The following is a 288,358-nucleotide window of genomic DNA, read 5'->3' as shown; positions in this document are numbered from 1 at the left end:
CCGCACTAAACATCCGCTCTGATGCCACACTAGAGGCCAGGAAAGACAGCTTTTCCAGGGCAAACTCTGCCAATTGTGACCACACATCCAGTTTGGCTGCCCAGTAGTCCAGTGGATATTCAATGACAGCTGGCAGGGTGCACTCTAAGTATGCCAGGTCTAGATGCTGTTGCTGGTGAGTAGTTTTTTTCACTGGGCAGGTGAAGAAAGCTGCTCATCAGCAACTCTAGACTCAGGCTGCTGCTGATGGAGCTGGTACTGCTCCTGCCACCCCACCCCTCCCCAGAAGCCATAGCAGTGAAACGTGAGCGCAAAGGGCCCCCCGTTCAGACCTGCGAGAGGATGGACGATGGTGAAGATAGAGGGTCAATTGACTACATAGGATGTCTCTGTAGTAGTTCAGTTTGTCCTCCCTCTCAGCGGGTGTAAAAAAGGCCCCCATTTTGGACTGGTAGCGAGGGTCTAACAAGGTGGAGAGCCAGAAGTCATCCTTCTGCCAAATGGTGACAATTCAGCTGTCACTACCCAAGAAAGTGAGCATGCAGCGGGCCATTTGCGCAAGTGACTCTAAGGGACTCCCTGCCTCCATCACTGCATACTGCCACGGTGTGTCTGGGTCCTCTGCCTCATCTTCCTCATCACGCTGTAGCTCCTCTGGCTGCTTCTGCTCCTCCTGATCCTCCTCTTCTGTCATCTGTGTAGCAAAACCCCCCATTTCACTATACATTGCTTGCACTCCAATGTCATTCTCCTCCAGTTCAGCCCCCACAGGGCTCATGTGGCGGTGAGATCTAGGCAACACATCTCTAGTCCCCTGACCACCCAGATTTACCAGCATCTGTTCCAGAACATGAAGCACTGGAATGACATTGTTCATCCCGTAGTCCTGGCGACTGACAAATAATGTGGCCTCCTCAAAGGGTCTGAGAAAACTGCAGGTGTCACGCATGAGCTGCCACTGGCTGACATCAAAGTTACACAGCGCAGTACTCCTGTCCGCTTGGATCATCAGGAAATAGTTTATGGCCTTTCTCTGTTCGTACAGTCAGTCCAACATATGGAGAGGGGAATTCCAATAGGTGGAAATGTTGCTTATCAGCCTATGTTGGGGGATGTTCTGCAGTTGCAGCTCAAGGAGGTTGTGCTTTGTGGTGTACGAGTGGCTGAAGTGCATGCAAAGTTTCCTGGCCATTTTTAGGATGTCTTGCAGATGGTTGGAAGACTTCAGGAACTGCTTGACAACCAGATTGAAAACGTGTTCCATGCAGGGCACATAACTTAGCCCTCCTTGACGCAGCGCTGACACAATGTTCTTCCCTTTGTTGTTCATAATGGTTTCGATTTTCAGTTGTCGCTGAGAAAGCCTGGATTTGATTTCTTGATGAAGGACATGGAGCAGTTCCTCCGCTGTGTGATTCCGCTTGCCCAGGCAAACGAGGTGCAGAACAGCGTGACACTGCGTGCCCTGAACATGTGGTATGCTGGAGGGGCACTGTGAATTGTCCTTGCAGTGGAGGCTGAGGTCATCGTGGAGGATGAGGAGGCAGAGGTGGACATTGTCTCTGGACCAACGGCATGGCAACGTGGAGGCGGAAGCGTCGTCACCTGGCCAAGTTGCTGTTGTGGCTGTGCAGGAACCACATTCAGCCAGTGGGCCGTAAAGGATATTTATTGTCCCTGACCATAGTTACAGCTCAAGGATGGCCCACCTTCTGTTCTACATGTGTATGCAGGGCTGGTACTGCCTTTTTGGCAAAGAAATGACGGCTTGGGACTCTCCACCTCGGCTCGGCACAAGCAATCAGTTCTCTGAAAGGTTCAGATTCCACCACTTGGAAAGGGAGGGATTGCAGCACCAGCAACTTGGACAGGAGCACATTCAGCTTCCGCGATGTTGGATGAGTGCACATATACTGTTGTCTCTTGGCAATCGCTTCGGTGATCGATTGCTGATGGAATGAGTGAAGAGGAGTAGGAGGAGCAGGAGCATCAGGACCAGCAGATGATGGGAAGGACAGACAGCTCCCTTCGGCTGAGGTGGTGGAACCTTGACTGCCTGAAACCGGGTGCGTGCCATTGGGTAATGCTGCAGTAGGCTGGAGCACCTTGCCCGCCTAGCGGAGGAAGCGGTGGATGTCTCCTCCAGATCTTGGCTGGACAGTAGCTGCTGATTGCCCTCTAGTAGCTCTTCCTCGCTGAAAATTGGAGCCGAGCCTACGGCATATAATAGTTCTCGGGGTGAGGGAACTGAAAATGAGAGAGAAAGGTTCAGGACAGGTGGGGGCACAGGGACTGCTCACAGGCCATGCCAACTAAGCATCGTGTCAGAGGAACCCACGACTCTTGGCTGGGGGTGTCTGATGTCAACTATTGAAGAACCGCTGGGTAGCTGGTCAAGACATGACCGTTAGATGACACCGGAAGCTCAGCCCTCTTGCTGCTAACCCTGCTGCCATGCCCCCTTACTCTTCTGTGACATCTGCCTGCACCAGAAACATTTAGGCCTCTGCCACTCCCCTGTGCAGGGCCTGGCACTTCTGTCTGACATACTGTTAGATCAAATAACCAAATGTTAGATCAAGTATATTTTTATTTCGCCACTAAAACACAGCAAATAGGGTTTTAGAGTATATTACTGCATCGCTGAATGGCAGTTAAGCCCTATTTTTTTTTTCTACTTTTACACAACCCAAAAGGCTTGAGATGGTCTGACCAACTCTCACCATCACGGCTTCCCCTTTTCTTCAGCCGGACCGCAATTAAGCCATACAGGTGGACTATTATAACCCCCACACATGAGCCGAGGCTTAATGCTGGGTAAACAAGTCTGAGTTTATTGGCACACACGCATCCAATTATACAGTGTACAGATGCAGGGTTCTTAGCATTCCAGGGGAGGATGGTCTCCGCTCGGGAACTGAACAAACAGCCAAAATGCAGGAACTATACAAACAAAAAGGTGCGAACGAATCCATAGTGAAAGGGCTCTCCTTCACAAGGCTTTTCAACAGATAGGTGCAATGCTGAACGGCGAATATATTTTTATTTCGCCACTAATACTGTACATGGCAAACAGGCCTTTAGAGTATATCACTACACCGCTGAATGGCCATTAGGTCCTAATTTTTTTCTCATTTCACACAACACAAAAGGCTTTTCAGCAGATAAGTGCAACGCAGAACGGCAAATATAATTTTATTTCACCACTAATACACTGCAAACAGGTCTTTAGAGTATATCATTGCATTGGTGAACAGCAATTAGACCCTAATTATTTTCTACTTTTACACAACAACAAAAAGGCTTTTCAACAGATAAGTGCAACGCAGAACGGCAAATATATTTTTATTTTGCCACTAATACACGGCAAACAGGTCTTTAGAGTATATCACTGCACCGCACAAGGGCAAATAGATTTTTCTTTCCCACTAATACACGGCAAAAAGGTCTTCACATATAAATGCACCACACAAGGGCAAATACCGTATTTCTCGCCCTATAGGACGCACTGCTTATAGGAGGTTTTAGGGGAGGACAATAAGAAAAAATATATTTTTCATTACACCTCTGGTCAGACCACCAATTAGACCCCCAATGTTAATCAGACCTCAGCTGACAGCCCCAATAAGACCCCCAATGTTGATAAGACCTCAGATCAGACCCACAATCAGACCTCAGCTCAGACCCCAATGTGAATGACCCCAATCAGACCTCAAATAAGAGCCCCATGCCTCTCATCAGCCCCTATATGCCTCATATCAGCCCCCCATATGCCTCTCACCAGCCCCCAACAGCCTCTCTTCAGCCCCAATTATCTCTCAATATCCCCAAGCAGCCTTATATAAGCCCCCATTGCCTCTCACCAGCCCCCAGCAGTTTTATATCAGACCCAATTGCCTCTCACCAGCCCCCAGCAGCGTTATAAAGGACCCTATTGCCTGTCACAAGCTCCCAGCAGCGTTATATAAGCCTCATTGCCTCTCACCAGCCCCAGCCTTTTTATATTAGCCCCCCACTTTTGGGGTGAAAAATAAGGTAAAACGTACTCTAGAAATATTTCCTTGTAATAAATGGCTGTATCAAACAGCACTTGCACACCAATAACAAGAACGGTTTGCTGAAAATGATAGAGCTGTATAATGGCAATTTGGATCCCCAGTCCGTGCACTAAGGTGTAATAGGATTGTTCTTATTACCCAGTATGTAATCTCCTCTACTGAACCCTGTTCTACACAAATGCTGTGGAACGATTCCTCACTATCCTTTCCCTGCACCTACAGTTAGGTCCATATGTATTTGGACAGAGACAAAAAATTTTCTAACTTTTGTTCTGTACATTACCACAATGGATTTTGAACAAAAAAATTCAGATGCAGTTGAAGTTCAGACTTTCAGCTTTAATTCAGTTGGTTGAACTAATTGATTGCATAAAAATGTGAGGAACTAAAGCATTTTTTAAACTCAATCCCTTCAGGGGCTCAAATCTGGTGACTAACTGGGCCATTCAAGAATGTTCCACTTTGCTGTAATAAACTCCTGGGTTGATTCGGCTTTATGTTTTGGGTCATTGTCCATCTGTATTATAAGAAGCCAACCAATCAGTTTGGCTGCATTTGGCTGGATTTGAGCGCACAGTATGTCTCTGAAAACCCCAGAATTCATCCGCCTGCTTCTGTCCTGTGTCACATCATCAATAAACACTAGGGCCCCGGGGCCACCGGCAACCATGTATGCCAAAGCATCACATCACCTCCCCCATCTTTTACAGATGATGTGGTATGCTTTGGATCATAAGCAGTACCATGTCTTCGCCATACTTTTTCTATCCATCATTCTGGTAGAGGTTGATCTTGGTTTCATCTGTCCAAAGAATGTTCTTCCAGAGGTGTTTTTTAAGATTTATTTTAGCAAAGTCCAATCTAGCCTTCTTATTCTTAAGGCTTATTGTCACAGGGTGCCGGCGAGCCTGGGTACACCACTTTCACGACTCAGAGTAGAATCCCCTGGACAAGCCCCACTCCGACAGCCCCCATACCGCATCCCTGAAGCAGTTAGCGAGGGGATGCGGAAGGAGATTCATGAGCTGCTGAGGTTAGGGGTAATCAAACCCTCAGACAGCCCCTGGGCATCTCCTGTAGTATTAGTGCCCAAGACCGCAAGTTAAATGACAGGACGGTGACTGATGCCTACCCTATGCCCCGAGTACAGGATCTTTTGGATTGCATAGCCAGGGGACACTATCTAACCACCATTGACCTCTGTAAGGGTTATTGGCAAATTCCCCTGGCCAATGAGGCGATCCCCAAGTCGGCCTTTGTTACCTTGTTTGGCCTGCACTAGTTTAAGGTCATGCCATTCGGGATGAGAAATGCCCCAGCCACGTTCCAGCGCTTGGTGGATAGACTCCTTGATGGCTTCCAGGATTTCGCTTGTGCGTACCTGGATGACATAGCAATCTATAGTGAGTCCTGGGAGGAACACTTAGCTCACATAGGAACGGTGCTGGATCAAATTCTGGCCGCTGTCCTGACTCTGAAACCAAATGCCAGTTTGGGATGGCTGAGGTCCAGTACCTGGGACACCGGGTGGGGTGTGGGAAACAGCGACCTGAGCCTGCTAAGTGGCTAACTGGCCCACACCTCGCACCAAGACTCAAGTACTGGCCTTCTTGGGTACAACCGGGTATTACAGATGCTTCATACCAGACTATAGCACCATTGCCAAACCCCTACTGACTTGACCAAGAAAAATTTACCCCGACAGGTCCTGCTGTCTCCGAACTGTGAAACTGCGTTCCAAGCCCTTAAGACTGCTTTAGTTCATGCGCCCATCTTGGCTGCCCCAGTCCCTAACAAACGCTTTATTGTCCATACAGATGCTTCAATGTTCGCACTGGGAGCAGTTCTGAGCCAGGTGGGAGAAGATGGAGGAAAGCACCCTGTTGCCTACCTTAGTAGAAAGCTTATTTGCCGAGAGGTCAGCTATGCGGCGGTGGAGGAGTGATTAGCCCTGGTGTGGACCTTAAAGAAATTGACTCCATATTTATATGGATAGGAGTGACACTTGTTACAGACCATAACCCGCTTGTGTGGCTAAACAGTGTTGCAGGGGACAATGGCCGGCTACTGAGATGGAGTCTGGCACTCTAACCCTTTGACTTTACCATCCAGTACCGGCCCAGAAAACAGAATGGCAACGCGGATGGGTTATCACGGCAGATTGATCTCAACCCCGCATAACAGAGACTAGACAGCCCCAAGTTGCCCTGAAAAGGGGTCAAACCGGGTCTGCCAGCGTGTTCCACTAAGAGGGAGCCATGCAACAGAAACCCTCTGTCTGTTGGAATATTGTGGATTTTGGGGTACTTTTAATGTATAAAAAGAAAATGTGGTTTTGCTGTCTAGAGTTGATTAGGTGTCTAACCTGATTATCTCCCAGTCAGGGGGGAGACATTGTATGTCCTGTAATGGGGTCTTTATACACAGTGTGGTTTTCCTGTCTGGAGATAATTAGGTTACCTACAGTGTCTAACCTGATTATCTCCCAGGCAGAGGGGAGACATTGTGTGGGACTGTCCTGAATTGTGTGATTATTTCCATTGGTCTGTGTGGTTGTCACGCAGTTCTCAATCAGGTCCACGGGGGAGGGTCCCTTCCATGGAGACTTGTATATAAGGCCAATGGTGGCACCAATAAAGGTTGTTCTTCTTACCCTCAACTCGCAGCCTCGTCTCGTGTTGTAGGGAACAGCTATAAGCTCTTGTAAGAGCTGCACAGCTACTGGAAATGGCAACTCTGCTTGGAAGTCTCTGGAGCAGCTCTACAGCGCCACGCTGACCGTTACATATGGTATTCTCAGGGCCGGTGCTACCATAAGGCAGACCAAGCGGCCGCCTTAGGGCGCACCCTGGGGGAGGGCGGAAAAATGTGACATGGAGGGGGAGAAATGTGACATGGGGGTCTGATGGCTGACATTAGGGGCTGATGGCTGGGGGATGATGTCTGACATGGAGTTCTGATCTGAGGTCTGATTAACATTGGGGGTCTGATTGGGGCTGTGAGCTGAGGTCTGATTAACATTGGGGGTCTGATTGCTGATCTGACCTGAGGTGTAATGGAAAATATATTTTTCTTATTATCCTCCTCTAAAACCTAGGTGTGTCTTAGAGGGCAAAAAATATGGTACTTAAAAACCAGCCATTGTCTGAAGCCAAGAGAAGATACCTGGACCACAGAGAGGAGAAGCGTGGGGGGGGGGGGGGGGGGGCCAAAATGTAGCTTCGCTTGTGTTGGCAAAAATCCTTGCACCGGCCCTGGGTATTCTGGAGAATAATGTATCCGACAGGGGTGTGCAGTTTGTGTCCAAGTTTTGGAGGGCTTTCTGTCAGAAATGCCAGATGTTATTATTATTATCTTTTTCGTCCGTCTACCACCCTGAGAGTAATGGGCAGACTGAACGCCTCAATTAGTCTGTAGAACAGTTCCTTAGGTCTTATGTTGCTGATGACCAGCAATTATGGGTTAAATACCTTCCGTTGTCTGAATTAGCTCTGAATAACAGTGTTAATTCTTCTGCTGGTGTCTTCCCATTGTTTTGTAACTATGGTTTCCATCCTTGTTTTCATTCTAGGTCATCCGTCTCCTCCTCTAACCCTGATGCAGATAGGGTCTCCTCGGAACTGTGCACAGTTTGGGCTCGGGTTCAATCAAACCTAGAAAAGGCTCAGAATACTCAGAAAATCAAGGCCAATGGGAGACGTTCTAAGGGGGTGAACTTTCAGGTTGGGGATAAGGTGTGGTTGTCCTCCAAGAATCTCTGGCTCAAGGTAGCTTCTAGAAAATGTGCTCCTCGTTTTATAGGGCGATATAAAATTACAAAGTGATTAACCCGGTATCATTTAGGTTGGAACTGCCCGAGACGGTCCACATTCATGATATGTTTCCTAAATCTCTACTTAAAAAATATTTTGAACCTGTCGTGCCATCGCAAGCCGCGCCTCTGCCGGTCCTTGTTAATGATTCTGTGGAGTATGTGGTGTCTAAGATCGTGGATGTCAGGAGAGTGCGTAATTCTTTGCAGTACCTGGTCCACTGGAAGGGCTATGGACCCGAGGAAAGGTCTTGGGTACCAGCTAGGGAGGTTCATACCCTTAGACTGGTTAGAAAATTCCATGCAGATCATCCTGGGAAGCTATCGCCTTAAGTCTTGGGTCTGGTGGCCCCGCATAAGGGGAGGAGTACTGTCACGGGGTGCCGGCGATGCGCTCCGCAGTGCAGATGGCGCCCTGCATCTGTACAGGAGTGAGGACGCGTGCAGCATCCTCATCTTCTAGGTGATGGGGAGCGGGACGGACCCAGCCACGCATGTCTCCTCAGCACGGCCGGTGTCCTGGTCCCCCCAGCAATTAGATAAAGCCTGAGCACCAAGCTGGGCACTCGGTGCTCAGCCTTTTGCAGCAGGGTGATTCATGTGACGCTGGCAATGTCACATGACCCCTGCTACTCAGTATTTAAACAGGCAGCCTGCTGGCCACAGGTTGCCTGTTATTTAGGTTCCTGATGTGTATTTGCATTACCTGGCGTACTTACTTTCTGCTATTTCCTGACGATCCTCTGCCTGCTCCTTGTGTACTTTGCTGCTCTCCTGGAATTCTGGCCCTGGCTTCCTCCTGACGATCCTCTGCTGACTCCTTTGGTACTTCTCGACTCTCCTGGTATTTATGACCCCGGCTTCTCCTGACTATTCTCTGCTTGCTCCATTTGTTCTTCGTTGCTCTCCTGGTATTGACTCGGTCCATTCAAGTTCTGTTGTTTGTCTGGTCTGTCCTCCCAGCACTTATGGATTGCCGTCCAGTTGTCCCCTGTCATCAGGACTCGCGAGGCAAGTAGGCAGGGCCAGGGTGGAGTGCAGTGGTCACTTTCCTCCCCCCCCCCCCGTGTGTGTGTACGTGACCGTTACACTTATGAGTGTCTTGCACCGTGCAGTATTTACTTCCATGCAGTCTTCTCTTTGCATATTGATATGCCTATATCCTGGAGAGTGTTGGCCACTTGGTTGGCTGTTGTGAAGGGGTTTCTCTTTACCATGGTAATGTCACTACCAGAGCTTTGAGACGTTCTCACAGCTCTGTGTCTCCACCCCTGTGATGATGTCTTTACTCCCAGCTGTTCCTCCTGCGTTTGATTTCCCTGCCTTTAAATCACCCCTCCTCCTATTGCAGGGCGTGGATTATATTTCTCTTTTCAGTTGTAGCTCTGCCTTGAGTATATTAACTTGTTAAGCTATTAGTTCTCTGGACCTGTGTTCTGTTGCTGCAAGCACTCCGGATATTGCCAGCGGCCCTTGGATCCGTCTTCTCTGCGGTTGCAGCTCCATCAGCTAAGTGTGCAGACATTGTTGTGTACCTGGTGATTTTCCGACTGGATCTGAGGTGGCCACGGTTCCCTCCATATTCTGAGCAGGGCATCGGTGGCTGTGCCCCTTCCACTATTGTAGGGGTTACAGGGCTCATCAGTCTTAGGCATGCGGGCATGCCTCGTTCCACCACATGGATCCGGGCATGTGCTTTAGCAGCATAGGGAGAGTGTTGAGGGTCTGACAGGGGTCACCCTTTCTCTTCCCTAGTTTGGGTCCGGTCAGTAGCTCTTTTTACTGTGTATGCTCTTGTTACCCTTAAACAGCCGTGACAGGTAATTATTCTGTGATCATCCACCACTGTTGTCTTCCGTGGGCGTCCAGGTCTTTTTGCTTTGTTGAGGTCACCAGTGCCTTCTTTCTTAACAAACTGTAGATTTTGCCACTATTAATAGTGTAGCAATTTCTCTGATGTTTTTTTTTCTGTTTTCGCAGATGAAGGATGGCTTGTTTCACCTGCGTGAAGAGCCCCTTTGACCGCATGTTTACTTTTCAGCAAAATCTTCAAAATGCAAGCACAACAAGTCAAATCAACTTCAGGTCTTTTATGTGCTTAATTGAGAATGAAATAATGAAGGAATTGCCCACACCTGCCCATGAAACAGCCTTTGAGTCAATTGTCCAATTACTTTTGGTCCCTTTAAAAACAGGGTGCCGCATGTAAAGGAGCTGAAACTGCTAAACCCTTCATCCAATTTTTTTTTTGTGGTAAATCTTTTACCATCCAATTTTAATGTTGATACCCTGAAATGAAAGCTAAAAGTCTGGACTTTATGTCCATGTCCATTATATTACTATACCTTGAATATGTTTTAGAAAACAGGTAATAAAAACAAAATTTGTGTCAGTGTCCAAATATATATGGACCTAACTGTATTAATCGTTTTTTCACCACAATCATGTCTTTTCTATCACTGTCCCTAGAGCCTGCAGTTGTACACTGCACTAAGTACACTTGTAAATGGCAGAATCTAAGATGGCTGCCGCTATTTACAGGGCTGTGACATCACAGGGCTGGGTGCTGATTGGCTGCATGCATGGTATTATGTGTGATCCCGCCTTCCCAGAGTTCCTTTCTACATGTCCTCCCACGTGCAGCAGCCATTTTAGGAAAAAATGTGATTCGTTACCACAAAGTGCGAGGAAATTCAGCTTCGGCGCAAATAGAATTTTTCCTTAAATTCGGATTCCACTTCAACAGCTTCAATTTGCTCATCTCTAACCATGACCTGTATGCCAGAAGCCCCGTTATGGAAGCTGAGTTGGAATGCCAGAAGGTACGCTGCCTAGTTTATACAGGGTCAGAGTGCACCCTTATGCCTCTGTAGTTCTTTGAAATACACTTTGGACATATGATGGAGCTGGAAGACGGGAGCGTCATCAGGCTGACGTCTGCCAATAACAGAGAGATGGATGTCCGAGGCATAGTCTGGATGCGGGTCCGACTGTTTAGGCAAAACGTCGGCAAGAAGGGCGTCGTGCTGGTGGACCATTCGTCCCGGAGAAGAATGGACGTGACACTAGGTATGAATGTGCTGAGAGACCTAGACCATCAACTCTATGCCAAAGAAGGGCCAAAGTATTGGCAATGGGCCTCTACACACCAGCCAATCCAGAAGGTTCTACAGCAGATGGTAAATAGCTGTAGTCTGCAAAAGAGCAACATGTCAGGTTGGCCCATTGGACACGTGAAGGTGCGGCGGAGGACCCCGGTGAAGATCCCAACTGGACAAGAGCAAATATTGATGCTGCCGGTGGGGGCTGGACAACAGCTAAATGGATTGGAGGTCCTGATCGAGCCTGCTTACCAGGAAGAAATGCAGACTTGCCCACTGGTAGCCCGGGAACTCGCTTTTATGAAGGATGGATGTGTGCCTATATGCTGCCTCAATGTTAAAGACTGTGAGTTAACCGTTTCTGGAAATACTTTGCTGGCCAATGTTTATATGTCCAAAGGGGATATCCATCGACAAAGGAGCTTCACGCTACAGCCAGATAGGAGATCAGCCAGGACCTATACTTTAGAGGGCCATCAAAGGGAGAACCCGACAGTAGAGTGGAACGGTCGAGTGATCATGGCACGGATGGACTGCAAGACCCTGACTCCAGGACAACAGAAGTTGCTGGAAGATACCCTTTGGGAATTTTAGGAGGCGTTCGAGACATGATGACTTTGGGTGTGCTTCCGCCATTGAGCATGAAATCCCCACTGGCAATGCTGCACCGATCAGGGAACGTTACCAGCGAATGACACCTAAAATATACTAGGAGATGGTAGCCAGAATGTTGGAAAACTGGGTGATTCAGGTGGATTATCGGAAGCTGATTTCCCAGACGGTCCGGGATGCCTACCCCCTTCCACGGATGGAGGAAAAGTTGTCCGCACTGAGTCATGCAAAGTTCTTCTTGACTCTTGACCTGGCTGGTGGGTATTGGCAGATACCAGTGGCCAAGAAGGACAAAGTGAAGACAGCCTTTTGGGGTTTCATTTTACATATACCCATGCTGGGTGAGAAATAATGCCAACTTTGTATAAAAAAATGGGAAAAGTTGTCTTTTGCCAAGATATTTATCTCACCCAGCATGGGTATATGTAAAATGACACCCCAAAACACATTCCCCAACTTCTCCTGAGTACAGCGATACCACATGTGTGACACTTTTTTGCAGCCTAGGTGGACAAAGGGGCCCACATTCCAAAGAGCACCTTTCGGATTTCACAGGCCATTTTTTACACATTTTGATTTCAAACTACTTTGCACGCATTTGGGCCCCTAAAATGCCAGGGCAGTAAACCTACCCCACAAGTGACCCCATTTTGCAAAGAAGACACCCCAAGGTATTTCGTGATGGGCAGAGTGAGTTCATGGAAGTTTTTATTTTTTGTCACAAGTTAGTGGAATATGAGACTTTGTAAGAAAAAAAAAATCATCATTTTCCGCTAACTTGTGACATAAAAAATTCTAGGAACTCGCCATGCCCCCTTCCGAAATGGGGTCACATGTGGGGTATTTATACTGCCCTGGCATTTTAGGGGCCCTAAAGCGTGAGAAGAAGTCTGGAATATAAATGTCTAAAAAACATTACGCATTTGGATTCCGTGAAGGGTATGGTGAGTTCATGTGAGATTTTATTTTTTGACACAAGTTAGTGGAATATGAGATTTTGTAAGAAAAAACAAAAAAATCAATTCCCGCCAAAAAAATGTCTGAATGGAGCCTTACAGGGGGGTGATCAATGACAGGGGGGTGATCAGGGAGTCTATATGGGGTAATCAGGGGTTCATTAGGGGTTAATAAGTGACAGGGGGGTGTAGTGTAGTGTGGTGCTTGGTGCTACTTATTACAGAGCTGCCTGTGTCCTCTGGTGGTCGATCCAAGCAAAAGGGACCACCAGAGGACCAGGTAGCAGGTATATTACATGCTGTTATCAAAACAGCGTCTAATATAACTGTTAGGGGTTAAAAAAATCGCATCTACAGCCTGCCAGTGAACGATCGCTGCTGGCAGGCTGTAGATCCACTCGCTTACCTTCCGATCCTGTGAACGCACGCGCCTGTGTGCGCGTGTTCACAGGAAATCTCGCGTCTCCCGAGATGACGCATAGATGCATGACTCTGCCTGGGACAGCCGTCTCCGGAACGCGATCCTGTGTTAGGCGGTCCGGAGGCGGTTAAATTGGAACTACTGGCACTGGTGTTGGCCATGACCGAAAGGTTTGCGGAGTACCTGACAGGTGCAGAGGTAACCATGATGACGGACAACAACCTGTTAACATATTTGGAGAATGCCAAGCTTGGTGAGCTTGAGCAGAGGTGGTAGGCTCGCCTTTCTAAGAACCAATACCGCATCAAGTTCCCTTCATGTAGGGAGAACGGCAATGCCGATCCACTCTCCCAAGTCTCTGTAGGGTTGTCCACTCAGAGTGCCGATGAGAAGCTAGAGGATACTGAAACTCCTCACCTTGGTCGATTGCCTATGGTGCTGGGAAAGATGTTGGCTGATTGGGAGAGAGTCCAGAATGGTTTCCTAGACCTGTGGAAAGGGAAAGAATAGGTCCAGACCAAGATCTGGCCTAGGCCAGAAAAGAGGGCCCGTCTGACTCGAGGGCCAAAAGTTGTTGAGGCAGTGGGATTAGCTGACTGTTACCCAGGGCCTCCTGTGTCGGACCATATACTTAAAGTCAGAGCTGCAGTACCAGCAAAAGATTGTCATCCCCATGTTATTGGGACCGGAGCCTGACTGGGAAGCCCATGAGAGGGGCACCCATTTTGGGAGCGACAAAATGTTCAAGTGGCTTCAATGGCTGGTATACTGTCCAGATCCGGCAGTCATGGTGGCCGAGGCATGTCTTAAGTATCAACCCTGAGGGCTGAGCAAGAGTACTGAACAGCGGCCTCCTGTCCAGGCCATCTGGACCTTACCGCCCCTAGAGCTCCTTACGGTTGATTATGTACAGATTGGGTGCTCTAACTCCAGACACTTGTACTGTCTAGTCATGACAGATCATTTCACAAAGTATGCGGTGGCTGTACCCACCAGAGACCAGATGGCAGAGTCGGCCACTGAAGCGGTCTGCAAACACTTTTTACAAAAAGTGTTCGGTGTCCACGGAGGATACATTTGGACCAGGGGGCATGTTTTCAGGGTACTCTAATAAATGAGCTGTACCAGCTGTATGGGATCAAACGTTCATGCACCACCCTGTATTACCCCCAGAGAACCTGGGCATGCAAGCGGTTCAACCGAGCCTTGCTCCAGAAACTGCAGACTCTGGAGGACAGCCAAAAGGCTCGATGGACTGAGTACCTGAACTGATGGGGGCCTATAACAATAGAGTACACAATACCACCGCATACTCCCCACATATGCTCATGTTTGGGAGAGCCGTATGGGAAATTGAAGATCTCCACATGCCTGATCCGATGGAGCCACCACCGTGAAGTACCACCGCATGGGTGCAAGAGCACCGCGGCTGGCTGAGAGCGATCCACAAGGTTGTGGGGGAGCACCTGGGACATGTGGTACACCCAAACCTAAGACCAGTGCAGAGGGATGGGTATGCCCTGGGTTATCGAGTCATGGCCAAAGCTAAACGGACCTCTGGGAAGTTGGATGGGCAGTGGGAGGCAGACCCATACATGGTGAAGAGGGGGGTAGACCCTGCCATCTATAGCCAATAGGAACTGGGGGGCCCTCACAAAACTTTCACCATAACATGTTGAGGCGGTGTAATTTTGATGAGCCTGTGTGCGTGGAGGAGATGCCTCCTCATGCTCAGAGTCTAGAAGAAATCCCCTTAGAGGAGGAGGAGGCGGAATAGTATGTTGTCCCTGGCCGGTACCCACAGAGGCTCTGGCCGTGGAAAGTTTTCCACCCAGGGAAAGTGTTGAGCAGTCAGCAGCTCCCCTCTTTTTAGATATGCCTGACATCCCCAGTGCTTCTGAACTTCTCACTCTGCGAAGGTCAACCAGGCCCAATGCTAGTGTGCCCCCACAACGCTATGCTCAGGATGAGTTTATATGGAGAGGGTTGCCTTGGACAACAACCTCTAGTGGGGTGGCATGTGAGATGGGGAAACAGCTCTCCTTGTCTGAACACTGTTTATGTAAATTAAATGATCTTAACTGACATTCTGCTGTTTGGCCACAAGATTCTGCTATTTCCTAAACACAGCTACAGACTGCATATTTACATATTCATGAGAGGTGGAGCTACATAGAGCCTGAAGAGGAAGAGAGAGGAAGCATCTATCTAAGAGGGAGCTGAGACTGAGGAACTGTGTCAGCAGAGGATCTGACAGCATCCACGTGTGGGAGCATACATCATTGACCAGAGCTGCAGCTAAGTGAAGCTGATCATGTCCAAGACCCTGATCCTGTCCAGAGGAATGAGGATTGCTTCCAGGAATGCTGATGAGAGCTGAGGAGTAGTGTTGGGCGAGCATGTTTGGCCAAACACTAATTTTACTCGAGCATCGCGATGCTCGGCACATCATTTTAGGACATGGTCAGATATCAAAGTCAAGTATCAAAATAATGTCAATGTGACACCTAACCCTGACACTTGACCCTGACATCTGACCCTCACATCTGAGTTGGACCTATGCTCTTCATAGGTCAGGGTCAAAGTAAGAATGAGTTATAGATATACTATGTATTTGTGTGCTAAATCACACAACCAAAGTACGTCTATTGCTGAGCTTGTAGCTCTGTGCCTAAAATGCTGTAAGCTAACACATTACAGTGTTACATGAGCACATAGCTGATAGCTCAGTGGTGAAGCAATTTCCTCATATCCAGTGTTTCTGTCACGGCTGAGAATGGGGAAAACTCTCAGCCGTGCGATGACAGAGGATGGTAGTCACGACTTGGCCAGAACCACACAGAACCACAGAATTAGGGAGCAGGTCACCTCCTATTGCTTCTCTAATCTGACCCTAACTCCTAGCGACATGAGCCGACCTTGAAGTTAGGAGGGCTCATGCTCTGGAACCTCGGGTCCCTACTAGCCCTCCGCAGGTCCCTAAGCTAGGAGCTGGGTAGACTACCTGTTCCTCCTGGACATGGAGAAATAGGAGTCTAAAGATGGCCAAACTATAAAGACAGGGGAAACGGAAACAGGCATATGGCAATGGAAGGTAAGTGCAACTAGTACTAACACCTACCTGCCACAGACACAGAGCCTGGGACCCAAGTATCAGTGCTGCTGTCCACAAACACAAACGACAGAGCACACACACCACACAGGACACCAGAAAACCATACGCTGCAAAGAATAGACATGACACACAAACACATCCTCATAATATTGTGTATAAACAATACATAACAATTTGTTTATGACCACAAGAGTGGCCCCCACTGGCAGATGGAATTACCAGGAGGGTGTCTCCAGCAAAGCATGACTGAAGAACCCCCCAGCTTCTGATCTCCAAAGAGGCTTTATAGCCCAAAGTGGCCACACCCACACAGACACACACAGGAAAGGGAAATAACCCTTCCAACACTAACAGGGAGTGAAACCACTTAAAGGGGAAGTGTCCAAATGCACATCACACTGTAGCTGTTACCGCAGGCAACCATGTCCTGGGAGTCAGCCAGAAGGCCGAGACACTGCCACCACATGTACATCATACCAAACGTTGCCACGGACAGCCACAGTGAAGGGAAGTGTCATAGTGCACACCTAAGATAACACCTAGTGCACACCAGACATACAAAGTGCATAACATACACACACATCTAACAGGGAGGTTGCCAGGTGCAACCGCATGCACAACATACCAAGCTGCCACAATACAGCTCAGACTGCTATGCTGTCACATACATACTGTTGCCAGCGGCAACCACAGCCCTCACCTGTGATTGACAACCAGACCAAACCGCTGACAACCGCATGCGGTTCAGGAGTCACGACCATGACCATGACTGTAACAGTTTCTGTGTTCAAAACCCCTTTAAGCCTCTAAAATGTTTTACATTTTATTAAGCCCTAGATAAGAGGCAAATTTAAATGATATGTGACTTCCTTCACTTGTCAGTGTCACAAATGATTTTAGGTTTACTGTGTTTTTTGGTATACTACATCTCATATATTAAAAAAAAAAAAAAACACCTTTGGTGTCTAAAGCTATAGCTCAGTGAAAATATACTTGCTTTACATGTATTGTTTATGGGTTCAAAACCCCTCTCAGGCTTTTAATAAAATTCATATATTATTGAGCTCTAGATCAGAGACAAATTCAAGTGGTGTGCGATGTAAGTAGTCCTTTATTTTATTAAGAGTAATGGGCAGCACTATAGTAAAGGGGGCATTCATTTACTGTATCTTCATCTATTTCCAGGTGACTGAGTTTTTTTTTTTTTTTTTTGCTGTCTTGAAACAGTCACTGTACAATATAATGTATTCTTATTTCTTAGGAAGGAGTCTAGATATCAAATCAGTTCCATATTAGCTAGAATCACTGTATTTCTGGGACCCCTGAAAAAGTTGATTAGTCACTGTATACAGAGCTGTGTCCTGGAGTATACATATCTACTGTATATATGTGTATTATACACACTATGTACTATAGCTTCACCACACTGAGATTTGCTCAGAAAGCTGATATACATATTACTGCTTTATCCACAGACGCATTATATGATCATACAGATCGCAGTACTATGTGATCGCTTCTAAGTATAGAAAAAACACGTGGTAATGTCATAGCTTGGAGGTTACATTAATGGCTTTGCATGTAGATATCCCAGGTTGAAGTCCCCAGAAAGACATTTTTTTTTCTTTAATAGCATATACTATAATAAATAATATGTCATTAACCCGTAGGATACCAGCGCTGTACATGTATGTCGCTGGAAACACGGTCACAAATCCCCGCGCCATACAGGTACAGAGTTCTGATCGGGCGGTCACAGGAGCTACTCCCTCCCGATCAGCTGCAGGGATCCGGCAGTCACTGATAATTGGACCCCTGCTGTATGCACTGGCATTGGTGAAAAGAATGATGCCAGCTCATTAACCCTTGCACTGCCATGGTCAGCGCTGAGCGCTGAAAGTGCGGTATCCTGCCGGGTGCAGGGTGTCCATCGGGTCCCCGTGGGGCTGTGACGTCAGCCTGCTGTCTAGCCCTGTCAGTCAATGGGGAGAGGGGGGTCTGTGCAGAGCACAGGGGGTGTTACAGAGCATTGCTCAGAATATTCAGCCCCGCCTCTGAGGGCTCGAATTGTTTATTTGCATATGAATAAAAGCACAGATATCTCTGCAGCTATTTATCATACATAATCAGCATAATGAGCCCTACCAGGCAGTATGTATGGTCTAATAGGGTTGATTCTGGTGACAGAGCCTCTTTAACCTCTTACGGACACAGAGTGTACCTGTACGCCCTGATGTCCGAGTCCTTAAGGACACAGGGCGTACAGGTACGCCTTATGTATTTCCGATTACCGCTGGTATCGGGCGGTGATCGTAATGGTGTGCCTGCTGAAATCATTCAGAAGGCACCCTGTGACAATGCCGAGGGGGGTCCTGTAACCCCACCGTATCGGCAATCGCTGCTAACCGCAGGTCAATTCAGTCCTGCGGTTTGCAGCATTTCCGGGTCTCTGGTGACTCGATGACCCGGAAAAGAATGGTACTCGGTGGTGTAATGTGAAGAAAAAAAAACTAAAAAAGTCATATTCAGTGAAGCCCACTGTGTGAATCTGGATTCCTGGTTGGCCAACAAAGTCAGGAATTAAGGGCTCAAAATACTCTGGGGTACTCCAGCCAAGTTCACCGGCAGGGAGCTGAGGTGAACTTGCCTAGTGGGCCGGAAAACTAGTACGAGCCCAAGGGCTGCTCATACTAGTGTGGGTCACAGGGTCCCTGGCATGGGGGGCTCCTGGCTCCGCCTGGCAGCGTCTCTGCCGCCTTGGGGCTCATAATCATCACTAGATGATGAGGAGAACGAGAATGATGACATGAAAGTGGGGTCATCCTCGTCCTCACTGGGGCTCTCGGAGTCGCGGAGCAGCTGGGTGTATGCCTCCTCGGCCGAGAAGGTCCAGAAGGCCATCTTAGAATGCTAAAGGGGATTGCGTGTGTGTTTAGTGTGTGTGTGGGGGGGGAACGGTGTGTTTTTATGTATATCCTATCCTAACCCACCCTAACCTAACAGAATCCCCGAAAAAATTGCTCACGTACCAAAAACTCGCTGATCAGCTGTGGGGTGGGCGATGCGCTAACAGTGGCCGGGTGCTCTATTACAGCTAAGAGTGCCGGCCACAGTCAGCGCACCAACAAAAAAGAAAAAAAATGTGCATGCGCCCCAAAATATTTGGGTGGGGGGCCAGCTGCAGCACCCCTGGGGGGATGGGGGATGCACAGGGTGCTGTGGACCCCAGACACCCTCAGATCCGGGTGCTGCACACAAAGAAATCCCCCCCTTTTTTTTTTTCCCACTATCCCTGCCTAACCTAAAGCTCTTTCTAAATGTTTATATGCCAGATGGCACTTTATGGGGTTTAATGCAGCGGGACCGACACAGGGCTCCTCTCTCCTTGCTTACACAGAAGTCTGTGGGCGGGGAGAGCCGAGCTCCAGGACGTTATCTCTAGGTTAGTCCCTCAAGGGAATCACAGGTGATCCTCATCCTCCGCCACCTCGCAGGATCTATGGAGAGTGATTGGTGGTGTATATTACACCACCGATCACCCTCCTATTCCGGGTCATCGGGTCACCAGGAACCCGAATAACCCGGAAATGAATTGACCTGCGATTAGCAGTGATTGCCGATACGAGGGGGGGGGGGGGCATTGTCACAGGGTGCCTTCTGAATGATTTCAGCAGGCACCCCGTTCTGATCACCACCAGCACCACAGGGACCTGATGGACACCCTGCACCTGGCAGGATACCGCACTTTCAGCGGTCAGCGCTGACCACGGCAGTGCAAGGGTTAATGAGCTGGCATCATTGTTTTCACCAATGCCGGTGCATACAGTAGGGGTCCAAATAACTGCCGGACCCCTGCAGATGATCAGGAGGGAGTATCTCCTGTGGCCGCCCGATCAGAACTCTGTACCTGTACGGCGCTGGGATTTGTAACCGTGTTTCCAGCAACATACATGTACAGCACTGGTATCCTAAGGGTTAATGACATATTATTTATTATAGTATATGCTATTAAAGAAAAAAAAAATGTCTTTCTGGGGACTTCAACCTGGGATATCTACATGCAAAGCCATTAATGTAACCTCTAAGCTATGACATTACCACGTGTTGTTTCTATACTTAGAAGCTATCACATAGTACTGCGATCTGTATGATCATATAATGCGTGTACTGTCTTCTTTCATAGTTTGTTAATGTGAGTGCTCATGTGTGTGCCTTCAGCACCATCTAGTGACCTTTAGCTGTAAGTGCATCTTCTGCCTTTTTAAGTTATGCATATTCATTAGGTCACCTGACTTCCTGCTCACAGTGCTTTCTGGGAAAGAGACAGGCACCTTCTTCCTTTTCCCTTCACCTCATGGAAGGAGCAGCTGCACATTGTGTGTCTCTTACTAAAGCATCGTCGGTAAGGGATTTATTTATGTTTTTGTATTGATTTTGTGTACATTGTGCTGTATACTCAGTTATTGTATGTTCATTTTCCTATAGTTTACCTTATCTACTGCCGGTTAATAAAAACCACAGACTACAGAAACAAGTCTCATCTTATTAACTAGTAGAATGGTGATATCTGCCTGTTGAACTGCATACAGACCCCGGGGGTACATGTTGTGAGAACAGGACAGTAAACGACGACTTCTAGCAAAAGAAGCACACCTGACTACACAGAAGTCTGTTACGGTCCACGCAATATCTGCAAACGGACACCACAGCGACTTCTATACAGTCCAGTGCTGCAAGGGGATAGCCGCTTCAAGCAATGTAGACACATTTGATTGCATACTGTGACCGCTCTCTAAGCACAGCGACCGGCATTCCACCGCACAGTAGTCTCCACGCGGTTAAGTGTCTTCATCAACACCATGTCGCGTAGCACAGTATCAAGCTACAAGACAAGATCAGGGAAGGATGGTTCCACTAAGTCGTCTTCTGTTAGCAATGCGGCTGCCATTGCTCGCGCAAAGGCAGAAGCCGCGAAGATCAAAGCAGCCTTCGCCGAACAAGAAATGAAGATGAAAGAAGAAAAGGCACAGCTGGAAATGAAGATGAAAGAAGAAAAGGCACAGCTGGAAATGAAGATAAAAGAAGAAAAGGCAAAGCTAAAGGCTGAGAAAGCAAAGCAACAGGCTTCAATAGACATGCAAAAGGTCCTTTTAGATGCAAAGCTAGAGAAACTCGCCGTAGAGAAAGAAACGGCAGCCGCCATAGCTGAAGCAGAGTTCTTGGAGGCAATGGAATACCCAAAAAACGGAAGTCACCGCAGCGTGCTTAGCCCAGAACTCGGCCAGCAAGATCCTGTACAACGCACTTCAGAGTACGTCCGTCAACACTCCAGACCAAGCAGCAATGCTGACCCATTCCCAGGAACCGATGATGTCACCTATGCCACAGAAGAATCATACCGTCCAAAAGAAAGAGTCACACTCGGAACCCAGTCCTACAAACAAGAGAACCCAGAGCCACGTGACAAAACTCCAGCTAACTTCCCTGCACACCAAGGAAGCCAGCTTCCAGTCCAGCCTGCAGAGCCACCTTATCCCATAAGACGGTATGACACGGGCTGGCCTAAGTCAGAGACTCCATACAGGTATGATCGCACACCACACTCTCACTGTGACTTTCCACCTCCAACCAACCTTAGTAGTAACCAGAGCACAATAGACTTTGCCAGGTTCTTTACTAAACGAGAGCTTGTTACAAAGGGACTGGCGAAGTTCAGCGATCGCCCTGAAAACTATAGAGCATGGCGGGCCTCCTTTTATAACATTACAAAAGACTTGGGTCTGTCATACAGTGAGGAGATAGACTTCCTTGTAGATCGGCTTGGAAAAGACTCTGTAGAACATGCCAAGAGAATCAGGGATATTAATATAAACTACCCAGAGATTGGCCTAAAAATGATCTGGGATAGACTTGATGAATGTTATGGTTCTGCAGAGGTCATAGAGGATGCGTTGTTTAAAAGAATTGACGAATTCCCTAAAATCTCTAGCAAAGGGTTCCAGAAACTTAGGGATTTAAGTGATCTACTGATGGAATTACAGGTTGCCAAAGCCGAAGGGGATTTACCGGGGCTTGCTTTCCTCGACACTGCCAGAGGTGTCAAACCTATTGTATTAAAGCTTCCCCACAACCTGCAGGAGAAATGGGTCTCCCACGGGTCAAGGTACAAACATACCTACAATGTGCCATTCCCTCCCTTCAGTGTGTTTGTTGACTTTGTAAGGCTAGAAGCTAATATTCGTAATGACCCTAGCTTTGATCTATCACAGTCTTGTGCCACTCCCTATGACCACAGACCACACAAAGGATCAGTGGCAGTGCACAAAACTAACATTTCACCTGCAGATTCTTACAGGCATTACGGCTCCGCCAGCCGCGAAACAGTCAAAGATCCTGGTAAGCAGTGCCCTCTACACAAGAAGCCTCACCCTCTTCTGAAGTGCAGAGCCTTTAGAGAAATGTCCATAGGAGATCGCAAAGCCTTCCTCAAGGAGAACCGCATTTGCTACAAGTGCTGCTCATCTACATCACATATTGCCAAAGACTGTCAGGTTAGTGTAAAATGCACAGAATGCAACAACTCCGATCACAACACGGCCCTACATCCTGGGCCTTCCCCATGGACCTCATCACAAAGTAACAGTGCCAGAGAGCATGGCGGGGAGGAAAGTACCTCTGAAGCTAACCCACCAGCAGTTACTTCACAATGCACTGAAGTCTGTAAAGGACTCATAGGCGGCAGGTCCTGCTCAAAAATCTGCCTAACAAAAGTATACCCAAAGGGCTGCAGAGACAAAGCCATCAATGTTTACGCCATCCTAGATGACCAAAGTAATGCGTCCCTAGCCAAATCTACTTTCTTTGACATTTTCAGCATCAAAGGGCCCAACACTCCTTATTCCCTAAAGACCTGTGCAGGTACTGTAGAAACAGCGGGGAGGAGAGCTAGTGGCTATCTAATCGAATCCATAGATGGTAAAACGTGTCTTTCCTTACCAACTATTACTGAATGTAACCAAATTCCTGATAATAGACACGAGATCCCTACACCAGAGGTAGCCATACATCACCCCCATTTACAGCGTATAGCCCATCTCTTACCAAAACTTGATCCTAACGCTCAGATAATCCTACTCCTAGGGAGAGATATCTTACAAGTTCATAAAACTAGAGAGCAGATTAATGGCCCTCATCATGCTCCTTATGCCCAAAGGCATGACCTAGGATGGGTCATAGTAGGAGATGTCTGCTTAGGAAGCATACACAAACCAACTTCCATTAATAGCATGCTTACAAGCACATTAGATAATGGACGTCCCTCTATCTTCCAACCATGTAAAAACAACTTCCTCATAAAGGAATTGCCACGTAGCACTCAACTACCTTGTTCTTTCATAGACTCTGTAGACCACGACATAGCTTGTGACAGTGACAAAGACCATCTAGGTTGCTCAGTGTTCCAAAGGACCAAGGAGGAGAATCGGGTAGCAATGTCCCACGAAGACAGATTGATTTTAGAAACCATGCAAAAGGAAATCACTAAGGATGAAACAAATAGTTGGGTCGCACCCCTTCCCTTCAGGCCTCAAAGGCAACGTTTGCCTAACAACAGAGAGCAAGTCTACAGACGTTTTGTCTCTCTAAGGCGTAGCTTCCACAAGAAACCAGAAATGAAAGACCACTTCTTTACTTTCATGAGGAAAATATTTGAGAATGGTCATGCTGAGGTAGCTCCTACCCTTAAAAACTCTGAAGAATGTTGGTATTTACCCATATTCGGGGTTTACCACCCAAAGAAACCGGGTCAAATTAGAGTAGTGTTTGACTCTAGTGCAAAATATGAAGGCGTCTCCTTAAACGACATCCTGCTCTCAGGTCCTGATCTTAACAACAAGCTCCTAGGAGTACTGCTTCGTTTTCGCAAAGACTCTGTTGCCTTCATGGCAGACATTCAGCAGATGTTTCATTGCTTTCTCGTTAAAGAGGAACACAGAAACTTCTTAAGATTTCTTTGGTTTGTTGACAATGACCCCACAAAAGATATTGCGGAGTACCGCATGCGGGTACATATCTTTGGTAACAGCCCCTCCCCTGCAGTTGCAACTTATGGTCTTAGACATTCTGCTCAGGAAGGCGAACTAGAATATGGGTCAGACGTCAGACAATTCGTAGAAAGAGACTTTTATGTAGATGACTGTCTAAAATCACTACCCACTGTTGAGGATGCAATAAGTCTCCTTAAGAGAGCTCAAGAAATGCTTGCATGCTCAAACCTGAGACTCCACAAAATAGCCTCCAATAGTAAGCAGCTGATAGGAGCATTTCCCTCTCAAGACCATTCAAATGACCTACAGAGCTTAGACTTAGGGACTGACTCCCTTCCTATACAACGTAGCCTTGGTCTCCTCTGGGATCTAAAATCAGATACGTTTACCTTCCAAGTCAGCCAGGAAGAGAAGCCCTTTACCCGTAGAGGTGTCCTGTCTGCCATAAACAGTCTTTATGATCCCTTAGGATTCACTGCCCCTGTTACAATCCAGGGCAAATCGCTACTTAGAGACTTAACTCAGGAAACATTGGATTGGGATCACAGACTATCCCCTGAAAAAAGAAACCTATGGATAGAGTGGAGAAACTCCCTAAAGACTTTATCTAGCCTGCATGTTCCACGTTCTTACGCTCCTGTGCCATCCACAGAAGTAAAAACACAAAAACTCTATGTATTCTCTGATGCGTCCATCAAAGCAATTGCCGCTGTAGCGTATCTTAAAACTATAGATAACAAAGGTCAGTGCCACACAGGGTTTGTCATGGGCAAAGCAAAACTCGCACCACTTCTCGAACATACAATACCCAGGCTAGAGCTCTGTGCCGCTGTACTAGCCGTTGAACTAGCGGAATTAATTACAACAGAAATAAACCTAGAGATTCGAGACACCGAGTTTTATACAGACAGTAAAGTGGTCCTGGGCTACATTTACAACCAAACTAGGCGTTTTTACGTTTACGTTAACAACCGAGTGTTAAGAATCAGGAGGTCCACTATCCCAAAGCAATGGCACTTTGTACCTACTGACCATAACCCAGCAGACTTAGCAACCAGGTCAGTTGCTGCCAGTCACCTTGAGAACACAGTCTGGTTCACGGGTCCTGCTTTTCTATACGACGCAGAACATTCTTCTGCCTGTGACTCATATGAGCTGTTAGATGCAGATTCTGACAAAGAAATCCGCCCCCAAGTATCTGTACTACTCACTGTAAATTCGTACAATCAGCTCGGTAGTCACCGTTTCATCAGGTTTTCCACCTGGAAGTCACTTGTGCGAGCTATCACCTGCTTAGCACACGTAGCCCGTTCCTTCAAGCATGCCCCATTTGTTATGGAATGTAACTGCAAAGGTTGGCACCATTGTAAGAATTGATACTCAGTAAGTGAGCTAGAACAATCGAAAAATCTAATTATTTGTTCCATGCAACGAGAGACATTCGCTAAGGAACTCTACTGCATCAACAACAAAAAACCTGTGTCAAAAGACAGTGTGTTAGTGAAGCTCGACCCAGTCCTTGATGAGAATGGTCTGCTAAGAGTGGGAGGGCGGCTTAAAGAGGCCAAATTAGGGTTTAATGAGAAACATCCTATCATAATACCGAAGGGGCGTTACGTGCTGCTGGGCTGTGGGTCGTTGGTGTAAAAAGGTGTATTAACAAATGTATATTCAAATGCATCATTTGCCGCAAACTACGTGGGAGTTTACAAACGCAAAAAATGGCCAATCTCCCACCCGACAGGGTTAACATGGACCCTCCATTTACTAATGTGGGCCTTGACGTGTTTGGTCCCTGGTCCGTTATCACACGTCAAACTAGAAGTAGCCACGCTAGCTCCAAGCGATGGGCAGTCATTTTCAGTTGTATGTCAATTCGAGCCGTCCACATTGAAGTTATTGAGTCTATGGACACTTCTAGCTTCATAAATGCCCTCAGGCGCTTTATTGCAATCAGAGGTCCTGTAAAACAAATCCGCTCTGACAGAGGCACAAACTTCGTTGGAGCTGCTAATGAGCTAAAGATTCTCTCCAACTTGGATAATAACAGTGTAAAAAGATTCCTTAGTGAGCAAGGATGCACTTGGATTTTCAATTCCCCTCATTCTTCTCACATGGGAGGAGCCTGGGAAAGAATGATTGGCATAGCCCGCAGAATCTTGAACTCTATTTTCCTACGAGAAGGTAATGCTAGACTCTCTCATGAATGCCTTACAACCTTTATGGCCGAAGTCTCAGCCATTATCAATGCCAGACCCTTGGCTCCAATATCAAATGACCCAGGAGATCCAATACTGCTTACGCCTGCCTCTCTACTTACCCAAAAGACTGGTATAGTGAGTGCTCCTTCTGGAGAGTTTGGCACCAAAGATTTCTACAAACGCCAATGGAGACAAGTGCAAGGCCTTGCCGATACCTTCTGGAATAGGTGGAAGAGGCAATATCTTCCCACCTTACAGACAAGAACCAAATGGCACACAGTTAAGCCCAACCTAAAACCTGATGACATTGTTCTTGTTAAAGACTCTCATGCTCAAAGAAATCATTGGCCTTTGGGCCTCATTACTAAAGTGTTCCCAAGTGAAGACGGACATGTCCGTAAAGTAGAGGTCAAGATTTTCAAACAAAATGAGACCAAACTGTTTATCAGACCTACTTCCGAACTAATCCTACTGTTACCTGTTGAGGACTCTAATGGTGACATCGGCTGATGTCAAGCGGGAGTGTACTGTCTTCTTTCATAGTTTGTTAATGTGAGTGCTCATGTGTGTGCCTTCAGCACCATCTAGTGACCTTTAGCTGTAAGTGCATCTTCTGCCTTGCTAAGTTATGCATATTCATTAGGTCACCTGACTTCCTGCTCACAGTGCTTTCTGGGAAAGAGACAGGCACCTTCTTCCTTTTCCCTTCACCTCATGGAAGGAGCAGCTGCACATTGTGTGTCTCTTACTAAAGCATCGTCGGTAAGGGATTTATTTATGTTTTTGTATTGATTTTGTGTACATTGTGCTGTATACTCAGTTATTGTATGTTCATTTTCCTATAGTTTACCTTATCTACTGCCGGTTAATAAAAACAACAGACTACAGAAACAAGTCTCATATTATTAACTAGTAGAATGGTGATATCTGCCTGTTGAACTGCATACAGACCCCGGGGGTACATGTTGTGAGAACAGGACAATGCGTCTGTGGATAAAGCAGTAATATGTACAAGTACAGACCAAAAGTTTGGACCCACCTTCTCATTCAAAGAGTTTTCTTTATTTTCATGACTATGACAATTGTAGATTCACACTGAAGGCATCAAAACTATGAATTAACACATGTGGAATCATATACATAACAAAAAAGTGTGAAACAACTGAAAATATGTCATATTCTGGGTTCTTCAAAGTAGCCACCTTTTGCTTTGATTACTGCTTTGCACACTCTTGGCATTCTCTTGATGAGCTTCAAGAGGTAGTCACCTGAAATGGTCTTCCAACAGTCTAGAAGGAGTTCCCAGAGATGCTTAGCACTTGTTGGCCCTTTTGCCTTCACTCTGCGGTCCAGCTCACCCCAAACCATCTCGATTGGGTTCAGGTCCGGTGACTGTGGAGGCCAGGTCATCTGGCGGGCACCCCATCAATCTCCTTCATGGTCAAATAGCCCTTACACAGCCTGGAGGTGTGTTTGGGGTCATTGTCCTGTTGAAAAATAAATGATGGTCCAACTAAACGCAAACCGGATGGAATAGCATGCCGCTGCAAGATGCTGTGGTAGCCATGCTGGTTCAGTATGCCTTCAATTTTGAATAAATCCCCAACAGTGTCACCAGCAAAGCCCCCCCACACCATCACACCTCCTCCTCCATGCTTCACGGTGGGAACCAGGCATGTAGAGTCCATCCGTTCACCTTTTCTGCGTCGCACAAAGACACGGTGGTTGGAACCAAAGATCTCAAATTTGGACTCATCAGACCAAAGCACAGATTTCCACTGGTCTAATGTCCATTCCTTGTGTTCTTTAGCCCAAACAAGTCTCTTCTGCTTGTTGCCTGTCCTTAGCGGTGGTTTCCTAGCAGATCTTCTACCATGAAGACCTGATTCACACAGTCTCCTCTTAGCAGTTGTTCTAGAGATGTGTCTGCTGCTAGAACTCTGGGTGGCATTGACCTGGTCTCTAATCTGAGCTGCTGTTAACCTGCGATTTCTGAGGCTGGTGACTCGGATGAACTTCTCCTCCGCAGCAGAGGCGACTCTTGGTCTTCCTTTCCTGGGGCGGTCCGCATATGAGCCAGTTTCTTCGACTCAATCAACACAGGTATTCCATTAGGAAACAAAAAATGGATCTTCCCGTATCAAAACATTTCACTGAGGCTAAACATTCTGAAAGGGATTTACGGTTTAGAATTTTGGAACAGATACCTCTTCTGAGACGAGGTGGTGGTGATAGAACCAAATTATTGAAAAGAAGAGAACTTTTTGGGATTTACAGGTCCTTCTCAAAAAATTAGCATATTGTGATAAAGTTCATTATTTTCTGTAATGTACTGATAAACATTAGACTTTCATATATTTTTGATTCATTACACACAACTGAAGTAGTTCAAGCCTTTTATTGTTTTAATATTGATGATTTTGGCATACAGCTCATGAAAACCCAAATTTCCTATCTCAAAAAATTAGCATATTTCATCCGACCAATAAAAGAAAAGTGTTTTTACTACAAAAAAAGTCAACCTTCAAATAATTATGTTCAGTTATGCCCTCAATACTTGGTCTTGTTAAAGACTCTCATGCTCAAAGAAATCATTGGCCTTTGGGCCTCATTACTAAAGTGTTCCCAAGTGAAGACGGACATGTCCGTAAAGTAGAGGTCAAGATTTTCAAACAAAATGAGACCAAACTGTTTATCAGACCTACTTCCGAACTAATCCTACTGTTACCTGTTGAGGACTCTAATGGTGACATCGGCTGATGTCAAGCGGGAGTGTACTGTCTTCTTTCATAGTTTGTTAATGTGAGTGCTCATGTGTGTGCCTTCAGCACCATCTAGTGACCTTTAGCTGTAAGTGCATCTTCTGCCTTGCTAAGTTATGCATATTCATTAGGTCACCTGACTTCCTGCTCACAGTGCTTTCTGGGAAAGAGACAGGCACCTTCTTCCTTTTCCCTTCACCTCATGGAAGGAGCAGCTGCACATTGTGTGTCTCTTACTAAAGCATCGTCGGTAAGGGATTTATTTATGTTTTTGTATTGATTTTGTGTACATTGTGCTGTATACTCAGTTATTGTATGTTCATTTTCCTATAGTTTACCTTATCTACTGCCGGTTAATAAAAACAACAGACTACAGAAACAAGTCTCATATTATTAACTAGTAGAATGGTGATATCTGCCTGTTGAACTGCATACAGACCCCGGGGGTACATGTTGTGAGAACAGGACAATGCGTCTGTGGATAAAGCAGTAATATGTACAAGTACAGACCAAAAGTTTGGACCCACCTTCTCATTCAAAGAGTTTTCTTTATTTTCATGACTATGACAATTGTAGATTCACACTGAAGGCATCAAAACTATGAATTAACACATGTGGAATCATATACATAACAAAAAAGTGTGAAACAACTGAAAATATGTCATATTCTGGGTTCTTCAAAGTAGCCACCTTTTGCTTTGATTACTGCTTTGCACACTCTTGGCATTCTCTTGATGAGCTTCAAGAGGTAGTCACCTGAAATGGTCTTCCAACAGTCTAGAAGGAGTTCCCAGAGATGCTTAGCACTTGTTGGCCCTTTTGCCTTCACTCTGCGGTCCAGCTCACCCCAAACCATCTCGATTGGGTTCAGGTCCGGTGACTGTGGAGGCCAGGTCATCTGGCGGGCACCCCATCAATCTCCTTCATGGTCAAATAGCCCTTACACAGCCTGGAGGTGTGTTTGGGGTCATTGTCCTGTTGAAAAATAAATGATGGTCCAACTAAACGCAAACCGGATGGAATAGCATGCCGCTGCAAGATGCTGTGGTAGCCATGCTGGTTCAGTATGCCTTCAATTTTGAATAAATCCCCAACAGTGTCACCAGCAAAGCCCCCCCACACCATCACACCTCCTCCTCCATGCTTCACGGTGGGAACCAGGCATGTAGAGTCCATCCGTTCACCTTTTCTGCGTCGCACAAAGACACGGTGGTTGGAACCAAAGATCTCAAATTTGGACTCATCAGACCAAAGCACAGATTTCCACTGGTCTAATGTCCATTCCTTGTGTTCTTTAGCCCAAACAAGTCTCTTCTGCTTGTTGCCTGTCCTTAGCGGTGGTTTCCTAGCAGATCTTCTACCATGAAGACCTGATTCACACAGTCTCCTCTTAGCAGTTGTTCTAGAGATGTGTCTGCTGCTAGAACTCTGGGTGGCATTGACCTGGTCTCTAATCTGAGCTGCTGTTAACCTGCGATTTCTGAGGCTGGTGACTCGGATGAACTTCTCCTCCGCAGCAGAGGCGACTCTTGGTCTTCCTTTCCTGGGGCGGTCCGCATATGAGCCAGTTTCTTCGACTCAATCAACACAGGTATTCCATTAGGAAACAAAAAATGGATCTTCCCGTATCAAAACATTTCACTGAGGCTAAACATTCTGAAAGGGATTTACGGTTTAGAATTTTGGAACAGATACCTCTTCTGAGACGAGGTGGTGGTGATAGAACCAAATTATTGAAAAGAAGAGAACTTTTTGGGATTTACAGGTCCTTCTCAAAAAATTAGCATATTGTGATAAAGTTCATTATTTTCTGTAATGTACTGATAAACATTAGACTTTCATATATTTTTGATTCATTACACACAACTGAAGTAGTTCAAGCCTTTTATTGTTTTAATATTGATGATTTTGGCATACAGCTCATGAAAACCCAAATTTCCTATCTCAAAAAATTAGCATATTTCATCCGACCAATAAAAGAAAAGTGTTTTTACTACAAAAAAAGTCAACCTTCAAATAATTATGTTCAGTTATGCCCTCAATACTTGGTCGGGAATCCTTTTGCAGAAATGACTGCTTCAATGCGGCGTGGCATGGAGGCAATCAGCCTGTGGCACTGCTGAGGTGTTATGGAGGCCCAGGATGCTTCAATGCGGCGTGGCATGTAGGCCATCAGTCTGTGGCACTGCTGAGGTGTTATGGAGGCCCAGGAGGCTTCAATGCGGCGTGGCATGGAGGCAATCAGCCTGTGGCACTGCTGAGGTGTTATGGAGGCCCAGGATGCTTCGATAGCGGCCTTAAGCTCATCCAGAGTGTTGGGTCTTGCGTCTCTCAACTTTCTCTTCCCAATATCCCAAAGATTCTCTATGGGGTTCAGGTCAGGAGAGTTGGCAGGCCAATTGAGCACAGTAATACCATGGTCAGTAAACCAGTTACCAGTGGTGTTGGCGCTGTGAGCAGGTGCCAGGTCGTGCTGAAAAATGACATCTTCATCTCCATAAAGCTTTTCAGCAGATGGAAGCATGAAGTGCTCCACAATCTCCTGATGGCTAGCTGCATTGACCCTGCCCTTGATAAAACACAGTGGACCAACACCAGCAGCTGACATGGCACCCCAGACCATCACTGACTGTGGGTACTTGACACTGGACTTCAGGCATTTTGGCATTTCCCTCTCCCCAGTCTTCCTCCAGACTCTGGCACCTTGATTTCCGAATGACCTGCAACAGTCCAGTGCTGTTTCTCTGTAGCCCAGGTCAGGCGCTTCTGCCGCTGTTTCTGGGGAATGCGGCACCTGTAGCCCATTTCCTGCACACGCCTGTACACGGGGGCTCTGGATGTTTCTACTCCAGACTCAGTCCACTGCTTCCGCAGGTCCCCCAAGGTCTGGAATCGGTCCTTCTCCACAATCTTCCTCAGGGTCCGGTCACCTCTTCTCGTTGTGCAGCGTTTTCTGCCACACTTTTTCCTTCCCACAGACTTCCCACTGAGGGGCCTTGATACAGCACTCTGGGAACAGCCTATTCGTTCAGAAATTTCTTTCTGTGTCTTACCCTCCTTGTTGAGGGGTCAATGATGGCCTTCTGGGCAGCAGTCAGGTCGGCAGTCTGACCCATGATTGCGGTTTGGAGTAATGAACCAGGCTGGGAGTTTGTAAAAGCCTCAGGAATCTTTTGAAGGTGTTTAGAGGTAATTAGTTGATTCAGATGATTAGGTTAATAGCTCGTTTAGAGAACCTTTTCATGATATGCTCATTTTTTTAGATAGGAATTTTGGGTTTTCATGAGCTGTGGCCAAAATCATCAATATTACAACAATAAAAGGCTTGAACTACTTCAGTTGTGTGTAATGCATCTAAAATATATGAAAGTCTAATGTTTATCAGCACATTACAGAAAATAATGAACTTTATCACAATATGCTAATTTTTTTAGAAGGACCTGTATACGTTAGGTACTCTGAAGCCACAGGGTTTAAATGTAGAATTCAGGGTCATTTAGTCACCAGTTATGTATGTGCTCTTTACTTATATTCTCTGTATATATGTCTAACTGTGTTTCCCTCTTTTTTTGTAGGACAACATTTTTGACTTTATTGTCATGAATGATCACGTTTGGTGAAGACTGGAGGGACTATGCAGGCGATCCATTAATATGTTATAAAATAATTAATTGTATTGGGACACCACCATTGGAATCTATGAACAGTGACAATCCCTGTCTGTGATTTGATGCCTCTCTAGCCCCTTATGGGACTTGAGTGACACTAACTCCTGACGGGAGGATTTGTCTATTAGCTATAGATTATATTATATCATACTATGTAATGCTCTGATGCAGTCTATCCGTGACTAGCCCCTACCTAGAGAGGGAATCAGGATCACACCAATGTGATTCCCTGATCCCCATCCCTATTGTGATGGGATTTTGACATGGAGCGGACATACTGACAGGTCTGGGCACGGGGGTGTATGCGGTTTGACACTCCGTGATGCCCCCCTGTTTCCTGTACCCGGCCGGACTGACAAAGTGCTCACTTAGTATGCAGTTCCTTTCAGTCCGGCCGGGTACAGGAAACAAATGCTCCTGTACCGCAAACCGAACAGAGCTCGGCCACGCTCCACTAGAGGTGGGGGGAGAAGAGAGTGACAAGGGAGGGGGAAATGAGAGTGACAAGAAGGGGGAGAGAGTGACAAGGGGGGGTTAGAAAGAGAGTGACAAGGGAGGGGGGAGAAGAGGGTGACAAGGGAGGGGGGAATGAGAGTGACAAGAAGGGGGAGAGAATGACAAGGGGGGTTAGAAAGAGAGTGACAAGGGAGGGAGGGGGGGAAGAGAGTAACAAGGGAGGGAGGGGGGAGAAGAGAGTAACAAGGGAGGGAGGGGGAGAAGAGGGTGAGGAGGGGGGGAGAAGAGAGTAACAAGGGAGGGAGAAGAGGGTGAGGAGGGAGGGGGGAGTAGAGAGTGACAAGGGAGGAAGGGGGGGAGAAGAGAGTGACAAGGGAGGGGGGGTAAGAGTGACATCCACACAATGCACACCTTGCAGCCACTATAGTCCCCAGAACCACTGCAGCTTAATGTAGTGGCTCTGGTCTTTATAGCCTTTCCCTGCAGGCTTTTTAATGTAAACACGGCGGCACTGCAGCACTGGCGTTAGTTAATATGGCAGATCATATGGGTGAGGCATTGTGATGTCACATGGGGGGGCAAACTTTTCTTTTGCCTAGGGCAGCAAAAATCCTTGCACTAGCCCTGGGGCACATATCTGGCATATCTACTGTGAGGGGGCACATATCTGGGCATAACTACTGTGAGGGAGGCACATATCTGGCATAAATACTGTGAGGGGGCACATATCTGGCATATCTACTGTGAGGGGCACATATCTGGGCATAACTACAGTGAGGGGGCACATATCTGGCATAACTACTGTGAGGGGGCACATATCTGGCATAAATACTGTGAGGGGGCACATATCTGGCATATCTACTGTGAGGGGCACATATCTGGGCATAACTACAGTGAGGGGGCACATATCTGGCATAACTACTGTGAGGGGGCACATATCTGGCATAAATACTGTGAGGGGGCACATATCTGGCATATCTACTGTGAGGGGCACATATCTGGGCATAACTACAGTGAGGGGGCACATATCTGGGCATAACTACTGTGAGGGGCACATATCTGGGCATAACTACTAGGGGCACATATCTGGGCATAACTACTGTGAGGGAGCACATATCCTGGCATAACTACTGTGAGGGGGCACATATCTGGCATATCTACTGTGAGGGGCACATATCTGGGCACAACTACTGGGAGGGGGCACATATCTGGCATAACTACTGTGAGGGGGCACATATCTGGCATAAATACTGTGAGGGGGCACATATCTGGCATATCTACTGTGAAGGGGCACATATTTGGGCATAACTACTCTGAGGGGGCACATATCTGGGCATAACTACTGTGAAGGGGCACATATCTGGGCATAACTACTGTGAGGGAGCACATATCCTGGCATAACTACTGTGAAGGGGCACATATTTGGGCATAACTACTGTGAGGGAGCACATATCTGGGCATAACTACAGTGAGGGGGCACATATCTGGGCATAACTACAGTGAGGGGGCACATATCTGGCATAACTACTGTGAGGGGGCACATATCTGGCATAAATACTGTGAGGGGGCACATATCTGGCATATCTACTGTGAAGGGGCACATATTTGGGCATAACTACTCTGAGGGGGCACATATCTGGGCATAACTACTGTGAAGGGGCACATATCTGGGCATAACTACTGTGAGGGAGCACATATCCTGGCATAACTACTGTGAAGGGGCACATATTTGGGCATAACTACTGTGAGGGAGCACATATCTGGGCATAACTACTGTGAGGGGCCACAAGAAGGACATAACTTTTGTGAAGGGACCACAAGGTGGGCTTAATTACTGTGAGGGGCCACAATGTGGGCATTAGTACAGTGTGGTTGCACTTAGGAGAAATGTCCTAGAGTTCCCTGCTATACATTGGCATGGCTCAGTCTTACAGGACCAGCACAGCGCCCCCTGCTGGTGATTTCACAGGGGCAGTCACTATAATTCCTTATGTGATTTATTCTTTTTTTCTCTATCACCACAGGGACCTTGTTCTGGATCCAGTGGACCATCACACCAACGACACCCTGGATGAGGTAGGACCAGATTTTATTAGAACTGGGTGAGTGTAGCCATGCATTGGGCTTGGGGCTCTTTAACACGAGCAAATGCCATGCGGGTAAACAAGAAAATGAAGTTATGCTATGGGGCTGGTATGTAATTTTTTCCAGGGCTGGTTTTCATACCCAGTCCGGCCCTGGATACGTTGACCAGTAAGCACTGTCAGGGACGTTATATCTCCCTAACAGCACAGTGGCTGCTGGGCCCGAGGCGGATAGCAGTTTGGTGAATGTCAAGGATTGCAGGGCGCTTCAGTTTGCCTCCTGTTGCTTTCTCCTCCTATTCCGCTTCCTCATCCGGTCAGCGTAACACCTTCACAATCAACTTCTGCACAGCCAGGGGTAACGACAGCAGGCAGTTTTAAAACGTTTCTGTTTGGGGGACAAACCCCACACCACGCAGGAGCTGTGGACAGGCAAAAAACAACGCATGTGCTGAATTTGGTGGTGCAGAGGTTCCCTAAAAATTACCCCGATATGTCAGAGCTGCTGCAGAAAGTGTGGTTCGTCTGTGCGCGCTTTCGGCATTCTCACCCTGCTGTTGCTCATCTGTCAGCGCTGCAGCGTAACTTTGGCCTTCGCGCTCACCGCCTCATATGCAACGTGCCCACCAGGTGGAACTCCACCTTGCACATGCTGGACAGACTGTGCGAGCAGCAGCAGGCCATAGTGGAGTTTCAGCTGCAGCGCGCACGGGTCAGTCGCACTGCGGAACAGCACCACTTCACCACCAATGACTGGGCCTCCATGCCAGACCTGTGTGCCCTGTTGCGCTGTTTCGAGTACTCCACCAACATGGCCAGTGCCGATGATGCCGTTCTCAGCTTTACTATCCCACTTCTATACCTCCTTGAAAAAACGCTTTGGACGATGATGGAAGCGGATGTGGCACACGAGGAGGAGGAAGAGGGATCATTTCGTAGGGTTTCCGGCCAGTTATTCACAAGTGGCTCCGAGGGTGGGTTCCTGCACAAACGCCAGGTACACAATTGTCCAGCCAGGGCACAGTTCTAGAAGATGACGAGGTGGAGGATGAAGAGGAGGAGGAACAATGTTCACAGCAGGGGGGCATCCAGACCAGCTCATGGCCATCACTGGTGCGTGGCTGGGGGGATAAAGAGGACACAGACGATACACCTCCCACAGAGGACAGCTTTTCGTTGCCTCTGGGCAGCCTGGCACACACGAGTGATTACATGCTGCAGTGTCTTCGCAACAACCGCCGAGTTGCCCACATTCTAACTTGTGCTGATTACTGGGTGGCCACGCTGCTGGATCCCCGTTACAAGGGCAACGTACCGTCCTTAATTCCATCACTGGAGCGTGATCGTAAGATGCGCGAGTACAAGTGAACGCTGGTAGACGCGCTGCTGGTGGCATTCCCTCCTGACAGCGGGGGCACAGTGGAAGCACAAGGCGAAGGCAGAGGATGAGGAAGAGGTCCCCAATGCAGCTGGGGCACCGCCAGCACCTCAGAAGGCAGGGTTAGCGTGGCCGACATGTGGAAAAGCTTTGTCAGCACAACAACCAGCTCCACCAGCTGATATGGAGCATCTTAGCAGGAGGCAGCATTTCACCAACATGGTGGAGCAGTATGTGTGCACATGCCTACACGTACTGAATGATGGGTCTGCCCCCTGCAACTTCTGGGTCTCCACATTGGGCACCTGGCCTGAGCTTGCCCTTTACGCCTTGGAGGTGCTCCCTGCCCTGCAGCCAGTGTATTATCTGAACATGTGTTTAGCACGGCAGGGGGCGTTATCACAGACAAACGCAGCCGCCTGTCCACAGCCAATGTGAACAAGCTCACGGTCATTAAAATGAACCAGGCATGGATCCCTCAGGACTTGTCCGTACTGTGTGCAAAATAGACCTGTATACCGGCCTTACCCAGCCATTGTTATACTGCAGCGCAATTGCTCATTCTTGTATTTTTGATATTTCCCACTCTTTTGGGGTGTACCCCAATTTAAAAAAATATATATAATAATTAAACCCAAAAACCAGTGTTGGCTACCTTGTCCTCCTCCACCGCTGCTTCCACCTACACCGCTACGTCCACCGCCTCCTCAACCTCCTACTCCATATGGAACTCCACCTCATACATCAAGATTATTTTTTGTTAATCTTTACGTATTTTATTTGAAGTCGTTTCACTAATTTGTCTGATACATTGTTCGGTTACATATCCCACATTTTTTGCTGTGATATACCCTTGCTCTTTCTAGTGGACAGGTTAGTAAATTTCACTAATTTTTCTGTTACATAGTTGGGTGACATTCACCAAATTTTGGCTGTGATATACCCCTGCTCTACCTAGTGGACAGGTTAATGCATGTCGCTAATTTTTCTGTTACATTGTCAGGTGAAATTCACCAATTTTTGGCTGTGATATACCCCTGCTCTACCTAGTGGACAGGTGAATACATTTCACTAATTTGTCTGTTACATTGTCAGGTGACATTCACCAATATTTGGCTGTGATATACCCCTGCTCTACCTAGTGGACAGGTTAATGCATGTCGCTAATTTTTCTGTTACATTGTCAGGTGAAATTCACCAATTTTTGGCTGTGATATACCCCTGCTCTACCTAGTGGACAGGTTAATACATTTCACTAATTCTTCGGTTACATTCTTGGGTGACATTTTAAAATTTTTGCTGTGAATAAACCCCTGCTATGCATAGGTAACAGGGACCTAAATTGCAAAAAAACATCTGTTACATGGTCAGGTGACATTTTATTAATTTTGCTGTATACAAACCCCTGCTCTGTATAGGTGACTGGGACCTTATTTTTTGTAAAATCGTTTGTTGAATTGGTGGGTGACATGAACACAGTTTTGCCGTGAATAAACCCCTGCTCTACATAGTTGACAAGGCCTGAAAGTTTTTTAAATCGTCTGTTACGTTGGTTGGTGACATTAACCCATTTTTGCTGATGAAAAACCCCTGCTCTGCATAGGTGACAGGGACTTAAATGTTTAAAATTCATCTTTAATTGGCATTTTCCTTTCGCTTTAATAACTTGTCCCACATTTCAGCTCAATCACATCGCGGCCATTGACCTCCCTTGGATGTGGTATCCCTTTCTCACGGTCCCTCTCTGGCGTGGAACCCTGATTCGCTGCTAACCGTGATCAACATGGTAGGCTCAGAAAAGAACATCAAAAGTTGATAGGTAAGATATCCAAATGGATGGTGGACATCACAGGGACGTGCGATCAGGCAGAAGTTATCTAGAGTCAACAAAGCGGCAGCAGGGCCTCTCCTGGCTAATGTTTCCAAATCCAAAATACCCCATTGACATTCCCTATAATTTTTTATTAATCATTTCAATAACAGGGCATCTTAAGAGTCCTGTATTGTTATTTATCGTCACTACCTCCCCGAGTCTGGAGTGGGAAATTGCTGGGCGCCCCCTTCTTTACTTGGAAGCTTATACTTCAATAATTTGTCCCACATTTCCACTCGATCACATTTAATTTCATCCGTTGACTTCCCTTGGATGTAGTATCCCTTTCTCACACTCCCTCTCCGGCGTTGAACCCTGAAAAGAACATCGAAAGTTGATAGAGCAGATATCCAATTGGATCGCGGACATAACTGGGATGTGCGACATGGTGGAGCAGTATGTGTGCACACGCATACACGTACTGACTGATGGGTCTGCCCCATTCAACTTCTGGGTCTCCAAATTGGGCACATGGTCTGAGCTTGCCCTTTACGCCTTGGAGGTGCTCCCTGCCCTGCAGCCAGTGTACTGTCTGAACGTTTGTTTAGCACGGCAGGAGGGGGTTATCACAGGTTATATTTCCCAATGTTTTGGGGTGTACCCTAATTTAAACTAAATTTAAAAAATGTATAAAAATAAATTAAAACCAAAAAACAGTGTAGGCTACCTCCTCCACCTCTGCTTTCACCTACACTGCCACATCCGCCTCCTCAACCTCCTACTCCATATGGACCTCGTCCTCCTAGATCAAGATTATTATTTTTTATTTTTACATATTTGATGTTATTTTAAGTCGTATTCCTATCCACGTTTGTTTGTAGAGCACTTGCCATGCTCTTAACCACATTTTGAAGCCATTTGCAGCACTCTAACCCTTTCCATGACCTTTTTAGAGCCATTTTAGTGCTCCAAAGTTCAGGTCCCCATTGACTTTAATGGTGTTTGGGTTCGGGATCAAGTTCGGGCTCCGAAATTGAACTTTTTTGTGAAGTTCGGCCGAATTTGTCGAACCCGAACATTCAGGTGTCTGCTCAACTCTACTCGTCTTAAATTTTCGTTGTAGCTTCCCCGTTGCTTTTATTATCTTTCTTTCTTTTGATTTTGAGTAAGGCCTCTTTCACACGAGCGTGTCCAGATGCGTTGCGGCAAACCCGCGCGAGTAGGTACCCAATTGCAGTCAGTTTTGACTGCGATTGCATTCCGTTGTTCAGTTTTTATCGCACGGGTGCAATGTGTTTTGCATGCGCGTGATTAAAATCTGACTGTGGTACCCAGACCCGAAATTCTTCACAAAAGTTCAGGTTTGGGTTCAAGGTTGTGTAGATTGTATTATTTTCCCTTATAACATGGTTATAAGGGAAAATAATAACCAGATATGCAAATACAGAATGCAAAGTAAAATAGGGCTAAAGGGGTTAAAAAAATAAAATAAAAATTAACTCACCTAAATCCACTTGTTCGCGTAGCCGGCATCTCTTCTGTCTTCATCTGTGAGGAAAAGGACTTTTGATGACGTCACTGTGCTCATCACATGGTCCATCACCATGGTGAGGGATCATGTGATGGACCATGTGATGAGCGTAGTGGATTAAGGCGAGTTAAATTATTTTTTATTTTTTTTAACCCCTCCAGCCCTATTTTACTTAGCATTCTGTATTCAAAATGCTATTATTTTCCCTTATAACCATGTTATTAGGGAAAATAATAATGATCGGATCCCCATCCCGATCGTCTCCTAGCAACCGTGCATGAAAATCGCACCACATCCGCACTTGTTTGCGGAAGCTTGCGATTTTCACGCAGCCCCATTCACTTCTATGGGGCCTGCGTTGCGTGAAAAACGCACAAAATAGAGCATGCTGTGATTTTCACGCAACGCACAAGTAATGCGTGAAAATCACCGCTCATGTGCACAGCCCCATAGAAATTAATGGGTCCGTATTCAGTGCGGGTGCAATGCGTTCATCTCACGCATTGCACCCGTGCGGAAAACTCGCCCGTGTGAAAGGGGCCTAATAGTGAGACCTGAGACACATCGCAATGGTGGGGGAGGGGAATTTGGTGGTTTATATGAAGAAAAGTATAATAATGTTACATTTTGACTACTAACCTATACTCTAGATTCTGTTTATTTTATTGTAATAAAGATTTTTTTTTTTTTAAGTGTTACTACTGTTTATTACAAGGACTCCATAACTTAAAGAGTAAGGGGCCGTGGCAGCAGGGGTCACTTTGAGAGGCCTGATTTCCCGGTTTCAGCTAGGGGTCATGTCTTAACCAGCAACCCAGTGGTTCTTGAATGGTTCACTTCTTCAACTTTGTCGCAAGACATCAGACACCCACAGCCAAGACTCGGTAGGTTCGACAGACAAAACCTTTAGTTGGCATGGCCAGGCAGCAGGCCCTGTGCCCTCACCTGTCCTGAACTTGCCTCTGTACTTTTCTGTTCCCTCAGCCAGAGAAGTATTGTATGCTGTGGGCTCAGCTCCACTATACAGTGAGGACGAGCTACTAGAAGACAGTCAGCAGCGACTAGCAAGCCAAGAGACATCCGCTGCATCCTCCACTCTGCAGGCAAGTAGTGATGAGAGTGTTGTGGGAGTTGGTGTTTTGCGAGCAGTCAGAGATGGTTGAGGAGGACATCAGTGACGTGCAGACAGTACTCCATGATGATGATGTAGCTGATTGCACTTGGGAGCCGGCTGACAAAGGGGCTTCATCATTATTGGGAGAAGAAGGTGGCAGCTTGCCCGTCAGGCAACGGCGGAGCCAGCAAGTCGCTAGCGTGGTCGGGAGTCAGCAGGGAGGCAGCAGTGAGAGATCGGGAGCCAAACCTGCCCTGGGTAGACCACCCGCTTCGCAGGAGCCTACCTGCCCTGGAAGTAGCAGTGCATGGGTACACAGAGGCAGCAGTGCGTAGTGTTGGGGGTAAAATCCCCTACTCATTGGTGTGACAGTTTTTGTTAAGCCGCCGGAGGAGGTGAACATGGCCATATGTAGAATCTGTGTGTAGGAGGTGAAGCGTGGCCATACAGAGCCACCATAAAGTGGCCTGGGAGAACCGTGGCTCCGATGTGGTGGTCCAGCCTGCCGTAGAAACCGCTGCATTGCCCAGTAGCACGTATCCGATTTCAGGCAGGCAAGCTTTCATCAAGGGAGCTGTCTGTCCTTTCCATCATCTGCCGGTCCTGATCGTCCCCCTCTTCGTCAGTCATTCCGTCAGCAATCGATCACCGAAGCGATTGCCAAGAGACAACAGTATGCGTGCACTCATCCAACGGCACAGAAGCTGAATGTGCTCCTGTCCAAGGTGCTGGTTCTGCAGTCCCTCCCTTTCCAAGTGGTGGACTCTGCACCTTTCAGAGAACTGATGGCTTGTGCTGAGCCAAAGGTAGAGAGTTCCAAACCGTCATTTCTTTGCCAAAAAGGCAGTACCAGCCCTGCACACACACGTAGAACAGAAGGTGGGCCAGTCTTTGAACCTGTCGATGTCTGCCAAACTGCAAGGCAGCGCCAACGTGTGGAGCTGTAACTACGGTCAGAGACAATACATGTCCTTTACGGCCCACTAGGTGAATGTGGTTCCTGCGCAGCCACACTAACAACTTGGCCAGGTGACGCTGCTTCCGCCTCCTCCTTCTCATCCCGTTGATCCTGCAACAATGTCCTCTTCTGCCTCCTCATCCTCCACCGTGTCCTCAGCCTCCACTGCAGGGACAATTCACAGTGTCCCTCCAGCATAGCACATGTGCAGGGCATGGCGGTATCATGCTGTTCTGCACCTCGTTTGCCTGGGCAAACTGAGTCACACAGGGGAGGAACTTTTTCGTGTCCTTCATCAAAAAATCGAATCCTGGCTTTCTCCGCGACAACTGAAAATCGGAACCATGGTGACCGACAAAGGGAATAACATGGTGTCAGCGCTGCGTCAAGAAAGGCTGAGCCATGCGCCTTGCATGGCACACGTGTTCAATCTGGTTGTCAAGCAATTCCTGAAGTCTTCCACTTCCAAGACATCCTAAAAATGACCAGGAAACTTTGCATGCACTTCAGCCACTCGTACAGCCCAAAGCACATCCTCCTTGAGCTGCAACGGCAGAACAGCATCCCCCAACATAGGCTCATATGCGACGTTTCCACCCGTTGGAATTCCATCCTCCTTATGTTGGACTGTTTATATGAACAGAGAAAGGTCATAAACGATTTCTTGATGATCCAAGCAAACAGGAGTACTCCCCTGTGTAACTTCGATGTCAGCCAGTGGCAGTTCATGCGTGACACCTGCCAGCCTCTGCAATGATAGCAATACCCCAATGTTAGGAGTGCTGGCAAACAAATGCTCAAATGCTGAAGTAAATATTCAAAGGTAACTGGGTAAGAAATTATCCAAATAAACAGAACCAGAAGGGAGACTCGCCTAAAACAGGTAGTGTGTAGAGACAACCAGTATGGCGTTACCCCGATACGCGTTTGACGTGCCTTCCCCGGACGAAGGCACGCCGAAATGCGTGTCGGGGTAACGCCATCCTGGCTCTTTCTATTTATACCTTATCCAGTATTGCTAATAGGTGTTGTATTTACATATATTGTGATACATTTATACTTTTTTGGTATGTGTGTAGCGCCAGGATGGCGTTTTTTTGTCACTCTTTTCCCCCCTTTTTAATGGCATATGCATTTTATACTATATTACAATAAAAGTTTATATTTTTATAATGGTACCATGCGAGTTCCACTTTTCTTTAGTTGCCTGTAATATTACTACAAAATGACACAAATGGAGGACAACCATCCGCCGGCATCTCTTCATTTATTATTAGGATTGTCGATTAGGATCTGGCACCTTGATGATGTTTATTCCTCTGGATTTGAGGTGGGCATAATCTTTTACGTCACACTCCTGAGAGTCTGCAGGCTGCATGCCATAGTCTTTACTTCAGAAACATTTGCTTTAATGAACGAGGAAAGAAGTGTTTATATAAGACACTGACATCCCTGGAAGCCACCAGATAATGTGAGAGAGATGATGAGCCCAGACTGGAGCCTCCGGATGGGGCAGTAGGAAGTGGTCCTCTCATTAGTCACATTCAGAGCTGGAGGCGCCGCTGCTCTCAGGAGGTCACAGAAAAATGATCCCGAGAGTTCTGTACAAGCAGCAGAAATGCTTCATTATAGCAGAAGACATCTCCCCTCCATCTGCAGAGCGGCTTATTATGTGCAGAGGCTTCACCGGAAGGCAATATGTCCTCCACCGCCTCTCCTTCACCTTTGTAAGTTGGAAGAACGAGACTGTATCCTCAGAAAATGTTCCCTACTTTCTAACTGCTCGACTCCTGCACTAAATAACATTCCCCTGGTGCTGGGGTCAGGCTGCCAAGACACTGTCCATAAATATTGTGCTGTAGGCGATAATATATCTGAATTCAACCGGAATCTGCACTTTTTTTACCTTCTTTCAGCTATGTGCTTGCACCGCATGACTATCCAATGTAGCAGAGCTCAATTTGTCATTGAACTGTTTTGTGTATTAGAAAGTGAATTTAGTTAATTTTCCATTGAAAAGTAGGAACTACACCTACCAAAAACTGGATTTCCATCATGACAGCACCACGGAAGGTTGCGCACTTGACCATCTTGGGACCAAAAGCAGAGTGGTTAAAGGTCTGTCTACCATCACCCTCCAGATTTCTAATTAATTAAAATCAAAAGCGATGGAATGTAAAGGTGCTGTTATGATGGACTTCTGGAAATCCAATTACCGGTAGGTGTATTTCCTACTTTCCAGGTCGACTATGATGACAGCACTACAGGATCCATACCAAATAACCCCTAAAAATACACTACACATCTACTAATAGTAGAAAATGAGTTTATTGTACAATTACCAAATATAATAAAATACATGTATATGTGGCTATACAGACACAGGACAAAAACCAAGTCAAAAGGACAATACACCAAAATCTTCACCCGAGAGAACATCAGAAGAGAATATGTGAACCCACTCTGCAAGAGTTTGAGATCGTCGAGAACCTCCCATGAAATGTAACTCAGAACTATAGGAATCTGATTCTGAAAGCTAGAATTTGAATTCAAGATGGTTTGTCATCTGAAATGGTAAGTCAGAATTAGGGTTGAGCGAACGGGTTCATACCGAACTTTAGAATTTTTGGACCCCGGACCCGAACATTTCAGTAAAAGTTTGGGTTCAGTGATTTATTGGCGCTTTTTAAAAGGCTGCAGAGCAGCCAATCAGCAAGCGTTTAACTTTGTGCCCCTTAGAAGCCATCACAGCCATGCTTACTAATGGCATGGCTGTGATTGGCCAGTGCAGCATGTGACCCGGGCTCTATATAAGCTGCAGTCACGTAGCGCTGCACGTCACTCTGCTGTTACTAGTGTAGGGAGAGGATGCTGCTGCTGTGAGGGAGAGAATAGGAAAGAATCTTTAATCAGAACTGCAATTGAACTCAGCAATCTACCTAGATTTAGTTATGTGGGTCCGGTGCACAATCTTTTTACCCTGCCCTGAGTCCAGTGACAGAGAAAAATAACTTTTATCCGTCTGTTAGGTGGGTGGCGGCCATTTTATGCAAGCTCAGTGCACCAGCACAGCTTATGTGCTTTTGTGACAGTCAAATCCAAGCTTGAAATACAGCAATAATTTTCTGGGTTTTAAAAAACTCCCTTTTTGGGCAAAATACTCAATTTTACAGCCCTTGCTGCATCTGTATGTGTGAAAATCAAGCGTTATATACAAGATGTCATATTCTGTTAGTAAAAAAAAACACCCATTTTGGGCAAAATACTTAATATTGCACCCTAACCCTAACCCTAACCCTTTGCTGCATCTGTGATTGTTAAAAACAACCTTGAAATACTTCAATAATTTTCTAGCTTTGAAAAAACAACAATTTCCCTTACGCCCATGACAGCACCCTTGAGAGACCACCTCCATCCAGGACAGGAAACAGGAACTTTCGTGGAGAGCTCCTAAGGAGGAGCATGGCCCCAAGACCACCAGTTCCTGTTTCCTGTCCTAGACAGAGGACGGTTCGTGGAGAGCAAGGAAGCTTTAGGCTGCAGGGCCCCTGAGTTTTGTTGGAGTGGGGTTACCTATTCCGGCATAAGTCTCCTCTAGGAGCCGCCGGCGGAAGTCTGGTGCTGGCTGGTGGGGTCCCCGTTTTGCCGCGCTGACGCTACTCTGCAGTCCCGGGCGCACTGGGAGGTGCGTCTGGCACGCAGGTCCTTCCTGACGGTGTTCAGGTGGGCCGGGGCCTCTCTTCTCACTACGCTTCACAGGGGGATAAAATCTTGCGAGCCGAGCGACATCCGGATCTCGGCAGCGAGACTTCCGGTATTTGGAACGCACACAGCGTGCGTTCTGGAAGTAGGAAATAGTTTCCCTACTTATGGCTGCAGATAGCTCCAGCAGGACCCGACCGAGGGAATTTGGACCCACAGGAGGCGCACGGTCAGCAGCAGCCCAACCAGCCTTATAGGAATCCGGATTTGGATCCTGTGGAATCACTCTATCCCATTGTATCATGGAGGACGAGAGTGCCCAACGCGCCAATCAGCAGGAGGGTCATGAGAGCAGACCGGTAATCCTGGTGGGGTAAGGGGGATCATTCCCCATCACTTTTTTCCTTTAGTCATGCTAAATTTCCTTCGCTTTGTCTTGCCTTTTAGACTATAAAAGAGGGGCGTAGAAAGGCGGTCTCAAAAACCAAAGGGAAAGAATGTGCCGTCTGCAAAAAGAAACTTGAACCCTCTTGGTCAAAAATGCTATGTCAACGTTGCATTGAAAGGCTAGTGGAGGAAGAGTCCCCATCCCTTCTGCAGAGTATTAGGGAGATGGTGAAGACAGAGGTCTCTGCTTCCTTAAAAGATTTCAAAAAGAGTCTCCCCTCTGTAGCCTCGACCTCCCTTGGAACCAGATCAGGCATGGCTAATAAATCTGACTCAGATCCTTAGAAGAAAGTGAAACGGGGGAAATACTAGATAGCCCAGACTCGTCCCAGGAGGAGGAATCCACTGGCAGACCACTTTTTTCCCCGGAGGATACGGAAGCTTTACTAAAAGCAGTCTGTGCTACCATGAAGGTTGACGAATCTAGGGACCCGAAATCCGTTCAGGATATCATGTTTGGCGACCTAGGACAGGAAGAGTTTTTCCCGTGAATGAGAATATAAAATTTTTGATACAGAAAGAATGGAAAAAAACCTGATAAAAAATTCTTTGTCCCTAAAAACGTGAAAAGGAAGTATCCTTTTGATGAGGTGGACTCAGTTAATTGGGACAGGCCTCCTAAGTTGGATGCACCTGTTGCAAAGATCTCAAAAAAATCAGCTCTGCCGTTTGAGGACTTGGGTACCCTTAAAGACCCCATGGATAAGCGAGCGGAAGTTTACCTAAAAAAGGTTTGGGAGACCTCAGTTCAAGCCTTTAAACCGAATATTGCAGCCACATCCACTGCTAGGTTGCTAAAGTTATGGCTATAAGAATTAGAGTCTCACATTCAGAATAAAACCCAGAGAGATCATTTATTAGCCATTTTTCCCACTTTACTTAAAGCGGTAGACTTTATTTCTGATGCCTCAGCAGATGCTTTGAAATTAAGCGCTAGGTCAGCTGCACTTTCTAATTCAGCCAGGCGAGCTATTTGGCTCAAAGGGTGGTCAGGAGACACTGGATCAAAAAATAAGCTTTGCGCAATTCCTTGTCAGGGCGATTATCTCTTTGGGTCTGTTTTAGATGACCTTTTGGATAAGGCTTCAGACAATAAAAAAGGATTCCCTGTCTCCAGACCCCCCAAGAAACAGCGTTTTTTTTCCGCAAAAACAAGAAGGATTTTTTTAGGGGCCAGAAAAAAGACTTCAGAGCAGATAACAAGAATAGGAAAGGCAAGGGCTTCCTGTTCAGTTCCCAATCTTCCTCAACCTCTAAACCCTCTCAGCAATGATGGTTTCCCTCCCGTGGGTGGCAGACTTACTCACTTCCTTCACGCTTGGGAGAAAATCTCCTCAAGCCCCTGGATTTTAAGCGTCATAAGGGAAGGATTTTGCCTAGAGTTTGTCTCTCACCCACCGGACAGATTCAAAATGACAAATTTCCTAAGAAACCCGGAAAAGAATCTAGCTGTACAACAGGAGATTGCATCCTTACTTCGAAAAAATGTTCTAATCCCGGTGCCAGAGGCGGAGAAAGGCAGGGGCTTCTACTCTTCCCTTTTTCTGGTTCCAAAACCAGATGGAACATTCAGAACTATTATAAATTTAAAAGATCTAAATCAGTCCCTCTCTTACAAAAGATTCAGAATGGAGTCAATTCAGTCAGTTTTAAAACACCTTTTCGGGGGCTGTTTTATGGCTACAATAGACATAAGAGATGCATACTATCACATCCCCATTCAGGTAGACTGTCAAACATTTCTCGGAGTTGCGGTTTCAATAGTAGGTCACATCCATCACCTACAATATACAGCCCTTCCCTTTGGGATTTCTCAGGCTCCCAGACTATTCACGAAAGTCATGGCAGAAGTCATGGCTCATATAAGAGAAAGACATTCTAGTAATTCCTTATCTAGACGATTTTTTGGTAGTAGCGGAGTCAGAATTTCTTCTCGAGTTACACCTTAAAGAAGTAGTGCAGATCCTAGAGGATCTCGGCTGGCAAATAAATTGGAAAAAAAATCACATCTAATACCTTCCCAAGTTCGTCTTTCTTTGATTGATTCTGGACTCGAAGAATCTACTTTGTATCCTCCCCCAAGACAAGATTCAGAGATTAATACAGGGGGTTCAGTCTCTAATGTCTACAAAAAACCTGCAATGGCGGTCTTGGGCAGAATGACTTCCACTATACCAGCGGTCAGCTGGAGCCAACTTCACTCCAGACCGCTGCAGTGGCAAATCCTGAAGGAATGGCAGGGTACCCTCCGCCCATTAGATTACACCCCTCACACTTACCCCCCAGGTGATTCAGTCTCTTCACTGGTGGTTGAATCCTGTAAACCTGTCCCAGGGTCTCCCTTGGATCCAACGGAATTTTGTTACCCTTACCACCGACGCAAGCCCTTTCGGCTGGGGGGCCTGTTGCCAAGGGTACTTAAGGCAAGGCGTCATGGTAAAGAGAGCAGAGTCTAGACTCCCAAAACATGAGGGAACTGAGAGCGGTTTTTCTCACCTTAAAAGAGTTTCTTCCTCTACTTCAGGGAAATGCTATAAAAAATTTTCAGACAACGCCACAGTCAGTCTCCTATTTGAACAGACAAGGAGGAACCAAATCAGAAAATCTTATGCAGTTGGCAGCAGACATCTTTTCCCTCATAATTCCTTGTGTTCCGTCCCTTACGGCAGTACATCTAAGGGGTACGGAAAACCAGGTGGCAGATTTCTTAAGCAGAAACACACTAGACCAGGGGGAATGGTGTCTGAATCAAATAATCTTCGATCAAATAATTCAACTTTGGGGTCGCCCACATCTGGACTTATTTGTTGAGAAAACAGAAAATGTCGTCTTTTCTTTTCCCTCAGCACGAGAGATTCACCAATGGGAATAGATGCCTTCTCCCTCCATTGGCCGAACCAGCTCCTCTACGCCTTTCCTCCGTTGAGACTTCTTCCAAGATTCCTCCAAAAGTTGAGACAAGAACGAACGACGGTGATACTAATTGCTCCATTCTGGCCCAGAAAGAACCTGGTTCACCTGGTTGAGGAAGCTATCCCTGACAGACCCTTGGAATCTCCCGGAGAGGCAAGACCTTCTGTCACAAGGACCTGTCAACCATCCAAGCGTGAGGCAGTTACACTTAACAGCATGGCTCTTGAGGGGGAAATCCTAGAAAGTAGAGGACTCTCCAAGAAAGTAGTTTCTACTTTGCTATCCTGCAGAAAGGAGATCACCTTTTCCATTTACCTCAAAATTTGGAACACTTTCCAGAAGTTTGCCAAGGTTCCGGTGAATCCTTTAAATCCTCCGCCTATGTGTAAGATCTTAGATTTTCTGCAAGCTGGTCATGAAAAGAATCTGAGGCCGAGTACTCTTAAGGTATAGGTGTCTGCTCTAAGTGCTTTCTTTGATTCCTCCATCGCTAACCACCCCTGGGTCCGAAGATTTTTTTAAAGCCATCAGCAGGCTTAGACCTATATCTGGTCCTTCAGTCTCCCCCGGGACCTTAACTTGGTTCTCACTAATCTCACAGAGCCTCCTTTTAAGCCACTACAAGAATTACCCATGAAAGTCTTGTCCTTCAAAACCGCTTTCCTTTTGGCAATCACCTCAGCCAGGAGGGTCGGCGAAATCTCGGCTTTCTCTTCTTCACCACCTTACACTAACATCCTAGATGGCAGGGTGCTCATTAAGCCAGACCCTTCATTCTTACCGAAAGTGGTTTCTATGTTCCATAAAACTCAGGACATTATCCTTCCTTCTTTGTGTCAAAGTCCGAGGAATGAAAAGGAGAAAAAACTCCATTGCCTGGATGTAAAAAGATGACTATCTTATTACCTGGAGGTTACTAGTCAGTGGAGAAAAACCTCAAAGCTGTTCATTCAATTTAGTGGAAAAAATAAGGATCTCCCAGCCTCTTCTAAGACCCTTTCCAGATGGATTGTGAGCGCCATTACTTTGGCCTATTCTTCAGCTGGAAAGACTCCCCCAAAGGGTTTTGGTGCTCATTCCACAAGACCAGTTTTCACCACTTGGTCAGAAAAGGCTGACGCTACCTTAGAACAGATTTGTAGAGCAGCCACTTGGCAGTCACCCTGCACTTTCTTTTGTCACTACAGATTAGGGCTGCACGATAAATCGAAAAAATAATCGAATCGCGATAATCGGCAAATGCGATATGGCGATTTGGCCGACCCGAAAATGCAGCGATTATTTATAAAGGGCCCCGCGCACATAACTGGCTCTGTGTGTAAAGTATTTTACTAGTGTGTGAAACAAGCTCTCTCCTATTGATAACAGGTCCGGCATCTCTATTAATGCACTGCAGCGAACGGCAGCGAGCTGGCCGGCCGGCTGGCGTGTGACTGACGTCACTTAGAAACGCTTCTCCCACTTCAGGAAGCAGGAGAGCTACTAAGTGACGTCAGTCACGCGCCGGCCGGCCAGCTCGCTGCCGTTCACTGCAGTGCATTCATAGTACTGTGAGTAGAGAGGCCGGCCCGCTCGCTGCAGAGCATTCATAGTACTGTGAGTAGAGAGGCCGGCCCGCTCGCTGCAGAGCATTCATGGTGACAGTGAGTACAGAGGCCGGACCTGTTATCAATAGGAGTGAGATTGTTTCACACACTAGTAAAATACTTTACACACAAATCCAGTTATGTGCGCGGTCTAGGACACATAGGGCCATGAGGGGGACCAGCATAAGATGCTATATGTGTGTCTTATGCTGGCCCCCCTCATGGCCCTATGTGTCATAGCACACATCCCCCATATAACAGCATCCTCCACAGATCCCCCATATAACAGCGTCCTCCGCAGATCCCCCATATAACAGCATCCTCCACAGATCCCCCATATAACAGCGTCCTCCACAGATCCCCCATATAACAGCGTCCTCCACAGATCCCCCATATAACAGCGTCCTCCACAGATCCCCCACAACACAGCATCCTCCACAGATCCCCCACAACACAGCGTCCTCCACAGATCCCCCACAACACAGCGCCCTCCACAGATCCCCCACAACACAGCGCCATCCACAGATCCCCCATAACTATGTCATACCCAGCCGCATCAGCGGCTCATATGGAAAAATCCAAGCAAATAGACCTCTAGCACAATTCCCTTAAAATATTGCATCGCATATCGTTATCGCAATTTTTAGGGCCCTAATCCCCCATATAACAGCATCCTCCACAGATCCCCCATATAACAGCGTCCTCCGCAGATCCCCCATATAACAGCATCCTCCACAGATCCCCCATATAACAGCGTCCTCCACAGATCCCCCATATAACAGCGTCCTCCACAGATCCCCCATATAACAGCGTCCTCCACAGATCCCCCATATAACAGCGTCCTCCACAGCTCCCCCATATAACAGCGTCCTCCACAGCTTCCCCTATATAACAGCGTCCTCCACAGCTCCCCCATATAACAGCGTCCTCCACAGCTCCCCCATATAACAGCGTCCTCCACAGCTCCCCCATATAACAGCGTCCTCCACAGCTCCCCCATATAACAGCGTCCTCCACAGCTTCCCCATATAACAGCGTCCTCCACAGATCCCCCACAACACAGCATCCTCCACAGATCCCCCACAACACAGCGTCCTCCACAGATCCCCCACAACACAGCGTCCTCCACAGATCCCCCACAACACAGCGCCATCCACAGATCCCCCATAACTATGTCATACCCAGCCGCATCAGCGGCTCATATGGAAAAATCCAAGCAAATAGACCTCTAGCACAATTCCCTTAAAATATTGCATCGCATATCGTTATTGCAATTTTTAGGGCCCTAATCGCAATCGCACAAAATTCCCATATCGTGCAGCCCTACTACTGATTAGACCTAGGCGCCAGAGAACAACTAGCTTTCAGTAGGAAAGTCCTCCAGGCAGTAGTCCCCCCTCTAAGGAAAGGGATTTCTATTCTAATCGTCTCTCAAGGGTGCTGTCATGGGCATAAGGGAAATTTAAGATTACACTCACCGGTAATCACTTTTCCATAAGCCCATGACAGCACCCGGGATTTATTCCCACCCTATATGGAGATAATTATATTAATTTCCCAAAAAAAATAAATAAATAAATAAATATACAGTGGAGGAAATAATTATTTGACCCCTCACTGATTTTGTAAGTTTGTCCAATGACAAAGAAATGAAAAGTCTCAGAACAGTATCATTTCAATGGTAGGTTTATTGTAACAGTGGCAGATAGCACATCAAAAGGAAAATCGAAAAAATAACTTTAAATAAAAGATAGCAACTGATTTGCATTTCATTGAGTGAAATAAGTATTTGAACCCCTACCAACCATTAAGAGTTCTGGCTCCCACAGAGTGGTTAGACACTTCTACTCAATTAGTCACCCTCATTAAGGACACCTGTCTTAACTAGTCACCTGTATAAAAGACACCTGTCCACAGAATCAATCAATCAAGCAGACTCCAAACTCTCCAACATGGGAAAGACCAAAGAGCTGTCCAAGGATGTCAGAGACAAAATTGTAGACCTGCACAAGGCTGGAATGGGCTACAAAACCATTAGCAAGAAGCTGGGAGAGAAGGTGACAACTGTTGGTGCGATTGTTCGAAAATGGAAGGAGCACAAAATGACCATCAATCGACCTCGCTCTGGGGCTCCACGCAAGATCTCACCTCGTGGGGTGTCAATGGTTCTGAGAAAGGTGAAAAAGCATCCTAGAACTACACGGGAGGAGTTAGTTAATGACCTCAAATTAGCAGGGACCACAGTCACCAAGAAAACCATTGGAAACACATTACACCGCAATGGATTAAAATCCTGCAGGGCTCGCAAGGTCCCCCTGCTCAGGAAGGCACATGTGCAGGCCCGTCTGAAGTTTGCCAATGAACACCTGAATGATTCAGAGAGTGACTGGGAGAAGGTGCTGTGGTCTGATGAGACCAAAATAGAGCTCTTTGGCATTAACTCAACTCGCTGTGTTTGGAGGAAGAAAAATGCTGCCTATGACCCCCAAAACACCGTCCCCACCGTCAAGCATGGGGGTGGAAACATTTTGCTTTGGGGGTGTTTTTCTGCTAAGGGCACAGGACAACTTATTCGCATAAACGGGAAAATGGACGGAGCCATGTATCGTGAAATCCTGAGCGACAACCTCCTTCCCTCTGCCAGGAAACTGAAAATGGGTCGTGGATGGGTGTTCCAGCACGACAATGACCCAAAACATACAGCAAAGGCAACAAAGGAGTGGCTCAAGAAGAAGCACATTAAGGTCATGGAGTGGCCTAGTCAGTCTCCGGACCTTAATCCAATCGAAAACCTATGGAGGGAGCTCAAGCTCAGAGTTGCACAGAGACAGCCTCGAAACCTTAGGGATTTAGAGATGATCTGCAAAGAGGAGTGGACCAACATTCCTCCTAAAATGTGCGCAAACTTGGTCATCAATTACAAGAAACGTTTGACCTCTGTGCTTGCAAACAAGGGTTTTTCCACCAAGTATTAAGTCTTTTTTTGTTAGAGGGTTCAAATACTTATTTCACTCAATGAAATGCAAATCAGTTGCTATCTTTTATTTAAAGTTATTTTTTCGATTTTCCTTTTGATGTGCTATCTGCCACTGTTACAATAAACCTACCATTGAAATGATACTGTTCTGAGACTTTTCATTTCTTTGTCATTGGACAAACTTACAAAATCAGTGAGGGGTCAAATAATTATTTCCTCCACTGTATATATATATATATATATATATATATATAAAATACATTTATTTTATTTATATATATATATATATATATATATATGTGTGTGTATGTATATACACTTGTGTTTATATGCTCATATATAAAAATAAAAAAATACAAAATAATATAAAATTTATAAAATATGTAAGAGTGTGTTCTAGGACAAGTCTTGGGGCCATGCTCCTCCTTATGAGCTCTCCACGAAAGTTCCTGTTTCCTGTCCTGAGTGGAGGCGGTCTCTCAAGGGTGCTGTCATGGGCTTATGGAAAAGTCATTACCGGTGAGTGTAATCTTAAATTTTGGGCATTAACCTTCATTTTGGGTTTCTGCCGCATTAGTCAGTGTGCAATTTAAGTTAGAAATATAGCTATAATTTTCTGGGTTTAAAAAAAACACCCATTTAGGGCAAAATACTTAATTTGCGGCCTTGTCTGCATCTGTACGTGTGAAATTCAAGTGTTCTATACTGCTGTCATATTCTGGTATTAAAAAAAACACACATTTAGGGCAAAAATCTTAATTTTAACATAGAATGTGTCGGCAGATAAGAACCATTTGGCCCATCTAGTCTGCCCCATATATCTGAATACTATGGATAGCCCCGGCCCTATCTTATATGAAGTATGGCCTTATGCCTATCCCATGCATGCTTAACCTCCTCCACTGTATTTGCAGCTACCACTTCTGCAGGAAGGCTATTCCATGCATCCACTACTCTCTCAGTAAAGTAATACTTCCTGATATTACTTTTAAACTTTTGCCCCTCTAATGTAACACTCTGTCCTCTTGTAGCAGTTTTTCTTCTTGTAAATCTTCTCTCCTCTTTTCCCTTGTTGATTCCCTTTATGTATTTAGCAGTTTCTCTCATCTCCCCTCTGTCTCGTCTTTCTTCCAAGCTCTACATGTTAAGGTCCTTTCATCTTTCCTGGTAAGTTTTATCCTGCAATCCATGTACCAGTTTAGTAGCTCTTCTCTGAACTCTCTCCAAAGTATCAGTATCCTTCTGGAGATATGGTCTCCAGTACTGAGCACAATACTCCAGATGAGGTCTCACTAGTGCTCTGTAGAGCGGCATGAGCGCCCCCTCTGTCTACTGGTAATGCCTCTCCCTATACACCCCAGCATTCTGCTAGCATCTCCTGCTGCTCTATGACATGGTCTGCCTACCTTTAAGTCTTCTGAAATAATGACCCCTAAACCCCTTTCCTCAGATACTGAGGTTAGGACTGTATCACTGATTGTATATTCTGCTCCTGGGTTATTACGCCCCAGGTGCATTATCTCGCACTTATCAACATTACATTTTAGTTGCCAGATTTTTGACCATTCCTCTAGTTTTCCTAAATCATTTTCCATTCGGTGTATCCCTCCAGGAACATCAACCATGTTACAAATCTTGTGTCATCAGCAAAAAGACCCACCTTAACATCGAGGCCTTCTGCAATTTCGCTGATAAAGATATTAAACATAATGGGTCCCAGAACAGATCCCTGAGGTACCCCACTGGTAACAAGACCTTGGTCTGAATATACTCCATTGACTACAACCCTCTGTTGCCTGTCCCTCAGCCACTGCCTAATCCATTCAGCAATATGGGAGTCCAAGCCCAAAGACTGCACTTTATTGATAAGCCTTCTATGTGGGACAGTATCAAAAGCCTTACTAAAGTCCAGATAAGCGATGTCTACTGCACCTCCTCCATCTATTATTTTAGTCACCAATCAAAAAAATTAATAAGATTAGTTTGACATGATCTCCCTGAAGTAAACCCATGCTGTTTTTCATTTTTCAATCCATGGGATTTTAGATGTTCCACAATCCTCTCCTTAAGTATGGTTTCTATTAATTTTCCCACTATTGATGTCAGGCTTACTGGCCTATAGTTGCCCGATTCCTCCCCACTACCTTTCTTGTGAATGGGCACAACATTTGCTAATTTCCAATCTTCTGGGACGACTCCTGTTACCAGTGATTGGTTAAATAAATCTGTTAATGGTTTTGCTAGTTCCCCGCTGAGCTCTTTTAATAGCTTTGGTGTATCTCATCAGGCCCCTGTGACTTATTTGTAGTAATTTTAGACAGCTGACTCAGAACCTCTTCCTCTGTAAAGACACATGCGTCAAAAGATTCATTAGTCTTCCTTCCTGACTGAGGTCCTTCTCCTTCATCTTCCTTTGTAAGAACTGAACAGAAGTGTTCATTGAGGCAGTTAGCTAGTTCTGTATCTTCTTCCATATACCTTCCTTCTTTTGTTTTTAATTTGGCAATTCCTTGTTTTAGTTTCCTTTTTTCATTTATGTATCTGAAGAATGTCTTATCGCCTTTTTTCCCTGACTGAGATAATTTCTCTTCTGCCTGAGCTTTAGAAGCTAGTATAACTTGTTTGGCCTCTCTCTGCCTAATCTTAGAAAATTTGCCTGTCATCCTCGTTTTGTTTTTTATTAAAATTATTAAATGCTAACCCTAAAAACGTATCTGTTTGGGGGACAAAACCCACACTGCGCAGGAGCTGTGGACCGGCCTTGAACAACAGACCGATGAATGGTTGGTGCCAGTCAGCCTCAAGCCCAGCCTGGTAGTGTGCTATAATGGGCGAAATCTCGTAGAAGCTCTTGGACTAGGCGGTTTGACGCACATCCCTTGCCTGGCGCATGTGCTGAATTTGGTGGTGCAGAGATTCCTTAAAAATTACCCCGATATGTCAGAGCCGCTGCCTAAAGTGCGGGCCGTCTGTGCGTGCTTTCGGCGTTCTCATTCTGCTGCTGCTCGCCTGTCATTGTAACTTCAGCCTTCCCGCTCACCGACTCATATGCGACGTGCCCACCAGGTGGAACTCCACCTTGCACATGCTGGACAGACTGTGCGAGCAGCAGCAGGTGATAGTGGAGTTTCAGCTGCAGCGCGCATGGGTGACTCGCTCTGCGGAACAGCACCACTTCACCACCAATGACTGGGCCTCCATGCGAGGCATATTTTCCTTGTTGCATTGTTTTGAGTACTCCAGCAACATGGCCAGTGCCAATAACGCCGTTCTCAGTGTTACTATCCCACTTCTATGCCTCCTTGAAAAAACGCTGCTGGCAATGATGGAAGAGGATGTGGCACAGGAGAAGGAGGAAGAGGGATCATTTCGTAGGGTTTCCGGCCAGTCATTCACAAGTGGCTCCGAGGGTGGGTTCCTGCACCCACAAATGCCAGGTACACAATTGTCCAGCTCCATTCTGGAGGATGAGAAAGTGGAGGAGGAGATGCAGGAGGAGGAACCATGTTCACAGCAGGGTGGAACCCAGACCAGCTCATGGCCATCACTGGTGCGTGGCTGGGGGAATACAGAGGATACAGATGATACACCTCCCACAGAGGACAGCTTTTTGTTGCCTCTGGGCAGCCTGACACACATGAGCGATTTACATGCTGCAGTGTCTCCGCAACAACCTCCGAGTTGCCCACATTCTAACTTGTGCTGATTACTGGGTGACCACGCTGCTCGATCCCCGTTACAAGTTAAACGTACCGTCCTTAATTCTGTCACTGGAGCATGATCGTAGGATGCGCGAGTACAAGCGCACTCTGGTAGACGCGCTGCTAGTGGCATTCCCACCTGACAGCGGGGGAACAGTGGAAGCACAAGGCGAAGGCAGAGGAAGAGGTCGCCAACGCAGCTGGGGCACCGCCAGCACCTCAGAAGGCAGGGTTATCGTGGCCGACATGTGGAAAAGCTTTGTCAGCACAACAACCAGCACCACCAGCTGATATGGAGCGTCTTAGCAGGAGGCAGCATTTCACCAACATGGTGGAGCAGTATGTGTGCACACGCCTACACGTACTGAATGACGGGTCTGCCCCCTTGAACTTCTGGGTCTCCAAATTGGGCACATGGCCTGAGCTTGCCCTTTACACCTTGGAGGTGCTGGCCTGCCCTGCAGCCGGTGCACTGTCTGAACATGTGTTTAGCACGGCAGGAGGCGTCATCACAGACAAGCACAGCCGCCTGTCCACAGCCAATGTGGACAAGCTCACGGTCATTAAAATGAACCAGGCCTGGATCCCTCAGAACTTGTCCGTACCTTGTGCAGAATAGACATGTATATCGGCCTTACCCAGCCATTGTTATACTGCAGCGCAATTGCTCATTCTTGAATTTGGGATATTTCACACTCTTTTGGAGAGTACCCTAATTAAAAAAAAAAATTATCAAAAATTAAAACAAAAAACCAGTGTTGGCTACCTCGTCCCCCTCCACCACCGCTTCCACAGTATTTTATTTTATGTCATTTTGCTAATTTGTCTGTTTCACTAATTTTTGGGTGTGATATACCACAGCTCTACCTAGTAGACAGGTGGAAAAAAAATCACTAATTTGTCTATTACATTTTCGGGTGAAATTCAGCAATTTTTGGGTGTGATATGCCACAGCTCTACCTAGTAGACAGGTAAAAAAAAAATCACAAATTTGTCTGTTACATTATTGGGTGACATTTAAAATTTTTTGCTGTGAATAAACCCCTGCTCTGCATAGGTGACAGGGACCGAAATTTTTAAAAATTATCTGTTCCATTGGTGGGTGACATTAAACCATTTCTGGCAATTGAAAAAAACCCTGCTTTGCATGGGTGACAGGGACTTAAATTTCTAAAATCCGTCTTTAACACCTTAAGGACCGAGCTCATTTTCACCTTAAGGACCCGGCCATTTTTTGCAAATCTGACCAGTCACGTTATGTGGTGATAACTTTAAAACGCTTTGACTTATCCAGGCCGTTCTGAGACTGTTTATTCGGCACATATTGTACTTCATGACTCTGGTAAAATGAAGTAAAAAAATACATTTTTAATTATAAAAAAAATACCAAATTTACCAAAAAATAGCAAATTTCCAAGTTTCAATTTCTCTACTTCTATAATACATAGTAATACCTCCAAACATAGTTATTACTTTACATTCCCCATATGTCTACTTCATGCTTGCATCATTTTGGGATTGATATTTTATATTTTGGGGATGTTACAAGGCTTAGAAGTTTGGAAGCAAATCTTGAAATTGTTCTGAACTTTTCAAAAACCCAATTTTTAGGGACCAGTTCAGGTCTGAAGTCACTTTGTGAGGCTTATATAATAGAAACCACCCAAAAATGACACATTCTATAAACTACACCCCTCAAGGTATTCAAACAGATTTTATAAATGTTGTTAACCATTTCAGAATTTCAATTTTTGGGCAAATTTTCCATTTTTTACTATTTTTATTTCCAGTTACAAAGCAAGGGTTAACAGCCAAACAAAACTCATTATTTATGGCCCTGATTCTGTAGTTTACAAAAACACCCCATATATGGTTGTAAACTGCTGTACGGGCACATGGCAGGGCGCAGAATGAAAGGAATGCCATACGGTTTTGGAAGGCAGATTTTGCTAGACAGTTTTTTTTGGACACCATGTCCCATTTGAAGCCCCCCTGATGCACCCCTAGAGTAGAAACTCCATAAAAGTGACCCCATCTAAGAAACTACACCCCTCAAGGTATTCAAAACTGATTTTACAAACGTCGTTTACCCTTTAGGAGTTCCACAAGAGCTATTGGCAAATATAGATGAAATTTCAGAATTTAAATTTTTGCCCAAATTTTCCATTTTACTATTTTTTTTTCCAGTTACAAAGCAAGGTTTAACAGCCAAACAAAACTCATTATTTATGGCCCTGATTCTGTAGTTTACAGAAACACCCCATATGTGGTCGTAACTGCTGTACGGGCACACGGCAGGGCGCAGTAGGAAAGGAATGCCATACGGTTTTTGGAAGGCAGATTTTGCTAGACAGTTTTTTTGGACACCATGTCCCATTTGAAGCCCCGCTAATGCATCCCTAAAGTAGAAACTCCAAAAAAGTTACCCCATTTTAGAAACTACGGGATAGGGTGGAAGTTTTGTTGGTACTAGTTTAGGGTACATATGATTTTTGGTTGCTCTATATTGCACTTTTTGTGAGGCAAGGTAACAAGAAATAGCTTTTTTGGCACAGTTTTTTTTGTTATTTACAACATTCATCTGACAGGTTAGATCATGTGGTATTTTTATAGAGAAGGTTGTCACGGACGCGGGGATACCTAATATGTATACAATTTTTTTTATTTATGTAAGTTTTACACAATGATTTCATTTTTGAAAACAAATAAAAATGTTTTAGTGTCTCCATAGTCTGAGAGCCATAGTTTTTTCAGTTTTTGGGCGATTATCTAAAGTAGGGTCTCATTTTTTGTGGGATGAGATGACGGTTTTATTGGCACTATTTTGGGGTGCATATGACTTTTTGATCGCTTGCTATTACACTTTTTGTGACATAAGATGACAAAAAATTGCTTTACACCGTTTTTATTTTTATTTTTTTACGGTGTTCACCTGAGGGGTTATGTCATGTGATATTTTTATAGAGCCGGTCGATACTGACCCGGCGATACCTAATATGAATACTTTTTTTTATTTATGTAAGTTTTACACAATGATTTTATTTTTGAAAAAAAAAAATCATGTTTTAGTGTTCCCATAGTCTAAGAGCCATAGTTTTTTCAGTTTTTGGGCGATTATCTTGGGTAGGGTATGATTTTTGCGGGATGAGATGACGGTTTAATTGGCGCTATTTTGGTGTGCATATGACTTTTTGATCGCTTGCTATTACACTTTTTGTGATGTAAGGTGACCAAAAATTGTTTATTTAGCACAGTTTTTATTTTTTACAGTGTTCATCTGAGGGGTTAGCTCATGTGATATTATTATAGAGCTGGTCAATAAGGACGCGGCGATACCTAATATGTATACATTTTTTTTATTTATGCAAGTTTTACACAATATCATTTTTAAAACAAAAAAAATCATGTTATAGTGTCCCCATAGTTTTATTTTTTGGGCCATTGTCTCATGTAGGGGCTACCTTATTTGGGAAGTAAGGTGGGCAAAATTTCAATTTCCTGATAGTTTTTATTTTTTTATTTTATGGCATTCTTCATGCGGGGAAAGTAACATGACCGTTTTATAGATCAGGTTGTTACGGACGCGGTGATACCTAATATCTGTAGTGTATTTTTTTAATGTTTATTCAGTGATAAATTATCCACTCCAGACTCGGGGAGGTAGTGACGATAAATAACAATACTGGACTCTTAAGATGCCCTGTTATTGGAATGATTAATAAAAACTTATAGTGAATGTCACTGGGGTATTTTGGATTTGGAAACATTAGCCAGGAGAGGCCCTGCTGCCGCTTTGTTGACTCTAGATAACTCCTGCCTGATCGCACGTCCCTGTGATGTCCACCATCCATTTGGATATCTTACCTATCAACTTTCGATGTTCTTTTCTGCGCCTACCATGTTGATCACGGTTATCGGCGAATTAGGGTTCCACGCCAGCGAGGGAGCGTTAGAAAGAGAGACCACATCCAAGGGAGATAAATGTATTACATTTTTTGGGGGATCGAGTGGAAATATGGGAAAAGTTATTGAGGCACAAATGTGGGACAAATTATTGAAGAGCGAATGTGGTACAAGTTGTTAAAGTTTAACAATTTAATGAAGGGCGGTGGAGCGCATCAATTAAAGAAGAATTAGTGAAATTGTATTCCCTGTCACCTATGCAGAGCAGGGGTTTATTCGTGTCCAAAATTGTAAAATGTCAACCCAATAATGTAACAGAAAAATTAAATAAATTTATTAACCAGTCTACTTGGTAGAGCAGGGGTCTATGACAGAAGAAATTGCTTATTGTTACCCGAAAATGTAAAAGAAAAATTATAAAAATTTATTAAGCTGTCAACTAGGTAGAGGAGGGGTTTATTACACCCCAAAATTGGTAAATTTTACCCGAAAATGTAACTGACAATTAAATTTTTTTACCTGTCTACTAGGTACAGCAATGGTACATCACACCCCAAAATTTGTGAATTTCACCCAAAAATGTAACTGACAAATATATTTTTTTTTAACCTGTCTACTAGGTACAGCAGTGCAGAAAACGAAAAACAAAAAAATTTATTAGTGGCAGTTTTGGAGGAGCTGCTCAACCCCAGACACAGTAGCGTGTCCTCAATCAGGGGGAGCAACCCGACCGCATGTGGACCGCGGAAATCGACTAACCCCAGCAAAATATGCATACAATGGAGCATTTAAACACTCCTTTGCACCTGGTCACCTCCATCACATGGTCTGATGTGGGTGTGGCTTGCAGCCTGGCTTCATTCACATCGCACAACCGCAGCATTCATGCTGGGCGTTTGTGGGAAGCTTTGCTGTGAGCTGAATTATATCACCCCCAGACCGTGTTCACACCATAGTTAGAGCAGCGGTTAGGACCCCTTGCCATGCTGAGAACCGTGACGTGGTGCATGATGGGCTCCGATATATCCATCACTGGTATATATTGGCTAAAGTCTCAGCTTTTAATATCTTCATTTGTGTCTTGCCAGTATAGTCAGTGTTATATCTGTTTGGTGCATTCTTTCTCTGTGTTTCATAGGTACAGCAGTGGTATATCACACCCTAAAATTCGTGAATTTCACCCGAAAAAGTAACTGACATTTTTTTTTTTTTTTTACCTGTCTACTAGGTATAGCAGTGGTACATCACACCCAAAAATTGGTGAATCTCAACTGAAAATGCAACAGACAAAGTAATGAAATGACATAAAATAAAATACTTACAAATAAATAAATAATCTTGATTTAAAAGGTGGAGTTCCATATGGAGTAGGAGTTTGAGGAGGCGGTGGACGTAGCGGTGTAGGTGGAAGCGGCGGTGGAGGAGGACGAGAAAGCCAACACAGGTTGTTTTTATTTATTTTTTAATTTATTTTTTAATTAAGGTACTCTCCAAAAGAGTGTGAAATATTCATAATACAAGAATGAGCAATTGCGCTGCAGTATAACAACGGCTGCTTAGTGCCGGTATACAGGTCTATTCTGCGCAAGGTACGGACAAGTCCTATGGGATTCAGGCCTGGTTCATTTTAATGAACGTGAGCTTGTCCACGTTGGCTGTGGACAGGCGGCTGCGCTTGTCTGTGATAAACCCCTCCTGCCGTGCTAAACACACATTCAGACAATACACCGGCTGCAGGGCAGGCCAGCACCTCCAAGGCGTGAAGGGCAAGCTCAGGCCATGTGCCCAATTTGGAGACCCAGAAGTTGCAGGGGGCAGACCCGTCATTCAGTACGTGTAGGCGTGTTCACACTTACTGCTCCACCATGTTGGTGAAATGCTGCCTCCTGCTAAGACGTTCCATATCAGCTGGTGGTGCTGGTTGTTGTGGCGTGCAGATAAAGCTTTTCCACATTTCAGCCATGCTAACCCTGCCTTCTGAGGTGCTGGCGGTAAGGGAATTAAGGATGGTACGTTGTCCTTGTAACAGGGATCCAGCAGCTTGGCCACCCAGTAATCAGCACAAGTTAGAATGTGGGCAACTCGGCGGTAGTTGCGGAGACACTGCAGCATGTAATCGCTCATGTGTGCCAGGCTGCCCAGTGGCAACGAAAAGCTGTCCTCTGTGGGAGGTGTATCGTCTGTGTCCTCTGTATCCCCCATGGTTCCTCCTCCTCCATCTCCTCCTCTTCATCCTCCAGAACTGTGCCCTGGCTGGACAATTGTGTACCTGGCGTTTGTGCAGGAACCCATCCTCGGAGCCACTTGGGAATGACTGGCCGGAAACCCTACGAAATGATCCCTCTTCCTCCTTCTCCTCCTGTGCCACATCCTCTTCCATCATCCCCAGCAGCGTTTTTTCAAGGAGGCATAAAAGTGGGATAGTAACGCTGAGAACAGCGTTATCGGCACTGGCCATGTTGCTGGAGTACTCGAAACAGCGCAACAAGGAACACAGGTCTCGCATGGAGGCCCAGTCATTGGTGGTGAAGTGGTGCTGTTCCGCAGAGCGACTGACCCGTGCGTGCTGCAGCTGAAACTCCACTATGGCCTGCTGCTGCTCGCACAGTCTGTCCAGCATGTGCAAGGTGGAGTTCCACCTGGTGGGCACGTCGCATATGAGGCGGTGAACGGGAAGGCCGAAGTTACGCTGTAGCGCAGACAGGCGAGCAACAGCAGGGTGAGAACGCCGAAAGCGCGCACAGACGGCCCGCACTTTATGCAGCAGCTTTGACATATCGGGTAAGTTTTAAGGAATCTCTGCACCACCAAATTCAGCACATGTGTCAGGCCCGGGATGTGCGTCAAACCGGCTAGTCCCAGAGCTGTTACGAGATTTCGCCCATTATCGCACACCACCAGGCCGGGCTTGAGGCTCACCGGCAGCAACCACTCATCGGTCTGTTGTTCAAGGCCCGTCCACAGCTCCTGCGCGGTGTGGGGTTTGTCCCCCAAACAGATACGTTTTAAAACTGCCTGCTGTCATTTACCCCTGGCTGTGCTGAAGTTGGTGGTGAAGGTGTTACGCTGACCGGATGAGGAGCTGGCAGAGGATGAGGAGGAGGAAGCAACAGGAGGCAAACTGAAGCGCCCTGCAATCCTCTGTGGTGGAAGGACATGCGCAAAACTGCTATCCGCCTCAGGCCCAGCCGCCACTGCATTTACCCAGTGTGCTGTTATGGAGATATAACGTCCCTGACCATGCTTACTGGTTCACGTATCCGTAGTCAGGTGCACCTTGCCACAGATGGAGTTGCGCAGTGCACACCTGACATTCAGGGCCAGGGATCGCGGGTGGGTAGGAGGGGGGGGGGGGTACTTCCTCTTCCTCTCCAGTGTTTGGGAGATGGAGAGCTGAACGCTTCCGTGGGACATTGTGGAGATGCTTGGTGACCCAGGTGTTGGTGTTACTGGCAGATCCTCTGTTTGCGGGGTTAGGGTTAGGGAAGCAGGAGGAGCCAGAGACCTTTCTTGGTTTTTGAGGTGTCTACTCCACTGCAGCTCATGCTTTGCACTTAGATGCCTGGTCATGCAGGTTGTGCCCAGGTTGAGAACGTTTATGCCTCGCTTCAGGCTCTGATTGCACAGCGTGCAAACCACTCGTGTCTTGTCGTCAGCACATTGTCTGAAGAACTGCCACACCAGGGAACTCCTTGGAGCTGGCTTTGGTGTGCTCGGTCCCTTGCTGCGGTGGGCAGTAGCAGGCGTATTGTCTAGAGGATGGCCGCTCCGCTTTTGCACCCTGCTCCCTCTTCTGCTGTGCTGGTGGCTCTGTGCGACCACCGCCTCTTCCTCCAAACTACACAGGTCACTCGCATGACCTTGATTCCATGTGGGGTCGAGGACTTCATCGTCCTCCACATCATCTTCCACCCAGTCTTCACCCCTGCCCTCCTTGTCGGTCTACACACTTTTGAAAGCCCCAGCAGTTGGCACCTGTGTTTCGTCATCATCCGAGACGAGCTGCGATGGTCCTCCCATGTACTCATCTTGAAAGATAAGTGGTTGGGCATCGGTGCCCTCAATCTCTTCAACTTCTGGGGCAGGGCTAGGTGGATGGCCCTGGGAAACCCTGCTAACAGAGTCATCAAAAAGCAGAAGAGACTGCTGCATGACTTGGGGCTCAGACTGCTTGGCTGATTTGCAAGGGGGTGAGGTGAAAGACTGATGGACATTGGCTGCAGGTGCCACCTGTGGTCTTACAGCAGGAGACTGGGTGGGAGACAATGTGAAGGAACTGGATCCACTTTCAGCAGCCCAATCTACTATCGCCTGTACTTGTTCTGGCCTCACCATTCGTAGAGCCACATTAGGCCAGACCAAATATCGCTGCAGTTTCTGTCGCCTACTCAAACCTGAGGAAGGGGTTTCACTTGTGCGTGTAGCTGGCACAGATTGACCACATCCTCTCCCTGCAGCAGGAGCTCCACCAGCAGCACCACGACCTGGGCCACGTCCCTTATTTGACTCTCTCCTCATATTTATCAAATTTAGGATCTTGCCCTAAATGGGTGTTTAATTTATAGTAGAATAGAACCACAGTATGTAAAGGGTGTATCTCACACGCCCTGATCCACACTAGGCCGCAATTCAAGATTTGTGCCCAAAATGGGTGTTTGTTTAATAACTGAATAGAACCACACTATGTAAAGGTTGTATCTCCCAATGACATATGCAGCAAAGGTTGCAAAATAAACTTTTTTGCCCAAACGGGTGTTTGTTTAATATCTGAATATGGCAGCCGTATATAACCCTGGAATTTCACACATGTTGATGCTGCAAGGCCATAAAAATTTTGTATTTTGCCCAAAAAAGGGTATATAAAGGGTGTATCTCACACGCCCTGACCCACATTAGGCCGCATTTAAAGATTTGTGCCTAAAATGACTGTATTTCAAATAACTGAATAGAACCACACTATGTAAAGGGTGTATCTTACATGCCCTGATCCACACTAGACCGCAATTACAAACCGGATTCCAAAAAAGTTGGGACACTAAACAAATTGTGAATAAAAACTGGATGCAATGATGTGGAGATGGCAAATGTCAGTATGTTATCTGTAATAGAACGTAGATGACGGATCAAACGTTTAATCCGAGTAAATGTATCATTTTAAAGGAAAAATACGTTGATTCAAATTTTCACGGTGTCAACAAATCCCAAAAAAGTTGGGACAAGTAGCAATAAGAGGCTGGAAAAAGTAAATTTGAGCATAACGAAGAGCTGGAAGACCAGATAACACTAATCAGGTCAATTGGCGACATGATTGGGTATAAAAAGAGCTTCTCAGAGCGGCAGTGTCTCTCAGAAGCCAAGATGGGTAGAGGATCACCAATTCCCACAATGTTGCGCAGAAAGATAGTGGAGCAATATCAGAAAGGTGTTACCCAGCGAAACATTGCAAAGACTTTGCATCTATCATCATCAACTGTGCAGAACATCATCCGAAGACTCAGAGAATCTGGAACAATCTCTGTGCATAAGGGTCAAGGCCGTAAAACCATACTGGATGCCCGTGATCTCCGGGCCCTTAAACGACACGGCACCACAAACAGGAATGCTACTGTAAAGGAAATCCCAGAATGGGCTCAGGAATACTTCCAGAAACCATTGTCAGTGACCACAATCCACCGCGCCATCCGCCGCTGCCAGCTGAAACTCTACAGTGCAAAGAAGAAGCCATTTCTAAGCAAGATCCACAAGCTCAGGCGTTTTCACTGGGCCAGGGATCATTTATATTGGAGTGTGGCAAAATGGAAGACTGTTCTGTGGTCAGACGAGTCACGATTCAAAGTTCTTTTTGGAAATCTGGGACGCCATGTCATCCGGACCAAAGAGGACAAGGACAACCCAAGTTGTTCTCAACGCTCACTTCAGAAGCCTGCATCTCTGATGGTATGGGGTTGCATGAGTGCGTGTGGCATGGGCAGCTTGCATGTCTGGAAAGGCACCATCAATGCAGAAACATATATTCAGGTTCTAGAACAACATCTGCTCCCATCCAGACGTCATCTCTTTCAGGGAAGACCCTGCATTTTTCCACAAGATAATGCCAGACCACATTCTGCATCAATCACAACATCATGGCTGCGTAGGAGAAGGATCCGGGGACTGAAATGGCCGGTCTGCAGTCCAGATCTTTCACCTATAGAGAACATTTGGCGCATCATAAAGAGGAAGGTGCAACAAAGAAGGCCCAAGACGATGGAACAGTTAGAGGCCGGTATTAGACAAGAATGGGAGAGCATTCCTATTTGTAAACTGGAGAAACTGGTCTCCTCGGTCCCCAGACGTCTGCTGAGTGTTGTAGGAAGAAGGGGAGATGCCACACAGCGGGGAAAATGGCCTTGTCCCAACTTTTTGGGGATTTGTTGACACCATGAAATTCTGATTTCACATATTTTTCCCTTAAAATGGTACATTTTCTCAGTTGAAACTTTTGTTCCGTGATTTACTTTCTATTCTGAATAAAATATTAGAAGTTGGCGCCTCCACATCATTGCATTCAGTATTTATTCACGATTTGTATAGTGTCCCAACTTTTTTGGAATCCGGTTTGTAAAGATTTTTGCCCAAAATGGGTGTTTTTGGTTAATACTAGAATATGACAGCAGTATAAAACCCTTGAATTTCACACTGACAGATGCAGCATGTTTTTAAAAACCCAGAAAATTATAGCTGTATTTGTAGCTTAAATTGCACACTGACTAATCCAGATGTTGGCTATTGCCCCCCAAAAATGTTTTTTTTTTTACTAACAGAATATGAAAGCTGTATATATTAAACTTGAAATTCACACATGCAGATCTGTAAAATAGTGGATTTTGCAAAAAAATAAATTTAAAACCCAGAAAATTGTGGCTTTATTTCTAGCTTAAATTGCACACTGACTAATCCTGCAAAGGCACCAGATGTTGTATATTGCCAAAAAAGGGTGATTTTTTTTTTTACAACCAGATTATTAGTGCAGCTTTTCAAGCTTGGATTTCAATGTCACAAAAGCTCAGATGCTGTGCACACAGTGATGTCACAGTGCAGGGATAGTGCGCTCGGTGATGTCACAGTGCAGGGATAATGCGCTCGGTGATGTCACAGTGCAGGGATAGTGCGCTCGGTGATGTCACAGTGCAGGGATAGTGCGCTCGGTGATGTCACAGTGCAGGGATAGTGCGCTCGGTGATGTCACAGTGCAGGGATAGTGCACACAGTGATGTGACAGTGCAGGGATAGTGCACACAGTGATGTCACAGTGCAGGGATAGTGCACACAGTGATGTCACAGTGCAGGGATAGTGCACACAGTGATGTCACAGTGCAGGGATAGTGCGCTCGGTGATGTCACAGTGCAGGGATAGTGCACACAGTGATGTCACAGTGCAGGGATAGTGCACACAGTGATGTCACAGTGCAGGGATAGTGCGCTCGGTGATGTCACAGTGCAGGGATAGTGCACACAGTGATGTCACAGTGCAGGGATAGTGCGCTCGGTGATGTCACAGTGCAGGGATAGTGCACACAGTGATGTCACAGTGCAGGGATAGTGCACACAGTGATGTCACAGTGCAGGGATAGTGCACACAGTGATGTCACAGTGCAGGGATAGTGCGCTCTGTGATTTCACAGTGCAGGGATAGTGCACACAGTGATGTCACAGTGCAGGGATAGTGCGCTCGGTGATGTCACAGTGCAGGGATAGTGCGCTCGGTGATGTCACAGTGCAGGGATAGTGCGCTCGGTGATGTCACAGTGCAGGGAAAGTGCGCTCGGTGATGTCATAGTGTAGGGATAGTGCGCTCGGTGATGTCACAGTGCAGGGATAGTGCGCTCGGTGATGTCACAGTGCAGGGATAGTGCGCTCGGTGATGTCACAGTGCAGGGATAGTGCGCTCGGTGATGTCACAGTGCAGGGATAGTGCGCTCGGTGATGTCACAGTGCAGGGATAGTGCGCTCGGTGATGTCACGGTGCAGGGATAGTGCGCTCGGTGATGTCACAGTGCAGGGAAAGTGCGCTCGGTGATGTCATAGTGTAGGGATAGTGCGCTCGGTGATGTCACAGTGCAGGGATAGTGCGCTCGGTGATGTCATGGTGCAGGGATAGTGCGCTCGGTGATGTCACGGTGCAGGGATAGTGCGCTCGGTGATGTCACAGTGCAGGGATAGTGCGCTCGGTGATGTCACAGTGCAGGGATAGTGCGCTCGGTGATGTCACAGTGCAGGGATAGTGCGCTCGGTGATGTCACGGTGCAGGGATATACTCACATCAGAAACTAAAAGGAAACAAAACCCAAACCACGCTGAACCAGCCACTAACGACAGGGGGTGCTCTAACACCCTATGCTGCCAATCAGCCCCTCTAAACAAGGCCAGGAGCACTACTACCCCTATCATCCTCTGGCCATTCCAGCACAGGTGACACAGCTCTAACTAGAAGTCCATGCTCCACCACTGGGTGGTAAACGTGTTATCATAGGGGTTCTCCGTGCTGGGACACACATGGTGAGCACTAATCACACAGTGCCCCTTGTGGCGAAACCAACCTCGCCACTGGGTTTTGGAGAGGACTGTTTAAAAGCCTCTTGCCTCAGGATTATGGCCCATAGTAACTGTAAAGGAGAAGACAGACCGGCCGCACAGCTTAAATCTGTCTGTAGAATTGTATTTTATGTTATTATGCGTTCGGTTACATTGTATGTTATGTGAGGGTACCCAGATAGCTAATATTATTGTATCCGTGTATTCTGAGTGCCATTCACCTAATGATATGCACTCAGACTTGAGCTATCTGGGGATATGTTACATGTCTGTGTTTGCTGTGGGGTGTGCCATTGTGTGTTTGGGTGGTGATTCCTGTCTTGTTGTCTCCACATGTGTATTGGTGATCTCCCCTTTGTCCTGAGAGATAATTGGATTGTGTTCGGTCGTCTCCAGGACAGAGGGGAGGAAACCATGATGCATTGTGGGGATATGTTGTATCTGTCCTGTATCTGCAACAAACTGTAATAAAAACCAGGCTGGGTGTGCCAGCACGGCAGATCACTGCTTGACCCTCAACACGGAGCCTTGTCTCGTTATTGGGGGGATTCCCTGTATGCTGTTGGAGACTGATTGCCAGGAGTGTAAGCCGACTGAATGCTTTTCCTGTTCGTCTGCCGGCAGCTACTCGCGAGGTTCCAGTTTGGAGTGCTATTTTGTATCCAGTTCAGGAGGTGGGTGTTCTGCAGTAGCTGTGCCTGTCTCTCAGAAAGGGGCATATCGCATAAACGGATTTTAACCCCTTGTCTGCGGAAACGGTGCCGTTACATTGGTGGCAAGCAGCGGGATCGTTCCTACAGCCAGAAGGACAGCTACAGGAGACACCATTTCTGTGGATTCTACAATTTAAGGGCAACGCATGTCTCAGTACAGTGACCCTAAAAGCACCAGGATGGAACCAGCAGTGGAGTACAGATACTCTGTGGAGGAATTTGACCGTATGATGTGGTTGCGGCTGAACTTCTTCGGACCCAATCCAGGTGAGAAATACGTGAAGTTCGTGAGGAATCTAGTGTCTAAGACCCTACTATACCGGGCAGAAGGTGACGGTCAGCTGCCATGTTGGGTGGACCTCCATCGGAGGTTACGGTTGCGGGACAGTGGGAGCCTAGTCTCCATTCCCCAGCGTCAGTGTGAAGTGCAGGGAGAGGAGAGCAGTGGCCTCCCTCCCCAGCGGCAGGCTGAGTTACAGGGGGCAGAGGTAGTTGTTCCTGCCCCCCAGCAGCAGAGTGATATGCCGGGAAGGCAGTGTGAAGTGCAGGGAGAGGAGAGCAGCGGCCTCCCTCCCCAGCGGCAGGCTGAGTTACAGGGGGCAGAGGTAGTTGTTCCTGCCCCCCAGCAGCAGCATGATTTTTTGGGAATTGGGAGCCGAGTCTCCATTCCCCAGCGGCAGGCGGAGTTACAGGGGGCAGAGACAGTCGGTCCTGTCCCCCAGCGGCAGAGTGTCCTACAGGGAATAGAGAGCCCAGTCTCCTTTCCCCAGCAGCAGGACACTGTATTGGGAGCGGAGGCGGTCGGTCGCACTCCCCAGCGGCTGGAAGTATGTATGGGAGAGGAGCTCGTTACCCCCTCTCCCCAGCGGCAGCTTAACGCACCAGGGGGAGACAGTAAGCCCCACAACAGTGCAGATGGGACCGTGGTCTCTGCACTTACAGCACAGGGGGTAGAGACAGTCGGTCTCCCCCTCCAACAACCAGGCTCCAACCAGGCTTCTTCCGTGGTAGCGCTGGCACCAGGGCAGAGTACCGCTGATCCCTGCCCACAAAGCAACCTCCACTCCAAGCCAGGGAGCAACACAGAGACCGGGAGTACCAGCTTCCAACATCACCTTGGTGGACTTACTGGACAGAGACAGGCTACGAAATTCAGCAGGTCCAGTATTGGGTTGTGGGTGGGCTGCCAGACTAACTCAGGTACCGACCGGCGTGAGGTCAGGTATCTGGTTAGTCTTCCCTGGGGGGGGGAGATGTGTGGCGAAACCAACCTCGCACTGGGTTTTGGAGGGGGCTGTTTAAAAGCCTCTTGCCTCAGGATTATGGCCCATAGTAACTGTAAAGGAGAAGACAGACCGGCCGCACAGCTTAAATCTGTCTGTAGAATTGTATTTTATGTTATTATGCGTTCGGTTAAATTGTATGTTATGTGAGGGTACCCAGATAGCTAATAGTATTGTATTCATGTATTCTGAGTGCCATTCACCTAATGATATGCACTCAGACTTGAGCTATCTGGGGATATGTTAAATGTCTGTGGTTGCTGTGGGGGTGTGCCATTGTGTGTTTGGGTGGTGATTCCTGTCCTGTTGTCTCCACATGTGTATTGGTGATCTCCCCTTTGTCCTGAGAGATAATTGGATTGTGTTCGGTCGTCTCCGGGACAGAGGGGAGGAAACCATGATGCATTGTGGGGATATGTTGTATCTGTCCTGTATCTGCAACAAACTGTAATAAAAACCAGGCTGGGTGTGCCAGCACTTCAGACCACTGCTGACCCTCAACACGGAGCCTTGTCTCGTTATTGGGGTGATTCCCTGTATGCTGTTGGAGACTGATTGCCAGGAGTGTAAGCTGACTGAATGCTTTTCCTGTTCGTCTGCCGGCAGCTACTCGCGAGGTTCCAGTTTGGAGTGCTATTTTGTATCCAGTTCAGGAGGTGGGTGTTCTGCAGTAGCTGTGCCTGTCTCTCAGAAAGGGGCATATCGCATAAACGGATTTTACCCCCTTGTCTGCGGAAACGGTGCCGTTACACCCCTCCACACATGCAGCCACTTACCAGTCTTCCGCCGATAACCAGCAGTTCTGATCTGTACCGCCACTCGCGCCCCGCCTCCTCCGCTGCCAGCCACTCAGCACACAGCGTCGGGTCATAGTGCGCGCTTACGTGCACTATGACCTGACGATGTGTCAGGATCCAGTACAGCGCGTTGCGGGCCGGCGGGTGACCACGGAGCGGTGAGCAATAGCAAGCGCTTCACTCCCGCTCCATGGTCACATGACACAAACGAATCCTCGATGCTAAAAATTTGCATCGAGGATTATTTTGTGTCGAATTATTCGATTAAATTGAGTAATCGTTTCAGCCCTAGCGCCAAGAAAGCACCAAATACTGAACCCGAACTTTTAGTAAAACGTTCAGGTTCGGGGCCGGGGTCCAAAAATCATATAGTTCGGTACGCACCCGAACTCTACAGTTTGGGTTCGCTCAACCCTAGTCATGGCTCTTCTGTAGATTGTAAGCTTTTATGCTCCGGATTCTTACTCTTCCTCTTGTATCTCCTTTTATAGATTGTAAGCTCCTATGGTCAGGACTCTCTCTCCTCCTCTTGTGCCTCCTTTTATAGATTGTAAGCTCCTATGGTCAGGACACTTCTCCTCGTGAATCTCTTCTTATGCAAGCTCTTATGGTCAGGACTGTTACTCCCCCTCCTCTTGTAGCTTCTCTTATAGATTGTAAGCTCCTATGGTCACGACTCTTCCTCCTCCTCTTGTATCTCCTCTTATAAATTGTAAGCTCCCCATGGTCAGGACTCTTAGGCCTCTTTCAGATGGGCGTTGCAGGAAAATGCACGGGTGCGTTGCGGGAACATCCGCGATTTTTCCGCGCGAGTGCAAAACATTGTAATGCGTTTTGCACTCGCGTGAGAAAAATTAAGCGTGTTTGGTACCCAAACCTGAACTTCTTCACAGAAGTTCGGGCTTGGGATCGGTGTTCTGTAGATTGTATTATTTTCCTATATAACATGGTTACAAGGGAAAATAATAGCATTCTGAATACAGAATGCATAGTACAATAGCACTGGAGGGGTTAATAAAAAATAAATTTAACTTACCTTAGTTCACTTGCTCGTGCAGCCGGCATCTCCTTCTGTCTTCATCTTAGCTTTTTGTAGCAACAGGACCTGTGGTGATGTCACTCTGGTCATCACATGATCCATCACCATGGTGATGGATCATGTGATGACTGTGACATCACCAAAGGTCCTTGTTGATACACAAAGCTAAGATCAAGATAGAAGGAGATGCCGGCTGCGCGAGCAAGTGGATTAAGGCGAGTTAAATTTTTTATTTATTTATTTTTTAACCCCCTCCAGCTCTATTTTACTCTGCAGTCTGTATTCAGAATGCTATTATTTTCCCTTATAACCATGTTATAAGAGAAAATAATAATGATCGGGTCTCCACCCCGATCGTCTCCTAGCAACCGTGCGTGAAAATCGCACCGCATCCGCACTTGCTTGCGGATGCTTGCGATTGTCACGCAACCCCATTCACTTCTATGGGGCCTGCGTTGCGTGAAAAACGCAGAAAGAGGAGCATGCTGCGATTTTCACGCAATACACAAGTGATGCGTGAAAATCACCGCTCATGTAAACAGCCCCATAGAAATGAATGGGTCGGGATTCAGTGCGGGTGCAATGCGTTCACTTCACGCATTGCACCCGCGCGGAATACTCGCTCGTGTGAAAGGGGCCTTACTCATCCTCCTCTTGTATCTCCAATTATAGATTGTAAGCTCCTATGGTCACGACTCTTCCTCCTCCTCTCATAGATTGTAAGCTCCTATGGTCAGGACTATTTCTCCTCCTCCACCTCTTATATCTCCTCTTATAGATTGTAAGATCCTTGTCACGGCCTTTGCTGTGTGCGCCGTGACACTTTTGCCACACTTGCAGTTGCCGTTGGCAACTTTTGACTGGTGTGTGTACTTCCCCTTTAAGTTGTTACCTCCTTCTGTCTGATGCTGTAGGGGTTAACTCCCTGACTGCGTGTGGTCACTTGGCTTTTATCTCCTGTGGGTGGGAAGAACAGGTCGTCTCTCCCCTGCTCCTATGTGAGGGATTATCAGGACGACTCATAATGGCAATATTAGATTATCCAGACCACCTTTGCGCGCATGTGAAATAGCATTATCCCATTGGGGGTCAGTGCATGGACTGGTGAGATGAGATCCCAGGCATATCCAAGACAATAAACACGTCCAGCACTTTAAGTACTGGACGTGTTTATTGTCTTGGATTTGCAGTTGCCGTTGGCATGTGCACTTCCCCTTTAAGTTGTAGCCTGCCTCTGTCTGGTGCTGTAAGGGTTAACTGCCTGACTGCGTGTGGTCACTTGGCTTTTATCTCCTGTGGTTTCCTGGCTAAAGTCAGTTGTACTTCAGCTGTCGTTGGTGCTGGAGCTCTGCTCCAGTCCAGGGTGGTCTATCTGCCCAGTCCTTGAGGGCCACCTTGTAGGACATCGATGTCATCTGCGATTTCATTCCTTTGTCTCCCTTATCCTCTATGTACCCAACCTCACTTGTATGTTTGGTGTGGGTTTATGTCCAGGGTTTGTTGTATGTCTTGTTTGTTGTTACATGTCTGGGATGTTGTTGGTGTTTGTCCCTACATGTGTGCAAGACGTTACCCTGTGTGTGTTGTTCCTCTGGAAGGGGGTTGGTTTCCCGGAGGGGTGAACCATAAGTCTGTATGCAGTGCTGCCTGGGGCTGCAGTGCACCTTGCTGTTTCGGGCCCAGGCAGAATCTGGAGTGCTGGATACCTGTGTGTGGTGTTGTCTGTACGGTGTCCTATTTGGTGTGTGGGCACCTGTACTTTTGCACTGGTTCCAGTTGTGGTGGCTGCGGCAGGTAAGTCTGTTTCTGGTGTTCTTACCTGCCGACTCTGTTGCTGCATATGGTCTTTTCCTTTCCCTGCTGCTAGGCCATTTGAGACTTTTGTTCACCTGTGTCTGAGAAGAACAGGTCGTCTCTCCCTTGCTCCTATGTGAGGGATCATCAGGTCGACTCAGGGCCAAAGGTATCCTGGTATGAGCCGTCCTACCATCCAGGTCCGCTCATACGGTGAGGAGTTAGGGTGAGGATTAGGGACCTGCTCCCTGATTCCAGCGTCCTGGCCTAGCTGCATCTCCTTTACACCTGACATTGTACGGTGGGGGATTTTCCACACTCCCCACCGTGACACTCCTATGGTCAGGACTCTTACTCCTCCTCTTTTAGAATGTAAGCTTCTATGGTCAGGACTCTTACTCCTCCTCTTTTAGAATGTAAGCTTCTATGGTCAGGACTCTTACTCCTACTCCTCCTCTTGTATCTCCTCTTATAGATTGTAAGCTCTTATAGTCAGGACATTAACTCCTCCTCCTCCTCTCGTATCTCCTCTTATAGATCGTAAGCTGCTATGGTCAAGACTCTTACTCCTCCTCCACCACCTGTTGTAACTCCTGTTATAGATTGTAAGCTCCTATGGTCAGGACTTGTCACGGTCGTATTGTTTGACCATGACGCGGTTGCCGTGCAGACTGGTTGCCGGGGGCAACGAGTAGTTTTCGGTTTGCACGTGCACTTCCCCTTAGGTGATTCTTCCTGCTGTTTGGTGAGTGTGGGGCTAATTTCCTGACTAGGTGTGGATCAGGGTGTGGTCTCTTGGAGCTATTTAGCCTAGGCCTGATGCATGGAGGTTAGTGGTGCTCTAGCCTTGCTTTGGGCTGGAAGCTATACTCCTTTCTGTGGCTATTCCATCTGCCCAGTCATTGAGGGCCACCTTGTTGGACATCAAGGTCTTTTAGCAATGTCATCCCTATGCCTTCTCCATGTCTCCACCCATCCTTATGTGTCTATGATTGGTGTGGGTTTGATTTGGGATTTGGTTGTTATGGCTTGTGCGTTGTTACATGTCTGGTCTGTTGATGTTGTGTCCAGCATGTCTGCTAGACATTTCCCCTGTTCATCTTCTGAACCTAAAGACATTAGCAGCCTTGCGTGGAACCACCTTGCTTCGGTGTCCGCATGGAGGGTCCAGGTTGTTGTTGTGTGGTTATTCCATCTTTGCTGCGGCAGGTAAGTGTTTAATGTTCCGTTGTTACATCGTGTTCTTACCTGCCGTGCAGTTGCTGCATTGTCTTTCTCCCTGTCTGCTACTAGACCGCTGGAGACGCCTTTCATCCGTGGTGATGGATGAACAGGAGGTCTCTGCCCTGTCACTATGTTGAGGGCGATGCAGGGATTCCTAGACCTTTAGGTTCGTGGGTATGAGCCCCCTTACCTTTGAAGGCGGCTCATACAGCCAGGAGTCTAGGGCAATTTTAGGGAAGCTTTAGGAGGTGACTAGCTCCCTTTTCCCTGTCTACGGCCTAGTACCTGGTGATATTGTACGGTGGGGAGTTTCCCCCACTCCTCACCGTTACAGGACTCTCACTCCTCCTCCTCTTATAGATTGTAATCTCCTATGGTCAGGACTCTTACTCTTACGCCTCCTTCTCTTGTATCTCCTCTTATAGAGTGTAAGCTCCTTGTGACCACCAGACATCTGAGAAGCTCTGACAGACGTTCTTCAGAACCTCCAAAATCTTGTCCGTCATCAATCCTGTTGCCTACTGTCTTGATCTTCCTCAGACTTGGAAGATCCATAATGTTTTTCATAAGTCCTTATTAAAACCTTATGTCCAACCCATTGTACCCTCATCTTTGCCTCCTCCTCCAATTGTGGTTGATGGTAATCTTGAATTTCAGGTCTCTAGGATTGTGGATTCTCGTGTTGTCCACAGTTCTCTCCAGTACCTCGTTCATTGGGAGGGTTATGGTCCTGAGGAGAGGATGTGGGTCCCAGTGACGGACATTAAGGCCACTCGTCTCATCAGGGCTTTCCATAGGTCCCATCCTGAGAAGGTGGGCTCTGAGTGTCCGGAGTCCACTCGTAGAAGGAGGGGTACTGACCAGACATCTGAGAAGCTCTGACAGACGTTCTTCAGAACCTCCTCCTTGAGGTTCCTTTTGTTTTGCTTTCGTTTTCTCATCTCGTTAGCCTCTCTCAGCTGTCATGTAGTTGCACTGATTGCATCCCTTTAAATCCCTTCCCATACTGCATCACTTTGCGGTTTATACAACTTCCTGGAGTGTGTGCATGCTGGATGCTACTACAGATAAGTTTTGTTCATTCATTTGTGTTTTCCTGTGTGCTGGATCCCAGGTGACCCCGACTCCCTCCGTATCAAGTGTAGGGAGCCAGTGGTCGTGTCCCCTCACTATTATAGGGTGTTCAGGTGTTATACAGTCGAGGAACGAGGATATGCGATCATCTACCATTGAGATTTTTGCATAGGCTGAGCAGTTAGGGAGAGAGCCAGGTCTGTTGCAGGGCTCTCCCTTTGGTTCCTTAGTTTTGGATCCAGTCAGTCGGATCTTCATTTTGTGTCTTCTAGTTTTCTGTACACCTTCCGTGACACTCCTATGGTCAGGACTCTTACTCTTACTCCTCCTTCTCTTGTATCTCCTCTTATAGAGTGTAAGCTCCTATGGTCAGGACTCTTACTCCTCCTTCTCCTTCTCTTGTATCTCCTCTTATAGATTGTAAGCTCCTATGGTCAGGACTCTTACTCCATTTCTTGTATCTTCTCTTATAGATTGTAAGTTCCTATGGTCAGGACTCTTACTCCTCCTTCTCCACTTGTATCTCCTGTTATAGATTCTAAGCTCCTATGGTCAGGACTCTTACACCCCCTCCTCTTGTATTTCCTCTTATAGATTGTAAGCTTCCATGGTCAGGACTATTACTCCTCCTCTAAAAGATTGTAAGCTCTTGTGGTACATCCTGGTATCATTGAGTTATCTGAATGCAGGACGTCTCTGTTTGTGGTTTTTCTTTGTGTGCTTCGCGCCGCCGTCACCACAATCTCCTCTTCTATAGATTTTCGGATCGGGTTTCTTCACATGGGAGATGTCTGCAGATAAAACCTTAATTGTTTTCACCAACTTAATTAAAACATCAAATATCCAAGGTGGAGGATGAAGGAACTGATGGAAGGGTAAGTCTAATTTACCAGGCCCAGTGGGGACATTGTTCTGGACTACAAATTCAAGCAACTCCACAAATCCATCTGTTACGATGGTGCCTATGCTCGCCATTGCCCTTCTCTCCAGAGCATTGTTACCTAGACCTGGACTCCGTTTTACAGGTGGTCCTGACCTGCCCGTCCCCTACGAACCTGGCCAAGGTGTCAGCCATGGTTCTGCATCTGTCTGATAAGGCCCTAGTTTGAGTAAACCCATTATGGGAGAAAGCCTGCGCGTACCTCCTCTACGTCAGGGTAGTCACACCGCAGACCAATATGCAGTCCAATTACAAACCCTGGCATCGGAACGGCCTTCTGGGAGGGTTTATCATTGGGAATTTAAGATGATCAGGCAGAGCGAGGCACACCATCTGCGCTGATATCTCTAGCCACATGCCATGACCTGCTGTTTCAGTAGCAAACTATGAGCCCTTTCACACAAGCGAGCTTTCTGCGCGGGTGCAATGCGTGACGTGAACTCATAGCACTCGCTCAGAATCCTGACCCATTCATTTCTATTTAGTTTTTTATAGATCAGTTCTGCGTTGCGTGAGAATTGCAGTCTTTTCTATATTATGTATTTTTCCTGTAGTCCTGGCCCTATAGAAGTAAATGGGGCTTCAGTGAAAAACGCATTGCGTCTGGATGTAAATCTTCAGGGGGTTTTTCCACGCACATGAGAAACGCAACTAAACTGATTGCGTCCACCTGGAACGAAACACTGAATGCAATTCCAGGCAAAACTGACTGAACTTGCTTTTACTAAACGCAACCTGAGAGAATCCGTAACATTCGTGTGAAAGAGGCCTAAGAATAGAGAGGAGACCTTTCTGTCCGAATCCCACTAGGGTTCGGCGATAACGTCTATCGTGATGAATATACACATAAAAGAATAAAACTATTGGACCACAAGGAGACGTTATAAACGTTGTGTCCCCATACGGGATAATGTCTCCCTGTATCCCCCTATATGCTATATTGTTTCCTTGCATCCTCCATACGGTATAACATCTCCTTGTATCCTCCATACGGTATAATGTCTCCCTGTATCCTCCATACGGTATAATGTCTCCCTGTATCCTCCATACGGGATAATGTCTCCCTGTATCCTCCATACGGTATAATGTCTCCCTGTATCCTCCATGCGGTATAACGTCTCCCTGTATCCTCCATACGGTATAATGTCTCCTTGCATCCTCCATACGGTATAATGTCTCCCTGTATCCCCCTATATGCTATATTGTTTCCTTGTATCCTCCATACGGTATAATGTCTCCCTGTATCCTCCATACGGTATAATGTCTCCCTGTATCCTCCATACGGGATAACGTCTCCCTGTATCCTCCATACGGTATAATGTCTCCCTGTATCCCCCTATATGCTATATTGTTTCCTTGTATCCTCCATACGGGATAATGTCTCCCTGTATCCTCCATACGGTATAATGTCTCCCTGTATCCTCCATGCGGTATAACGTCTCCCTGTATCCTCCATACGGTATAATGTCTCCTTGCATCCTCCATACGGTATAACGTCTCCTTGTATCCCCCTATATGCTATATTGTTTCCTTGTATCCTCCATACGGTATAATGTCTCCCTGTATCCTCCATACGGTATAATGTCTCCCTGTATCCTCCATGCGGTATAATGTCTCCCTGTATCCTCCATACGGGATAATGTCTCCTTGCATCCTCCATACGGTATAATGTCTCCCTGTATCCCCCTATATGCTATATTGTTTCCTTGTATCCTCCATACGGTATAATGTCTCCCTGTATCCTCCATACGGTATAATGTCTCCCTGTATCCTCCATACGGGATAACGTCTCCCTGTATCCTCCATACGGTATAACGTCTCCCTGTATCCTCCATGCGGTATAACGTCTCCCTGTATCCTCCATACGGTATAATGTCTCCTTGCATCCTCCATACGGTATAATGTCTCCCTGTATCCCCCTATATGCTATATTGTTTCCTTGTATCCTCCATACGGTATAATGTCTCCCTGTATCCTCCATACGGTATAACGTCTCTCTGTATCCTCCATACGGTATAACGTCTCCCTGTATCCTCCATACGTTATAACGTCTGCCTGTATCCTCCATACGGTATAAAGTCTCCCTGTATACTCTATACGGTATAACGTCTCCCTGTATACTCCATACGGTATAATGTCTCCATGTATCCTCCATACGTTATAATGTCTCCCTGTATCCTCCATGCGGTATAACGTCTCCCTGTATCCTCCATACGGTATAACGTCTCCCTGTATCCTCCATACGGGATAACGTCTCCCTGTATCCTCCATACGGTATAACGTCTCCCTGTATCCTCCATGCGGTATAACGTCTCCCTGTATCCTCCATACGGTATAATGTCTCCATGTATCCTCCATACGTTATAATGTCTCCCTGTATCCTCCATGCGGTATAATGTCTCCCTGTATCCTCCATGCGGTATAATGTCTCCCTGTATCCTCCATGCGGTATAATGTCTCCCTGTATCCTCCATACGGTATAATGTCTCCCTGTATCCTCCATACGGGATAACGTCTCTTTGTATCCCCCATACGGTATAATGTCTCCCTGTATCCCCCTATATGCTATATTGTTTCCTTGTATCCTCCATACGGGATAATGTCTCCCTGTATCCTCCATACGGTATAATGTCTCCCTGTATCCTCCATGCGGTATAACGTCTCCCTGTATCCTCCATACGGTATAATGTCTCCTTGCATCCTCCATACGGTATAACGTCTCCTTGTATCCCCCTATATGCTATATTGTTTCCTTGTATCCTCCATACGGTATAATGTCTCCCTGTATCCTCCATACGGTATAATGTCTCCCTGTATCCTCCATGCGGTATAATGTCTCCCTGTATCCCCCATACGGTATAATGTCTCCCTGTATCCCCCTATATGCTATATTGTTTCCTTGTATCCCCCATACGGTATAACATCTCTCTTAACCCCTTATACGGTACCATAAAAGCTTTCAATCTATAAGAGGAGACACAAGAGGAGGAGCAAGAGTCCTGACCAAGAAGGTGTCCAAGTCCCCATCTTCGTCCGGCAGGGGAAGTCCTCCAGAGACAGGGAGGGGCGTGGCCGACTACAGGTGAGCAGCCCCATGAGTCCAGCCTCTTTCTCCGGAGGGGTGGTCACGTTGTGTAATGTGTTTGGAGGGACCTGGAAACTGCTGACATCACTGCCTCCCATGTGACTACAGCCAAGCCTTACAGCCACCCGTTATTCCTCACCACCCAAAGGACTCATCCATCTGGTAAACTGACTTTTGTTCTGCTTAACCCTGTTTGTACCGCGCCATCTGTATTTACACCTCAGATTATTGTATATATTCTCTGTGTATACTGTGTTACATTACTGGAGGACGGGGGCTCAGTGAGAATATCATTACTGGGGGCAGGGGCGATTATAGGATGGGGGCTCGGTGAGAATGTTATTACTGGAGGCAGGGGATATTATAGAGCAGGGGGCGCGGTGAGAATGTCATTACCAGGGCAGAGGTTATTATAGGACGGGGGCTCGTGAGAATATCATTACTTGGGGCAGGGGTTATTATAGGATGGGGGCTCGGTGAGAATATCATTACCGGGGGCAGGGGCAATTATAGGATGGGGGCTCGGTGAGAATGTCATTACCGGGGGCAGGGGCAATTATAGGATGGGGGCTCGGTGAGCATAACATTACTGGGGGCAGAGGTTATTATAGGACGGGGGCTCAGTGATAATGTTATTACCGGGGACAGGGGTTATTATAGGACGGGGGCTCAGTGAGAATGTTATTACCGGGGACAGGGGTTATTATAGGACGGGGGCTCAGTGAGAATGTTATTACCGGGGACAGGGGTTATTATAGGACGGGGGCTGGGTGAGAATGTTATTACCGGGGACAGGAGTTATTATAGGACAGGGGCTCGGTGAGCATAACATTACTGGGGGCAGAGGTTATTATAGGACTGGGGCTCGGTGAGAATAAAATTACTGGGGGCAGAGGTTATTATAGGAAGGGAGAAATAAAAGCATAAGCAGGCACACTCTTATATGGGTCAATCTATTTTGGTTTATTCATAGTATTAAAATAATGTTGTAGGGTAATTTTTTAAATAAAAAATTATATATTAAAATATGTATGCGTGCTGGCAGTAAAATATAAGATATATATAGGATCAATGGTTCAAAGATAAGAGTCTATGAAAATGTCCTTTATGGTAAAAATGGTAAAATATAGAAAAAATAAAAATGGGTAGTCGCCACTAGATAGAAGATGAATGATGCGCCTTTTCTAGCGATGCTTCTGTTTGTGGAATAGTCTTTCATGAGTCGATGAAGATACGCGTTGATGATCTTGTATTGGGCTACGAATGATCTTCTTTAAATCCAGACTTCGAGGTATAAGTAACATTCTATATGCAGTACAAGTAGCTGTATTATTGTACAATACTGTGCGCAGAAGAGATGCTGCAGAGATCACTTACCCACCGACCAGATCCTCCAATGACGGTCGGCTGTTCCTGGGAGAGTTTGCGGAGTCCAGCACGGTTTGGAGAAGTCGTCGTCGTACCTCGTGTTGTCTAGGACGTCGGGGGGCGTGGTTCGCGCGTCTGGAGTGTGACGCGGGCCGTCACGTGATCGCGATCTTCTCAGTGTTTTTTCAGAGCGCTCCTCTTGGTGTGGTTAGGATGGTTGACCGCAGTTAGGGTTCTGACAATCCTATAGGCTTCTTAAACGCGTTTCGGGAGACTCTCCATTCATCAGTAAGTAATCTAACCCTAATCCACTTATCTCTATTATAGGACGGGGGCTCAGTGAGCATGTTAATACTAGGGGCAGGGGCGATTATAGGACAGAACCTTGGTGAGAATGTCATTACTGGGGGCAGGGGTTATTATAGGATAGGGGCTCGTGAGAATGTTATTACAGGGGGCAGAGGTTATTATAGGACGGGGGCTCAGTGAGAATGTTAATACTAGGGGCAGGGGCGATTATAGGATGGCACCTTGGTGAGAATGTCATTACTGGGGGCAGGGGTTATTATAGGATAGGGGCTCGTGAGAATGTTATTACAGGGGGCAGAGGTTATTATAGGACGGGGGCTCAGTGAGAATGTTAATACTAGGGGCAGGGGCGATTATAGGACGGCACCTTGGTGAGAATGTCATTACTGGGGGCAGGGGTTATTATAGGATAGGGGCTCGTGAGAATGTTATTACAGGGCGCAGAGGTTATTATAGGACGGGGGCTCAGTGAGCATGTTAATACTAGGGGCAGGGGCGATTATAGGACAGAACCTTGGTGAGAATGTCATTACTGGGGGCAGGGGTTATTATAGGATAGGGGCTCGTGAGAATGTTATTACAGGGGGCAGAGGTTATTATAGGACGGGGGCTCAGTGAGAATGTTAATACTAGGGGCAGGAGCGATTATAGGATGGCACCTTGGTGAGAATGTCATTACTGGGGGCAGGGGTTATTATAGGATAGGGGCTCAGTGAGAATGTTATTACAGGGGGCAGAGGTTATTATAGGACGGGGGCTCAGTGAGAATGTTAATACTAGGGGCAGGGGCGATTATAGGATGGCACCTTGGTGAGAATGTCATTACTGGGGGCAGGGGTTATTATAGGATAGGGGCTCGTGAGAATGTTATTACAGGGGGCAGAGGTTATTATAGGACGGGGGCTCAGTGAGAATGTTAATACAGGGGGCAGGGGTTATTATAGGACGGGGGCTCGGTGAGCATGTCATTACTGGGGGCAGGGGCGATTATAGGACAGAACCTTGGTGAGAATGTCATTACTGGGGGCAGGGGTTATTATAGGACGGGGGCTCAGTGAGCATGTTAATACTAGGGGCAGGGGCGATTATAGGACAGAACCTTGGTGAGAATGTCATTACTGGGGGCAGGGGTTATTATAGGATAGGGGCTCGTGAGAATGTTATTACAGGGGGCAGAGGTTATTATAGGACGGGGGCTCAGTGAGAATGTTAATACTAGGGGCAGGAGCGATTATAGGATGGCACCTTGGTGAGAATGTCATTACTGGGGGCAGGGGTTATTATAGGATAGGGGCTCAGTGAGAATGTTATTACAGGGGGCAGAGGTTATTATAGGACGGGGGCTCAGTGAGAATGTTAATACTAGGGGCAGGGGCGATTATAGGATGGCACCTTGGTGAGAATGTCATTACTGGGGGCAGGGGTTATTATAGGATAGGGGCTCGTGAGAATGTTATTACAGGGGGCAGAGGTTATTATAGGACGGGGGCTCAGTGAGAATGTTAATACAGGGGGCAGGGGTTATTATAGGACGGGGGCTCGGTGAGCATGTCATTACTGGGGGCAGGTGTTATTATAAGACAGGGGCTCAGTGAGAATGTTATTACAGGGGGCAGGGGTTATTATAGGACGGGGGCTCAGTGAGAATGTTATTACAGGGGGCAGAGGTTATTATAGGATGGGGGCTCAGTGAGAATGTTAATACTAGGGGCAGGGGCGATTATAGGACGGCACCTTGGTGAGAATGTCATTACTGGGGGCAGGGGTTATTATAGGATAGGGGCTCGTGAGAATGTTATTACAGGGGGCAGAGGTTATTATAGGACGGGGGCTCAGTGAGCATGTTAATACTAGGGGCAGGGGTGATTATAGGATGGCACCTTGGTGAGAATGTCATTACTGGGGGCAGGGGTTATTATAGGATAGGGGCTCAGTGAGAATGTTATTACAGGGGGCAGAGGTTATTATAGGACGGGGGCTCAGTGAGAATGTTAATACTAGGGGCAGGGGCGATTATAGGATGGCACCTTGGTGAGAATGTCATTACTGGGGGCAGGGGTTATTATAGGATAGGGGCTCGTGAGAATGTTATTACAGGGGGCAGAGGTTATTATAGGACGGGGGCTCAGTGAGAATGTTAATACAGGGGGCAGGGGTTATTATAGGACGGGGGCTCGGTGAGCATGTCATTACTGGGGGCAGGTGTTATTATAAGACAGGGGCTCAGTGAGAATGTTATTACAGGGGGCAGGGGTTATTATAGGACGGGGGCTCGGTGAGCATGTCATTACTGGGGGCAGAGGTTATTATAGGACGAGGGCTCAGTGAGAATGTTAATAGCAGGGGCGATTATAGGACGGAACCTTGGTGAGAATGTTATTACAGGGGGCAGGGGTTATTATAGGACGGGGGCTCAGTGAGAATGTTATTACCGGGGACAGGGGTTATTATAGGACGGGGGCTCAGTGAGAATGTTATTACCGGGGGCAGGGGTTATTATAGGACGGGGGCTCGGTGAGAATGTTATTACCGGGGACAGGGGTTATTATAGGACGGGGGCTCAGTGAGAATGTTATTACCGGGGGCAGGGGTTATTATAGGACAGGGGCTCAGTGAGAATGTTATTACCGGGGACATGGGTTATTATAGGACGGGGGCTCAGTGAGAATGTTATTACCGGGGGCAGGGTGTTATTATAGGACGGGGGCTCAGTGAGAATGTTATTACCGGGGACAGGTGTTATTATAGGACGGGGGCTCAGTGAGAATGTTATTACCGGGGACTGGGGTTATTATAGGACGGGGGCTCAGTGAGAATGTTATTACCGGGGACTGGGGTTATTATAGGACGGGGGCTCAGTGAGAATGTTATTACCGGGGACTGGGGTTATTATAGGACGGGGGCTCAGTGAGAATGTTATTACCGGGGGCTGGGGCGATCATCGCTTGCGGTACAGTCCAGACCTCCGCCGCCCGATGTGTCCTTGTATCTATCGGAGGATTCAATTTCCCAAATACCAGACTTCAGAAATCCCAAAATATATCCAGGTTGTCGGCTCAGTGTTGTCAGACGCCGGGAACAGCGCCTGGCCCCGCCTCGTGACGCAGGGTTGTGGGCGGGGCCTGCGGTGCGGCTGTAGCTGAGGCTGGAGATGCTGCTCAGACCGGAGACCCCGAGAGTCCAAGAGCGGAGCCGCCGGGAGGAGGATGGTGTGAACGGGAGGATGTGGCTGCAGCTGCTGTGTGCGACCTGCTGGGGGCTGCTGAGTGCAGGTGAGCGGCCGGGGCCCCCCAACTGTGTGACAGCCCCCCTTCTATGTAACTGGGCCCCCCAACTGTGTGATAGCCCCCCTTCTGTGTAACTGGGCACCCCAACTGTGTGATAGCCCCCCTTCTATGTAACTGGGCCCCCCAACTGTGTGATAGCCCCCCTTCTATGTAACTGGGCCCCCCAACTGTGTGATAGCCCCCCTTCTGTGTAACTGGGCCCCCCAACTGTGTGACAGCCCCCCTTCTGTGTAACTGGGCCCCCCAACTGTGTGATAGCCCCCCTTCTATGTAACTGGGCCCCCCAACTGTGTGATAGCCCCCCTTCTATGTAACTGGGCCCCCCAACTGTGTGATAGCCCCCCTTCTGTGTAACTGGGTCCCCCAACTGTGTGACAGCCCCCCTTCTGTGTAACTGGGCCCCCCAACTGTGTGATAGCCCCCCTTCTATGTAACTGGGCCCCCCAACTGTGTGATAGCCCCCCCTTCTATGTAACTGGGCCCCCCAACTGTGTGACAGCCCCCCTACTGTGTAACTGGGCCCCCCAACTGTGTGACAGATGCCCCCCTTCCCTCTGACCCCCTTACTGTGTGACAGACCCCCGCTTCTATGTAACTGGGCCCCCCAACTGTGTGACAGCCCCCCTTTTATGTAACTGGGCCCCCCAACTGTGTGACAGCCCCCCCTTTTATGTAACTGGGCCCCCCAACTGTGTGACAGCCCCCCTTATATGTAACTGGGCCCCCCAACTGTGTGACAGCCCCCCTTCTATGTAACTGGGCCCCCCAACTGTGTGATAGCCCCCCTTCTGTGTAACTGGGCCCCCCAACTGTGTGATAGCCCCCCTTCTATGTAACTGGGCCCCCCAACTGTGTGACAGCCCCCCTTCTATGTAACTGGGCCCCCCAACTGTGTGATAGCCCCCCTTCTATGTAACTGGGCCCCCCAACTGTGTGACAGACGCCCCCCTTCCCTCTGACCCCCTTACTGTGTAACTGGCCCCCCCCAACTGTGTGACAGACCCCGCTTCTATGTAACTGTGCCCCCCAAATGTGTGACAGCCCCCCCTTTTATGTAACTGTGCCCCCCAAATGTGTGACAGCCCCCCCCTTATGTAACTGGGCCCCCCAACTGTGTGACAGCCCCCCTACTGTGTAACTGGGCCCCCCAACTGTGTGACAGACCCCCGCTTCTATGTAACTGGGCCCCCCAACTGTGTGACAGTCCCCCTACTGTGTAACTGGGCCCCCCAACTGTGTGACAGACGCCCCCCTTCCCTCTGACCCCCTTACTGTGTAACTGGCCCCCCCAACTGTGTGACAGACCCCCGCTTCTATGTAACTGGGCCCCCCAACTGTGTGACAGCCCCCCCTTTCATGTAACTGGGCCCCCCAACTGTGTGACAGCCCCCCCTTTTATGTAACTGGGCCCCCCAACTGTGTGACAGCCCCCCTTATATGTAACTGGGCCCCCCAACTGTGTGACAGCCCCCCTTCCCTCAGACCCCTTTACTGTGTAACTGGGCCCCCCAATTGTGTGACAGCCCCCCTTATATGTAACTGGGCCCCCCAACTGTGTGACAGCCCCCCTTCCCTCTGACCCCTTTACTGTGTGACAGACTCCCCCCTTACTGTGTAACTGGCCCCCACAACTGTGTGACAGACCCCCCCCCCCCCTACTGTGTAACTGGGCCCCCCAACTGTGTGATAGCCCCCCTACTGTGTAACTGGGCCCCCCAACTGTGTGATAGCCCCCCTTCTATGTAACTGGGCCCCCCAACTGTGTGACAGCCCCCCTTCTGTGTAACTGGGCCCCCCAACTGTGTGACAGCCCCCCTTCCCTCGGACCCCTTTACTGTGTAACTGGGCCCCCCAACTGTGTGACAGACCCCCTTTTATGTAACTGCCCCCCCAACTGTGTGACAGACCCCCCCTTCTGTGTAACTGTGCCCCCCAACTGTGTGACAGCCCCCCTTCCCTCTGACCCCTTTACTGTGTAACTGGGGCCCCCCCAACTGTGTGACAGACCCCCCTTCTGTGTAACTGGGGCCCCCAACTGTGTGACAGACCCCCCCCTTCTGTGTAACTGCCCCCCCCCAACTGTGTGATAGCCCCCCTTCCCTCTGACCCCTTTACTGTGTAACTGGGGCCCCCCCAACTGTGTGACAGACCCCCCTTCTGTGTAACTGGGGCCCCCAACTGTGTGACAGACCCCCCCTTCTGTGTAACTGCCCCCCCCAACTGTGTGATAGCCCCCCTTCACTCGGACCCCTTTACTGTGTAACTAGGCCCCCCAACTGTGTGACAGACCCCCTTCCCTCAGACCCCTTTACTGTGTAACTGGGCCCCCCAACTGTGTGACAGACCCCCCCCACCCCTTGCTGTGTAACTGGGGCCCCCCAACTGTGTGACAGACCCCCCCTTCCTTCGCACACCCTTACTGTATTACTGGGGCCCCCCAACCGTGTGACAGACCCCCCCTTCTGTGTAACTGGGCACTCCCAACTGTGTGACAGCCCCCCCCCCCCGGACCCCCCTACTTTGTAAACAAGGCCCCCCCCCCCCCAGAACTACTGTGTAACTGGGGCCCACTGACTGTGTGACACCCCTTTTCCTCCCCTGGCCACCCTACTGTGTGACCGCCCCCCCCCCCCCCCCCCCCCGGAACCCCCTACTGTGTGACCAATCCCCAAACCCCCCCCCCCCCCCCGGTCACCCCCCCTAAGTGTGTAACCGGGGCCTCTCATCTCCCAAGACCTCCCCGAGTGTTTCCGCGAAAACCCTTGAGCCTGTAACCGGGACCCTCTAGGACCCCCTGAGTTTTGAAATGAGACCCCCCGCGTTTGTAACTAAGACACCCACGCATGTGTAACCAAGAGCCCCCTCGCGAGTGTGTAACTGAGACCCCCCCTCAGTGTTCTCCCCTGGAGCCCTGCCCAACCTTTCCCTCTGAGTGTGTAACCCTGCACCACCCTGAAACCTCCCCCGAGTGTTTCCGTGAGACCCCTTGATTGTGTAACTGGGACCCTCCCCCCACAGACTGAACCAGTGTGTAACCAGGACCCTCTGCGTGTGAAACCAAGACCCCCCCCCCCCCCCCCCCGATTATGTAACTCAGACCCCTGGACCCCCTGGTGTTTAACTGAGACCCTTTCCCCACTGGACCCTCCGAGTGTCTCCCCGGGAATCCCCTCCCCGAATGTGTAACCAATACCTCCCCCCGACTGACTCAGTATGTAACTGAGACCCCTCTCCGGACCCTACTTATGTGTAACCGGGATCCTCCCCCCCCCCCCCCCTCGGATGCCCAGAGTGTGTAACCGAGTACCCCCTTAAGGACCCTCCGAGTGGCTCTCTGGGACCCCATCCCTGAGTGTGTAACCAAGTGTTAACAATACCTACCTGTCTCTGACTCCTGCTGACAGCGCCATCAAAAAGGTTCATTCTATTTCTTCTTCTGCAATTGAGTCTGTAACCGAGATCCCCCAGATCCCCCTGGGTGTGGAACCAAGATGTCCACGAGTGTGTAACCGAGATTCCCCCCCCCCCCCCCCCCCTCCAGACCCCCGAGTGTCTCCCCGGGACCCACCTTCCCGAGTTTGTAACCGGAACCCTTTCCCCTAAGGCCTCTTGCACACAAACTTATTTTCTTTCCGTGTCTGTTCGTTTTTTGTTTTTTTTAGGACCGTATGTGGAACCATTCACTTTAATGGGTCCACAAAAAAAACGGAAGTTACTCCGTGTGCATTTTCTTTCCATATGTCCGTATTTCCGTTCCTCAAAAAAATAGAACATGTCTTATTATTGTCCGCATTATGGACAAGGATAGTGCTGTTTTATGAAGGGGCAGCTGTTCTGCTAAATACGGAACGCACATGGATGTCATCCGTATTTCTTGCAGATCCGTTTTTTGCTGACCTCAAAATACATACGGTAGTGTGCAAGAGGCCTAAGTGTGTAACTGGGACCCTCCCCACTTGGGCACCCTCAGTATGGAACCCTATATTACCGCTCCGCTGCTGTACCCCCATCTCTGTGTCCTCTGTATTACTGCTTCTCTGCTGTACCCCCCATCTCTGTGCCCTCTGTATTACTGCTCCTCTGCTGTACCCCCATCTGTGTCCTCTGTATTACTGCTCCTCTGCTGTACCCCCATCTGTGTCCTCTGTATTACCGCTCCTCTGCTGTACCCCCATCTGTGTCCTCTGTATTACCGCTCCTCTGCTGTACCCCTATCTGTGTCCTCTGTATTACCGCTCCTCTGCTGTACCCCCCATCTCTGTGTCCTCTGTATTACTGCTCCTCTGCTGTACCCCCCCCATCTCTGTGCCCTCTGTATTACTGCTCCTCTGCTGTACCCAATCTGTGCCCTCTGTATTACTGCTCCTCTGCTGTACCCCCATCTGTGTCCTCTGTATTATCGCTCCTCTGCTGTACCTCCATCTCTGTGCCCTCTGTATTACTGCTCCTCTGCTGTACCCCCATCTGTGTCCTCTGTATTACTGCTCCTCTGCTGTACCCCCATCTGTGCCCTCTGTATTACTGCTCCTCTGCTGTACCCCCATCTGTGTCCTCTGTATTACTGCTCCTCTGCTGTACCCCCATCTGTGTCCTCTGTATTACTGCTCCTCTGCTGTACCTCCATCTCTGTGTCCTCTGTATTACTGCTCCTCTGCTGTACCTCCATCTCTGTGTCCTCTGTATTACCGCTCCTCTGCTGTACCTCTATCTCTGTGTCCTCTGTATTACCGCTCCTCTGCTGTACCTCCATCTCTGTGTCCTCTGTATTACCGCTCTTCTGCTGTACCCCCATCTGTGTCCTCTGTATTACTGCTCCTCTGCTGTACCTCCATCTCTGTGTCCTCTGTATTACTGCTCCTCTGCTGTACCTCCATCTCTGTGTCCTCTGTATTACCGCTCCTCTGCTGTACCTCCATCTCTGTGTCCTCTGTATTACTGCTCCTCTGCTGTACCCCCATCTGTGTCCTCTGTATTACTGCTCCTCTGCTGTACCCCCATCTGTGTCCTCTGTATTACTGCTCCTCTGCTGTACCTCCATCTCTGTGTCCTCTGTATTACTGCTCCTCTGCTGTACCTCCATCTCTGTGTCCTCTGTATTACCGCTCCTCTGCTGTACCTCTATCTCTGTGTCCTCTGTATTACCGCTCCTCTGCTGTACCTCCATCTCTGTGTCCTCTGTATTACCGCTCCTCTGCTGTACCCCCATCTGTGTCCTCTGTATTACTGCTCCTCTGCTGTACCTCCATCTCTGTGTCCTCTGTATTACTGCTCCTCTGCTGTACCTCCATCTCTGTGTCCTCTGTATTACCGCTCCTCTGCTGTACCTCCATCTCTGTGTCCTCTGTATTACTGCTCCTCTGCTGTACCCCCATCTGTGTCCTCTGTATTACTGCTCCTCTGCTGTACCCCCATCTGTGTCCTCTGTATTACCGCTCCTCTGCTGTACCCCCATCTGTGTCCTCTGTATTACCGCTCCTCTGCTGTACCCCCATCTGTGTCCTCTGTATTACTGCTCCTCTGCTGTACCCCCATCTGTGTCCTCTGTATTACCGCTCCTCTGCTGTACCCCTATCTGTGTCCTCTGTATTACCGCTCCTCTGCTGTACCCCCATCTGTGTCCTCTGTATTACCGCTCCTCTGCTGTACCCCCATCTGTGTCCTCTGTATTACCGCTCCTCTGCTTTACCCCCATCTGTGTCCTCTGTATTACCGCTCCTCTGCTTTACCCCCATCTGTGTCCTCTGTATTACCGCTCCTCTGCTGTACCCCCATCTGTGTCCTCTGTATTACCGCTCCTCTGCTGTACCCCCATCTGTGTCCTCTGTATTACCGCTCCTCTGCTGTACCCCCATCTGTGTCCTCTGTATTACCGCTCCTCTGCTGTACCCCCATCTGTGTCCTCTGTATTACCGCTCCTCTGCTGTACCCCCATCTGTGTCCTCTGTATTACCGCTCCTCTGCTGTACCCCCATCTGTGTCCTCGGTGCTTTCTCATCCTCTGATATTTTACTCCCCCATCGTCTTTCTTCCTCTGTATTACCGCTCCTCTGCTGTACCCCCATCTGTGTCCTCTGTATTACCGCTCCTCTGCTGTACCCCCATCTGTGTCCTCTGTATTACCGCTCCTCTGCTGTACCCCCATCTGTGTCCTCTGTATTACTGCTCCTCTGCTGTACCTCCATCTCTGTGTCCTCTGTATTACCGCTCCTCTGCTGTACCCCCATCTGTGTCCTCTGTATTACCGCTCCTCTGCTGTACCCCCATCTGTGTCCCTCTGTATTACCGCTCCTCTGCTGTACCCCATCTGTGTCCTCTGTATTACCGCTCCTCTGCTGTACCCCCATCTGTGTCCTCTGTATTACCGCTCCTCTGCTGTACCCCCATCTGTGTCCTCTGTATTACCGCTCCTCTGCTGTACCCCCATCTGTGTCCTCTGTATTACCGCTCCTCTGCTGTACCCCCATCTGTGTCCTCTGTATTACCGCTCCTCTGCTGTACCCCCATCTGTGTCCTCTGTATTACCGCTCCTCTGCTGTACCCCCATCTGTGTCCTCTGTATTACCGCTCCTCTGCTGTACCCCCATCTGTGTCCTCGGTGCTTTCTCATCCTCTGATATTTTACTCCCCCATCGTCTTTCTTCCTCTGTATTACCGCTCCTCTGCTGTACCCCATCTGTGTCCTCTGTATTACCGCTCCTCTGCTGTACCCCATCTGTGTCCTCTGTATTACCGCTCCTCTGCTGTACCCCCATCTGTGTCCTCTGTATTACCGCTCCTCTGCTGTACCCCCATCTGTGTGTCCTCTGTATTACCGCTCCTCTGCTGTACCCCCCATCTGTGTCCTCTGTATTACTGCTCCTCTGCTGTACCTCCATCTCTGTGTCCTCTGTATTACCGCTCCTCTGCTGTACCCCCATCTCTGTGTCCTCTGTATTACCGCTCCTCTGCTGTACCCCCATCTGTGTCCTCTGTATTACCGCTCCTCTGCTGTACCCCCATCTGTGTCCTCTGTATTTAACTGTGTCCTCTGTATTACCGCTCCTCTGCTGTACCCCCATCTGTGTCCTCTGTATTACCGCTCCTCTGCTGTACCCCCATCTGTGTCCTCTGTATTACCGCTCCTCTGCTGTACCCCCATCTGTGTCCTCTGTATTACCGCTCCTCTGCTGTACCCCCATCTGTGTCCTCTGTATTACCGCTCCTCTGCTGTACCCCCATCTGTGTCCTCTGTATTACCGCTCCTCTGCTGTACCCCCATCTGTGTCCTCGGTGCTTTCTCATCCTCTGATATTTTACTCCCCCATCGTCTTTCTTCCTCTGTATTACCGCTCCTCTGCTGTACCCCATCTGTGTCCTCTGTATTACCGCTCCTCTGCTGTACCCCCATCTGTGTCCTCTGTATTACCGCTCCTCTGCTGTACCCCCATCTGTGTCCTCTGTATTACCGCTCCTCTGCTGTACCCCCATCTGTGTGTCCTCTGTATTACCGCTCCTCTGCTGTACCCCCATCTGTGTCCTCTGTATTACTGCTCCTCTGCTGTACCTCCATCTCTGTGTCCTCTGTATTACCGCTCCTCTGCTGTACCCCCATCTGTGTCCTCTGTATTACCGCTCCTCTGCTGTACCCCCATCTGTGTCCTCTGTATTACCGCTCCTCTGCTGTACCCCCATCTGTGTCCTCTGTATTACCGCTCCTCTGCTGTACCCCCATCTGTGTCCTCTGTATTACCACTCCTCTGCTGTACCTCCATCTCTGTGTCCTCTGTATTACCGCTCCTCTGCTGTACCTCCATCTCTGTGTCCTCTGTATTACTGCTCCTCTGCTGTACGCTCCTCTGCTGTACCCCCATCTGTGTCCTCTGTATTACCGCTCCTCTGCTGTACCCCATCTGTGTCCTCTGTAATACCGCTCCTCTGCTGTACCCCCATCTGTGCCCTCTGTATTACCGCTCCTCTGCTGTACCCCCATCTGTGTCCTCGGTGCTTTCTCATCCTCTGATATTTTACTCCCCCATCGTCTTCCTTCCTCTGTGTGGCCTCCAGACTCTGTTATTACGCTTCCATTAGTGGCTGTGCAGCGTCTGATGGACGAGCGCCGATGCTGGTGATTAGCGGTCACTTTGTGCATTTCATGTCGTGCTTCTTGGAGCTGAGACTTCTCCTCGCTGTGTCTTCATTGTGCTGTGACCTTAGGAGGAGGGAGGGGGTTATACTTCTAGAACTGAGCTCGTGTTCTGTCCTCTTATGTCCTGACTCCCCATTATACCCATGTCCAGTATTAACCCCTTCATCTGCTCTGAAATAAAATTTCCTCCTTATCTGTAGCGGAGGATTATAGTGACTCCCATCAGGTTCAGTGAAGGAGTCTGCCTCAGTACCTGCTGGTGACATCGTCTTCATCACAGCCCCTCAGTCTTCTATTTCTGCGAAGAAATAGAGAGATCTTCACTTTAAAGGGACTGTCAGCAGTTTTGACCATGTTAAACTGCTGACAGCAGTATTGCGGAGGCTCGGAAAGCGGGACTCTATGTATACAACTTCCCAGAAGACTCCTCTGCCGTGAGTGACTGCTGTAGCAGTCTCCTGGGCAGATGCCACATCTGCCACACAAAGACTTCCCCCATCTTGTCAGAAGGTGCCCTGGGCTCCACCACCTCCTCCCGTCCCTGGGCTCCACCACCTCCTCCCGTCCCTGGGCTCCACCACCTCCTCCCGTCCCTGGGCTCCACCACCTCCTCCCGTCCCTGGGCTCCACCACCTCCTCCCGTCCCTGGGCTCCACCACCTCCTCCCGTCCCTGGGCTCCACCACCTCCTCCCGTCCCTGGGCTCCACCACCTCCTCCCGTCCCTGGGCTCCACCACCTCCTCCCGTCCCTGGGCTCCACCACCTCCTCCCGTCCCTGGGCTCCACCACCGAATTAATTCTGAAGCAGAATACCTCCATGCTTTCCAACTAGGGGACTAATCCATGTAAAAATCTACCCATATACAAAAAAACTGGGTGGCTGTAAAATACCTCAACACAGAACCTGCCTCACCCCCTTGAACTCTCCCAGGAGCAGAATAATATTCCTATTGACTCCACTATACGGACGGTAATCCTACGCTCCCCAGCACCTACCTACTGCCGTCAGCATCACCTATATCGCACTCCCTTTCACACTGCTTCATACATGAAAAGACAGTCTGTTGGAGGAGGTGACGCCCAGTGTTCTCCTGTTCATGTACTGTATTATATATTAGGACAGTCTGATGGTGAAGGTGACGCCCAGTGTTCTCCTGTTCATGTACTGTATTATATATTAGGACAGTCTGATGGTGAAGGTGACGCCCAGTGTTCTCCTGTTCATGTACTGTATTATATATTAGGACAGTCTGATGGTGAAGGTGACGCCCAGTGTTCTCCTGTTCATGTACTGTATTATATATTAGGACAGTCTGATGGTGAAGGTGACGCCCAGTGTTCTCCTGTTCATGTACTGTATTATATATTAGGACAGTCTGATGGTGAAGGTGACGCCCAGTGTTCTCCTGTTCATGTACTGTATTATATATTAGGACAGTCTGATGGTGGAGGTGACACCCAGTGTTCTCCTGTTCATGTACTGTATTATATATTAGGACAGTCTGATGGTGGAGGTGACGCCCAGTGTTCTCCTGTTCATGTACTGTATTATATATTAGGACAGTCTGATGGTGAAGGTGACGCCCAGTGTTCTCCTGTTCATGTACTGTATTATATATTAGGACAGTCTGATGGTGGAGGTGACACCCAGTGTTCTCCTGTTCATGTACTGTATTATATATTAGGACAGTCTGATGGTGGAGGTGACGCCCAGTGTTCTCCTGTTCATGTACTGTATTATATATTAGGACAGTCTGATGGTGAAGGTGACGCCCAGTGTTCTCCTGTTCATGTACTGTATTATATATTAGGACAGTCTGATGGTGAAGGTGACGCCCAGTGTTCTCCTGTTCATGTACTGTATTATATATTAGGACAGTCTGATGGTGGAGGTGACGCCCAGTGTTCTCCTGTTCATGTACTGTATTATATATTAGGACAGTCTGATGGTGGAGGTGACGCCCAGTGTTCTCCTGTTCATGTACTGTATTATATATTAGGACAGTCTGATGGTGAAGGTGACGCCCAGTGTTCTCCTGTTCATGTACTGTATTATATATTAGGACAGTCTGATGGTGGAGGTGACGCCCAGTGTTCTCCTGTTCATGTACAGTATTATATATTAGGACAGTCTGATGGTGGAGGTGACGCCCAGTGTTCTCCTGTTCATGTACTGTATTATATATTAGGACAGTCTGATGGTGAAGGTGACGACCAGTGTTCTCCTGTTCATGTACTGTATTATATATTAGGACAGTCTGATGGTGGAGGTGACGCCCAGTGTTCTCCTGTTCATGTACTGTATTATATATTAGGACAGTCTGATGGTGGAGGTGACGCCCAGTGTTCTCCTGTTCATGTACTGTATTATATATTAGGACAGTCTGATGGTGGAGGTGACGCCCAGTGTTCTCCTGTTCATGTACAGTATTAGATATTAGGACAGTCTGATGGAGGAGGTGACGCCCAGTGTTCTCCTGTTCATGTACTGTATTATATATTAGGACAGTCTGATGGTGAAGGTGACGCCCAGTGTTCTCCTGTTCATGTACTGTATTATATATTAGGACAGTCTGATGGTGAAGGTGATGCCCAGTGTTCTCCTGTTCATGTACTGTATTATATATTAGGACAGTCTGATGGTGGAGGTGACGCCCAGTGTTCTTCTTCTCATGTACTGTATTATATATTAGGACAGTCTGATGGTGGAGGTGACGCCCAGTGTTCTCCTGTTCATGTACTGTATTATATATTAGGACAGTCTGTTGGAGGAGGTGACGCCCAGTGTTCTCCTGTTCATGTACTGTATTATATATTAGGACAGTCTGATGGTGAAGGTGACGCCCAGTGTTCTCCTGTTCATGTACTGTATTATATATTAGGACAGTCTGATGGTGAAGGTGACGCCCAGTGTTCTCCTGTTCATGTACTGTATTATATATTAGGACAGTCTGATGGTGGAGGTGACGCCCAGTGTTCTTCTTCTCATGTACTGTATTATATATTAGGACAGTCTGTTGGAGGAGGTGACGCCCAGTGTTCTCCTGTTCATGTACTGTATTATATATTAGGACAGTCTGTTGGAGGAGGTGACGCCCAGTGTTCTCCTGTTCATGTACTGTATTATATATTAGGACAGTCTGTTGGAGGAGGTGACGCCCAGTGTTCTCCTGTTCATGTACTGTATTATATATTAGGACAGTCTGATGGTGAAGGTGACGCCCAGTGTTCTCCTGTTCATGTACTGTATTATATATTAGGACAGTCTGATGGTGGAGGTGACGCCCAGTGTTCTCCTGTTCATGTACTGTATTATATATTAGGACAGTCTGATGGTGGAGGTGACGCCCAGTGTTCTCCTGTTCATGTACTGTATTATATATTAGGACAGTCTGATGGTGAAGGTGACGCCCAGTGTTCTCCTGTTCATGTACTGTATTATATATTAGGACAGTCTGATGGTGAAGGTGACGCCCAGTGTTCTCCTGTTCATGTACTGTATTATATATTAGGACAGTCTGATGGTGGAGGTGACGACCAGTGTTCTCCTGTTCATGTACTGTATTATATATTAGGACAGTCTGATGGTGGAGGTGACGCCCAGTGTTCTCCTGTTCATGTACTGTATTATATATTAGGACAGTCTGTTGGAGGAGGTGACGCCCAGTGTTCTCCTGTTCATGTACTGTATTATATATCGGGACAGTCTGATGGTGGAGGTGACGCCCAGTGTTCTCCTGTTCATGTACTGTATTATATATTAGGACAGTCTGATGGTGAAGGTGACGACCAGTGTTCTCCTGTTCATGTACTGTATTATATATTAGGACAGTCTGATGGTGGAGGTGACGCCCAGTGTTCTCCTGTTCATGTACTGTATTATATATTAGGACAGTCTGTTGGAGGAGGTGACGCCCAGTGTTCTCCTGTTCATGTACTGTATTATATATTAGGACAGTCTGTTGGAGGAGGTGACGCCCAGTGTTCTCCTGTTCATGTACTGTATTATATATTAGGACAGTCTGATGGTGGAGGTGACGCCCAGTGTTCTCCTGTTCATGTACTGTATTATATATTAGGACAGTCTGATGGTGAAGGTGACGCCCAGTGTTCTCCTGTTCATGTACAGTATTATATATTAGGACAGTCTGATGGTGGAGGTGACGCCCAGTGTTCTCCTGTTCATGTACAGTATTAGATATTAGGACAGTCTGGTGGAGGTGACGCCCATTGTTCTTGTCATGTACTGTATTATTTAGAAGGACATTCTGATGGTGGAGATGACGCTCCGGGTTCTCCTTGACATGTACAGTAATATATGTAGAAAGATTAGGACTGTGCTCCAAATTGGTGGTGAAAGCAAAAAAAGGTTTTATTCACCCATGTGGCAAATCTTGCGACGTTTCCGCTCACACGAGCCTTCCTCAAGCATGGAGACAGTGAAAGGCATTACAAAAAGTGTTCCACCAATCAGGGTGCGATTACAATCCAGTTAGATTACATCCATCTGATACAAATGAATAAAGTGACCAGTGCCGTACGGTCTACAACTTCAGGATATAATCCATATTGCGTAGAAAAACCATGTACAAAACTTGGTTACAATTTGAATTACAAGTAGAAAGTGATAATATAGTGAATAAAGATCATAGAAGTTCGACCTTAGAAAGCCATGGGGCCCGCATATACCATCGCGTTCCCCGAGCGTCTCCATCACTTCATTGCGCATGTCCAGGATGGCGTCATCGTATGAGTCACAGTGTAAAGGTCGTGCGTATGCGTTCTGTAAGGTCAACCTGGAATCACCATCTTACTAATGGGAACGTGCCCTGTACATCCGTTCATATTTATTACATGATATAGAACCAAATGTATAAAGAACCGAATATAGAGGGAGACCGCAGTAGGGATCTCCTACATAGGCCAGCATCTGGACCGGGGTCCCATCCAGCCAGGAGGGATACCGGACCAGGGAGCCGCGAATGTCAGAGGGGGACGTTTCCATGAGCCCCGCCGACAGTCATAGCCCTCTTACTGGCAATAATACGGTCATAGAGGGATTATCCCTCCTCATTATAGAAGCAGCATCACATGAGAGACTAATTACATATCTGGAATAGCGCATAAAAGAGGGGGCGCTAAGGACGGCACTGGGCTGTATCGCTTCCAAAAGGTCAAAGTTCAAGGATCCACATCAAGTGTTGTGAGGGTTAAAATATCTAAAAGGCAAAGAGAATTACATACTTTAGTTTCTAGATTTATATTATGTAACAATTACAAATACGCCTTATTCTTTCACAGTTCTCCTGCACTATTATACACGTATGAGAGAGGTACATTACACATTCGCGGAGAGGACCAAAGTCGGCAACAAATCCAGAGGATCCTACCTAAACTCAACATTGAGACCTCTAGGGTGCAAGCTCTCCGGATCATAGATCCAACGTAATTCTCTTTTCTTCAGAATTGATCGCCTATCCTTAGCGTCCCCTCTTTTATGCGCTATTCCAGATATGTAATTAGTCTCTCATGTGATGCTGCTTCTATAATGAGGAGGGATAATCCCTCTATGACCGTATTATTGCCAGTAAGAGGGCTATGACTGTCGGCGGGGTTCATGGAAACGTCCCCCTCTGACATTCGCGGCTCCCTGGTCCGGTATCCCTCCTGGCTGGATGGGACCCCGGTCCGGATGCTGGCCTATGTAGGAGATCCCTACTGCGGCCTCCCTATATAGTCCGTTCTTTATACATTTGGTTCTATATCTTGTGCAGTTAACGGCCATGTAATAAATATGAACGGATGTACAGGGCACGTTCCCATTAGTAAGATGGTGATTCCAGGTTGACCTTACAGAACGCATGCGCACGACCTTTACACTGTGACTCATACGATGACGCCATCCTGGACATGCGCAATGAAGTGATGGAGACGCTCAGGGAACGCGATGGTAAATGCGGGCCCCATGGCTTCCTAAGGTCGAACTTCTATGATCTTTATTCACTACAGGGAGTGCAGAATTATTAGGCAAGTTGTATTTTTGAGGATTAATTTTATTATTGAACAACAACCATGTTCTCAATGAACCCAAAAAACTCATTAATATCAAAGCTGAATATTTTTGGAAGTAGTTTTTAGTTTGTTTTTAGTTTTAGCTATTTTAGGGGGATATCTGTGTGTGCAGGTGACTATTACTGTGCATAATTATTAGGCAACTTAACAAAAAACAAATATATACCCATTTCAATTATTTATTTTTACCAGTGAAACCAATATAACATCTCAACATTCACAAATATACATTTCTGACATTCAAAAACAAAACAAAAACAAATCAGTGACCAATATAGCCACCTTTCTTTGCAAGGACACTCAGAAGCCGCCATCCATGGATTCTGTCAGTGTTTTGATCTGTTCACCATCAACATTGCGTGCAGCAGCAACCACAGCCTCCCAGACACTGTTCAGAGAGGTGGACTGTTTTCCCTCCTTGTAAATCTCACATTTGATGATGGACCACAGGTTATCAATGGGGTTCAGATCAGGTGAACAAGGAGGCCATGTCATTAGATTTTCTTCTTTTATACCCTTTCTTGCCAGCCACGCTGTGGAGTACTTGGACGCGTGTGATGGAGCATTGTCCTGCATGAAAATCATGTTTTTCTTACCTTGCAGACTTCTTCCTGTACCACTGCTTGAAGAAGGTGTCTTCCAGAAACTGGCAGCTGCACGCTTGACTTTTCTCAGTTCATGGGCAGTTATTTTGCGCCTTGGTTTTTCCACACGCTTCTTGCGACCCTGTTGACTATTTTGAATGAAACGCTTGATTGTTCGATGATCGCGCTTCAGAAGCTTTGCAATTTTAAGAGTGCTGCATCCCTCTGCAAGATATCTCACTATTTCTGACTTTTCTGAGCCTGTCAAGTCCTTCTTTTGACCCATTTTGCCAAAGGAAAGGAAGTTGCCTAATAATTATGCACACCTGATATAGGGTGTTGATGTCATTAGACCACACCCCTTCTCATTACAGAGATGCACATCACCTAATATGCTTAATTGGTAGTAGGCTTTCGAGCCTCTACAGCTTGGAGTAAGACAACACGCAGAAAGAGGATGATGTGGTCAAAATACTCATTTGCCTAATAATTCTGCACGTAGTGTATATTATCACTTTCTACTTGTAATTCAAATTGTAACCAAGTTTTGTACATCTTTTTTCTACGCAATATGGATTATATCCTGAAGTTGTAGACCGTACGGCACTGGTCACTTTATGCACATGCACTTTATTCATTTGTATCAGATGGATGTAATCTAACTTGATTGTAATCGCACCCTGATTGGTGGAACACTTATTGTAATGCCTTTATATGTCTTGACTTTCACTGTCTCTATGCTTGAGGAAGGCTCTTGTGAGCGGAAACATCGCAATATTTGCCACATGGGTGAATAAAACCTTTTTTTGCTTTCACCACCAATTTGGAGCACAGTCCTAATCTTTCTACTTATATTATTGAGGATTGTCGTTTCCTCACACTGGACCTTGCACCCATATCCTGGCTGGTGCTCCCGTTGGACTTTACTTTTCTCTCTCTCTATATATATATATATATATATATAGTACAGACCAAGAGTTTTCTTTATTTTCAGGACTATGAAATCGTAGATTCACACTGAAGGCATCAAAACTATGAATTATCACATGTGGAATTATATACATAACAAACAAGTGTGAAACAGCTGAAAATGTCATTTTCTAGGTTCTTCAAAGTAGCCACCTTTTGCTTTGATTACTGCATTGCACACTCTTGGCATTCTCTTGATGAGCTTCAAGAGGTAGTCGTCACCTGAAATGGTCTTCCAACAGTCTTGAAGGAGTTCCGAGAGATGCTTAGCACTTGTTGGCCCTTTTGCCTTCACTCTGCGGTCCAGCTCACCCCAAACCATCTCGATTGGGTTCAGGTCCGGTGACTGTGGAGGCCAGGTCATCTGGCGCAGCACCCCATCACTCTCCTTCATGGTCAAATAGCCCTTACACAGCCTGGAGGTGTGTTTGGGGTCATTGTCCTGTTGAAAAATAAATGATGGTCCAACTAAACGCAAACCGGATGGAATAGCATGCCGCTGCAAGATGCTGTGGTAGCCATGCTGGTTCAGTATGCCTTCAATTTTGAATAAATCCCCAACAGTGTCACCAGCAAAGCACCCCCACACCATCACACCTCCTCCTTCATGCTTCACAGTGGGAACCAGGCATGTAGAGTCCATCCGGTCACCTTTTCTGCGTCGCACAAAGACACGGTGGTTGGAACCAAAGATCTCAAATTTGGACTCCTCAGACCAAAGCACAGATTTCCACTGGTCTAATGTCCATTCCTTGTGTTCTTTACCCCCAAACAAGTCTCTTCTGCTTGTTGCCTGTCCTTAGCAGTGGTTTCCTAGCAGATCTTCTACCATGAAGGCCTGATTCACACAGTCTCCTCTTAGCAGTTGTTCTAGAGATGTGTCTGCTGCTAGGACTCTGGGTGGCATTGACCTGGTCTCTAATCTGAGCTGCTGTTAACCTCCGATTTCTGAGGCTGGTGACTCGGATGAACTTATCCTCCGCAGCAGAGGCGACTCTTGGTCTTCCTTTCCTGGGGCGGTCCACATGTGAGCCAGTTTCTTTGTAGCGCTTGATGGTTTTTGTGACTGCACTTGGGGACACTTTCAAAGTTTTCCCAATTTTTCGGACTGACTGACCTTCATTTCTTAAAGTAATGATGGCCACTCGTTTTTCTTTACTTAGCTGCTTTTTTCTTGCCATAATACAAATTCTAACAGTCTATTCAGTAGGACTATCAGCTGTGTATCCACCTGACTTCTCCACAACGCAGCTGATGGTCCTAACCCCATTTAGAAGGCAAGAAATTACACCTGACAGGGCACACCTGTGAAGTGAAGACCATTTCAGGTGACTTCCTCTTGAAGCTCATCAAGAGAATGCCAAGAGTGTGCAAAGCAGTAATCAAAGCCAAAGGTGGCTACTTTGAAGAACCTAGAATATGACATATTTTCTGTTTCACACTTTTTTGTTATGTATATCATTCCACATGTGATAATTCATAGTTGTGATGCCTTCAGTGTGAATCTACAATTGTCATAGTCATGAAAATAAAGAAAACTCTTTGAATGAGAAGGTGTGCCCAAACTTTTGCAGGTGGAAATGTGAACCCCTAGTCTAATGACATCTCCAAGAGCTAATTGGAGTGAGGTTGTAACAGATCTCCTAGCACCCCGACCGGGTACCTCCGTCGATAGATGCTCCTAGTGCTTTCCGAGGACTCCAAGCACTGCAGACCCCACGAACCGCCGTAGCTTGGTTGGGGTCTCACCGTCCTCCACCCACGCTGGACCTACGACAAGGCTCCAGGCTCCAGTGGGTGAACCTCTCCTACAGCCAGAGAGCAGGAACAGCTCTTACAAGAGCTAGTAGTTATGCCAGGGGAGTATAGCAAATCTTCAGCGTATAGCAATCCCCCAGTTTGATCAGTTATCCAAACACCAGTCTCAACATGATGAAGGATAAAACAGGAACACTTTATTGAGGGCTACTCGCCCGTATTTATGCAGGTCCCCATCTGGTGGACACGCCCCCAGGGGACCAGAATGGAGACTGCGACACACCGAACAGATACAACACATCCCCACAATGCATCATGGTTTCCTCCTCTCTGCCCCAGAGACAACCGAGGGATAATCCAATTATCTCTCAGGACAAAGAGAAATCGCCAATACACATGTGGGGACAACAGGACAGAAATCACCATTTAAACACACAATGTCACACCCTCCCAGCAACCACAGACATTTAACATATTCCCAGATAGCTCAAGTCTGAGTGCATATCATTAGGCGAATGGCACTCAGACCACACAAATACAATTAAACTAGCCATCTGGGTACCCTCACATAACAAAATACAATTCCAAAGACAGATTTAAGCTGTGCGGCCGGCCTGTCTTCTTTAAAATTAGTATGGGCCATAATCCTGAGGCAGGAGGCTGGCAACCAGCCCCCTCCAAAACACAGTGGCGAGGTTGGTTTCGTCACAGAGGTGTCGGACAACTGGAGTCCAATCAATGAGATAAGATTGGAGGTGTTTGTTACAGCTGCCCTGCCCTATAAAAAACACACCAGTTCTGGGTTTGCTTTTCACAAGAAGCATTGCCTGATGTGATTGATGCCTCGCACAAAAGAGCTCTCAGAAGACCTACGATTAAGAATTGTTGACTTGCATAAAGCTGGAAAGGATTATAAAAGTATCTCCAAAAGCCTTGCTGTCCATCAGTCCACGGTAAGACAAATTGTCTATAAATGGAGGACGTTCAGCACTGCTGCTACTCTCCCTAGGAGCGGCCGTCCTGTAAAGATGACTGCAAGAGCACAGCGCAGACTGCTCAATGAGGTGAAGAAGAATCCTAGAGTGACAGCTAAAGACTTACAAAAGGCTCTGGCATATGCTAACATCCCTGTTAGCGAATCTACGATACGTAAAACACTAAACAAGAATGGATTTCATGGGAGGACATCACAGAGGAAGCCACTGCTGTCCAAAAAAAACATTGCTGCACGTTTACAGTTTGCACAAGAGCACCTGGATGTTCCACAGCAGCACTGGCAAAATATTCTGTGGACAGAGGAAACCAAAGTGGAGTTGTTTGGAAGAAACACACAACACTTTGTGTGGAGAAAAAGAGGCACAGCACACCAACATCAAAACCTCATCCCAACTGTGAGGTATGGTGGTGGGGGCATCATGGTTTGGGGCTGCTTTGCTGCGTCAGGGGCCTGGACTGATTGCTATCATCGAAGGAAAAATGAATTCCCAAGTTTATCAAGACATTTTGCAGGAGAACTTAAGGCCATCTGTCCACCAGCTGAAGCTCAACAGAAGATGGTGCTGCAACAGGACAACGACCCAAAGCATAGAAGTAAATCAACAACAGAATGACTGAAACAGAAGAAAATCCGCCTTCTGGAGCGGCCCAGTCAGAGTCCTGACCTCAACCCGATGGAGATGCTGCGGCAGGACCTCAAGAAAGCGATTCCCACCAGACATCCCAAGAATATTGCTGAACTGAAACAGTTCTGTAAAGAGGAATGGTCAAGAATTACTCCTGACCGTTGTGCCCGTCTGATCTGCAACTACAGGGAACGTTTGGGGGAAGTTATTGCTGCCAAAGGAGGTTCAACCAGTTATTAAATCCAAGGGTTCACATACTTTTTCCACCTGCACTGTGAATGTTTACATGGTGTGTTCAATAAAAACATGGTAACATTTAACTGTTTGTGTGTTATTAGGTTAGGCCTCTTTCACACTTGCGTTGTCCGGATCCGGCGTGTACTCCACTTTCCGGAATTACACGCCGGATCCGGAAAAACGCAAGTGTACTGAAAGCATTTAAAGACGGATCCGTCTTCAAAATGCTTTCAGTGTTACTATGGCACCCAGGACGCTATTAAAGTCCTGGTTGCCATAGTAGGAGCGGGGAGCGGTATACTTACCATCCGTGCGGCTCCTGGTGCGCTCCAGAATGACGTCAGAGCGCCCCATGCGCATGGATGACGTGCCATGCGATCACGTCATCCATGCGACTGGGGCGCCCTGACGTCACTCTGGAGCGCCCCGGGAGCCGCACGGATGGTAAGTATGCTGCTCCCCCGCTCCCCGCTACACTTTACCATGGCTGCCAGGACTTTAGCGTCCCGGCAGCCATGGTAACCACTCTAAAAAAGCTAAACGTCGTATCCGGCAATGCGCCGAAACGACGTTTAGCTTAAGGCCTGATCCGGATCAATGCCTTTCAATGGGCATTCATTCCAGATCCGGCCTTGCGGCAAGTCAACTTTTTTTCAATTTTATTTCCAGGTACACTTACACTTTTGGAGAAGGGTGTCTTGTAAAGTTGATGGACCTGGACAGTGGGAGAGAGACCTACGTATAGAAAAACTCATATTGTTTTTCTTTTAAACACTGTTTCCTTGTGATTTTTTGCATATGTCCCGAGGGCGCATATTAGAGAAATGCTCTCCATTTTGTCCCCCTTTTCCCATCTCTAGATAGGGTAGAATATATGATTGGATTCTTCACTGCCGATGTATAATGAGATGTTGTTCTGATACATACAATGAGGAGAATCCCTCATAGTCACGTTGTTTAGCAGGACTGGGACCCATAGCGCTGTTGGCACTGACGTGCCCACAGAACTTGGGTAACTCCTGGAATTGAGCCTCCTACTTGAAAAGGTGGAGACTCTTCCAACCTGCTGATATATGGGATTGACCCAGAGTGACATAATGTAGAAAAAAAAACGGCAGAATATACAACAATATACGCTAATAATATGGCAATGCTCCCGTATCTGATATGGGTGTTTTTATATATAGGGGAATGTTGCGCATGCGCCCTGTTCTTCTGACAGACGCATAGGATGCCGTGGGTCATCACTGAGTGCGCCGCTTACGTCACTGATATGTGACCTTGCGACGCACATGTACACCATGGCAGGCGCTTGAGTATGACGCAGCAGCCTATCGGGACATGCGCAGAGGGATCACAAGGATGCGCTGTACAGCGCGATGGTCTACGGGGTCGCTAGCACTATACCAGGTATCAATCAGCTGAGTCCCTCCTCTTCCCCCCCCCCCCCCCCCACATGTGCATTATTAAGATCTATGTGATTAGCACGTTCTGTATAATACAGCTGAGAATAATTATGGACTTTGAGGAATGATATGAAGTTTAGATACACTGCGCACTTTCTGGATTCACTGCGCGGGTCACTGTTCATTATAACAAACTGGATGTATGCTTTTCACTTTGTGACATTTCTTTGTTGATTTATTTTGTAAGTGTCAATTAAGTTGAAGCACTAATTGTCTTGATTGGTTCACCTTTATGTGTAACCTGCTCACTTCTTATCACTGCTTGAGAAAGGCTCATGTGAGAGCCGAAACGTCGCTTGTGCCACCTTTTGGGTGAATAAATCCTTTTTCACTGAAGATTCTTTGGAGTGCAGTCCGTTTTTTCTATTCCGTATTAGTGGGTGAGCACCAGTTACCATAATCGGACAGTGCACCAGTTTTTTACTTTGTTTTTTGGCTTGGTGGTGCTGCTAGTTTTTATTTTTTATTTTATTTATTTATATACATTACACACACAATTATATGGACAGTCTGATGGAGGTGACGCCCAGTGTTCTCCTGTTCATGTACAGTATTATATATAAGGACAGTCTGATGGTGGAGGTGAGGAGAGCGCAGGAGGCAGACGCGTCAGATGCAGAGAGAGCGCAGGAGGCAGACGCATCAGATGCAGAGAGAGCGCAGGAGGCAGACGCGTCAGATGCAGAGAGAGCGCAGGAGGCAGACGCGTCAGATGCAGAGAGAGCGCAGGAGGCAGACGCGTCAGATGCAGAGAGAGCGCAGGAGGCAGACGCGTCAGATGCAGAGAGAGCGCAGGAGGCAGACGCGTCAGATGCAGAGAGAGCGCAGGAGGCAGACGCGTCAGATGCAGAGAGAGCGCAGGAGGCAGACGCGTCAGATGCAGAGAGAGCGCAGGAGGCAGACGCGTCAGATGCAGAGAGAGCGCAGGAGGCAGACGCGTCAGATGCAGAGAGCGCGCAGGAGGCAGACGCGTCAGATGCAGAGAGAGCGCAGGAGGCAGACGCGTCAGATGCAGAGAGAGCGCAGGAGGCAGACGCGTCAGATGCAGAGAGAGCGCAGGAGGCAGACGCGTCAGATGCAGAGAGAGCGCAGGAGGCAGACGCGTCAGATGCAGAGAGAAGTGTGTGTGTATCTCTCTATCTATATATATATATATATATATATATATATATATATATATATATATATATATATATATATATAATATAAAATTTGGAAAGTGAGTATGCAGCACACTATCTTGTTCGGTGCAAATCAAGCCAGTGTGGACCAGCACCACGGTCCAATTCAATTTAATAGAGATGAAAGAAGGCCAGCAGCACTCCAAGGGTTTTAAAGAAAAAATGTGCGGTTTATTCACCCAATGTCAGTAGCAGCGACGTTTCAACCGCTTGTTGCGGTCTTTCTCAAGCGCTGTGCACATGTGTTACAATCACTGTAATATATAGATGTATCAATCAATGATCTAATCAAAACAATTTATGCATAAAAGTAGCAAAAGTCATAGTGACAGCAGTTAAACAATGTGAACAAATTTCATAAACAGTGTAAAAAAAAGTAGATAGATGCAGTACATTTCTAAAGTGCTATGATTAACTCCATGGCGTGTCCTAAACATACATGATGTACTGTAATTGCTGATAATTCAGTGCAGGTGTATCCTATTACTAAGTATAAACCTAATAACTCACAATCAGCTGATAGGCTGCACATATGAGGCATTGCGGTCTCGGCGGCGTCCCCATTCAGTCTCTGCGCATGCGCGGGAACACCAAATCCTGCGATCCCTCAGACGCAGAGAGACTGAGTAGAACCCATAACAAAGATGGCTCGGTCTGTTCGCTCACAAGTGTGCGCATGTCAATGCAGAAGCGTCGGCCTCCCACCAGTAGTCATGTCATCATTGTCACATGATCAGACCACGGCAGATAAACAAATAGGTTTAGGTAATTCAATGTTAAAGTGTGGGTCTGGATTCTCACAGATATGCGGGGCACGCACATATGGGGATCCAGGGTCCAGGGTCCTAGCAATCCTGTGGTCTGGTCCAGGAACGTTAGTGGTTCCAGTGCCCCGCATATCTGTGAGAATCCTGGTGTCTATGCGATCCAGACCCACACTTTAACATTGAATTGCCTGAACCGCCGAGACAGCTGATTGTGAGTTATTAGGTTTATACTTAGTAATGGGATACACCTGCACTGAATTATCAGCAATTACAGTACATTATGTATGTTTAGGACACGCCATGGAGTTAATCATAGCCCTTTAGAAATGTACTGCATCTATCTACTTTTTTTACACTGTTTGTTTATAAAATTTGTTCACATTGTTTAACTGCTGTCACTATGACTTTTGCTACTTTTATGCATAAATTGTTTTGATTAGATCATTGATTGATACACCTATATATTATGTGATTGTAACACATGTGCACACAGTTTGAGAAAGACCGCAACAAGCGGTTAATTCGTCGCTGCTACTGACATTGGGTGAATAAACAGCACGTTTTTTCTTTGAAACCCTTGGTGTGCTGCTGGTAGATAGATATAGATATAGATATATATATATATATATATATATATATATATATATATAGATATAGATATAGATATAGAGATATATATATATATATATATATATATATATATATATATATATATATATATATATATATATATATACACACACACACACACACACAGTGGGATGCGAAAGTTTGGGCAACCTTGTTAATCGTAATTGATTTCCCTGTATAAATCATTGGTTGTTACGATAAAAAATGTCAGTTACATATATCATATCGGAGACACACACAGTGATATATATGCTATAGATGTTTACACACAATCCGGCCGGTGCTACATGTGGTCACTGTTTACACACAATCCGGCCGGTGCAGACATGTGGTCGCTGTTTACACACAATCAGGCCGGTGCTACATGTGGTCTCTGTTTACACACAATCAGGCAGGTGCTACATGTGGTCTCTGTTTACACACAATCAGGCCGGTGCTACATGTGGTCACTGTTTACACACAATCAGGCCGGTGCTACATGTGGTCACTGTTTACACACAATCAGGCAGGTGCTACATGTGGTCTCTGTTTACACACAATCAGGCCGGTGCTACATGTGGTCACTGTTTACACACAATCAGGCCGGTGCTACATGTGGTCTCTGTTTACACACAATCAGGCAGGTGCTACATGTGGTCGCTGTTTACACACAATCAGGCCGGTGCTACATGTGGTCTCTGTTTACACACAATCAGGCAGGTGCAGACATGTGGTCACTGTTTACACACAATCAGGCAGGTGCTACATGTGGTCTCTGTTTACACACAATCAGGCAGGTGCTACATGTGGTCACTGTTTACACACAATCAGGCCGGTGCTACATGTGGTCTCTGTTTACACACAATCAGGCCGGTGCTACATGTGGTCTCTGTTTACACACAATCAGGCCGGTGCTACATGTGGTCTCTGTTTACACACAATCAGGCAGGTGCTACATGTGGTCGCTGTTTACACACAATCAGGCCGGTGCTACATGTGGTCTCTGTTTACACACAATCAGGCAGGTGCAGACATGTGGTCACTGTTTACACACAATCAGGCCGGTGCTACATGTGGTCTCTGTTTACACACAATCAGGCAGGTGCTACATGTGGTCTCTGTTTACACACAATCAGGCCGGTGCAGACATGTGGTCTCTGTTTACACACAATCAGGCAGGTGCAGACATGTGGTCTCTGTTTACACACAATCAGGCCGGTGCAGACATGTGGTCTCTGTTTACACACAATCAGGCCGGTGCAGACATGTGGTCACTGTTTACACACAATCAGGCCGGTGCAGACATGTGGTCTCTGTTTACACACAATCAGGCCGGTGCAGACATGTGGTCTCTGTTTACACACAATCAGGCCGGTGCTACATGTGGTCTCTGTTTACACACAATCAGGCAGGTGCAGACATGTGGTCACTGTTTACACACAATCAGGCCGGTGCTACATGTGGTCTCTGTTTACACACAATCAGGCCGGTGCTACATGTGGTCTCTGTTTACACACAATCAGGCCGGTGCAGACATGTGGTCTCTGTTTACACACAATCAGGCCGGTGCTACATGTGGTCTCTGTTTACACACAATCAGGCCGGTGCAGACATGTGGTCTCTGTTTACACACAATCAGGCCGGTGCTACATGTGGTCTCTGTTTACACACAATCAGGCCGGTGCAGACATGTGGTCTCTGTTTACACACAATCAGGCAGGTGCTACATGTGGTCACTGTTTACACACAATCAGGCCGGTGCAGACATGTGGTCTCTGTTGTTGTCATTTTATTGATTCCAAAACCTTTAGAACGAATTATTGGAACTCAGATTGGCTTGGTAAGCTCAGTGACCCCTGACCTACATACACAGGTGAATCTAATTATGAGAAAGAGTATTTAAGGGGGTCAATTGTAAGTTTCCCTCCTCTTAATTTTCTCTGAAGAGTAGCAACATGGGGGTCTCAAAACAACTCTCCAATGACCTGAAGACACAGATTGTCCACCCTCATGGTTTAGGGGAAGGATACAGAAAGCCGTCTCGGAGATTCCCACCGTCTGTCTCCACAGTTAGGAACATATTGAGGAAATGGAAGACCACAGGCTCAGCTCAAGTTAAGGCTCGAAGTGGCCGACCAAGAAAGATCTCGGATAGACAGAAGCGACGCATGGTGAGAACAGTCAGAGTCAACCCGCAGACCAGCACCAAAGACCTACAACATCATCTTGCTGCAGATGGAGTCACTGTGCATCGTTCAACCATTCGCCGCACTTTACACAAGGAGATGGTGTATGCGAGAGTGATGCAGAGGAAGCCTTTTCTCCGCTTGAGGTGGGCTAAAGCACATTTGGACAAGCCAGCTTCATTTTGGAATAAGGTGTTGTGGACTGATGAAACTAAAATGGAGTTATTTGGCCATAACAAGGGGTGTTATGCACGGAGGAAAAAGAACACAGCATTCCAAGAAAAACACCTGCTACCTCCAGTAACATATGGTGGTGGTTCCATCATGCTGTGGGGCTGTGGCCTGTGCAGGGACTGGGAATCTTGTCAAAGTTGAGGGACGCATGGATTCCACTCAATATCAGCAGATTCTGGAGACCAATGTCCAGGAATCAGTGACAAAGCTGAAGCTGCGCCGCGGCTGGATCTTTCAACAAGACAACGACCCTAAACACTGCTCAAAATCCACTAAGGCACTTATGCAGAGGAACAAGTACAACGTTCTGGAATGGCCACCTCAGTCCTCAGACCTGAATATCATGGAAAATCTGTGGTGTGACTTATAGAGAGCTGTCCATGGTCGGAAGCCATCAAACCTGAATGACCTAAAGATGTTTTGTAAAGAGGAATGGTCCAAAATACCTTCAACCAGAATCCAGACTCTCAGTGGAACCTACAGGAAGCGTTTAGAGGCTGGAATTTCTGCAAAAGGAGGATCTACTAAATATTGATTTCATTTATTTTTTGTGGTGCCCAAATTTATGCAGCTGCCTAATTTTGTTTAAACAATTATAGCACTTTCTGTAAATCCAATAAACTTCATTTCACTTCTCAGATATCACTGTGTGTGTCTCCGATATGATAGATTTAACTGACATCGTAACCACCAACGATTTATACAGGAAAATCATGACGATTAACAAGGTTGCCCAAACTTTTGCATCCCACTGTATGTGTGTGTGTGTATATATATATATATATATATAACACATACACATATACACACACACACACGTGGTGAGGATTCTGGGTAATGTATGGACTCTGCATGTCCGAACCGCTTGTGACGGGGTCTCTGTATATATGAACCTGTGTCTCTGACCATGACTGGTTGTCTTAACCTCTTCCCGTGCTCTGCCTTATCATAGAAGCCTGCAGCCTGGTGTAAAACTGCCCGGTGTGCAGAAGTAAGTGCCCCCCCTTATCCCGGGCTGCCAGCTGATGCTCTTCATTGTGCAGTTAGATGACAGCTGTCTCTTTCACACTGATTTCAGCTGTGGTCGGGGAGCGGGTGCACGGGGCCGCCATCATCTAATGAGAAGTATCGTGATCTGTGTGACTGCAGGCAGCGCTGTCCATGGCACTACACAGGCACTGGCACTCACCTTAGGGCCCCCATTAGTCAGTGGGGTCACTTTTCTGCACTGCCCTCCGGGCCCCCATTATTCAGTGGGATCACTTTTCTGCACTGACATCTGGCCCCCATTAGTCTGTGGGATCACTTTTCTGCACCGACATTGGGCCCCCCGTTAGTCTATGGGATCACTTTTCTGCCCTGGATTCGGGCCCCCCATTAGTCTGTGGGGTCAGTTCTTTGCTTTTTCAGGGTGTACGCAGTTCTGATGGGGTCCCTCGGTGTGGTGGTCACTGATGGTTCTCAGGCCTCAGATTCTGGAACAGGGGAGTGGTCTCCTCTATCAGAGACCTTCAGTGAGGCACAGGCTTATTCTGTATCTGGGTGTAGATGGATTGACCTTTGACCTGTCAGGGCTCTCCAATGCGACTTAGAATTGCAAAATGGCGACAAGACTTTGTAGTCTTGTCGCAATTTGCACCTAGATCCTTCACTGCTCTGCCTCTTTCACACACGAGTTAAACTGACAGTGGACACAGGGTCCCCTCCTCCTCATTAGTGGCAGTGGCAGCTTCTGATCGGTTACCGATCAGCAGTGTAATCCTGGGGCTCTGATTGGTTACCATGGCAGCCAGGACGCTACTGAAACCGTCCATGGTAACCTCCCTGCTGCTGTGTGTACTATGCACAGAGCAGCAGGGAGAATGTGAGGTCCTATTCACCCTGATAGATCTCTATCAGGCTCTACTGAAGCCCTGGCTGCCATGGTCAGCTCCCTGCTGCTGTGTGTACTATGCATAGGGCAGCAGGGAGAGTGTGAGGTCCTATTCACCCTAATAGATCTCTATCAGACACTACTGAAGCCCTGGCTGCCATGGTCAGCTCCCTGCTGCTGTGTGTACAGAGCCCAGGGCAGCAGGGAGAGTGTGAGGTCCTATTCACCCTGATAGATCTCTATCAGACTCTACTGAAGCCCTGGCTGCCATGGTCAGCTCCCTGCTGCTGTGTGTACTATGCATAGGGCAGCAGGGAGAGTGTGAGGTCCTATTCACCCTAATAGATCTCTATCAGACACTACTGAAGCCCTGGCTGCCATGGTCAGCTCCCTGCTGCTGTGTGTACTATGCACAGGACAGCAGGGAGAGTGTGAGGTCCTATTCACCCTGATAGAGCTCTATCAGACTCTACTGAAGCCCTGGCTGCCATGGTCAGCTCCCTGCTGCTGTGTGTACTATGCACAGGACAGCAGGGAGAGTGTGAGGTCCTATTCACCCTGATAGAGCTCTATCAGACTCTACTGAAGCCCTGGCTGCCATGGTCAGCTCCCTGCTGCTGTGTGTACTATGCACAGGGCAGCAGGGAGAGTGTGAGGTCCTATTCACCCTGATAGATCTCTATCAGACTCTACTGAAGCCCTGGCTGCCATGGTCAGCTCCCTGCTGCTGTGTGTACTATGCATAGGGCAGCAGGGAGAGTGTGAGGTCCTATTCACCCTAATAGATCTCTATCAGACACTACTGAAGCCCTGGCTGCCATGGTCAGCTCCCTGCTGCTGTGTGTACTATACACAGGACAGCAGGGAGAGTGTGAGGTCCTATTCACCCTGATAGAGCTCTATCAGACTCTACTGAAGCCCTGGCTGCCATGGTAACCTCCCTATTCACCCAGATAGAGCTCTGTTAGGGTGAATAGGACAAGGGATGAAAAGATCCCAGGTTCTAGCCCCTAAGGGGGGGAAATAGTTATTAAATAAAAAGTTTAAAAAAAAACACCAAAATACTAAGTTTAAATCGCCCCCTTTCCCAATTTTACATATAAAATATCTTAACAACAAAAAAATTAACATATTGCATATCTCCACGCCCGAAAAAATGCTGTTAAAATATTTAAAAATTAGCATCAGACTGTTCTAATATGGTTTAGACGTTCCATAAAATGGCGAATGCACGCAGCTTCCCCCCCCCCCCCGTGGTATTGAGTATCGCAAAACTTTTTGCGTGACAACCCTAGGTAAGACATGTATTTATTTTTTTAAAACATTTTTATTTTTTTATTATACCGTAATTATATGTATTTTAAATTTGGTGACTAAAAATGTAAATTTGGCATTTTTCAGTCTGGAGCACTGCCTGTAGTTTTGAGGATCTTCGTTGGTAGTTTGGAGTCTCGTCTTGGAGCCCCATGTCTTCTTTTTTTTGCAGGGTTTTCTCTGCAGATCCAGTGTTACCAGTGTGAGGAGTTCCAGAAGGATGACTGCTCGTCCCCCGAATTCATCGTCAACTGCACAGTCAATGTCCAGGACACCTGTCAGAAGGAGGTGATGGAGAAGACCGAGGGTGAGTGTCCTGGACCAGGGAGTGAGGGGCTGTGGGATGTGGATTCCGAGGCTTCTCCCCTCTGTCTGCCTACCCCCTTTCCCCTGTCTGGCTGCTTCCGACCTCCCTCCCCCCCCCCCCTGTCTGGCCGCCTCCTAATGCACTCCCCCCATTTTGGCACTGCGCTCCCCCGGTCTGGCCGCCTCCCATCGCACTTCCGCCCATCTTGCCGCCTCCCACCACACTCTTCGCCTTCCCTCTGGCTGGCTGCCTCCTGCTGCCCTCCCCCCATCTGGCTGCCTCCCGCTGCCCTCCCCCCATCTGGCTGCCTCCCGCTGCCCTCCCCCCATCTGGCTTCCTCCCGCTGCCCTCCCCCCATCTGGCTGCCTCCTACTTCTTGCAACCTCCCACCGTACTCCCCCTCCACTTTTCTTGCCTTTAGGCTTACCCATCTGGCCGCCTTCCACCACAGTTCTCCCCAAGGTTTTGCCACCACACTCACCTTGTCTGGTCATCGCACTCCCCCTGTCTGGTTGCCTCCCGCCACGCTCCCCTGTCTGGCCCGCCAGATGTGCTGACCTATATGGCTCATGTATAAGGCGCCCCCACCCTACGTGTCCAGTTCAGGAGCAGAATTACTGCTGCCTCACCGTGATGAAAGCGCAGATCCTGAGAAGATCTGATAGAAGATGATCCCTGAGCGTGAGGCTGCCAGTGATTTACACATCTAAGATGGGGGGCTGCCGCCTGCAGTGCCAATAAACTGAGCTGGAAGTGAATAGAGCTTCATTGATGTCTCCCGCTGAAGGTGCTGCGCAGCCGCCGCCATCTTCCCTTATTAATTCATTGCCTCCTTTGCTGTAAGGCAGATTAACCGGATTAGGGGCTTTAAATAAGGCAAATACGGGATGGAGGGCAGCCGCTCTGCACTCCACTGACTTTAATTCAGCCACTGGGGATTAGGTCAGATGGAAACCCGGAGCCTCTGCTGCTGCCGCGATATAGCTGACACTTTCCACTCGCTTGCATTTAATCCTAAAATGTAAAATCCAGGTGCAGCTCCATCGATGATTTGGAAGTGAGTGCTGCCCAGCATCTCGTCTTCACCTTGACGGGTGGAGGGTTCTCAGCGGGTTAGCAAATACAGGACTGACTTCGTACCACCCATAGTGGAGACCCAAATAGTACAGGTAGAGGGCGGTACTGTGCACGGGTAAAGGGTAGTACAGGAGATGGGCAGATGTCGGTACGGGTAGAGGGTGGTACAGGAGACAGGCAGAAGGCGGTATGGGGCAGTGGTCGGTATAGGAGAGAGAGGCAGAGAGCGGCACGGGTATAGGGTGGTACAGGAGAAAGGCAGAGATCGGTACAGGAGACAGGCAGAAGGCAGTATGGGGCCAGGCAGAGGGTGGTATAGGAGAGAGGCAGAGAGCGGCACGGGTAGAGGGTGGTACAGGAGAAAGGCAGAGAGTGGCACCGGTAGAGGGTGATACAGGAGAAAGGCAGAGGGCGGTACGGGGCAGTGGTCAGTAGATGAGACAAGCAGAGGACGATTGTAACGGATCTCCTGACACCCTGACTAGGTACCTCCGTTGATGGATGCTCCTAGTGCTTCCCGAGGGCTCCAAGCACTCCGCTCTACACCGTAACCACTGCCGACCCCACAAACTGCCACAGCTTGGTTGGGATCTCGCCATTTTCTACCCACCCTGGACCTACGACAAGGCTTCCAGGTTCCAGTGGGTAAACCTATCTTCCTTCAGAAAGCGATGCAGGAACAAGCTCTTAAAGTATAGCAATCCCCAGTGTAGATGCAGCCTTTTCCCCACACACATGAGACAAGGCTCTATGTTGAGAGTAAAACAGGAACTCTTCAATGGGGCTACATGTCAGCCTTTTATGCAGGTCTTCCAGCAAGGGACACTCCCCTGGGGGACCTTGTGGAAGACTGAGACAGTTTTTACATTAGCCAATCGCATGCATTTACAGTATGGAAACACTCCCAGTGATTGTACACAACCCCCCTCCCCCCTTTGCCAGTGATACAATTACCAAACACAATGGGCTCTGCCTGTGATACAATTACTAAACACAATGGGCTAACTTAATCACTCACAGGCAGAAAACACACATTTTTCCCCAAAACACAGAAAACTCCCCAAAGCCCCACATATCCCCATAAATTATACATCCCTGGATAGCTCTGATCTGGGTGAATAACATATCCAGAAATCACCCAGATCCGAGCAGGGGTTCCCGAATTCTATGGAAGGCACATTTGACCGACCGCAAGCATGGCTTTCCTGCCCAAAACAGTTCCACAGATTTAGGCTGTTCGGCCGGTCTGTCTTCTCCTTCAAAGTTAGTATATGGGCCATAATCCTGAGGCAAGACGCTGGCAAACAGGCCCCTCCAAAACCCAGTGGCGAGATTATTTCCGCCACGGGGATACAGGAGACAGGCAGAGGGTGGTACAAAGCACGGTAGAGGGCGGTTCAGGAGACAGGCAGAAGGCGGTATGGGGCACGTGCAGTACAGGGCAAAACCAGAGGGCTGTACAGGGTAAAGGGTGCTACGGGGCAGAGGGCAGTACAGGGCAAAGGCAGAGGGTGCTATGGGGCATGGGCAGATGGTGGTACACAAGACATGGCACGGGCAGAAGGCATATAGGAGATGTGACAAGTACAGAGGGTGGCTCTGGGACATCGGCAGATGGTAGTGCAAGAGTTGTGGCCCAGGCAGAGGGCGGTATAGGACAGAGTCTTGTGTTGGCTCCATGTTCATAAATACGCTTTGGTGGCGTTTGTTAAATTCATCCGGGGTTAAATTCATCCGCTTGGGCTCCTTTCACATCTGCGGCGGGTTCTCTGCCCGAATTCTCCGGATCTAGCACTGCTGGGTGGAAGTGGGATGCCCGCCTGTCCCATTAGGTAGAACTTCGGTTTGTGTCCGGCCAATTCCTGGCATTCTCTGCCCGAACAGGCAGCCGGATTTCCAGGCCAGAGTGGGTGGTGACTGTGGGAGGGTCATAGTCCTAGGAACTTGGATGCAGCTGGTCAGTGTGGGCTGTATTACATAGTGGGGGTTGTATTAGATATTGGGGGTTGTAGTGATGGTACACTGATGACCTCTGTGACCCTCAGGAAATGTCAGGTTTGGGAACTGTACACTACCAGGGGTCTCAGTGCTCTGACCACAGCATTCCTCTCTGATCCCTGCTAGTGATATCTCTGAGACTGGGGGTAGTAGTCATATGTTGGGGGTAGTGATCCCCGACCTCTGCTAGTGACAGTACAGACAGGGAAGGGGAAAGTGTTTCTGGATACATCTGGAATGGAGGTAGTAGTCGGATGTTGGGAGGTGTGGCGTTGTCTTTTCCTGGATTTCGGTATTCGGAATATCTTTATTCCGCTATCTTCATGTGTGACCTCCCAGGTGCCAGGCCCTGAGCACTACGTGTTATGTTCATAGGTCACAGGCATCAGGCGGCCATGCTGCCAGATTTATCACAGAAGAGCTTCCTTCCAATAATGTTTCTTAGGCCGAAATCCATAGAAAGCAGTGAGAAGAGAATGGACGCGGAAGGTGTATATAGCTTTTAAGCAGTTGCCTAGCAGCAGAGCGTGAGAAAAGACTGATGGCTTGTAGTCCGTATTTCCATCTTTTAGGAACTTCAGTTTTTGACTCCGCTCCTTCTGTGAACTGTACATTTGGGGATGTTCAGCTTTATCCTTTGCAGGGAAGCGTTCAGCAGAATCCTTCACCCAAAGATCTCTCTGCTAAACCCAGACACGCCTAATCCTGTTGCTGCCGGGAGAGGATGCAGAAGTCTTCTGCTGAGGAAATGCTGGCTTTTATGGTGAATGTCTGTCATGATTGGTGTGAAGATTACATCAGGACAACTGATTCTGCAGCTACTCCATAGGACACATGTGCAGGCGGCAGCGCCCCCGAAACCCAGAGGGTTCAACCTAAGAGACAGGAAAATGCAGAAGGCCTCTAGAGAGTCTCGTCTTGTCACCCTTTATCTTCATCTTCATGTGCAGTGAGGTGAATAATTCAATTGTGGGGGTCATCAGCTCACATGTGATGGTGGAGGGGTTCGCCGGTTCACGTGCGGTATAGTGTCCAGTTCCTGTGCATTAGGGTTGTGCAGAAGACACATATTGGCACAGTAAAGATGAGTCTGCTCTGAGACAGTGTAAAGATGAATAGAAGTGAACATGTCCCCAGGTCTGCCAGTAGCAGGTATCATGTGGCCTTGAGACAATGTCCTTGGTTCCTTTGCTGCTTTTCAGCACATTACGCTGATTATTAGACAATTATGAGGAGGTTCTCTTGGCTCATTGAGGCTGCGAGATCCAGAATATCAATAGTTCATTTCACAGATGATGGTTTCTCTGATCAGTCAGTAATTGGTTCTTCTTGTTTTCCAGGGATATTGTATCGTAAGTCATGTGCTTCGTCAGCCGCCTGTCTCATTGCCTCTGCTGGATACCAGTCTTTCTGCACCCCGGGCAAAGTCAATTCAGTTTGTATCAGCTGCTGTGACACCTCTCTGTGCAATGGTCCCCGGGCGAAGAAGAATAGGAATTCGGCTGGTGCTCAGTGTTGGTGGACTCTGATGTGGTTCCTCTCACTGCTCCTGCTAGCAGAGCAGCTGTAGCTGGTTGTAGCTCAGGACTGGTCCTTGCCCGGACCTCCCAGTCTGGACATACATTCTTGTTGGTTTGTTTCCAAAGCAAATTCAGCAGCTCACCAAAAATCTATTTTCTTATACTTTGATTGGGGTTTTGTCGTCTTTAGTTCTTTTAAATTGCACTTAAATGTTGAGGTATAAGCGGATGTACAGCAGCTTCTTTACCTGTCCCCTGGAGGGTCCCTCTGCCACTGGTCACGTGTAGACAGCCCATTATAGGTCTAGGGTCTTACATATTACAATTCAGAAAAGGAGACAAAGAGCCAGTCTGCCAGAAACCCGCATCATCCCCTTGCTCTCAACATCATCACCGATCTTCCTATTCCTCTCACTTACCTTGTGCCCTGCGTTCAAGCAGAAAATGGAGATGAAGCCTTTGTACATTCCTGGTACATCTCAGATCTATCATCTATCTGATGTCTATCGACATAGTCGACTCCCATTATTCTGAGCAGCAGCTACTGAGTAACCTCTGGATGCAGCACAGACAGCAGCTAGACAGGCTAGGGTGACTCAATAAGGTTCTTACCATAACAGTGTTCCCACAGCTGCTGGACAGTGTGTGTGGGGAGGATCCATAGACTGAACATGACCATCGAGGTTGTCCCACAGATGCAAGAGGGGGAGGAGCTATAGAGTGAACATGACCATAAAGGTGGTTCCATAGCTGCTGGAGTTGGCACAGGGAAATCCATAGAGCAACCATGACTATGGAGGTGGTGTGGGGGAGGACCCATAGAGCAAACACAACCATGGATGAAGTCCCACAGATGCTGGAGCTGGTGTCAGGGAGGATGTAGAAAGCAAACATGACCATCAAGGTAGTCCCACAGATGCTAGGGGGCATGGGTAAGGATCTAGAAAGCGAACATGGCCCTTGAGGTGGTCCCACAGCTGCTGGAAGGAGTGGGGGAAGGATCTATAGTGCGTACATGACCATCGAGATGGTCCCACAGCTGCTGGAGGGGGAGAGGATCCATAGAGTGAACACAACCATCGAGGTGGTCCCACAGTTGCTAGAGGGAGCGTGGGGAAGGACCAATGGAACAAACACAACCATCAAGGTGGTCTCATAGCTACTGCAGGGGGCATGGGGGGGGGGGACCTATAGAGCGAACACAACCATGGATGTAGTCCCACAGATGCTGGAGCCAGCGTGAGGGAGGATCTTGAAAGTGAACATGACCATCGAGGTGGTCCCACAGATGCTGGATGGGGCGTGGGAGAGGGTCCATGGAGTGAACACAACCATCGGGGTGCCACAGCTGCTAGAGGGAGCGTGGGGGAGATCTATAGAGCAAAAACAAGCATCTAGGTCAGGCATCCTCAAACTGCGGCCCTCCAGCTGTTGTAAAACTCCAACTCCAACAATGCCCTGCTGTAGGCTGAAACCTGTAGGCTGCTTGGGCATGCTGGGAGTTGTAGTTTTGCAACAGCTGGAGGGCCGCAGTTTGAGGATTCCCGATTTAGGTGGTCTCATAGTTACTGGAGGGGGTGTGTGGAGAGAATCTATAGAGCGAACACATACATCGAGGTGGTCCCACAGCTGCTGGAGTGGACACAGCGGATCCATAGAGCGACCATAGCATCTGTGGGAACACCTCAGTGGTTCAGTTGGGTTTACTTTTTGGGAATTAGGGGCCGGGGTAGTACTTGGAAGTCTTGGTCATACTATTCCAACCAATATCAGACATTACTAGCCGTGTGACATGTCGCGCTAGAAGATCCAATCCTCCCCAGCGGAGACAATCAGCATGTATTGGTGTACGTGATCTGCAAAGATCAATTCATACCCAAATCGGCTGAGAGTGCCTTCCACATGCATGAACGGCCCCGAGAATGCCATGAAAGCTCCCCCCCCAACCACAATGCTGCCACCACCGGCTTGTGTCCTTCAGCAATGGTTGCAGGATGATTGTTATCTGATGTTTCTCTCCTGAGACGCCAACATCCATCCGAAAATGTGACTCATTGCAGAAAAGGCTTCAGAGGTGCAGGGACTTTCCATCTGCTCCAGAGCCCCATACGCAATAGGGTTCTCTGAACTAGTCTGTTAGACCTGCATCTAGTTCATTTTAGCAGTTAGCTGCTCCACTGTAGCGTGTCAGCCTGCCCTCGCGCACCTTCATAGCTGACGTTCAATTCCCCCTTCAATGGCACGTGGTCACAACAGTTTTTAACATGTCTTATTTACATTGCTGCCATTTGTCCAATCTGTATACTTTCACCACAGCAGCAGAGAACTGTTCACACTGCACAGTGTCAGAAATACCGCCACCCGGGGCCCCGAAAACCAATAATCGTCCATTCCTGAAACTCTGATAAATCACCCCTTTTACCCACCAGGCCAACTGTGGACACATGACTAACTTCATGAGCTACATGCTGCCAACGTTGGAAGTAGGAATTGCTCGGAATAATGGGGCCGTGTATCACTCTCTCGCCTACACTATCTCTGGCTTGATTGATTCTGTAATTTTGTAAATCGAAATAACGTCAGAAGACCATTATGAAATTTTATTAGGGACATTGTTTCCATGTATCTGCAGTAATCTATCCTTTGCCATTGAGATCCAGCACCAAATCCTTAAGACATAGCAATGTCTCCAGTCATGCCTCTTGCCATTGTATTTTTATGTTTTCTCCCACCATGTTCTACGTTTCCGCGTCCCTTCCCACCATTTTGTACATCCACGCATCCCTTCCCACCATGTTCTATGTCCCCGTGTCCCTTCCCACCATTTTGTACATCCGCGCATCCCTTCCCACTATGTACGTCCCCGCGTCCCTGTCTCCATCTTGTATCTCACCCAGTGTCTGACTTGTGTGTTACGCTGCTTGTCTTCACTCTTTCTTTGTCCTTTGCTATAAAATATGTTGGCTCTATAGATCAATGTAATGACAATAAAAGCACAAGTAGATTATTCCCGATGACTTTGCTCTTGTGTGTCACAAGGCTCGTGAATGCTCGGATCAGAATGCCTCAGATTTCACTTTCACAAAGGCCATTCCTGCCAGATGTCGCCTGCACCATTATTGCTGTGTGATCTTGCTGTGAGGTCATTGGCACTCCTCTGCTCTCCTGCCCGGGTTGCTTCCTAGAGGTCTGGCATGAGTTCTGGTGGGTGGCCATGCTGTGTCTTTTAAAGGACATGGAGATCAGAGGCCGCTTGTAGTTAGCGCTGGCAGCAGAGTTTAAGTGAGCTCTGCGGAGCTTTTCTACGTTGACATGCTCCAGTGTCAGGTGACAACGAAGGACCTGAAGGAAAACGTCTCGGAATTGTTTGGAAGAAATATTGTATAAGAGTGGATTCACCACAGAGCTGAGGTAGAAGAAGGTGTCAGCGACTGGGAGCAGCGTCATGTAGGCCCGGAAGTAGTGGACTGTCCATTCCTGCTTGGGTACACTGGCTGCCATGATGCGGAGAACCTGGTTGGGCATCCAGCAGAAAGTAAGAGTCAGAACTATCAGGCCTGTGGAGAGAAGACAAAGACGTCAGCATGGTGCAAGCAGTGGGCACAGTCACCTTCACTGGGTCATTATTTAAACAGAATCATTCCCAAAGGTGGCAAGAAGCAAAGTTGTTGCTGGAATGGCTTCTGAAAATGTGTTTATTGATCAGAAGCGCTCGGCTGCGCTCTCATTGTTCATGTAGGGGGAGGGCGACACAGCAATGAAGCCTCACAACAAACTCTTTCTATCGATTATTTCTTAGATAAATCCAGTGATGCGCGCCTGAAATGAAGTCTTCAGAATAAAACCAATATCCATTAGAGCAGAGGAAGATTCCACTGTCCACGATGGATCAGTTCATGGGACTCCTCATTGCGTGGCCGCCATGATTTCTGTACACCTGGTTACTGCGAGCAGATATAGCATGCCATCACACTCCTGTACTGTAAGAGCGGTCACGCTGCAGAGGTCTGCACTGCAAGAGCACTCACTGCGGAGGTCTGCACTGCAAGAGCTGTCACACTGCGGAGGTCTGCACTGCAAGAGCTGTCACACTGCGGAGGTCTGCACTGTAAGAGCGGTCACACTGCGGAGGTCTGCACTGCAAGAGCTGTCACACTGCGGAGGTCTGTGCTGTAAGAGCGGTCACGCTGCAGAGGTCTGCACTGCAAGAGCACTCACTGCGGAGGTCTGCACTGCAAGAGCTGTCACACTGCGGAGGTCTGCACTGCAAGAGCTGTCACACTGCGGAGGTCTGCACTGTAAGAGCGGTCACACTGCGGAGGTCTGCACTGCAAGAGCTGTCACACTGCGGAGGTCTGTGCTGTAAGAGCGGTCACACTGCGGAGGTCTGCACTGCAAGAGCTGTCACACTGCGGAGGTCTGCACTGCAAGAGCTGTCACACTGCGGAGGTCTGCACTGCAAGAGCTGTCACACTGCTGAGGTCTGTACTGTAAGAGCTGTCACAATGCGGAGGTCTGCACTGCAAGAGATGTCACACTGCGGAGGTCTGCACTGCAAGAGCTGTCACAATGCGGAGGTCTGCACTGCAAGAGCTGTCACACTGCGGAGGTCTGCACTGCAAGAGTGGTCACATTGTGGAGGTCTGTACTGTCAGAGCGGTCACACTGCGGAGGTCTGTACTGTAAGAGTGGTCACATTGTGGAGGTCTGTGCTGTAAGAGCGGTCACGTTGCAGAGGTCTGCACTGCAAGAGCACTCACTGCGGAGGTCTGCACTGCAAGAGCTGTCACACTGCGGAGGTCTGTACTGTAAGAGTGGTCACTCTGTGGAGGTCTGCACTGCAAGAGCTGTCACACTGCGGAGGTCTGCACTGCAAGAGCTGTCACACTGCGGAGGTCTGTACTGCAAGAGCTGTCACACTGCAGAGGTCTGCACTGCAAGAGCTGTCACAGTGCGGAGGTCTGTACTGTAAGAGTGGTCACTCTGTGGAGGTCTGCACTGCAAGAGCTGTCACACTGCGGAGGTCTGCACTGCAAGAGCTGTCACACTGCGGAGGTCTGTACTGCAAGAGCTGTCACACTGCGGAGGTCTGCACTGCAAGAGCTGTCACACTGCGGAGGTCTGTACTGTAAGAGTGGTCACTCTGTGGAGGTCTGCACTGCAAGAGCTGTCACACTGCGGAGGTCTGCACTGCAAGAGCTGTCACACTGCGGAGGTCTGCACTGCAAGAGCTGTCACACTGCGGAGGTATGTACTGTAAGAGCACTCACTGCGGAGGTCTGCACTGCAAGAGCTGTCACACTGTGGAGGTCTGCACTGCAAGAGCTGTCACACTGCGGAGGTCTGCACTGTAAGAGTGGTCACATTGTGGAGGTCTGTACTGTCAGAGCGGTCACACACTGCAGAAATCTGCACTGCAAGAGCGGTCACTGCGGAGATCTGCACTGTAAGAGCGGTCACACACTGCGGAGGTCTGCACTGCAAGAACGGTCACACACTGTGAAGGTCTGCACTGCAAGAGCGGTCACACACTGCGGAGGTCTGCACTGCAAGAGTGGTCACACACTGCAGAGGTCTGCACTGCAAGAGCGGTCACACACTGTGAAGGTCTGCACTGCAAGAGCGGTCACACACTGCGGAGGTCTGCACCGCAAGAGCGGTCACACACTGCAGAGGTCTGCACCGCAAGAGCGGTCACACACTGCAGAGGTCTGCACTGCAAGAGCGGTCACACACTGCAGAGGTCTGCACTGCAAGAGCGGTCACACACTGCAGAGGTCTGCACTGCAAGAGCGGTCACACACTGCGGAGGTCTGCACTGCAAGAGCTGTCACACTGCGGAGGTCTGCACTGTAAGAGTGGTCACATTGTGGAGGTGTGTACTGTAAGAGCGGTCACACACTGTGAAGGTCTGCACTGTAAGAGCGGTCACACACTGCGGAGGTCTGCACCGCAAGAGCTGTGACACTGCGGAGGTCTGTACTGTCAGAGCGGTCACACACTGCAGAAATCTGCACTGCAAGAGCGGTCACTGCGGAGATCTGCACTGTAAGAGCGGTCACACACTGCGGAGGTCTGCACTGCAAGAGCGGTCACACACTGTGAAGGTCTGCACTGCAAGAGCGGTCACACACTGCGGAGGTCTGCATTGCAAGAGTGGTCACACACTGCGGAGGTCTGCACTGCAAGAGCGGTCACACTGTGAAGGTCTGCACTGCAAGAGCGGTCACACACTGCGGAGGTCTGCACCGCAAGAGCGGTCACACACTGCGGAGGTCTGCACCGCAAGAGCGGTCACACACTGCAGAGGTCTGCACTGCAAGAGCGGTCACACACTGCAGAGGTCTGCACCGCAAGAGTGGTCACACACTGCAGAGGTCTGCACCGCAGCCTTAAAGGGGTTGTCCGGGTTCAGAGCTGAACCCGGACATACCCTTATTTTCACCCCGGCAGCCCTCCTGAGCCTGGCATCGGAGCATCTCATGCTCCGATGCGCTCCCGTGCCCTGCGCTAGATCGCGCAGGTCACAGGCTCTTGTGTTTTCAATAACACACTGCCGGGCGGTAACTTCCGCCCAGCAGTGTGTTCGGTGACGTCACCGGCTCTGAGGGGCGGGCTTTAGCTCTGCCCTAGCCGTTTTACTGGCTAGGGCAGAGCCAAATCCCGCCCATCAGTGCCGGTGACGTCACCGGGCTGCCTGTCAGCGCAGGGCAAAGGAGAGCATCGGAGCATGAACTGCTCCGATGCTCATGTCAGGGGGGCTGCCGGGGTGAAAATGGAGGGATGTCCAGGTTCAGCTCTGAACCTGGACAACCCCTTTAAGTTCAATGTTTTGTTAATATGAATTATATGTGATGGATCAGAACACAATAGTCTAAGTTGGTGAAGTGAAATGAGAAAAATATATAAATAAAACTATTTTTTAGAAATAGAAAACAGAAAATTGTCCTTTGCGTATGTATTCACCCCCTTTGTTAGGAAGCCCATAAAAAGCTCTGGTGCAGCCAATTACCTTCAGGAGTCACATAATTAGTGACATGATGTCACCTGTGTGCAATCTAAGTGCCACATCATCTGTCATTACATACACACACCTTTTTTTTGAAAGGCCCCAGAGCAGGCATCCTCAAACTGCGGCCCTCCAGGTGTTGCAAAACTACAACTCCCAGCATGCCAGAACAGCCTACAGCAGGGCATTGTGGGAATTGTAGTTTTACAACAGCTGGAGGGACGCAGTTTGAAGATGCCTGCCCCAAAGGCTGCAAACGTCTGAGCAAAAGGGATCACTAACCAAACACTGGCATGAAGACCAAGGAACTCTGCAAACAAGTACGTTTTGTAAATATATCTTATTAAAAATTTCCCAGCGTTCCCCCTAAAATTTGTTGCCTCCTACCTCATTGTATATGTTTGGTTTGGTATCCCATGGATACAGCCACCTATTGGCCGCCGCATCCATGGGCCGCACTTGCGCAGAAGAAGTAGCTCCTTCCAATGCCCGACCTCTTCATGTTATCGTGAACGAGCACGGCTCTGGGCGGCCGCGTATGCGCTGATGTTTATTCCTTTGTCCGGATCTAAAACAGAGCCGCGCATGCGCGGCTCAATTTTAGGAGCGGTGCAAAAGAATATAGATCTGCACATGCGTGGGCGCCCGAAGACTTCTGAAACCACAGACGAGCGTGAGGACGTGCCGAAGAAGGATCGGAGGCAAGTTCAAAAGAGGTGACTATTATTTTTAAAATACTATATGCACCACCAAACCCACCAACGCTATAATAATATATGATAATAAAGGGAATCAACAGGAATTGAGGAACTCCATTATGGCATCTAGGCACATAGGAGGAAGAGAAATATGGAGTGGATGGAACAAAGGGGGCCACATTTATGGAATTGAGTGACGATTCCGCAGCAGGAGGGAGGGGCTTCACAGACACTGCAGGCTGCTGATGACTCATACAATCCACATGAACCAGCACGCAAGGACTGAGCTCTTAGTGACTGAGGCGTGGCAGGCCTTCACTCAAACTGCCTAAGCCCGTCCAGCCTTAGCAGCAGGAAACCAGGAAGTGAACAGCAGAGCTGGCTGCAGGTAAGGGTGAAATAGCAAGATGGGAATATCCCTTTAAGTACAAGTCAGGGTTAGGTTATAACAAAATATCCAAATCTGTGATGATCCCCAGGAGCACCATCAAATCTATCATAACCAAATGGAAAGATCATGGCACAACAGCAAGCCTGCCAAGAGACGGCCACCAACCAAACTCACGAACTGGGCAAGGAGGGCATTAATGAGAGAGGCAGCACAGAGACCTAAGGTGACCCTGGAGGAGCTGCAGAGTTCCACAGCAGAGACTGGAGGATCTGTACAGAGGACGACAATAAGCTGTACTCTCCATAGAGTTGGGCTTTATGGCAGAGCGGCCAGAAGAAAGTCATTACTTTCAGCTAGAAACAATAAGGCGCGTTGTGAGGTTGTGAAAAGGCAAGTGGGAGATTCCCAAAATGTATGGAGGAAGGGGCTCTTGTCTGTGGAGACTAAAATCGAACTTTTCAGCCATCAAAGAAAACGCTATGTCTGGCGCAAACCCAACACATCTCATCACCCAAAGAGCACCATCCCCACAGTGAGACATGGTGGTGGCAGCATCATACTGGGGGGACTGGGAAACTGGTCAGAGCTGAGGGAAAGATGGATGGTGCTAAATACAGGGATGTTTTTGAGCAGAACCTGCCCCACTCTGCGTGATCTGAGGCTCGGACGGAGGCTCACCTTCCAGCAGGACAATGACCCCAAACACACGGCTAAAGCACTTGAGGGGTTTAAGGGGAGACCTGTAAATGTGTTGGAACTGGCCGAGTCACAGCCCGGATCTCAGTCCAATAGAAGATCTGAGGTCAGACGTAAAGATCGCTGTTCACAAGCACAAACATCCGACCTGAAGGAACCGGAGCCGTTCTGCAAGGAGGAACGGGCAACAATCCCAGCGGTCAGATGTGCCGACTGCTCCTAGAGACTGATCCAGAGCGACCAGGAGCTGTGATTGCCGCAAATGGGGCTCTACAAAGTACTGACTTCAGGGGGTGAATAGTTATGCACCTTGACCTTTTCTGCTATTTTGTCCTATTTCTTGTTTGATTCACAAAAAAATAAACATCTTCAAAAGTTGTCGGCAGGTTCTGTAATTACATGATGCAAATCCTCAAACAATCCATGTTATTTCCAGGGTGTGAGGCACCAAAATAGGAAAAAAGTCAAGGGGGGGGGGAATACTTTTGCAAGGCACTGTATTTACTGTAAGCTATTAAAATAAATGTATATAAATCTAAAAAATATATATATATATATACTCTGATAATAAAAAGGTATATGCCTAATACCTTCTCTGCTCCTGAGGAAGGGGTTTGTTAATCCCTGAAACGCGTTGAGCCCACCTGACTTATTTATTTATTAGAGGAATATACCAGAAGTTCTAAGTAGTGGCCTGCCGTATCCGCCAGCTATTCTACAAGCGAGCCAGGCGAGGGAGGTGGGTGTCTTGGGCGTTATCCCACTACACCCCTCCCTGGTGAATTGAGTGTGGCGTTATCACCTTTTTATACGTTTACACGTTTTTTTATTTGATTTTATCCACCAGATGTGCTATGGCTTTATCATATGGTTACTGAGCACTAAAGTCTCCCCCCTTTTTTTATGGTAAGGGGTATCTACTTAGCTCCAGTTTTTATTATCGGAGTATATATATATTTTAGATTTATATACATTTATTTTAATAGCAGTCAGGCGCTACTTGGTGATTTTTTTCCTCTCTCTTTATTGCATTACTACCATACTGCATTCTTGCTTATAGGCTGCCCTGCTTCTGTCAGTATCTTCTGGACCCTAAATTATTTCTTATTTATTATAAACCTTTTCCTGCACCTCTGGCGCCCTGCGTATAAATCCCATATCTCCTATCACAGGAGTACAGGATAAACCCTCACACTGCAGAGGTCTGTACTGTAAGAGCGCTCACACTGCAGAGGTCTGTACTGTAAGAGCGGTCACACTGCGGAGGTCTGTACTGTAAGAGCGGTCACACTGCGGAGGTCTGTACTGTAAGAGCGGTCACACTGCGGAGGTCTGTACTGTAAGAGCGGTCACACTGCGGAGGTCTGTACTGTAAGAGCGGTCACACTGCGGAGGTCTGTACTGTAAGAGCGCTCACACTGCGGAGGTCTCTACTGTAAGAGCGCTCACACTACGGAGGTCTGTACTGTAAGAGCGGTCACACTGCGGAGGTCTGTACTGTAAGAGCGGTCACACTGCGGAGGTCTGTACTGTAAGAGCGGTCACCACTGCGGAGGTCTGTACTGTAAGAGCGGTCACACTGCGGAGGTCTGTACTGTAAGAGCGGTCACACTGCGGAGGTCTGTACTGTAAGAGCGCTCACACTGCGGAGGTCTGTGCTGTAAGAGCGGTCACACTGCGGAGGTCTGTACTGTAAGAGCAGTCACACTGCGAGTCTAGAGCGGTCACACTGCGGAGGTCTGTACTGTAAGAGCGGTCACACTGCGGAGGTCTGTACTGTAAGAGCGGTCACACTGCGGAGGTCTGTACTGTAAGAGCGGTCACACTGCGGAGGTCTGTACTGTAAGAGCGGTCACACTGCGGAGGTCTGTACTGTAAGAGCGGTCATACTGCGGAGGTCTGTCCTGTAGAGCGGTCACACTGCGGAGGTCTGTACTGTAAGAGCGGTCACACTGCGGAGGGTCTGTACTGTAAGGAGCGGTCACTACTGCGGAGGTCTGTACTGTAAGAGCGGTCACACTGCGGAGGTCTGTACTGTAAGAGCGGTCACTACTGCGGAGGTCTGTACTGTAAGAGCGGTCACCACTGCTGGAGGTCTGTACTGTAAGAGCGGTCACACTGCGGAGGTCTGTACTGTAAGAGCGGTCACACTGCGGAGGTCTGTGCCTGTAAGAGCGGTCACACTGCGGAGGTCTGTACTGTAAGAGCGGTCACACTGCGGAGGTCTGTACTGTAAGAGCGGTCACACTGCGGAGGCTGTACTGTAAGAGCGGTCACACTGCGGAGGTCTGTGCTGTAAGAGCGCTCACACTGCGGAGGTCTGTCCTGTAAGAGCGGTCACACTGCGGAGGTCTGTACTGTAAGAGCGGTCACACTGCGGAGGTCTGTGCTGTAAGAGCGGTCACACTGCGGAGGTCTGTGCTGTAAGAGCGGTCACACTGCGGAGGTCTGTACTGTAAGAGCGCTCACACTGCGGAGGTCTGTACTGTAAGAGCGGTCACACTGCGGAGGTCTGTACTGTAAGAGCGCTCACACTGCGGAGGTCTCTACTGTAAGAGCGGTCACACTGCGGAGGTCTGTGCTGTAAGAGCGCTCACACTGCGGAGGTCTCTACTGTAAGAGCGCTCACACTGCGGAGGTCTGTACTGTAAGAGCGGTCACACTGCGGAGGTCTGTACTGTAAGAGCGGTCACACTGCGGAGGTCTGTACTGTAAGAGCGGTCACACTGCGGAGGTCTGTACTGTAAGAGCGCTCACACTGCGGAGGTCTCTACTGTAAGAGCGGTCACACTGCGGAGGTCTGTGCTGTAAGAGCGGTCACACTGCGGAGGTCTGTACTGTAAGAGCGGTCACACTGCGGAGGTCTGTACTGTAAGAGCGGTCACACTGCGGAGGTCTGTACTGTAAGAGCGGTCACACTGCGGAGGCCTGTACTGTAAGAGCGGTCACACTGCGGAGGTCTGTACTGTAAGAGCGGTCACACTGCGGAGGTCTGTACTGTAAGAACGGTCACACTGCGGAGGTCCTGTACTGTAAGAGCGGTCACACTGCGGAGGTCTGTACCTGTAAGAGCGGTCACACTGCGGAGGCCTGTACTGTAAGAGCGGTCACACTGCGGAGGTCTGTGCTGTAAGAGCGGTCACACTGCGGAGGTCTGTGCTGTAAGAGCGGTCACACTGCTGGAGGTCTGTACTGTAAGAGCGCTCACACTGCGGAGGTCCTGTACTGTAAGAACGGTCACACTGCGGAGGCCTGTACTGTAAGAGCGGTCACACTGCGGAGGTCTGTGACTGTAAGAGCGGCTCACACTGCGGAGGTCTCTACTGTAAGAGCGGTCACACTGCGGAGGTCTGTACTGTAAGAGCGCTCACACTGCGGAGGTCTTCTACTGTAAGAGCGGTCACACTGCGGAGGTCTGTACTGTAAGAGCGGTCACACTGCGGAGGTCTGTACTGTAAGAGCGGTCACACTGCGGAGGTCTGTACTGTAAGAGCGGTCACACTGCGGAGGTCTTTACTGTAAGAGCGGTCACACTGCGGAGGTCTGTCCTGTAAGAGCGGTCACACTGCGGAGGTCTGTGACTGTAAGAGCGGTCACACTGCGGAGGTCTGTACTGTAAGAGCGGTCACACTGCGGAGGTCTGTACTGTAAGAGCGGTCACACTGCGGAGGTCTGTACTGTAAGAGCGGTCACACTGCGGAGGCTGTACTGTAAGAGCGGTCACACTGCGGAGGTCTGTACTGTAAGAGCGGTCACACTGCGGAGGTCTGTACTGTAAGAGCGGTCACACTGCGGAGGTCTGTACTGTAAGAGCGGTCACACTGCGGAGGTCTGTACTGTAAGAGCGGTCACACTGCGGAGGTCTGTACTGTAAGAGCGGTCACACTGCGGAGGTCTGTACTGTAAGAGCGGTCACACTGCGGAGGTCCTGTCCTGTAAGAGCGGTCACACTGCGGAGGTCTGTGCTGTAAGAGCGTCACACTGCGGAGGTCTGTGCTGTAAGAGCGGTCACACTGGCGGAGGTCTGTACTGTAAGAGCGCTCACACTGCGGAGGTCTGTACTGTAAGAGCGTTCAATACGCGGAGGTTCTGTACTGTAAGAGCGGGTCACACTGGCGAGGTCTGTACTGTAAGAGCGGTCACACTGCGGAGGTCTGTGCTGTAAGAGCGGTCACACTGCGGAGGTCTGTAATGTAAGAGCGGTCACACTGCGGAGGCTGTACTGTAAGAGCGGTCACTACTGCGGAGGTCTGTTCTGTAAGAGCGGTCACACCTGCGGAGGTCTGTACTGTAAGAGCGGTCACACTGCGGAGGTCTGTACTGTAAGAGCGGTCACACTGCGGAGGTCTGTACTGTAAGAGCGGTCACACTGCGGAGGTCTTACTGTAAGAGCGGTCACACTGCGGAGGTCTGTCCTGTAAGAGCGGTCACACTGCGGAGGTCTGTGCTGTAAGAGCGGTCACACTGCGGAGGTCTGTGCTGTAAGAGCGGTCACACACTGCGGAGGTCTGTACCTGTAAGAGCGGTCACACTGCGGAGGTCTGTGCTGTAAGAGCGGTCACTGGGAGGTCTGTACTGTAAGAGCGTCACACTGCGGAGGTCTGTACCGTAAGAGCGGTCACACTGCGGAGGTCTGTACTGTAAGAGCGGTCACACTGCGGAGGTCTGTGCTGTAAGAGCGCTCACACTGCGGAGGTCTGTCCTGTAAGAGCGGTCACACTGCGGAGGTCTGTGCTGTAAGAGCGGTCACACTGCGGAGGTCTGTGCTGTAAGAGCGGTCACACTGCGGAGGTCTGTGCTGTAAGAGCGGTCACACTGCGGAGGTCTGTACTGTAAGAGCGCTCACACTGCGGAGGTCTGTACTGTAAGAGCGGTCACACTGCGGAGGTCTGTACTGTAAGAGCGCTCACACTGCGGAGGTCTCTACTGTAAGAGCGGTCACACTGCGGAGGTCTGTGCTGTAAGAGCGCTCACACTGCGGAGGTCTGTACTGTAAGAGCGGCTCACACTGCGGAGGTCTGTACTGTAAGAGCGGTCACACTGCGGAGGTCTGTACTGTAAGAGCGGTCACACTGCGGAGGTCTGTACTGTAAGAGCGCTCACACTGCGGAGGTCTCTACTGTAAGAGCGGGTCACACTGCGGAGGTCTGTACTGTAAGAGCGGTCACACTGCGGAGGTCTGTGCTGTAAGAGCGCTCACACTGCGGAGGTCTGTACTGTAAGAGCGCTCACACTGCGGAGGTCTGTACTGTAAGAGCGCTCACACTGCGGAGGTCTGTACTGTAAGAGCGGTCATACTGCGGAGGTCTGTCCTGTAAGAGCGGTCACACTGCGGAGGTCTGTGCTGTAAGAGCGGTCACACTGCGGAGGTCTGTGCTGTAAGAGCGGTCACACTGCGGAGGTCTGTGCTGTAAGAGCGGTCACACTGCGGAGGTCTGTACTGTAAGAGCGCTCACACTGCGGAGGTCTGTACTGTAAGAGCGGTCACACTGCGGAGGTCTGTACTGTAAGAGCGGTCACACTGCGGAGGTCTGTACTGTAAGAGCGGTCACACTGCGGAGGTCTGTGCTGTAAGAGCGGTCACACTGCGGAGGTCTGTGCTGTAAGAGCGGTCACACTGCGGAGGTCTGTGCTGTAAGAGCGGTCACACTGCGGAGGTCTGTGCTGTAAGAGCGGTCACACTGCTCACAGTCCTGTCGAAAATGTGTCCTGTGTCACTACACAGTCGAGCAGGATTTAGTCAGTGAGGACCATAAGCTTTGTATGAACACTATGTGCTGTCTATGAACCGTATGAAGTACACCAACGAGCAGAAGGAGAACAAAGTTTGCACTTCTGACTTTCAGGCTCCATATCTCACCATCCACTACAGCTTTGGACGTGAGACTCCCATCATCTTATAGACCGTTATCTCGGCTATCGCATACAGAGATTGGACTTGCAGCTATTTAGCATATGATTAACAATGCAGCTACATGAGAAGAATCTTCAGAACTACTCTTTTGTGTAACTGCATTGTTACTGTTTTACTATTTTATTAATAATATTATTTATTATTTTGCTCCTGGTGGTGGAACAATCGATTTCTTCGTGTTTACTACAAATTAAAACCTGTTCTCCCATCCCCTAATAGCTCAGTGTCTTATTAGGTTGATTCCCAAACGATAGGTCACTGGTTCAGATCCAAGAGCCGCCGTGAAGATTTCCCAAGAAAAGAGAATCCGCATCATCCAGCTCATCGATAGCGGTATCTCGGCCAAAAAAATCGGCAAACTGCGTCATGTGAGGCCATCACAACTCGAAGAATACAAACAAAATGTAGTCCGTGCCAAAGCCAAGAGGTGGACATCCAGGAAAAATATCAGAGTCCACAAGGTCTATCAGTTCTGGCGCAACAAACACGGCAGTGGAGGCAGATATTCTCTTACTGTATCTAGAAAGATGAATGAATGTCTGTCTGTTCTTTACTCAAGGCCAAACGACTGAGCTGATCTGCCCCGCATCAGGTGTCCGGGAAGGTTTTAGACCAGGTCTCAGCTCTCTAGGACGTACCGTTCCCGAGATATTCCCCCAAAAATGCATTAGCCAATAGGAGCTTGCAGCTTCACTCACATTCTAACTGCCATTTATACAGTCACATGACCCTTGTTATCCAATAGAAACTCGCAGGTCATTCAGTCAGGACATACACAGTTACAGCAGGTGTCCATAACACTGCAGTCATTTTTCGTCACTGTTAAGGGGGGTGGTGCTATGCATCTCACTTTTTAAGGGGGTGGGCCTGCTGTGGAAGCCATTGTTAAGGCGGCAGGGCTGCTGTGGAGGTCAATGTTACGGGGGTGGGCCTGCTGAGGAAGCCATTGTGAAGGCGGCAGGGCTGCTGTGGAGATCAATGTTACGAGGGTGGGCCTGCTGTGGAAGCCATTGTTAAGGCGGCAGGGCTGCTGTGGAGATCAATGTTACGAGGGTGGGCCTGCTGTGGAAGCCATTATTAAGGCGGCAGGGCTGCTGTGAAGATCAATGTTATGGGGGTGGGCCTGCTGTGGAAGCCATTGTTAAGGCGGCAGGGCTGCTGTGGAGATCATTGTTACGGGGGTGGGCCTGCTGTGGAAGCCATTGTTAAGGCGGCAGGGCTGCTGTGGAGATCAATGTTACGGGGGTGGGCCTGCTGAGGAAGCCATTGTTAAGGCGGCAGGGCTGCTGTGGAGATCAATGTTACGGGGGTGGGCCTGCTGAGGAAGCCATTGTTAAGGCGGCAGGGCTGCTGTGGAGATCATTGTTACGGGGGTGGGCCTGCTGTGGAAGCCATTGTTAAGGCGGCAGGGCTGCTGTGGAGATCAATGTTACGGGGGTGGGCCTGCTGAGGAAGCCATTGTTAAGGCGGCAGGGCTGCTGTGGAGATCATTGTTACGGGGGTGGGCCTGCTGAGGAAGCCATTGTTAAGGCGGCAGGGCTGCTGTGAAGATCAATGTTACGGGGGTGGGCCTGCTGAGGAAGCCATTGTTAAGGCAGCAGGGCTGCTGTGGAGATCAATGTTACGGGGGTGGGCCTGCTGAGGAAGCCATTATTAAGGCGGCAGGGCTGCTGTGGAGATCAATGTTACAGGGGTGGGCCTGCTGTGGAAGCCATTGTTAAGGCGGCAGGGCTGCTGTGAAGATCAATGTTACAGGGGTGGGCCTGCTGTGGAAGCCATTGTTAAGGCAGCAGGGCTGCTGTGGAGATCAATGTTACGGGGGTGGGCCTGCTGAGGAAGCCATTATTAAGGCGGCAGGGCTGCTGTGAAGATCAATGTTACGGGGGTGGGCCTGCTGAGGAAGCCATTGTTAAGGCAGCAGGGCTGCTGTGGAGATCAATGTTACGGGGGTGGGCCTGCTGAGGAAGCCATTATTAAGGCGGCAGGGCTGCTGTGGAGATCAATGTTACAGGGGTGGGCCTGCTGAGGAAGCCATTGTTAAGGCGGCAGGGCTGCTGTGAAGATCAATGTTACAGGGGTGGGCCTGCTGTGGAAGCCATTGTTAAGGCGGCAGGGCTGCTGTGGAGATCAATGTTACAGGGGTGGGCCTGCTGTGGAAGCCATTATTAAGGCGGCAGGGCTGCTGTGGAGATCAATGTTACAGGGGTGGGCCTGCTGTGGAAGCCATTGTTAAGGCGGCAGGGCTGCTGTGAAGATCAATGTTACGGGGGTGGGCCTGCTGAGGAAGCCATTGTTAAGGCGGCAGGGCTGCTGTGGAGATCAATGTTACGGGGTTGAGCCTGCTGTGGAAGCCATTGTTAAGGCGGCAGGGCTGCTGTGGAGGTCAATGTTACGGGGGTGGGCCTGCTGTGGAAGCCATTATTAAGGCGGCAGGGCTGCTGTGGAGATCAATGTTACGGGGTGGGCCTGCTGAGGAAGCCATTGTTAAGGCGGCAGGGCTGCTGTGGAGATCAATGTTACGGGGGTGGGCCTGCTGAGGAAGCCATTGTTAAGGCGGCAGGGCTGCTGTGAAGATCAATGTTACGGGGGTGGGCCTGCTGAGGAAGCCATTGTAAAGGCGGCAGGGCTGCTGTGGAGATCAATGTTACGGGGGTGAGCCTGCTGTGGAAGCCATTGTTAAGGCGGCAGGGCTGCTGTGAAGATCAATGTTACGGGGGTGGGCCTGCTGTGGAAGCCATTGTTAAGGCGGCAGGGCTGCTGTGGAGATCAATGTTACAGGGGTGGGCCTGCTGAGGAAGCCATTGTTAAGGCGGCAGGGCTGCTGTGAAGATCAATGTTACAGGGGTGGGCCTGCTGTGGAAGCCATTGTTAAGGCGGCAGGGCTGCTGTGAAGATCAATGTTACGGGGGTGGGCCTGCTGTGGAAGCCATTGTTAAGGCGGCAGGGCTGCTGTGAAGATCAATGTTACGGGGGTGGGCCTGCTGAGGAAGCCATTGTTAAGGCGGCAGGGCTGCTGTGGAGATCATTGTTACAGGGGTGGGCCTGCTGTGGAAGCCATTGTTAAGGCGGCAGGGCTGCTGTGGAGATCAATGTTACGGGGTTGAGCCTGCTGTGGAAGCCATTGTTAAGGCGGCAGGGCTGCTGTGGAGATCAATGTTACGGGGGTGGGCCTGCTGTGGAAGCCATTGTTAAGGCGGCAGGGCTGCTGTGGAGATCATTGTTACGGGGGTGGGCCTGCTGTGGAAGCCATTGTTAAGGCGGCAGGGCTGCTGTGGAGATCAATGTTACGGGGTTGAGCCTGCTGTGGAAGCCATTGTTAAGGCGGCAGGGCTGCTGTGGAGATCAATGTTACGGGGGTGGGCCTGCTGAGGAAGCCATTGTTAAGGCGGCAGGGCTGCTGTGGTGATCATTGTTACGGGGGTGGGCCTGCTGAGGAAGCCATTGTTAAGGCGACAGGGCTGCTGTGGAGATCATTGTTACGGGGGTGGGCCTGCTGTGGAAGCCATTGTTAAGGCGGCAGGGCTGCTGTGGAGATCAATGTTACGGGGTGGGCCTGCTGAGGAAGCCATTGTTAAGGCGGCAGGGCTGCTGTGGAGATCATTGTTACGGGGGTGGGCCTGCTGTGGAAGCCATTGTTAAGGCGGCAGGGCTGCTGTGGAGATCAATGTTACGGGGGTGGGCCTGCTGTGGAAGCCATTGTTAAGGCGGCAGGGCTGCTGTGGAGATCAATGTTACGGGGGTGGGCCTGCTGAGGAAGCCATTGTTAAGGCGGCAGGGCTGCTGTGGAGATCATTGTTACGGGGGTGGGCCTGCTGAGGAAGCCATTGTTAAGGCGGCAGGGCTGCTGTGGAGATCAATGTTACGGGGGTGGGCCTGCTGAGGAAGCCATTGTTAAGGCGGCAGGGCTGCTGTGGAGATCATTGTTACGGGGGTGGGCCTGCTGAGGAAGCCATTGTTAAGGCGGCAGGGCTGCTGTGGAGATCATTGTCACGGGGGTGGGCCTGCTGTGGAAGCCATTGTTAAGGCGGTGTGCTGTTTCTTTCAAATTTAATTAATGCACTGTATTATTATATCTCCTTTTACTATGTTGTTTCTACGTATTGTTTCTCTGCTGCCATCTGCTGGCCGGAATTTGTATGCTGCACGCCTTGTTCCTTATCTATAAAGTTTTTCTCTGCTGGGCGTGGTTTTAGCAGCCTTGGTTCTTGTCACTTCCTGTAGCCATTTTCAGTGCTGCACTCCTTGTGACTGGAGACTCACACCTTGGCTTGTGAAGGCATCAGTTTTTGACCAGCAGTTGCCTCAGCAGTTGCCTCAGCAAAGACATCCACATCACAGCATTCCTGTACTGCATCACTGTATTGCATCACCGTATGTCGCTGCTCTGGATCAAATAAACCCCCGTTTGATTGCATCCTCATGTCTGCGTCTGGGTCCATCTAACCTGAGCATCTGCCGGTCCGGTCTGCTCCACTGCTTGGATACGAAGGTAGGACAGTCACAAGGTCATTATCAGTTACACCTTCATTCGCCTTCATGTGGGGACAGAACAGTCAAAAACTGCCTTAAAGCCTTATCCCCCAGTCAATACCCGTCTCAAAGTCTAATGCCCAGCTACAGGTTCCCTCAGAGCCCAGGGCCACACTCAGGAACCTCCCTTGCAACAGGCCCACTCGCAGCAAATCTGCCCGGCAACAGTGCACGTCCCACAAGCCCAAGGGGAAGCACGGCGTGTCCGCAGTAGATATATTCTCGCCTGGAAGTCCTCCACTACTCGCCAAGCCACTTTCTACATCCTATATTAACCCTTGCTCGCAGGATATAAGAACTGTTCACGCACGCGGGGCCTCCCTCAAACCAAAACCCCGCAATTCACTCAAAACACTTTAGGAACCTTATCGGGGTGCCTCATCTGAGCCGCACGGCAATTTTCAGCCCCCAATTCGAAAGTTCATTTTCTTAAAGAGACAGCGCACCTTAAATCAAAATGGCCGAAAAGGACCTCGTACAGTTCCCCAGTGATGAAACAAAGGAAATGCAACCTGATACTGATCATTATGAAGAGCTGGAGGTAGAATCCACACTTCCAGCAGACCAAGTCACGCGACCAAGGCGCTCTCTCAAACCAACTATAAAGATCACGGAAAATTATCACACCAGGAAAGATGAGCTATGTGACAACCTGGAAGAGCTATGGGAACGAGTTTCCTCCCTCATATCAGGAATTAAGTCCTCCTCAGGCGATGCCACCAGTTTAAAAGTTGCCGTCGGGCGGCTGAACTCAGCCCATGAAAGATACAAGAGACTGTCCACAAGGTATATAACCTTTCTAAAAGACTCTAATATTGAAGAAGCCCCATCAGAATTGTGCAAGGCAGAATCAATAGACAGACAAAGAGACGCCATGGTGCTGGACGCTAAAGATAAAGTGGAACTCCGCATCTCTCATTTGCAAGAAACTAGATCACACAGATCGCATTCATCCAAACATTCCTCGCGGTCCTACAGATCATCATGCTCTAGAAGCTCCGCCCTGAGCGACAGATTACTAGAGGCCCGCATAAATGCAGAGCTATCGAAAGTGAGGCGTTCCTTCACCGAAAAAGAAGTCCTTGCGAGGGCAGAAGCACAGACGGCGGCGGCCAAGAGGGCAGAAGCGGAGGCAGAAGCCAAGAGGGCAGAGGCAGAAGCCAAGAGGGCTGAAGCGGAGGCAGAAGCCAAGAGGGCAGAAGCGGAGGCAGAAGCCAAGAGGGCAGAAGCAGAAGCAGAGGCTCGAATAAAGATCCTTGAATCAGAGAGGGAAGAGGAAATTGCATTAGCAAAAGTAAGACTACTTGAGCAAGCATTGAGCCAAGGCTTTGATTCAGTCTGCTTACCACCAGAGGAGAGAGACGATCCAGTTGATCGCACCAGCGACTATGTACTGAAACAGTTATCTGCACCACCCCCAGTGTGCAGTACTGTCCAAGCAAACAACACTGAAACCTCCAAGTCAGCTCTACCTGCAGTGCCAGCGATACCCACAGCACCCGAGCAACCCAATAACAGTTGCCCAGGCGTGCCCTCTCAAGGGCAGTTATTACAGCAAGATGGCTACCAGGTGTTTCCTGGCCTACCTCCACAGCTCAAGCGGCAGTCATCAGAATCTACAGAGGCTAGACCACAGCTCAACCCTGCAGCAACATCATTCTACCCGGAAGCATCTCACCCTTTCACGCCACACAGCCTATACGCCCCAGGGGCATCACAAGTTGTCATGGCAACAAGCAGTGAGAGATCAGATATGTCTGAGTTTGCCAGGTTTATGGTGAGCAGAGAGCTAATTAACACCAGTCTCTCAAAATTTGATGACCGTGCGGAGAGCTACAGAGCCTGGAAGGCAACCTTCAAAGCTGCCATCGCCAACCTCAACCTAACTGCAGAGCAGGAGCTCGACCTCTTGATCAACTGGCTGGGCCCAGGCTCCACAAATCGCATCAAGAGCCTTAGAACTGTCTATGTGGGACAAGCAGAAGCAGGTCTCGCTGCAGCCTGGCAAAGACTCGAACGCACCTTTGGCAGTGCAGAAGCAATAGAGAAGGCACTATTCAGGAGACTGCAGAACATTCCCAAGATCAGTCTTAAGGATGTCCACAAGCTTCAGGATTTAAGTGATTTGCTCATGGAACTGGAGCTCGCCAAAAGAGATCCTCGTCTGTCCGGGCTGTGCTACCTGGATACTGCCCATGGGGTGAACCCAATTGTCGTGAAGCTACCATACAGCCTGCAAGAGAAGTGGGCGGCATCAGTCTCAAGGTACAAAAGAGTGCATGACGTCACCTTTCCCCCATTTATTCATTTCTGTAGGTTCATCGATGAACAGTCCCAGATGAGGAACGACCCCAGCCTCGACTTCCTGGAGTTCAATACTACAGCTTCAGTGACACCATCATCAAGGTATGAAAGTATTGTGCATAAACACAGAGACTTTAAGAGCAGCGTGAATGTTAGGAAGACTAACCTACCATCATCTGCAGTACCCACTGGTAAACAGTACACTACCTCATCAGGAGACAAGGCCTTCAATCGTGAATGTCCCATTCATAAAAAACCACACTCACTGAACAAATGCAGAGGATTTAGATCCAAAACCATACAGGAGCGCAAGAAAGTCCTCACCGAGCTTGGGGTATGTTTCAGGTGCTGTGCTTCATTGGAGCACATGGCAAAGGACTGTAAATCCATTATCAAGTGTGAGGAGTGTCATAGTGAAAGACACGCCTCAGCTATGCACCCAACTCCACTCACAAGGGATTCACCGGCTGCTGTCACCACCAGTCCCGCTCCAAGTCATGGCGGGGAGCCCCAAAATAACGCTAACACAGCCACTGCTGTTTCCTGCTCATGCTTGGACGTATGTGGGGAGGGCCAGAGTGAGAAATGTTGTGCCCGCATATGCCTTAACAAGGTCTACCCGGAGGGGCTACCAGAAAAGGCAGTAAAAATGTATGCCATCATTGACGACCAAAGCAATTGCTCCCTAGCAGGACCTAAATTCTTTGAAGCCTTTGGAATAAAGGGACCGTCAGAACCCTACATCTTAAACACCTGCTCGGGTCGCATAGAGACTAGCGGCAGGAGGGCACAAGGATTCATCGCTTGTTCCGTCAGTTGGAATACAGAAATACCTCTACCGACGCTGATCGAATGCGATCAAATACCCAACCATAGGGATGAGATTCCTACCCCGGAAGCTGCATTGCACCAACCACACCTAAGGCACCTAGCCAACGTTATCCCACCTATGGACAACAACGCAGAGATTCTACTCCTGCTTGGCAGAGACAATCTAAGGGTACACAAGGTGCGTCAACAGTGTAATGGTCCCGACTATGCACCATACGCCCAGAGACTGGACCTGGGATGGGTAGTCATAGGAAATGTATGCTTGGATCAACCAAGAATCCACTCTTTCAAAATGTACGTGCGTGGAGCTGGACGCACAACTTGCATTAAGCCTTGCCCTCATCACTACGAGGTGAAAGAGAAGCCTCCAGACCTCATACAACCACCTGACAACATTCCTCCCTTCTTTGCCGACAACTTGGGAAGATTAATCTTTCACACAAGCAAGGACGATGATAAAGTAGCTTTGTCAGTAGAAGACAGAGAATTTATCAAGATAATGGACAATGAGTTCCTTAAAGACGAAACCAATCACTGGGTTTCTCCATTACCCTTCCGAGCTACCAGGGTGAGACTCCCGAACAATAGAGAACAAGCTCTGTCTCGATTTAACTCTCTTCAGCGAACCATGAACAGTAAGCCTGAGATGAGAGAACACATTGTTGCCTTTATCGACAAAATATTCCGCAACAACCATGCAGAACCAGCTCCACCCTTAGGGAAGAACGACGAATGCTGGTACTTGCCTTCATTTGGAATGTACCACCCACGAAAACCTAATCAAATTAGGGTTGTTTTCGACTCAAGCGCCAAACATCAAGGTGTATCTCTTAATGATGTCCTTCTTACAGGTCCTAATCTGACGAATAACCTAGTTGGAGTGCTGATGAGGTTCAGAAAAGAGCTTGTTGCCATCACCGCCGACATTGAACAGATGTTCCACTGTTTCGTAGTCAGAGAGGACCACCGCAATTTCCTCAGGTTTCTGTGGTACAAGAATAATGACACCAACGCAGAGATGGCAGAATATCGAATGAGGGTACACGTATTTGGAAACAGCCCTTCACCTGCCGTGGCAACTTACGGCCTCCGTCGAACTGCATTAGAGGGAGAATCCGAGTACGGTAAAGACGCCAGAGACTTTGTAGAAAAGGACTTCTACGTAGACGATGGACTCAAATCACTACCGAAGCGGCCATCGATCTGCTCAAAAGGACTCAAAGTATGTTGTATCAAGCTAAACTTAGACTACACAAAATTGCCTCAAACAGCCTGGCCGTTATGAGGGCCTTCGAATCAGGCGGTCACGCAAACTGTAAGCGTTGGGCTGTACTATTTACTTGCATGAGTGTGCGAGCAGTTCACATAGAGGTGATAGAATCTATGGACACATCCAGCCTTATTAATGCCTTAAGACGGTTCTTCGCAATCAGAGGACCAGTAAAACAATTAAGGTCTGACCAGGGAAGCAACTTCATCGGAGCCTGTAGAGAACTTAACATCGACACCAAGTCCATTCAAGATCAGTTGGCGGAAAAAGGTTGCACCTGGATTTTCAACCCTCCTCACAGTTCCCACATGGGGGGCTCCTGGGAGAGAATGATCGGCATCTCACGCAACATCCTAAATTCTATGTTGATGGATGTAAACTCATCTAGACTCACACATGAGACTCTAGTTACTCTTCTCGCTGAAGTTTCAGCCATTATCAATTCAAGACCCCTTGTGCCAGTGTCTATGGATCCTGAAACACCAGCCATTCTGACTCCGGCTATTCTACTTACCCAAAAAACTGAGAGTACGCTTATTCCTAGTGGAGAATTCACTCATGCGAACATCTATCAAAAACACTGGAAACGTGTACAATATCTAGCAGATTACTTCTGGAACAGGTGGCGAAAGGAGTACCTCAGTGTTCAAGGAAGAAGAAAATGGCAACACCACAAACCAAACTTGAAGGAAGGAGACCTTGTATTGATGAAAGAGCAACAAACCGAAAGGATTGACTGGCCTGTTGGGCTAATTTCAAAGGTTTTCCCTAGCAAGGATGGTAAGGTCCGGAAGGTGGAGTTGAAGATCTTCAGGAAAGGCGAGCTTAAAACGTTCTCAAGACCAATCAATGAACTCATCTTAATACTACCCATCGAGAACGTCCCTGACGGGTGAACAGGACTGTATCTAGCTTCGCAGTTTTTCTCCATTCCAAGTTGAAAACAGGACTATCTATGTTTTGCATTCTAACATGTTTTTTTTACAGGTTGTTTATATTTTATGGACATTCGTCATAGTGAAATCCCCAAAGTGAATTTCAGACGGGGAGTGTGCTGTTTCTTTCAAATTTAATTAATGCACTGTATTATTATATCTCCTTTTACTATGTTGTTTCTACGTATTGTTTCTCTGCTGCCATCTGCTGGCCGGAATTTGTATGCTGCACGCCTTGTTCCTTATCTATAAAGTTTTTCTCTGCTGGGCGTGGTTTTAGCAGCCTTGGTTCTTGTCACTTCCTGTAGCCATTTTAAGTGCTGCACTCCTTGTGACTAGAGACTCACACCTTGGCTTGTGAAGGCATCAGTTTTTGACCAGCAGTTGCCTCAGCAGTTGCCTCAGCAAAGACATCCACATCACAGCATCTACTGCATCACTGTATTGCATCACTGTATGTCACTGCTCTGGATCAAATAAACCCACGTTTGATTGCATCCTCATGTCTATGTCTGGGTCCATCTAACCTGAGCATCTGCCGGTCCGGTCTGCTCCACTGCTTGGATACGAAGGTAGGACAGTCACAAGGTCATTATCAGTTACACCTTCATTCGCCTTCATGTGGGGACAGAACAGTGGAAGCCATTGTTAAGGCGGCAGGGCTGCTGTGGAGATCATTGTTACGGGGGTGGGCCTGCTGAGGAAGCCATTGTTAAGGCGGCAGGGCTGCTGTGGAGATCAATGTTACGAGGGTGGGCCTGCTGTGGAAGCCATTGTTAAGGCGGCAGGGCTGCTGTGGAGATCAATGTTACGGGGGTGGGCCTGCTGTGGAAGCCATTGTTAAGGCGGCAGGGCTGCTGTGGAGATCATTGTTACGGGGGTGGGCCTGCTGTGGAAGCCATTGTTAAGGCGGCAGGGCTGCTGTGGAGATCATTGTTACGGGGGTGGGCCTGCTGAGGAAGCCATTGTTAAGGCGGCAGGGCTGCTGTGGAGATCAATGTTACGGGGGTGGGCCTGCTGTGGAAGCCATTGTTAAGGCGGCAGGGCTGCTGTGGAGATCAATGTTTAGAAGGTGGAGCCATGTGGTGGTCACTGTTAAGGTTTTGTTCCCTGTGGAGGGTCACTGTAAAGGATGCGGCCACTGTGAAGGCCAGTGTTAAGGGGGAGGGGTACTGTGAAGGCCAGTGTTAAGGGGGAGGGGTACTGTGAAGGCCAGTGTTAAGGGGGGTCTGGTGATGTAGAGGTCAATGTGCAGGTCACTGTTAAGGGGGCAGTGCACTGTAGAGGTTCCTTTTAAACGGGCAGAGCATTGTGGGTGACTGTTAAGGAGGCGGCTAATGTGAAGGTCATTTTAAAGGATGAGGCCAATGTGTATGTCAGTGTAAAAGGGGCAGGGCAATGTGGATGTCAAAATTAAGGGAGCAGTGCTCTGTGGAGGTTACAGTTAAGGGGACGGGCTACTGTGGAGAACACTGTTATAGGGGTTAGGGTTAGGGGCTGTGAAGGTCACAGTTAATGGGGTGCGACACTGTAGAGTTCACTGTTAAAGGGGTAGACTGCTGTGGAGGTCACTACTAAGGGAGAGAGGTACTGTAGAGGTCACTGTTAAAGGGAACAGTGGATATCTCTCACACAATATTTTTTACAGGGAGTGCAGAATTATTAGGCAAATGAGTATTTTGACCACATCCTCCTCTTTATGCATGTTGTCTTACTCCAAGCTGTATAGGCTCGAAAGCCTACTACCAATTAAGCATATTAGGTGATGTGCATCTCTGTAATGATAAGGGGTGTGGTCTAATGACATCAACACCCTATATCAGGTGTGCATAATTATTAGGCAACTTCCTTTCCTTTGGCAAAATGGGTCAAAAGAAGGACTTGACAGGCTCAGAAAAGTCACAAATAGTGAGATATCTTGCAGAGGGATGCAGCACTCTTAAAATGGCAAAGCTTCTGAAGCGTGATCATCGAACAATCAAGCGTTTCATTCAAAATAGTCAACAGGGTCGCAAGAAGCGTGTGGAAAAACCAAGGCGCAAAATAACTGCCCATGAACTGAGAAAAGTCAAGCGTGCAGCTGCCAAGATGCCACTTGCCACCAGTTTGGCCATATTTCAGAGCTGCAACATCACTGGAGTGCCCAAAAGCACAAGGTGTGCAATACTCAGAGACATGGCCAAGGTAAGAAAGGCTGAAAGACGACCACCACTGAACAAGACACACAAGCTGAAACGTCAAGACTGGGCCAAGAAATTTCTCAAGACTGATTTTTCTAAGGTTTTATGGACTGATGAAATGAGAGTGAGTCTTGATGGGCCAGATGGATGGGCTCGTGGCTGGATTGGTAAAGGGCAGAGAGCTCCAGTCTGACTCAGACGCCAGCAAGGTGGAGGTGGAGTACTGGTTTGGGCTGGTATCATCGAAGATGAGCTTGTGGGGCCTTTTCGGGTTGAGGATGGAGTCAAGCTCAACTCCCAGTCCTACTGCCAGTTTCTGGAAGACACCTTCTTCAAGCAGTGGTACAGGAAGAAGTCTGCATCCTTCAAGAAAAACATGATTTTCATGCAGGACAATGCTCCATCACACGCGTCCAAGTTTTCCACAGCGTGGCTGGCAAGAAAGGGTATAAAAGAAGAAAATCTAATGACATGGCCTCCTTGTTCACCTGATCTGAACCCCATTGAGAACCTGTGGTCCATCATCAAATGTGAGATTTACAAGGAGGGAAAACAGTCCACCTCTCTGAACAGTGTCTGGGAGGCTGTGGTTGCTGCTGCACGCAATGTTGGTGGTGAACAGATCAAAACACTGACAGAATCCATGGATGGCGGCTTCTGAGTGTCCTTGCAAAGAAAGGTGGCTATATTGGTCACGGATTTGTTTTTGAATGTCAGAAATGTATATTTGTGAATGTTGAGATGTTATATTGGTTTCACTGGTAAAAATAAATAATTGAAATGGGTATATATTTGTTTTTTGTTAAGTTGCCTAATAATTATGCACAGTAATAGTCACCTGCACACACAGATATCCCCCTAAAATAGCTAAAACTAAAAACAAACTAAAAACTACTTCCAAAAATATTCAGCTTTGATATTAATGAGTTTTTTGGGTTCATTGAGAACATGGTTGTTGTTCAATAATAAAATTAATCCTCAAAAATACAACTTGCCTAATAATTCTGCACTCCCTGTATGAAATAGTCGAAATGTACCCATGCTAAGCCGCGTCATCCTGCTGGTATAATATAATAATATACTGTCTCCTTGTATCCTCCATACGGTATAACGTCTCCTTGTATCCTCTATACGGTATAACGTCTCCTTGTACCCTCCATACGGTATAACGTCTACTTGTATCCTCCATACGGTATAATGTCTACTTATATCCTCCATACGGTATAACGTCTCCTTGTACCCTCCATACGGTATAACGTCTACTTGTATCCTCCATACGGTATAACGTCTCCTTGTATCCTCCATACGGTATAACGTCTACTTATATCCTCTATACGGTATAACGTCTACTTATATCCTCCATACGGTATAACGTCTACTTGTATCCTCCATACGGTATAACGTCTCCTTGTACCCTCCATACGGTATAACGTCTACTTGTATCCCCATATGGTGTAACATCTCCTTGTATCCCCAATATGGTATAATCCGTGAAGAAGGAGAAAAAGAAAAGGGAGCCTCTATATCAGCACTGTCAGCAGGAGTCAGATACCAGGTGAGTATTGGTAAAAGCATATAAAAATTACTATTTGCAGTGTACGCGTTTCAAGGGCGGAAAGCCCTCTTCATCGGGACAGTCCAGATGAAGAGGGTGCTCCGCCCTTGAAACGCGTACACTGCAAATAAAAATTACTATCTGCTTTTAGCAATACTCACCTGGTCTTGCTGACAGCGCCGATATAGAGGTTCCCTTTTCTTCTTCTCCTTCTTCACATATCATTTCATCCCGACGACCGCATCCACGGCACGGGTAGGAACCAAGGCAGCAGCGCAGGCACCCGTATGCTGATCGAGCAATATCAGCCAAGTTCAACACAGCTGTTGTGACTTTTCACAACAAAAGTTGGTAAGCGCAACTTATTACTTACGTATAATGTCTCCTTTCTTAACCACCGCCCGTCACCCTAACGCAGATAGGCTTCAGGACGGTGGTTCTCTCAGGTCTCGATGACGCCAAGAGGCGTCATCTCGTGAGACCCGAGATTTCCTGTGAACCCCCTGTCATTGATTACCCCCCTGTAAGGGTCCCTCATCACCGCCAGGTAGTTAGCGCCCAGCCCACCGCACCGCAGTCAGCACTAGTACTATATGGTATCTGTAAGTGATCAAGACTGATCGCAATCAGATCTATATCAGTACATTAGGGTCACCTTAGGCTCTACAAAAAACGCAGTGTTCGCCTGATCAGGCCTGATCTTGTGCGCACACTTGCGTTCAGTCCGCCCCACCGCAGTGACAGAATTCTTTTTTTCTGATCACTGCAAAAACAATATAAAATCGCTGCGGCGCTATAAAGATCACTTTTGAGCTTTTTGGATCTTTATTAGCGATCACAGCTTTACTTCACAAGCACTCCTTTTTACTAGGCAGGTTGCTCTTTTTCCTGGGTAGTCTCAGAGGAATACCCCCTAAATTTAGTTACTCCAAAATGTCAAACAAGGGGCATTCCGCTGAAGAGGCCTACAGGATTCTGGCCATGATGGATGAAAGCGATGGGGACGCCTCACCCGCTGAATCCAGTGGTTCAGAATATGAACCTGTAGACAGCAGTGGCACTCTAACCGCTAGTAAAGATGACGAGGTTGAGGTCCCTGCTACGGTCAGGCGTACCCGACCCCATGTCAGTGTTCTGCATACCCCACGTGATGAGCCTCATTTGCAGCAGAGTGGTGCTAGCGCATACACCAGCAGCGCAGCACATCCTGGACCTTCTACTAGCACTGCCGTATTCCCTGGTGAAGTAACGAGCACCAGAAGGGCAGTTCAAGCTGGTACGGTGGCACGTGCAGTAACTCCCCCGTCGCAGCCACAACATTCAGAGGCCCGTAGAGCCCTTAGTCTCCCAGAGGTGCTGGCAAACCCTAATTGGCAATCCCCTGCTTCCGCCGCACCCGTATTGCCCCCTTTCACCGCCCAGTCTGGAGTTCGAATGGAGACAGCTCATTTAGGATCGGCCCTTCAGTTTTTGGAGCTGTTCTTCACTGCGGATCTCTATGACTTAGTTGTGGCAGAAACCAACCGCTACGCCACAGACTAGAAAACCACCGATCGGGAAAGCTTCTATGCCCAGCCTTACCGGTGGAAACCAGTCACAGTTTCCGAATTTTTTATTTTTTTTGGGCCTTATCCTCAGCATGGGTCTAACAAAAAAAAATGTATTGCAGTCCTATTGGTCTAAAGACCCAATACATTACATGCCCATGTTCTCTGCTGCAATGTCCAGGGCACGTTTTGAGGTCATCATGCGCTTTATGCATTTCGCTGACAATAACACCTGTCATCCAAGAGGCCACCCTGCTTATGACCGGCTCCACAAAATTCGGCCCCTCATAGACCATTTGTCATCCAGATTTGCAGATGCGTATACCCCCAATCAGAACATCTGCATAGACGAGTCCCTTATACATTTTACCAGGCGCCTTGGCATCAAACAGTACATCCCCAGCAAGCGCGCCCGGTATTGGGTCAAACTGTATAAGCTTTGTGAAAGGGCCACAGGCTATACATATCGTTTTAGGGTCTATGAGGGAAAAGACTCAAAACTGGAGCCGGTCGGATGCCCTGACTACCTGGGGAGCAGTGGCAAGATTGTCTGGTACTTGGTGTCACCCTTACTCCACAAGGGGTACCACTTCTACGTGGACAATTTTTACACAAGTGTGGCCCTCTTTCGGCACTTACATCTAGTCGGAATTCAAGGCTGTGGCACCACGCGACCTAGTCGCCGGGGCTTCCCCCAACGGCTCGTTAATACCCGACTTGCACGGGGGGAGAGGGCTGCCTTGTGTGACCAAGAACTGCTCGCGGTGAAGTGGAGGGACGTTTACCTTCTGTTCACCATTCACGCAGACACAACAGTACAAATTGAAAGGGCAACTGGAGTCACTGAGAAACCCCTCTCTGTCCATGACTATAACCTTCACATGGGAGGGGTGGACTTCAATGACCAGATGTTGGCTCCCTATTTAGTGTCCCGCCGCACCAGACGCTGGTATAAGAAGGTGTCTGTTTATTTAATTCAGTTGGCTGTCTATAATAGTTTTGTTCTCTACAGTAAGGCTGAGAGAACGGGATCCTTCCTAAAATTCCAGGAAGAGATCATTTCGAAAATCCTGTATCCAGAAGGGTCCGTGCCCCAAGTCCCTGATGTAGTGAGCCGGCTACATGACAGACACTTCCCGAGTGTCTATCCTGGTACCTTAACTCAGCGTTCCCCAAGAAAAAGATGTTGTGTCTGTAGCAGGGCTGGAATAAGGCGTGTTTTTTTATCCTGACCAGCCTGCCCTATGCATAGGGGAGTGTTTCCGCAAGTACCACACACAGGTACACTATTAGTATAGGGATCACATCTCACAGGACAGGCACACAGGGGTCTTAGGGCCCTTTCACACAGAGCTGCCACAAACCTCTCCTTTCACCTGGGACAAAGTGCATAATGTACTTCGCCACATCTCTGGGCGATTTGCGCTTTGCACATTGTCCCATGGGGAAGGAGAGGTTTGTCCTATAAAGGTAAAAAAATAAAATAAAATCACAGGTAAGCAAAAAAGTTAATGTTTTGTTTCAAATGTTCAATAAAGTTTATAAAAGTTAATGTTCTGTTTCAAATGTTATATGAAGTTAATGTTAATAAATTTATTGCGTTGCGGCCAGGTTTTTTTTGTTTTTTTTATCTTCTAGGTGGACCAACCGATCGACCAGCTGCAGCACTGATGTGCATTCTGACAGAAGCATTGCGCTGCTGTCAGATTACACACAAGTCGGTGTATGCGGCGCTGCAAGACAAGATTTCTGCTCTGCAGTAAAAAAAGATACGTTTGCCGAGGCTTATGAGCTGAGGGGCGGTGTTCATATGCTTTGGCAAACACTTTGTATAAAAATAAAAAAAATTAAAGAAATTCTGTCAATGATTTATTCATCCACATCGATTGATGTGAATGGAGAAATCGGGTTTTCCAGGGCATACGAGCTAAGTGGGTTTGGATGTTAAGCGGAGCTCCTATGTCCTGGCAGACGCCTTTCCCCTCTTTTTTTTTTTTTTTGCACATTTTTTTGCAGAGATTTTTTCATCCACATTGATCGATGCGAATGAAGAAATCTGTGCCGTTCATTTTTTCTTTCAGCCCAGAGGCTGAACGGAAAAAAATCTCATTACCCGTATACTCAATATAAGGAGAATAGCAGAAACTCCTAATGCTGGCCATACATGTAATGATTGCGGAGACCCTCAAATGCCAGGGCAGTACAAACACCCCACAAATGACCCCATTTTGGAAAGAAGACACCCCAAGGTATTCGCTGAGGGGCATTTTGAGTCCATGAAAGATTGAACTTTTTGTCCCAAGTTAGCAGAAAGGGAGACTTTTTGAGAAAAAAATATCAATTTCCGCTAACTTGTGCCAAAAAAAAATAATAAATCTTCTATGAACTCGCTGTGCCCCTCACGGAATACCTTGGGGTGTCTTTTTTCCAAAATGGGGTCACATGTGGGGTATTTATACTGCCCTGGCATTTTAGGGGCCCTAAAGCGTGAGAAGAAGTCTGGAATCCAAATGTCTAAAAATGCCCTCCTAAAAGGTACTCATTGGAATTTGGGCCCCTTTGCGCACCTAGGCTGCAAAAAAGTGTCACACGTGGTATCGCCGTACTCAGGAGAAGTAGGACAATATGTTTTGGGGTGTCTTTTTACATATACCCATGCTGGGTGAGAGAAATAAATGGGAAAAGTTGTCATTTTACAGAGATATTTCTCACACACAGTATGGGTATATGTAAAAATACACCCCAAAACACATTGCCCTACTTCTTCTGAGTACGGCGATACCACATGTGACACTTTTTTGCAGCCTTTCTTCGTGGTCGGTAGATGCGCTTAAAGCCTTTTCTAGTATCAAAGAGAGTTTTGCTTCCGCTCCGATTTTAGTACAACCTGATGTCTCTCTACCTTTTATTGTTGAGGTGGACGCTTCTGAGGTGGGTGTGGGTGCAGTCTTATCTCAGTGTCCCTCTCCTGCCAAATGGCGAGTGTGTGCCTTTTTCTCAAGGAAACTGTCCTCGGCAGAGAGAAATTACGATGTGGGAGATGGGGAGTTGTTGGCCATCAAATTAGCTTTTGAGGAATGGCGCCATTGGTTAGAGGGAGCCAGACACCCTATTACCGTGTTTACAGACCATAAGAATCTGGCCTACTTGGAATCGGCCAAGCGTCTGAACACGAGACAGGCCAGATGGTCTTTGTTCTTTTCTAGGTTTAATTTTGTTGTTACGTTCTGCCCTGGGGTTAAAAATGTGAAGGCGGATGCCCTGTCACGTTGTTTTCCGGGAGGGGGGAACTTTGAAGACCCGGGTCCCATTTTGGCTGAAGGGGTGGTCGTCTCTGCTCTTTATCCTGATTTGTAGGCAGAGGTTCAGGCAGCCCAGGCAGAGGCTCCTGATATTTGTCCCCCTGGGAGGTTGTTTGTGCCTCTCGCTTTACGACACAAGGTTTTTAAGGAGCACCACGATACTGTCCTTGCAGGGCACCCGGAGAGCAGAGCCACAGTGGATCCCATTGCTCTGAGATTCTGGTGGCCGGCTCTTCGTAAGACTGTTGAGGGTTTTGTGGCAGCCTGCTAGACCTGCACTTGTGCCAAGGTCCCTCATTCACGGCCATCGGGTTCTCTCCTCCCGTTACCCATTCCTTCCCGTCCTTGGACGCATCTGTCCATGGACTTCATTACGGACCTGCTTCATTCCTCGGGAAGACTGTGATTCTGGTAGTAGTGGACCGTTTTAGCAAAATGGCGCATTTCATTCCCCTTTCTGGGTTACCCAAGGCTAAGATGCTGGTGCAAGCGTTTGCTGATCATATTGTTAAATTGCATGGCATTCCTTCAGACATCGTCTCTGATAGGGGCACGCAATTTGTTTGCAGATTCTGGAAGGCCTTCTGTTCTCGCTTGGGGGTTCGGTTGTCGTTCTCTTCTACTTTTCACCCGCAGTCGAATGGTCAGACCGAACGCGTCAATCAGAATCTAGAGACATATCTGCGCTGTTTTGCGGCGGAGAATCAGGAGGATTGGCGTTATTTTTTTTGTCCCTTGCTGAGTTTGCTTTAAATAACCGTCGCCAGGAGTCCTCTGATAAGTCACCATTTTTTGGTGCTTATGGGTTTCATCCGCAGTTTGGGACATTCTCTGGAGAGGGGTCTTCTGGTTTACCTGATGAGGAGAGATTTTCCTCGTCTTTGTCATTTATTTGGCAAAAGATTCAGGGTAATCTGAAGAGCATGAGTGAGAGATATAAGCGTGTGGCGGATAAGAGACGTGTGCCTGGTCCGGACCTGAATGTGGGTGATCTGGTGTGGTTGTCTACAAAGAATATCAAACTGAAGGTTCCCTCCTGGAAGTTGGGTCCTAAGTTTATTGCGCCTTACAAGATCTTGTCCGTCCTCAATCCCATTGCCTTCCGTCTTGATCCTCCTCAGACTTGGAAGATCCATAATGTTTTTCACAGGTCCCTATTAAAACCTTATGTCCAACCCACTGTACCCTCCTCTTTGCCTCCTCCTCTGATTGTTGTTGATGGTAATCTTGAATTTCAGGTCTCTAGGATTGTGGATTCTTACATTATCCGCGGTTCTCTCCAGTACCTTGTTCATTGGGAGGGTTATGGTCCTGAGGAGAGGATGTGGGTCCCAGTGGCGGACATTAAAGCCACTCGTCTTATCAGGGATTTCCATAGGTCTCATCCTGAGAAGGTGGGCTCTGAGTGTCTGGAGTCCACCCGTAGAGGGAGGGGTACCGTCACCGCCACTTTTGTGAGAAGGTCTGTTAGATGTTCTTCTCTACCTGCATGAAGTCCTTTGTTTCGGTTTCACTTTTTCATCTCCTTTCCTTCTCCCACCTGTCACCTATTTACACTAATTGTCTCCCTTTATATTCCCTCCCATACTGCCTCACTTTGTGGTTTATACTTCTTCCTGGATTGTGTTCACTGCTGGAGGCTGCTTCTGATGATTCCTCAGATAAGTCTGTTTCCTTTATTTGTGTTTCCTTGCTGGCTTGATTCTAGGTGACCCTGACTCTGTCCATATTAAGTGCAGGGAGCCGGTGGTCGTGTCCCCTGACTATTATAGGGTTTTCAGGTGTCACATAGTATAAGGTACGTGGACATGCAATTGTCTACCATAAAGACTTTTGCATGGGCATAGCAGTCAGGGAGAGCTCTAGGGGTTTTATAGGGCTCACCCATATGCTCCTTAGTTTGGGATCAAGCCAGTCGGATGTTTATTTATAAGTTCCAGCTTTCTGCAACACCATCCGTGACTGTTAGCTAGGTTGCAAATAACCATTTCTTTCCTTTAGCAATAGCTAGCCGGGGTCTCCTAGCCCCGATTCGATACGAAGAGTGGTGGCAGCAATATAAGTTGGTTTCCCGCACGAAATCGATAATTTTATTTTACCAATTGTACATACAATCGCGATTGTATCATGTATGGGCACACCAACCAATCTTAAAAGTTTACTGTGCTCACATTCGCCTCCAGAAGTCTTTAGTGGACGAGACCTGTATGGCAACTGTGGCATAGTACAATGGGATTGGCGGGAGGTTTTCACAGTGTGTCTATGTGTATAAACCTATGCATGTATGAATGTGTATCTCTGTGCATGTATCAAGCCAAGTCTCTCATTTGCAGCTTCTCGGCCATGCTTTGGGTGTTTCTCTGCAGCTCCGGTTTCTTCTCGTTAAGACTCTTGGAATTTGCTGTGATTAAGGAATGAACGGTTTAAGTCCTGCTGACTTGTGAAGCTTCTTGTATTTAATGAAGAAGCTGTGATGCTCCTGAGATCTGAAGGATATTTCCATCGATAGAATGAACACCAGATTGAGAATGTGAGATGCTGGATCCGCACGCGGCCTGCTCCGTTCCTATGGCTTCCCCCTTTCATATTTAATATTCATCCTTTCTCCTTCAGGATCTCATCTGATTAAAAGCAGCTGAGATGTCGGTTCATTGGACTGTGACACAGGGACTCTTTCATCCTCAAACAGTTAATAAGCTGAAATCCTGCTGTTCTCCATGGCAGCAAATTCAAAGCTTCACAATCAGCAAACCTTGTATACAGCACGAGGACAATCAGAGAGATGTCCTGAGAAGATCTGTCTGCCAAAAAGGATCCTGACACTAAGGCCTCATGCACACTGCCGTTGCCCGGCCGTGGCCGTATGCACAAAATCCACAATATGCGGGCACCGGGCGTGTGCTCCTCTCATTGAATGGGTCCGCAATGTTCTATTTTTTTGCGGTGTAAATGGATCACGGACCCAATAAAGTTGAATGGGTCTCGATCTGTCCCGTCCGCCGCACGGACATTGCCCGTGCATTGGCGACCGCAAATTGCAGTCCCCAATGCACAGAACGGCCGTGTGCATGAGGCCTAAATGTGTAAACCAGGGTTACAGGACTATGGAGCAATCCATTCATTGGGGGGCCCCCCGACTAACGCAACGGCCTCTGTGATGAACTGCACCTTGCAGCGGCGCCTGACGTCACTGTGTATTGGGATAACATGGTACGGTTTTGGCACTTGTTTGTCCCTGGGAGTATGTAAGGTCAGCTTGGCACAGTTTACACAGACACCTCCTATCCACGCAGGCACAGGAAGCCACGGGGAATGAGAAGTGGTCACCCACACAGCCTCTGGCGTGGCACAACACTGCTTACAACCTTGACAAGCTGAGAAGACTGTCAGGAATATGGATTATCATTTAATTGCAGCCATGATTCTCATTTAATTCACCGTGGTCAGTGTACATGCAAAATAAGTTCTCAGCAGAGGTAGTGAACTTCACAGGGGTCCTCCAGTCAGCCAGGAACCAAGCTTATGTAACAGGAAGAATCTCTCAGCATGAGGTCTAGTCCCTCCCCCAGTTAAATAGAAGTTATCAGACTTTCTGGGGCCGGCAGTTCATAAGGAATTATGAAACACCCGGCCATCACAGGCACAAATCGAATACATATTTGTGTCCCTGTGGCCACAATAAACAGGCCCGTGGTCATAGTCTGGTGGTGGGATGCCAGGAAAGGGAGATATACATATCTCCCCACAGAAACTAAATAACGGTACCATGCTTGGACTCTACTTGTAGCCGGAACCTCAACGGGTCTGTTGGTCCCAGAACCATTTCCCTTTGACCTTCTGGTCTGGAGCTATGAACGCTAAAGGGTTTTGTGGTCATTGAGATGCCAGGATCATCAGGGAGGGGGGGGCCCTTCCCAGAGGTGGGAAGAGGAGGGGCTGGATACAGTTTAAAAGGCTTTTGCCAGCAAGCGGGCGTGTCTTTCTCAAAGGGGGTCACATCGTGCCATGCGTTTGGAGAGACCTGGAAACTGCTGACATCACTGCCCCCACGCGACCGCAGCCAAGGACTATTCCACCATCATAACCCAAAGGAACATTCATCTACCCGGTAACTGACTTGTACTCTGTGTAAGGCTACTTTCACACTCGTGTTTGGTGCCGATCCGTCATGTATCTGCACATACAGATCCGCACCGATAATACAACCGCATGCATCCATTCAGAACGGATCCGTTTGCATTATTTTTAACATTGGCCAAATGAATCCGTCTTGAACACCGTTGAAAGTCAATAAAGGACGGATCCGTTTTCTATTGTGCCAGATTGTGTTTTAGAAAACGGATCCGTCCCCATTGACTTACATTGTGTATCAGAATGGGTCCGTTTGGCTCAGTTTTATCAGACGGACACCAAAACGCTCCAGAGCGCAATGGAGGCGGAACGGAGGCAAACTGATACATTATGAGCGGATCCTTATCCATTCAGAATGCATTAGGGCCAAACTGGTCCGTTTTGGACCGCTTGTGAGAGCCCTGAACGGATCTCACAGACGGAGACCAAAACGACAGTGTGAAAGTAGCCTAATCCTGTTTGTACCATACTGCCTGTATTCGTAACCTCAGACCACTGTATAGTGTTATATCTAGTGAGCCCTTAAGGCAATTAAATATATCATTTAATCTTGTGCTGTCTTGTATCTCGATCACGAATCCTCACGTCCGTGTTTCGGCCTAGTTATAAGTTACCACGGGTTTGTTTCTTACCCTATATAATCCCGTTAGTGGACCGGCAGTGACCAGGCTTCCTAGGCTTGTTGCCCGTCTGGACAGGAGGGGTCGGAGAAAACTGACTCAAGCTGACCTTACCCGCTCCTCCGAGAGGGCGTAAACTCATGTAACCCGTGACCATACTGTGTTTCGTGAGCTCGACGTGGTTGACGTCGGACGTCAGTCGGGGTACGGTATTCGTCACAAGTGATCCTTTTCACTGCCCAAGTGAAACAGAGTCCTGCCCGCCAGATAATCTGGCACCAGTTCCATGTTAGGTATAAGCCCGGTCCGCTAACGGGATTATATCGGGTCAGAAACCAGCCCAGTTAGCGTGTAACGTTATACCAAGACATGGACGCGCTCTGTACCATAAACATCTGATTGGTCAGCGCTCTATACCATACACCTCTGATTGGTCAGCGCTCTATACCATACACCTCTGATTGGTCAGTGCTCTATACCATACACCTCTGATTGGTCAGCACTCTATACCATACACCTCTGATTGGTCAGTGCTCTATACCATACACATCTGATTGGTCAGTGCTCTATACCATACACCTCTGATTGGTCAGCGCTCTATACCATACACCTCTGATTGGTCAGCGCTCTATACCATACACATCTGATTGGTAGTGATGAGCGGGAGGTGCCATATTCGATTTCGCGATATTTCGCGAATATTCGAATGAATATTCGTGTTATATTCGTCGAAATCGAATATTCGTAATTATTCCAATTATCGCGAATAATATCCGAATGTTTTCTTTTTTTCGCGTATTGCGATTATTTATCTTGATAGTATAAGGCAACGTTCCTATGCTAATTGACTATGGCTAGGCTAATATGTGTATTTTACGAAATTTCGTGATTTGCTCTAACTTCGTCTCTTAGAATATTACGAATATTCTAAAAGACGAAGTTAGAGCAATATTACGAAATTTCGTAAAATACACATATAGATTGTAATTTAGCTAATATAGTGCTATAATCCCTTTTTTTGCCTCTAATTTTTTTTTGCCTCTTCTGAACTTAAGTTTTGTAAAATATGTGCACTATTAAAAAATATTACTATAGCAGTATATTAGCTTAAATACAATCTATGTGTATTTTACGAAATTTCGTAATATTGCTCTAACTTCGTCTTTTAGAATATTCGTAATATTCTAAAAGACGAAGTTAGAGCAATATTAAGAACATTTGCAAAAGCCGAAATTGCGATGCGAGTAATATAATACAAAATAATCGCATGAAGAATTCAACTTAGCACAGCTATACTCCATACTAGGCTAGAATATGGAATACAGCAGTGCTAAATGGAAATCTTCATGCGATTATTTCGTGTTATATTACTCGCATCGCAATTTGCGAAATTTCGTAAAATACACATATAGATTAGATTGTAATTTAGCTAATATGGAATATAGCAGTAAGTTGAAAACGCCACTGACTGGAGCAGCCAGGAAGCCAGGAATCCAAAGGACAGGTAAGAACAAATTTAGAGAAGTGGGAAAATAAAAAATATAATAATAATAAAAATAAAAAAAAACTAATATTCGAATTCGCGAATATATAGAACGATATTCTAAATATTCGCGAAATCTCGAAATTGCGATATTCGAGAAAAAAATTCGCAATTCGAATATTCGCGCTCAACACTACTGATTGGTCAGTGCTCTATACCATACACCTCTGATTGGTCAGCGCTCTATACCATACACATCTGATTGGTCAGCGCTCTATACCATACACCTCTGATTGGTCAGTGTTCTATATCATACACCTCTGATTGGTCAGCGCTCTATACCATAACCATCTGATTGGTCAGCGCTGTATATCATACACATCTGATTGGTCAGTGCTCTATACCATACACATCTGATTGGTCAGCGCTCTATACCATACACATCTGATTGGTCAGTGCTCTATACCATACACCTCTGATTGGTCAGTGCTCTATACCATACACCTCTGATTGGTCAGCGCTCTATACCATACACCTCTGATTGGTCAGCACTCTATACCATACACCTCTGATTGGTCAGTGCTGTATACCATACACCTCTGATTGGTCAGTGCTCTATACCATACACCTCTGATTGGTCAGTGCTCTATACCATACACCTCTGATTGGTCAGTGCTCTATACCATACACCTCTGATTGGTCAGTGCTCTATACCATACACCTCTGATTGGTCAGTGCTCTATACCATACACCTCTGATTGGTCAGTGCTCTATACCATACACCTCTGATTGGTCAGTGCTCTATACCATACACCTCTGATTGGTCAGCTCTCTATACCATACACCTCTGATTGGTCAGCACTCTATACCATACACCTCTGATTGGTCAGTGCTGTATACCATACACCTCTGATTGGTCAGTGCTCTATACCATACACCTCTGATTGGTCAGTGCTCTATACCATACACCTCTGATTGGTCAGTGCTCTATACCATACACCTCTGATTGGTCAGTGCTCTATACCATACACCTCTGATTGGTCAGTGCTCTATACCATACACCTCTGATTGGTCAGTGCTCTATACCATACACCTCTGATTGGTCAGTGCTCTATACCATACACATCTGATTGGTCAGTGTTCTATATCATACACATCTGATTGGTCAGTGCTCTATACCATACACCTCTGATTGGTCAGTGCTCTATACTATACACATCTGATTGGTCAGTGCTGTATACCATACACATCTGATTGGTCAGCGCTCTATACCATACACATCTGATTGGTCAGTGCTCTATACCATACACCTCTGATTGGTCAGTGCTCTATACCATACACCTCTGATTGGTCAGCACTCTATACCATACACCTCTGATTGGTCAGTGCTCTATACCATACACATCTGATTGGTCAGTGCTCTATACCATACACCTCTGATTGGTCAGCGCTCTATACCATACACCTCTGATTGGTCAGCGCTCTATACCATACACCTCTGATTGGTCAGCGCTCTATATCATACACATCTGATTGGTCAGCGCTCTATACCATACACCTCTGATTGGTCAGCGCTCTATACCATACACATCTGATTGGTAGTGATGAGCGGGAGGTGCCATATTCGATTTCGCGATATTTCGCGAATATTCGAATGAATATTCGTGTTATATTCGTCGAAATCGAATATTCGTAATTATTCCAATTATCGCGAATAATATCCGAATGTTTTCTTTTTTTCGCGTATTGCGATTATTTATCTTGATAGTATAAGGCAACGTTCCTATGCTAATTGACTATGGCTAGGCTAATATGTGTATTTTACGAAATTTCGTGATTTGCTCTAACTTCGTCTCTTAGAATATTACGAATATTCTAAAAGACGAAGTTAGAGCAATATTACGAAATTTCGTAAAATACACATATAGATTGTAATTTAGCTAATATAGTGCTATAATCCCTTTTTTTGCCTCTAATTTTTTTTTGCCTCTTCTGAACTTAAGTTTTGTAAAATATGTGCACTATTAAAAAATATTACTATAGCAGTATATTAGCTTAAATACAATCTATGTGTATTTTACGAAATTTCGTAATATTGCTCTAACTTCGTCTTTTAGAATATTCGTAATATTCTAAAAGACGAAGTTAGAGCAATATTAAGAACATTTGCAAAAGCCGAAATTGCGATGCGAGTAATATAATACAAAATAATCGCATGAAGAATTCAACTTAGCACAGCTATACTCCATACTAGGCTAGAATATGGAATACAGCAGTGCTAAATGGAAATCTTCATGCGATTATTTCGTGTTATATTACTCGCATCGCAATTTGCGAAATTTCGTAAAATACACATATAGATTAGATTGTAATTTAGCTAATATGGAATATAGCAGTAAGTTGAAAACGCCACTGACTGGAGCAGCCAGGAAGCCAGGAATCCAAAGGACAGGTAAGAACAAATTTAGAGAAGTGGGAAAATAAAAAATATAATAATAATAAAAATAAAAAAAAACTAATATTCGAATTCGCGAATATATAGAACGATATTCTAAATATTCGCGAAATCTCGAAATTGCGATATTCGAGAAAAAAATTCGCAATTCGAATATTCGCGCTCAACACTACTGATTGGTCAGTGTTCTATATCATACACCTCTGATTGGTCAGCGCTCTATACCATACACATCTGATTGGTCAGCGCTCTATACCATACACCTCTGATTGGTCAGTGTTCTATATCATACACCTCTGATTGGTCAGCGCTCTATACCATAACCATCTGATTGGTCAGCGCTGTATATCATACACATCTGATTGGTCAGTGCTCTATACCATACACATCTGATTGGTCAGCGCTCTATACCATACACATCTGATTGGTCAGTGCTCTATACCATACACATTTGATTGGTCAGCGCTCTATACCATAAACATCTGATTGGTCAGCACTCTATACCATAAACATCTGATTGGTCAGTGCTCTGTACCATAAACATCTGATTGGTCAGCGCTCTATACCATACACATCTGATTGGTCAGTGCTCTATACCATACACCTCTGATTGGTCAGTGCTCTATATCATACACCTCTGATTGGTCAGCACTCTATACCATACACCTCTGATTGGTCAGTGCTCTATACCATACACCTCTGATTGGTCAGTGCTCTATACCATACACATCTGATTGGTCAGCACTCTATACCATACACCTCTGATTGGTCAGTGCTCTATACCATACACCTCTGATTGGTCAGTGCTCTATATCATACACATCTGATTGGTCAGTGCTCTACACCATACACCTCTGATTGGTCAGTGCTCTATACCATACACCTCTGATTGGTCAGTGCTCTATATCATACACCTCTGATTGGTCAGTGCTCTATATCATACACATCTGATTGGTCAGTGCTCTATACCATACACATCTGATTGGTCAGTGCTCTATACCATACACCTCTGATTGGTCAGCACTCTTTACCATAAACATCTGATTGGTCAGTGCTCTATACCATAAACATCTGATTGGTCAGTGCTCTATACCATAAACATCTGATTGGTCAGTGCTCTGTACCATAAACATCTGATTGGTCAGCGCTCTATACCATAACCATCTGATTGGTCAGTGCTCTATACTATACACATCTGATTGGTCAGTGCTCTATACCATACACCTCTGATTGGTCAGTGCTCTATACCATAAACATCTGATTGGTCAGTGCTCTGTACCATAAACATCTGATTGGTCAGCGCTCTATACCATAACCATCTGATTGGTCAGCGCTCTATACCAGGCATGCTCAACCTGTGGCTTTCCAGCTGTTGTAAAAATACAACTCCCACAATGCCCTGCTGTAGGCTGTTCGGGCATGCTATCAGAATTAGATCTCTCCTAAGTTGGGATGCAGGAAGTCTTTCTTGCCAGGGAGAGCTGTTTTGGGTAGTTGAGTTCGGGTGGGGGTCAGGTGGGTCTACTGTTCAAAGGGAAAAATGAAAGTTAGGGGGGAAATAATGCTCTCTCTTTATTGCTAGGATGTCTGATTGTTCCACACTGCAAAATCCCTAATGGCTAGCCCTTTAAAAATAATATCATTGAATGTGAAGGGTCTACGATCACCTAACAAACGTATGATGATACTAAAACATCTAAAAACGCCAAAAGGCTGATATTGCCCTCCTACAGGAGACACATCTATCGGAGGCAGACCTCTAGAATGAGGCGTCTTTGGGTGTGAGAGGTTTTTGGGTCTGCAGCAAATGGGAAGAAAGCAGGTGTACTCACCCTGCTGGGGCGAGGCCTCCCTTACACCATAGTATAGCACTCTCATGATAACCAGAGGAGATTATCACACTTAGACCTCACCTCGCCAGGTGGGGACATCAGCATTTATAATGTCTATGGACCAAACAAACCTAGCACAGGGATAGGAAGAGGAAGCAGGAAACTAAAGATCTCAGATTGTAACACCTACTCCACGATGCACATTTAACAGACTCATGGCGAGCCCTCAATCCCGAGGGAAGAGAATATACTAATTTCTCGCACTCCCACGGCCCATGGTCACGCTTGGACTATTCACTGAACCAAAAATAGAAGACTTGGTTATATCTGACCACTCACCAGTCTCAATTCTGCTCCGGGGAAATATCCCCAGAGGAGAGGAATTCATATAGAGATTTCCCTCCAATTTAATCACTGACAAAAACTTCAGGGAACTGTTATGGGGCTGGTGGCTAGAATACAAACAAGACAATGGTGATACAACAAGCACTCAGATATTATGGGACGCGGGTAAGGCAGTATTGCGTGGTAGGATCATCGCATACATGTGCAATAAACAAAAATCCATTACAACTAAGATAGACGAACTGAGTGATAATCTGAGAACAGCCTACACGAATTTCCCCAAAAACTCATCTCCCTTATAACAGGCAGTGGCGACTAACCAAAGAGGAGTATGAAACTTGGCTTCGAAAATGGGAAACCACAATCCAATCAAAGTGGGAGGCACATTTATATAGACATGGCAACAAATCGGGCAGACTATTAGCAAGAAGGGCACGGGGACAAAGACCATTAACAAATATACCAATTTTTAAAGATCAACAGGGAAAGGCAAAAAAACTCACCTGAACGAAATCAACGGAATCCTACGAGATTTTTATAAAAAACCTTTGCAGATCCCCACAAACACCATTATTATATGGCAGTGACTGGCTGAAAGACATACCTCTGCCAAAGCTATCTGGTGAGGAAAAAGGAAACCTAAATGCCCCCATCAGTCCAGAGGGTGTCACAAAGGTCATTTAAAATCTAACGTTGAACAAGACCCCTGGCCTGGATGGCTTTATGCCATATTTTGTTATATCTTATCACCATAAATAGCCCCAACATTATCGCAAATCTACACAGGGTATATGCAAGGTAAATGTATCCCAATCCAAATAAACACAGCACACATCAAAGTCCTAACGAAACCCGGAAAATCCAACACTAGCTGCCTCGTACCACCCGATCTCGTTGATCAATGTAGACTTGAAGATAGTCTCCAAGATGCTCTCTGATATATTGGCGAGTATGATGCCGAGACTAATATCCCCTGCTCAAGTAGGTTTTATACAAGGAAGGGCAGCAGTTACCAACGTAAATCCATCCATCCCCAGCCATGGTTACTATAGATGCAGAAAAGGCTTTTAAGAATGTGGACTGGGGGTGGATGGATGATGTTTTAGACACTATGGGATTTGAAGGCCCATTTAGGCAGTACCTTAAAGGCACTGTATACCAACCCACAAGCCAAAATACACACCCCAGGTTTCATTTCAGAACTTTTTAACATGGGCAAACGTACCAGACAAGGCTGCCCCCTTTCCCCTCTAATATTTAACCTGTTGTTGGAACCCATGTAACGAAAACTAAGTTTGGAAAAAAACATTGAGGGAATTAAAATAGATAGCCTAGAACGTGAGCATGTACTTTTTGCTGATGATTTATTAGTTTTCTTAGAACATTCCCGTAGAGATCTAAAAACTTTATTTCAACTCCTGCTAGATTTTGAGAATATCTACGGATTCAAGGTAAATGCAGCCAAGTCAGAGATATTATTCCTGGGGCGCAATTCCACAAGGTCATATGAAAATCCCCTAGATGTCCCAATACAAGTTGCCACTAGTTCAATAAAATATTTGGGCATACACATTGGGAGAAAACCCAAATCTCTATACCTATTGAACTATCCACCTGTGATTAAGAAAAAAGCAGGCGAATTTAGAACATTGGATGAAGTACCCTCTCTCTTTAGGGGGTAGGGGGCAACTTATAAAAAGGATGTGTATACCAAAACTTCTTTATCCCATGCAAACTATCCCCATCCTTCTTAAACACTCTGACATCAACACTTCCGGTCCTTCATATGAGCAAGCCGTAGACCTAGAATAGCACTACTTAAACTACAACTATCCAAAGCCCTGGAAGGCTTGGCTCTACCTTACCTGAAATGCCATAATCTGGCCAGTCTTATGAGACACAGTATTGACTGGGTCTTTGGAACAAACTTCTATACCAATACCTTAATAGAAGCACAATTAGTTCACCCATGGAAACTAAAAGCCTTATTACAAACCAAATTTGCAGCTCTACCCCATACTCTCAAGACTAGTCTATTAGTAAAATACACAATTGCGGCGTGGAAGAGAACACGTAATTTATTTAAACTTCTTTTCATACTGTCAAAGTATATGTCCATCTGCGGCCATCCAGAATTTCAGGCAGGTCTAGAGGCCAAACATTTTATGAAATGGAGGAAGGCGCGAATCAAATGGGTAATAAATCTATGGAATGTGCAGGCCAAAAGATACAGTGGAGCAAAAAAGTATTTAGTCAGCCACCAATTGTGCAAGTTTTCCCACTTAAAAAGATGAGCGAGGCCTGTAATTTTCATCATAGGTACACTTCAACTGTGAGAGACAGAATGGGGGGAGAGAATACAGGAAATCACATTGTAGGGTTTCTAATCAATTAATTGGTAAATTCCTCAGTAAAATAAGTATTTGGTCACCTACAAACAAGCAAGATTTCTGGCTCTCACAGACCTGTAACTTCTTCTTTAAGAGGCTTCTGTCCCCCACTCATAACCTGTATTAATGGCACCTGTTTGAGGTTGTGGACAGGTGTCATTTATACTGATAAGGTAAAACAGTCACACTCCACTATGGCCAAGACCAAAGAGCTGTCGAAGGACAACAGAAACAAATTTGTAGACCTGCACCAGGCTGGGAAGACTGAATCTGCAATAGGCGAGCAGCTTGGTGTGAAGAAATCAACTGTGGGAGCAATTATTAGAAAATGGAAGACATACAAGACCACTGATAATCTCCCTCAATCTGGCACTCCACGCTAGATCTCAGCCCGTGGGGTCAAAAGGATCACAAGAATGGTGAGCAAAAATCCCAGAACCACAGGGGGGGGACCTAGTGAATGACCTGCAGAGAGCTGGGACCAAAGTAACAAAGGCTACCATCAGTAACACACTACGCCGCCAGGGACTCAAATCCTGCACTGCCAGACGTGTCCCCCTGCTTAAGCCAGTACATGTCTGAAGTTTGCTAGAGAGCATTTCGATGATCCAGAAGAGGATTGGGAGAATGTCATATGGTCAGATGAAACCAAATTAGAACTTTTTGGTTAAAACTTAACTCGTGTTTGAAGGAGAGAGAATGCGAAGTTGCATCCAAAGAACACCATACCTACTGTGAAGCATGTGGTGGAAACATCATGCTTTTGGGCTGCTTTTCTGCAAAGGGACCAGGGCGACTGATCCGTGTAAATGAAAGAATGAATGGGGCCATGTATTGTGAGATTTTTAGTGAAAACCTCTTTCCATCAGCAAGGGCATTGAAGATGAAACGTGGCTGGGTCTTTCAGCATGACAATGATCCCAAACACACCTCCCGGGCAATGAAGGAGTAGCTTCGTAAGAAGCATTTCAAGGTCCTTGAGTGGCCTAGCCAGTCTCCAGATCTCAACCCCATAAAAAACCTTTGGAGGGAGTTGAAAGTCCGTGTTGCCCAACGGCAGCCCCAAAACATCATTGCTCTAGAGGAGATCTGCAAGGAGGAACGGGCCAAAATACCAGCAACAGTGTGTGGGAACCCTGTGAAGACTTACAGAAAATGTTTGACCTCTGTCATTGCCAACAAAGGGTATATAACAAAGTATTGAGATGAACTTTTGCTATTGACCAAATACTTATTTTCCATCATAATTTGCAAATACATTCTTTAAAAATCAGACAATGTGATTTTCTGGATATTTTTTTTTTCTCATTATGTCTCTCATAGTTTAGGTATACCTATGATGAAAATTACAGGCCTCTCTCGTCTTTTTAAGTGGGAGAACTTGCACAATTGGTGGTTGACTAAATACTTTTTTTTGCCCCACTGTACTCCTCATTCTCAGAAATTAAAGAAAAATATCAAAAACTAAGCGACCAGCACTTATTGGCCTACTTTCAGCTAATGAATTTCCACAGAGTGGTGAAACTTGACATGGAATTTAACCCCAATAAATTTGACCATATCTTAGGCCAAGGGCTTAGGAAAAAGTCACTTTCAGAATTATACCAGGGAATTAGAGATCACAAACAGAAGCACACAGCAGATAGAGGGGTTTTTTCCCCACTGGAGGAAGGAATTTCCTTCCATGGACACTGAGAAAGTGATTCTGCAGGGAAAGAATAACAAAAAAAAAGATCATTATTAACCAAGGATTGAGAGAAACTCATTTTAGAATGATTCATAAAGCAATTTATGGGTTTCAGTATTCATCAAACACTCAATCTCCAAGTAGATTGAATAAATGCCCCAAATGCAACTAGGAAGGTTCGGCTTTGTGCCATGGAATGTGGTCTTGCCCGGCCTAAAAAAAAAATTGGGAACTGGTTAGGTCGAAAATCAGAAGGTATTTGAAAATATTGATACCTCTGTCTCCTGACCTGGCTCTTTTCCATGCCCAGGCGGAGGGGAGCACAATGCCACCAGAGATCCATATAATATTGCTGGCAGCTAAACGTTGTCTCCTCAGACATTGGCTGCATCCCCAAGATGCCTTCGATGACTGAGGTTTTTAACCACACTAAGCTCTGTTTTGACATGGAAAGAATAGAAGCTGAGCAGCTTAATTGGAAACACACAGACTCCTTTTTCACAAAGTGGGAGAACTTTATTAGTATAGTATTCTCAGGTGCAGAATTAAAACATTTTATGAAACCATTCACATCCTCTGAGTGGTACTTGAGGAGGAAAAATTCAAACACATTGGGGAAACTTCAGGTGGACTAGAAGATGAGATGACTCGAATACTGCGGGAAACAGAGAGCGACAAAGGGGAAAAGGGGAATGGTGGGGGTAATGTCTTGTTCTGTAACAAAATGCTGTTTTGTACAAATTGCAATGTCTGGATTGTATTGAATTATATTGAACTTGAGAATGAAAAATTTCATAAAAAAATTATATTGCAAAAAAATATATACAGCCACAAAATGGGATATTTTTAACCCCCTCAGCCCCGCTAGCTGAAACCCCCTTCATGACCAGAGCACTTTTTACACTTCTGCACTGCACTACTTTCACCGTTTATCGCTCGGTCATGCAACTTACCACCCAAATGAATTTTACCTCCTTTTCTTCTCACTAATAGAGCTTTCATTTGGTGGTATTTCATTGCTGCTGACATTTTTACTTTTTTTTGTTATTAATCGAAATGTAACGATTTTTTTGCAAAAAAATGACATTTTTCACTTTCAGCTGTAAAATTTTGCAAAAAAAAACGACATCCATATATAAATTTTTCACCAAATTTATAGTTCTACATGTCTTTGATAAAAAAAAAATGTTTGGGCAAAAAAAAAAAATGGTTTGGGTAAAAGTTATAGCGTTTACAAACTATGGTACAAAAATGTGAATTTCCGCTTTTTGAAGCAGCTCTAATTTTCTGAGCACCTGTCATGATTCCTGAGGATCTACAATGCCCAAACAGTAGAAAAACCCCACAAATGACCCCATTTCGGAAAGTAGACACCCTAAGGTATTCGCTGATGGGCATAGTGAGTTCATAGAACTTTTTATTTTTTGTAACAAGTTAGCGGAAAATGATGATTTTTTATTTTTCTTTTTTCCTTACAAAGTCTCATATTCCACTAACTTGCGACAAAAAATAAAAAATTCTAGGAACTCGCCATGCCCCTCACGGAATACCTTGGGGTGTCTTCTTTCCAAAATGGGGTCACTTGTGGCGTAGTTATACTGCCCTGGCAATTTAGGGGCCCAAATGTGTGAGAAGAACTTTGCAATCAAAATGTGTAAAAAATAGCCTGCAAAATCTGAAAGGTGCACTTTGGAATGTGTGCCCCTTTGCCCACCTAGGCTGCAAAAAAGTGTGACACATCTGGTATCGCCGTACTCAGGAGAAGTTGGGGAATGTGTTTTGGGGTGTCATTTTACATATACCCATGCTGGGTGAGAGAAATATCTTGGCAAAAGACAACTTTTCCAATTATTTTATACAAAGTTGGCATTTGCCAAGATATTTCTCTCACCCAGCATGGGTATATGTAAAATGACACCACAAAACACATTGCCCAGCTTCTCCTGAGTACGGCGATACCACATGTGTGACACTTTTTTGCAGCCAAGGTGGGCAAAGGGGCACACATTCCAAAGTGCACCTTTCGGATTTCGCAGGCCATTTTTTACAGATTTTGATTGCAAAGTTCTTCTCACACATTTGGGCCCCTAAAATGCCAGGGCAGTATAACTACGCCACAAGTGACCCCATTTTGGAAAGAAGACACCCCAAGGTATTCTGTGAGGGGCATGGCGAGTTCCTAGAATTTTTTTTTTTTTGTCGCAAGTTAGTGGAATATGAGACTTTGTAAGGAAAAAAGAAAAAAAAAGAAAAATCATCATTTTCCGCTAACTTGTGACAAAAAATAAAAAATTCTAGGAACTCGCCGTGCCCCTCACGGAATACCTTGGGGTGTCTTCTTTCCAAAATGGGATCACTTGTGGGGTAGTTATACTGCCCTGGCAATTTAGGGGCCCTAATGTGTAAGAAGTACCTTGCAATCAAAATGTGTAAAAAATGGCCTGCGAAATCCAAAAGATGCACTTTGGAATATGTGCCCCTTTGCCCACCTTGGCAGCAAAAAAGTGTCACACATGTGGTATCGCCGTACTCAGGAGAAGTTGGGGAATGTGTTTTATGGTGTCATTTTACATATAACCATGCTGGGTGAGAGAAATATCTTGGCAAAAGACAACTTTTCCAATTTTTTTATACAAAGTTGGCATTTGACCAAGATATTTCTCTCACCCAGCATGGGTATATGTAAAATGACACCCCAAAACACATTCCCCAACTTCTCCTGAGTACGGCGATACCACATGTGTGACACTTTTTTGCAGCCTAGATGCGCAAAGCGGCCCAAATTCCTTTTAGGAGGGCATTTTTAGACATTTGGATCCCAGACTTCTTCTCGCGCTTTAGGGCCCCTAAAAAGCCAGGGCAGTATAAATACCCCACATGTGACCCCACTTTGGAAAGAAGACACCCCAAGGTATTCCGTGAGGGGCATGGCGAGTTCATAGAAACTTTTTTTTTTTTGCATAAGTTAGCGGAAATTGATTTTTTTTGTTTTTTTCTCACAAAGTCTCACTTTCCGCTAACTTAGGACAAAAATTTCAATCTTTCATGGACTCAATATGCCCCTCATGGAATACCTTGGGGTGTCTTCTTTCCGAAATGGGGTCACATGTGGGGTATTTATACTGCCCTGGCTTTTTAGGGGCCCTAAAGCGTGAGAAGAAGTCTGGAATATAAATGTCTAAAAATGTTTACGCATTTGGATTCCGTGAGGGGTATGGTGCGTCCATGTGAGATTTTATTTTTTGACACAAGTTAGTGGAATATGAGACTTTGTAAGAAAAAACAAACAAAAAATTTCCGCTAACTTGGGCCAAAAAAATGTCTGAATGGAGCCTTACAGGGGGGGGGGGGTGATCAATGACAGGGGGGTGATCAATGACAGGGGGGTGATCAGGGAGTGTATATGGGTGATCACCCCCCTGTCACTGATCACCCCCCCTGTAAGGCTCCATTCAGACGTCCGTATAATTTTTACGGATACATGGATACATGGATCGGATCCGCAAAACACATGCGGACGTCTGAATGGAGCCTTACAGGGGGGTGATCAATGACAGGGGGTGATCAGGGAGTGTATATGGGTGATCACCCCTCGGTCATTGATCACCCCCTGTAAGGCTCCATTCAGACGTCCGCATGATTTTTACGGATCCATGGATACATGGATCGGATCCGCAAAACACATGCGGATGTCTGAATGGAGCCTTACAGGGGGGTGATCAATGACAGGAGGTGATCAGGGAGTGTATATGGGTGATCACCCCTCTGTGATTGATCACTCCCCTGTAAGGCTCCATTCAGACGTCCGCATGATTTTTACGGATCCATGGATACCAAAACACATGCGGACGTCTGAATGGAGCCCTACAGGGGGGTGATCAATGACAGGGGGTGATCAGGGAGTGTATATGGGTGATCACCCCTCGGTCATTGATCACCCCCTGTAAGGCTCCATTCAGACGTCCGCATGATTTTTACGGATCCATGGATACATGGATCAGATCCGCAAAACACATGCGGATGTCTGAATGGAGCCTTACAGGGGGGTGATCAATGACAGGGGGTGATCAGGGAGTGTATATGGGTGATCACCCCTCGGTCATTGATCACCCCCTGTAAGGCTCCATTCAGACGTCCGCATGATTTTTACGGATCCATGGATACATGGATCAGATCCGCAAAACACATGCGGATGTCTGAATGGAGCCTTAAAGGGGGGTGATCAATGACAGGGGGTGATCAGGGAGTGTATATGGGTGATCACCCCTCTGTCATTGATCACCCCCCTGTAAGGCTCCATTCAGACGTCCGCATGATTTTTACGGATCCATGGATACCAAAACACATGCGGACGTCTGAATGGAGCCCTACAGGGGGGTGATCAGGGAGTGTATATGGGTGATCACCCGCCTGTCATTGATCACCCCCCTGTAAGGCTCCATTCAGACGTCCGCATGTGTTTTGCGGATCCGATCCATGTATCCATGGATCCGTAAAAATCATGCGGACGTCTGAATGGAGCCTTACAGGGGGGTGATCAATGACAGGGGGTGATCAGGGAATCTATATGGGTGATCACCCGCCTGTCATTGATCACCCGCCTGTCATTGATCACCCCCCTGTAAGGCTCCATTCAGACGTCCGCATGTGTTTTGCGGATCCGATCCATGTATCCGTGGATCCGTAAAAATCATACGGACGTCTGAACGGAGCCTGACAGGGGGGTGATGAATGACAGGGGGGTGATCAATGAAAGGGGGGTGATCAGGGAGTTTATATGGGGTGATCATGGGTGATCAGGGGTTCATAAGGGGTTAATAAGTGACGGGGGGGGTGTAGTGTAGTGTGGTGTGGTGTTTGGTGCGACTTTACTGAGCTACCTGAGTCCTCTGGTGGTCGATCCAAACAAAAGGGACCACCAGAGGACCAGGTAGGAGGTATATTAGACGCTGTTATGAAAACAGCGTCTAATATACCTGTTAGGGGTTGAAAAAATCAGATCTCCAGCCTGCCAGCGAGCGATCGCCGCTGGCAGGCTGGAGATCCACTCGCTTACCTTCCGTTCCTGTGAGCGCGCGCGCCTGTGTGCGCGCGTTCACAGGAAATCTCGCGTCTCGCGAGATGACGCGCCGATGTGTCCAGGAGGAATAAATCAACCACCTCCCGGACGCATCGGCGCGTTAGGCGGTCAGGAGGTGGTTAAAACCATCCTAAAATCTAATTGTGAGAGGTACATACCTTATGGGAATAAGAGGGTGAGATACACCACTGGTCTCAAGACCAAAATAATTCCCTGTAGGGGTCTACTAATTTGAAAATTAAAACATAAACTTTATTAGATCTATTAAAAAGAGGGGGGTTATAGATGCCCCAATATCCACACACTTAAAACTCTCAGACGATCGTACTGGTTTATATAGAGATTGATCCTATTTCTCTCAGTTTGGAGAGAAAATTGAATGTGCAAGTTGGTAGTGTCCAGTTTAACACACAATGAGGATATGACCCTAATTGGGGAGCCGACATGTTTCGCCGCGATGCGGCTTCGTCGCATAGCGGCGAAACATGTCGGGTGGGGACTAGTGTTAGGCGCATTTGTTTTAGACAGACGCTAGTACTGTGAGAGCTTTAGTCTGCAAAAACATGATATTCTGAGTGTATGTGTGTATTGTGTGTGACAGTGACGAGCAACACACAGCCTGTCTGAGCGGGGATTATTAGCTAGGACCTGGGCCCAGGTCCTGGGGCTCCCCAATTAGGGTCATATCCTCATTGTGTGTTAAACTGGACACTACCAACTTGCACATTCAATTTTCTCTCCAAACTGAGAGAAATAGGATCAATCTCTATATAAACCAGTACAATCGTCTGAGAGTTTTAAGTGTGTGGATATTGGGGCATCTATAACCCCTCTCTTTTTAATAGATCTAATAAAGTTTATGTTTTAATTTTCAAATTAGTAGACCCCTACAGAGAATTCTTTTGGTCTTGAGACCAGTGGTGTATCTGAGGTTTACCTCCCGAGGGTCTTTACTAGGGCCCATTTTTTTATGTTTAATAAGAGGGTGAGGAACAAGAAAAAAAACTATGTGGATAAATAGAATTGTAAAGAAAGCAATAAATGACAAAAAGAAAGCATTTAAATCATTAAAACAGGAGGTGAGCGAGGAAGCATCGAAAAACTATAAGAAAAAAATAGAATATCTAAAAGACAAATAAAAGCAGCCAAACTAGAGGCTGAGAGATTCATTGCCAAAGAGTAAAACTAACCCTAAAATGTTCTTCAATTATATAAATGGTAAAAAGTATAAATCTGAAGATGTTAACCCTTTACAGAGTGATGGGGGGGGGGGGGAGTTGCAGAGAGTGACGAGGAGAAAGCAAAGCTATTAAATATTTTTTTTCTCCACTGTATTCACTGAAGAAAATAAACTGTCAGATGAAATGCAGAATGTAAAAGTAAATTTCCCATTAAAAGTGTCCTGTCTAACCCAGGAAGAAGTTTAGCGGCATCTTAAAGAGATTAAAATAGACAAATCGCCAGGACCAGATGGCATACATCCCTGTATCCTAAGAGAATGAAGTAATGTCATATCCAGACCCTTATTTCTGATATTTAAGGACTCTATACTGACAGGGAGTGTTCCACAAGATTGGCGCACAGCAAATGTGGTGCCAATATTCAAAAAGGGTCCAAAAAGAGCCTGGAAACTATAGGCCGGTAAGTTTAACATCTGTCATTGGTAAACTGTTTGAAGGTTTTCTAAGAGATGCTATCTTGATGTAACCTTAAAATTGTGCCACACTAAGATACTGGATCTCCAGGACATGATGTAACCTTAACATTGTGCTACACTAAGACTCTGGATCTCCAGGATGTGATGTAACACTAAGGCCTCTTTCACACGGGCGAGTTTTCCACGCGGGTGCAATGCATGAAGTAAACGCATTGCACCCGCACTGAATCCGGACCCATTCATTTCTATGGGGCTGTGCACATGAGCGGTGATTTTCACGTATCACTTGTGCGTTGCGTGAAAATTGCAGCATGTTCTATATTGTGTGTTTTTCACGCAACGCAGGCCCCATAGAAGTAAATCGGTCTGCGTGAAAATCACAAGCAAGTGCGGATGCGGTGCGATTTTCACGCATGGTTGCTAGGAGATGATCGGGATGGGGACCCGATCATTATTATTTTCCCTTACAACATGGTTAAAAGGGAAAATAATAGCATTCTTTAATACAGAATGCTTAGTAAATTAGGGATGGAGGAGTTACATTTTTTTTTAAAATAAATTAACTCACCTCATCCACTTGTTTGCGCTACCCGGCTTGTCTTCTTCTTTGATGACCTGGGAGGAAAAGGACCTTTGGTGACGTCACTGCGCTTATTCCTTTCACTGGCTCCCCATTGCCCAGCGAATTCACTTCAAAGTACTAACAAATACATACAAGGCCGTCCACCACCTGTCCCCTCCCTACATCTCTGAGCTACTTTCCCGATACATCCCCACACGCACTCTCCAATCCTCACAAGACCTCCTTCTCTCCTCTTATCCCCTCTTCCCACAATCGACTCCAAGATTTCTCCTGTGCATCCCCCACACTCTGGAACTCGCTACCCCAACAAATCAGACTCTCACCGACAGTGGAATCCTTCAAAAGAAACCTGAAAACCCTCCTCTTCAGACAAGCCTACAATCAGTGACCCTACTGCCTCTATACCGCCATGACCAACTTCACCCGCACCTACTGTGTCCTTCTCCCATACCATGTAGATTGTAAGCCTCGTGGGCAGGGCCCTCTCTCCTTCTGTACCGTCTGTAACTCGTCTTGTTTATGATTAGTGCAATTGTCTGTATTATGTATGTGCACCGCTTATCATATGTACAGCGCCAGGGAAGGAATGGTGCTTTAATAATAATTATCTCCAGGACATGATGTAACCTTAACACTAAGACACTGGATCTCCATCGCATGATGTAACCTTAACAATGTGCTACACTAAGGCTGGTTTCACACAGGCGTTGCGGGAAAAGATGCAGGTGCGTTGCGGGAACATGCGTGATTTTTCCCCGCAAGTGCAAAGCGTTTTAAAATAGGCATGTTTGGTACCCAGACCTGAACTCAGACTTCTTCACAGAAGTTCGTGTTTGGGTTCAGTAGTCTGAACATTTTATTATTTTCCCTTATAACATGATTCTAAGGGAAAATAATAGCATTCTTTAATACAGAATGTTTAGTAGAAGGTCAAATGAGGGTTAAAAAAAAAAAACATTTACTCACCTCCTCCAATTGATCGCGTAGCTGCTGGTCTCCTGTTCTTTGTTCAGGACCTGTCAAAGGACCTGTGGTGACGTCACTGAGATCATCACATGGTCCATCACCATGGTGATGGATCATGTGATGTATCATGTGATGAGCACAGTGATGTCACCACAGGTCCTGAAGAAAGAACAGGAGATCGGCAGCTACAAGATCAACTGGAGGAGGTGAGTTAATTCTTTTTTTATTTTTTAATCCACAATTGACCTTCTACTATGCAGTCTGTATTAAAGAATGCTATTATTTTCCTTTAGAACCATGTTATAAGGGAAAATAATACAGTGAATAGACTTTCATCCTAGCAACCATGCGTGAAAATCGCATCGCATCCGCACTTGCTTGCGGATGCTTGCGATTTTCACGCAGCCCTATTCACTTCTAAAACGCACAATATAGAGCATGCGGCGATTTTTACACAACGCACAAGTGATGCGTGAAAATCACTGCTCATGAGCACAGCCCCATAGAAATTAATGGGTCCGGATTCAGTGCGGGTGCAATGTGTTCACCTCACGCATTTCACCCGCGCGGAAATCTCGCCCATGTGAAAGGGGCCTAATACTCTGGATCTCCAGGACATGATGTAACCTTAACATTGTGCTACACTAAGATTCTGGATCTCCAGGACATGATGTAACCTTAACATTGTGCTACACTAAGATTCTGGATCTCCAGGACATGATGTAACCTTAACATTGTGCTACACTAAGATTCTGGATCTCCAGGACATGATGTAACCTTAACATTGTGCTACACTAAGATTCTGGATCTCCAGGACATGATGTAACCTTAACATTGGGCTACACTAAGATTCTGGATCTCCAGGACATGATGTAACCTTAACATTGTGCCACACTAAGATTCTGGATCTCCAGGACATGATGTAACCTTAACATTGTGCCACACTAAGATTCTGGATCTCCAGGACATGATGTAACCTTAACATTGGGCTACACTAAGATTCTGGATCTCCAGGACATGATGTAACCTTAACATTGTGCCACACTAAGATTCTGGATCTCCAGGACATGATGTAACCTTAACATTGGGCCACACTAAGATTCTGGATCTCCAGGACATGATGTAACCTTAACATTGGGCTACACTAAGATTCTGGATCTCCAGGACATGATGTAACCTTAACATTGGGCTACACTAAGATTCTGGATCTCCAGGACATGATGTAACCTTAACATTGTGCCACACTAAGATTCTGGATCTCCAGGACATGATGTAACTTAACATTGGGCTACACTAAGATTCTGGATCTCCAGGACATGATGTAACCTTAACATTGTGCCACACTAAGATTCTGGATCTCCAGGACATGATGTAACCTTAACATTGTGCCACACTAAGATTCTGGATCTCCAGGACATGATGTAACCTTAACATTGGGCTACACTAAGATTCTGGATCTCCAGGACATGATGTAACCTTAACATTGTGCCACACTAAGATTCTGGATCTCCAGGACATGATGTAACCTTAACATTGGGCTACACTAAGATTCTGGATCTCCAGGACATGATGTAACCTTAACATTGGGCTACACTAAGATTCTGGATCTCCAGGACATGATGTAACCTTAACATTGGGCTACACTAAGATTCTGGATCTCCAGGAAATGATGTAACCTTAACATTGTGCCACACTAAGATTCTGGATCTCCAGGACATTATTTAACATTAATATTGTACAGTCTTAAAACACTGGATCCTGGATCTCTGATGTCATGGTCTAAGATTCGTATTACCTGTTAGTTTTACAGTAATCAGATTTTATGGCAGAGCAGACCTACCACATTGACTCTATGTCCAGAACAGGACTGAGGTCCTGGTTAGAAGCCAATGACTAAGCTGAACTGTTAAAAGCGGAAATCTTTTCTCCATCTAATACAATTAGGCCCTTTTTTGAGCTGCAGGGTTGGGATAAAATTTGCATACGTCTCCGGGGCTGTGAGCGGATCTCCTCTTTTCACATTCAGCTCTAGGAAAAAGTATTAAAACAGGTGCAAATGGGTTTGGTTCAATGTAGTTTACAGAAGCAGAGATTGTAGGATCTTCTGTTTTGACCCCTTTTGTAAAGGATGAGAAAATAAAAAAATCCTGATGATGTCATGTGTCCTGATGTACTAGGAAATGAACTGGACAGATGAAACCTGTAATGGGGAGCAGACGTTCTCCGTTTTATTACCCTCACAGCACATGCACTAATTAGCATTTTACTCGAGACAAGATTGATTTGCAGAACTTGCCCTCCGCTCTGTGCAGTTAAGGACATTGGAAGGAATCAGGAGCACTTCTGATGTGATCTGATTCCACAGCTCGCCACTATCCAGCACCATTCTGTTGTCTATTCACCCATGTGACCCCTGTGCCTCTTCTCTGATTAGCTGACTGATTGGTTTGATAGGGCACCTATGCATATTAAAGACACTTAGACCCATCAACAGGCACATGACAGTCTGATAGCAAATGGGAATCGACACGGAGTTGAAGAGGGTAAATGTTCCACAAAGTGCAGGAATTGTAATAATATATGCAGAGGTCTTACTAATCTAGTTCATACACATTCACTACAGTTCTGTTCAAAATTATTCAACCCCCAATGCTTTAAAGGGGTTTAGGGAATTTAGTGTACATTTGTAATTGTGTTCAGAATAAATGTTCAGAATAAAATCTTACAAGGACTTTTTAAAGAACCAAATGCAACTAAAATGACATCAATTGTTTTTGTAATACAGTATTAAATGTTTTTTTTTGTGATTTCTTCATTGACACAATTATTCAACCCCTTAAAGACTACCACTCTTAAGAACAGAGGTTCATTCAAGTGTTTTCGATCAGGTATTGAAAACCCCTGTGGATGTCAAGGAGCAGCAATCAAGCATAATAAGCACCAATTAGGCAGATGTAAAAGGACTGTGATACTCAGCTCCTTCTAGACATTTACTGGTGTGTTTACAAACATGGTGAAGTCAAGAGAATGGTCCAGGAAGACAAGAGAAGAGGTGATTTATCTTCACAGGAAGGGCAATGGCTATAAGAAGATTGCAAAGATGTTAAACATACCAAGAGACACCATAGGAAGCATCATTCGCAAATTGAAGGCAAAGGGCACTGTTGAAACGCTACCTGGTCGTGGCAGAAAGAAGATGCTGACTTCGACTGCTGTGCGCTACCTGAAGAGCAAAGTGGAGAAAAGTCCCCGTGTGACTGCTGAGGAACTGAACAAAGATTTGTCAGATGTGGGCACTGAAGTCTCAGCTCAGACAATAAGGCGCACACTGCGTAATGAAGGCCTCCATGCCAGAACTCCCAGGCGCACCCCCTCGCTGTCTCCAAAGAATAAGAGTCGACCGCAGTATGCCAAAGGTCATGTGGACAAACCACAAAAGTTTTGGGATAGTGTTCTGTGGACTGATGAAACAAAACTAGAACTGTTTGGGCCCATGGATCAACGCTATGTTTGGAGGAGGAAGAACAAGGCCTATGAAGAAAAGAACACCTTGCCTACTGTGAAGCATGGCGGGGGGTCAATCATGCTTTGGGCTGTTTTGCTTCTACAGGTACAGGGAAGCTTCAGCGTGTGCAGGGTGCCATGAATTCTCTTCAGTACCAGGAGATATTGGATGAAAATGTGATGCAGTCCGTCACAAACCTGAGGCTTGGGAGACGTTGGACCTTTCAGCAGGACAATGATCCCAAGCATACCTCCAAGTCCACTAGAGCATGGTTGCAGATTAAAGGCTGGAACATTGTGAAGTGGCCATCGCAGTCACCAGACTGAAATCCGATTGAGATCCTCTGGTGGGACGTTGCAGCGCGCAAGCCTAAGAATGTGACCGAAACGGAGGCTTCTGCCCATGAAGAATGGGAGAAGATACCCGTAGATCGCTGTAAGACACTTGTGTCAGGCTATGCTTCATGTTTAACAGCTGTTATAACTGGAAAAGGATGTCGTACTAAGTACTAAGATTGAGTGTCACTTGGGGGTTAAATAAAACTGATAATGATGTGAGAAAAGACATTGGTGGTTATTTCATTATAAATGTTATGTGATATTTGTCTGACTTACAAGAGCCTCTGAGATTTAATTGTAAACAAGATGACGGAAATGATCAAAATCAGTGTCAAACTGGGCAAAACACTCAATTTCAGTGGGGGTTGAATAATTTTGAACACAACTGTAAGTCCTACACAATATCATCATGGATAGTGTCCAATGTGGGGGAGCAGTGTGGTCTCTCCGAGCCCCTTCTATTGTGTATCATCCTCACTCAGGGGTAAGGGTAGCACAATGTCTGTGTTGTGAAGACATTTGGTTGTTTATAACTAGTGATGGACGAACATCAGCTGGGACGGTTTGCGAATGCGATCAAATGTTCACGAACCGCAGATTTGCAGCGGGTCCCATTCATTTTAATGGCAGGCGAACCTGAAAAACCTCCAGGTCATATTTGCAGCCACAAAATACTTACTAGAGGTGCAGACATAGTCCCACAACATGGACCCTGACATACCAGAAGTATTAAGCGAATCTGCAATCTACAAGCATTATTTTTTTATCGGCGAAATTTCGGCAAAGTATTAATCGCAAGAGCACATGCGCTAGGAAGGCGCGGCCTACAGCAACTGGTTTACACCGACTAGCAATTACATGGATGCGATGGTTGGAGCGAAGTTCAGTGACAAAGAGGAAGATCTCCGGGTGACTGTAAGTAATCGTACAGTAAAGTCGTGTGTCTGGTTACATTTCACCTGCAGGTCTGAACTATCGCTCTATCTGCAGAAAGAGTGTTTCCAAAAAATCTCCAGTGCGACCTTCTGCGAGTCTAATTTTTCTTAAGTGCACAAAACGTCACATTTTATAAGGTCCCACTAGATATTAGTGATTGTTGCACTAAGTATTCCTGTGACATCACACCCACTGTGTTAGTGGCATCTGTGTATGGACAGCAGAGACATGTGTACATGCACATTGCATATCCATTATCATGCCGCACACTATATACCGCACACACTATATACCTACCGCACACACACATTATATACCGCACACTATATACCAGACACCCACTGTGTTAGTAACATCTGTGTATGGACAGCAGAGACATGTGTACATGCACATTGCACATCCATTATCATGCCGCACACTATATACCGCGCACACACACTATATACCGCACACACACTATATACCGCGCACACACACACTATATACCGCGCACACACACTATATACCGCGCACACACACTATATACCGCGCACACACACTATATACCTACCGCACACACACATTATATACCGCACACTATATACCAGACACCCACTGTGTTAGTAACATCTGTGTATGGACAGCAGAGACATGTGTACATGCACATTGCACATCCATTATCATGCCGCACACTATATACCGCACACACTATATACCTACCGCACACACACACTATATACCACACACACACTATATACCGCACACACACACTATATACCGCGCACACACACTATATACCTACCGCACACACACTATATACCGCACACTATATACCAGACACCCACTGTGTTAGTAGCATCTGTGTATGGACAGCAGAGACATGTGTACATGCACATTGCACATCCATTATCATGCCGCACACTATATACCGCACACACTATATACCTACCGCACACACACACTATATACCACACACACACTATATACCGCGCACACACACTATATACCGCGCACACACACTATATACCTACCGCACACACACTATATACCGCGCACACACACTATATACCGCGCACACACACTATATACCACACACACACTATATACCGCGCACACACACTATATACCTACCGCACACACACACTATATACCGCACACACACTATATACCTACCGCACACACACACTATATACCACACACACACTATATACCGCACACACTCTATATACCGCGCACACACACTATATACCGCGCACACACACTATATACCGCGCACACACACTATATACCGCGCACACACACTATATACCTACTGCACACACACTATATACCTACTGCACACACACTATATACCGCGCACACACACTATATACCGCACACACACTATATACCACACACACACACACACACACACTATATACCGCACACACACACTATATACCGCACACACTATATACCTACCGCACACACACACTATATACCGCACACACTATATACCACACACACTATATACCACACACACACTATATACCGCGCACACACACTATATACCGCGCACACACACTATATACCGCGCACACAACACTATATACCACACACACACTATATACCGCGCACACACACTATATACCGCGCACACACTATATACCGCACACACACACTATATACCGCACACACTATATACCTACCGCACACACACTATATACCGCGCACACACACTATATACCGCGCACACACACTATATACCGCGCACACACACTATATACCGCACACACTATATACCTACCGCACACACACTATATACCGCGCACACACACTATATACCGCGCACACACTATATACCGCGCACACACACTATATACCGCACACACTATATACCTACCGCACACACACTATATACCGCGCACACACTATATACCGCGCACACACACTATATACCACACACACTATATACCGCGCACACACACTATATACCGCACACACACACTATATACCACACACACTATATACCGCACACTATATACCGCACACACACTATATACCGCACACACACTATATACCGCGCACACACTATATACCGCGCACACACACTATATACCGCGCACACACACTATATACCACACACACACTATATACCGCGCACACACACTATATACCGCGCACACACTATATACCGCACACACACACTATATACCGCACACACTATATACCTACCGCACACACACTATATACCGCGCACACACACTATATACCGCGCACACACACTATATACCGCGCACACACACTATATACCGCACACACTATATACCTACCGCACACACACTATATACCGCGCACACACACTATATACCGCGCACACACTATATACCGCGCACACACACTATATACCGCACACACTATATACCTACCGCACACACTATATACCGCACACACTATATACCTACCGCACACACTATATACCGCACACACACTATATACCGCACACACACTATATACCGCGCACACACACTATATACCGCGCACACACACTATATACCACACACACACTATATACCGCGCACACACACTATATACCGCTCACACACTATATACCGCACACACACACTATATACCGCACACACTATATACCTACCGCACACACACTATATACCGCGCACCACACTATATACCGCGCACACACACTATATACCGCGCACACACACTATATACCGCACACACTATATACCTACCGCACACACACTATATACCGCGCACACACACTATATACCGCGCACACACTATATACGCGCACACACACTATATACCGCACACACTATATACCTACCGCACACACACTATATACCGCGCACACACTAGATACCGCACACACTATATATACGCACACACACTATATACCGCGCACCACACCACTATATACGCGCACACCACTATATACACACACTACTTACCGCGCACACACAATATATACCGCACACACTATACCTACACACACACATATACGCACACACACTATATACCGCGCAACACACTATATACCGCGCACACACACTATATACCACACAACACTATATACCGCGCACACACTATTAACCGCACACACACTATATACCACGCACACACACTATATACCGCGCACACACTATATACCGCGCACACACTATATACCGCGCACACACACTATATACCGCACACACTATATACCTACCGCACACACACTATATACCGCGCACACACTATATACCGCGCACACACACTATATACCACACACACTATATACCGCGCACACACACTATATACCGCACACACTATATACCTACCACACACACACTATATACCGCACACACACTATATACCGCGCACACACACTATATACCGCGCACACACACTATATACCACACACACACTATATACCGCGCACACACACTATATACCGCACACACACACTATATACCACGCACACACACTATATACCGCGCACACACACTATATACCACACACACACTATATACCGCGCACACACACTATATACCGCACACACACTATATACCGCGCACACACACTATATACCACACACACACTATATACCGCACACACACACTATATACCGCACACACTATATACCTACCGCACACACACACTATATACCACACACACACTATATACCGCGCACACACACTATATACCGCGCACACACACTATTTACCACGCACACACACTATATACCGCACACACACTATATACCGCGCACACACACTATATACCGCGCACACACACTATATACCGCGCACACACACTATATACCGCACACACTATATACCTACCGCACACACACACTATATACCACACACACACTATATACCGCGCACACACACTATATACCGCGCACACACACTATATACCACGCACACACACTATATACCGCGCACACACACTATATACCGCGCACACACACTATATACCGCGCACACACACTATATACCGCACACACACTATATACCACACACACACTATATACCTACCACACACACTATATACCGCGCACACACACTATATACCCCACACTATATACCAGACACACACACATTATATACCGCACACTATATACCGCACACACTATATACCTACCACACACACACTATATACCGCACACACACTATATACCACACACACTATATACCACACACACACTATATACCGCGCACACACACTATATACCCCACACTATATACCAGACACCCACACACTATATACCGCACACACATTATATACCGCACACTATATACCAGACACCCACACACTATATACCACACACACACATGCTATATACACCGCACACACACTATATACCGCACACACTATATACCTACCACACACACACACTATATACCACACACACACACTATATACCGCTCACACACACTATATACCGCGCACACACACTATATACCGCACACTATATACCTACCACACACCCACACTATATACCGCACACACTATATACCTACCACACACACACACTATATACCTACCACACACACACTATATACCACACACACACTATATACCGCGCACACACACTATATACCTACCGCACACACACTATATACCTACCGCACGCACACACTATATACCGCACACACACTATATACCTACCGCACACACACTATATACCTACCGCACACACACTATATACCTACCGCACGCACACACTATATACCGCACACACACTATATACCACACACACACTATATACCGTGCACACACACTATATACCTACCGCACACACACACTATATACCGCGCACACACACTATATACCGCGCACACACACTATATACCGCACACTATATACCAGACACCCACACACTATATACTGCACACACATTATATACCGCACACTATATACCACACACACACATGCTATATACACCACACACACACACTATATACCGCGCACACACACTATATACCGCACACTATATACCAGACACCCACACACTATATACCGCACACACATTATATACCGCACACTATATACCAGACACCCACACACTATATACCACACACACACATGCTATATACACCGCGCACACACACTATATACCTACTGCACACACACTATATACCTACTGCACACACACTATATACCGCGCACACACACTATATACCGCACACACACTATATACCACACACACACACTATATACCGCGCACACACACTATATACCGCGCACACACACTATATACCTACCGCACACACACACTATATACCGCACACACTATATACCACACACACTATATACCACACACACACTATATACCGCGCACACACACTATATACCGCGCACACACACTATATACCACACACACACTATATACCGCGCACACACACTATATACCGCGCACACACTATATACCGCACACACACACTATATACCACACACACTATATACCGCACACACACACTATATACCACACACACTATATACCGCACACACATTATATACCGCACACTATATACCAGACACCCACACACTATATACCACACGCACACACACTATATACCGCGCACACACACTATATACCTACTGCACACACACTATATACCTACTGCACACACACTATATACCGCGCACACACACTATATACCGCACACACACTATATACCACACACACACACACACACACACACTATATACCGCGCACACACACTATATACCGCGCACACACACTATATACCGCACACACTATATACCTACCGCACACACACTATATACCGCACACACTATATACCACACACACTATATACCACACACACACTATATACCGCGCACACAAGCTATATACCGCGCACACACACTATATACCGCGCACACACACTATATACCGCGCACACACACTATATACCGCACACACTATATACCTACCGCACACACACTATATACCACACACACACTATATACCGCGCACACACACTATATACCGCGCACACACTATATACCGCGCACACACACTATATACCGCGCACACACTATATACCGCGCACACACACTATATACCGCACACACTATATACCTACCGCACACACACTATATACCGCGCACACACTATATACCGCGCACACACACTATATACCACACACACTATATACCGCGCACACACACTATATACCGCACACACTATATACCTACCACACACACACTATATACCGCACACACACTATATACCGCGCACACACACTATATACCGCGCACACACACTATATACACACACACACTATATACCGCGCACACACACTATATACCGCACACACACACTATATACCACGCACACACACTATATACCGCGCACACACACTATATACCGCGCACACACTATATACCGCGCACACACACTATATACCGCACACACTATATACCTACCGCACACACACTATATACCGCGCACACACTATATACCGCGCACACACACTATATACCACACACACTATATACCGCGCACACACACTATATACCGCACACACTATATACCTACCACACACACACTATATACCGCGCACACACACTATATACCGCGCACACACACTATATACCACACACACACTATATACCGCGCACACACACTATATACCGCACACACACACTATATACCACGCACACACACTATATACCGCGCACACACACTATATACCACACACACACTATATACCGCACACACACTATATACCGCGCACACACACTATATACCACACACACACTATATACCGCACACACACACTATATACCGCACACACTATATACCTACCGCACACACACACTATATACCACACACACACTATATACCGCGCACACACACTATATACCGCGCACACACACTATATACCGCGCACACACACTATTTACCACGCACACACACTATATACCGCGCACACACACTATATACCGCGCACACACACTATATACCGCGCACACACACTATATACCGCACACACTATATACCTACCGCACACACACACTATATACCACACACACACTATATACCGCGCACACACACTATATACCGCGCACACACACTATATACCACGCACACACTATATACCGCACACACTATATACCTACCAAACACACACTATATACCGCGCACACACACTATATACCGCGCACACACACTATATACCGCGCACACACACTATATACCGCGCACACACACTATATACCGCGCACACACACTATATACCGCGCGCACACACTATATACCGCGCACACACACTATATACCGCGCACACACACTATATACCACACACACACTATATACCTACCACACACACTATATACCACACACACACTATATACCGCGCACACACACTATATACCCCACACTATATACCAGACACCCACACACTATATACCACACACACATTATATACCGCACACTATATACCGCACACACTATATACCTACCACACACACACTATATACCGCACACACACTATATACCACACACACACACTATATACCACACACACACTATATACCGCACACACATTATATACCGCACACTATATACCAGACACCCACACACTATATACCACACACACACATGCTATATACACCGCACACACACACTATATACCGCACGCACACACTATATACCTACCACACACACACACTATATACCACACACACACACTATATACCGCTCACACACACTATATACCGCGCACACACACTATATACCGCACACTATATACCTACCACACACCCACACTATATACCGCACACTATATACCGCACACACTATATACCTACCACACACACACACTATATACCAGACATCCACACACTATATACCACACACACATTATATACCGCACACTATATACCGCACACACTATATACCTACCACACACACACTATATACCGCACACACACTATATACCACACACACACACTATATACCACACACACACTATATACCGCACACACATTATATACCGCACACTATATACCAGACACCCACACACTATATACCACACACACACATGCTATATACACCGCACACACACACTATATACCGCACGCACACACTATATACCGCACACACTATATACCTACCACACACACACACTATATACCACACACACACACTATATACCGCTCACACACACTATATACCGCGCACACACACTATATACCGCACACTATATACCTACCACACACCCACACTATATACCGCACACACTATATACCTACCACACACACACACTATATACCTACCACACACACACTATATACCGCGCACACACACTATATACCTACCGCACACACACTATATACCTACCGCACGCACACACTATATACCGCACACACACTATATACCACACACACACTATATACCGTGCACACACACTATATACCTACCGCACACACACACTATATACCGCGCACACACACTATATACCGCGCACACACACTATATACCGCACACTATATACCAGACACCCACACACTATATACTGCACACACATTATATACCGCACACTATATACCACACACACACATGCTATATACACCACACACACACACTATATACCGCGCACACACACTATATACCGCACACTATATACCAGACACCCACACACTATATACCGCACACACATTATATACCGCACACTATATACCAGACACCCACACACTATATACCGCACACACATTATATACCGCACACTATATACCAGACACCCACACACTATATACCACACACACACACGCTATATACACCGCACACACACACTATATACCGCACACACACATGCTATATACCGCACACACACACACACTATATACCAATATACAGTTATAACGTGTATTTTGGTTTATGGAATATTGCTCTGTTTAAGTGTAATAGCTCGGCCTAAATCAGCCAGAACTGACAGCAGCCGGTAAATACATGTCAAATACATATAGGGTCCATTCACATGTCTGTAAAATGGGTCCGCATCCATTTCACAATTTAGCAGAACGTTTACAGACCCATTGATTTTCAATTCCAGTCCGAAAAATATGGCATTCACAGGATAAAGAAGTAATTGTCGGCCACTACAGGCCCCAAAAATTAGGCGTTTACCTGACAGCAAAGAACTTTGGATTCTGTGGATGGTGGTACATTAGGCATTCACAGGATAAATAAATGTCGGCCAGTACAGGCCCAAAAAATTTGGCATTCAACGGACATAAAAGGCCTGCAATTACCTAAGACAGGGACCATGAATTGTTATGGGTGGTGGCGGATATTTGTGGGCTGTCATGAGGAATTTGAATCAAACATGGTCAACTCATCACAGGCGTTGAATTCCTCTGAGATCCACGCCTCATTCAGTTTTAGAAATGTGAGGCAGTCCACACTATCGTGAGCTAGGCGAGTGCGCTCATCGGTCACGATCCCCCTACTGCGCTGAACGTCCTTTCGGACAGGACACTGGACAAGGGGCAAGCCAAAGGTTCCATGGCAAATTGTGCCACCTTTTGCCACAGGTCAAGCCTGCCCACCCAGTAGTCCAGGGGTTCATCACTTCTCAGAGCGTCCGCATCGGCCGTTAACCCAATGTAGTTGGACACCTTCGGTCTAGGCGATCCCTGAGGCTGGATCCATAGGGTGGCTGTCGATGGGTCGGCTGAAAGAATGATCTCATATCCGAAGTGACCAACACATCTTCAAACCGCCATCTTCTTGCAGGCACGGTAGAATTGGTACCCACAACTGTTTCTCTGTGAGTGGAAATTTCTCTGCCAGCGCCCGCAAAAGCAGAATGCAGCATCTCTCGAAGCAAGGCCTGGAAATGCTGCATTCTGACAGCCCTCTGTGATGGTGGTAACATTTCTGCCATTTTTTGTTTTTACCGGGGGTCTAAGTACGTTGCCACCCAGTACTGGTCCTTGCCCTTTATGCTTTTTATACGGGGGTCCCTCTTAAAAACACTGGAGCATGAAGGCCCCCATTTGCACTAAACTGGAAGCCGTAAAGTGGCCTGGCTCCTGCTCATCATCCAGGATAATGTCGTCCTCATTCTCCTCCCCCCAGCCATGGACAACACCAGGGATCCCAGAAAGGTTTAAAGCCTGCTCTTCTTGCTCCTTCTCCCCTCAAGCACATCCTCCTCTGACTCCTCTTCAGACTCCTGTTGACTTGTCTCAGATGGAGTAGCCTCCCCTGTTAAATCATCCAGCATTGCGACTTCCTCGTCTTCCTGGTCCTTGACGGCTTGATCAATGACACAACGCAATGCACGCTCCAGAAAGAAGGCTTAAGGTACGATGTCACTGATGGCGCCCTGGCTGCAACTGACCAGTTTGGTGATCTCATCAAATGGCCGCAGAAGTCTGCATGTGTCACGCATAAGCAGCCACTGGCGTTGTGGAAAAAAAAACAAGCTCCCCAGAACCTGTCCTGCCGCAGAGTTCGTACAGGTAGTCGTTAACTGCACATTTCTCTTGGAGCAGCCTATCAAACATATACAAGGTTAAGTTCCATCACGTCGAGCAGTCACAAATAAGACATCTGACGGGCAGGTGGTGTCACCGCTGAATGTCAGCAAGGCGAGCCATGGCCATGTAAGATCTTCTAAAAATGGCCCGAGATTTTCCTGGCCTGCCGCGAGACATCCTGGACCCCAGGGTATTTGACAACGAATAGCTGCACGACCAAGTTCAGGACGTGTGCCATGCACAATACATCTCAATTGGATGTCCTATACCACCTGATGGATGGGTCATGGGTCAAAGTTCTTCACAATGTAAAAGAATATGACAGACGCGAATATAGCCATATGTTTGGCAAACCGTTCGGGCTTTGTCAGCCACAAAGCAGGCTACAGACTTGGCTGAAAGCCGGAATATGAGATTATGAGGCTGGTTTACCGACAGGGACAGAGGCTCCCCTGAGAGACGACATGTGAGGGAGAAGGAGAAACCCCTTACACAGGAGTGCGGCTGAAGACAGGGTAAATGTCTGATTATTGTAAACCCTGAGAGATGACGTGTGAGGGAGAAGGAGACTCCCCTTACACAGGAGTGCGGCTGAAGACAGGGTAAATGTCTGATTATTGTAAACCCTGAGAGACCACGTGTGAGGGAGAGGGAGACTCCCCTTACACAGGAGTGCGGCTGAAGACAGGGTGAATGTCTGATTATTGTAAACCCTGAGAGACGACGTGTGAGGGAGAAGGAGACTCCCCTTACACAGGAGTGCGGCTGAAGACAGGGTGAATGTCTGATTATTGTAAACCCTGAGAGACGACGTGTGAGGGAGAAGGAGACTCCCCTTACACAGGAATGCGGCTGAAGACAGGGTAAATGTCTGATTATTGTAAACCCTGAGAGACGACGTGTGAGGGAGAGGGAGACTCCCCTTACACAGGAGTGCGGCTGAAGACAGGGTAAATGTCTGATTATTGTAAACCCTGAGAGACGACGTGTGAGGGAGAGGGAGACTCCCCTTATACAGGAGTGCGGCTAAAGACAGGGTAAATGTCTGATTATTGTAAACCCTGAGAGACGACGTGTGAGGGAGAGGGAGACTCCCCTTATACAGGAGTGCGGCTAAAGACAGGGTAAATGTCTGATTATTGTAAACCCTGAGAGACGACGTGTGAGGGAGAGGGAGACTCCTCTTACACAGGAGTGCGGCTGAAGACAGGGTAAATGTCTGATTATTGTAAACCCTGAGAGACGACGTGTGAGGGAGAAGGAGACTCCCCTTACACAGGAGTGCGGCTGAAGACAGGGTAAATGTCTGATTATTGTAAACCCTGAGAGACGACGTGTGAGGGAGAAGGAGACTCCCCTTACACAGGAGTGCGGCTGAAGACAGGGTAAATGTCTGATTATTGTAAACCCTGAGAGACGACGTGTGAGGGAGAGGGAGACTCCCCTTACACAGGAGTGCGGCTGAAGACAGGGTAAATGTCTGATTATTGTAAACCCTGAGAGGACGACGTGTGAGGGAGAAGGAGACTCCCCTTACACAGGAGTGCGGCTGAAGACAGGGTAAATGTCTGATTATTGTAAACCCTGAGAGACGACGTGTGAGGGAGAGGGAGACTCCCCTTACACAGGAGTGCGGCTGAAGACAGGGTAAATGTCTGATTATTGTAAACCCTGAGAGACGACGTGTGAGGGAGAGGGAGACTCCCCTTACACAGGAGTGCGGCTGAAGACAGGGTAAATGTCTGATTATTGTAAACCCTGAGAGACGACGTGTGAGGGAGAGGGAGACTCCCCTTACACAGGAGTGCGGCTGAAGACAGGGTAAATGTCTGATTATTGTAAACCCTGAGAGACGACGTGTGAGGGAGAGGGAGACTCCCCTTACACAGGAGTGCGGCTGAAGACAGGGTAAATGTCTGATTATTGTAAACCCTGAGAGACGACGTGTGAGGGAGAGGGAGACTCCCCTTACACAGGAGTGCGGCTGAAGACAGGGTAAATGTCTGATTATTGTAAACCCTGAGAGACGACGTGTGAGGGAGAAGGAGACTCCCCTTACACAGGAGTGCGGCTGAAGACAGGGTAAATGTCTGATTATTGTAAACCCTGAGAGACCACGTGTGAGGGAGAGGGAGACTCCCCTTATACAGGAGTGCGGCTGAAGACAGGGTAAATGTCTGATTATTGTAAACCCTGAGAGACGACGTGTGAGGGAGAAGGAGACTCCCCTTACACAGGAGTGCGGCTGAAGACAGGGTGAATGTCTGATTATTGTAAACCCTGAGAGACCACGTGTGAGGAGAGAAGGAGACTCCCCTTACACAGGAGTGCGGCTGAAGACAGGGTAAATGTCTGATTATTGTAAACCCTGAGAGACTACGTGTGAGGGAGAAGGAGACTCCCCTTACACAGGAGTGCGGCTGAAGACAGGGTAAATGTCTGATTATTGTAAACCCTGAGAGACGACGTGTGAGGGAGAGGGAGACTCCCCTTACACAGGAGTGCGGCTGAAGACAGGGTAAATGTCTGATTATTGTAAACCCTGAGAGACGACGTGTGAGGAGAAGGAGACTCCCCTTACACAGGAGTGCGGCTGAAGACAGGGTAATGTCTGATTATTGTAAACCCTGAGAGACGACGTGTGAGGGAGAGGGAGACTCCCCTTACACAGGAGTGCGGCTGAAGACAGGGTAAATGTCTGATTATTGTAAACCCTGAGAGACGACGTGTGAGGGAGAGGGAGACTCCCCTTACACAGGAGTGCGGCTGAAGACAGGGTAAATGTCTGATTATTGTAAACCCTGAGAGACGACGTGTGAGGGAGAGGGAGACTCCCCTTACACAGGAGTGCGGCTGAAGACAGGGTAAATGTCTGATTATTGTAAACCCTGAGAGACGACGTGTGAGGGAGAGGGAGACTCCCCTTACACAGGAGTGCGGCTGAAGACAGGGTGAATGTCTGATTATTGTAAACCCTGAGAGACGACGTGTGAGGGAGAAGGAGACTCCCCTTACACAGGAGTGCGGCTGAAGACAGGGTAAATGTCTGATTATTGTAAACCCTGAGAGACGACGTGTGAGGGAGAGGGAGACTCCCCTTACACAGGAGTGCGGCTGAAGACAGGGTAAATGTCTGATTATTGTAAACCCTGAGAGACGACGTGTGAGGGAGAAGGGAGACTCCCCTTACACAGGAGTGCGGCTGAAGACAGGGTAAATGTCTGATTATTGTAAACCCTGAGAGACGACGTGTGAGGGAGAAGGAGACTCCCCTTACACAGGAGTGCGGCTGAAGACAGGGTAAATGTCTGATTATTGTAAACCCTGAGAGACGACGTGTGAGGGAGAAGGAGACTCCCCTTACACAGGAGTGCGGCTGAAGACAGGGTAAATGTCTGATTATTGTAAACCCTGAGAGACGACGTGTGAGGGAGAAGGAGACTCCCCTTACACAGGAGTGCGGCTGAAGACAGGGTAAATGTCTGATTATTGTAAACCCTGAGAGACGACGTGTGAGGGAGAGGGAGACTCCCCTTACACAGGAGTGCGGCTGAAGACAGGGTAAATGTCTGATTATTGTAAACCCTGAGAGACGACGTGTGAGGGAGAAGGAGACTCCCCTTACACAGGAGTGCGGCTGAAGACAGGGTAAATGTCTGATTATTGTAAACCCTGAGAGACGACGTGTGAGGGAGAAGGAGACTCCCCTTACACAGGAGTGCGGCTGAAGACAGGGTAAATGTCTGATTATTGTAAACCCTGAGAGACGACGTGTGAGGGAGAGGGAGACTCCCCTTACACAGGAGTGCGGCTGAAGACAGGGTAAATGTCTGATTATTGTAAACCCTGAGAGACGACGTGTGAGGGAGAAGGAGACTCCCCTTACACAGGAGTGCGGCTGAAGACAGGGTAAATGTCTGATTATTGTAAACCCTGAGAGACGACGTGTGAGGGAGAGGGAGACTCCCCTTACACAGGAGTGCGGCTGAAGACAGGGTAAATGTCTGATTATTGTAAACCCTGAGAGACGACGTGTGAGGGAGAAGGAGACTCCCCTTACACAGGAGTGCGGCTGAAGACAGGGTAAATGTCTGATTATTGTAAACCCTGAGAGACGACGTGTGAGGGAGAGGGAGACTCCCCTTACACAGGAGTGCGGCTGAAGACAGGGTAAATGTCTGATTATTGTAAACCCTGAGAGACGACGTGTGAGGGAGAAGGAGACTCCCCTTACACAGGAGTGCGGCTGAAGACAGGGTAAATGTCTGATTATTGTAAACCCTGAGAGACCACGTGTGAGGGAGAAGGAGACTCCCCTTACACAGGAGTGCGGCTGAAGACAGGGTAAATGTCTGATTATTGTAAACCCTGAGAGACGACGTGTGAGGGAGAGGGAGACTCCCCTTACACAGGAGTGCGGCTGAAGACAGGGTAAATGTCTGATTATTGTAAACCCTGAGAGACGACGTGTGAGGGAGAGGGAGACTCCCCTTACACAGGAGTGCGGCTGAAGACAGGGTAAATGTCTGATTATTGTAAACCCTGAGAGACGACGTGTGAGGGAGAGGGAGACTCCCCTTACACAGGAGTGCGGCTGAAGACAGGGTAAATGTCTGATTATTGTAAACCCTGAGAGACGACGTGTGAGGGAGAAGGGAGACTCCCCTTACACAGGAGTGCGGCTGAAGACAGGGTAAATGTCTGATTATTGTAAACCCTGAGAGACGACGTGTGAGGGAGAAGGAGACTCCCCTTACACAGGAGTGCGGCTGAAGACAGGGTAAATGTCTGATTATTGTAAACCCTGAGAGACGACGTGTGAGGGAGAGGGAGACTCCCCTTACACAGGAGTGCGGCTGAAGACAGGGTAAATGTCTGATTATTGTAAACCCTGAGAGACGACGTGTGAGGGAGAGGGAGACTCCCCTTACACAGGAGTGCGGCTGAAGACAGGGTAAATGTCTGATTATTGTAAACCCTGAGAGACGACGTGTGAGGGAGAGGGAGACTCCCCTTACACAGGAGTGCGGCTGAAGACAGGGTAAATGTCTGATTATTGTAAACCCTGAGAGACGACGTGTGAGGGAGAGGGAGACTCCCCTTACACAGGAGTGCGGCTGAAGACAGGGTAAATGTCTGATTATTGTAAACCCTGAGAGACGACGTGTGAGGGAGAGGGAGACTCCCCTTACACAGGAGTGCGGCTGAAGACAGGGTAAATGTCTGATTATTGTAAACCCTGAGAGACGACGTGTGAGGGAGAGGGAGACTCCCCTTACACAGGAGTGCGGCTGAAGACAGGGTGAATGTCTGATTATTGTAAACCCTGAGAGACGACGTGTGAGGGAGAAGGAGACTCCCCTTACACAGGAGTGCGGCTGAAGACAGGGTAAATGTCTGATTATTGTAAACCCTGAGAGACGACGTGTGAGGGAGAAGGAGACTCCCCTTACACAGGAGTGCGGCTGAAGACAGGGTAAATGTCTGATTATTGTAAACCCTGAGAGACGACGTGTGAGGGAGAAGGAGACTCCCCTTACACAGGAGTGCGGCTGAAGACAGGGTAAATGTCTGATTATTGTAAACCCTGAGAGACGACGTGTGAGGGAGAGGGAGACTCCCCTTACACAGGAGTGCGGCTGAAGACAGGGTAAATGTCTGATTATTGTAAACCCTGAGAGACGACGTGTGAGGGAGAGGAGACTCCCCTTACACAGGAGTGCGGCTGAAGACAGGGTAAATGTCTGATTATTGTAAACCCTGAGAGACGACGTGTGAGGGAGAAGGAGACTCCCCTTACACAGGAGTGCGGCTGAAGACAGGGTAATGTCTGATTATTGTAAACCCTGAGAGACGACGTGTGAGGGAGAAGGAGACTCCCCTTACACAGGAGTGCGGCTGAAGACAGGGTAAATGTCTGATTATTGTAAACCCTGAGAGACGACGTGTGAGGGAGAGGGAGACTCCCCTTACACAGGAGTGCGGCTGAAGACAGGGTAAATGTCTGATTATTGTAAACCCTGAGAGACGACGTGTGAGGGAGAGGGAGACTCCCCTTACACAGGAGTGCGGCTGAAGACAGGGTAAATGTCTGATTATTGTAAACCCTGAGAGACGACGTGTGAGGGAGAAGGAGACTCCCCTTACACAGGAGTGCGGCTGAAGACAGGGTAAATGTCTGATTATTGTAAACCCTGAGAGACGACGTGTGAGGGAGAAGGAGACTCCCCTTACACAGGAGTGCGGCTGAAGACAGGGTAAATGTCTGATTATTGTAAACCCTGAGAGACGACGTGTGAGGGAGAGGGAGACTCCCCTTACACAGGAGTGCGGCTGAAGACAGGGTAAATGTCTGATTATTGTAAACCCTGAGAGACGACGTGTGAGGGAGAAGGAGACTCCCCTTACACAGGAGTGCGGCTGAAGACAGGGTAAATGTCTGATTATTGTAAACCCTGAGAGACGACGTGTGAGGGAGAGGGAGACTCCCCTTACACAGGAGTGCGGCTGAAGACAGGGTAAATGTCTGATTATTGTAAACCCTGAGAGACGACGTGTGAGGGAGAAGGAGACTCCCCTTACACAGGAGTGCGGCTGAAGACAGGGTAAATGTCTGATTATTGTAAACCCTGAGAGACGACGTGTGAGGGAGAGGGAGACTCCCCTTACACAGGAGTGCGGCTGAAGACAGGGTAAATGTCTGATTATTGTAAACCCTGAGAGACGACGTGTGAGGGAGAAGGAGACTCCCCTTACACAGGAGTGCGGCTGAAGACAGGGTAAATGTCTGATTATTGTAAACCCTGAGAGACGACGTGTGAGGGAGAGGGAGACTCCCCTTACACAGGAGTGCGGCTGAAGACAGGGTAAATGTCTGATTATTGTAAACCCTGAGAGACGACGTGTGAGGGAGAAGGAGACTCCCCTTACACAGGAGTGCGGCTGAAGACAGGGTAAATGTCTGATTATTGTAAACCCTGAGAGACGACGTGTGAGGGAGAGGAGACTCCCCTTACACAGGAGTGCGGCTGAAGACAGGGTAAATGTCTGATTATTGTAAACCCTGAGAGACGACGTGTGAGGGAGAAGGAGACTCCCCTTACACAGGAGTGCGGCTGAAGACAGGGTAAATGTCTGATTATTGTAAACCCTGAGAGACGACGTGTGAGGGAGAGGGAGACTCCCCTTACACAGGAGTGCGGCTGAAGACAGGGTAAATGTCTGATTATTGTAAACCCTGAGAGACGACGTGTGAGGGAGAAGGAGACTCCCCTTACACAGGAGTGCGGCTGAAGACAGGGTAAATGTCTGATTATTGTAAACCCTGAGAGACGACGTGTGAGGGAGAGGGAGACTCCCCTTACACAGGAGTGCGGCTGAAGACAGGGTAAATGTCTGATTATTGTAAACCCTGAGAGACGACGTGTGAGGGAGAAGGAGACTCCCCTTACACAGGAGTGCGGCTGAAGACAGGGTAAATGTCTGATTATTGTAAACCCTGAGAGACGACGTGTGAGGGAGAAGGAGACTCCCCTTACACAGGAGTGCGGCTGAAGACAGGGTAAATGTCTGATTATTGTAAACCCTGAGAGACGACGTGTGAGGGAGAGGAGACTCCCCTTACACAGGAGTGCGGCTGAAGACAGGGTAAATGTCTGATTATTGTAAACCCTGAGAGACGACGTGTGAGGGAGAAGGAGACTCCCCTTACACAGGAGTGCGGCTGAAGACAGGGTGAATGTCTGATTATTGTAAACCCTGAGAGACGACGTGTGAGGGAGAAGGAGACTCCCCTTACACAGGAGTGCGGCTGAAGACAGGGTAAATGTCTGATTATTGTAAACCCTGAGAGACGACGTGTGAGGGAGAAGGGAGACTCCCCTTACACAGGAGTGCGGCTGAAGACAGGGTAAATGTCTGATTATTGTAAACCCTGAGAGACGACGTGTGAGGGAGAAGGAGACTCCCCTTACACAGGAGTGCGGCTGAAGACAGGGTAAATGTCTGATTATTGTAAACCCTGAGAGACGACGTGTGAGGGAGAAGGAGACTCCCCTTACACAGGAGTGCGGCTGAAGACAGGGTAATGTCTGATTATTGTAAACCCTGAGAGACGACGTGTGAGGGAGAAGGGAGACTCCCCTTACACAGGAGTGCGGCTGAAGACAGGGTAAATGTCTGATTATTGTAAACCCTGAGAGACGACGTGTGAGGGAGAGGGAGACTCCCCTTACACAGGAGTGCGGCTGAAGACAGGGTAAATGTCTGATTATTGTAAACCCTGAGAGACGACGTGTGAGGGAGAAGGAGACTCCCCTTACACAGGAGTGCGGCTGAAGACAGGGTAAATGTCTGATTATTGTAAACCCTGAGAGACGACGTGTGAGGGAGAGGGAGACTCCCCTTACACAGGAGTGCGGCTGAAGACAGGGTAAATGTCTGATTATTGTAAACCCTGAGAGACGACGTGTGAGGGAGAAGGAGACTCCCCTTACACAGGAGTGCGGCTGAAGACAGGGTAAATGTCTGATTATTGTAAACCCTGAGAGACTACGTGTGAGGGAGAAGGAGACTCCCCTTACACAGGAGTGCGGCTGAAGACAGGGTAATGTCTGATTATTGTAAACCCTGAGAGACGACGTGTGAGGGAGAAGGAGACTCCCCTTACACAGGAGTGCGGCTGAAGACAGGGTAAATGTCTGATTATTGTAAACCCTGAGAGACCACGTGTGAGGGAGAGGAGACTCCCCTTACACAGGAGTGCGGCTGAAGACAGGGTAAATGTCTGATTATTGTAAACCCTGAGAGACGACGTGTGAGGGAGAGGGAGACTCCCCTTACACAGGAGTGCGGCTGAAGACAGGGTAAATGTCTGATTATTGTAAACCCTGAGAGACCACGTGTGAGGGAGAAGGAGACTCCCCTTACACAGGAGTGCGGCTGAAGACAGGGTAAATGTCTGATTATTGTAAACCCTGAGAGACGACGTGTGAGGGAGAAGGAGACTCCCCTTACACAGGAGTGCGGCTGAAGACAGGGTAAATGTCTGATTATTGTAAACCCTGAGAGACGACGTGTGAGGGAGAGGGAGACTCCCCTTACACAGGAGTGCGGCTGAAGACAGGGTAAATGTCTGATTATTGTAAACCCTGAGAGACGACGTGTGAGGGAGAGGGAGACTCCCCTTACACAGGAGTGCGGCTGAAGACAGGGTAAATGTCTGATTATTGTAAACCCTGAGAGACGACGTGTGAGGGAGAAGGAGACTCCCCTTACACAGGAGTGCGGCTGAAGACAGGGTGAATGTCTGATTATTGTAAACCCTGAGAGACGACGTGTGAGGGAGAAGGAGACTCCCCTTACACAGGAGTGCGGCTGAAGACAGGGTAATGTCTGATTATTGTAAACCCTGAGAGACGACGTGTGAGGGAGAAGGAGACTCCCCTTACACAGGAGTGCGGCTGAAGACAGGGTAAATGTCTGATTATTGTAAACCCTGAGAGACTACGTGTGAGGGAGAAGGAGACTCCCCTTACACAGGAGTGCGGCTGAAGACAGGGTAAATGTCTGATTATTGTAAACCCTGAGAGACCACGTGTGAGGGAGAGGGAGACTCCCCTTACACAGGAGTGCGGCTGAAGACAGGGTAAATGTCTGATTATTGTAAACCCTGAGAGACTACGTGTGAGGGAGAAGGAGACTCCCCTTACACAGGAGTGCGGCTGAAGACAGGGTAAATGTCTGATTATTGTAAACCCTGAGAGACGACGTGTGAGGGAGAAGGAGACTCCCCTTACACAGGAGTGCGGCTGAAGACAGGGTAAATGTCTGATTATTGTAAACCCTGAGAGACCACGTGTGAGGAAGAAGGAGACTCCCCTTACACAGGAGTGCGGCTGAAGACAGGGTAAATGTCTGATTATTGTAAACCCTGAGAGACTACGTGTGAGGAAGAAGGAGACTCCCCTTACACAGGAGTGCGGCTGAAGACAGGGTAAATGTCTGATTATTGTAAACCCTGAGAGACGACGTGTGAGGGAGAGGGAGACTCCCCTTACACAGGAGTGCGGCTGAAGACAGGGTAAATGTCTGATTATTGTAAACCCTGAGAGACAGCGTGTGAGGGAGAGGGAGACTCCCCTTACACAGGAGTGCGGCTGAAGACAGGGTGAATGTCTGATTATTGTAAACCCTGAGAGACAACGTGTGAGGGAGAGGGAGACTCCCCTTACACAGGAGTGCGGCTGAAGACAGGGTAAATGTCTGATTATTGTAAACCCTGGGAGACGACGTGTGAGGGAGAAGGAGACTCCCCTTATACAGGAGTGCGGCTGAAGACAGGGTAAATGTCTGATTATTGTAAACCCTGAGAGACGACGTGTGAGGGAGAAGGAGACTCCCCTTACACAGGAGTGCGGCTGAAGACAGGGTAAATGTCTGATTATTGTAAACCCTGAGAGACGACGTGTGATGGAGAGGGAGACTCCCCTTACACAGGAGTGCGGCTGAAGACAGGGTGAATGTCTGATTATTGTAAACCCTGAGAGACTACGTGTGACTGAGAGGGAGACTCCCCTTACACAGGCATGTGGGTGAAGACAATGTAAATGCCTGATTATTGAGAACCATGAGAGACTATGGGCCAGATTTATCATTAGCTCGGGTCAGAATAATGGAGTGAAAAAGTCCCAAACACTAAAACTGCGCACAAAGTGCTCTGCACTATGCTCGCCAGTTTTCTGAAAGTGGGCGTATTTTCTTATGTAAATGAATCTCTAGACAGATTTACTATTGGGACTATTTAAAAAGTCGCAAAAAAGTCGCAATTTCACTCCAGTGAGGACCATGCTTATATTATGAGACTTTTTAATAGAATATGCGATTTTTTCATAAAAACGTGCGACTTTTTCGTAAAGCTGCTTACTGACGGATAAACTGCTACCGTCAAACCACATTTATTACAGTCTTAAAGGGCCGATCATAAATCTGACTTGGCTAAAACTGACTTTAGCCATATGTTAAAGTGGAGTGAGCTGTCAGACTCATGATAAATCTGGCCCTATGTGTGACGGTCTGAATATGAGTTACCGTCTGTCATTCCCTTATTCCCATGAAATAATATCACCAAGAATCCACAGAGTAAAATATTGCTGGTGTCGCAGAATAATCCACACAGGAGCCAAAGCTTCATGCTGGAACAAAAAACGTTTAATGGAAAGCAAGGGCATTCAATTTATACAGCATCAAACTCCTCCTCTGAGCCAGCGAGACAATGGAGCTTTGGAAACTCAATTTACAAAACAGGGGCTTGGACACATGGCTTACAAGCAATCACTGTGTCTTTTCCAAGACAATGGCCAAAGTGTTATCTCGTGTATTTTCATTAAGTAGATCAGCCTTGTGGTTAGAAGCAGACGGAGTGTCTGGAAGTTTGTGTACACATGTCCTTGATACACAAAGATGTCTATGTCCATTGTTAGGAGTAGGTATCCATGGGGCTTAAGTATCAGGGAGGTAAAATAACTAAACGGATACTGAGGAGTTCTTCACAGTATGTGTGAGGATGAAGGAGACTCCCCATACACAGGAGTGCGGCTGAAGACAGGGTAAATGTCTGATTATTGTAAACCCTGAGAGACGATGTGTGAGGGACAGGGAGACTCCCCTTACACAGGAGTGCGGCTGAAGACAGGGTAAATGTCTGATTATTGTAAACCCTGAGAGACGATGTGTGAGGGACAGGGAGACTCCCCTTACACAGGAGTGCGGCTGAAGACAGGGTAAATGTCTGATTATTGTAAACCCTGAGAGACGATGTGTGAGGGACAGGGAGACTCCCCTTACACAGGAGTGCGGCTGAAGACAGAGTAAATGTCTGATTATTGTAAACCCTGAGAGACTACGTGTGAGGGAGAGGGAGACTCCCCTTATACAGGAGTGCGGCTGAAGACAGGGTAAATGTCTGATTATTATAAACCCTGAGAGACGACGTGTGAGGGAGGGGGAGACTCCCCTTACACAGGAGTGCGGCTGAAGACAGGGTAAATGTCTGATTATTGTAAACCCTGAGAGACGACGTGTGAGGGAGAAGGAGACTCCCCTTACACAGGAGTGCGGCTGAAGACAGGGTGAATGTCTGATTATTGTAAACCCTGAGAGACGACGTGTGAGGGAGAGGGAGACTCCCCTTACACAGGAGTGCGGCTGAAGACAGGGTAAATGTCTGATTATTGTAAACCCTGAGAGACGACGAGTGAGGGAGAAGGAGACTCCCCTTATACAGGAGTGCGGCTGAAGACAGGGTGAATGTCTGATTATTGTAAACCCTGAGAGACGACGTGTGAGGGAGAGGGAGACTCCCCTTACACAGGAGTGCGGCTGAAGACAGGGTAAATGTCTGATTATTGTAAACCCTGAGAGACGACGTGTGAGGGAGAAGGAGACTCCTCTTACACAGGAGTGCGGCTGAAGACAGGGTAAATGTCTGATTATTGTAAACCCTGAGAGACGACGTGTGAGGGAGAAGGAGACTCCCCTTACACAGGAGTGCGGCTGAAGACAGGGTAAATGTCTGATTATTGTAAACTCTGAGAGACGACGTGTGAGGGAGAGGGAGACTCCCCTTACACAGGAGTGCGGCTGAAGACAGGGTAAATGTCTAATTATTGTAAACCCTGAGAGACTACGTGTGAGGGAGAAGGAGACTCCCCTTATACAGGAGTGCGGCTGAAGACAGGGTGTATGTCTGATTATTGTAAACCCTGAGAGACGACGTGTGAGGGAGAAGGAGACTCCCCTTACACAGGAGTGCGGCTGAAGACAGGGTGAATGTCTGATTATTGTAAACCCTGAGAGACTACATGTGAGGGAGAAGGAGACTCCCCTTACACAGGAGTGCGGCTGAAGACAGGGTAAATGTCTGATTATTGTAAACCCTGAGAGACGACGTGTGAGGAGAGGGAGACTCCCCTTATACAGGAGTGCGGCTGAAGACAGGGTAAATGTCTGATTATTGTAAACCCTGAGAGACGACGTGTGAGGGAGAGGGAGACTCCCCTTACACAGGAGAGCGGCTGAAGACAGGGTAAATGTCTGATTATTGTAAACCCTGAGAGACGACGTGTGAGGGAGAGGGAGACTCCCCTTACACAGGAGTGCGGCTGAAGACAGGGTAAATGTCTGATTATTGTAAACCCTGAGAGACGACGTGTGAGGGAGAGGGAGACTCCCCTTACACTGGAGTGCGGCTGAAGACAGGGTAAATGTCTGATTATTGTAAACCCTGAGAGACGACGTGTGAGAGGGAGAAGGAGACTACCCTTACACAGGAGTGCGGCTGAAGACAGGGTGAATGTCTGATTATTGTAAACCCTGAGAGACGACGTGTGAGGGAGAGGGAGACTCCCCTTACACAGGAGTGCGGCTGAATACAGGGTAAATGTCTGATTATTGTAAACCCTGAGAGACGACATGTGAGGGAAAAGGAGACTCCCCTTACTCAGGAGTGCGGCTGAAGACAGGGTGAATGTCTGATTATTGTAAACCCTGAGAGACGACGTGTGAGGGAGAGGGAGACTCCCCTTACACAGGAGTGCGGCTGAAGACAGGGTAAATGTCTGATTATTGTAAACCCTGAGAGACGACGTGTGAGGGAGAAGGAGACTCCCCTTACACAGGAGTGCGGCTGAAGACAGGGTAAATGTCAGATTATTGTAAACCTTGAGAGACGACGTGTGAGGGAGAGGGAGACTCCCCTTTCACAGGAGTGCGGCTGAAGACAGGGTAAATGTCTGTGTAACGGCACCGTTTCTGCAGACAAGGGGTTAAAATCCGTTTAGGCGATATGCCCCTTTCCAAGAGACAGGCACAGCTACTGCAGAACACCAACCTCCCGAACTGGATACAAAATAGCACTCCAAACTGGAACCTCGCAAGTAGCTGTCAGCAGGCGAACAGGAAAAGCATTCAGTCAGCTTACACTCCTGGCAATCAGTCTCCAACAGCATACAGGGAATCCCCCCAATAACGAGACAAGGCTCCGTGATCAGGGTCAAACAGTGGTCTGATCTGCTGGCACACCCAGCCTGGTTTTTATTAGTTTTGCAAATACAGAACAGATACAACATATCCCCACAATGCATCATGGTTTCCTCCTCTCTGCCTGGGAGACGACCGAAGACAATCCAATTATCTCTCAGGACAAAGGGGAGATCACCAATACACATGTGGAGACAACAGGACAGGAATCACCACCCAAACACACAATGGCACACCCCCACAGCAAACACAGACATTTAACATATCCCCAGATAGCTCAAGTCTGAGTGCATATCATTAGGTGAATGGCACTCAGAATACACGAATACAATACTATTAGCTATCTGGGTGCCCTCACATAACATACAATGTAACCGAACGCATAATAACATAAAATACAATTCTACAGACAGATATAAGCTGTGCGGCCGGTCTGTCTTCTCCTTTACAGTTACTATGGGCCATAATCCTGAGGCAGGAGGCTTTTAAACAGCCCTCTCCAAAACCCAGTGGCGAGGTTGGTTTCGCCACACATCTCCCCCCCCCCCAGGGAAGACTAACCAGATACCTGACCTCACGCCGGTCGGTACCTGAGTTAGTCTGGTAGCCCACCCACAACCCAATACTGGACCTGCTGAATTTTGTAGCCTGTCTCTGTCCAGTGAATCCACCAACATTATATTTGTAGCTGGTACTCCCGGTCTCTGAGTTGCTCCCTGGCTTGGAGTGGAGGTTGCTTTGTGGGCAGGGATCAGCGGGACTCTGCCCTGGTACCAGCGCTACCACGGAAGAAGCCTGTTTGGAGTCTGGTTGTTGGAGGGGGAAACCGACTGTCTCCCCTTTGGCTGAACTGCCCTGTTGCTGGGGGACAGGAACAACTGTCTCTACCCCCTGTGCTGTAAGTGCAGAGACCACGGTCCCATCTGCACAGTTGTGGGGCTTACTGTCTCCCCCTGGTGCGTTAAGCTGCCGCTGGGGAGAGGGGGTAACGAGCTCCTCTCCCATACATACTTCCAGCCGCTGGGGAGGGCGACCGACCGCCTCCGCTCCCAATACAGTGTCCTGCTGCTGGGGAAAGGAGACTGGGCTCTCTATTCCCTGTAGGACACTCTGCCGCTGGGGGACAGGACCGACTGTCTCTGCCCCCTGTAACTCCGTCTGCCGCTGGGGAATGGAGACTCGGCTCCCAATTCCCAAAAAATCATGCTGCTGCTGGGGGGCAGGAACAACTACCTCTGCCCCCTGTAACTCAGCCTGCCGCTGGGGAGGGAGGCCGTTGCTCTCCTCTCCCTGCATTTCACACTGCCTTCCCGGCATATCACTCTTCTGCTGGGGGGCAGGAACAACTACCTCTGCCCCCTGTAACTCAGCCTGCCGCTGGGGAATGGAGACTAGGCTCCCAATTCCCTGCAGGACCGGTGGAGAGACCTCGGTCCCATCTCCACCGGCCACCTGGGGTTCTTCCCAGTAAACATCAACAATATCCTCCCAGCTGAAGGGCTCTGGACCTGGGTCTGACTTCTTGCTGTCCTGCTGAGCCTTCCCAATGGAGTGAAAGAGATCTCGGTAGTCCTGCTCCAGTTCCCACTCCAGGGTTGCTAGGTGAGCCAGGTCTTGCTCTACCTCATGGGGGTCATCCCACTCATGCCTAGCCTCCCTCTCATAGAAAATGTCCTGAAGTCTGGACTGTGCAGGGCTCCCGAAGTCAGGCTCTGCAAAGGACTCCCATAACAAGCCAGGACCATCAAACTCCTCTCCCTCTGGCTTGTCATGCTCAGCTGTCCAGGGTATAAACTGTGCCACATACCACCAAAGCGCCTGGTAGGCATCCTCCAGCCATAGCTCCTGCCATACCCGGTGCTCTAGTTCCTTCACCCATTCCTCCAGGGGCTGCTCTCCCAGGAAGGACATCCGCAGGGCCACTTGCTTCTGCAACCGCTGCTCTTCACTGGGGAGACTCTCACCTCGCTGGTATTGTACATTATCCAGGGCCTGGTACCAGATGCCTTTCCTTAATGCATCCCGGCCATCCAGGTCCTCCTCCTTGTATAACACTGCTGGTTCCATCCTGGTGCTTTTAGGGTCGCTGTACTGGGACATGCGTTGCCCTTAAATTGTAAAATCCAAAGAAATGGTGTCTCCTGTAGCTGTCCTTCTGGCTGTAGGAACGATCCCGCTGCTTGCCACCAATGTAACGGCACCGTGTCTGCAGACAAGGGGTTAAAATCTGTTTAGGCGATATGCCCCTTTCCAAGAGACAGGCACAGCTACTGCAGAACACCAACCTCCCGAACTGGATACAAAATAGCACTCCAAACTGGAACCTTGCAAGTAGCTGCCAGCAGACGAACAGGAAAAGCGTATCAGTCAGCTTACACTCCTGGCAATCAGTCTCCAACAGCATACAGGGAATCCCCCCAATAACGAGACAAGGCTCCGTGATCAGGGTCAAACAGTGGTCTGATGTGCTGGCACACCCAGCCTGGTTTTTATTAGTTTTGCAAATACAGAACAGATACAACACATCCCCACAATGCATCATGGTTTCCTCCTCTCTGCCTGGGAGACGACCGAAGACAATCCAATTATCTCTCAAAGGGGAGATCACCAATACACATGTGGAGACAACAGGACAGGAATCACCACCCAAACACACAATGGCACACCCCCACAGCAAACACAGACATTTAACATATCCCCAGATAGCTCAAGTCTGAGTGCATATCATTAGGTGAATGGCACTCAGAATACACGAATACAATACTATTAGCTATCTGGGTGCCCTCACATAACATGCAATTTAACCGAACGCATAATAACATAAAATACAATTCTACAGACAGATTTAAGCTGTGCGGCCGGCCTGTCTTCTCCTTTACAGTTACTATGGGCCATAATCCTGAGGCAAGAGGCTTTTAAACAGCCCTCTCCAAAACCCAGTGGCGAGGTTGGTTTCGCCACAGTCTGATTATTGTAAACCCTGAGAGACTACGTGTGAGGGAGAGGGAGACTCCCCTTACACAGGAGTGCGGCTGAAGACAGGGTAAATGTCTGATTATTGTAAACCCTGAGAGACGACATGTGAGGGAAAAGGAGACTCCCCTTACACAGGAGTGCGGCTGAAGACAGGGTGAATATCTGATTATTGTAAACCCTGAGAGACGACATGTGAGGGAGAGGGAGACTCCCCTTACACAGGAGTGCGGCTGAAGACAGGGTAAATGTCTGATTATTGTAAACCCTGAGAGACGACGTGTGAGGGAGAGGGAGACTCCCCTTACACAGGAGTGCGGCTGAAGACAGGGTAAATGTCTGATTATCGTAAACCCTGAGAGACGACGTGTGAGGGAGAGGGAGACTCCCCTTATACAGGAGTGCGGCTGAAGACAGGGTAAATGTCTGATTATTGTAAACCCTGAGAGACGACGTGTGAGGGAGACTCCCCTTACACAGGAGTGCGGCTGAAGACAGGGTAAATGTCTGATTATTGTAAACCCTGAGAGACTACGTGTGAGGGAGAAGGAGACTCCCCTTACACAGGAGTGCGGCTGAAGACAGGGTGAATGTCTGATTATTGTAAACCCTGAGAGACTACGTGTGAGGGAGAAGGAGACTCCCCTTACACAGGAGTGCGGCTGAAGACAGGGTAAATGTCTGATTATTGTAAAACCTGAGAGACGACGCGTGAGGGAGAGGGAGACTCCCCTTACACAGGAGTGCGGCTAAAGACAGGGTGAATGTCCGATTATTGTAAAACCTGAGAGACTACGTGTGAGGGAGAGGGAGACTCCCCTTACACAGGAGTGCGGCTGAAGACAGGGTGAATGTCTGATTATTGTAAACCCTGAGAGACGACGTGAGAGGGAGAAGGAGACTCCCCTTATACAGGAGTGCGGCTGAAGACAGGGTAAATGTCTGATTATTGTAAACCCTAAGAGACCACGTGTGAGGGAGAAGGAGACTCCCCTTACACAGGAGTGCGGCTGAAGACAGGGTAAATGTCTGATTATTGTAAAACCTGAGAGACTACGTGTGAGGGAGAGGGAGACTCCCCTTACACAGGAGTGCGGCTAAAGACAGGGTAAATGTCTGATTATTGTAAACCCTGAGAGACTACGTGTGAGGGAGAAGGAGACTCCCCTTACACAGGAGTGCGGCTGAAGACAGGGTAAATGTCTGATTATTGTAAACCCTGAGAGACGACGTGTGAGGGAGAAGGAGACTCCCCTTACACAGGAGTGCGGCTGAAGACAGGGTAAATGTCTGATTATTGTAAACCCTGAGAGACGACGTGTGAGGGAGAGGGAGACTCCCCTTACACAGGAGTGCGGCTGAAGACAGGGTGAATGTCTGATTATTGTAAACCCTGAGAGACGACGTGTGAGGGAGAGGGAGACTCCCCTTACACAGGAGTGCGGCTGAAGACAGGGTAAATGTCTGATTATTGTAAACCCTGAGAGACGACGTGTGAGGGAGAGGGAGACTCCCCTTACACAGGAGTGCGGCTGAAGACAGGGTAAATGTCTGATTATTGTAAACCCTGAGAGACGACGTGTGAGGGAGAAGGAGACTCCCCTTACACAGGAGTGCGGCTGAAGACAGGGTGAATGTCTGATTATTGTAAACCCTGAGAGACGACGTGTGAGGGAGAAGGAGACTCCCCTTACACAGGAGTGCGGCTGAAGACAGGGTAAATGTCTGATTATTGTAAACCCTGAGAGACGACGTGTGAGGGAGAAGGAGACTCCCCTTACACAGGAGTGCGGCTGAAGACAGGGTAAATGTCTGATTATTGTAAACCCTGAGAGACGACGTGTGAGGGAGAGGGAGACTCCCCTTACACAGGAGTGCGGCTGAAGACAGGGTAAATGTCTGATTATTGTAAACCCTGAGAGACGACGTGTGAGGGAGAGGGAGACTCCCCTTACACAGGAGTGCGGCTGAAGACAGGGTAAATGTCTGATTATTGTAAACCCTGAGAGACGACGTGTGAGGGAGAGGGAGACTCCCCTTACACAGGAGTGCGGCTGAAGACAGGGTAAATGTCTGATTATTGTAAACCCTGAGAGACGACGTGTGAGGGAGAGGAGACTCCCCTTACACAGGAGTGCGGCTGAAGACAGGGTAAATGTCTGATTATTGTAAACCCTGAGAGACGACGTGTGAGGGAGAGGGAGACTCCCCTTACACAGGAGTGCGGCTGAAGACAGGGTAAATGTCTGATTATTGTAAACCCTGAGAGACGACGTGTGAGGGAGAGGGAGACTCCCCTTACACAGGAGTGCGGCTGAAGACAGGGTGAATGTCTGATTATTGTAAACCCTGAGAGACGACGTGTGAGGGAGAAGGAGACTCCCCTTACACAGGAGTGCGGCTGAAGACAGGGTAAATGTCTGATTATTGTAAACCCTGAGAGACTACGTGTGAGGGAGAGGGAGACTCCCCTTACACAGGAGTGCGGCTGAAGACAGGGTGAATGTCTGATTATTGTAAACCCTGAGAGACTACGTGTGAGGGAGAGGGAGACTCCCCTTACACAGGAGTGCGGCTGAAGACAGGGTAAATGTCTGATTATTGTAAACCCTGAGAGACGACGTGTGAGGGAGAGGGAGACTCCCCTTACACAGGAGTGCGGCTGAAGACAGGGTAAATGTCTGATTATTGTAAACCCTGAGAGACTACGTGTGAGGGAGAGGGAGACTCCCCTTACACAGGAGTGCGGCTGAAGACAGGGTAAATGTCTGATTATTGTAAACCCTGAGAGACGACGTGTGAGGGAGAAGGGAGACTCCCCTTACACAGGAGTGCGGCTGAAGACAGGGTAAATGTCTGATTATTGTAAACCCTGAGAGACGACGTGTGAGGGAGAAGGGAGACTCCCCTTACACAGGAGTGCGGCTGAAGACAGGGTAAATGTCTGATTATTGTAAACCCTGAGAGACTACGTGTGAGGGAGAGGGAGACTCCCCTTACACAGGAGTGCGGCTGAAGACAGGGTAAATGTCTGATTATTGTAAACCCTGAGAGACGACGTGTGAGGGAGAAGGAGACTCCCCTTACACAGGAGTGCGGCTGAAGACAGGGTAAATGTCTGATTATTGTAAACCCTGAGAGACGACGTGTGAGGGAGAGGGAGACTCCCCTTACACAGGAGTGCGGCTGAAGACAGGGTGAATGTCTGATTATTGTAAACCCTGAGAGACGACGTGTGAGGGAGAAGGAGACTCCCCTTACACAGGACTGCGGCTGAAGACAGGGTAAATGTCTGATTATTGTAAATCCTGAGAGACTACGTGTGAGGGAGAGGGAGACTCCCCTTACACAGGAGTGCGGCTGAAGACAGGGTAAATGTCTGATTATTGTAAACCCTGAGAGACTACGTGTGAGGGAGAAGGAGACTCCCCTTACACAGGAGTGCGGCTGAAGACAGGGTGAATGTCTGATTATTGTAAACCCTGAGAGACGACGTGTGAGGGAGAGGGAGACTCCCCTTACACAGGAGTGCGGCTGAAGACAGGGTGAAGGTCTGATTATTGTAAACCCTGAGAGACAACGTGTGAGGGAGAGGGAGACTCCCCTTACACAGGAGTGCGGCTGAAGACAGGGTGAATGTCTGATTATTGTAAACCCTGAGAGACTACGTGTGAGGGAGAAGGAGACTCCCCTTACACAGGAGTGCGGCTGAAGACAGGGTAAATGTCTGATTATTGTAAAACCTGAGAGACGACGTGTGAGGGAGAGGGAGACTCCCCTTACACAGGAGTGCGGCTAAAGACAGGGTGAATGTCTGATTATTGTAAACCCTGAGAGACGACGTGTGAGGGAGAGGGGGACTCCCCTTACACAGGAGTGCGGCTGAAGACAGGGTAAATGTCCGATTATTGTAAAACCTGAGAGACTACGTGTGAGGGAGAGGGAGACTCCCCTTACACAGGAGTGCGGCTGAAGACAGGGTAAATGTCTGATTATTGTAAACCCTGAGAGACGACGTGTGAGGGAGAGGGGGACTCCCCTTACACAGGAGTGCGGCTGAAGACAGGGTAAATGTCTGATTATTGTAAATCCTGAGAGACTACGTGTGAGGGAGAGGGAGACTCCCCTTATACAGGAGTGCGGCTGAAGACAGGGTAAATGTCTGATTATTGTAAACCCTGAGAGACGACGTGTGAGGGAGAGGGAGACTCCCCTTACACAGGAGTGCGGCTAAAGACAGGGTGAATGTCTGATTATTGTAAACCCTGAGAGACGACGTGTGAGGGAGAGGGAGACTCCCCTTACACAGGAGTGCGGCTGAAGACAGGGTAAATGTCTGATTATTGTAAACCCTGAGAGACTACGTGTGACTGAGAGGGAGACTCCCCTTACACAGGAGTGCGGCTGAAGACAGGGTAAATGTCTGATTATTGTAAACCCTGAGAGACTACGTGTGACTGAGAGGGAGACTCCCCTTACACAGGAGTGCGGCTGAAGACAGGGTAAATGTCTGATTATTGTAAACCCTGAGAGACGACGTGAGAGGGAGAGGGAGACTCCCCTTATACAGGAGTGCAGCTGAAGACAGGGTAAATGTCTGATTATTGTAAACCCTGAGAGACCACGTGTGAGGGAGAAGGAGACTCCCCTTACACAGGAGTGCGGCTGAAGACAGGGTAAATGTCTGATTATTGTAAACCATGAGAGACCACGTGTGAGGGAGAAGGAGACTCCCCTTACACAGGAGTGCGGCTGAAGACAGGGTAAATGTCTGATTATTGTAAACCCTGAGAGACAACGTGTGAGGGAGAAGGAGACTCCCCTTACACAGGAGTGCGGCTGAAGACAGGGTAAATGTCTGATTATTGTAAACCCTGAGAGACCACGTGTGAGGGAGAGGGAGACTCCCCTTATACAGGAGAGCGGCTGAAGACAGGGTAAATGTCTGATTATTGTAAACCCTGAGAGACGACGTGAGAGGGAGAGGGAGACTCCCCTTACACAGGAGTGCGGCTGAAGACAGGGTAAATGCCTGATTATTGAGAACCCTGAGAGACTATGGGCCAGATTTATCATTAGCTCGGGTCAGAATAATGGAGTGAAAAAGTCCCAAATGCTAAAACTGCGCACAATGTGCTCTGCACTATGCTCGCCAGTTTTCTGAAAGTGGGCGTGTTTTCTTATGTAAATGAATATCTAGACAGATTTACTATTGGGACTATTTAACCGCCTCCGGACCGCCTAATGCAGGATCGCGGTCCAGAGGCGGCAGCGCTGCGCACAGTCACACATATACGTGTCATCTCGCGAGACTTATGCCCCCCAAAAAAAAAATTCTATGACCTCGCCAGGCCCCTCATTGAATACCTTGGGGTGTCTTCTTTCCAAAGTGGGGTCACATGTGGGGTATTTATACTGCCCTGGCTTTTTAGGGGCCCTAAAGCGTGAGAAGCAGTCTGGGATACAAATGTCTAAAAATGCCCTCCTAAAAGGAATTTGGGCACCTTTGCGCATCTAGGCTGCAAAAAAGTGTCACACATGTGGTATAGCCGTACTCAGGAGAAGTTGGGGAATGTGTTTTGGGGTGTCATTTTACATATACCCATGCTGGGTGAGATAAATATCTTGGTCAAATGCCAACTTTGTATAAAAAAAAAAGAGAAAAGTTGTCTTTTGCCGAGATATTTATCTCACCCAGCATGGGTATATGTAAAATGACACCCCAAAACACATTCCCCAACTTCTCCTGAGTACGGCGATACCACATGTGTGACACCTTTTTGCCGCCTAGGTGGGCAAATGGGTTCACATTCCAAAGAGCACTTTTCGGATTTCACAGGGCATTTTTTTTTACAGATTTTGATTTCAAAATACTTCTCACGCATATGGGCCCCTAAAATGCCAGGGCAGTATAACTACCCCACAAGTGACCCCATTTTGGAAAGAAGACACCCTAAGGTATTTCGTGACGGGCATGGCGAGTTCCTAGAATTTTTTATTTTTTGTCACAAGTTAGCGGAAAATGATGATTTTTTATTTATTTTTTTCCTTACAAAGTCTCATATTCCACTAACTTGCGACAAAAAATAAAAAAATCTAGGAACTCGCCATGCCTCTCACGGAATACCTTGGGGTGTCTTCTTTCCAAAATGGGGTCACTTGTGGCGTAGTTATACTGCCCTGGCAATTTAGGGGCCCTAATGTGTGAGAAGAACTTTGCAATCAAAATGTGTAAAAAATGGCCTCTGAAATCCGAAAGGTGCTCTTTGGAATTTGGGCCCCTTTGCCCACCTAGGCTGCAAAAAAAAGTGTCACACATGTGGTATCGCCGTACTCAGGAGAAGTTGGGGAATGTGTTTTGGGGTGTCTTTTTACATATATCCATGCTGGGTGAGATAAATATCTTGGTCAAATGCCAACTTTGAATAAAAAAATTGGAAAAGTTGTCTTTTGCCGAAATATTTCTCTCACCCAGCATGGGTATATGTAATAAGTCACCCCAAAACACATTCCCCAACTTCTCCTGAGTACGGCGATACCAGATGTGTGACACTTTTTTGCAGCCTAGGTGGGCAAAGGGGCACACATTCCAAAGAGCACCTTTTGGATTTCCCAGGGCATTATTTACAGATTTTGATTTCAAACTACTTCACACACATTTGGGCCCCTAAAATGCCAGGGCAGTATAACTACCCCACAAGTGACCCCATTTTGGAAAGAAGACACCCCAAGGTATTTCATGATGGGCATAGTAAGTTCATGAAAGTTTTTATTTTTTGTCACAAGTTAGTAGAATATGAGACTTTGAAAGGAAAAAAATAAAATAAAAAATCATCATTTTCCTCTAACTTGTGACAAAAAATAAAAAGTTCTATGAACTCACTATGCCCATCAGCGAATACCTTAGGGTGTCTACTTTCCGAAATGGGGTCATTTGTGGGGGGTTTCTACTGTCTGGGCATTGTAGAACCTCAGGAAACAGGACAGAAAGTCAGAGCTGTTTCAAAAAGCGGAAATTCACATTTTTGTACCATAGTTTGTAAATGCTATAACTTTTACCCAAACCATTTTTTTTTTACCCAAACATTTTTTTTTATCAAAGACATGTAGAACAATAAATTTAGCGAAAACTTTATATATGGATGTCGTTTTTTTTTGCTAAATTTTACAACTGAAAGTGAAAAATGTCATTTTTTTGCAAATAAATCGTTAAATTTAGATTAATAACAAAAAAAGTTAAAATGTCAGCAGCAATGAAATACCACCAAATGAAAGCTCTATTAGTGAAAAGAAAAGGAGGTAAAATTCATTTGGGTGGTAAGTTGCATGACCGAGTAATAAACGGTGAAAGTAGTGTAGTGCAGAAGTGTAAAAAGTGGCCTGGTCATTAAGGGGGTTTCAGTTAGCGGGGTTGAAGTGGTTAAACTCTACTAGCAGAAGGACGCGGCTTCCCTCGGGTATATTTCATCTATTTCATTTAATGTTTGTGTGTGTCGTTAACAGATATTGACAGTATCCACTATAACAGTTACATCAACAGTACCCCGTCCCTTTAACAGTGACCTCCACAGAGGCTGCCCTTTTATTAGTGACCTCCATAGTACCCCATCCCCTTAACAGTGGCCTCTACAGAAATCTGCCCCTTAACATTGATCTCCATAGTGGACTGTCCCCTTTACTGTGACCTCTACCGTTCCCTGCCCCCTTAACAGAGCCCTCCACAGCGCCCGCCACTTTAACAGTTTTAACAATGGCAGCTGGCAGCCGCCAGCGTGCAGCGCATCCTGCTATGTACCTCAGTCGAACTGCACACAAGGCTTCTCTTCTCCACTGCAGGCTCCGGACCCGCTTTACTGCACTGTCGCTGGCGGCGACAGCTTCAGTTGCACCTTGTAGGAGCCGCACGCGTCCTGTTTCTTTAAGGGTTCGTGCACGCCCCCGATTCCGCCTTTTCTCCAATCCCGGCCAGGCACCACCTTTATAAGGGTGCTTCCCCCTTCCTGTGATGCCTGAGCAATAGTGTAGTTTTCTACAGCGAAGGTTCCAGCTTGTTGTTCCTGTGTTTATATCCTGACCTAGTCTCTGCCTGATCCTCCTGTACCTCGCTGCTCTCAAGTGTATGATTCAGATTGTCGACCACGCCTCTGTCTGCTGTTCAGCTTGTTACAGCTGCTGGACCTGAGCTATTCAGCTTTGCTGTTCTAACAGCTCCAGCTCTGCTAAATCACTAACTCAGCTCTGTTTCATCTGACTCTGGTGCTGCGCTCCTTCCATCCAGTGACAGCTCGCTCCACCTGCCTGTATCCCCAGTGCTTGCACTTAACCGGGACCACTCTTGCGGTAGCGACCTGGTGTCTCCCCTGCAGCTAAGACCAGCTTTCGCATTATGGAGCGGTATAAAGGCTGAAAACCAGGGGAACTCCTAGATTCCGCTTCCAAGTTTGGCCCAAAGCCAAACCGGCAAGTGGCACAGCGGGTCCACATCCGTTGGAGCGTTCGTTTTCTCAGGCCATGGACCCCACTGGCAAGCCCAAGCCTGTAGCGCAAGATTTATACCAAAATCTACAACACCAGAGCGAACGCCAAGATGTTCTGCTGCAGTGTCTGAACACGATATCTGCCCGTCTGGACGCGCTATCTACAGTCGTGGCCAAAAGTTTTGAGAATTACATAAATATTGGAAATTGGAAAAGTTGCTGCCTACGTTTTTATAATAGCAATTTGCATATACTCCAGAATGTTATGAAGAGTGATCAGATGAATTGCATAGTCCTTCTTTTCCATGAAAATTAACTTAATCCCAAAAAAACCTTTCCACTGCATTTCATTGCTGTTATTAAAGGACCTGCTGAGATCATTTCAGTAATCGTCTTGTTACCTCAGGTGAGAATGTTGACGACCACAAGGCTGGAGATCATTATGTCAGGCTGATTAGGTTAAAATGGCAGACTTGACCTGTTGAAAGGAGGGTGATGCTTGAAATCATCGTTCTTCCATTGTTAACCATGGTGACCTGCAAAGAAACGCGTGCAGTCATCATTGCGTTGCATAAAAATGGCTTCACAGGCAAGGATATTGTGGCTACTAAGATTGCACCTCAATCAACAATTTATAGGATCATCAAGAACTTCAAGGAAAGAGAATCAATTCTTGTTAAGAAGGCTTCGGGCGTCCAAGAAAGTCCAGCAAGCGCTAGGATCATCTCCTAAAGAGGATTCAGCTGCGGGATCGGAGTGCCACCAGTGCAGCGCTTGCTCAGGAATGGCAGCAGGCAGGTGTGAGCGCATCTGCACGCACAGTGAGGAGAAGACTTTTTGGAAGATGGCCTGGTGTCAAGAAGGGCAGCAAAGAAGCCACTTCTCTCTAAAATAACATCAGGGACAGATTGATCTTCTGCAGAAAATATGGTGAATGGACTGCTGAGGACTGGGGCAAAGTCATATTCTCCGATGAAGCCTCTTTCCGATTGTTTGGGGCATCAGAAAAAGGCTTGTCTGGAGAAGAAAAGGTGAGCGCTACCATCAGTCCTGTGTCATGCCAACAGTAAAGCATCCTGAGACCATTCATGTGTGGGGTTGCTTCTCATCCAAGGGAGTGGGCTCACTCACAATTTTGCCCCAGAACACAGCCATGAATAAAGAATGGCACCAAAACACCCTCCAACAGCAACTTCTTCCAACAATCCAACAACAGTTTGGTGAAGAACAATGCATTTTCCAGCACGATGGAGCACCGTGCCATAAGGCAAAAGTGATAACTAAGTGGCTCGGGGACCTAAACGTTGACATTTTGGGTCCATGGCCTGGAAACTCTCCAGATCTTAATCCCATTGAGAACTTGGGGTCAATCCTCAAGAGGTGGCTGGACAAACAAAAACCCACTAATTTTGACAAACTCCAAGAAGTGATTATGAAAGAATGGGTTGCTATCAGTCAGGAATTGGCCCAGAAGTTGATTGAGAGCATGCGCAGTCGGATTGCAGAGGTCCTGAAAAAGCAGGGCCAACACTGCAAATACTGACTCTTTGCATAAATGTCATGTAATTGTCGATAAAAGCCTCTGAAACGTATGAAGTGCGAGTAATTATATTTCACTGCATCACAGAAACAACTGAAACAAAGATCTAAAAGCAGTTTAGCAGCAAACTTTGTGAAAACTGATATTTGTGTCATTCTCAAAACTTTTGGCCAGGACTGTACATCTGCTCCTGCTGTACCACAAGTCCCGGCAAATCCTGTTGCGTCATATTCATACCATTGCACAACTGCTATCCAGCTGCCTTTGCCTCCACGCTACAGTGGTGATCCGAAAACCTGCAAAGGGTTCCTGAATCAGTGCTTGATCCACTTTGAACTACATGGAGACAAGTTCCAGTCTCACCAAGTGAAAGTAGCTTTCATAGTCTCTCTGCTCTCTGGAGAGGCTCTAGCCTGGGCAGATCCTATATGGGAGCGAAGCGAACCAGAGACTGCAAACCTCCAGACCTTCCTAACTGTTTTCCTTTGAGGAACCAGGTCGTGCCTCGTCTGCAGCCTCTGCGCTCCTTTATCTGCGTCAAGGCGCAATGACAGTGGGAAAATACCCAATTCACTTCCGTACCCTGTCCGCAGAATTGTCCTGGAATGATGAAGCCCAACAAGCTGTATTCTGGGAGGGTCTTAGTGACCGTATTAAAGATGAACTTGCGGGAAGGGATCTTCCTGTCTCTCTGGACGCTATGGTCACATTGGCCACATGTACTGACGTGCAATTTTCAGAACGTTTCTCTCAAGCTGCAAGGGTGAGACGGACATCTAGACTCGCACCTGTCTTCCAGAGGACTTTTCAGACTCCGGCTGCGGTTCCGCCTGAAGAGCCTATGCAGGTGGAACGCCTAAAGCACTCGGACCAGGAACGCCAGCGACGACGAGCAGAAGACTTGTGCCTCTACTGTGGCGGAAAGCGTCATGTTTTTCGCACCTGTCCCCAGAAGGCGGGAAACTTCTGCTCCTAGGCTCTATGGAAGAAGTGACCCTAGGCGAAAGAGACAATTCTTTTATCTTGTCCTCTGGGAAAACCATTATATATGTACCTGCCTTCCTGGATTCCGGAGCAGCCAGTGCCAGTTATCCACCATTCGTCTGGCGAAGCCTCTGGTGGCAACTATTGTTAATGGACAACCCCTGCCCAGACCTATTCAGTTCATCACGGTTCCTGTTAAACTCCAAGTCGGGGTGCTTCATTCTGAAGAAATATCTTTCTATGTCTTGTCGGATTCCACGGACCCAGTGATTCTGGTATTGCCCTAGCTACAGCAGCATTCTCCCGTCTTAGACTGGCGTACGGGGGATATTCTCCACTGGGGTCCTCAGTGCCATTCTTCCTGTCTGTCGGTGGTTCGACCAACGTCCCTATGCAATATGTGGCATATGAGGACGTTTTCTGTAAGAAGAGGGCTGGAACCTACCACCTCATCGGTCTTATGACTGCACGATCAATCTGCTTCCTGGGACTTCTCCACCTCGCGGAAGGGTTTATCCATTATCTCTGCCCACATCTCCACACCCATTGAAGCGTTACAACAGTGACCTCCACCGCATCCCACCCCCTTAACAGTGACCTCCACAGTAGTCCACTCCTTTAAGTACCCCATTTCCTTAACAGTGATTTCCACAACACCCGTCCCCTTGACAGTGGCCTTTACAGCGATCTGCCCCTTAACACTGACCTCCATAGCGGACCATCCCCTTAACTGTGACCTCCACAGTAACCTGCCCCTCAGGTTGCCAGAGGTCCGGTTTTAGGCTGGACAGTCCGGCTTTCAGACTCACTGTCCTCCGTCTGGCACAGGGCCTGGACGAACACAGGGATGTCCTTTTGAACAGCTCACTCTCAGACAGCAGCACTGTGCTGTTTGAGCGTGAGCTGCAGGGAGAAAGTCACCCTCCCTCCCACCCCTGCAGCTGACACAAGTTGATTTTTACCTTCATTTTTTCAATGCCCGTCGGTTGGGAACAGAGTTTTTAAGTTCGTCTTTCGAGCGTGGCCTGTATGGCCGCCATACCTGCCCCCCTGAACTGTGACCTCCACAGCACTCCGCTCCCTTAACAGTGTCATCCACAGCGCCCTGCCCCTCTAAAGCTGACCTACAGCAGTCAAGAAAAATGGCTGGGTTGTTATGAAAACCTGGTGTAAAACAGTGTGTATGTGGAAACTAAAGGCCTGCGAGCTTCTATTGGCTGATAATGGTCATGTGACCAGGCTTATATTGGCTAATGCATTTTTTGGGAATATCTCAGGAATGGTACATCCTAGAGAGCCGAGACCTGGTCTAAAACCTTCCCGGACACCTGATGTACCTGTGATTGTAAATGCGACGGTACAGATTCCGTTAGCGGACATACACACATACATAGACTCAGCTTTATATATTAGATGGTAGCTGTGGAAAATTACAAGCTTTTCATTCAAAGTCCTAACAGTCTCTCAGTAGTAGCAGTCTCCCTGCTATTATCTCTAATAAGCTAACAAAACGTCGTCTTATGTATGTCTTTCCAGGTCCTCCACAATGTGCATTCATAATCTTGTTATGCAATTGTTCATATGTAATTTGCCTGGTTCACCAGCAGGTGGCAGCAAACACAGACAGAGCTATAGTTAGATAGAATGGAACACCCCATTCCATTCTTCCCCCCTTGGTCAGAAGTGGGCCAGTCCTGCTTGCTACCTGAATGAGGTGGGCATATGGGTGCGCAGCCTATTGCATTAGGGTGTGCACCCTAAAGCACAAACACACACACCACGCGCGTGCGCGTGTGTGTGTGTATATATATATATATATATATATATCTGCTATTGGACACTGGGTGAATAAACCACGTTGATTTTTTGACTTTACTGGAGTGCTGCTGGCTTTTTGAATTTTCTCCATTAAATGGGACCTTAGTGCCGGTTCGTAATGGCCTGATTTTGCAACCGACCGTTAGTGTGCTGCGTCTTCATTTTCCATATATATTTTCCATAAGCATGGAGGAGAAGGTGTGATGGTGTGGGGGGTGCTTTGCTGGTGACACTGTTGGGGATTTATTCAAAACTGAAGGCATACTGAACCAGCATGGCTACCACAGCATCTTGCAGCGGCATGCTATTCCATCCGGTTTGCGTTTAGTTGGACTATCATTTATTTTTCAACAGGACAATGACCCCAAACACCTCCAGGCTGTGTAAGGGCTATCTGACCATGAAGGAGAGTGATGGGGTGCTGCGCCAGATGACCTGGCCTCCACAGTCACCGGACCTGAACCCAATCGAGATGGTTTGGGGTGAGCTGGACCGCAGAGTGAAGGCAAAAGGGCCAACAAGTGCTAAGCATCTCTGGGAGCTCCTTCAAGACTGTTGGAAGACCATTTCAGGTGACTACCTCTGGAAGCTCATCAAGAGAATGCCAAGAGTGTGCAAAGCAGTAATCAAAGCAAAAGGTGGCTACTGTGAAGAACCTAGAATATGACATATTTTCAGTTGTTTCACACTTTTTTGTTATGTATATAATTCCACATGTGATAATTCATAGTTTTGATGCCTTCAGTGAGAATCTGCAATTGTCATAGTCATGAAAATAAAGAAAACTCTTTGAATGAGAAGGTGGGTCCAAACTTTGAGAGATAGAGAGATAGAGAGACAGAGAGATAGAGAGATAGAGAGCCTTTAGCCCCCATTATCAGCCCTTATGCCTCATTAGCCCCCATTGTGCCTCTCATTAGCCCCCATCATCAGCCCTTATGCCTCATTAGCCCCCATTATCAGCCCTAATGTCTCATTAGCCCCCATTATCAGCCCTTATGCCTCTCATTATCCCCCATTTTGTCTAATTAGCCCCCATTATGTCTCATTAGGCTCCATTATGCCACCAGCAGCTTAATTAAAAAAAAAAAAAAAAAACACTTACCTCCTTGCTCCTGGACACCGCCGCTTCTTGCCACCCGCAATCCTCTTCCTTCTGTCGGCTGTGCTCTGAACTGGCGCCCACAACGTGACCTCACAAAGCGCCTCACGCTGTGCGCAGCCCTGCACAGCCAGAAAGCGGTAAGTACATAGCGTTGACCGCTTTCTGGTCCTCCGGTACTAATGAGCGCTTCCAAAATGGAAGGTTTCATTAGTATTCGCCGGCCAGAAGGCTTTATTAGGGTGTGCCCCGGCACACCCGGTGCTCACACCTATGGAGGTGGGGCAGTTCTAGTTTGTTCTGATTGAGACTCCATGTTGGAGTTGCCAGGATTCTAACCTACTTTTTGGCTGAACATAAGTCCGACTAGAAGAGTGAAGTGCAGCATAAAGAGGAAACACAGACCCAAGTTAGCTTGTCAGTACAGCAGAGCGAGAGAAAGACATAGCAGAGTTGAGTTTTCCTGCCAGTGTAATACTAAAGCCTGCTGGGACCAAGGCAAAGCCTGAAACTCTTTGGAGAAATGTTTATTCAAGTAAAGCCGCCATTGAACTTTATCTTAAGGTCTGGACTCAAGTAATTTCTTCAAATCTCTCCATTATTCCCCTTATTTATTGCTTCAGAGCCAAAGCCTGGGGTCCAGCCATATCCAGGTATGAGCACTGGGAGACACAAAGGGACATTTTAGGCCGCACTACACTGCTTGGCATTCCTACACCTAGGTCGCGTTATAGAGGGCCCTAGGGGGAGGCGCCTGTTGCATATTTATTAACCCTTTCCACCGAGCCTTGTAAATACAGTGATAATGAACAGGATATTTATATCACAACATATAAAATGCAGTCACACAGTAATAAACAGTATAAGGCTACTTAAACACTAGCAGCAGCCTTCCCCGGCATGTCGTAGTTTTATTCCGGCCGCCTCTCTGCATGTCTGCCGTGCTGCGGCCTGACCCCCATTCTAGTGAATATAGCAGACTTCCGGCGGCACGGTGCACTAGCGGTAGCATGGATCCGGCAGGCTGTTCCCCTGCTAAAACTGCCTGCTGGAGAAGGCTGCCACTAACTAGCCTAACCAGTGAAACAAAGTAAGGCGTTTATAACTTTGCATGGGGAAACAGGCCAATGTCCACACATGTCAACGGCACCAGAATTAGTCTAAACTGAAAATGTATTTAACTGCCTGAATAAACGCTTAAAAAGAACTATATTTAGGTATTTATTAAACTCGTGGCAATCTACCACATGATGAACTCATCAGGCCAAGTCTGGAAGGATGCTCACCCCACAATTGTATGGGTGCAGCCACTGCCTCCACACATGAAAAACAGTGTGTAAATGTGGACATATCAGGATTATATTGCCGCGTGGCCCAGACACACTGAGAACACTTGCTAGATGCTGGATCTGTTCAGAGTGCAGCAATATCACCGCTAAGTCACCAGTGGCAACTGTAACAATTTGTTGCAACAGTATAGTTCAACTAGCAAGTATATATAGTAGTGATTGGGATAGATAAGTAGTTTTATTTAAAGGGAACCTGTCACCAGGATTTTGTGTATAGAGCTGAGGACATGGGTTGCTAGATGGCCGCTAGCACATCTGCAGTACCCAGTCCCCATAGCTCTGTGTGCTTTTATTGTGGGGAAAAAAATGTTTTGATCTATAAGCAAATGAACCTGATATGTGTCCTGTATCCGGAGATGAGTCCAGCGGAAAGGAGCCCAGCACCGCCCCGCGTCCTCCGAATCTCCTCCTTGCTGGCTGACGTCACAGAGCTGGAACGCAGAAATCTTGCGATGCACGAGATAGCGCATGCGTAGTTCGTTCCCTGTGCTGATGCCAGCACAGGGAATGAACATGATGCCGACACTGCGCATGCGCTAGCTTGCGCATCGCGAGGTTTTCGGCGCTCCAGCTCTGTGACGTCAGCCAGCAAGGAGGAGATTAGGAGGACGCGGGGCGGTGCTGGACTCCTCTCCGGATACAGGACACATATCAGGTCATTTGCATATGGATAAAAAAAATATTTAACAGAATAAAAGCACACAGAGCTATGGGGACTGGGTATTGCGGATGTGCTAGCGGCCATCTAGCAACCCATGTCCTCAGCTCTATGCGCAAAATCCTGGTGACAGGTTCCCTTTAAGCTCTACTTACAACCCTGCTTCTCTTAACCTCTAATATCCCATCACTATCTCAAACAAAAATGGACTGTCCTTGCCTATTCATGCGTCTGCTCGACGCGTTTCTATATCACTGTAATCCAGTGACATGTCTTCAGGAGCAGAGTTACAATAAGCATTAGTGCAGTTCATCTAATCTCTCAGAACTTGCACTATGCTTGCTGGTAGAGAACGCTGCGCGCTCCTGTTTGCGCGCGTGCAGCTCAAGAGACACAGCCTCCGGCACTTGTTTGCGGATATTAAAATCGCCACTCCCACTGGGCGGAGCTTCCTCGGCATGCGGTTACGTCACCAAAAGGGGTGAGACGTACTGTTGTTCCGCTCTGCCTAATCTCATCTGCTAACCGCTATCGTGGGTAAACTTTCATGGGCAAGAATCGCCTGCCATATAAGGGGAACCCTGAAAATGAGCGCCAACTCCAGAGGTGACTATAAGACAAATATAGCCAATACAAAAGTGAATATAATCACATTGCCAATATCATGTATCGTCCCTTGAAAACACTAGTGATATATTAAATGACAATGTGATGGTTAGAGGATATAGGGAATACCAGATAGATATAGGGGTTTTGGATCTCCAGACCCACATAACTGCATATGCATGCGGTCACCAACATCAACCCATATTACTGAGGTGGTATTTCAGGTTTGCCATATATCTCCATGTCTAGATGGTATAGTGACTATCAAATCACTGTCATGTTATTCCCATCACGCGTAGTTGTATAAACTGAAGTTTTGGGAGAAAATCCTTTAAATGAAACAGGTGTAGGATATATAGTCATTTAGACCAAATGGTTTTACTGTTCTTAGTGTAAAAATCCATTGGGCCTCTTTCCTCAGTAACAGATGATCTATATCCCCACCTCTCGGAGATCCTTTAACATGCTCAAGGCCCTGAAAAGAAATGCATTGTTTCACTCCTGGGTGACATTCCGTGACATGTTGAGCAATAGGCGTATCAGCCTCGTTAGTAATGTTCAACATATGTTCTCCAATGCGTCTCCTGAACTCCCTCTTGGTTTTGCCTACATATTGTTTTTGGCAAATACATGTAGCCACATAGACCACCCCTACTGTTTGAAACCCTAACCCTCAACTGAAAATGGTCAAAGAAGGCACAAATGCCTCCAAAACAGTCTCACTGTCATTAGTAAATTTGTCTACTCTAAAATAGGAAGAATTAGACTAAAACAGATGCAAACCCCTATAATAAATGACTCTCAGTGAGTTAAAGGGGTTGTTTATCCAGGGGGCCATTTGGGCAGATTCCCCATCATGGCGGCCAAACCTGCAGGGAGAATGAGACTTACCTGAACCCTGCTGCTTGGTTCTGGCTCCTTTGCTCCCTTGCTGTGGCCTCCACTCTCCCCGCATCAAAATCTGGTTTGACACAGGTCATTGGCGGCAGTGACACGTGAGGAACATATCACCACTGCAACCAGTCATTAGCTCCAGTGGCCGTGTGACCTGCTTCACACCAGGTCTTGATGTATGGAGAGTGGAGGCCACAGCAAGAGAGCAAAGGAGCCAGAATCTAGCGTCAGGGCTCAAATGAATATGATCTCGCCTCAGGTCCAACCACGCTGCGAAGTCTTGCCAAAAGGCACCCAGGGGTCAACAACCGCTCCTGGGCAGACCTGCGAAGAGAAGCGGAATTACCTGCTTCTTGGTGCTTTCTCCCGGCTCCTCCACTCCACCCCAGGTATGAAAACTTTCTGTCACCGATCCAGCCAATAATGGCCACATGACAAGGGGAGCATCATCCTAAGGAAGTTTACAACCAGAGGGCACAGCGGAGCAGCTGAAGCCAGGGAGGAAGCGGAGGAATATGCCTCCCTTCACAGGACTGAGCAGGAGGTGAGGGAAGGTGACAAAACCCCCCAAAGGTACACAACCCCTATAAGTAAAGAATGAACTATTACTTTTGTGACACATCACCACAGGTTTAGGGTGCCCCTGCCGCCTTATCCCCTTCCTGTAATTAGTGTTATCTCTCGGCTGAGCGATCACAAGCACGAAAAGGACAGAAATGAGTGGGAAATTGTTGGACGGGGTTGAGCTTCTCACATGCGGACAGAATTCCCCACTCACATTTCCCATATTCCGAGCTCGCTGCCTGCATCTCCGGATCCATCTGAAGGATGAAGTGATTTACTATATATGTTTACATTTATTTCCCACCTGGTTACAAACTGATAAATCAAGTGATGAAGTGCGGCGCTTGCACTGTGCAGATGACTGCGGTGGAGCGTGTGCTGGATTAATGACTGCAGCGAGAGACAGGGACGTGTTTACACTCAATGCAGTCGGAAAGTAAACGGTGAAGAAACGAGACAAATAGAATCACTTCTCCTGAGAGACCACGTCCATGGAGAAGACACTGTGTGTCACTGCACCCCTGCTCCAGAGTCACAATAGGGGTCCCGGTGCTCAAGTGCACCAAAATGTCTGCCATGACCTCACAAAAGGCATGAATCCACCAGCCTAAACATACAAGGACCACGTATCCACCAGCCTAAACATACAAGGACCACGTATCCACCAGCCTAAACATACAAGGACCACGTATCCACCAGCCTAAACATACAAGGACCACGTATCCACCAACCTAAACATACAAGGTCCACATATCCACCAGACTAAACATAGAAGGACCACGTATCCACCAGCCTAAACATACAAGGACCACGTATCCACCAACCTAAACATACAAGGTCCACATATCCACCAGACTAAACATAGAAGGACCACGTATCCACCAGCCTACACATACAAGGACCACGTATCCACCAGCCTAAACATACAATGACCCCGTATCCACCAGCCTAAACATACAAGGACCACGTATCCACCAGCCTAAACATGCAAGGACCAAGTATCCAAACAGCCTACACATACAAAGACCACGTATCATCCAGCCTAAACATACAAGGACCACGTATCCACCAGCCTAAACATACAAGGACCAAGCATCCAAACAGCCTACACATACAAAGACCACGTACCCCCCTCTCTACACAATACAGGGTTTGCCATGAAAAAGTAACCGCCTCCAATATCTTCACATCAAACTGCCTAATAGTAAATCTTTTCTTCGTTGTCCGTAGCAACCAATCAAAGCTCAGCTTTCATTTCTTCAGAGCCCTGTAGGAACTGAAAGCTGAGCTCTTATTAGTTGCTATGGGCAACTAAGACTGATTTATTATTCAGTTTGATAAAAGTCACCTAAAGTGTCAGAAAGATGGTGTTCTCCCTGGAACAGGGAATAGTGATTGTAAAAGACTAAGTGCAAAGCAGATCAATTACGGAAACGCAATAGACCTTTGCTGGCAATTACCCAGGAACAAAACCACCAGCTGAACGCCGTCTGAGTCTGGTTCAGAAATGGATTCAAATATGAAAAATCCGAGGCCTCCATCAATCAGGACGGCTAAAGTTGTGCACAAAATTTAGCAGCGGATTACACGTAGCCCCAAAAAAATCAACTGGAAGACTCTCTCAGGAGAGCGGTGTCAGCGAGCGCAGAAATCTCTGAACCTGAAACCGTACAGAATAACGTGTGTGCAGGAACGAGGTGTCAGCGAGAGCAGAAATCTCTGACCCTGATACTGTACAGAATAACGTGTGTGCAGGAACGAGGTGTCAGCGAGCGCAGAAATCTCTGACCCTGAAACCGTACAGAATAACGTGTGTGCAGGAACGAGGTGTCAGCGAGCGCAGAAATCTCTGACCCTGAAACCGTACAGAATAACGTGTGTGCAGGAACGAGGTGTCAGCGAGCGCAGAAATCTCTGAACCTGAAACCGTACAGAATAACGTGTGTGCAGGAACGAGGTGTCAGCGAGCGCAGAAATCTCTGACCCTGAAACCGTACAGAATAACGTGTGTGCAGGAACGGGGTGTCAGCGAGAGCAGAAATCTCTGACCCTGAAACCGTACAGAATAACGTGTGTGCAGGAACGAGGTGTCAGCGAGCGCAGAAATCTCTGACCCTGAAACCGTACAGAATAACGTGTGTGCAGGAACGGGGTGTCAGCGAGAGCAGAAATCTCTGACCCTGAAACCGTACAGAATAACGTGTGTGCAGGAACGAGGTGTCAGCGAGCGCAGAAATCTCTGACCTGATACCGTACAGAATAACGTGTGTGCAGGAACGGGGTGTCAGCGAGCGCAGAAATCTCTGACCCTGAAACCGTACAGAATAACGTGTGTGCAGGAACGGGGTGTCAGCGAGCGCAGAAATCTCTGAACCTGAAACCGTACAGAATAACGTGTGTGCAGGAACGAGGTGTCAGCGAGCGCAGAAATCTCTGAACCTGAAACCGTACAGAATAACGTGTGTGCAGGAACGAGGTGTCAGCGAGCGCAGAAATCTCTGAACCTGATACCGTACAGAATAACGTGTGTGCAGGAACGAGGTGTCAGCGAGCGCAGAAATCTCTGAACCTGATACCGTACAGAATAACGTGTGTGCAGGAACGAGGTGTCAGCGAGAGCAGAAATCTCTGACCCTGAAACCGTACAGAATAACGTGTGTGCAGGAACGAGGTGTCAGCGAGCGCAGAAATCTCTGAACCTGATACCGTACAGAATAACGTGTGTGCAGGAACGAGGTGTCAGCGAGCGCAGAAATCTCTGACCCTGAAACCGTACAGAATAACGTGTGTGCAGGAACGAGGTGTCAGCGAGAGCAGAAATCTCTGACCCTGAAACCGTACAGAATAACGTGTGTGCAGGAACGAGGTGTCAGCGAGAGCAGAAATCTCTGACCCTGATACCGTACAGAATAACGTGTGTGCAGGAACGAGGTGTCAGCGAGCGCAGAAATCTCTGACCCTGAAACCGTACAGAATAACGTGTGTGCAGGAACGAGGTGTCAGCGAGCGCAGAAATCTCTGACCCTGAAACCGTACAGAATAACGTGTGTGCAGGAACGAGGTGTCAGCGAGCGCAGAAATCTCTGACCCTGAAACCGTACAGAATAACGTGTGTGCAGGAACGAGGTGTCAGCGAGCGCAGAAATCTCTGACCCTGAAACCGTACAGAATAACGTGTGTGCAGGAACGAGGTGTCAGCGAGCGCAGAAATCTCTGACCCTGATACCGTACAGAATAACGTGTGTGCAGGAACGAGGTGTCAGCGAGCGCAGAAATCTCTGACCCTGATACCGTACAGAATAACGTGTGTGCAGGAACGAGGTGTCAGCGAGAGCAGAAATCTCTGACCCTGAAACCGTACAGAATAACGTGTGTGCAGGAACGAGGTGTCAGCGAGCGCAGAAATCTCTGACCCTGAAACTGTACAGAATAACGTGTGTGCAGGAACGAGGTGTCAGCGAGCGCAGAAATCTCTGAACCTGAAACCGTACAGAATAACGTGTGTGCAGGAACGGGTGTCAGCGAGCGCAGAAATCTCTGACCCTGAAACCGTACAGAATAACGTGTGTGCAGGAACGAGGTGTCAGCGAGAGCAGAAATCTCTGACCCTGAAACCGTACAGAATAACGTGTGTGCAGGAACGAGGTGTCAGCGAGCGCAGAAATCTCTGACCCTGAAACCGTACAGAATAACGTGTGTGCAGGAACGAGGTGTCAGCGAGCGCAGAAATCTCTGAACCTGAAACCGTACAGAATAACGTGTGTGCAGGAACGAGGTGTCAGCGAGCGCAGAAATCTCTGAACCTGATACCGTACAGAATAACGTGTGTGCAGGAACGAGGTGTCAGCGAGAGCAGAAATCTCTGAACCTGATACCGTACAGAATAACGTGTGTGCAGGAACGAGGTGTCAGCGAGAGCAGAAATCTCTGACCCTGATACCGTACAGAATAACGTGTGTGCAGGAACGAGGTGTCAGCGAGAGCAGAAATCTCTGACCCTGATACCGTACAGAATAACGTGTGTGCAGGAACGAGGTGTCAGCGAGCGCAGAAATCTCTGACCCTGATACCGTACAGAATAACGTGTGTGCAGGAACGAGGTGTCAGCGAGCGCAGAAATCTCTGACCCTGATACTGTACAGAATAACGTGTGTGCAGGAACGAGGTGTCAGCGAGCGCAGAAATCTCTGAACCTGATACCGTACAGAATAACGTGTGTGCAGGAACGAGGTGTCAGCGAGCGCAGAAATCTCTGAACCTGATACCGTACAGAATAACGTGTGTGCAGGAACGAGGTGTCAGCGAGAGCAGAAATCTCTGACCCTGATACTGTACAGAATAACGTGTGTGCAGGAACGAGGTGTCAGCGAGCGCAGAAATCTCTGAACCTGAAACCGTACAGAATAACGTGTGTGCAGGAACGAGGTGTCAGCGAGAGCAGAAATCTCTGAACCTGAAACCGTACAGAATAACGTGTGTGCAGGAACGAGGTGTCAGCGAGAGCAGAAATCTCTGAACCTGAAACCGTACAGAATAACGTGTGTGCAGGAACGAGGTGTCAGCGAGCGCAGAAATCTCTGAACCTGAAACCGTACAGAATAACGTGTGTGCAGGAACGAGGTGTCAGCGAGAGCAGAAATCTCTGACCCTGATACTGTACAGAATAACGTGTGTGCAGGAACGAGGTGTCAGCGAGCGCAGAAATCTCTGAACCTGAAACTGTACAGAATAACGTGTGTGCAGGAACGGGGTGTCAGCGAGCGCAGAAATCTCTGACCCTGAAACCGTACAGAATAACGTGTGTGCAGGAACGAGGTGTCAGCGAGAGCAGAAATCTCTGACCCTGAAACCGTACAGAATAACGTGTGTGCAGGAACGAGGTGTCAGCGAGCGCAGAAATCTCTGACCCTGAAACCGTACAGAATAACGTGTGTGCAGGAACGAGATGTCAGCGAGCGCAGAAATCTCTGAACCTGAAACCGTACAGAATAACGTGTGTGCAGGAACGAGGTGTCAGCGAGCGCAGAAATCTCTGAACCTGAAACCGTACAGAATAACGTGTGTGCAGGAACGAGGTGTCAGCGAGAGCAGAAATCTCTGACCCTGATACCGTACAGAATAACGTGTGTGCAGGAACGAGGTGTCAGCGAGAGCAGAAATCTCTGACCCTGATACTGTACAGAATAACGTGTGTGCAGGAACGAGGTGTCAGCGAGAGCAGAAATCTCTGACCCTGAAACCGTACAGAATAACGTGTGTGCAGGAACGGGGTGTCAGCGAGCGCAGAAATCTCTGAACCTGATACCGTACAGAATAACGTGTGTGCAGGAACGAGGTGTCAGCGAGAGCAGAAATCTCTGACCCTGATACTGTACAGAATAACGTGTGTGCAGGAACGAGGTGTCAGCGAGCGCAGAAATCTCTGAACCTGAAACCGTACAGAATAACGTGTGTGCAGGAACGAGGTGTCAGCGAGAGCAGAAATCTCTGAACCTGAAACCGTACAGAATAACGTGTGTGCAGGAACGAGGTGTCAGCGAGCGCAGAAATCTCTGACCCTGAAACCGTACAGAATAACGTGTGTGCAGGAACGAGGTGTCAGCGAGCGCAGAAATCTCTGACCCTGAAACCGTACAGAATAACGTGTGTGCAGGAACGAGATGTCAGCGAGCGCAGAAATCTCTGAACCTGAAACCGTACAGAATAACGTGTGTGCAGGAACGAGGTGTCAGCGAGCGCAGAAATCTCTGAACCTGATACCGTACAGAATAACGTGTGTGCAGGAACGAGGTGTCAGCGAGAGCAGAAATCTCTGAACCTGAAACTGTACAGAATAACGTGTGTGCAGGAACGAGGTGTCAGCGAGCGCAGAAATCTCTGACCCTGAAACCGTACAGAATAACGTGTGTGCAGGAACGGGGTGTCAGCGAGCGCAGGAATCTCTGAACCTGAAACCGTACAGAATAACATGTGTGCAGGAACGAGGTGTCAGCGAGACCAGAAATCTCTGAACCTGAAACCGTACAGAATAACGTGTGTGCAGGAACGAGGTGTCAGCGAGCGCAGAAATCTCTGACCCTGATACTGTACAGAATAACGTGTGTGCAGGAACGAGGTGTCAGCGAGCGCAGAAATCTCTGACCCTGATACTGTACAGAATAACGTGTGTGCAGGAACGAGGTGTCAGCGAGCGCAGAAATCTCTGACCCTGAAACCGTACAGAATAACGTGTGTGCAGGAACGAGGTGTCAGCGAGAGCAGAAATCTCTGACCCTGATACCGTACAGAATAACGTGTGTGCAGGAACGAGGTGTCAGCGAGAGCAGAAATCTCTGAACCTGAAACTGTACAGAATAACGTGTGTGCAGGAACGAGGTGTCAGCGAGAGCAGAAATCTCTGACCCTGATACCGTACAGAATAACGTGTGTGCAGGAACGAGGTGTCAGCGAGAGCAGAAATCTCTGACCCTGAAACCGTACAGAATAACGTGTGTGCAGGAACGAGGTGTCAGCGAGCGCAGAAATCTCTGACCCTGATACTGTACAGAATAACGTGTGTGCAGGAACGAGGTGTCAGCGAGCGCAGAAATCTCTGAACCTGAAACCGTACAGAATAACGTGTGTGCAGGAACGGGGTGTCAGCGAGAGCAGAAATCTCTGACCCTGAAACCGTACAGAATAACGTGTGTGCAGGAACGAGGTGTCAGCGAGAGCAGAAATCTCTGACCCTGAAACCGTACAGAATAACGTGTGTGCAGGAACGAGGTGTCAGCGAGAGGAGAAATCTCTGAACCTGATACCGTACAGAATAACGTGTGTGCAGGAACGGTGTGTCAGCGAGCGCAGAAATCTCTGACCCTGAAACCGTACAGAATAACGTGTGTGCAGGAACGAGGTGTCAGCGAGAGGAGAAATCTCTGAACCTGATACTGTACAGAATAACGTGTGTGCAGGAACGAGGTGTCAGCGAGAGCAGAAATCTCTGAACCTGAAACCGTACAGAATAACGTGTGTGCAGGAACGAGGTGTCAGCGAGCGCAGAAATCTCTGAACCTGAAACCGTACAGAATAACGTGTGTGCAGGAACGAGGTGTCAGCGAGCGCAGAAATCTCTGACCCTGATACCGTACAGAATAACGTGTGTGCAGGAACGAGGTGTCAGCGAGAGCAGAAATCTCTGACCCTGAAACCGTACAGAATAACGTGTGTGCAGGAACGAGGTGTCAGCGAGCGCAGAAATCTCTGACCCTGATACTGTACAGAATAACGTGTGTGCAGGAACGAGGTGTCAGCGAGAGCAGAAATCTCTGACCCTGATACTGTACAGAATAACGTGTGTGCAGGAACGAGGTGTCAGCGAGCGCAGAAATCTCTGACCCTGATACTGTACAGAATAACGTGTGTGCAGGAACGAGGTGTCAGCGAGCGCAGAAATCTCTGACCCTGATACTGTACAGAATAACGTGTGTGCAGGAACGAGGTGTCAGCGAGAGCAGAAATCTCTGACCCTGATACTGTACAGAATAACGTGTGTGCAGGAACGAGGTGTCAGCGAGAGCAGAAATCTCTGACCCTGATACCGTACAGAATAACGTGTGTGCAGGAACGAGGTGTCAGCGAGCGCAGAAATCTCTGACCCTGAAACCGTACAGAATAACGTGTGTGCAGGAACGAGGTGTCAGCGAGAGCAGAAATCTCTGACCCTGATACCGTACAGAATAACGTGTGTGCAGGAACGAGGTGTCAGCGAGCGCAGAAATCTCTGAACCTGAAACCGTACAGAATAACGTGTGTGCAGGAACGAGGTGTCAGCGAGCGCAGAAATCTCTGACCCTGATACTGTACAGAATAACGTGTGTGCAGGAACGGGGTGTCAGCGAGAGCAGAAATCTCTGAACCTGAAACCGTACAGAATAACGTGTGTGCAGGAACGAGGTGTCAGCGAGAGCAGAAATCTCTGACCCTGATACCGTACAGAATAACGTGTGTGCAGGAACGAGGTGTCAGCGAGCGCAGAAATCTCTGAACCTGAAACCGTACAGAATAACGTGTGTGCAGGAACGAGGTGTCAGCGAGCGCAGAAATCTCTGACCCTGAAACCGTACAGAATAACGTGTGTGCAGGAACGAGGTGTCAGCGAGCGCAGAAATCTCTGAACCTGAAACCGTACAGAATAACGTGTGTGCAGGAACGAGGTGTCAGCGAGCGCAGAAATCTCTGAACCTGAAACCGTACAGAATAACGTGTGTGCAGGAACGATGTCACGGAAGGTGTTACAGAAAACTAGAAGACACAAATGGAGATCCGACTGACTTGATCCAAAACTAAGGAACCAAAGCTTAAGCCCTATAACAGCCCTAGCTCTCTCCCTGACTGCTCAGCCTATGCAAAAATCTCTATGGTAGATAATTGCATACCCTCGTTCCTCGACTGTATGATACCTGAACACCCTATAATAGTGAGGGGACACGACCACCGGCTTCCTACACTTAATATGGAGGGAGTCAGGGTCACCTGGGATCAAGCAAACAGGAAAACACAAATAAATGAACAGACTTATCTGTAGAAGCATCAGTTGTAGCATCCAGCATGCACACACTCCAGGAAGCTGTATAAACCGCAAAGTGATGCAGCATGGGAGGGGATTTAAAGGAATGCAATCAGTGCAACTAGATGACAGCTGAGAGAGGGAAGCGAGATGACAAAATGAAAGCAAAACAAAAGGAACCTCAAGCAGGAGGTTCTGAAGAACGTCTGACAGAGCTTCTCAGATGTCTGGTGGTGACAGTACCCCTCCTTCTACGAGTGGACTCCGGACACTCAGAGCCCACCTTCTCAGGATGGGACCTATGGAAAGCCCTGATGAGACGAGTGGCCTTAATGTCCGTCACTGGGACCCACATCCTCTCCTCAGGACCATAACCCTCCCAATGAACGAGGTACCGGAGAGAACCGCGGACAACACGAGAATCCACAATCCTAGAGACCTGAAATTCAAGATTACCATCAACCACAATCGGAGGAGGAGGCAAAGGCGAGGGTACAATGGGTTGGACATAAGGTTTTAATAAGGACTTGTGAAAAACATTATGGATCTTCCAAGTCTGAGGAAGATCAAGACGGTAGGCAACAGGATTGATGACGGACAAGATTTTGTAAGGCCCAATAAACTTAGGACCCAACTTCCAGGAGGGAACCTTCAATTTGATATTCTTAGTGGACAACCACACCAGATCACCAACATTCAGGTCCGGACCAGGCACACGTCTCTTATCTGCCACACGCTTATATCTCTCACTCATGCTCTTTAGATTATCCTGAATCTTTTGCCAAATAGATGACAAAGACGAGGAGAATCTCTCCTCATCAGGTAAACCAGAAGCCCCCTCTCCACAGAATGTCCCAAACTGCGGATAAAACCCATATGCACCAAAAAATGGTGACTTATCAGAGGACTCCTGACGACGGTTATTTAAAGCAAACTCAGCAAGAGACAAAAAAGAACACCAATCCTCCTGATTCTCCGCCACAAAACAGCACAGATATGTCTCCAGATTCTGATTGACGCACTCTGTCTGGCCATTCGACTGCGGGTGGAAAGCAGAAGAGAATGACAACCGAACCCCCAAGCGAGAACAGAAAGCCTTCCAGAATCTGGAAACAAACTGCGTGCCCCTATCAGATACTATGTCTGAAGGAATACCGTGCAATTTGACAATGTGATCAATAAATGCCTGCGCCAGCGTCTTAGCATTGGGCAACCCAGGAAAATGAATAAAATGCGCCATTTTGCTAAAACGGTCCACCACCACCAGAATCACAGTCTTCCCCGAGGAACGAGGCAGATCCATAATGAAGTCCATGGACAGATGTGTCCAAGGACGGGAAGGAATGGGTAACGCGAGGAGAGGAACTGATGGCCGTGAATGAGGGACTTTGGCACGAGCGCAGGTCTCGCAGGCTACCACAAAACCCTCAACCGACTTACGAAGCGTCGGCCACCAGAATCTCCGAGCGATGAGATCCACTGTGGCTCTACCCCCGGGTGCCCAGCAAGGACAGTATCGTGGTGCTCCTTAAAAACCTTGTGTCTTAAAGCGAGAGGCACAAACAACCTCCCAGGAGGACAAAGATCAGGAGCCTCTGCCTGGGCTGCCTGAACCTTTGCTCCAATTCAGGATAAAGAGCAGAGACCACCACACCTTCAGCCAAAATAGGACCCGGGTCTTTAAAAATTCCCACCTCCCGGAAAACAACGTGACAGGGCATCCGCCTTCACATTCTTAACCCCAGGGCGGACCGTGACAACAAAATTAAACCATGAAAAGAACAAAGACCATCTGGCCTGTCTCGGGTTCAGACGCTTGGCTGACTCCAAGTAGGCCAGATTCTTATGGTCGGTAAACACGGTAATAGGGTGTCTGGCTCCCTCTAGCCAATGGCGCCATTCCTCAAAAGCTAACTTGATGGCCAACAACTCCCTATCTCCCACATCGTAATTTCTCTCTGCGGAGGAGAGTTACTTCGAGAAAAAGGCAAACGGTCGCCATTGGCAGGAGAGGGACCCCGAGACAAGACGGCACCCACACCTACCTCAGAAGCGTCCATCTAAACTATGAAGGGCAGAGAGATATCAGGTTGTACCAAGATGGGAGCGGAAGCAAAACTCTTCTTGATACTAGAAAAGGCCTGACGCGCCTCTACCGACCAGGAGGAAAAATCTACCCCCTTTCTAGTCATATCAGTGAGTGGTTTAACAACAGAGGAATAATTTAAAATAAACTTCCTGTAATAATTGGCAAAACCCAAAAAATGCATCAGCGCCTTCTGATTCTCAGGAAGCTCCCACTCAAGCACAGCGCGGACCTTCTCGGGGTTCATGCGAAAACCAGAAGCGGAGAGAAGAAACCCCAGAAATTGAATTTCTGGAACTGCAAACACACATTTTTCCAGTTTAGCGTACAATTTATTCTCCCGCAGGATGAGCAAGACCTGACGTAAGTGTTCCTTATGAGTTTTGAAATCAAGAGAAAAAAATCAAAATGTTATCTAGATACACTAGTACAAATTTCCCCATTAAATGATAAAAAATGCTGTTCACAAAATGCTGAAAGACGGCTGGAGCATTCATCAAACCAAAAGGCATGACCAAATTCTCAAAATGGCCCTCAGGGGTATTGAAGGCCGTTTTCCATTCGTCTCCTTCTCTGACCCTGACCAGGTTGTATGCCCCTCTTAGATCCAACTTGGAAAAAACTTTAGCCCCAACAATCTGGTTAAACAGGTCCGGGATCAGAGGAAGCGGATAAGGGTCGCGAATTGTGATACTGTTCAGCTCCCTGAAATCCAGACATGGTCTTAAAGAACCATCTTTTTTCTTAATAAAGAAAAAACCAGCGGCAACAGGTGACTTCGTGGGTCATATGTGTCCCTTTCTCAGGCTCTCAGAGATATAAGCACGCATAGCGACCCTTTCAGGTTGGGAGAGATTGTATAAACGAGATTTAGGCAGCTTGGCGCCTGGGATGAGATTAATAGGGCAATCGTACTCCCTGTGCGGGGGCAAATCCTGAACTCCACTGTCAGAAAACACATCTGAAAATTCTGAGGGAAAAGGTGGTACAGTCTTAGTAGAAACCTCAGAAACAGATGTCGTGAGGCAATTCTCTCTGCAAAAGTCACTCCAACCATTTATTTGCCTCGCTTGCCAATCAATGGTGGGGTTATGCTTAGTGAGCCAGGGTAGCCCCAAAACTAGAGGAGTAGGCAACCCGCTTAGGACGAAACATGACACATCCTCAACATCAGTATCACTCACAATCAAACGGATATTGTGAACTATGCCCTTTAACGGATTCTGAGAAAGTGGAGCGGAATCAATAGCAAAACAGGAATATCCTTTCCCAAAGTGCATACCTGGAAACCATGAGTTATCGCAAATTGATTATCAATGAGATTGACAGCTGCTCCACTATCTACAAAAATCTCACAAAAAATGTTCTTGCTCTCTAGCGCCACCCTGGCAGGTAGGAAAAAACGGGAACTACAAGCAAACGGAAAACCTTCAATTTCCCCATCAACCTTGCTAATAGTAACAGATGGAACGTTTTTAGAGGATTTTTTTCTTTTTGTTTCTTTATTACTCTAAAAAAAAAAATGCCTGAGTCTCCTAGAGGGACAAACATTTGCCAAATGATTTATACCTCCACAACAGAAACAAACCCTCCTCTGAGAGCTAAATCTTCTATTGTCAGAGGCAAACAAACCCAGCTGCATGGGCTCCTGCTCAGAGGGGATTGAGAGCGACTGAGACCCCTGCACACTGAATGAGACCGCCGCACTGTACTTGGACTGAGTATGACAGGAGTGATCTCTCTCTCTAAGACGCCTGTCCATACGAACAGCCCGAGACATGGCAGAGTCCAAGGAGGTAGGCCTCTCATGAAAGGCAAATGCATCTTTCAATCCCTCTGAAAGACCATGGCAAAATTGTGTGTGAGTGCAGCATCATTCCAACTAGTATCAGCTGCCCATTTCTGAAATTCTGAACAGTATATCTCTGCGGACTGTTTACCCTGGCATAGGAGACGTAGTCTAGACTCGATCCGGATCATCATATGACTGACCCAGGGCTAAAAAAAATTCATCCACTGAATTCGTGCCCCCACCGGCAGCGAATTCGTGCTCTACACCTTGACTGTTACCTCTATATCTACACATACAAACCAAAAAGACAAGGTGGCATTAGCAGGAGGTGCTCAAACCCACATGCAGTCGTGCATATATACAGGGGAGCAAATCCTGCACTTGTGGCCCGTTGCTAATGGCGATCCCCAGCAAAATGCATGCGGTGGAGGATGCCCGCGGCGAACCACAAGTACCACAATAGACATCTCACACGGTAACAAGTGCGGATGTCATAATCAATATAACAAAACAATAACAAATACAGGTGCCCTCTGCAGTCTCACTAAACCCTCAAACTGATTTTAAAATTGAGAGATTAGTCAACATGTCCTACGGTGTAGAACATGTCTAAGCCCGGGCACCACGTCAAGGTTTCTATATCTACACCCTGACTGTTACATCTATATCTACACCCTGACTGTTACCTCTATATCTACACCATGACTGTTACCTCTATATCTACACCCCTGACTGTTACCTCTACACCTCCTACATCTACACCCTGACTGTTACCTCTATATCTACACCCTGACTGTTACCTCTATATCTACACCCTGACTGTTACCTCTATATCTACACCCTGACTGTTACCTCTATATCTACACCCTGACTGTTACCTTTATATCTACACCCTGACTGTTACCTCTATATCTACACCCCTGACTGTTACCTCTACATCTACACCCTGACTGTTACCTCTATATCTACACCCTGACTGTTACCTCTATATCTACACCCTGACTGTTACCTCTATATCTACACCCTGACTGTTACCTTTATATCTACACCCTGACTGTTACCTCTACACCTCCTATATCTACACCCTGACTGTTACCTCTATATCTACACCCTGACTGTTACCTCTATATCTACACCCTGACTGTTACCTCTATATCTACACCCTGACTGTTACCTCTATATCTACACCATGACTGTTACCTCTATATCTACACCCTGACTGTTACCTCTATATCTACACCCTGACTGTTACCTCTATATCTACACCCTGACTGTTACCTCTATATCTACACCCTGACTGTTACCTCTATATCTACACCCTGACTGTTACCTTTATATCTACACCCTGACTGTTACCTCTACACCTCCTATATCTACACCCTGACTGTTACCTCTATATCTACACCTGACTGTTACCTCTATATCTACACCCTGACTGTTACCTCTATATCTACACCCTGACTGTTACCTCTATATCTACACCCTGACTGTTACCTCTATATCTACACCCTGACTGTTACCTCTATATCTACACCCTGACTGTTACCTCTATATCTACACCCTGACTGTTACCTCTATATCTACACCCTGACTGTTACCTCTATATCTACACCCTGACTGGTACCTTTATATCTACACCCTGACTGTTACCTCTATATCTACACCCTGACTGTTACCTTTATATCTACACCCTGACTGTTACCTCTACACCTCCTATATCTACACCCTGACTGTTACCTCTATATCTACACCCTGACTGTTACCTCTATATCTACACCCTGACTGTTACCTCTATATCTACACCCTGACTGTTACCTCTATATCTACACCCTGACTGTTACCTCTATATCTACACCCTGACTGTTACCTCTATATCTACACCCTGACTGTTACCGCTATATCTACACCCTGACTGTTACCGCTATATCTACACCATGACTGTTACCTCTATATCTACACCCCTGACTGTTACCTCTACACCTCCTATATCTACACCCTGACTGTTACCTCTATATCTACACCATGACTGTTACCGCTATATCTACACCCTGACTGTTACCTCTATATCTACACCCTGACTGTTACCTCTATATCTACACCCTGACTGTTACCTCTATATCTACACCATGACTGTTACCTCTATATCTACACCATGACTGTTACCTTTATATCTACACCCTGACTGTTACCTCTATATCTACACCCTGACTGTTACCTCTATATCTACACCCTGACTGTTACCTCTATATCTACACCCTGACTGTTACCTCTATATCTACACCCTGACTGTTACCTCTATATCTACACCACTGACTGTTACCTTTATATCTACACCCTGACTGTTACCTCTATATCTACACCCTGACTGTTACCTTTATATCTACACCCTGACTGTTACCTCTACACCTCCTATATCTACACCCTGACTGTTACCTCTATATCTACACCCTGACTGTTACCTCTATATCTACACCCTGACTGTTACCTCTATATCTACACCCTGACTGTTACCTCTATATCTACACCCTGACTGTTACCTCTATATCTACACCCTGACTGTTACCTCTATATCTACACCCTGACTGTTACCTCTATATCTACACCCTGACTGTTACCTCTATATCTACACCCCTGACTGTTACCTCTATATCTACACCACTGACTGTTACCTTTATATCTACACCCTGACTGTTACCTCTACACCTCCTATATCTACACCCTGACTGTTACCTCTATATCTACACCCTGACTGTTACCTCTATATCTACACCATGACTGTTACCTCTATATCTACACCATGACTGTTACCTCTATATCTACACCCTGACTGTTACCTCTATATCTACACCCCTGACTGTTACCTCTACACCTCCTATATCTACACCCTGACTGTTACCTCTATATCTACACCCTGACTGTTACCTCTACACCTCCTACATCTACACCCTGACTGTTACCTCTACACCTCCTACATCTACACCCTGACTGTTACCTCTATATCTACACCCTGACTGTTACCTCTATATCTACACCCTGACTGTTACCTCTATATCTACACCCTGACTGTTACCTCTATATCTACACCCTGACTGTTACCTCTATATCTACACCCTGACTGTTACCTCTATATCTACACCCTGACTGTTACCTCTATATCTACACCCTGACTGTTACCTCTATATCTACACCCTGACTGTTACCTCTATATCTACACCCTGACTGTTACCGCTATATCTACACCCTGACTGTTACCTCTATATCTACACCCCTGACTGTTACCTCTACACCTCCTATATCTACACCCTGACTGTTACCTCTATATCTACACCATGACTGTTACCGCTATATCTACACCCTGACTGTTACCTCTATATCTACACCCTGACTGTTACCTCTATATCTACACCCTGACTGTTACCTCTATATCTACACCCTGACTGTTACCTCTATATCTACACCCTGACTGTTACCTCTATATCTACACCCTGACTGTTACCTCTATATCTACACCCTGACTGTTACCTCTATATCTACACCCTGACTGTTACCTCTATATCTACACCCTGACTGTTACCTCTATATCTACACCCTGACTGTTACCTCTATATCTACACCCTGACTGTTACCTCTATATCTACACCCTGACTGGTACCTCTATATCTACACCCTGACTGTTACCTCTATATCTACACCCTGACTGTTACCTCTATATCTACACCCTGACTGTTACCTCTATATCTACACCCTGACTGTTACCTCTATATCTACACCCTGACTGCTACCTCTATATCTACACCCTGACTGCTACCTCTATATCTACACCCTGACTGCTACCTCTATATCTACACCCTGACTGTTACCTCTATATCTACACCCTGACTGTTACCTCTATATCTACACCCTGACTGTTACCTCTATATCTACACCCTGACTGTTACCTCTATATCTACACCCTGACCGTTACCTCTATATCTACACCCCTAACTGTTACCTCTACATCTCCTATATCTACACCCCTGACTTTTACCTCTACACCTCCTATATCTACACCCCTGACTGTTACCTCTACATCTACACCCTGACTGTTACCTCTATATCTACACCCCTGACTGTTACCTCTACACCTCCTACATCTACACCCTGACTGTTACCTCTATATCTACACCCTGACTGTTACCTCTATATCTACACCCCTAACTGTTACCTCTATATCTACACCCTAACTGTTGCCTCTACATCTCCTATATCTACACCCCTGACTTTTACCTCTACACCTCCTATATCTACACCCCTGACTTTTACCTCTACACCTCCTATATCTACACCCTGACTGTTACCTCTATATCTAAACCCTGACTGTTACCTCTATATCTACACCCTGACTGTTACCTCTACACCTCCTATATCTACACCCTGACTGTTACCTCTATATCTACACCCTGACTGTTACCTCTATATCTACACCCTGACTGTTACCTCTATATCTACACCCTGACTGTTACCTCTATATCTACACCCTGACTGTTACCTCTATATCTACACCCTGACTGTTACCTCTATATCTACACCCTGACCGTTACCTCTATATCTACACCCCTAACTGTTACCTCTACATCTCCTATATCTACACCCCTGACTGTTACCTCTACACCTCCTATATCTACACCCTGACTGTTACCTCTATATCTAAACCCTGACTGTTACCTCTATATCTACACCCTGACTGTTACCTCTACATCTCCTATATCTACACCCTGACTGTTACCTCTACATCTACACCCTGACTGTTACCTCTATATCTACACCCTGACTGTTACCTCTATATCTACACCCTGACTGTTACCTCTATATCTACACCCTGAATGTTGCCTCTATTTCTACACCCTGACTGTTACCTCTATATCTACACCCTGACTGTTACCTCTATATCTACACCCTGACTGTTACCTCTATATCTACACCATGACTGTTACCTCTATATCTACACCCCTGACTGTTACCTCTACACCTCCTATATCTACACCCTGACTGTTACCTCTATATCTACACCCCTGACTGTTACCTCTATATCTACACCCCTGACTGTTACCTCTATATCTACACCCCTGACTGTTACCTCTACACCTCCTATATCTACACCCTGACTGTTACCTTTATATCTACACCCTGACTGTTACCTCTATATCTACACCCCTAACTGTTACCTCTATATCTACACCCTAACTGTTGCCTCTACATCTCCTATATCTACACCCCTGACTTTTACCTCTACACCTCCTATATCTACACCCCTGACTTTTACCTCTACACCTCCTATATCTACACCCTGACTGTTACCTCTATATCTACACCCCTGACTGTTACCTCTATATCTACACCCCTGACTGTTACCTCTATATCTACACCCCTGACTGTTACCTCTACACCTCCTACATCTACACCCTGACTGTTACCTCTATATCTACACCCTGACTGTTACCTCTATATCTACACCCCTAACTGTTACCTCTATATCTACACCCTGACTGTTACCTCTATATCTACACCCCTAACTGTTACCTCTATATCTCCTATATCTACACCCCTGACTTTTACCTCTACACCTCCTATATCTACACCCCTGACTTTTACCTCTACACCTCCTATATCTACACCCTGACTGTTACCTCTATATCTAAACCCTGACTGTTACCTCTATATCTACACCCTGACTGTTACCTCTACACCTCCTATATCTACACCCTGACTGTTACCTCTATATCTACACCCTGACTGTTACCTCTATATCTACACCCTGACTGTTACCTCTATATCTACACCCTGACTGTTACCTCTATATCTACACCCTGACTGTTACCTCTATATCTACACCCTGACTGTTACCTCTATATCTACACCCTGACCGTTACCTCTATATCTACACCCCTAACTGTTACCTCTACATCTCCTATATCTACACCCCTGACTGTTACCTCTACACCTCCTATATCTACACCCTGACTGTTACCTCTATATCTAAACCCTGACTGTTACCTCTATATCTACACCCTGACTGTTACCTCTACATCTCCTATATCTACACCCTGACTGTTACCTCTACATCTACACCCTGACTGTTACCTCTATATCTACACCCTGACTGTTACCTCTATATCTACACCCTGACTGTTACCTCTATATCTACACCCTGAATGTTGCCTCTATTTCTACACCCTGACTGTTACCTCTATATCTACACCCTGACTGTTACCTCTATATCTACACCCTGACTGTTACCTCTATATCTACACCATGACTGTTACCTCTATATCTACACCCCTGACTGTTACCTCTACACCTCCTATATCTACACCCTGACTGTTACCTCTATATCTACACCCCTGACTGTTACCTCTATATCTACACCCCTGACTGTTACCTCTATATCTACACCCCTGACTGTTACCTCTATATCTACACCCCTGACTGTTACCTCTACACCTCCTATATCTACACCCTGACTGTTACCTTTATATCTACACCCTGACTGTTACCTCTATATCTACACCCTGACTGTTACCTCTATATCTACACCCTGACTGTTACCTCTATATCTACACCCTGACTGTTACCTCTATATCTACACCCTGACTGTTACCTCTATATCTACACCCTGACTGTTACCTCTATATCTACACCCTGACTGTTACCGCTATATCTACACCCTGACTGTTACCGCTATATCTACATCCTGACTGTTACCTCTATATCTACACCCTGACTGTTACCTCTATATCTACACCCTGACTGTTACCTCTATATCTACACCCCTGACTGTTACCTCTACACCTCCTACATCTACACCCTGACTGTTACCTCTATATCTACACCCCTGACTGTTACCTCTACACCCTTATATCCAGACCTATGGATTAGATTGAGAAGCTTCTCCTGTTATTGTGTACATGATACTGCTTATCCGGATGGTGACAGGGTATAACTCTCCTACTGCACAACCCTTGTGTCTAAGAATGATCTAATGTAATGAGTAGGAATAAATGGATATCTGGAAAATGTAACGCCCCGAGTGGCATTACCAAACCTATGCCCTGTTTCTATCTGGATATGCAATCTCAATGTAATTTAATTCCAGGTCCCATATATTGTGCATTTCCTGTTATGCATCTGTTTATGTTCAAATGTAATGTGTCTTGTTCTTCAGTAGGTGGCAGTAAACATAGTAGTATGTAGAATAGAATGGAACCTTCCAGTACATTCTAACCCCCCCTGCCTCCCCATGGAGGAGTGCGCGAGTCCTAGTTCCTGCAGAAACGGTTGGGACCAGTTAGTTCCAGTTAGTGAGTGGTAGCTGACCCCTGCTAAGGGATCAGGTCTGCGGGGCTGCGTCCCTCCTGGACGTGTGCTGCCCACACCAGCCAGAAAACCTCCAGTTCTGCTGGAGCAGAGAGACCACTTCTAGAAGTCTCATCAGCCAGGAAGAAGTTTCCCTGTGCCTTGCCATAGAGTCAGACAGAAAGAGTGAAGTTGCAGCAGAAAGCAAAAGTTCATGTTTAATCCTGTCAGATGTAGCAGAGCTGAAGTTCTTTGCCTGCCATTGTCATGCTAAAACTTGCTGGAAACCAAGACCAAGTCTGTAAACTGTTTGAAGAAATGTTTCTGCAAAGTAAAGCTGCAGTTAAACTATATACAAAAGGTCTGGACTCAATCTTTTTCATCATCCTCTCCATCACCTACTCACCCTATTTGCTCTGCTTCGTCCGGAGACACCTGGGGTTCTGGATATCCAGGTAGGAGCACCGTGACAAGTGCCAAGTCACACCTAAAGGGACACTATATGCAACCCTTACACCACTCTGGCAATCCTACACCTGGGTCCCACCTAATACCAACACCATCTACTTAAGGGGACTCCATTTCCTCTTGCTCAAATGCAACTGGTGTAACGAAAAATTACATTTACCACATACTAAATGGACCCTAGTCGCACGTACAGGCGTTGCAAAAAACACACATCACCCTTCATACTGGGCATTAAGATCATGCAATGCTGGAGCTGAACACACAGGTCTCTCCAGGGAGAAATGTCTCCAGAAAGAATATTTGCTGATTCTGATTCAGCAAGAAGAACAACAGAAAAAGCTGCTGCCTGAAGCATAAAGCGGGAGAGGAACATATTGAAAATGTACCAACTGCACCGGCTCCCGCTCCAGCGCGTGGCCTTAACTGCCGCTTATCACACAGAATTATTTGTCGGAAACTCCGTTCAATTAGATAGAAATGCAGATGAGTGGAAGTCGTCATACAAATGAGGACACAGCACATTAAAAATGTAAATTAAGAATTAAATAGCAAAACAGTGGAGGAATGGCAAATGCAAATCATTCCAACAGATGATTCTCCAGGGGAGCGAGGACGGCTCAGAGCTGGATGCTTACCAGAGTGTGGGACATCCATTAGACCTGGGCACGGCTAGGAGGCCATGTACACGTTTAATCTCAGCTCCAAGGAGTGTCCAGGGCTCCGCTACCAAATCAGATGTTCTGGAGACACTGCCTCCACCTTACCAGCAGAAGGACTTCACCCAGGGCAGTGATGTGGCAGTAGAAGGGTTAAGCAGCCCCCTGAAAAGCAGGGAAAGAAGAAAGTGGGGCAGTGACTGGACAGAACACAGAACCTGACCAGTAGATACGAGGATGCATCAATGGAGGGACGGTGACCGGTCATTTTCCAGTCCTTATTATACATCGCTGCACCTTATGCTGGCGCCATATGATAGGAATAAATGTTCTCCCTGGAACACAAAGCAAATCACAGCAAATGATGAGACAGAAGAGGAAGAAATGAATCGTGTAATTAAGAAGTGGAGCCAACATGCATGTGGAGCGCGAGGGAAAACCACGAAGTGCGGCTGCTGCGGTGTGAAGCATTGCAGCCATCAAACCGCACAAACCCAATCTCCGACCGTTACACGCGGCTCTCTGTCATTGTCCGTGCACACTAAAATTCATGTTCTGTATCATCACAAAACATTATGTTATGGGATGGTGGTGCGACAACTCGGGGGCCGCCAAGCGTGCGTTTTTATAGTCTCCTGGTGATGGGAAGATGGCAGATAGGATTCTCGCTGCCATAAAGGAGTGAAAGCTCCTGGTATTAGCACCTGAACATGTGGTCCTTCTGCTGAGGCTTCATCCTGATGTCTGCCAGGGCCAGAGTGCCTCCAGAATAAGGTCATCTAACGGCAGTCATCACCCCTTTACACAGACAGGCCTGGATGCAGACATGAAGGGGCCCTACTCCATGACTCTCCATCATGTGGACGTGGCCACGAGAAGAGATGCTCCTCAGTAAGGACTGTGCATTCAGCCCCCACCCCATACGTCTGTGATGCTTAACATCCACATGGCATTTGTCCTCCAGAGCTGCGCTTCAGTGGCTTCTAGGCACAGGCTGAGGAGAAGAAAAGCCCCAGCAACTGCAGAGGGTCACGCTTCTGTCAGCCATTTTTCTTCTGAGGATGGATTCAGCCTGATAATTATTCACGCTCGCGTTTAATAAATTCTCCGCTTCAGGAATGGCCAAGCGGCTTTAAAATGGAAATGAATGAATAGAAATGCAGAAATTAGCATTACTCCCTGATAATACATTCCGAAAGATGCGGGAAGGAAATGTCTGAGCGGCAGGAGAGACTGGTATAATGGAGGACAATCTGCATGCCTAGCGCTGGGCCATCAGGGCCCTACAGGGGGCCCGCTGACAGGGCCTGGGGCCCACGGAATTCACCCGATGGCTAAGCCTGTGTGCTCGGCAGCGAATGGCGGGAACTCCTCCCAGACAGCTTGTCCTGGACCACAGCGACTTGTATTAGGGGGTTCTGTACGACCAGAACGTTCTGGATGATCTCTATTACTGGGGGGGGTTCAGGACTCCACACGTGGATCTATTAGCGCTGCCACCTTTCCCAACAAAAGCTACTGGCCAAATTAAGCCACACCCCCAACATGGGTGTGCCTTGGGGCGTGGCTTGACACCAGCCCTCATTTGACACCAATATTTGATCATATTGAGTCTTACCCCTTTATTTTTTTAAATAAAACTCCTGTTTTTAAAGGGAATCCCCCAACCCATACCCTAATCCCCCCAATTTTGTGCTGTTACTTGAAGTAATACATGAGTAGGCATGCAGATAACCCTCTTCCTCCTGCCCCCAGTTCCTCCCCGCAGTCCAGAGTGCTGTACTAACGGAGCGGCAGTTCTGACCGGACGGGGGCACCAGGACAGTAAACAGTGATGTGGACTACTCATACTGCAGGCAACAAAATCAGGGGGACAGTTTCCCTTTAAAGGGGTTGATGTCCGTCCGTTTTTGTTTTTTTCCCGTTTTCTACTTTCAGCCCTCCCAAACTGTATAATGGCTTATTTTGGGGGCGATGCCCTTTCTATTGGCACTGTTTACAGTTGCATGCAATATGGTGGGAAGCTGGGAAAAAATTATAAATGAGGTGAAATTGGAAAAAAAAAACGCAATTCCACAACAGTGTGTTGGGTTTTGTTTTCACGGCGTTACCTTTACCATAAAACTGACCAGTTACTTTCATTCGCCAGGTCAATACGATTCTGACAATACCACGTATGTATATTTTCTATTGCAATTTTATACTGAAAAAATATAAAAACCTTAAAAATATATATATTTCTTCTTTTAGTCTCCAAATTCTGACTGCTATAACTTTTTGGTAGTTAGGTGTGCGGTGCTGTGTGAAGACTCATTTTTTGCAGGCCAAACTGTACTTTTCAGCGATACCATTTTAGGGTGTGTATGACTTTTTGATCGCTTTTTATTTCATTTTTTGTGAGAGAAGAAGCGACCAAAAAATAACGAATCAGCCATTTAGACTTTTTTCCATTTCGCAATTTTCAGTATGGGATTACATTTTAATAGTACGTAATGATACCTATGAAGTGTATTTTTTTTTTTTTTTCATTTTGGAAAATGGGGGTGATTTGAATTTTTATATTTTTTACATTTTTACAATTTAAAAACATGTTTTTACACTTTTTTTTATAGTTTCCATAGGGAACTATAACAAGCAATCATTGGATTGCTTTTCTGCATTATCATTGGATTCTATGAGTATTTTACTGTATTTCTATGGAGCTGCAGGCAGGGGCTCCATAGAAACTACTAAGCAGCGGCCTCCTGTCTCACAGAAGGACAGGGACTGCTGCGATCCTTGCCGGGGGGAGCCGAGGCACACCAGAAGCGTGCACTTCCCGGGTTTTCTGCATTCAGATGCCCCTGGTAAGGATTGAGAGGTGCGGTCTGGAGGCAGTGCAGAGGGCAAGAGAGGAATGGTCTGGAGGCAGTGGGGAGGGCAGGAGAGGAGCAGTCTGGAGGCAGTGTGGAGGGCAGGAGAGGAGCGGTCTGGAGGAAGTGGGGAGGGCAGGAGAGGAGCGGTCTGGAGGCAGTGCGGAGGGCAGGAGAGGAGCAGTCTGAAGGAAGTGGGGAGGGCAGGAGAGGAGCGGTCTGGAGGCAGTGCGGAGGGCAGGAGAGGAGCAGTCTGAAGGAAGTGGGGAGGGCAGGAGAGGAGCGGTCTGGAGGCAGTGCAGAGGGCAGCAGAGGAGCGGTCTGGAGCCAGTGCAGAGGCTGGAAGAGGAGAGGTCTGGAGCCAGTGCGGAGGGCAGGAGAGGAGAGGTCTGGAGGCAGTGGGGGGGGCAGGAGAGGTACTGTCTGAAGGCAGTGTGGAGGGCAGGAGATGAGCAGTCTGGAGGCAGTCCGGAGGGCAGGAGAGGAGCGGTCTGGAGGCAGTGCGGAGGGCAGGAGAGGAGTGGTCTGGAGCCAGTGCAGAGGGTGGGAGAGGAGAGGTCTGGAGCCAGTGCAGAGGGCAGGAGAGGAGCAGTCTGGAGGCAGTGGGGGGGGCAGGAGAGGAGCAGTCTGGAGGCAGTGGGGGGGCTGGAGAGGAGCAGTCTGGAGGCAGTGCGGAGGGCAGGAGAGGAGCAGTCTAGAGGCACTGTGGAGGGCAGGAGAGGAGCGGTCTGGAAGCAGTGCGGAGGGCAGGAGAGGAGCAGTCTGGAGGCAGTGCGGAGGGCAGGAGAGGAGCGGTCTGGAGGCAGTGCAGAGGGCAGGAGAGGAGCGGTCTGGAGCCAGTGCAGAGGCTGGAAGAGGAGAGGTCTGGAGCCAGTGCGGAGGGCAGGAGAGGAGAGGTCTGGAGGCAGTAGGGGGGGCAGGAGAGGTACTGTCTGAAGGCAGTGTGGAGGGCAGGAGATGAGCAGTCTGGAGGCAGTGCGGAGGGCAGGAGAGGAGCGGTCTGGAGGCAGTGCGGAGGGCAGGAGAGGAGTGGTCTGGAGCCAGTGCAGAGGGTGGGAGAGGAGAGGTCTGGAGCCAGTGCAGAGGGCAGGAGAGGAGCAGTCTGGAGGCAGTGGGGGGGCAGGAGAGGAGCAGTCTGGAGGCAGTGGGGGGGCTTGAGAGGAGCAGTCTGGAGGCAGTGCGGAGGGCAGGAGAGGAGCAGTCTGGAGGCACTGTGGAGGGCAGGAGAGGAGCGGTCTGGAAGCAGTGCGGAGGGCAGCAGAGGAGCAGTCTGGAGCCAGTGCAGAGGGTGGGAGAGGAGAGGTCTGGAGCCAGTGCGGAGGGCAGGAGAGGAGAGGTCTGGAGGCAGTGGGGGGCAGGAGAGGTACTGTCTGAAAGCAGTGGGGGGCAGAAAAGGAGCAGTCTGGAGGCAGTGCGGAGGGCAGGAGAGGAGCAGTCTGGAGGCAGTGCGGAGGGCAGGAGAGGAGCAGTCTGGAGGCAGTGCGGAGGGCAGGAGAGGAGCAGTCTGGAGACAGTGCGGAGGGCAGGAGAGGAGCAGTCTGGAGGCAGTACGGAGGGCAGGAGAGGAGCAGTCTGGAGGCAGTGCGGAGGGCAGGAGAGGAGCGGTCTGGAGGCAGTGCGGAGGGCAGCAGAGGAGCAGTCTGGAGCCAGTGCAGAGGGTGGGAGAGGAGAGGTCTGGAGCCAGTGCGGAGGGCAGGAGAGGAGAGGTCTGGAGGCAGTGGGGGGGGGCAGTAGAGGTACTGTCTGAAGGCAGTGGGGGGTCAGGAAAGGAGCAGTCTGGAGGCAGTGCGGAGGGCAGGAGAGGAGCAGTCTGGAGGCAGTGCGGAGGGCAGGAGACGAGCGGTCTGGAGGCAGTGCAGAGGGCAGCAGAGGAGCAGTCTGGAGCCAATGCAGAGGGTGGGAGAGGAGAGGTCTGGAGCCAGTGCGGAGGGCAGGAGAGGAGAGGTCTGGAGGCAGTGGGGGGGCAGGAGAGGAGCAGTCTGGAGGCAGTGCGGAGGGCAGGATAAAAGCAGTCTGGAGGCAGTGCAGAGGGCAGGAGAGGAGCAGTCTGGAGGCAGTGTGCATCTGAGATGGGAAAACAGCTCTCCTTGTCTGAACACTGTGTGATTAAATTAAATGTTCTGGACTGACATTCTGCTGTTTGGCCACAAGATGTCAGTGTTTCCTAACACAGCTACAGACTGCACATACACTCACCTAAAGAATTATTAGGAACACCTGTTCTATTTCTCATTAATGGTCCTGGTCAAGACAATCTCCTGAACTCCAAACTGAATGTCAGAATGGGAAAGAAAGGTGATTTAAGCAATTTTGAGCGTGGCATGGTCTGAGTATTTCACAATCTGCTCAGTTACTGGGATTTTCATGCACAACCATTTCTAGGGTTTACAAAGAATGGTGTGAAAAGGGAAAAACATCCAGTATGCGGCAGTCCTGTGGGAGAAAATGCCTTGTTGATGCTCGAGGTCAGAGGAGAATGGGCCGACTGATTCAAGCTGATAGAAGAGCTGACTGAAATAACCACTCGTTACAACCAAGGTATGCAGCAAAGCATTTTTGTGAAGCCACAACACGCACAACCTTGATGCGGATGGGCTACAACAGCAGAAGACCCCACCGGGTACCACTCGGGCAGGGGAGGAACAGTCTGAAGGCAGGGCGGAGGGCAGGAGAGGAGCGGTCTGGAGGCAGTGGGGAGAGCAGTAGTGGAGTGTTCTGAAGTCAGTGCGAAGGGCATGAGAGGAGCAGTCTGGAGGCAGTGCGGAGGGCAGGAGAGGAACAGTCTGAAGGTAGTGTGGAGGGCAGGAGAGGAGCGGTCTGGAGGTAGTGTGGAGGGCAGGAGAGGAGCGGTCTGGAGGCAGTGTGGAGGGCAGGAGAGGAGCAGTCTGAAGGCAGTGGGGAGAGCAGTAGTGGAGTGTTCTGAAGCCAGCGCAAAGGGCATGAGAGGAGCGGTCTGGAGGCAGTGCAAAGGCCAGGGGAGGAACAATCTGATGGCAGTGCAGAGGGCAGGAGAGGAGCGGTCTGGAGGCAGTGGGGAGAGCAGTAGTGGAGTGTTCTGAAGCCAGTGCAAAGGGCATGAGAGGAGCGATCTGGAGGCAGTGCAGAGGGCAGGGGAGGAACAGTCTGAAGGCAGTGCGGAGGGCAGTAGAAAAGAAGTCTGGAGGCAGTGTGGAGGGCAGGAGAGGAGCGGTATGGAGGCAGTGCGGAGGGCAGGGGAGGAATAGTCTGAAGGCAGTGCAGAGGACAAGAGAAAAGCAGTCTGAAGGCAGTAGGGAGAGCATGAGAGGAGCGGTCTGAAGGCAGTGCGGAGGGCAGGAGAAAAGCAGTCTGGAGGCAGTGCGGAGGGCAGGAGAGGAGCGGTCTGGAGGCAGTGGGGAGAGCCGTAGTGGAGTGTTCTGAAGCCAGTGCGGAGGGCAGGAGAGGAGCGGTCTAGAGGCAGTGCGGAGGGCAGGGGAGGAACAGTCTGAAGGCAGTGCGGAGGGCAGGAGAAAAGCAGTCTGGAGGCAGTGCAGAGAGCAGGAGAAAAGCAGTCTGGAGGCAGTGCGGAGGGCAGGAGAGGAGCGGTCTGGAGGCAGTGGGGAGAGCTGTAGTGGAGTGTTCTGAAGCCAGTGCGGAGGGCAGGAGAGGAGCGGTCTGGAGGCAGTGCGGAGGGCAGGGGAGGAACAGTCTGAAGGCAGTGCGGAGGGCAGGAGAGTAGCGGTCTGAAGGCAATGCGGAGGACAGGAGCAGTCTGGAGCCATTGTAGAGGGCAGTAGAGGAACGGTCTGGAGCCACTGCAGAGGGAAAGAGAGTAGTGGTCAGGAGGCAGTGGAGAGGGCAAGAGTACACTAGCTGATGGCATGCACAGGTCTTTTCTTCCTGACCTTTGCGTGCTTCCTCCTGTGAACGCAGGGCAGGACTGCTGGGCAGCGTCAGTCAGCGGGCACACGTGTGGAGCTGGCTTCTTATGGGCTCAGTACGGCTGCTGATGTCTATTGCTGCTGCCCAGTGCTTCTCATCCTGTGTGATCTGGTCAGATTATAATTCTCGGCCTGAGGCTATTGATCAGGGAGAAACCTAGAGTGAACATATTTTGGTTTTTTTAAAAAGGAGGACAATTGGGGTAGCATGGGGCTGACGGACACCTGCACTTGGTGGAAAAGGGGGGGGGTGTAATTTAAAGTAATTGGTGGCTCTATGCCAATGTGTATGGGGTAGGAAAGTAAACAGTTCACATCACTGGTTTGTTTTCCTTTCTTCTGATCAGTCAAAAGAAAAGGAAAATATTTTTAATAAAACAGTTTCTTTATTTTGAGCACCCGCTATGCTCGTGTGTGTCAGTTCCGTCATTTTTAACGGGTTAAAAAGTCCTGCAAGGAGGATGGAACTGACACAAACTGATGTAAAATGAGCGTAACGGGTGCTCAAAATAAAGAACTTTTTTTTTTTTCCCTGCATAATGCCGCCATAGTGCCCCTGTATTTATAATGCCCCCATTAGTGGCAATCAGTTATATTAATGCTCCCATTAGTGCTTCCTCCAGTATTATTCTGCCCCCATTAGTTTCCCCAAATAATATTAATGCCCCCTTAATGCCGACCTAGTATTACAGGGTTAGTCAAAAGTCTCTGGGCTCACCCTGATTACCACAAAACTTGCCCTTAATCCAACATGGCGGCGATATCCAAAAAAATAGCCACCTCACCCATTACTTCAGATATTTCATTTTCCCTTGTGTTTCTGAAATAAAAGCGCATCCTGACTTTTGACTCGTCCTGTATTGTGCCTCAGTTAGTGGCCCACAGTATTAATAATGCGCCAATTAGTGGACACCAGTTATATTAATGCCCCCATTAGTGCCCCCAGTATTATTTTGCCTCCATTACTGGCCCCCTGTATTAATAATGTCTTCATTAGTGGCCCCTAGTAAAATTACTGAGACACGACATGGATGATAGCTATGACTGGGTGGACAATGTACAAGGTTACAGTCTGTTTAGAAAGGATCGCCAAAACTGGAGAGAAGGAGGGGTTCGCCTTTATGTAAGTCCTGTCTAAAGCCCACAGTCCGGGAATATATAAGTGAGGGACATGGACATGTGGAGTCGCTGTGGGTAGAAATACATGGAGCTAAAACCAATAATAAATTACTAATATGAGTTTATTATAAACCACCTATTATACCAGAGTCCACAGAAAATCTACTACTAAACGAGACAGACGAGGCGGCAAATCGTAATGAGGTGGTTATTATGGGGGAACTCTGCAGATATAGACTGGGAAACTGAGACCTGCACATCTCATAAAGGAAACAGGTTCTTGGCAATAACCAAAGACAATTACCTTTCCTAACTGGTTCGGGACCCGACTAGAGGGACGGCCATACTGGACTTAGTATTAACCAATAGACCTGACAGAACAACAGTGACCAGAAATAGTGACCAGAAAGTAATAACCTTTCAATTATCCTTCAAAAGAGCGTTTCTACAGGGAGGAACAAAAATACCAAACGTCAAAAAAGCTAAATTTAGACAACTAAGAGAAGCCATCGGCCAAACTAACTGGGACAAAGTCCTCAAAAATAAAAATACAGCCACAAAATGGGATATCTTTAAAAACATCCTAAAATCTCATTGTGAGAGGTACATACCGTATGGGAATAAAGGGTTAAGGAACAAAAAGAAACCAATGTAGATAACTAGACCTGTAAAGAAGGCAATAAATGACAAAAAGAAGGCATTTAAAAATCACTAAAACAGGAGGGAATGCGAGTAAGCACTGAAAAACTATAAAGGAAAAAAATAGAATATGTAAAAAACAAATGAAAGCAGCCAAACTAGAGACCGAGAGATTAATTAGTAAAGATAGTAAAACTAACCCTAAAATGATCTTTAATTATATAAATGGTAAAAAGTATAAATCTGAAGGTGTCGGCCCTCTACAGAGCAATGAGGGGAGAGTTTCAAAAAGTGAGGAGGAGAAAGCAAAGCTATTACATATTTTTTCTCCACTGTATTCACTGAGGAAAATAAACTGTCAGATGAAATGCAGAATGTAAAAGTTAATTCCCTATTAAAAGTGTCCTGTCTGACCCAGGAAGAAGTACAACAGCGACTTAAAAAGATTAAAATAGACAAATCAGCGGGACCAGATGGCACACACCCCTGTATTCTAAGGGAATTAAGTAATGTCATAGCCAGACCCTTATTTATGATATTTGCGGACTCTATACCGACAGGGAGTGTTCCACAGGATTGGCGCATAGCAAATGTGGTGCCTATATTCAAAAAGGGTGCAAAAACAGACCCCGGCAACTATAGGCCAGTACGTTTAACATCTGTTGTGGGTAAATTGTTTGAAGGTTTTCTAGGAGATGCTATCTTGGAGGATCTCCATGAAAACAAGCAAGTAACATCATATCATATGTGGGTAACTAACTGGCTGAGTGATAGAAAACAGAGGGGGGTTATTAGCGGTACACACTCAGATTGGGTCACTGTCACTAGTGGGGTACCTCAGGGGTCAGTACTGGAGGGGTCACTGTCACTATACACTACAGAGGACAGTATACTACTACAGAGGGATCTGGATAGATTGGAGAATCGGGCAGAGAGGTGGCAGATGAGGTTTAACACTGACAAATGTAAGGTTATGCACATGGGTAGGAATAATGCAAGTCACCCGTACATACTAAATGGTAAAACTCTGGCTAACACTGACATAGAAAAGGACCTAGGAATTTTAATAAACAGCAAACTAAGCTGTAGAAACCAGTGTCAGGCAGCTGCTGCCAAGGTCAATAAGATAATGGGTTGCATCAGAAGGGGCATAGATGTCCGTGATGAGAACATAGTCCTACCACTTTACACATCCCTAGTCAGACCACACATGGAGGACTGTGTACAGTTCTGGGCTCCAGTGAACAAGGCAGACATATCAGAGCTGGAGAAGGTCCAGAGGAGGGCAACTAAAGTAATAACTGTAATGGGGCAACTACAGTACCCAGAAAGATTATCAAAATTAGGGTTATTCACTTTAGAAAAAAAGACAACTGAGGGGAAATCTAATTACTATGTATAAATATATCAGGGGTCAGTACAGAGATCACTCCCATCATCTATTTATTCCCAGGACTGTGACGAGGGGACATCCTCTGCGTCTGGAGGAAAGAAGGTTTCTACACAAAGATAGAAGAGGATTCTTTACTGTAAAAGCAGTGAGACTATGGACTCTTTACTGTAAGAGCAGTGAGACTATGGACTCTATACTGTAAGAGCAGTGAGACTATGGACTTTTTACGGTAAGAGCAGTGAGACTATGGACTTTTTACGGTAAGAGCAGTGAGACTATGGACTCTTTACGGTAAGAGCAGCGAGACTATGGACTCTTTACGGTAAGAGCAGCGAGACTATGGACTCTTTACTGTAAGAGCAGCGAGACTATGGACTCTTTACTGTAAGAGCAGCGAGACTATGGACTCTTTACTGTAAGAGCAGCGAGACTATGGACTCTTTACTGTAAGAGCAGCGAGACTGTGGACTCTTTACGGTAAGAGCAGCGAGACTGTGGACTCTTTACTGTAAGAGCAGTGAGACTATGGACTCTTTACTGTAAGAGCAGTGAGACTATGGATTATTTACTGTAAGAGCAGTGAGACTATGGACTTTACTGTAAGAGCAGTGAGACTATGGACTCTTTACTGTAAGAGCAGTGAGACTATGGACTCTATACTGTAAGAGCAGTGAGACTATGGACTCTATACTGTAAGAGCAGTGAGACTATGGACTCTATACTGTAAGAGCAGTGAGACTATGGACTCTTTACTGTAAGAGCAGTGAGACTATGGACTCTTTACTGTAAGAGCAGTGAGACTATGGACTCTTTACTGTAAGAGCAGTGAGACTATGGACTCTATACTGTAAGAGCACTGAGACTATGGACTCTATACTGTAAGATCAGTGAGACTATGGACTCTTTACTGTAAGAGCAGTGAGACTATGGACTCTTTACTGTAAGAGCAGTGAGACTATGGACTCTGTACTGTAAGAGCAGTGAGACTATGGACTCTTTACTGTAAGAGCAGTGAGACTATGGACTCTTTACTGTAAGAGCAGTGAGACTATGGACTCTTTACAGTAAAAGCAGTGAGACTATGGACTCTTTACTGTAAGAGCAGTGAGACTATGGACTCTTTACTGTAAGAGCAGTGAGACTATGGACTCTATACTGTAAGAGCAGTGAGACTATGGACTCTTTACTGTAAGAGTAGTGAGACTATGGACTCTACTGTAAGAGCAGTGAGACTATGGACTTTACTGTAAGAGCAGTGAGACTATGGACTCTTTACAGTAAGAGCAATGAGACTATGGACTCTTTACTGTAAAAGCAGTGAGACTATGGACTCTATACTGTAAGAGCAGTGAGACTATGGACTCTTTACTGTAAGAGCAGTGAGACTATGGACTCTTTACTGTAAGAGCAGTGAGACTATGGACTCTTTACTGTAAAAGCAGTGAGACTATGGACTATTTACTGTAAGAGCAGTGAGACTATGGACTCTTTACGGTAAGAGCAGTGAGACTATGGACTCTTTACTGTAAGAGCAGTGAGACTATGGACTCTATACTGTAAGAGCAGTGAGACTATGGACTCTTTACGGTAAGAGCAGCGAGACTATGGACTCTTTACGGTAAGAGCAGTGAGACTATGGACTCTTTACTGTAAGAGCAGTGAGACTATGGACTCTATACTGTAAGAGCGGTGAGACTGTGGACTCTTTACTGTAAGAGCAGTGAGACTGTGGACTCTATACTGTAAGAGCAGTGAGACTATGGACTCTTTACGGTAAGAGCAGGGAGACTATGGACTCTATACTGTAAGAGCAGTGAGACTATGGACTCTTTACTGTAAGAGCGGTGAGACTATGGACTCTTTACGGTAAGAGCAGGGAGACTATGGACTCGCTGGCTGAGGAGGTGCTGATGGTGAATTCACTATAAGTTCAGGAGGGGCCTATATGTATTTCCGGAGTGTAATAATATTACAGGATATAGGTACTAGAGAGGGGTCGTGGAGCCAGGGATTTATTCTGATGCCTGATTGGAGTTGGGAGGGAATTGTTTTTCCCTTAAGTGGGGAAAATTGGCTTTTACCTCACAGGGTTTTTTGCCTTCCTCTGGATCAACTTACAGGATAACAGCCAGAACTGGATGGACAGATGTCTTTTTTGGGCCTAATATATGATGTGATATACTATGTTACCCTGGAGCGCAGGTCCAGTGCATCCAGTGAGCAGCAAGGGACAGTGAATTATTGGCCAGTTGGCAACCCTAGGATCTCTGGCTGTGTTCTAACAGACTTACAGTTGTGTTCAAAATAATAGCAGTCAGACATCACTAACCTGATCAATCACTGTTTTTGGTAGAAATGATTTTTCTACATGGCAAATAATTTACTAGCAGGTGTAGTAGAGTAATAGAAGCCCAACAGACCCTACAGTCAGGACCTGCTGCTGCTGATTCTCTGAAATTCAATCACTTATTGAAAGGGACATGTTCAAAATAATAGCAGTGTGGAGTTCAACGAGTGAGGTCATTCATTCTTTGCAAAACAAGTGGCAATTATTGCCCTTATTTAAGGAAGGAAGGCAGCAAATGTTGTACATGCCGGTTACACTGCATTTCTCTCTGAAATTCTGAGGAAAAGGTAAAGTTCCCTGTGAGTCCTGTTACAATGAGAAGACGCCGATGTGAAGCCGAGCGATCTGCAAGAAGCCCCCACAAAGTCCCACTGCTGGAATAAAGACATGGGCTGAAGAGCTTACAATCTGCCAAAGAGCCCAGTGACGGTCTGAAGAGACATTCTGTGGACGGATGAAAGTAAGATGGTTCTTTCTGAGTCTAGTGGCCGGAGACAGTTTGTCAGACGACCCCCAAACACTGAATTCAGCCCCAGTGCACTGTGAAGACAGTGAAGCATGGTGGACAAGCATCATGATATGGGGATGTGTCTCAGACTACGGTGTGGGGCCTATTTATCGCAGACCAGGGATCATGGATCAGTCTGAATCCATCAGATTACTGGAAGAGGTCCTGCTGCCTTATGCTGAAGAGGAAATGCCCCTGACATGGGTGTTCCAACAAGACAACGACCCCAAACACTCCAGTAAACGGGCAACATCTCGGCTCCAGACCAACAAGACTGATGTTATGGAGCGGCCGGCCCGATCCCCGGATCTTAATCCAATAGAAAACTTGTGGGTGACCTCAAAAATGCAGTTTCTGAGGCAAAACCAAGAAATAGAGAAGAACTGTGGGATGTGGTCCAATCATCCGGGGCTGGAGAACCTGGTCACAGGGGCAGAAGGTGGTGACTCTGAGCAGCACAGACGTCCAGCAGGTGTCAGAGACAGCGGTTTTACAACTAAGTATCAGTGACGGGATTCAGAGGAAAGAAAATCCTCAGACATTACTCGGTTTATATAGTGAGTATTTGAGATTGTAAAGAAGAAGACAAACACTGCTATTTTTTTGAACAGTCTAATATTCACTTTGCTCTGCACCCTATTCTGGCTCCCATGCCCTGCCCAACACACAATCATTGTCATAGTCCTCTCCCTTCCTGCCACTTTTATCAGACTGTGATATTTCATGGTGGGCTCCTTGGTCCCTCTCCCAATTGCTTGATTTGGTTTGCCCAGAGTGGCACTGTTGCTACCACTGTCCCTACTGCCACCACTGGGCATACAGTTGCAGCTACTACTGCCGCCAACAGCAATATGCACGGGGTACCATGCCTCCGCCTGAACCTCCTCAGAGTAGTACAAATGCTGACTTCTCTTACACAAGTCATCAACAGGGAGACTCTCTTGACTATGTGCCATAGGGCATGGTGGGGTTTTGTTGCTGGCTCTTAGAAAAAAGGTGTCCCACAAAGAGGGGCAGTGAGGACTGGGAAGACTGCACTGAAAGCCTTCTCTGGGGCTGCAAGGAGACATAGCAGGAGGAACGCTGTGACATCTGGCTCCATGGAATGTTGTCGGACTCCAAAGTCACCTCCACGTCATCTTGCTGCAACTGATCCTCTTTATCCTAAACAATAGTCTTGCAGATTTCCGAAGCCTGGGACAAGTGCAGCTACTACTACTTCTTCTGGCCAGATACCTAGTGCTGCTATTATGAACGCTCAGGGTCTTCGTTTGAAATCATTCTGTATTCCTGACATTTGGCCTAATGTACCCAGTCACACAAAGTATGGAATGGTTTGCAAGTCTAATTCCTGGAACTTAAAGACAGGGAGGCACAATACAATGTCCTTCCCGTTCTACAAAAACTAAAGACACTGCTACTGACAGTTTACTTTGGGAATAATGCAGTCTTGTTTGTGGTTGCATGTCTGGGATGTTGTTGGTGTTTGTCCCTTCATGTGTGCAAGACGTCTCCCTTGTGCGTGTTACCTCCTAAAGGGGGTCCCATTGGTTTCCCGGAGGGGTGAACCTAAACACATTAGCAGCCTTGCCTGGAACCACCTTGCTTCAGTGTCCGCATGGGGGTCCAGGTTGTTGTTGTGTGGTTATTCCATCTTAGCTGCGACAGGTAAGTGTTTGATGTTCCGTTGTTACATTGTGTACTTACCTGCCGTGCAGTTCCTGTATTGTCTTTCTCACTGTCTACTACTGGGCCGTTGGAGACGCCTTTCATCCGTGGTGATGGATGAACAGGAGGTCTCTGCCCTGTCACGATGTTGAGGGCGATGCAGGGATTCCTAGACTTCTAGGTTCGTGGGTATGAGCCCCCTTACCATTGAAGGGGGCTCATACAGCCAGTAGACTAGGGCTATTTTAGGGAAGCTTTAGGAGGTGACCAGCTCCCTTTTCCCTGCCTATGGTGGCAGTGGCCCCAGGGTGGCAGCTTTGGAACGGAGGCCCAGCAGTGTAATCGTTACACTACTTAAACCCTACTGATGACATATCCTCTGGATATAGCAAGGATCACCAGACACAGGATCCAGAGACAGACAGAAGATTCAGATGTATATTACATAAACAGCCGTTGCGATCCAACCAAAGCTGTACAAGGAGATAATGTATTGTTTTGGACCTAAAGTAGGGGTGGGCGACATAGACGATATGCAATATAAATATATAAATTTGGCCAACAATAGAGATTTCATTTATATTGTCATATCGCGGTAGAACATGGCATGCACCGCTCTCGGTGCGCACCATGTGATCCTGAGTCGGCACAGTGGAGTCCCTCCCTCCCCACTGTGTGCGGCTGCTGCTGACCACTAATGAGAACAGAGTAGGAGGGGAAGGGGAGGGACTGGGGCCACTGCGCCACCAATGAGAACAGAGAGGAGGAGGAGGGGAGAAGCTGTGGCCACTGCGCCACCAATGAGAACAGAGAGGAGGAGGGGGAGGGACTGTGGCCACTGCGCCACCAATGAATATAGTTAATATGCCTGAATACAAACGTAGCCTGCATGTGCCGGCCATATCCGATACCCGGCCTCTATTACTGCACGCTGTGATCCACCGCAATTAACCCCACAGGTCCTGAGGGGTTATTTGCAGCAGATCACGGCGTGCACCAATAGAGGCCGGGTATCGAATATGGCCGGCACATGCATGCTACGTTTGTATTCAGGCATATTAATTATATTCATCGGTGGTGCAGTGGCCACAGCCCTTCCCTTCTACTCCCCCTCTTCTAAGTATTATATTAATTGTGGCGCCCCCCTCCATACGATTAAGTCATTGGTGGCAGTGGCCCCAGGGTGGCAGCTTTTGAACGGAGCCCCAGCAGTGTAATTGTGGGGCTCCGATCAGTTACCATGGCAGCTAGGACGCTACTGAAGCCCTGGCTGCCAAGGTCGGCTCCCTGCTGCTGTGTGCACTATGCACAGGGCAGCAGGGAGAGTGTGAAGTCCTATTCACCATAATAGATCTCTATCAGACTCTACTGAAGCCCTGGCTGCCATGGTTGGCTCCCTGCTGCTGTGTGTACAGAGGCCAGGACAGCAGGGAGAGTGTGAGGTCCTATTCACCCCGACAGATCTCTATCAGACACTACTGAAGCCCTGGCTGCCATGGTCAGCTTCCTGCTGCTGTGTGTACTATGCACTGGACAGCAGGGAGAGTGTGAGGTCCTATTTACCCTGATAGAGCTCTATCCGACTCTACTGAAGCTCTGGCTGCCATGGTAACCTCCCTGCTGCTGTGTGTACTATGCACAGGACAGCAGGGAGAGTGTTAAGTCCTATTCACCCTAATAGATCTCTATCAGACTCTACTGAAGCACTGGCTGCCATGGTAAGCTCCCTACTGCTGTGTGTACAGAACCCAGGACAGCAGGTAGAGTGTGAGGTCCTATTCACCCTGATAGATCTCTATCAGACACTACTGAAGCCATGGCTGCCATGGTCAGCTCCCTGCTGCTGTGTGCACTATGCACAGGACAGCAGGGAGAGTGTGAGGTCCTATTCACCCTGATAGATCTCTATCAGACTCTACTGAAGCCCTGGCTGCCATGGTAACCTCCCTGCTGCTGTGTGTACAGGGCCGAGGACAGCAGGGAGAGTGTGAGGTCCTATTCACCCTGATAGACCTCTATCAGACTCTACTGAAGCCCTGGCTGCCATGGTCGGCTCCCTGCTGCTGTGTGTACAGAGCCCAGGACAGCAGGGAGATGTGTGAGATCCTATTCACCCTGATAGATCTCTATCAGACACTACTGAAGCCCTGGCTGCCCTGGTCAGCTCCCTGCTGCTGTGTGTACAGAGCCCAGGACAGCAGGGAGAGTGTGAGGTCCTATTCACCCTGATAGATCTCTATCAGACGCTACTGAAGCCCTGGATGCCATGGTCAGCTCCCTGCTGCTGTGTGTACTATGCACAGGACAGCAGGGAGAGTGTGAGGTCCTATTCACCCTGATAGATCTCTATCAGACTCTACTGAAGCCCTGGATGCCATGGTAACCTCCCTGCTGCTGTGTGTACTATGCACAGGACAGCAGGGAGAGTGTGAGGTCCTATTCACCCTGATAGATCTCTATCAGACTCTACTGAAGCCCTGGCTGCCATGGTCAGCTCCCTGCTGCTGTGTGCACTATGCACAGGACAGCAGGGAGAGTGTGAGGTCCTATTCACCCTGATAGATCTCTATCAGACTCTACTGAAGCCCTGGCTGCCATGGTCAGCTCCCTGCTGCTGTGTGTACAGAGCCCAGGACAGCAGGGAGAGTGTGAGGTCCTATTCACCCTGATAGATCTCTATCAGACACTACTGAAGCCCTGGCTGCCATGGTCAGCTCCCTGCTGCTGTGTGTACTATGCACAGGACAGCAGGGAGAGTGTGAGCTCCTATTCACCCTGATAGATCTCTATCAGACACTACTGAAGCCCTGGCTGCCATGGTCAGCTCCCTGCTGCTGTGTGTACAGAGCCCAGGACAGCAGGGAGAGTGTGAGGTTCTATTCACCCTGATAGATCTCTATCAGACACTACTGAAGCCCTGGCTGCCATGGTCAGCTCCCTGCTGCTGTGTGTACTATGCACAGGACAGCAGGGAGAGTGTGAGGTCCTATTCACCCTGATAGAGCTCTATCAGACACTACTGAAGCCCTGGCTGCCATGGTCAGCTCCCTGCTGCTGTGTGTACTATGCACAGGACAGCAGGGAGAGTGTGAGGTCCTATTCACCCTGATAGATCTCTATCAGACACTACTGAAGCCCTGGCTGCCATGGTAACCTCCCTGCTGCTGTGTGTACTATGCACAGGGCAGCAGGGAGAGTGTGAGGTCCTATTCACCCTGATTGATCTCTATCAGACTCTACTGAAGCCCTGGCTGCCATGGTAACCTCCCTGCTGCTGTGTGCACTATGCACAGGGCAGCAGGGAGAGTGTGAGGTCCTATTCACCCTGATAGATCTCTATCAGACTCTACTGAAGCCCTGGCTGCCATGGTCAGCTCCCTGCTGCTGTGTGTACTATGCACAGGACAGCAGGGAGAGTGTAAAAGTCCTATTCACTCTTATAGAGCTCTGTTAGGGTGAATAGGACAAGGGCTAGCCCCTAAGGAGGCTAATAGTTATTAAATAAAAAAGTTTACCCCCCCCCCCCCCCGAAATATAGAATATATCGCACATGCTTAAAATGATATCTCAATATAGATTTTAGGCCATATCGCCCACCCCTAACTTAAAGCTAGAGAGGAAGATGAGCTCTCGGCTTGAGACCTGACTCTGCAAGACACCAGACGTGAGGAAGTTATTTTGCAAGCCAAGGAAATATGCGAAGCGTCAATGGACTGTCTTGGACCAGAGTGGATGAGGAGCAGAGCGAGAGGTGCTTCATGTATGGAATGTAAAGAACAAATCTAATCCCTTGAGTAGGAGCCTAAATAATCATAAGGCACGTACTGGTCAGAAGGCCAGAAAAATTCCCACTAGGGATCCTCTCAAATTTCTATTTAAAACTTAACTTTTATTAAATATATTATATAAATACAAAAAATGTGCCCACTGTTTGTGAATTAAAATCAGCGGGCTTTTTGTTACACGGGACAATATTTGAGGCCTTAGATGCCCCCCTTGTGGTAGACCCTTTTGCCGGGCTTTAAAGTTCTTGCCCACTATACCATGCAGGCTGTTTGGTAGGTCACAGCAGCGCAATATTCCACTACTATCGAAGAAAATCAGAGGTCGCTGGCGGCTTCAGTCTGCTCTTTATGTATTGAGCGGAGGGATGAGTTATCCCAGTGCAGCAACAAGCTGTGGCCACAATGCAATATTCTGAGGATATCGAATAGTTATATATAACCCCAAGATCGAGAAGTCTGAGGGTCCGTATCCTGCGATGCTCTATGTATAAATGTTGAGTGACTGTGGCGACTGTGTATATTAAGGGCACACATTTTCCCCGCCTGTGTAACACCCTGGAGTGGTGTTACCATTCCTACACCCTGCTACTATCTCTAATGGGCTAAACTAAAACTTAAGTATTTCTGTCCAGGTCCTCTACATTGTGCAATGATAATATTTCTAAGCAACTGTTTATTACATGTAATGTGCTGGGTGCACCAGCAGGTGGCAGTGCAAATGGCAGAGCTATAGTTAGAGATAATGAAGCTCTGCATTCCATCTCCCTCTTTGGGCAGAAGTGGGCCTGTCATGCTTCCTGCCAGAAGGGTGAGGCAGAAGTTTTCCAGTTAGTTGGAGTTAGTCTAGTTCTAGACAGGAGAGGAGTGTGAGCAGGGGCATGCTCAGGGGTGCCGACACCAGCCAGAGCACCCTAAGCTCTGCTGGCCATGAAGAAGGATGTCTGGAAGCCATCGGGGCCAGAGGAAGTGTTCGGCCACAATTAGAAAAATCAGCAATAGTTCTTCGGCCACCATAAATCAGCAAGAGGAAGAGTTCTTTGGCTGAAGATTCTTAAGCAGAATTTAGGGCAGCATAAAGAGGTAAAGCAAAGTATTAAGCAAGCCTGTCAGTACAGCAGAGAGAGCAAGCAGAGTTATTGAGCAAGCCTGCCAGTTTATGCCAACGCCTGCAGGGACCAAGATAGAACATGAAGATAGTTTTTGACGAACGTTTATTCAAGTAAAGCGAATGTTCAACTACATACAAGGTCTGGAATCAATCTTTCTTTCCAATCCCTCAATTACCACCCCCTTTCTATTGCTTGAGAGCCAAAGCTTGTGATCCAGCAGCATCCAGGTAGGAGCTCCATAACACATAAGAAGACACTTAGGCCACACTACACCACTTGGCATTCTTACTACACCTGGGACGCAGCGCACGTTGCACCTGGGATAATTGTAGTTTGTAGATATATAGTCAGATAGTAGGTTAGATGATGTATAATCTGCCACTGCTGGAATGCCCATGTAAACCAATGTACATGCAGCCACAGGACTCAGCCGGCGGTACAGTGTATCTCCATACTAGCGGATAGTATCGTCTGCACCCGTTATAAGCCCTCGCCGTCCCTGCCTACAGCCACTCACCCTATTGAAATTAACTGCCTAGGTTCAAGTCGATTTGGCTCACTTTCTGAGAAGACCACTATAAGTCAGCTGTTCTTAAAATCAGACACACACCCCTCCCGACATGATTCTCCACGATTGTGGCTTTGTCAGGGGAATGGGGTTATGGCGCATGGACACCAGTATCACCTCATTTAAAGACTATAATAGTCCACCACTTGTCTGCCATCTGACAAGTACGGAATGTACCGCCACCTCAGTCTGTTAAGAAGTGAGCTGCTGCTCCAGCTCCATAGTGTCCCGAGGCGAGTGCTGTAGAATGTGCAAAGAAACATGTTGTGACGTGTCCCGAGGCGAGTGCTGTAGAATGTGCAAAGAAACATGTTGTGAAGTGTCCCGAGACGAGTGCAGTAGAATGTGCTAAGAAACATGTTGTGAAGTGTCCCGAGGTGAGTGCTGTAGAATGTGCTAACAAACATGTTGTGAAGTGTCCTGAGGCGAGTGCTGTAGAATGTGCTAAGAAACATGTTGTGAAGTGTCCCGAGGCGAGTGCTGTAGAATGTGCTAACAAACATGTTGTGAAGTGTCCCGAGACGAGTGCAGTAGAATGTGCTAAGAAACATGTTGTGAAGTGTCCCAAGGCAAGTGCTGTAGAATGTGCTAAGAAACATGTTGTGACGTGTCCCGAGGTGAGTGCTGTAGAATGTGCTAAGAAACATGTTGTGAAGCGTCCCGAGGCGAGTGCTGTAGAATGTGCTAAGAAACATGTTGTGAAGTGTCCTGAGGCGAGTGCTGTAGAATGTGCTAAGAAACATGTTGTGACGTGTCCCGAGGCGAGTGCTGTAGAATGTGCTAAGAAACATGTTGTGAAGTGTCCCAAGGCAAGTGCTGTAGAATGTGCTAAGAAACATGTTGTGACGTGTCCCGAGGTGAGTGCTGTAGAATGTGCTAAGAAACATGTTGTGAAGCGTCCCGAGGCGAGTGCTGTAGAATGTGCTAAGAAACATGTTGTGAAGTGTCCTGAGGCGAGTGCTGTAGAATGTGCTAACAAACATGTTGTGAAGTGTCCCGAGACGAGTGCAGTAGAATGTGCTAACAAACATGTTGTGAAGTGTCCCGAGGCGAGTGCTGTAGAATGTGCTAAGAAACATCTTGTGACGTGTCCTGAGGCGAGTGCTGTAGAATGTGCTAAGAAACATGTTGTGAAGTGTCCTGAGGCGAGTGCTGTAGAATGTGCTAAGAAACATGTTGTGAAGTGTCCTGAGGTGAGTGCTGTAGAATGTGCTAAGAAACATGTTGTGAAGTGTCCTGAGGACTGTCTTAGAAGCCACCTGAATGGGCCCGTGAACCGACCTGCTCACAGAGGAACTGCTGGGGGTCTGTCTGAAAGACATATTGAGATTCTTGGTGCTTTATGATGATTTTTCCAGACAGTGAGCTGCCCCAGGAAATCACTGAGCCATGGACTATACAGATAATAGACAATTATAAAAATTGACTAAAGCAAGTGGATCGATATGGACTACAAGTGAGATGGCCAGGGCCTGTGTAGGCCACATGGCCTGCTCAATTATTGGAAGGGGAGAGAGATTGTGATGGGGCCTCATATCCAGCTCATTTCTCCTCATGATGTGCTGTTATGTTGGTGACTATCTGTGATTCCCCCCTGTGTCCGACCCATCTTCATTGTCACCCTGTATTGCTGTTGCAGCGTCCCACTCAGGACACTTGGGAACTGAAAAATTAATGTAAAACTGCATTACGGTGTTGCATGTCATTCTGCATTACATCACCTGTTGTATCCTTCATAGACTGGTTAGGTGCATTTTATACATCCCACCACTAGATGGGGATAGCACTTAGTCCATATACAGACGTGGACAAAATTGTTGGTACCCTTTGGTCAATGAAAGAAAAAGTCACAATGGTCACAGAAATAACTTTAATCTGACAAAAGTAATAATAAATTAAAATTCTATAAATGTTAACCAATGAAAGTCAGACATTGTTTTTCAACCATGCTTCAACAGAATTATGTAAAAAAATAAACTCATGAAACAGGCATGGACAAAAATGATGGTACCCCTAGAAAACACAGAACATAATGTGACCAAAGGGACATGTTAATTCAAGGTGTGTCCACTAATTAGCATCACAGGTGTCTACAACCTTGTAATCAGCCATTGGGCCTATATATATGGCTCCAGGTAATCACTGTGTTGTTTGGTGATATGGTGTGTACCACACTCGACATGGACCAGAGGAAGCAAAGGAAAGAGCTGTCTCAAGAGATCAGAAAGAAAATTATAGACAAGCATGTTAAAGGTAAAGGCTATAAGACCATCTCCAAGCAACTAGATGTTCCTGTGAGTACAGTTGCACATATTATTCATAAGTTTAAGATCCATGGGACTGTAGCCAACCTCCCTGGACGTGGCCGCAGGAGGAAAATTGATGACAAATCTAAGAGACGGATAATCCGAATGGTAACAAAAGAGCCTAGAAAGACTTCTAAAGAGATTCAAGGTGAACTTCATGCTCAAGGAACATCAGTGTCAGATCGCACCATCCGTCGTTGTTTGAGCCAAAGTGGACTACATGGGAGACGACCAAGGAGGACACCATTGTTGAAAACGAATCATAAAAAAGCAAGACTGGAATATGCCAAACTACATGTTGACAAGCCACAAAGCTTCTGGGAGAATGTCCTGTGGACAGATGAGACAAAAATCGAAGTTTTTGCCAAGGCACATCAGCTGTATGTTCACAGACGAAAAAATGAAGCATATCAAGAAAAGAACACTGTCCCTACTGTGAAACATGGAGGAGGCTCTGTTATGTTCTGGGGCTGCTTTGCTGCGTCTGGCACAGGGTGTCTTGAATCTGTGCAGGGTACAATGAAATCTCAAGACTATCAAGGAATTCTAGAGAGAAATGTACTAGCCAGTGTCAGAAAGCTTGGTCTCAGTCGCAGGTCATGGGTCTTGCAACAGGACAATGACCCAAAACACACCGCTAAAAACACCCAAGAATGGCTAAGAGGAAAAAATTGGACTATTCTAAAGTGGCCTTCTATGAGCCCTGACCTCAATCCTATTGAGCATCTTTGGAAGGAGCTGAAACATGCAGTCTGGAAAAGGCACCCTTCAAACCGGACACAACTGGAGCAGTTTGCTCATGAGGAGTGGGCCAAAATACCTGCTGAGAGGTGCAGATGTCTCATTGACAGTTACAGGAAGCGTTTGATTGCAGTGATTGCCTCAAAAGGTTGCGCAACAAAATATTAAGTTAGGGGTACCATCATTTTTGTCCATGCCTGTTTCATGAGTTTATTTTTTTACATAATTCTGTTGAAGCATGGTTGAAAAACAATGTCTGACTTTCATTGGTTAACATTTATAGAATTTTAATTTATTATTACTTTTGTCAGATTAAAGTTATTTCTGTGACCATTGTGACTTTTTCTTTCATTGACCAAAGGGTACCAACAATTTTGTCCACGTCTGTAAATACTTAGGTTAGACTTAGTGTGGTGGGGGGGGGGGGTGTTGAGAGGAGTAGAGTGAGTTGTTAAGCTGAGGCTACACACCACAGAGTAGTGGGTGAAGTCAGATGCAGCAATGAGGTAGAGCCGAGGTATGAGGGGCAGGAGAGCGTTTTCCTCCTGTGATCCTCTTAGTTCCTACATCCTACAACCAGAGGATAGTGTTGCATCCCTGGAAGAAATCCAAGCTAAAAGAGAGACATCGGTGATAACAACCACTACCTAAGGCTTAAAGGGCACCTTGGTGGAGGACAATCTAGCTACAGGCAGCCTCACCAAATTACTCTGGTTCAAAAGGGACCTTGAAACAAAGTCAAAATCCAGCCAAACCTATTAACAGTGGATCAACAGAACTCCTCTAAAGAACAATAGACTGTATTCTGTCTGGATGTATATGCCGCAACTGGAACCAACATCAGTAAAAGTTGTGAGTTGTATCCTACCACTGTCCACTTCATTCTTCAATATTACTACAACTAGTTGTACCACCATTAACGGTACTGGCGTCACGACAAATAACACCAAGGGACCCAGCCGTCACAAGCACCCTAAACACCACTGCCATCAAGGGCACCTCAACCTCCATCTAGGCTGGTGCTTCCCTACCACAGAGTGTGCCCCGGAGGATTTCGTGCTGTCCACCTCATCACTGTGCTGCTGGCCTAGGGAGGCTTTCTGCTGGCCCAGGGAGGCTTTCTGCTGACCGTGAGTAAACCGATGAACTGTATTATTATTGGCCCCTCATCGGCCCACCGTGCACCTCACGTGTAGCCCCTGCGGTTCTGGCATGCCACACTGTCATCTCTTACAAACATTCAGGGGTACGGGGATGAGAGGTGTTGCTGTCCTGTTGGGGTTCTCACGGAAAAAACATTTTTTACACTGTCTGGAGACAGATCCTCTTGGAATGTGGTGGGGGAGGCAGGACAGCATGGACCCTTCAGGAGATGCTGGATGGTTGGGGGCTGGTCGTTGTTCACACCCCTGCCTACCTATGGGCTAAGGGGAATGATGAGAATACAAAGTGAAGAAGTTGGGTGTGGTAGTTGCCATGTGTACTGGAAGGGTCTGTGATATTCCTATTATATTAGATTATAAATGAGAGTTGAGCTCCATCTGGATCCTCAAGCTGCTGTAGGAAGGACCCTAAAATGGACACCCCATGACAGTGACTGTACACTGTCCCTAAGATCAATTTCTGTCAATCACTGTAAGACCCATCGGCCCTCATGCACAGCCCAGCACAGAATGAGGTTCTGCTCGCTCTGCTAGGGCACCTCCCTGCCTGATCTCATCCAGACTTTTGGCCTGGGAGCCAATCAGGGCAAGCCCTCCCCCACTCTCTCTCAGGGTCATATGTGAGCACCCTTCTTCCCGCCAACATGTGCACTAAAATGGCGCTGAGCATAGTTTCACTGGATTCGTCTAAAGCAAAACTGAAAAGCTTTACAAATTTTTGGGAAGTTCATAACAAACTAATTCACTCATCTCTAAAGGAATCCTCTAGCCAGGATGGAGAAGCAATTGACCTCTGCATACGCCTCCTGATCTAGAAGTCTGCTTTTGTAGGGGCCATTTCTCAGGCTTCAACTGGACTGTATTTGGATGGTCAGGTGAGACTCCCCATGAATTCCTGACACATCCACCTGGTGCAGACTTCTCCACATTGCCTCCTGCATTGGCATGGAACTGCTGTCCATGTGAAGTGTGTGAAATGGACAAGAGCCGTCAGATAAAACCCTCTAAAGTTTTATCATCATCAGGTCATTATCTTGGCATTGATTGGCTGCGAAGAGATGGAGTGTGCACCTCTTCCTAAGGGGCTTTCATTTGCTGAAATGATGCATTCGATCTGGGTATAGTTTTTGGCATTGCACAGCTTCAGTCTTCTCTATGGCTTACAATAGTGGGAAGGACAATGACTGCTGCTCTCCATTGGCTTCCAGTGTGTTGTCTCAGTAAAGGCTTCAGGGATGAGTTTCTCTCTGGCTCTAAGGGTTTCTCTCATCATTCACACAGGTGGTATTAGGTGAATTATATGATGGAGCCAACATACTCCTCAGAGCAATAATAAAGTGTGGAGAAGTAACAAGAACATTTAATTGCTAAAGGAAAGCGGCGAGCAGACACAGGCCAGCGGCCAGCAGACACAGGCCAGCGGACACAGGCCAGCGGCCAGCGGACACAGGCCAGCGGCCAGCGGACACAGGCCAGCGGCCAGCGGACACAGGCCAGCGGACACAGGCCAGCGGCCAGCGGACACAGGCCAGCGGCCAGCGGACAGAGGCCAGCGGACACAGGCCAGCGGCCAGCGGACACAGGCCAGCGGACACAGGCCAGCGGCCAGCGGACACAGGCCAGCGGCCAGCGGACACAGGCCAGCGGACACAGGCCAGCGGCCAGCGGACACAGGCCAGCCGCCAGCAGACACAGGCCAGCCGCCAGCAGACACAGGCCAGCCGCCAGCAGACACAGGCCAGCCGCCAGCAGACACAGGCCAGCGGCCAGCAGACACAGGCCAGCGGCCAGCAGACATAGGCCAGCCGCCAGCAGACATAGGCCAGCCGCCAGCAGACACAGGCCAGCCGCCAGCAGACACAGGCCAGCCGCCAGCAGACACAGGCCAGCCGCCAGCGGACACAGGCCAGCCGCCAGCAGACACAGGCCAGCCGCCAGCAGACACAGGCCAGCGGCCAGCAGACACAGGCCAGCGGCCAGCAGACACAGGCCAGCGGCCAGCAGACATAGGCCAGCCGCCAGCAGACACAGGCCAGCCGCCAGCAGACACAGGCCAGCCGCCAGCAGACACAGGCCAGCCGCCAGCAGACACAGGCCAGCGGCCAGCAGACACAGGCCAGCGGCCAGCAGACACAGGCCAGCGGCCAGCCGACACAGGCCAGCGGCCAGCAGACACAGGCCAGCGGCCAGCAGACACAGGCCAGCGGCCAGCAGACACAGGCCAGCGGCCAGCAGACATAGGCCAGCGGCCAGCAGACACATTAGATACAGGAGATCATTAGATACAAGCGATCAGAATTTTGTGCCACGGTTGCCATCCACAAGACCTGGAGATTATAATAATTCAGAATCATACCACACACAGATTATGTACAGTCTGAGATACATGAAACTCTTATGAAGGCTATATCACTAGTGACAACTCTGGCAACAATGTATCGCTCCCAGGAACAAAGCATCACTCACGGTGAAATCCATCAGGGCCACCTTTCCCCCAAAATCTGCTATTTGGGGGAGAGGGGGGTTAGGACGCAATAATACCGATGAAATACTGGACAGAGTTTTGTCTAAGGCTACTTTCACACTCGCGTTTCGTGCGGCTCCACCATGGACGGATCCGTTCAGATAATAACCAAAACCATAAAAAGGGCAGTAGTACAATGGAACTTTTAATGTTATACCTTAAAATTCAAAAGGCCCACAATTCTATTCATAGACACCACCCCTCACGGGGCCAATACCAAAAACATATCCCTACTATAAGAGAGTGGTTATGCCTGAAAAGGATAACCCAGCATTCATAAATACAGGGCCTTGCTTGAGTCTCACCCCCAATCATGGGGATTCTGCTGTATTCCACAATCCGTGGCTCACCGATTTCTCACCGTCTGGTCTGTGTATGTGTAATGTTGCAGAAATCGCAGGAGGGGAGAGCCCGACCACTGATAGTTTACAGAGTGCTAGGAAACCGAAATACTAGTGCTCAGATAAATAGATATACGTGTCCCTATGCGTTTCATCAATTTATATAGGCCCAGATTCATCGGGGACACGGGGCTAGTGCTGCCTACAAAACAAAAACAAAGGAAAATATATATTTGTTTATTAACCTATATGTACACTTAAAATTAGGGGCAATCGCCCATCATCACCATTCAGGGCATCCAATAGACCACTCACTTACATCTATATGGGCGATGTAGCCGTCCTGGAGAATGTGTGCTCGCACCTCCGATATGTTACCCCTTACAGGATGAGGGTACTGTCACATGGGATAAAGGCCATTAGCGGTACATGGCGTCCCATATTGTGTGTGGCATCATAGCAACCGTGATTCACGGCGCACGTCCTTTTAAAATGAAGCTACCGCCTCCCGATGTGTGATGACGTCATCACACACCGCCCGTGTGTCGCCGCGTCATTGCACACATGGGGAGCGTCATGTGGGTCCGCCGGTCACACCCAAAGGGCGGGGACAATGGCTGACAGGTCCTGAAAGTTACCCCCAGTGCCCAGGTCCTTTACGGTCAGTACAACACTGATAATAGAAGATAACATGAGGGGACGCGATGCCGTACTGGAGTATATCACGCATAGTGATGGACGATCATCTGCCGGGACGGTTCGCAAACGCAATCAAATGTTCGCAAACTGCAAGTTTGCGGCGGGTCCCATTCATTTAATGGCAGGCGAACCTGAAAAACCTTCAGCTGATATTTGCAGCCACCAAATAATTACTAGAAGCGCACAGATCGTCCCACAACACGGACAGCGACACCAGATGGATTGTTCGTATTTGCGATCTCCATTCATTATTTTTTTCAATGCAAAATATTGGCAATATAATTTTTGCGTACGCGCATGAGCAAATGCACTATAGAGAAAGTATATTGGTATATAACACCCCGCTTCAATCAGTTTTTTTGGGGGGTGACTGGTATATCACACCAGTAGAAATGATTTGCCCCAGTAACGCTTGTCCCTCTATATACCTGCAGTATCGCAGCAGAACCGCACACGACTGCCGCACAATACGAATGCGCTATAATATACCGTCTAACATGGAAAGTATATTATAACATTGTACAAGGAAGGCAATCCATTAGAATGTACATGAAGATAAAACGTAACCTTTAGGCCTCATGCACACGACAGTATTTTTTCACGGTCCGCAAAACGGGGTTCCGTTGTTCCGTGATCCGTTTCCCTGTGTCTTCCTTGATTTTTGGAGGATCACCAGACATGAAGGAAAGTGAAAAAAAATCTAAGTCAAGTTTGCCTTGCAAATGATAGGAAAAAAAACGGACACGGATCACAGACGCGGATGACAATCTTGTGTGCATCTGTATTTTTTCACGGACCCGTTTACTTAAATGGGTCCGCGAACCGTTGTCCGTGAAAAAAATAGGACAGGTCCTATTTTTTTCACGGACTGGAAACACGGATCACGGACGCGGATGAAAAACGGTGCATTTTCCGAATTTTCCACTGACCCATTGAAAGTCAATGGGTCTGCAGAAAATCACGGAAAACGGAACAACGGACACGGGACACAACAACGGTCGTGTGCATGAGGCCTTAATAATGTTACTATGAGGGTCCATTCACACATCCGTAAGTGTTGTGCGGATCCACAAAACACTGACACCGGCGATGTGCATTCCGCAATCTGCAGACCGCACATCGCCCGCACTATAATAGAAAATGCCTAATCTTGTCTGCAATTGCGGACAAGAATAGGACATGTTCTATTTTTTTGTGGAAACGGAAGCACGGATGCGGAAGTCCGGATCCGCAAATGTGGTAGCGGACAGCACATTGAAAATGAATGGGGCTGCACCCGTTCCGCAAAACTGCGGAACGGATGCGGACCCATTTTGCAGACGTGTGAATGGAAAAGATATCCCTCAAAATGAAAATAAATTACATTTTTAAAGTTAAGCAAAAAGCCTAGATGTGGTCGGCAATAACAAGTGCTCGGCGGCACTAAATCAGGTGCTCGGCGGCACTAAATCAGGTGCTCGGCGGCACCAAATCAGAACCCATACGTCCTACCACAATCCGGGGGCTCCGGTGCACATCCATGAATCCCGGGGGAAAGCAAACACCATCCATCCCTGGGCTAGATGATGATGCTGGTATTGACGGACAGGGTGGGCAAAGAACTGTCCCTGATATTGCCCCACAGGGGGGGCTATTCTGGCCCTGATAGCCTAACCACAGACCACCCGCCCCGATAAGAGCGACCCTGTCCAGAACCTGACCCTAGTAAGCCCCTAGCCCCCTGACTTCCAGGTGATCACTACATAAATCTATGTGTTTTTGACTCATTATAAAAGTATATTACGCCCCTCAGTAAGTCACATCTATCGATAGCGCACCTATACCAGTCCTTACAAGGACTTTGTGGCCCTATTAGCCAGCGTTTGGTGTCTCTAACAGCCTGTCCCTGACTGGCAAAAGACTGAATGTAAAATGGCGGCCAGATCGGGTTCTGTGATAGGGTGGGGGTATGTCCATGTGCTGAAACGTCTCAATTGGCTGTCCTGTCCCACCTGATGGATGTGTCACTGCGAAACGACCGCCGGGCAAACTGCAAGGCCATCTCTAATCACACATACCTACAGCAATTGCCCAATTAAAGGAATCCTTAATGGGATCCTGTCCAAATGGACACAACATGAATACCAATGGACATTTCGGCCTGATTTTCACCACGGTCATACACAAGAGCACAAGACTAAATTGAGGGAAGTGTGGGGGGATTTAGATAAAGCAGCCAAAATTCAATTGCTCATTGAGGCCACAGGGACAAGACGTATCAAGCTCGAAAAGCCACCAGCATTCTCTTTGCAAGATACGTCTATGCCAATCACCCCCACGTAATGGTTTGTGAACTCGTTCTATCCCGGTAAATGTAAGCACCATTGTACGTCTATTACAGTATTAACGTGTCTGGCCACCCACTCAGATAATACAACCGTCTGCCTCTGTTCAGAACGGATCCGTTTGTATTACCTGTAAGATGGATCCTTCTTTAACATCATTGAAAGTCAATGGAGGACGGATCCGTTTTCTATTGTGTCAGATTGCGTCAGTGAAAACAGATCCGCCCCCATTGACTTACTGTGTGCCAGGACGGATCCGTTTTCTATTGTGTCAGATTGCGTCAGTGAAAACAGATCCGCCCCCATTGACTTACTGTGTGCCAGGACGGATCCGTTTTCTATTGTGTCAGATTGCGTCAGTGAAAACAGATCCGCCCCCATTGACTTACTGTGTGCCAGGACGGATCCGTTTTCTATTGTGTCAGATTGCGTCAGTGAAAACAGATCCGCCCCCATTGACTTACTGTGTGCCAGGACGGATCCGTTTTGTTCAATTTTATCAGGACACCAAAACGCTGCAGGCGGCATCCAGAGCGGAACTGATGCATTCTGAGCGGATCCTTATCCATTCAGTATCCATTAGGGCAAAAACTGATCCATTTGGACAGCTGAGCCCTGAACGGATCTCGGAAACGGAAAGCCAAAACGTGAGTGTGAAAGTAGACTTATGTGTACGTAACGTTAAGAAGAAAATCCTTCTTCCATTTGCCTCAAAGCTACTTGAGCAGCATGTCCATTCTGAACTGTCCTCTCGCCTCTCCTCCTGCTCCCTCTTTGACCGCATACAATCTGGCTTCCGACCCCACCACTCGACGGAGACTGCCCTCACCAAAGTCACCAATGACCTACTAACCGCCAAAGCCAAGAAAAAATACTGTGTCCTCCTTCTCCTTGACCTGTCCTCTGCCTTCTCCATTACTCTGTCCTCCTTTTCCTTGACCTGTCCTCTGCCTTCTCCATTACTCTGTCCTCCTTCTCCTTGACCTGTCCTCTGCCTTCTCCATTACTCTGTCCTCCTTCTCCTTGACCTGTCCTCTGCCTTCTCCATTACTCTGTCCTCCTTCTCCTTGACCTGTCCTCTGCCTTTGACACTGTCGAGCACTCCCTTATGTTACAAACAATCTCATCTCTTGGCATCACGGACCTGGCCCTCTCCTGGATCACATGATACCTCAAAGAATGGACATTTAGCGTCTCCCACTCCCGCACCACCTCCTCGTCTCATTCCCTCTCTGTTGGTGTCCCGCAAGGCTCTGTCCTAGGACCCCTGCTCTTCTCTATTTACACTTTTGGCCTGGGACAGCTCATAGAGTCCCATGGCTTTCAGTATCACTCTTATGCTGATGACACACAAATCTACCTCTCTGGTCCAGACATCACCACAATCCCACAATGTCTATCTTCTATATCCTCCTTCTCCTCTCGCTTTCTAAAACTTAACATGGATAAAACAGAATTCATCATCTTTCCACCATCTTGCTCAACCCTCCCAACAGACCTATCTATGACGATTAAAGGCTGCACACTATCCCCGGTCAACCAAGTCCGCTGCCTGTGAAAATGCTTGTAGATGCCCTCATTAACTCCCGCCTAGACTACTGCAACACTCTCCTCTGTGGCCTCCCATCTAGCACTCTCGCACCCCTCCAATCTATCCTCAACTCGACTAATCCACCTCTCACGCTATTATTCCTCTGCCTCTCCCCTCTGCCAATCCCTTCACTGGCTCCCCATTGCCCAGCGAATTCAGTTCAAAATACTAACAAATACATACAAGGCTGTCCACCACCTGTCCCCTCCCTACATCTCTGAGCTCCCGATACACCCCCACACGCACTCTCCGATCCTCACAGGACCTCCTTCTCTTCTCTCCTCTTATCGCCTCTTCCCACAATCTCCTCCAGGATTTCTCCCGTGCATCCCCCACACTCTGGAACTCGCTGCCCCAACATATCAGACTCTCACCGACAGTGGAATCCTTCAAAAGAAACCTGAAACCCACCTCTTCAGACAAGCCGACAACCAGTGACCCTGCTGCCTCTATACCGCCATGACCAGCCTCACCCGCACCAACTGTGTCCTTCTCCCATACCGTGTAGATTGTAAGCCTCGCGGGCAGGGCCCTCTCTCCTTCTGTACCAGTCTGTAACTCGTCTTGTTCATGCTTAGTGCAATTGTCTGTATTATGTATGTGCACCGCTTATCATATGTACAGCGCCAGGGAAGGAATGGTGCTATAACCCCTTAAGGACCCTGGGATTTTCCATTTTTGCATTTTCGTTTTTCACTCTCCGCCTTCCCATAGCCCTAACTTTTTTATTCTTCCATTCACATATGAGGGCTTTTGCAGGACAAGTACTTTCTAATGGCACCATTTACGGTTGCATACCATGTAGTAGGGAGCAGGAAAAAAATTCCAAATGGGGTAGAATTGGGAAAAAATGCAATTCTGATAAAGGTTTTTATTTTTACATTGTACACTATGCGGTAAAATTGACCTGTTATCTTCATTCTCCAGGTCAGTACGGTTCCAACGATACCACACTTGTATCATTTTGCGTTTTAATACTGAAATCTTTTTTTTAAACCTTTTGAGGAAAAAAAAATTTTGGGGGGGATAACCATATTCTGACCTCTATAAAACTTTTTTGTAGCCATGTGTGAGGGCTAATTTTTTGCAGGACGATCTGTTCTTTTCGATGATACGGATTTTAAGTGTGTGCGACTTTTTGATCACTTTTATTAAAAAAAAATGAAGTGACAAAAAATTGTAAATTGGCAGTTTTTATTTTTTTTCCCTGCTACGTCATTTGCCATATGCCATTAATACTGTTGTATTTTAATAGTATGGGCATTTTCACACGTGGCGATGCCCATGAGGTTTATTTTTTTTATTGGTTAAGTATTTTTATTTTAAGGAAATGGGGGCGATTTGAACTTTAAGTTTTTTATTTGTAAAACCTTTTTTCCCCCCTTTTTTTTCACCTTGGGTGACAATAACTGGCAATCATTGGACTCCCCATAGTATTCAGTGATGGTTAAATAGCCACCATTGAAGACATCATCTGCACTACACCAATACAAGGCTGCCCCCTAGTGGCCTGCATTCATATATACACCTGCTGGAGGCTTCGTTCAATTAGCGCAAGGTAACAGGTTCCCCAATCTCAGCCGGGGAACGCTGTTACCGGACCAGAAGCGTGCAACTTCCGGTTCCGGTCTGCGCAGATGCCGTGGTCACATTTGACCACGGCATCTGAAAGGTAAGATGTATGCGATCAGCCTTATGAGCTGATCGCATACATGTGCCGCGAGTCTCTGCTTTTTAAAATAGCAGAAACCCTGCGAGCGGGCGACATGTTTAGGGATCGGCAGCTACGTCATGGGTCCATAATAATAATAAAAAGCAACATAAAGGTCGTGAAACCAAAAGAGAAAACTGCTAATATCTGTTGCCCACCAACTTCTCAAATAACAGCCAGATGCCTGGATACCCATGACTAGAGGTGAGAGAAATCCTCTACCTCTGGCTATCCTCTGCACATTTATTATATGTACACAGTCATGACTAGAGGTGAGAGAAATCCTCTACCTCTGGCTATCCTCTGCACATTTATTATATGTACACAGTCATGACTAGAGGTGAGAGAAATCCTCTACCTCTGGCTATCCTCTGCACATTTATTATATGTACACAGTCATGACTAGAGGTGAGAGAAATCCTCTACCTCTGGCTATCCTCTGCACATTTATTATATGTACACAGTCATGACTAGAGGTGAGAGAAATCCTCTACCTCTGGCTATCCTCTGCGCATTTATTATATGTACACAGTCATGACTAGAGGTGAGAGAAATCCTCTACCTCTGGCTATCCTCTGCACATTTATTATATGTACACAGTCATGACTAGAGGTGAGAGAAATCCTCTACCTCTGGCTATCCTCTGCACATTTATTATATGTACACAGTCATGACTAGAGGTGAGAGAAATCCTCTACCTCTGGCTATCCTCTGCACATTTATTATATGTACACAGTCATGACTAGAGGTGAGAGAAATCCTCTACCTCTGGCTATCCTCTGCACATTTATTATATGTACACAGTCATGACTAGAGGTGAGAGAAATCCTCTACCTCTGGCTATCCTCTGCACATTTATTATATGTACACAGTCATGACTAGAGGTGAGAGAAATCCTCTACCTCTGGCTATCCTCTGCGCATTTATTATATGTACACAGTCATGACTAGAGGTGAGAGAAATCCTCTACCTCTGGCTATCCTCTGCGCATTTATTATATGTACACAGTCATGACTAGAGGTGAGAGAACCTGCCTTTTGTCAGGTCGAGTTTGGGTTTTAGGTGAATTACGTGATGAATGCCGTTATCACAGAATGCATCACGTAATTCAATGCCGCAAAATACAAGGGAACCCTCGAGCTGGCCAAACACCTATCATGTGGCGTGCCGGCATTGAATCACGTAATTCACTTAAAACCCAAACTCGACCTGACAAAAGGTAGGTTCTCTCACCTCTAGTCATGACTGTGTACATATAATAAATGTGCAGAGGATAGCCAGAGGTAGAGGATTTCTATCTCCTGCAGGATAGTCATGGCTGTGTATAAATAATATACTATTATGTGCAGGTATATGGAGGCTAGCCAGGTGTGGATGATTCATATCTCCTGCAGGATAGTCATGGCTGTGTATAAATAATAATAATAATATACTATTATGTGCAGGTATATGGAGGATAGCCAGGTGTGGAGGACTCGTATATCCTACAGGATAGTCATGGCTGTGTATAAATTATAATATACTATTATGTGCAGGTATATGGAGGATAGCCAGGTGTGGAGGACTCGTATATCCTACAGGATAGTCATGGCTGTGTATAAATTATAATATACTATTATGTGCAGGTATATGGAGGATAGCCAGGTGTGGAGGACTCGTATATCCTACAGGATAGTCATGGCTGTGTATAAATAATAATATACTATTATGTGCAGGTATATGGAGGATAGCCAGGTGTGGAGGATTCATATATCCTACAGGATAGTCATGGCTGTGTATAAATAATAATATACTATTATGTGCAGGTATATGGAGGATAGCCAGGTGTGGAGGACTCGTATATCCTACAGGATAGTCATGGCTGTGTATAAATTATAATATACTATTATGTGCAGGTATATGGAGGATAGCCAGGTGTGGAGGATTCATATATCCTACAGGATAGTCATGGCTGTGTATAAATAATAATATACTATTATGTGCAGGTATATGGAGGATAGCCAGGTGTGGAGGACTCGTATATCCTACAGGATAGTCATGGCTGTGTATAAATAATAATATACTATTATATGCAGGTATATGGAGGATAGCCAGGTGTGGAGGACTCATATATCCTACAGGATAGTCATGGCTGTGTATAAATAATATACTATTATGTGCAGGTATATGGAGGATAGCCAGGTGTGGAGAACTCATATATCCTACAGGATAGTCATGGCTGTGTATAAATAATATACTATTATGTGCAGGTATATGGAGGATAGCCAGGTGTGGAGAACTCATATCTCCTGCAGGATAGTCATGGCGGTGTATAAATAATAATATACTATTATGTGCAGGTATATGGAGGATAGCCAGGTGTGGAGGACTCTTATATCCTACAGGATAGTCATGGCTGTGTATAAATAATAATATACTATTATGTGCAGGTATATGGAGGATAGCCAGGTGTGGAGGATTCATATCTCCTGCAGGATAGTCATGGTTGTTGTAAGGGATCGCTCTCTCTCAGAGGTCGGCAGTCACAGACAGCTCAGACGGTGCTTTATTTGTCACACAGCTCATGACACTTCCAAGTTTGGCGTCACTCGGTACAATGAAGTCACAGCTTCACATCAACACAAAGCAATAAAAGCTTGCCGGCTAGGCGCTCACTATACAGAGGTCTCCCTAACTCACCTCTAGGTCAGTGTTCACACTGCGGTATTCGGCTTCAGTTAGACTGCCTCCTAGCTGTTACCAGTGCAATCCTCCAGTCTTCCTGGTGGAAGCAGCGAAATGCCTTGGGGGGGGTATGGTCCCACAGTCCTCCTGACTCTGACCATGCGTGTCGCATGTTTCTTCAGGCGTTGCTGGGTCCCCCCGCGGCCCCAAACTCAGGCTTCCTCACCTTGTGGCCGCCCAGCCCTCCTGGGGCCTGCCTCCTCCTCTCAGCCACTGAGGATTGCTGCATCCACAAGTGATTATCACACCTGACCTCAGGCCCGGTGATCGTGGGGAAAACCCAGAAAGTCATCCCATACATCTCTATCAGGTTCCTGCACCTTCTAAAGCATCATGCACATGACCGTTGTGTGTTTTGCGGTCTGCAAACTGCGGATCCACAAAACACGGATGGCGTCCGTGTGTGTTCCGCAATTTGCAGAACAGCACGGACAGCCATTGATATAACGGCCTATTCTTGTCTGACAAATAGACAAGAATAGGACAAGTTATATTTTTTTTGCGGACCACGGAACGGAGCAACGGATGCGGACAGCACACTGAGTGCTGTCCGCATCTTTTCCGGCCCCATTGAAGTGAATGGGTCCGCACCTGAGCCACAAAAACTGCGGATCGGATGCGGACCAAAACAACGGTCGTGTGTATGAGGCCTAAGATACACATCTCTTCCCTCTTCATATATGAGGCCTGTCACTGCCTCACACTGTGTATATATAATATTTATGTGCAGGTATATGGAGGATAGCCAGGCGTAGAGGATTTGTATCACCTGCAGGTATATGGAGGATAGCCTGGCGTAGAGGATTTGTATCTCCTGCAGGATAGTCATGACTGTGTATATATAATAATATACTATTATGTGCAGGTATATGGAGGATAGCCTGGCGTAGAGGATTTGTATCTCCTGCAGGATAGTCATGACTGTGTATATATAATAATATACTATTATGTGCAGGTATATGGAGGATAGCCAGGCGTAGAGGATTTGTATCTCCTGCAGGATAGTCATGACTGTGTATATATAATAATATACTATTATGTGCAGGTATATGGAGGATAGCCAGGTGTGAAGGACTCATATCTCTTACAGGATCGTCATGGCTGTGTATATATAATAATATACTATTATGTGCAGTTATATGGAGGATAGCCAGGTGTAGAAGACTTGTATCACCTGCAGGATAGCCATGGCTGTGTATATATATAATAATATACTATTACGTGCAGGGTCATGGAGGATAGCCAGGTGTGGAGGACTCGTATCTTCTACAGGATAGTCATGGCTGTGAATATATAATAATATACTATTATGCGCATGTATATGGAGGATAGCCAGGTATAGAGGACTTGTATCTCCTGCAGGATAGCCATAGCTGTGTATATATAATAATATACTATTATGCCTAGGTTTATTGAGGATAGCTGAGTGTAGAGGTCTTGTAAAATCTGCAGGCTAGTCATGGCCATGTATATATATATATAATGATATTTACTGTGCAGGTATATGTAGGATAGCCAGGAGTAGAGTTTTACTATAATTAGCCAGTTTTGTCTGAAATCCAGCGGACCAGTAAGTACCAGTATAAAAAACAAGCAAACGTTCCAATAGTTCTTACCTAAGAAGACTGTTGTCTGTTTGCGGGCAGATCTGGCTTCGGAGCAGTCACTTTTGGTCATTTCAGTGGTCACACTAGTGCCAGGCTGACCCTTCACAGTGATTGTTCCTTTCTTCGTCACCATCAAAATGACCATCATTCGCCGACACATAAAAGCCACAGAGACCAGCACAACTATGTAGACTGCAAAAGCGCTGAAGATGCTGGCCTGAAATGCAAGCCACTTAGAATGGAGGTTGGTGCACAGGGTAAAGTTTCCATTCATGTGAAATGATGTGGACGTGTTGCATTGTGAGTGCCGACCAGACATAGGGCTCAGAGGATATTCTGCCCCCATGGCAAAAATCAAGGGCAGTGCCACACACACAGAGGTCAGCCAAGCAAAGCAAATCATCAGCTTCACCATCCATGTGCCTGACACAGCCTTGAAGCGGAAGGGATGACAAATTGCCATGTATCGCTCAAAACTGAGAGTGGCCACATGGAAGATGGTGGCATAGCTGCAGGCCTCGAAAAGGAAGCAGTACACCTTACAGGTGATATTCCCATATGAGGAGGAAAAGGGAAACCAAATGACTGAGTATAACTCCACTGGCATCCCCAGCAGAATGACCAGCAGGTCGGAGCAGGCCAGGCTGATCATGTGGTCCGTCACTCCCTTCTGAAGGTAACCTTTGTCCCTCAGCAACTTGGTGGTCTGGATTGTTACACTGTTCCCCACAATGCCAGCCAGGAAAATAATCCCATAGATTACAGTCAAGGAGATTTTCACCACCAGCCGGACCTCAAAGTCAGGGATGTGGGAATGGTCAATGAGCTGTCCACAGGGATCCTCCTTAGCCATCTTCACTGCTTAAATACAGCACCTCAGTCATCAAGGAAGGTCAGTTGTACCCCCATAGTGGCAGGGCAGCATGGTGAGGGCCTGGAGACAGAACCGGCGACAGTGAGGGAGCTGCCTGTAAAGTCTGCTGTACACAGGGTGTCTCCACCAGTTGTCTGTGGTTACATATTAACCAGATTCCTAGGTGGGAATTACTAGATGTGATTGAAAAACTATGCCAAGAGAGGGAGGAGACCTCAAAGGGGAGAAGCTGTGTCCCAGGCCAGCTCCAGGAAATCAGCCAGGAGAGGGAGGTCATCTCCTCAGTGAGAAGCTCTGTCCAAAGCCAGCTCCAGGAAATCCACCAGGTGAGGGAGGAGACCTCAAAGGGGAGAAGCTGTGTCCCAGACCAGCTCCAGGAAATCAGCCAGGAGAGGGAGGTCACCTCCTCAGTGAGAAGCTCTGTCCAAAGCCAGCTCCAGGAAATCCACCAGGTGAGGGAGGAGACCTCAAAGGGGAGAAGCTGTGTCCCAGACCAGCTCCAGGAAATCAGCCAGGAGAGGGAGGTCACCTCCTCAGTGAGAAGCTCTGTCCAAAGCCAGCTCCAGGAAATCCGCCAGGTGAGGGAGGACACCTCAAAGGGGAGAAGCTGTGTCCCAGGCCAGCTCCAGGAAATCAGCCAGGTGAGAGAGGAGAAGCTCTGTCCCAGGCCAGCCCCAGGAAGTCAGAAAGGTGAAGGAGGAGGCCTCCACAAAGAGAAGCTTTGTCGCAGGCCAGCCCCTGGAAATCAGCAAAGGGAGGGTGGAGGCCTCCACAGTGAAAGCTGTGTTCCAAGCCCACCCCAGGAGGTCAGCCAGGTAAGGCTACATGCACACGACAGATGTTTTTTGCAGTCCGCAAATAGTGGATCCGTGTTCCTGTTTTGTTTTTTTTTACATCCACATTCGCTCCGTTTGTCTGCAAATTTTGTAGGTTGTGTTTCCATGTGTCTTTAGTTTTTTGTTTTTGCGGTCCACAAAAAAACCTGAAGGCTGTAATGCAAATGACATACGGATGGCTTCTGTTGGTCATCCACATTTTTTTGTGGACCCATTGACTTCAATGGGTCCGCAAAACGTTTATTGCGGACAAGAATAGGACATGCAGTCCTTTTTTGCGGATGGGAAACACGGACAGCGGACGCGGAAAAGAAATGGTTGACTACACCACAATTTTAACGGCTCAATAGAAATGCATGGGTAACCATCTGATCAGGCAAAAAAAAAAAAAACGGAACGGACGCAGAGAAAAACAACGTCGTGTGCATGTAGCCTAAGGGTCACTTCACACGTCCGCATCCGTTCCGCAATTTTGCGGAACGGGTGCAGAGCCATAAATTTTTTATGGGGCTGGAATGTGCTGTCCTCATCCGCATTTGCGGATCCGCACTTACACATCCGTGCTTCTGTTTCCGCAAAAAAATAGAACATGTCCTATTCTTGTCCGCAATTGCCTCAATACCAGGCAAGCCTCAGGCAGCCAGGTGAAGGAGGAGGCCTAAACAGTGAGAAGTTCCAGCCCAGCCCAAGGAAGTCAGCTAGGTGAGGGAGAACGGCACTACGGGGAGAAGCTGTGTCCCGGTCTTGTGCCAGGAAGTTAGCCAGGTGAGGCAGGGGGCCTCCATGTGTAAAAACCCCAGAAAGTCAGTCAGGTAA

The 288,358-nt window shown here is 47.5% G+C and overlaps 2 protein-coding genes across 2 annotated transcripts; one reads left to right on the top strand and one right to left on the bottom strand.

The window, feature by feature from the left end:
• The first annotated feature begins 86,665 nt into the window (after positions 1-86,665).
• On the top strand, positions 86,666-120,868 carry LYPD1 (LY6/PLAUR domain containing 1). Its single transcript, XM_044303857.1, has 3 exons — positions 86,666-86,785; positions 115,970-116,104; positions 120,520-120,868. Exons 1-3 carry the CDS (start codon positions 86,737-86,739, stop codon positions 120,747-120,749), a joined length of 414 nt encoding a protein of 137 aa, XP_044159792.1. The 5' UTR covers positions 86,666-86,736; the 3' UTR covers positions 120,750-120,868.
• Positions 120,869-121,006: 138 nt separating this feature from the next.
• GPR39 (G protein-coupled receptor 39) lies at positions 121,007-286,822 on the bottom strand. Its single transcript, XM_044303856.1, has 2 exons — positions 285,842-286,822; positions 121,007-124,256 (listed from the first exon to the last, which is right to left on the bottom strand). The coding sequence occupies exons 1-2, from the start codon at positions 286,683-286,685 to the stop codon at positions 123,766-123,768; spliced, it is 1,335 nt and encodes a 444-aa protein (XP_044159791.1). The 5' UTR covers positions 286,686-286,822; the 3' UTR covers positions 121,007-123,765.
• Positions 286,823-288,358: the final 1,536 nt, after the last annotated feature.

Source organism: Bufo gargarizans, chromosome 8 (genome assembly GCF_014858855.1).
Source record: "Bufo gargarizans isolate SCDJY-AF-19 chromosome 8, ASM1485885v1, whole genome shotgun sequence".
In the NCBI taxonomy this organism is placed as follows: Eukaryota; Metazoa; Chordata; class Amphibia; order Anura; family Bufonidae; genus Bufo; species Bufo gargarizans.
This window is presented reverse-complemented; position numbering and strand designations above follow the sequence as displayed.

Excerpts from the sequence above, each read along its gene's own strand:
- GPR39 (XM_044303856.1), bottom strand. The coding sequence starts at position 286,685 with ATGGCTAAGGAGGATCCCTGTGGACAGCTCATTGACCATTCCCACATC. Across the intron at positions 124,257-285,841 it reads ACAGACAACAGTCTTCTTAG|GCCTGATAGTTCTGACTCTT; the intron begins GTAAGAACTATT and ends TTCTCTCCACAG.
- LYPD1 (XM_044303857.1), top strand. The coding sequence starts at position 86,737 with ATGTGGCTGCAGCTGCTGTGTGCGACCTGCTGGGGGCTGCTGAGTGCA. Across the intron at positions 86,786-115,969 it reads CTGGGGGCTGCTGAGTGCAG|GGTTTTCTCTGCAGATCCAG; the intron begins GTGAGCGGCCGG and ends TTTTTTTTGCAG. Across the intron at positions 116,105-120,519 it reads GGTGATGGAGAAGACCGAGG|GGATATTGTATCGTAAGTCA; the intron begins GTGAGTGTCCTG and ends CTTGTTTTCCAG.